We start from the raw sequence: 205130 nt of genomic DNA on the forward strand, positions 1-205130 counted from the left end.
CTACCAAAGACTATAAAAAAGGGACCCATTACCTCCCTGCTTGGCACTCAGCATTAAGGGTTGGAATTGGGGGTTAAAAATCCCATAAATGATTCCCGGGCGCGGCACCGCTGCTGCCCACTGCTCCCCTCACCTCCCAGGGGCTGATCAAGGGTGATGGGTCAAATGCAGAGAATAATTTCGCCACATCTAGTATGTGTGTGACAATCATTGGTACTTTAACTTTCTACCGGCTCACCACAAGGTTGTGTGTTGTCTCTCCCGTTATTTATTTTGTACACAAACATGTGTCAGGGTGATATGACAACAGAACAATTATTAAATATGCTGATGGTGCAGTAATTGTTAGGTTACTATATGGTGATGAAAGCAGCCACGGCCCCATTATTGATGACTGGGGTGATGAGTCTTACCTCCAGCTCAATTTATCAAAAACATAAGACACACTGATCGGCTTTAGGAAGAGACCCCATGTGAACTGGCCAACTATGATTAAAAACCAGGTCACTGAATATGTGCATAAGTATAAATACCTTGGGACTATAATTGATGAACAACTGAAGTTTGAAGCTAACTGTGATGTGGTGTGTAAAAAGGCTCACCAATGTTTGTTTTGTCTGAGAAAACTCCCATCAATCCATTTTCTTCTGCTTGTCCCTTTCGGGGTCACAGGGGAGCTGGAGCCTATCTCAGCTGCATTCGGGCGGAAAGTGGGGTATCTTACTATGAATTCATTAACGTGGACCCCAACTTTTTATTTTATTTTTATTTTTTTTCCAAGATGGCGCTGCTGTAGTGGCTGCTGTAGGCAGGAGCTCTGTGCTCTTGTATCATCCTTTTGTGTTTCCCTCTTGTTTTCATGTGTTATTATATTTTTTTGCCTTTTGGTCCGGGACCCTTTGGGACTGTGTGACAAGGGGTGTCACTTTCGTGACCTCTGTGGTGCTTTTTTTGTGGACTTCTGGATCTGCCTCCCGGGAGCCTTTTGGCCATGGAGACCAGCTGCTGGGTCTCTGCCACACCGGAGTCGCTTTGGAGGGACTGGAGGAGATGCGGATGAGGGGACAGGGCTGCGGAGCTGGCACTGAGCGCTGGGACGGAGAGGCTTCGCGGTGTCTTGGCTGGGTGAGCAGGTGTCGGACACCTCAGTCTCCTTGGACGTATCATCGCTCATCCATGCGGACTGGACACTGGCCGAGAGTGGAGTCGGCTGTCTTGGTTGCTTTGTTGGGTCTGCTCCTGTCTCTGGCCATCCTCCCTCCACCCCAGCGGACGATGGCGTGGAACACCGCAGAGGCCACCACAGTGGATGTTTCTTTTACTTTTTATTCATAGCTGTATGTAGAAGTGTCTGGTTGTATCTGCTGCTTTAATGTCTTTAATGTCCTATGTGTTCTTTGATGTTTGATTTCTCCCTCTTACACACATGTAAGAGGGATGTGTACTATGGCTATGAGTTGTTGTTTTTTTCCCTTGGCCTCAGTCTGCACCCCCTCTCCAGGGCCCAGGCTAAGACCGATTTTTTTATTTTATTTTAATCTTCTATTTTTTTTCTCCCCCCCTTGTTTACCTGTATCTCATCTTTTTTTGTAAGGGGCGCTGAAAGCCGGCAGACCCGTCAGCGATCCTGTTCTGTCTCCCTTTAATGTTTGTCTGATCTTGAATGGGATTGTGCTGAAAATTGTAATTTTCCTGACGGAATAAATAAAGTACTATCTAATCTAATCTAATCTAATCTAATTTAAAAAAGTTGAGAAACCTATTCGGGTGTTGCCATTTAGTGGTCAATTGTACGGAATATGTACTGTACTGTGCAATCTACTAATTAAGGTCTCAATCAATCAAAACCCTGGACAAGTCACTACCTCATCGCAGAGCCAACACAGATAGACAGAAAACATTCAAACTCACTCACCAACTAGGGCCAATTATGTGTTGCCAATCAACCTATCCCCAGGTGCATTTATTTGGAGGTGGGAGGAAGCCGGAGTACCCGAGGAAACCCCCGCAGTCACGGGGAAACATCCATACTCCATACAGAAAGATTGAACTCAGGATCTTTGTGTTGTGAGGCACATGCACTAACCCCTATTTCACCGTGTTGCCCGTCTGAGAAAATGGTTTCATTTTAATGTTGACAAGACCATCATGATCATGTTCTACTGTGCTTTTATAGAATCTTTTGTCCTTCTCCCTGTTCTTGTGGTTCAGTCACCTGTCACAAAAGGACACGAATACCTTAAATCAAATTTTTGAAGTGTCAGGTAAATTATTTGGTGAGTCTTGGATGTCTCGAAACACCCTCTACCCCACAACAGGTAGTGAGGATAGCTTCCTCCATTTTAACTGATTTATCTCGCTACCTACACACCCATGTTCAGCTTTTCCAATCTAGATGGAATTTTTTTAGTCCCAAGAGGCAAAACAAAGTAGTACAGATGTAGTTTTTACCTATATTTATTTTGTTGCAATTTAGTATTGTATTGTTTTATTCTTGTTTGTCCCAAATATTATCTGAGTGGGATTTTATGTTTTGTCCTTTTTATGGAGAACTTTGAGTACATGTACTATTTTGTGATCTTGGCAATGTTTGTGATGTTTGTTGTGTGGTAGGTCTTTGTATTGCATATCTAAGAAGTTATTTTCTCTGTATGTTTAAATGGATGTCCTGATCTTGCTGGCTGCAAAACAAGTTTACCTTTGGGTACTAATAAAGTAACCTAACCTAACCTATTTCGTGTTGAATAAAGTACTTGGCTTTACTGCACAACAACAACATCCAAGCTCATAGTTTCTGTTATGAAATTTACGGTAGATTGGACCAACAATCACAATATTTATTACAAGGTATTAACATGACATTCGCATGTGGACTGGAATTTGCTCTCTCCCTATCCATCCATCCATTTACTACCGCTTGTCCCTTTAGGGGTATCGGGGGTTGCTGGAGCCTATCTCAGCTGCATTCGGGCGGAAGGAGGCGTACACCCAGGACAAGTGGCCACCTCATCGCAGGGCAAACACAGATGGACCGACAACATTCACACATTCATTCACACACTAGGGCCAATTTAGTGTTGCCAATCAACCTTTCCCCAGGTGCATGTCTTTGGCGGTGTGAGGAAGCTGGAATACCCGGAGGGAACCCAAACTCCACACAGAAAGATCCCGAGCCCGGTATTGAACTCAGGACTGCTCAGGACCTTCGTATTGTGAGGCACATGCACTAACCCCTTCCACCGTGCTGCCGCTCTCTCCCTAGAAAAAATCAATAAAACCAGGCTTTGGAATGACACATTTATAGCTCTATTCTGGCAGAGAGATTTCATGTTTACCTTAAATGTCAAGCCTACAAGTTATGCTATACATATGTTATTTTCCAGCCACTACACATGAACATCTGCGATGAGGAGGCGACTTGTCCAGGGTGTTCCCCGCCTTCGCCCGAATGCAGCTGAGATAGGCTCCAGCACCCCCCGTGACCTTGAACAGGACAAGCGGTAGAAAGTGGATGGGATGGATACACATGAACATCTCCTTGAATGGTCAGGTGTTGTTGTTTGGACTTAGCACACAACCAGACAGAGGAGAAGGAATATTTAAGCTGAATGTTTGGGTTCTCCAGGGAGAGGAGTCCTCCATATTTGACCTGACCTCCTCCCCGGAACTGCAATCCTGTGTAAATGACCCATGCTTGTAATAAAGCAACTTTTGGTTCAATAAAGCATCTCTGACTTCACTTTTAATTCAGCTACACTGTAGTGTCACCCTTCTGTCCAGACGAGGATGACAAGACCAGAAATAAACTTCAGAAAAGACCCCGAGCCAAATTGTGGCCATGCCATATTGTGAGACACTTTGATTGATTGATTGATTGGATTGATTGAAACTTGTATTAGTAGATTGTACAGTACAGTACATATTCCGTACAATCGACCACAAAATGGTAACACCCGAATAAGTTTTTCAACTTGTTTAAGTCGGGGTCCACGTAAATCAATTCATGGTACACACGCACTAAACCCAGTGCCATCATAGAAGGTTTCTTAAACAAATCAAATTTTCAAAAAAACATTTTACAAAGTGATCACTGCAGACACACGCATGTTCTGATTGTATTCCTCAAGATGATGAAAGTGATATTTTAGAGCCATTTCTTGACTTAATTACCTTTATGGACCACTTATTTCAGGACTCTGAAAGCTCTTTCCTATCTTTCTATTTGAATGATTGGGACACCCAAGAACAGAACAGCAATACAAACTTTACACTCACTCATACTTGTTTTTTAGTCCTACGCAGAAGCTGCTTGACCATCATGTGAATTAAGCCGCGAAGAAGAAAAAGGGACGTGACGTCATATGCAATTGCTGAAATTAAGTTTATACACTTGTTATCCAATCCAATCCAATCCACTTTATTTATATAGCACATTTAAACAACAATAACGTTTCCAAAGTGCTGCACAGCCATGTTAAAAACAATATTAAAAAAAACTATATTATGCTCCAATTGTACGGAATATGTACTGTACTGTGCAATCTACTAATAAAAGTATCAATCAATCAATCAATCAATCAATCAATCAACCAATGACTGAATAAAAACAAAAAATAAATAAATATAAAACCAATATAAAAAAACTATATAATAACAAATATGATTAAAAACCATCTTAAAGGGTAAAATCAATTAAAACAGTAAAATAGAAATCAAAGTGTATAAAAAAAACACAGAAGACAACAGAGGACAGAGGACCACACAACTCACATAGTGTTAAAAGCCAAAGAATAAAAGTGGGTCTTAAGACCAGACTTAAAACACTCCACTGTGGAAGCAGTTTGAACATGGAGGGGCAGAGTGTTCCAGAGTTTAGGACCGACCACAGAGAAGGCCCTGTCTCCCCTGGTCTTAAGTCTGGTGTTATACATAGTTGATTTAATTTAGATATAAAATAAGAAAAACAAATTGTTCTTCATTTTTTCTTTTTTTTTTTTACTTTAAAAACGAATTCGCAAAAACCCAGGATCGGCATCTGTTTTTTTTGTGTGTGTTGGTTGCAAATTCTGCATCATAATAATCCCTCCAGATCCCCCCCCCCCCCAAAATGGATTAACTCGCTGGAATAGACAATATAACATACATCCATAAACCTGGATGCATATGCAAAAGTGCAATATATTTATCTGTACAGTAATCTATTTATGTATACCTGCACCTTATTGCTTTTTTATCCTGCTTTACCATTAGCTAATGCAACGAAATGTCGTTGTTATCTGTACTGTAAAGTCCAATTTTGAATGACAATAAAAAGGAAATCTTTTTAGTTTAAGTCTAAATGCAAAAGCAAATGAACGAATGATACATTGAATATTTGGCCCAAAAACAATATTTTTTTTACTTTTAGAATAATATTGAACTTGACCAGAAACTCCCCTGAGTACAAGGGACGTACGAGTTTACGTTTGGTGATGCATCTGTCAAATACACGATCTTTGGTCGGGCGTGACGTCACGTCTGCATCAAATCCAAGATGGCGAACATTCGGTGTGTCAAGGTGAGGAAAATAAACTATAAACCTTTGTAATGCTTCCCCCTGCACGTAGCCTAGTTAAAATTTATTGTTTTCCATATGATTTCCAGACGGAAAGGTGTCTCTTCTTGTAGTTTTAGAAATGGCTTAGCCACGAACTGACATGTGTACTATGCGAGCTGTGAGTGAGTTTGCTAACCTGCTGTCATGCTGGCACAACCTCTCCTCCATCATAGCAAACTAATTAAGGTGTTGGTATTATCTTAGTGGCTTTTTAGTTTAGCAATCTTCTATATGAACACCACAAATCTAGATTGTAACTAAAAAGTTTAGTTGTCTTTATTTATCACGTGTGCCAACTTGTCCCCCATGATGTCCATCTCCATTGCTGTGTTTTATAGGGTATGGTTGGTCTAGTGACCGGTGGGGCCTCAGGTCTGGGACGGGCCACAGTGGAGCGTCTGGTGCAGAGCGGAGCATCGGCTGTCATTCTGGACCTGCCATCCTCTGATGGCAAAGCTCTGGCTGCCAGTCTGGGAGACCGATGTGCCTTCGCCCCAGCAGATGTAAGGACACACTTGTTCAAGTAAAAAAGGTCCACAGGCTTTTTTGGCCCACCGATGTAATACATTTGTAGCTTACTGATGTTTCAAATTAAAAGGAACAAAAATACAATTACTGTACAAAACAAATACTGACTTGCAATTGGCACAAGTCCCGTGTTTGCGTTGCAGAAAGAAAAGAGAATATGGAAGTCAAACACATTCAATCAATCAATCGATCAATCAATGTTTATTTATATAGCCCCAAATCACAAGTGCCTCAAAGGGCTGCACAAACCACAACGACATCCTCGGTAGGGCCCACATAAGGGCAAGGAAAAACTCACCCCAGTGGGATGTCGACCATTATGACTGTGAGAAACCTTGGAGAGGACCACATATGTGGACAACCCCACCCCCCCCCTCCCCCCAGGGGACCGAAAGCAATGGATGTCGAGCGGATCTAACATGATATTGTGAAAGTCCAATCCATAGTGGCTCTAACGTAACCGTGAGAATCAAGTCCAAAGTGGATCCAATATAGTAGCGAGAGTCCATCCCAAGCGGAGGCGGGTCAGCAGCGCAGAGATGTCCCCAACCGATGCACAGGGGAGCGGTTCATCTTGGGTCCCGTCTCTGGACGAGCGGTCCATCCTGGGTCCCGACTTCGGACAGCCAACACTTCATCCATGGCCACCGGACCGAACCCCCTCCACAAGGGAGGAGGGGATATAGGAGAAGAAAGAAAAGAAACGGCAGATCAACTGGTCTAAAAAGGGGGTTTATTTAATGGCCAGAGTATACAAATAAGTTTTAAGATGAGACTTAAATGCTTCTACTGAGGTAGCATCTCGAACTGTTACCGGGAGGGCATTCCAGAGTACTGGAGTCCGAACAGAAAACGCTCTATAGCTTGCAGACTTTTTTTGGGCTCTGGGAAACATCAAATGTTGATATTTTAACATTTGATGTGTGTGTGTTTGACTTCCATTTTTTTGGTCAGTGCTGTACATCTACTCTTACAATTGTTAACATTTTAATGTCATTATGGAATATTCTGGATAGTCAAATGCTAATCTAAAGCAGTGTTTTTCAACCACTGTGCCGCGGCACACTCGTGAGATACCGTCTGGTGTGCTTTGGGAGATTATCTAATTTCACCTATTTGGGTTAAAAATATTTTTCGCAAACCAGTAATTATAGTCTAAAAAATATGTGTTGTTGTTGAGTGTCTGTACTGTCTAGAGAAGACCTGGGAAAATTAAGGCCCGGAAGCCACATGCGGTCCGTTAAGCTTTTCAATCTGGCCCGCCGGACATTCCCAAAATTTTTTTAGATCCTTAAGATGTAAAGCGTAGCAGCCATTATGATGTGCAGTGATGTTTTCTAATTACCCTAAGTCTTGAACTGTACAAAGTATTTCAAGGGTTGGAATCAGCGCTTATGGATGATATACCAGTTACTATGGTAATCTAATTACTTACTGTAGTAATCATTTACTATGGTCATCTAATTAGTTACTATGGTCATATACGTCACAGCAGCTCAGACAAGGCACCAAGCAGTGTTGGCGGGAAGCATTTCCACAGACGCGGAAGGAGATTTTCACAATAAAGTTCTAAAGCTTAGTGATATATCACATATATGAGATTGTAGGAGGGTTCATTTTGTACCCTTTGCGTTCCTATTTCACTGTTTGTTGCATTTTTGTTGCGTTTCACTTGATTGTTAAATATGTCGATCGAACGGGGTTGTGACTTTCATATTTTGTCAATATACAGTGTTTTATCGGTCATAGAAAAATGTAAAATTCCATTATGTTTTCAAGTTGGTCTGTCATAACGTTTTTAGCAATCAATCAGACATTATTGAAAAGTTTTGTAAAGGGGTTTTAAAAAATAAATATACCGGCCCCGAGACACATTTTTATTCTCTAATTGTGGCCCCTGAGTCAAAATAATTGCCCATGCTTGGTTTAGAGCTCTGCAGAGTAACCCTGTAATACTCTTCCATATCGGTAGGTGGCAGCAGGTAGCTAATTTCTTTGTAGATGTGGGAAACAGCGGGTGGCAGGGTAAAGGTAAAAAGGTATCCAATGCTTAAGCCAAAAATTATACAAAAGATGAGTGTCCCTAAGAAAAGGCATTGAAGCTTAGGGACGGCTATGCAGACTGCAACTAAAACTGAACTGGCCGGAAAGTAAACAAAAACAGAATGATGAACGACTTGTTAGTTTCTTTTTAATAGCTTTTACTGTAATGTACTTCCATCTACAGTATATTTCTTAAACTTTACTGAGCACCTAATTTCTTGATTTGGGAAATTGTGTTAGATGTAAATATAAACGGAATACAATGATTTGCAAATCCTTTACAACCCATATTCAGTTGAATGCACTACAAACCAAAGATATTTGATGTTGAAACTCATAAACTTTTTTTTTTTGTGCAAATAATAATTGACTTAGAATTTCATGGCTGCAACATGTGCCAAAGTAGTAGGGAAAGGGCATGTTCACCACTGTGTTACATCACCTTTTCTTTTAACAACACTCAATAAACGTTTGGGAACTGGGAAACTAATTGTTGAAGCTTTGAAAGTGGAATTCTTTCTCATTCTTGTTTTATGTAGAGCTTCAGTTGTTCAACAGTCCGGGTTCTCCGCTGTCAAATTTTAGGCTTCATAATGCGCCACACATTTTCGATGGGAGACAGGTCTGGACTGCAGGCGGGCCAGGAAAGTACCCGCACTCTTTTACTACGAAACCACGCTGTTGTAACACGTGGCTTGGCATTGTCTTGCTGAAATAAGCAGGGGCGTCCATGATAATTTTGCTTGGTTGACAACATATGTTGCTCCAAAACCTGTATGGACCATTCAGCGTTAATGGTGCCTTCACAGATGTGTAAGTTACCCATGCCTTGGGCACTAATACACCCCCATACCATCACAGATGCTGGCTTTTGAACTTTGTGCCTATAACAATCCGGATGGTTATTTTCCTCTTTTTTTCCAGACGACACCACGTCCACAGTTTCCAAATTAAATTTGAAATGTGGACTCGTCAGACCACAGAACACTTTTCCACTTTGCATCAGTCCATCTTAGATGAGCTCGGGCCCAGCAAAGCCATCGGCGTTCCTTGGAGTTGTTGATAAATGGGTTTTGCTTTGCATAGCAGAGTTTTAACTTGCACTTACAGATGTAGCAACCAACTGTAATTACTGAAAGTGGTTCTATGAAGTGCTCCTGAGCCCATCTGGTGATATCCTTTACCCACTGATGTCGGTTTTTGATGCAGTACTGCCTGAGAGATCAAATGTCTGTAATATCATCGCTTACGTGCAGTGATTTCTCCAGATTCTCTGAACTTTTTGATGATTTTACGGACCGTAGATGTTAAAATCCCTAAATTCCTTGCAGTAGCTCGTTGAGAAATGTTGTTCTAAAACTGTTCGACAATTGACTTACAAATTTGTGACCCTCGTCCCATCTTTGTTTGTGAATTACTTAGCATTTCATGGAAGCTGCTTTTATACCCAATCATGGCACCCACCTGTTCCCAATTAGCCTGCACACCTGTGGGATGTTCCAAATAAGGGTTTGATGAGCATTCCTCAACTTTATCAGTATTTATTACCACCTTTTCCAACTTTTTTGTCACGTGTTGCTGGCATCAAATTCTAAACTTAATGTTTATTTGCACAAAAAAATTTTTGGGATGAGTTTGAATATGTTGTCTTTGTAGCATATTCAACTGAATATGAGTTGAAAATGATTTGCAAATCATAGTATTCCGTTTATATGAACATCTAACACAATTTCCCAACTCATATGGAAACAGGGTTTGTAGTTTGCTTGTATTTGTTCTTACTCAGTGTGTAACATGTTAACCTCGTCCTTCAATTATAATGATACTTATACAAAATGTAGTTTATTTGCTTCAATGGAGGTGAATATTAACATAGGGGATTGACTCCATATTGTGTGTGGACATACACTTTTTGCTGCTAGTTGCCTGTGTCAGCCGAGGGACCAAAAACGAATAAAGTCTCAGCCTGAGGGCATGGTTTTTTGGGATCAGCATCAAAAGTCATTTATTGGCGTTGGCCTATTATATACTTTTTTTAACTGGACTCGACAGATTGGTGGGCGATTGATCAGTGCATCTCTAGACACAATTTTTTTTATGTCACTATTGTTTTCTTTTGACTTGCTTTTTGCGTTCTTGTCTCCTCATTATCTTCACTAGCTTGGGAGGTTGTTTCAGCAGTCCCAGTGTGAAAGCTTGTAAACATAGTTTGTTTCCTTCTGTACGCTCTGGCCGTAGTAATCACCCCCAACTTTGACCCCGATGTCATGAAGTCAAAGTGTATTATGATTAAATAAAAGTAACCACAATTTTCTCAAATTGGATATACATTTGAATCTCATTCACAGGGTTACTTATTAACGATAATACAAAACAATCAAAAAAAAGTGTCTATCTAGTTGCGTTGTGGCAATACAGTCTCATCTCCCAAGACGAGACAATATTGGATTCACGAGAACGAGACAGTATTTTAACATCAATTTTAAGCAGTGTTACCTCATAGGATGGTCCAGTGGGGACAATTCCAAGGGCTCCCCCCCCTGACTGAAAAGTGTTGAATGGGTGGCGGGGAATTTCTAACAGGGCCTCCGCTTTTAATAAAGCAACGTTTTTGAAGTTGGTTGGGTCACAAGACAATACAGGTCCACTTTGAAGTCATAAAGGACTTTGCATGCATGAGCTTATAACTGTTGAATTTGTTTCCCAAAAATTATAGAAGTTTAAATGGAGTAAATTTTTTATCAAATATGTCCTTTTTTAAGAGCTTTGCTTTGCATTATTTGTCAGTTGTATCAATGATTGGGCTGTATTGTTTTATATCTGGGCAGCAATTCAGCCTGTTTTGAGTGCTTTTCTGAGTCGCGCATTGGAATGATTGACAGTTTAGCCGTCTTCTGCGTCGACATCAAATAAAGGAAAGAGCCCGCCATGCCCTTCCCGAGTGGCCGACTCAAGCCGCTGATACAGAAAGTGGAGAAGTTTGCTCTGTTTGCGAGTTCTTGTAGTGTGCACAAAGCACTCGATCTGCCATTCCAATCCTTCGCTCACGGCCAGACAAATACGCTTCTGACTAGTTATAAAAAAGATTAAAAAAGTAATACCTGACCTGCGAGACGACAGCTTTTTTTTAAACAAGAAATATTGTCACTTGTTAATCTTGTCACACCCCTATGGTTAACAGATTTTTCTAGTGTATCCCAGTGGTTGGTGTCCCCTGTTGTAAATTATTCTATAATAGCCTTGAATTTTAAACTTCAGACTGTCATTTTATTTTGATCACAACAACCAAAAATACTCTCCACCTTTACAATTTTAACAGGGTGAATAGAATAATAGAAAACAACATGGTGCGTATCCAGGAAGAAGCAAAAGTTTATATCCTGCCCCATCACTCAGATATAATAATCTGATTCTTTATCAACAACCGATAACATGATTACCTTGTAGAACAAAATTGAGTATATATCATAATAAATGTTATAGTATGTTTACTATATAATTACAGAATTCACATTTAGTCACAACCATAAACTCTCAAAATAAAATAAAAATAATAAATGAATAAACTCATTATTTCATCAAATGTAGTTTATATGAATAAAATATATCCCTCAGTTTCTATTTCCATATCTTTGTGTACCTAGAAACATTGTTTTTGTATTTTTAAATTGAATGTTATTGCTTTGTTTGTTTTTTGTTTTCTCATGCAATTGATTCCACATAGTCACCCCACAGGCTTCACGGTGGAAGAGGGGTTAGTGCGTCTGCCTCACAATACGAAAGTCCTGCAGTCTTGGGTTCAAATCCAGGCTCGGGATCTTTCTGTGTGGAGTTTGCATGTTCTCCCCGTGAATGCGTGGGTTCCCTCCGGGTACTCCGGCTTCCTCCCACCTCCAAAGACATGCACCTGGGGATAGGTTGATTGGCAACACTAAAAAATGGTCCCTAGTGTGTGAATGTGAGTGTGAATGTTGTCTGTCTATCTGTGTTGGCCCTGCGATGAGATGGCGACTTGTCCAGGGTGTACCCTGCCTTCCGCCCGATCGTAGCTGAGATAGGCGCCAGCGCCCCTGGTGACCCCAAAAGGGAATAAGCGGTAGTAAATGGATGGATGGATGGATAGTCACCCCACAAACTTATAAGCACATACTTTTAAGAGTTGAGTTAACACATGCTGTCTTAAATTAAATTTACCCTACAAATTATATTTTCTATCTCTGTTTTTGAATATTTTTTTAAATTTGTCGGCGGCAAATTATTGCCTGCTTTATAAATTCATTGTGCAGTTTTGAATTTCACCAGATCCATAAATTGAATTAATTGCAACTTTAGAAAGAGTACATTTGTGTGTTACCGGCGATAGCCAACATTGTGTATTATTGTCAGTGCTATTTTTTTTTTTTTTTTTGGATTGACTTCACTAAAGTTGTTTACGTGCATGAATCATGGATTGGACTTCTTGAGATTGTACGTTTAGAACGTTGTCTTCTCTTGCAGGTGACATCAGAGGCAGATGTGCAGTCGGCTGTGAACTTGGCGAGAGAGAAGTTTGGCAAATTGGACCTAGCTGTTAACTGTGCTGGTATCGCCGTGGCGGTCAAAACCTACAACTTTAAGAAGGACATCCCTCATAGCCTGGAAGACTTTCAGCGTGTCATCAATGTGAGGCAGACGGACGTGTGTGGGTAAAGGAGAACACAACAATCTTGTCATTACTTGTGTGATGCAGGTGAATATTGCTGGAACTTTCAACGTCATCCGCCTGGCTGTGGGAGCGATGGGCAAAAACGAGACAGACACAGACGGACACAGAGGGTGCATCATCAACACCGCCAGTGTAGCAGCTTTTGATGGACAGGTGATTTAAGAATAAACACAGAAGTCCTCATGATTGCAAAGTAGATGTGACAGAAAGTTATATTTTTATCACGGCACCCAAACTGTTGGATGTCATGAATGTATTTTATCACAGCTTGTCAGCTTACATTGATACATGTGCATATTGATTGCAGGTTGGACAAGCAGCGTATTCGGCTTCTAAAGGTGGCATTGTTGGAATGACCCTTCCCATTGCAAGGGATCTGGCCCCTATGGGCATAAGGGTCATCACCATAGCACCTGGTAAGTGCATGTGACCCTTTTCATGCTCCCTGCTTGTATTTAATCACTCCTGACAATGTTTGTGCACGTCACTGCTTGTTGGATCAAATTCAGATATTAGGTGTGCATGTAAGGGTGGTTCGCCATTACCAATTAATGCCAATCTCTTTTGTCTGACACTGTATTTATTTTTAATCCACCGGGTGACGAGCGACTTGCAACTAATTTTGTATACACAGTGTGGAGACGTTTCCTTAGGCTATAATAATTTGTGACATTAGGGCAAACAGACCTACATTTATTAATATCTTAAATGTCATTATCATGTATCATTATCACTGGATGACAAAGCTAAACATGATACACACCTGGAGCAAGCCAGAAGCAGGCATGCAAAGTTTAACATGGCTATGCTGATAGCTGCAAGAAACATTCCGTTGTATTTTGCGGAAGTTGTCAACAAATCCGTGAAGGATATGTTCCCGGATTCAGAGATTGCTCGCCAGTACTCAAATGGCGACACACACACATCCCCCTATCTCCCAAATTCGGAGGTCTCAAGGTTTGCAAGTATGGCTTTAAACACCACCAATTAATAAGTGCTTAGAAAAGTAAGCAGCTATTAACTGAAAATTAACAACTAAATAATGATAATAATATGTCAGCATTGCCACAGTCAGTACACTGAGCGTAAGAGGAGGGCGGATCAACCCACACATTGGTGGTGTCGTTACCAAGGATAGTATCAGAATATGATCAATACTAGGGATTAGGTCAATATTTATTTTTTCTCCAAATATTTTTTATGGTTTTTGTTAATTAACAAATTCCGAGAAGAGTTCTTTGGACACAGGAGAACTTTGAGGGTGGGAAAAAAACAAATAATCTAAATTAATAATAAAGTTTTTACTTTTGTTTTGTGAATTTATACTTTTGACTTTGATTGGCTCAAATAATTGTATGTAATGAATGAAAATAAGGAGCTAATTTAAATATGTCGTTGCAATTGTTACACTGTCAAAAACACTCCATAAATACATTTAAAAATGTACAGTTTATACATGTGATCGGTATTGGCATTTTCAAATAATGGCGATCAATGAAGTCATGAAATATATAAATCAGTAAAAAATATATGATGAATGAAAGGTGGATTTATCGAACATTGATTAAAAAGGTATTCATTTTGTACTAAAAAATGTTTAGAAAGAAAATAATGAAGGCCGTGGAGTACATTCAGTACATTCCTTTCATCGATGCAGGTTTGTTCTCCACTCCCCTCCTGGCGGGGCTTCCAGAGAAAGTGCGTTCCTTTCTTGCCCGCCAAGTGCCCTTCCCTTCACGTCTGGGTGACCCTGCTGAGTTTGCCCACCTAGTGACGTCGTTGGCCGAGAATCCTATGATCAATGGAGAGGTCATTAGGCTCGACGGAGCTATTCGCATGCAACCTTGAGTGTCTGTGTTTGTGGATGTGTGCATGTGTAACAATGGACAATGTATGTACATTCTAAAAAGCTGCACTATATCATCTCTGAATGTGACTATAAGATAATTGTAAAAAGTTATGCATTATTCAGTACATAGCTGTACTTTTTACTCTGGTTGTTTTGTAAACAAACACACTTTCAAATAAACATGTAATGACTACATTTTTTGTTTTAATGATTCGTCTTACATTTTGACTGTAAAAGTATAATGAACTGACTAATGTAGGATATACTATAAGTCATACTGAAGAAGATAGGACAGAGTAAACAAAGTACGATTTTTAAGACCAATGTTTTTGCATTTGAACAATATGACGTGCTACGTTTGCTTTAGTAACATATAAATAAATACATTATATGTTTAAGTAAACTCTCAAATACCTTATGTTACAGCTACACTATATTGCCAAAAGTATTTGGCCACCCATCCAAATCATCAGAATCAGGTGTCCTAATCACTTGGCCCGGCCACAGGTGTTTAAAATCAAGCACTCTCAGGAGGTCAGTGATTTCCAGTGTGGAACTGTCATAGGATACCACCTGTGCAACCAATCCAGTCATAAAATTTCCTCTTTCCTAAATATTCCAAAGTCAACTGTCGGCTTTTGTAAGGAAAGTGAAGAGTTTGGGAACAACAGCAACTCAGCCACGAAGTGGTAGATCACGTAAACTGACAGGGTTCAGCAAATGCTAGTGATGGGTTGATGAGGCGTCATGTAGCGTTTCGACACATTGCAAAACTATTGATACTGTGTCACTAAATACTGACATATGCTAGACATTAAAAATCCCTACAGGCAGCCAATGGACCAACTCAACTGACACTGATTTTATGACCTAGTATATACAATAATATAAACCAAGTCAGTGTATTTCATTTAGGATCATTTCATATCTTCATTTAAATAAAAATATTTTTAAATCTTTTTTAGATACAGTCAATAAATAATGTGAACATGTATCATAACATGGAAATCTAAGAACGTGTTGTGAATGAGGATGCTTGCGGACTGGGATTTTTTAAAATGTATTTTTATTTTTTTTAATACATGCGCTCTGAATACGCACTGTTGATTGATTGATTAAAACATTTATTAGTAGATTGCACAGTTCAGTACATATTCCGTAAAATCGACCACTAAATGGTAACACCCGAATAAGTTTTTCAATTTGTTTAAGTCGGGGTCCACTTTAATCAATTCATGGTAAAAACGTAATGCGTGATTCATTGAGCTGGATTTGAACCAGTGCCCTACGGAACTCATCATAAGCAAGTATGGCCCTCCACTCTACCAACTGAGCTGTAGAAGGGATTAGCTGATGCTGCTTTTTAATGTAAACAGTTGGTTGTGTGGGTGGGACAATGCTGGGTGATGATGCAGAAGAAGCAAAGCAGCTTGTTAAGACTTTAGTTTAGAAAAACCCCCGTACCGAATCGGTTCAATACAAATACATGTACCGTTACAGCCTTGCTAACAGATCGAGTAGAAACTTTCAGAGAACAGGATGAAACGACAAGGAAATGAACACAAATATCTTTTTTTCCGATATATGATCAAAATATTCCCACACGGCAGAAATCTTTTTTTTTTTGCCTGAGGCTGCTCCATGATCTCCGACGACGATGAATGACAAATAAACAACAACAGAAGTGCGGCGATTCTGTTGGCAGCAGCATCTTGTGGACAGATGCGCTTCCTTATAAACACAGGTTGGCGCGCAGGTGCCAGTTCGCGTATCGGTCACGTGACCAAAACAGCTCATGAACGGTCACCTGACTTTCTAAAAGCGGTAAGCGCTGGGTTTCGCTCTATGAGCTCGACGCATGCGCCGATGCATCGGTGTTGCCGGACCCATCACTAGCGGAAAGCGCATAGTGTAAAGAGGTCGCTGACTTTTTTTTGCTACAGGGCTCCAAACTCCATCTGACCTTCCAATTAGCCCACATACAGTACACAGGGAGCTTCATGGAATGGGTTTCCATGGCTGTGCAGCTGCATCTAAGCCATACATTACCTAGTCTAATGCAAAACTTTGGATGCAGTGATGTAGAGCAGTGGTCCCCAACCACCGGGCCGCAGCCCCGGTACCGGATCGTGGCCCGATTGGTACCGGGCCGCAGAAGAATTTTTTATTAATTTTTATTAGAAAAAAAAAAAAAAAAATGTTTTATTAAATCAACATAAAAAACACAATATACACTTACAATTAGTGCACCAACCACAAAAACCTCCCTTTCTCATGACAAAAACCTCCCTTTTTCATGACAAAGAAAAAAGAAAAGAAAAGAAAAAAAGGATTCCCCCACCCGGGCCGCGGGACAAATTATTAAGCGTTGACCGGTCCGCGGATACAAAAAGGTTGGGGACCACTGATGTAGAGCATGTCGCCACCGGACTCTGGAGCAGTAGAGACTCGTTCTCTCGAGTGATCAATCACGCTTTTCCATCTGGCAATCTGATGGACGAGTCTGCCTTGGGAGGTTGCCAGGAGAATGGTACATTTCGGACTGCATTGTGCCGAGTGTGAAAATTGGTGGAGGAGGAAATATTTTGTGGGTTTGTTTTTCAGGAGTTGGGCTTGGCCTCTTAATTTCCAGTGAAAGGAACTTTGAATGCTCCAAGATACCAAAACATTTTGGACAATTCCATGTTCCCAACCTTGTGGGAACAGTTTGGCGCGGGCCCTTTCCTCTTCCAACATGACTGTGCACCAGTGCACAAAGCAAGGTCCATAAAGACATGGATGACAGAGTCCGGTGTGGATAACTTGACTGGCCTGCACAAAGTCCTGACCTAAACCTGATAGAACACCTTTGGGTTAGTATGTGACCTCACTAATGCGCTTTTGGAAGAATGTTCGAAAATTCATATAAACACACTCCATAACATTGTGGACAGCCTTCCCAGAAGAGTTTACGCTTGAATAGCTGCAGAAGGTGGACTGACATCATGGCATTTCAAGCTTATATGTGAGTTAAGGGTGGTGGCCAAATATTTTTGGCCATATATAAGATTGACGTAAATGAGCGCTTGTGATGACTGCAGTTTGTCATTTTTGTCCACGATGTGTCGCTGTGGAAAAAAAGGATTCAGAGTTTTGCCGCTGAGAAAGAAGAGCGCGTGTTTGATTGGAGGAAGTTTACGCACCGACAAAGAAAGATGGCCGAAGTGATAGAGCTACAGAAACTCAAGGTTGGTACTCCTACTTAAAATAAATGATTTAGCTCACAGAGGCCGGCTTTCACAATGAATGACAAATTATAACGCATGTTAGCGTAAATGTCTGTTAGAAGACTTACGATAAAATGAACAGTTTGACGAGTACAACGTGTCCACCGGCTGCTAAGGCTAACCATTACCGTGTGGTCAGGTTGTCCTACTGCACCGCACACACGTATAAACTACGTGATAACACACATAGTCACAGCTGCTTTAGACTTACTTAACGGACAAATGAGAAGGCATTGTATTAAACTGCAACACATTCTGAAGTTTGAAAGGCAGGTGACGGCAGCATGTTTGACCTACTTCGGTCTTGTAACAGCCACGATACTCTACTCCTAAGAAGTGCAGTATAGCTAAATATTTTCGTTTGTGATTTATCTGTAAGCACAATCAATAACGTTCCCAGCCGCTATGAAATCAATGTTTTATGAATCTAAATTGAAAGGATTAAACTTTTTGAAATATCGTTATGTTGTTATTTTTCAGCTTGCTGAGCTGAGGCAAGAGTGTGAAGCAAGAGGGCTTGAAACCAAGGGAAACAAAGGCGAGCTCATCGCACGCCTGCAGACCTACCTTGAGGAGCAGGGTGAGGAGCAATACCACCAGTGCACTAACCCCGGATTTCCACTGAATATGAAAGTGATGCGGAAAGGCACCCGCGCGGCGGCCTTTTTCCGTTTTAATTCAAGTCAATATGTCCGTTTTCACCGTCTGTGGAACATTACCGACATTCTATGTTGAAGAGGTTCATTTAGCCTACTGACGTGTATTTATAAATAGTTGATTTATATAGGCTAGTAAGGTAAAGTGTTGTACCTGGATGGTACAATCCATCAGGCATGTGATTTTTTCGGTCTAAAGTCGGAATTCCGTCTTTTTTAATCTCGGGGGGGAAAATAGTGTCGATCAATCGTAGTTGATTGGTCGATATGTTCCTTGCGACCAATCAGGACATCTGTTTTGAATGATGACGTTATTACCGCCATTTTCCAAATGTAAACGATGTCGGTTCTCAAGAGAGAGGACGCTTAAAGAGTAAAATAAATTAATAAACATGTCAAAAATAAGTTTCGATGGGACTGGATGGAAAGGGAAATCACTGATACTGTTGGGAAAAAGGAAGTTACGACTTTGTTCGGCGATTTTATTCGGAAAATCGATTGTCCTGGAAAAGTTTTGTGCACGGGGTGTCATGATAATTTTGACTATGGATCACAAGATTTCAAGGCTTTGGAAGTACATGCGAAACGCCAAAAACATATGAAACAACTTGAATCAAGGAAAACAAACTTTTCACTAGCTGGTACTTTTGGATGTCAACCGAAAGTGAGCAAACCTTACGGACTTCATCCTTTGTTTACATCGACAACTGCCGTAGACATCAAGAGGAAAGATCCACCCAAACAACCCACTTCGTTGCAGACAGGGTAGTTAATAATGAGGTAAGCTAAAAAATATTTACTTGCGTAATATGCATGTTTGTTTTAAATATTAACCAATTATTGCTTTGCGAAATATAAATGGGTTTTTCTAAAAATAAAAAGCCACGTGAAACTATATTATGAAATTACAGAAATTCAAAGAGTCGCATTATTGATTCCAGTTAACAATTTATTTGAAATAAATTTGCATATAATGCTAGAGGCAGAATTTGGCACTGAAATTCAAAAAAAGAAGCTACAAAAGCAGAGAAGAAAAACAAAATGCAGGCTGCTCAGAAATTTGCAAGGAAAGCTCATGTTAGGGCTCTCCGAGCAAGTAAATGTGTGAAGTGAACTGATGAACTGTAGATAATAACACTGATCAATGTGACACCTGTGAATGTGAAATGAACACAAGATGTAAATATTAGTGACTAAATACTGTTGGGACTGAACCATATACAGTGATTCACTAGGATAATTGGGGTATGTATGTTCTATTAATGATGTTTTCATGTCTTTAAACACTAAAGTATTTTCTTCAAATGGTGCTGTCTTTGTTAATTTTAGCATGTAAAATTGGTGAAAAACCAGGAGCTTCGGGGGGCGTTGCGCCCCTTGTCCCCCAGACCCCCGGAAATTTTTTCAGTCTTTTTCATTGTGGTCAAATCACATGCCTGATCCATATAACACGTCACAGACAACATCACGCTAGCATCACGTGACACCTCTGATGAAAGCTGCAGAAGCAAGTTAGCCGAAACTTGTCAGATACATCACTTTACCTTACTAGCCTATATATATCAACCATTTATAAATTACCGACATGTTGTTTATGTTACGCATTCCTGCGCTAAATATACGCAGAGCTTCTATATATGCAGGATGCCGCTATAAATCCGTTCAATTTACCTCAAATCTGCTTGTGTTGGACAGGGAGTCATTCACGCAAAAACAAAATAAATTGTATGCTTTACTTTTAAAAATAGCGGTAGATTGTAATCATGTTTAACATTTCCTTTCATTCACGGTGGCGGCTATTCCATTGTGCAACTCACAGAAGATGATGTGGATGTGGATGACGTGCTGGCAGATGATACAGTGGTAATGTGGTCATCTGCAGTCATGTTACGCCGATGAACAGATTATTTTGTTTTTACTCTGTTTCCATTTTCATTTCAGGACTTTGCTAAGAGCGAGGAGATTGTAGACAACGGTAAAGTCCTTAAGGATTCGGAATCTCCTGTGGCCGAGCTGTGAGTTGACTCTAATTTTTTTTATTATATTATCCTGCAACAAATTCATAGCTTTTGCCGGCCCTCCACACATACTTGATTTGATTAAACTGGACCATGTCCATCTTTCATGTACAATACTAGATTAATTTATAGGGGTGTAACGATTAGTTTTAACAATTTGATTCAGAATTTGTGCTTGCTGATACGATTCAGGAACGATATTTTTTTTTTTACAGCAATGTAATCCGAAACATTTCAGTGAGTTGAAATCGATTCAATCAAAATTTATTTATATAGCCCTTAATCGCAAGTGGGTCAAAGGGCTGCACAAGACACAAAGACATCCTGGGCTCTGATCCCACATCAGTGCAAGAAAAAAACTCAACCCATTGGGGGGAATTAGAAACATTGGAGGGGACTGCAGATTTTAATCAAAACTTATGTTAACTGGGTGTTCATTAAAAGATAAAATATAATTTAAAAAAAATAATTCACCAGTTATAAAATTTAAGAAGACAAAGGGCTTACTAAAAATAAATATGCCATTGCAGACCGCGACGATAAAGTGCAAAGAAGTGAAAAAATAAGATTATGCACACAAAAAACATACAAGGAACACACTTTACTGCTCACAACGGATAAAGGGCATCCATTAACCCATCTTTCTGCTCCCAATTTTCTACCGCTTGTCCCTTTCGGTGTCTTGGTGGTGTTTAGCCTATCTTAGCTGAATTCGGGTGGAAGGCGGGGTACACAAGTCGCCACCTCACCGCCTTTGTTAAATAAAACGGTTTTACATCCGTTATTTATGCGTGTGTTTGAGAGGTGGATGGATATGGGGTCCCTCGGTGCACGGTTAATGTTACGGTAGTCTGTACGTCGCGGCTTCGGGCCGTTGGTGGGCGGACCGCTCTGTGAGCAACCATAATTTTGTTTAGATTACTAACTTCAGGTCACGGGCAAACGATGGCGGTTGAGGAAAGAAGGGAAGTGTTTTTAAAGCTTTCGCAGAAACTCAATAATTTGTTTATTTGTGTACACCAGAACAGCTTTGCTGTGCAGTTTGTTTACATGCGGGGGAGCATTTCTGGGCGTGCGGGAACGAGCGGGGTGGGGGCCTAGAGAACGGTGAGGCATCTAGGCGTGTTTCGGAGTTAAAATTTAAGTCACTCTACGGGAGAGAAGGGCACCAATAATGCATTTATTTTTCAAAATCTTTTCAGGTGCTACAGGCGACCAGCTGATCAACTGTCAGTCACCGTCTCACTCACTCTTACTTGCTCTCACATGAGTCTGCTGTCTTTCGGTCTCTCCCTGGTGGTTGGCTGACTGTTGGTTAAGAAGGTAGTTGAAATGATATGCAGCGGAGCCTGCTTTTTAGATGTTAATATCGCCGACGATCACCCTCATTTAAACGTAGGGGCCAAAATCGTGATTATGATTAAAATTCGATTAATTGTGCAGCCCTGTGTTCCTCCTCTTAGTCTTGTCGTTGAAATTGAAGTACCTCCATATTTTCTGGAGACTGAGCATTTTGCCAGCAATATAACCGGAAGAGTTGGTTAGCCTTTCTTTGCAAGGTACAGATACATCCGCAGGTACATTGATCAATCGTTTTGCTCTTTATTTCGCTATAATGAGAAACTGTGTGTGTAAATAAGTTTCTATTAAGAGAACCGTTCAATTTGACACACTGCTTTTTCATAATGGCTTTTTTTTTTTTTTTAAATGTTTGTTTTTCAGGCCCGCTGAAAAGAAGATTGTGAAAATAACTCCTCCAGCAACTGCCGATGAAGTATGTGCAATATGTTTACTACTATAAATACACTACTCCCAAAAATGTTAATTTCAGTATTTTTAAACATTCATTTTCCCGTCAAAATATAACTTTGGTGTTTTTTTAATGAAATATCAATAAAAAATAAGTTTGTTGAAGGCTGACCTCAGCTGCAGGTACTCGCTGTTCCTGTTGCCTAAACGCCGAGTTGATGGTTAGCTAGCCATCGAGCTAGCTGTTGTTGCCTCCATTCGCTCTTCGAGCAACAAAGTTGACTGCTGTCCACTTTGTTGCTAATTATATTTGGATGATTAGAATCCGATCATAGTTAGTTCTGAACAGGTTGTGGTTGTATAATATTTATTAGTAGCCAGCAAAAAGGTATATTTTTGACATGACAGATTGTAAACAGAGGTCACAAGACCAGATATATATTACACGATGAGTCGTGGCTACAGGTTAGAGTTTCTAAATGGGAAACTTTTTCTGAGTTCTTTGCATACATGTTATACAATTTTGCATTAAATTTTCAATGATAATAATTTTAGTAAGTTATTTACTAAAAACAAACAATTATGTGGGACATGTAAATGTCAAAAGGACAACTAAAAGAGGTTATTAGATCACAATAAATCTAAGGGTAAAATATAGTGTAGAAATGCACACAATTGCATGAAATGTATTCTTGATTTTATAAATTTTCTTTCAGGGTTGGCATGGCAGCACTTCATGCTGATAGAATTGTTCCTCTCTTTTTTCCTCAAAGGGTGCTCACATCTTTGAAAGTTCAAGATATTCACCTTTTGGCTGAAATTTTAGGATGAGCCTAAAATGCACTATCATTTTTTACAGGGGAACTCAATCTGACCTTCTCTAAACTTGATTAGACATATCCCTGTGTGCAATGTTACACTACGTTTTATATAATTTGCTATTCTCTAACAAACAAACTTCATAATAGGTGTGTTATCATTGATGTCATTGTTCAATTAGAATTGGTGTTCAGGCCATGTCCACACGAACACAGATACTTTATAACCACATACTTTTTTATGCGTTTAAGCCTCTCATCTAGACCTAAACACACACTTTTGTTCTTAATAGCGCACACTTTTGTAAACGCTGGCCAGGGTGAAGTGTTTCAAAACTAAAGATGACTTATTTTAAATTTAAATGTAAACATACTGCTATTTTCACTCTATATTGATAAAAAGACGAATCAAAATGGGCTTTGAAAGACGCTATTGTTGCTACACTATTCCTGCAACACACCCGGTGGTCCTAATGACAGTCAGCTAATTTGGTTAAGATCCACCCGGTGGGGCAACTTTAACAAGCAAGACTTTTTGCTTCATGTCATCAGAAAGGTTTGACATTATCTAATGTTTTCGACCCACATTTAACAACAGATCATAAAGTTATTCACTTACGTGTGATGGTTCCATTTGTGTTAATGTATTTTTATCCCTAACTTTTTGAGAGTAGTTTAATTTGGCAATCGGTGTTTAGCTCCTTTGTGCTGGTGTGTATAGAAAAAAATCACAACATTCTTATGTCCAAATGCTCCTACTGCCTGGAACTTATTTTAATCATATTATCAGTAACAATTGGCATGTGATTGAATTGTACACTATTAAAAAGTAACATTCATGAATTCCACCTTTTGTTGTGTAGATTACTGCCGTTTCAAATGACGTGATAGTATTTGGGCAGCTAAAATGTTTATGTAACCATTAATTGTAATAAACAATGGGCTTAACACAGTATTCATGTGCGTTTCATTGAGTGTAAATATTTTGTCTGAGTAATGTATTTAAAAATTGGGGGGTATGTTTATTATACCAGTCAAGTTTTCTTTAAACACACTTACTGTGCTATTGTCTATAAATGCGAAGGTGTGTCCAAACCTTTGCCTGGTATTTTTTTTTAGATCATTGATATGTATTGATTGGAATAATGTTTGTATGGATATAGCTCATCCGTTGCTGACATGTTCTTTTTTACATTGCAAAGATGGAATGAACACCTTTGCCGGTTGCAAGTCATTTCATTTTCAACGCTATAAATTTTGCAAAGCCCTCGTTTTCTAAAAAATGACTAATTCTCCTGTTCATCCTTTCTTGAGCAGCGACTACAGAAAAGAGTTGAACGTTTCAACTTGCCTGCATCAGCTGAAGACAAGAAGGCCCAACGTGCTGCTAGGTGAGTCAGCATGGATGCCATTGTCATGTATCACATTGTCATTGTGATTTTATTGGCAAAATGAACACATTTCCTTACTTTATTTGAATGGAAAGTAATTAGTATAGTTTAGGCTTTAGTCTCATAATGTAGTCCTACACTGAACCCATCCAACTCTCATCCGATAGACTGGAACCCCTTACTGTAGTACATTTTGGACACAATTGACTAATGTGCAAAAATCCATTTAAAAGCATAACAACTAAGGGTGTGGAGAAAATTAATGCATCAACACTAAACATTAACTTACTGTATTTTTCGGATTTTAAGTCGCTCCGGAGTATTGGTTGCACTGGCCGAAAATTCATAATAAAGAAGGAAAAAACATATATACGTTGCACAGGAGTATAAGTCGCATTTTTGGGGGATATTTATTTGATAAAATCCAACACCAAGAATAGACATTTAAAAGGCAATTTAAAATAAATAAAGAATAGTGAACAACAGGCTGAATAAGTGTACGTTATATGATGCATAAATAACCAACCAAAATATGGTAAGTCCCAAACTACATGAAATAATACACGTCATATTTCTGTTTTCAGGTTTGGCTTACCCAACACTGTCTCCAGTCCATCCACAGGTATGTGTGATTATTGTTTCAATTCAAAATAGATCTGCAATGAATTATATAATGTATTTGTTGTTTCCCCTGTCTAGGCACCACTGCGACCAGCAAGGCTCCTGTAAGCACACACTTTGTAACAAACAAAACACTTGTCTTTTTAAATCGTTGCCAATTTGAAAAAAACAACACAATTTTAACATGTAACATGCATTTTAAAAAGAAAAACAAACTTTTAGCAAGTAGTTAAGGAAGTAATTTAGGCATTACAGCATTTAACTTAGAAAGTAATGGTGTTTGACGGTAAAGTTGGTTTCACTGTGCCTGGACTGTTATTTAATGGTGCATGATGTCCACCTTATGGATAGCTTATATCTTATTTATATATATTTTAGAATGAGAGTTCATATTGATATGGAAATGATAAAAACCTTTCGGAACCTTTAAAGTATGTCAACAATCTATCATTTCAAACAGGTAAATTTCCAAACAAAATGAAATTGGCAAAGGTTGTACACCAGTTTACAAACTATAGACCTGTTTCCTGACTTCCACAATTTTATCAAATTATTGAAAAACTATTCAACAACAGATTGGACAAATCTCATAAATAAAAGTGGAAGACTTGCGGACTAATAATACAGAAAAAGATCTATCATTTCAACATTGAGGGCGAAAGAGCTTACCAATGCAATAGGTGGTAAACAATGTGCAGCTGTGGTGTTATGGACTAAACTAAAGCTTTTGAAACAAATAATTATATCTTAGCAAATTACAATGGTTTGGTATCAGAGGGCTGGTCTTGAAATGTATAAGAAGCTACTTAAATGGGTCGTTATTTTTTTTCTACATTTAAAACACTTGTAGTGTACATAACATGGTATTTTTTTATTAAACGTTTTGCATAGATTTTTTTACAGACCATCTGGACGCTGCTTTCTGACCGTCTCCAGGATGCACCGTTTTGTGAGCGGTCTTATTTGCGTGCCTCCACTTCGACTGAGTCTTCTTCCCACTAGCCATGTTGTTTTTAGCGTGCCCATGTCAAGTCTGCTGATACAAAGTAGTGAATAGTTTAATTGATATTAGAGAAGGCAACAGCAGAGGATCCATGTGCATGTACAAGACAGTCAGCCCCACAACAAGAGAATAGAGATAAAGAAGGATCTTTTTGACAACAAAATACAATTTACAACATGAGGTGGCAAGAAATACAACAATAATGAATAAAACAAAATATGTTCTGGACAAATAATTTCACAATCTCTACTGCTTGCTAGTGTTAATAGTGTCTGAATTACTCTGTAGAAATATGTGGAAATAACTTCCAAAATACTCTACATTCACCAAGCGCGTTACAAAAAAGGTCAGAATAACACATAATGTTGGTTATAGAGAATCCTTAAAACGTTTCATTTATCAATTCAAAAATATTGAAATTTAGTGATTATGTTGCATTTGCAAATAGCCAAAATGATGTACAAAGCAAACTAACCTGCTACTACACAAGTGTCCAACAATTCTTCTTAAAAGAAGAGAAATATAACCTTTAAAAAAAATCTACTTTAGAACAACACTTAAGACTTTTCGTGCCTGAGAATGTGGAATTAAATGTATAGAATTGATAAAGCAAATGAGTCAATGTTCTGAAATTATCCAGTTTAGGAAACTGTTTAAACTCAGTGTTTACAAAGTAGAAAGAAGATTGAAAAAATGTTTTTAAATACAATAATCTTATTCATCTAATTATGTAAATTATAACTGAATTAACTATTTATTGAAGACATTAATATTTATTAATTAAAAGTTTACAAATTGAGATCAGGAAGTGAAAAAAATCTGTTAGTAATTGCTATGAAATGGAAAAGTGATAGGTTTAAGGCTCAATTTGAATTCTCACTCTTCCCCTCCCCTCTTCTAATTTCACTTGACTTGACTCGCTATGTCATTAATCAACGCCATTTGCCAGCAGTGTTATAAATTCGATGCGACAAATGTTTTACCTTACGATGCTGTCACACGCTATGTTCGGCTTTACCTGTGCTTTTATTTTCTTTCGCTTGTCTTTATTAAGAACAACATTTAGACGACAACATTTTTGTCGACGCACGCTACTGCTGGTGCATCAGCTTGCGGTGTGTAAAATGTTTCATTGTGTATTGTTTAAAACCAATATTTACGTGCAGTAGCAAATGTTTGAAGTCTGACTAAAACCAGGAATGTCATTATTATAAAAATCATTATTACGCTTGTTACTTACATTTCTACGCTTCACTGGGTTTCTGGTCTGCCATCTCTCTCCTCGCACTTGATAGTGTATGGAGGTCTGTAAGCTTACTTAGCTTCGAGGGATGTACTTCGCTTTTCCCCCCCTACCTGACGGATAATTTGAACACCTCTTGATTGATGATATAAACACGCAAAAACAATTAGGGGGGCTGAGGCTATTCCTACTCCTTTTCGGACATGTAACGAGAAACTGGAAATATGAGATGTATTATTTTGTGCCTGCATGCATGTTAGAAAAAAACTTAAACCGTTTGTCTGGCTGGAGTAGGAGCTGGCTGCTGCGTCAGTAGGTGCCGATTGGCATTGCTGCGGTCGAGCTGCGTTGAATACATTGTCAGTAGTGTTTTGTTACTTCGGTTCGTTGGTTGGCTTCTGCTTTGATGACAGGATGTTTTGGGACGGGCTTTGCAGAGTCGATACTGGAACTCGCTACGCTGGTCGGGAGGCTCTTCTTTCTCATTATCGTGGCACAAACATACTCATAACTCAAATTGATGCTGGCAACCTGAAGTATAGCAAAAAGCCAAGCGACAACTCGTATTTCATAATATTTGTAAGTTGAGTTGAAAACTACATACTCAAAGGGTTTATATGTAACATATTACTTACACTTTGACTTTTAAAGAGGTGCCTCATCTCCACTTTTCTCTATTTACACATATTAGTTACCTAGTTGCCAAACACACACGCACACACCCACTGATTCTAATGTTCATGGAAATGAAGCCTCTGATATTGAAATCTGACTGTTATGACACTGACAATACAAACGCCTAACAGGACAGTGGCAGATTAACTCGGACTCCCCCAGCTGCTAGACAGGCTAACTAGCAAAACGGCGTGTGCAAGTATTGGCGCTATTTTACAACCAGATGGTGCGACAGCGGAAAAGGCCAATCAAACGTTGGCAAGAAATAATAGCAGGCAGGCAGCACAGAAGTGCATGTTTTAACAAAATGTCCTCCTTTTGCTTGCAGCAGTTTAGGAGTAGTAACATTCGTTTACACAAACAAGCACATGTGAAAAAACAAGGACACCCCATGTATGTGAATAGAATTTACATTAACTTGAAGCTTCCTGTTTTTATCAGGTAAATGTTGATCAGCTAAAGAAAAGGGCAGAAAGATTTGGCATGAACGTCTCATCCGTCTCGCAGAAGGTGACTGAGCCATGTTGGTATGGTTGGAATAAATACATACCACACCCCTTTTTGTTTTTAAAATGCATTTTGTGCCATGTCTGCCAGATGGAAGAGGATGAAAAGCTGAAAAAAAGAAAGGAGCGGTTTGGGATCCAGACAGCCAGTGGGACAGTTGGATCAGCAGACACGGAGGTAGATTTTATTCCTGATAGTTGTGGTTTCTTGTTGTATCCGATTTGTGCTTTTATGATTTTTTTTTTCCCCCCTCCTCCTGCAGGCAAAGAAAGTAAAGCGTGCTGCACGATTTGGAATAGTGTAAACTGTGTGTGTATTTTTGTTTCTTTTTCTAGTTTTCATTTACCAAGGTTCAAAATGTTCTAACTCTTACTAATGGTCACCTTGGGTGTCAAAGATGCATTTAATTACGAATAGTTTGGTTCAGTTAATGGAAATTCATTTTTCATAAAGACACATTCAATGTCAAATCTTGCGCTGTTTTTGAATTGCCACAATTTTAAACATAAATGCTGAAACACAATGTTTCCAAATCAGATGCAAATTAACATTTACATTTGTCTTTTGCTTATCAAATCTGTATATTCTGACTCTGTATCCAAAATTCACTTGGGAGTATAAACACTTGATTTGCATAATTTACTTTTAAGTTTATTACTTTGATTATGACTGAAAATCTCCCAATTGTTCATTATAGTTTATCAGACAAGAAAATCATGGCCGGAGAAGTTGAAATTATGTAATATATTACAGACCGAGCCAGTAGAAGAACCAACTAACAAAAAGTTGTCATTTTTGTTTCAGCTGATCTGAGGGCAAATGTTTTTGAATAACCCATTAAAATTTAATAACTTGATTATATTTTGTTTTATTTGTATTAAGTTGTACTTTTGATGGCTGTAAATGGTTGAGTCACTGCTTCAATTGTCCATTTTATAAAAGTAAGACTTTTTAATTTTCTGATATGGCCTCTGTTTAATTCCATCAGTGCTGTGTGTGTATTTGCTTTGGTCAATACAATTGTCAGACATTGAAACTGTACAATTTTTTGTTTCATAATCAATTCTTATGTAACATTTTGGGCTTATAGGAATTAAAATATACAAAAAAACAAAAGTTTGAAAAAAAATTGCTCGGACTTTTAAGTCTGTTTTTTCTCTGGTTGCACTGAAAGTGCTCGCCACATACAATATTAGAATACTGAAATAGCTTATGAGTGTTCAGTGTTTACAATATAGTATTTGGACAGTGGAAATATATTTTACCTCTTTACTATATAACCAAATTATAGCAGGAATTACAGCAAAACTATTTGCACATTTTCTGATTCTGATTTGATTTGCAAAAATTGCAATCATAGCCATAGTTTTTAGTATTTGAATTAGAATAATTTGCTGTCAAGACTTTTAATATAGGATTTGTATGATTAAAACAAGAAATCAATACATTTCTGGACGTAATTATGGTAACAGAAATTCCCCAAGTCAAGTACAACATTCTTGATACGGGTAAACCAAAAATTTTAATCATTAAATCACATATACATTGATGTTTTATGTTTTACATTAATGGTACTATACTATTGTACTGTTACTGTTGAGTTAAATTGCTCAATTATACAAGCCCTGGAAAAAAATATGTCTAGGAGGATGTTCATTTCCTTAATGTTTTTAGAAAAAAAAAAGATAAGTCATTTTGAATCAAATGTCAACATTCTGGCTTAAGAAAATAAATTGTATTCGTCCGCAATTGTTTCATTTTACAAACCCTGTTTCCATATGAGTTGGGAAATTGTGTTAGATGTAAATATAAACGGAATACAATGATTTGCAAATCATTTTCAACCCATATTCAGTTGAATGCACTACAAAGACAACATATTTGATGTTCAAACTGATAAACGTTTTTTTTTTTTTTGCAAATCATTAACTTTAGAATTTGATGCCAGCAACACGTGACAAAGAAGTTGGGAAAGGTGGCAATACATACTGATAAAGTTGAGTAATGCTCATCAAACAATTATTTGGAACATTACACAGGTGTGCAGGCTAATTGGGAACAGGTGGGTGCCATGATTGGGTGTAAAACAGTTTTTCACAAGAAAGGATGGGGTGAGGTACACCCCTTTGTGAGCAAATAGTCAAACAGTTTAAGAACAATGTTTCTCAAAGTGCAATCCCAAGGAATTTAGGGATTTCAACATGTACGGTCCATAATATCATCAAAGGGTTCAGAGAATCTGGAGAAATCACTCCACGTAAGCATCATGGCCGGAAACCAACATTGAATGACCGTGACCTTCGTCATCATCTGATCCTCTAGGTCAGTGATTCTCAAATGGGGGTACTTGAAGGTATGCCAAGGGCTATGTGTGATTTTTTTTTTTTTTTTAAATATTCCAAAAATAGCAACAATTCAAAAATCCTTTATAAATATATTAATTGAATAATACTTGAACAAAATATGAATGTAAGTTCATTAACTGTGAAAAGAAATGCAACTATTCAGTGTTGACAGTTAGATTTTTTTGTGGACATGTTCCATAAAAATTTATGTTAAAGATTTCTCTTTTTGTGAAGAAATGTTTAGAATGAAGTTCATGAATCCAGGTGGATCTATATTACAATCCCCAAAGAGGGCGCTTTAAGTTGATTACTTCTATGTGTAGAAATCTTTATTTATAATCGAATCACTTGTTTATTTTTCAACAAATTTTTTGTTATTTTTATATCTTTTTTTACAAATGGTTCAAGAAAGACCACTACAAATGAGCAATATTTTGCACTGTTATACAATTTAATAAATCAGAAACTGATGACATAGTGCTGTATTTTACTTCATCTCTTTTTTTTCAACCAAAAATGCTTTGCTCTGATTAGGGGGTATTTAAAGTTAAAACATTTTCACAGGGGGTACATTACTGAAAAAAGGTTGAGAACCACTCCTCTAGGTGGGTGGTAGGAGGCCAGAAGATTATACTAGGTCTTCGTCTCCCACCCATCAGAATCTATATGATATGACCAGCTCCACAACCAAAGCGCGTGCTAATTGGCTTTTTGATTGATTGATAGAAAATTTTATTAGCAGATTGCACAGTTCAGTACATATTCCGTACTATTGAGCACTAAATGCTAACACCCGAATAAGTTTCTCAACTTGCTTAAGTGGGGATTCACGTAAATCAATTCATGGTAAACAAGCTGCAACAAAGCATCCAGTGGGCCCGTATGGGAAGCAAGTCCAGAAGCATCTCTGTTGTTAGGGGGAAGCTGGTGGATCATCGATTCTGTGTGGGTGAGGAGGCTATACCAACAGTGTCTGAGAAGCTTGTCTAGAATCTTGAATGTTGGTATCATGCCACCCTCAAAGACACAGCATGTGGACCAGCTCAAGCAGGATACCATAGCTGGCCTTGAAAACATCGATAAGACCATGTTCCCTGGCCGGTTGAAGCAGTGGTGCCCCCAATGTGGCCTCTTACCATCGAAGACAGACCAACCACAAAGGTAGAAAAGTTGGAGAGGGTGGTTAGTTAATTTGCCAGGAAGTGAGTGGGTCTTCCCAAATGCTTCAGTAACATTGGACTGTATGGAAGAGGTGTTATGAACTTTGTTTCCAGCCTAGTAGAGGAGTTTAAGTGTGCAAAGATAAGGCTGGTAATGATGCTAACAGAGTCTCGTGATCCACGTGTTGCCCAAACATCTCCTACCTAGGTGACCGGAATGAAATGGATTGCAGCGGCAGTTACTCTGCAAGTAAAATAGGATCTTATGCACAGAGACATCATCAGCTTTGTGCAGCGGGGGAGAGGAGGCCTTGGGGAGAGCAGACCAGTGTGGCATATAGCTGCTCCAGCTCAGCAACGCTGGCAGGTTGTAGGGAAAGTACGTCAGCACGAGCAGGCTGCAAGATGTGGAAAGGCTTTTTCACAAGTCAAGCAAGGACAGTGGGTGAGCTGGGAAGGAGTTGAGAGGAGAAAGGTCTTATGGAGGGAGCTCTTGGGCATGGCAGCAGTTCACATCAGCTTATTCTTACGCTCCACTTGTGACGTCCTTCCCTCCCCCTCCAACCTCAAACAGTGGTACAGAGAGGACTCTACGTGCCCCTACTTTTCATCTCCAGCTAACCTCAAACATATTCTTGTTGGCTGCAAGACAAGTGTGTCACAAGGGCACTACACCTGTGGGCACAACCAGGTCCTGAAGTGCCTAGCAGTCACATTAGAGGCCAGACGGGTGAAGATCAATGCCCTGCCCCCTCAACATTACATCATACATCCATAAGAGAGTTCATCTGAGAAGGTGCAGAGTCAACCAAAGGCCATATACCAGACATAGGCCAGGTCGGAGGGGCTTGTGACTGGAAAATGGCAGTGGATCTCAATCAAAAGCTCTGCTTTCCTTCAGAGATGGCCAGATCAAACCTCAGACCAGAAATGGCGCTTGTCGTCCTCACTTCACATTGTGTACATAATATAACTCACGGTTCCCTGGGAGGCTGCTGTGGAGGAAGGATTTGAACACAAAAACCTCAAGTACATCGAGCTGGCAGCTGATGCTGAGCAGAAAGCCAAGGTCTGCCCAGTGGAAGTTGGCTGGAGAGGCTTTGTGGGCCGGAACCACCAGGCTGCTTAAAGACATTGGAGTTCAAGGCCAAACCCTCCGAAAAACTATCAAAGCCCTCTCAGGGGCAGCAGAGGCAGCAGGTCGGTGGCTGTGGGTGAAGAGGAGAAACACCATCTGGAGGTCTCCCAAGACCTACAGCACATATTGATTGAAAGCAGAGGTGGACTCACCTGGGAATGCCAGTTGTTGCCGATGAGCCTCTGGAGGTGTTGTGGGCCTGTCATTGAAACACCAATGAAGAAGGGTGCCCACCCAAATGAAGCTGTCAACCATCCCCCTCCTCCTCTCCATCCCCCTTTTTGCAATCCCATCCAACCAGGTCCAACACTATAACAGCAATTAAGCAGCCCTGATGGATTCATCCTACTATTACCCCTCTACTCAGGTTTTTTTTTTTTATCATGGAATTGTTCCATGTAGTCCTAAAATTGAACTTATTGCGTTAAACACCTTTTGTCAGGATTCTAATAACATTACTGTCATATTGAGGTAAAAAAAACAAAAACATTTTGTGTTTACAAACCTTACAAAAGTAGAACTTTCAAAGATACATTTATACAGTCACATTTAGACATATTTCATGTTTGGTAACTTATTTTAAAACTTAGTGAACACAGTATTTCAAAATGGTAGGATTAAATACTTTCCATTTTATTTTTGTCACTACCGAAATGATCATGTCGCTACCGAAACGTTATATTTTTTGGGGGTGTGAAAATTCTAGCAAATTTTGACCTTAATTAAATAATGCTACCAAATATATGGCAAGCAAACACATATTTGAAGAGTTGTACACTCATGAAAAGGATAAGGTTACTACCATTCGCCACGAGGGGCAGCAATATAATGTCACCTCCTGGTCGAAAATGTAGGGGTGTGGCCTAAATTCAGTATCAGCCATGCCTCTAAAATTCTTGCATTTCGGTAGTGACATAAACCCAGGGACATTAACTTTTGAGTACAGTTTATTAATTTAAAAATTAAACCTAAAAGAAAACCAATAGCGTAAAAACTTTCTTTAAACTTACTCATGAAGATCATTTAAATTACACCATTTCAACAAATTAAAAAAAAAAAAGGTTTTATGCTGTATTTTCAGAAATTTCAGAAAAGCAGTCAGTATCTGGTGTGACCACCAAGTGCTTCACACAGTGTACCACATCTCCTTCGCATAGAGTTGATCTGGTTGTTGACTGTGGGCTGTGGAATACTGGTCTACTCTTCTTCAATGGCTGTGGGAAGTTGCTAGATATTGGCAGGAACTGGAGCACGCAGTCGTGTACGCCAATCCACAGCATACCAAATATGCTCAATGGGTGACATGTCTGGTGAGTATGCTGGCCATACAAGAACCGGGATGTTTTCAGCTTCCAGTAGTTGTGTGCAGATCCTTGCAACATGGGGCCTTGCATTGTCATGCTGCAACATGAGGGGATTGTCTCAGGTGAATGGAACAACAATGGACCTCAGGATCTCGTCACGGTATCTCTGTGCATTTAAAATACCATCAATAAAATGCACTTGCGTTCGTTGCCAATAACATATGCCTCCCATACCATGCCGTGGCATGGGCCGTATAGGCAAATGCTAAGGGCGCCGTCCATCAGGGGGCGCCACGCCAGTGCCACAAATAAAAAAGTTGGTACTATTATTTCTAAATACAAAAAATAATCCCACATTAATAAAATGCAAAGTAAAGCCTATTTAATAGAAATATTATTTGTTACAACATTACGCCCTTCCCCCCCGAACGGTGCGCCCCCTCCCTTCCCGTATCATGACTCTTTTTGGACGTCACCACATCAAAAAATCAACACAAGGTATCACAACGGCCAAAACTGTCAGGTGCCCAGGGAAGAAAAAAGAGAAAAGAAGAGGAGGAGAAACGGGGAAAAGACAGAGTTAGGTAACGTTAGCCTACATGAAATGATTCGTCTGTTACAGAATGTGATAGTAACCTGGCTTTTTAGCATTAAGTTACATGATTCGGCAATTGCTAATCAATAAATAGCTAGTTCTGTTTTAACGACGGGTTAATATTGTGGAGGGGGCTAAATTGTTATGGAAAATAATAATGTAACGTTAGGTAATTACAGTACTCCCACCTTACATTCCTCAGTTAGATCTTTTAAGCAGGTGTTTTTTGTTTACATTGTTGTTGCCTTCTGGTTAGCTAATGTTTGCCCTGCAGGTAATAGTCACTTTTCAACCCCTTTATATATTAGGTATAGTTGTAAGCCTAGTTGTTAAAGTGCACATCATTAATGTTAATTAAGCAATATCACATGAGAGGGAATGCTGTTTTTAAATTTGAGCACTGCTGTGATTCGGTTAAAGATAATCATAACATAACATTCTCATATATTATACTGTTACTTTGCATTATGCTATTCAGCATTTTACTCTAATTATGACAATAAATTGAATCTAATCTAATTTGCATATCAGTTAACATCATACATATATCTCTTTGGTTTTTCATCTATATTATATCATTTCATTTTATTCCTGGAATCATATGTTATTATTATTAGACTGTAATACTCAATGGTGTCACATACTCCTCTCTTCAGCCGCACTGTTGAAATTTCTAAATCCCACCCCTGGGCTATCTACCACATCTACTTGCAATGGAAATGCACAATTTCCCACCATTGCCATCAAAGAACATGACAAACATGGAACACTTAACCTTCCTGCATGAGAAGAAGCTGGCAGAAATTTACCCCAATATGTGGGTTGCTCTGAGAATCTCTGCCACTCTTCCTGTTACAGTGGCTGCTGCTGAAAGAAGCTTTTCTAAGCTCAAACTCATAAAACCTACCTGAGATCTACTATGATGCAAGAACATTTCAGTGGACTTTCCATCATAAGCATAAATCATGTGGTCTCAAATCAGTTGTCATATGATGATGTTGTAATTGACTTGGCTGCAAGAAAGACTAGGAGAGTAAGGCTGTAGCAGGTGATGTGAGGTTGATGAGGGGGTGGTGTACAGTAATTTGTAAGTCATTCGCCACAAGGGCGAATGACTAGTTAATGCAATATTAAAAATGACTAGTTAATGCAATATTAAAAAGCACAAATACAGAACTCTGTAGGATCCCCTTTTTTGTAATATAGTTGTTAAAGTCATATTGGTTTGATAACTTGCTTTGTGCAGTGCCTTATTTATATTGTATTTTTAATTGATTTTATGCAACTTGTTGACACGTTTTATTTTGTGTCTATGTATGTAAAAAATATTGTATTTCATATATTTATTTTTTATATTCATTTATTTATTCATATTTTTTTATCTTGTTAACTAGTCTGATTGTTAATTTGCTTTCTTTAAGTAAAAATAAAAGGTCAAAGACAAAGCTATTCAGTTTCTTGTGAGTATATACCCTTCACGGCCGATGTGGGGGGGCGCCACCTAAAATCTTGCCGATGTGGGGGGCGCCACCTAAAATCTTGCCTATGGCGCCAGATTGGTTAGGTCCTGGCCTGCATACCATAACCCCAACCCCAACAAAGGCCACTCGATTCACAACTTTGACATCAGCTAACCGCTCTCCCACACGATGCAACACAAGTTTCCTGCCATCTGCCCTGAACAGTAAAAACCAAAAAGAGAACACCTCTCCAATGTGCCATCGAATGTGAGCAATTGACGGTTACGATGACGAACTGCAGTCAGGTCAAGACCCCGATGAGGACGACAAGCATTCAGATGAGCTTCCCTGAGACTGTTTGTCAAAGTTTGTGCAGAAATTTTTTGGTTAGGCAAACCAATTGTTGCAGCAGCTGTCCGGGTGGCTGGTCTCAGACATTCATGGAGGTGCACCTGCTGGATGTGTAGGTCCTGGACTAGTGTAGTTACACGTGGTCTGCGGTTGTGAGGCGGGTGGGATATACCGAATTCTCTAGGAACGTCTTTGGAGAAAGCTTATGGTTGAAAAATTAACATTCAATTCACGGGCAACAGCTCTGGTGGACATTCCTGCATTCAGCATGCCAACTGCAGGCGCCCTCAAAACTTGCGATATCTTTAGCATTGTGGCATGTGATAAAACTGCACATTTCAGAGTGGCCTTTTATTGTAGGCAGCCTAAGGCACATCTGTGCAATAATTATGCTGTTTAATCAGCATCTTGATATGCCACACCTCTGAGGTGGGATGGATTATCTTGGCAAAGAAGGAATGTGCAATAACACACATTTAGACAGATTTGTGAACAATATTTGAGAGGGATAAGTCTTTTGTGTGTATAGTCAAAGTTTTAAATATTTCTGTTCAACTCATGAAAAATGGGAGCAAAAACAAAGGTGTTGCTTTATATTTTTGTTCAGTGTATATATATATATATATATATATATATATATATATATGTATATATATATATATATATATATATACATATGTATATATATATATGTATATGTATATATATATATATATACATATGTATGTGTGTGTGTGTGTGTGTGTGTGTGTGTATATGGGCCTCAAGGTGGAAGAGGAGTTAGTGCGTCTGCCTCACAATACGAAGGTCCTGAGTAGTCCTGGGTTCAATCCCGGGCTCGGGATCTTTCTGTGTGGAGTTTGCATGTCCTCCCCGTGACTGCTTGGTATCCGTCCGGGTACTCCGGCTTCCTCCCACCTCCAAAGACATGCACCTGGGGATAGGTTGATTGGCAACACTAAATTGGCCCTAGTGTGTGAATGTGAGTGTGAATGTTGTCTGTCTATCTCTGTTAGCCCTGCGGTGAGGTGGCGACTTGTCTAGGGTGTACACCGAATTCCGCCTGATTGTAGCTAAGATAGGCACCAGCGCCCCCCTCAACCCCAATAGGAATAAGCGGTAGAAATTGAACGGATTGATGGATGTATATTTTTACATATGCATATATATATGTACACATCTATATATGTGTATAAATGATAAATGGGTTGTACTTGTATAGCGCTTTTCTACCTCCAAGGTACTGAAAGCGCTTTGACACTACTTCCACATTTACCCATTCACACACACATTCACACACTAATGGAGGGAGCTGCCATGCAAGGCGCCAACCAGCACCCATCAGGAGCAAGGGTGAAGTGTCTTGCTCAGGACACAACGGACTTGACGAGGTTGGTAATAGGTGGGGATTGAACCAGGCACCCTCGGGTTGCGCACGGCCACTCTACCACTGCGCCACGCCGTCAATATATATGTATACATATGTGTATATTTGTATGTATATGCTGGTATATATATATATATATATATATATATATATATATATATATATATATATGTGTATGTATATATATATATGTATATATATGTATATTTAGTCAGCCACCGATTGAGCAAGTTCTCCCACTTAAAATGATGACAGAGGTCTGTAATTTTCATCACAGGTACACTTCAACTGTGAGAGACAGAATGTGAAAAAAAAATCCAGGAATTCACATTGTAGGAATTTTAAAGAATTAATTTGTAAATTATGGTGGAAAATAAGTATTTGGTCACTTCAAACAAGGAAGATCTCTGGCCCTCACGGACCTGTAACTTATTCTTTAAGAAGCTCTTCTGTCCTCCACTCGTTACCTGTATTAATGGAACCTGTGTGAACTCATTATCTGTATAAAAGACACCTGTCCACAGCCTCAAACAGTCAGACTCCAAACTCCACTGTGGCCGAGACCAAAGACCTATCGAAGGACACCAGGAAAATAATTGTAGACCTGCGCCAGACTGGGAAGTGTGAATCTACAACAGGAAAGCAGCTTGTTGTGAGAAAAATCAACTGTGGGAGCAACTATCAGAAAATGGAAGACATACAAGACCACTGATAATCTCCCTCGATCTGGGGCTCCACGCAAGATCTCATCCCGTGGGGTCAAAATGATCTTGAGAAAGGTGAGCAAAAATCCCAGAACCACACGGGGGGACCTGGTGAATGACCTGCAGAGAGCTGGGACCAAAGTAACAAAGGTTACCATCAGTAACACACTACGCCGACAGAGAATCAAATCCTGCAGTGCCAGACGTGTCCCCCTGCTTAAACCAGTGCATGTCCAGGCCCGTCTGAAGTTTGCCAGAGAGCACATGGATGATACAGCAGAGGATTGGGAGAATGTCATGTGGTCAGATGAAACCAAAATAGAACTTTTTGGTATAATCTCAACTCGTCGTGTTTGGAGGAAGAAGAATGCTGAGTTGCATCCCAAGAACACCACACCTACTGTGAGGCAATGGGGTGGAAACATCATGCTTTGGGGCTGTTTTTCTGCTAAGGGGACAGGACGATTGATCCGTGTTAAGGAAAGAATGAATGGGGCCATGTATTGTGAGATTTTGAGCAAAAACCTCCTTCCATCAGTGAGAGCTTTGAAGATGAAACGTGGCTGGGACTTCCAGCATGACAATGATCCCAAACACACCGCCCGGGCAACGAAGGAGTGGCTCCGTAAGAAGCATTTGAAAGTCCTGGAGTGGCCTAGCCTGTCTCCAGACCTTAACTCAATAAAAAATCTGTGGAGGGAGTTGAAAAAACGTGTTGCTCGGCCAAAACATCACTGCTCTGGAGAAGATCTGCATATAGGAATGGGCCAAAATACCAGCTACTGTTTGTGCAAACCTGGTAAAGACCTATAGTAATCGTTTGACCTCTGTTATTGCCAACAAAGGTTATATTACAAAGTTTTGAGTTGAATTTTTGTTATTAACCAAATACTTATTTTCCACCATGATTTACAAATAAATTATTTAAAATTCTTACAATGTGAATTCCTGGATTCACATTTCACATTCTGTCTCTCACAGTGGAAGTGTACCTATGATGAAAATTACAGATCTCTGTCATCATTTTAAGTGGGAGAACTTGCACAATTGGTGGCTAACTAAATACTTTTTTGCCCCACTGTATATATACAAACCCCGTTTCCATATGAGTTGGGAAATTGTGCTAGATGTAAATATAAATGGAATGCAATGATTTGCAAATCATTTTCAACCCATATTTAGTTAAATATGCTACAAAGACAACATATTTGATGTTCGAACTAATACAATTTTTTTTTGCAAATAATCATTAACTTTAGAATTTAATGCCAGCAACACGTGACAAAGAAGTTGGGAAAGGTGGCAATAAATACTGATAAAGTTGAGAAATGCTCATCAACCACTTATTTGGAACACCCCACAGGTGTGCAGGCTAATTGGGAACAGGTGGGTGCCATGATTGGGTTTAAAAGCAGCTTCCATGAAATGCTAAGTAATTCACAAACAAGGTTGGGGCGAGGGTCACCAATTAGTAAGCAAATTGTCGAACAGTTTTAGAACAACATTTCTCAACGAGCTATTGCAAGGAATTAAGGGATTTTACCATCTACGGTCCGTAAAATCATCAAAAGTTTCTGAGAATCTGGAGAAATCACAGCACGTAAGTGATGATATTACGGACCTTTGATCCCTCAGACGTTACTGCATCAAAAACCGACATCAGTGTGTAAAGGGTATCACCACATGGGCTCAGGAACACTTCATAAAACCACTTTCAGTAACTACAGTTGGTTGCTACATCTGTAAGTGCAAGTTAAAACTTTGCCATGCCAAGTAAAACCCATTTATCAACAACACCAAGGAACGTCCCTGGCTTTGCTGGGCCCGAGCTTATCCAAGATGGACTGATGCAAAGTGGAAAACTGTTCTATGGTCTGACGAGTCCACATTTCAAATTATTTTTGGAAACTGTGGACGTGGTGTCCTCCGGAACAAAGAGGAAAATACCCATCCGGATTGTAATAGGCACAAAGTTCAAAAGCCAGCATCTGTGATGGTATGGGGGTGTATAAGTGCCCAAGGCATGGGTAACTTACACATCTGTGAAGGCACCATTAATGCTGAATGGTCCATACAGGTTTTGGAGCAACATATGTTGTCATCCAAGCAACATTATCATGGATGCCACTGCTTATTTCAGCAAGACAGTGCCAAGCCACGTGTTACAACAGCGTGGTTTCGTAGTAAAAGAGTGTGGGTACTTTCCTGGCCCGCCTGCAGTCCAGAACTGTCTCCCATCGAAAATGTGTGGTGCATTATGAAGCGTAAAATACGACAGCGGGGACCCCGGACTGTTGAACGACTAATGCTCTATATACAACAAGAATGAGAAAAAATTCCACTTTCAAAGCTTCAACAGCTAGTTTCCTCAGTTCCCAAACGTTTATTGAGTATTGTTAAAAGAAAAGGTGATGTAACACAGTGGTGAACATGCCCTTTCCCAACTACTTTGGCACATGTTGCAGCCATGAAATTCTAAGTTAATTATTATTTGCCAAAAAAACAAAGTTTATGAGTTTGAACATCAAATATCTTGTCTTTGTAGTGCATTCAACTGAATATTGGTTGAAAAGGATTTGCAAATCATTGTATTCCGTTTATCTTTATATATATATATATATATATATATATATATATATATATATATATATATATATATATATATACATACACACACACAAGGGGTACTTGAATTAAAAAAATGTTCACAGTGGGTACATCACTGAAAAAAGGTTGAGAACCACTGTTCTTGTGGTTATTACAGTAACGTTATTTCCGGCTTTTTACCGATACCTATGGGTGAGTGAAGATGCCCGTCTTCCGCCCACTCACTCGATGTGACGTAGCTTCCGGTGACGCGCTGAAATTTTAAACTATCCTCCTTCTCAGTGATGGCGGCGTCGCTTAGTCCTCTCCCTGCAAGCTGTAATAACAAATGGTACTACTCCCGGCAACAGATCGACAACAATCCATCTCGGCGAGCAGGACTCGATCCGGACAAGGAGCTCTCCTACAGACAACAGGCAGCCAACCTGCTACAGGACATGGGACAGCGGCTCAATGTGTATCTTTTGTCGGCGCTGTTAGCCACGTTAGCCACCTGAGCTAGCCTAGCATGTTTGCTACTTACGTTTAGCCTTTTCTAATCGAGAGACTCGTTACTGTTTGATATGTAGTTTCATTTTAAATACCCTTGTTTTTCATAAACATCAAATATTTTAGTCTATCATAGGGGCCCGGCTCAGCTGTGTGAGAGCGGCGTATTTTGCGAACCCCAAAGTCGCGAAGGCCTGTGTTGTCGGCAGGCCTTTAGGACGTTAGCATTAGCTTCTGATCTCACTGTAATAGTAATGTTATTAAATACGAATACAAGTCCATGTTGCCTCGAATAACATTGTATTCTCAGCATATTGTGATAGTATACGATGTTTGCATTTAACCGTAACTAGTTATTTTTACAAAGAACTGCAGCTTCCGGCTAGCTCGGGACAAGTAACGTGATTTGTTTGGCTTTCCTGCAATGTTGTACCACAAGGCTGGGTTTATACAAACTGAATTGATGTTTACATTTCACACCTAAAATCTTGTTGCCATTTACCTTAACAACTGTGTAATAGGTCCCAGCTTACAATCAACACGGCCATTGTATACATGCATCGTTTCTATATGGTCCAGTCCTTCACCAGATTCCATAGAAATGTGAGTATTTGTTGAATGTGTAGCGTCACCTGAACTGAAATTATATATTTCAAAATGTTTACTTGCAGGTCATTGCTCCAGCCGCTCTTTTCCTCGCTGCAAAGGTGGAGGAGCAGCCCCGAAAGCTAGAACATGTTATTAAGGTGGCTCATGCCTGTCTCAACCCACAGGATCCCTCACCAGACGTTCGCAGTGATGTAAGTTTTATGGTTTTAGCTTCCATTTGATCACTGTGAGTGCCCGTTATTCCCCAAAAGGGCAGTGCCTTACTCTCTGCATTGAGTGACGCTTTTACATGGCCTTCCGCTACTTTATATTCAAGCAACAAATCTCAAAACAAAAATGTGATTGCAGCATTTAGCCTCACTGTCGCTCTTGCAACAGTTCCCCTTTTTACATTGAAAGAAGTGGACTTAAAGGGATGTGTTTGGTCATCTGAGAATCTAAATGAGATGGCATAAATGTGAGGTGTCATTTGAGTTCTCACTTATTTGGGAGCGTTTGTCAGCACAAAACTGAAAGACTGATGGAATAAAGTCAGTCTTTCAAGATGAATGCTACAAAACCTCTGAGACAATTACACATGACCAAAATCAAACTGCATGACCAGTTGATCTTGTTTAACAACGGATACAGGCCTTGCAGTGAGTAATGTGCCTGTCCTCTCAACTTCAGGCCTACCTGCAACAAGCCCAAGACCTGGTCATTCTTGAGAGCATAATACTCCAGACCTTGGGTAAGTTGGGAAGGAAAGACTTGGGTCCCTTGATTTCCCTCCCTGTGATTCTAAAGAAGTAACTTGTGTTTACTTTTGTTCGACAGAAACTTTGCATGCAGTTTGCAACACTGCACAGTCACGCTCGCGTGTTGCCAACCCACAGAAATAGCAGTGTGCAACTTTGTGTCTTTAGTATCGATCATCTCCCTTTTGTGTTTCTTCATCTCGCACCATGTATCTGAGGTGTACAGAATGATTTGGTGCATTTTTATGAACCATGTTCTTATATCTCTCTACGCCCCCAATTAATAGGAAAGTATCAGATGACAACAAATCAAAATTAACGTTAAACCGACACCTGATATACCTTTTTATATTGCTCATAATAAACTTTCAATCTTTTCATTTAGGGCAGAATATTACTGGAAGACCTCATGTGAATTCAAATAACTCTTTTGTTTGGGCTAACAGGACTCGTTTGTTAACCGTCGATTTGGAAGCAGGCTTTTTTGAGGTTTAACTGCTGCATGTCACTCAATCTTTTTTTGTTTTGTCCTCTGTTCTTGCAGCGTTTGAAATCACCATCGACCATCCCCACACTCATGTTGTCAAGTGCACCCAGCTGGTTAGAGGTGAGCATCAAAATACAATTTTGAGCTAATCTTGGAGGGCTCACATCAAAGTCTTTGTGGCTCAGATTTTAAGTGTGCTTCTCCATTCTGTTGTTGTTTCAGCAAGTAAGGATCTTGCTCAAACATCTTACTTCATGGCCACCAACAGGTATATTCTCCGTTTACTTCCCGTTTATTTCCACACACATTTTTGTAAATACTCAATATACTGAATATCTGCTCTGTTTTTTTCCCCTCTTTCAATGTATGTTTTTTCTGGGATGTACGCTGCCACATAGTCTCCACTTGACCACGTTCTGCCTGCAGTACAGTCCGCCGGTCGTGGCTTGTGTGTGTATCCATCTTGCCTGCAAGTGGTCCAACTGGGAGATTCCTGTTTCTACGGATGGAAAACACTGGTGGGAATATGTTGACCCCACAGTCACTCTGAAACTGCTAGATGGTATGCACTCTAGTTGGAGGGGAAAATGTTCAAGAACAAGTCACCCACCAATTTGGCATTAAACTAATGTGTGGGTTTTAATTATCTTCTGCTGATGTTGTCTTTCATATTCCTACAATAACTTTGTTCAGAGCTCACACACGAGTTCCTGCAGATTCTGGAGAAAACACCTAGCAGACTGAAACGCATCCGCAACTGGAAGGTACGACTTGATTCCGTGGTGACTGAGCACCTGTAATGAGCAGATGAGTTTTGTTGACTCTTAAATGTATTGTTTTTCAGGCAGGAGGTCAGACACCAAAGACCAAGCCAAAAGTCCAGGAGGAGGGTGACCAGAGGGACACCATGCTGAGCATGATCTCTATGGCCTCTTCGGAAAGTACTGTGGCGGGTCTGATGAGCCTTTCGGCCCCGTCTTCTGCTTCGTCTTCGTCCACCACAGCTGACAAGGACAGGACGCCTGGCAGTGCTCAAACCTGGAGTGGCAAGAGTCAGGGGGTGCCTGAGCACCAGACTAACCATGAGATCCACACCCCTGCTAAGGTGTCCTTAAGCGAGTACCGCGCCAAGAACGCAGATGTATTGGCTGCTCAGAAGAGGAAGTTGGAAAACATGGAAGCCAGCGTGAAGAGGGAGTACGCCAATGCTGCCCAAGCTCTCATTGGTCAGCAGCAGAGAAAGGAGAAACAGCAGCATCATCACCAGCAGTCCAGCTCGTCTTCCTCTGACCTGTCCAACCCCTCACCCATTATTCTGAAAATTCCCTTGGAGAAGGAGAGACACGATAGAAGTTCTTTGAAAATGAAGTTTCCCCTGGCTGGCGGAGGCAGCAGTGGACACAGCGGCAGAGGACAGGACCAGGACATTAAAGTGCGTATTCGTGTGCCAGAGAAGCAAAGGGGGAGTTCAGGTGAGGAGGGCAAGAGCAGGGACAAGCACAGGGACAGGTCCAATCACCACCACCATCACCACCACCACTCTTTGAGTGGTGCTTCTCTTTCCTCCTCACACAAACACTCATCAAGTTCCGGAAGTGCATTAGGAAGCAGCAAAAAGGTCCCTAATGATTCGTCTCGAACAAGCTCATCTTCCTCTGTCTCCCGCAAGAGGACACATCCCCAAGACCCTTTGGCAGTATCCCACCCTGCTTCGAAAATGAGCAAGTCTTCTCGAAATCCCTACCAGCTACCATCCCTGTCTTCCTCATCTGGCCAAACACTGGCGTCTGACATCCTACCGGCCCTTGGCCTCCCCCTTCACCAGGGAAGCTATTCACATCCCAAAGGCGACAAGACAGACACTAACGGACATGGGGGAACAGGTGGCGCTCAGTCCAATGAGTACCAGGACACTTTTGAGATGTTAAACTCTCTTCTGAGCGCGCAGGGTGTCCAGCCATCCCAGCCGACCATGTTTGACTACAGGTCCCAGTACGCAGACTTCAGGTACTCTGGCGGATCCAGGGGAAGCAATGCCAGACCCCCACCCTTGCCTTCAGACCCTCCTCCACCTCTTCCGCCACTACCCAAATGAGTTTTTAATGTATGTTGCTGTCTGTTACATAAAGTATTGTCTGATTTAAGACATTTTATAGGCGTCATGAGCTGATGCGACTTTCAAAATGTTTTATTTGTACTGATCACTCGAGGTTCAAGGAGCAAAAGCTTGAACATCTGATTGGAACAAAACATGTTATTAACTTAAAGGTATAGATTCAAATTTGGCTGCAATCAAATGATTTTAGATAGTGGGACATTATTTTCCTTTACACGATTTAGGTGTCTTTGGAGGAAATTAATATTAGATAAAATGACTACAACTGTCAGGTTGTCGGTTTTATAGTGTTATTTATTTTTATAATATACTCCAATTTTTTCTTATTCCCCTGTCTTTACCAATGATTATTATTAATTAGACTGGCTTTAGATTCCTTCTCCAAAATGTTTTTTTTCTTTGTTGGAGCTGCCATAACCGGAAAAAAATTGGGCTTTCCCCGCCTTTTTGGTGTCCTGTATTTTATTTCCTACCTTATTCGGTAGAAGTATACGATTGTAACATGTTTAAAATACACAAAATATTTTTACATTTTGTTAAGAAAAATCGGTGTAATGAAATATTTTTTTTTAAATTTTGAGTTCTGCAGTCATTGTTTTAAATGGTTGTAAAATAATGTCAGTTTTAATGAAATCCTACTAATTGAAAAGAGAGAGAGAAGATATGTTTATTGGTAAAGGGATTCCAATAATAAAAAAAAACAATCCTGCTGAATTGGTCAGACTGGACTAGGAAAAAGAAACTTGCATTCTTTGTTTGGAATTGTCACTTGTTAGTTTCCAATGGTGTACATTTATTTGACGGTGGTTACATTGTGGCAACCATATCTATAATAGCTCAGTAAAGGATATCGAATAACCACCTTGTCGTTTATTTAGACATCCTTTTTCGGGGTTGTTTTTATTCTTTTTTTTTTTTAAGTGAAAGTCCGAGTGTACCTTTGTGAGTTGATGCAATCATTAAAGTTGTCTTGCTCCATTTGAATTGTACATTCAACTAACCTGTTCATTAAGCAGTTATGTTATCAATTCAGATGATCAACAATACTTTACTGGCTTTGCAAATCCTATTCAGTATCAGGATTGTATTATACTTGGAGCTGTCAAACAGCCATATTCTCTAAGTATGTGTGTATCCTTTGGTTTGACAGACTACATTGTGAGTCGGTGATGAGTCATTTGTTTTGGAGTAAATGCACTGACTTGAACAAAAGGTTTTTTCCTACAATGAAACTGCAAATTTGTAATTAATTGACTGACAAATCCTAATGTTGTGGGATCATAAACTCTAAAATCAACTTTTCAACAACTGCCATGCAACCTAGCAATGCAAGTCACATTACATTTTACCTGAGGTTCTCCTGCATCTTGGAAGTTTTGTAATTCAGTGGACTGGTATTAAATTAAATATCAGTGGGATTTTATTTTTCATGTAACATGTTCAGTGTGAACATTTGTTTTACATAAAGTGATTATTTCCTATTAAAGTTGAGAACTTAATGGAAAGACTGAAAAAGATTCCGCTTCATTTTACATTAACACCACAAATTGTCTTGTCGGTTCATCTTGATCGTCAACATTTTCCCCAAATGACAGAGTTCTGATCTGGACCAATCAGCGTTCAGGGAGGCGGGGCCTCGTACACTGGGCGCTGTGGGTGGATGCTAGAAAATCCGCGCATTGTGCTTCAGCGACTTGGCTGTGGTGGACCAGCTCAGGGTGAGTACGGTACGCTGTTACTTCATTTGAATATAGAAGTAAACCCATATTTTATCACCGAATCATGTCATTACTTCCACTGAAACGACCGTGCCTCGCCGGACAGCAAAGATGGCTGTCTTTGCAGCAAGTTGTTGATAATACGCGTTAGCTACCGTTAGCAACTCCCAAACAAAGATGGCGGACGCATCATAGAGTGACGCAGTCAACAGAGGCGGGCTCGGCGTGGTTGTCTGTTGGACGTGACCAACATCCTCCGACGGTAGGGGTCAAAAACTTAATTTACCTGAGGGCCGCACGAATTATTCCAATTATGTTCCGAATTATGTTTTATTCACGTTACTGAATTTGTGAACTACTTCTACCAGCAGCTATAGTGATTTTGTAGTATGGCAGTCCTTAACCCTTGGGGATTGGCTAAATGTTATTAACGTTATAGGTCCCAGGACCCGTAATGGTGTCACCTATTAAAGTCTGAAAGGCCTACTGAAATTAGATTTTCTTATTTAAACGGGGATAGCAGGTCCATTTTATGTGTCATACTTGATCATTTCGCAATATTGCCATATTTTTGCTGAAAGGATTTAGTAGAGAACATCCACGATAAAGTTCGCAACTTTCGGTGCTAAGAGAAAAGCAGGCGATGACGTCACAAGTGTGGGGGCTCCTCACATATTCACATTAAATTTAATGGGAGGCTCCAACAAAAAGTGCTATTCGGACCGAAAAAACGACAATTTCCCCATTAATTTGAGCAAGGAAGAAAGATTTGTGTTTGAGGATATTGATAACGACGGACTAGAAAAAAAAAGTGATTGCATTGGGATGGATTCTGATGTTTTTAAACACATTTACTAGGATAATTCTGGGAAATCCCTTATCTTTCTCTTGTGTTCGTAGTGTTTTAGTGAGTTTAGTATTACCTGATAGTCGGAGGTGTGTCTCCACGGGTGTGTTGACGCCAATGTCTCAGGGGAGTCGACGGCAGCTATGGACGGCACAAGCTCAGCTTTTCTCCGGTAAGAATCGACTATTTAACCACAATTTTCTCACCGAAAACTGCTGGTTGACATTCCGTCGTGATTCATGTTTGTTTGACCGCCCTCTGATCCATAGTAAAGTTTCACCTCCCAGGAATTTTAAACAAGGAATCACCTTGTGTTTGTGTGGCTAAAGGCTAAAGCTTCCCAACTCCATCTTTCTAATTTGATTTCTCCAATATTAATTGAACAAATGGCAAAAGATTCAGCAACACAGGTCTCCAAAATACTGTGTAATTATGCCGTTAAAGCAGACGACTTTTAGCTGTATGTGTGCGCAGCGCTCATAGTTCCTAAAAATCAGACTGCGTGGTGGGTAGTAGTGGGTTTCAGTAGATCTTTAAAAAAAGTCATATATTAATATAATGTTTTTATGTTTTTACTTTCGGTACTTAAATCTTGAAATCAAATTCTGATCTGTTTTATTTTGTTTATTTGTTAATGTTGTATGCCCTGTTTGTCAAAATTGTCAAAAGTTTTGTTAATGGTATAAACACATATAATACAATATTTTCTCCCCATGCATTCAAAAGTTAAATATTTGATGTGAAGTAATTAGAGCCTTGAAGAGGTCAATGATTCACAACAACATAGATGTTGATTCATAATAATGGTTTGACCAATGAGCATTGACCGTTTTAAAAATAAAAACAACATAAGACCCTTTGACCCTTGAGGGTCCCACTCATTCAAGTTTTTAAAGTAATTCAAATATTATTTTTGTTTGACTTTCAACGTTTAAATTTGAAGATCAATTCCAGATCCATTTGGGGCAGCACGATGGAACAGGGGTTAGTGTATATGCCTCACTATACGAAAGTCCTGAGTTCAACTGGGCTAGGAATCTTTCTGTGTGGAGTTTGCATGTTCTCCCTGTGACTGCGCGGGTTCCCTCCGGGTACTCCGGCTTCTTCCCACCTCCAAAGACATGTACATGGGGATAGGTTGATTGGCAACACTAAATTGGCCCTAGTGTTTGAATTTGAGTGTGAATGTTGTCTGTCTATCTGTGTTGGCCCTGTGATGAGGTGGCGAGTTGTCCATGGTGTCACCCGCCTTCCGCCTGAATCCATCCGAGATAGGCTCCAGCGCCTCCCACGACCCCCGAAAGGGACAAGCGGTAGAAAATGGATGGATGAATTTAAGATTTATTTGTTGATCTTAAGGTATTTTGTAAAGTTTTTATGGGTTTTATACCCTTTTTGTCCCTCCAAAAACCCAGAAGTCAAATATTTGATGTGAAATAGTTGGAGCCTTAAACGGGTCAACATTGATTTCGATTTATTATAATTGTTTGAGCATTGACCGTTTTATATAAAAAAACGACATTATATGTAAAATAAATGCAATGTAAAATGAATTTACCAGAGATTTTTCGGGGGAAAAAATGGCAGTTGAGCCGACAAAATGTTGCCATTAAAAATAACAGTGGTACAGTTTTTATTTAACAGTAATGCACTGTAAAAAACCAACCAACCTGCAGTTAATAACATTCAGGTGATTCAGATGCCAGTTTTCTACCGAAAAATCCAAATATTTTTTTACAGGCTAATTAGATACCACATCTATTGAAGCTGACGATCTCTTCTTACCGTATAACTTATATTTACATATGGCGTTATGAGGCTAAATTCCTTGCACGTGGTGGTGTTGCATCTATTACTAGTAACATAAACTCGCTTGGATGATTTCAATTACCTTAAACATTTAAATTAAAGTAAAAAAATACTTCAATACTTGGTCACAAATGCAATTTTATTGTTAGAATCCGTTGAAGGTAAAGGAGCATACACAATTTTGGTTAATCTGCATATATACGTGATTAATGCAATATTTGTTTGTGATTAACCACATTAGTTAACTCGTTATTTTTGACAACCCTAATTATTAGATTACACTAATGTTCTTTGTCACTTACCTCAGTCACCAAAACTAACATAGATGTTTTGTTCAGATAGCTTTGCATATTGCATTGACATACACTGGTTTGCTTTTAGCTTTTTTAATTAAAAAAATTTATCAAAATGCCCCAACCCCCCCTGCCCATCATTTGATTTTAATGAATGCGGCCCTCACTGGATCCTCACAATTCCATTAACAATATCAATGTAAAAAAAAAAAGAACAATACCAATACAAAAACAATAGCAACAATGAGGTAACACAAACTTAGTGAGAACAACTATCACAGACCAAATACAGTCTTTGCAAGGGCCTGTGGCAAAGGGTGCAAAAGTTAACTACTATTTTCTGTCAGCAGACAATGTGCACTGTTTACTCATCCAAGAGGGCCTAGGCTCTCCTTTCTTGACCTGCAGCCCTGCTTTGGGGCACCAACTGGGATGCTGCCTGCATGACAGGCAGGCAGGTCCTTGTGGCCTATGCTGGCTCTGTCTAGAGTCAAGGGCTGGGCGATTATTCAACATATATTTTCAGGTGAGAGTGTACACATAAAGGTATTCAATTTTGAGCGAGATTCACTGAAATTGAACTGACTGACAACTGTACTGTAAACAGTCAGTGGCACTTTTATTAACCCAGTTAGTCTAGGTGGGTATTAACAGCACAGCAAATACATTGTTTAAGTACCACAGAATAACATAAGATAAATAAAATAGAAAAATATTCTTTCTACGTAAAAAAAATACCATTGCAGTGCAAATAATATAAAATTGATCAAACTCGGATAAAAAATAAGTTTGCCGACAGGCACTTTTTAATTCCCAGTCGACGATGTAATGGACTGTCACACACGTACGGTTCAAATCAGCGCCAAGCTAATGACTTGACTTAATTGTGCAGCTACGATTTTCCTCACTTCGCCATGCATTTTTCGCAGCATGTCTCGTGCGAAATATGCAACTCGAGAACAGTTTTGATTTGGGCTTACATGGTAAACAACTCAAATGAATGTGTTATCCAGACGCATACATTTGTCCAAATGTGGCCAAGTAGACGCATTGTGTGTTTCCTGAACATAGTCTACATCGTTAAAAGACTAATCTAAGGAAGAGAATCCCTCTGCCATTTTCCACTAATTTTAAAATATATAAATCGCCCGCTTGAATATTCCGTTTTCTTTGGGATGTGCGTGTCTGTCTGTTGGGATTTCCCTTCCTGGTTCGATGACCCGCCCCATCTTGCCTTTGATTGGCCTGTCCGTAATGTTTTGCTGTAATCTTGACCAATTGTGACTTATCATAGTAAAAAAAACATTGAATGATTGATTAAAACTTTTATTAGTGGATTGCACAGTTCAGTACATATTCCGTACAATAGACCACTAAATGGTCTTTCAACTTGTTTAAGTCGGGGTCCATGTTAATCAATTCATAGTACAAACATCATCATGGTACCAACCAACATGGATGTTCTTATAGTGCAAGCACATCATGGAAGGAGGAAGGGGAGGGTTTAGTAGCCCATGGAGTTTTGAGAGGGAGTGATAAGCAGGAGAGAACAAGGAAGAACAAATAAGTGCAGTTTGGTCATTTTAATGTGAAATAAATTCTATCAATATTATGCTGTTTTCTTAATTCATATTTTGTTTAAAAAATATATCGATGTATTTTACAAACTTGATATATTGCCCAACCATACCACAGTATCCAAAAAGGTGCTGCCTGTAACCTTTTGCCATGTGCAGTGGTGTACGGTGCAACACATTTACTTGCAAATGCGACTAAAAATTTACTATGTGACTCTGGGAAGGAAAAAAAAGCTTTCGCACATGGGCGTATAGGGATTTCAACCCTCTCATCGCATTTTGCTTCTAAAAGAAATCCATCCAAATTTGATCAAATGAGAGTAAAATGTTTGCCTGTCTGTATAACATGTTTGAAATACACTCATAACCTGCAACATGCACAGAGGGGAGCTCTGCTCCGCCAAATGTACAAACTAATACTGAGTCAGCCTTCGCATCACAGAAGAAACACGGTCTTAGTTGGAGGAACTGGTTGGTAAAAAATAATATATTTTTTTCACTACTTAATAACTTGACTCAAACTGCACTGCACGCTACTAACTACTAAGGTCGGAGGGAAAATGTTACAATAAATCAGTGATAGATGTGACAAATTGCCATTTAAATAATACCCCGTTTGTGGACAAGAACATACAGCCATGAAAGCACATTCAATCTATTAATTAAGCAGAGGTAACACAAATCAGTGAACGATTCGGAAGAGCTTCCGTTGTAGCCAACAAACTACCGCTGGTAGCTTGCTAAGCTAACAAAAAAACTCAAATTCAGACTTACTGATGTCACTAGGCAACAGGCGCACACACACACACACATACGATGCTCTCAGATGAGACTTAGCTCAATTGCATTATGCCAGATATTTGAAGTGTTTTTAAATAATGCAATAATTGTCATAGTAATGTATTACATTTATTAAAGAGTAATTACGTTTGGTAAAGTAACGAGGAAATAGAATTAATTACTTTTTAATTTCCAGAAAACTGCCTCTCACACAGCATTATGAAGTGGCAGGTAGGTAGGTAGGTAGGTGTTCTTGGCTAATAGCTTTGTACATATGTCCTATAATAATGTTTACTTATAAAAACACCATTGTTAAGGGTCAATTATTTTCATGTTGCTGCTGACGTTTAAAAATGTCCTCCTAAACCAGGGCACTTTATTTTACGGTTTGTTTTTTTATGTTTTTGTTAGACGAAGAATTGTGCATAGCAAAATGTTTTTTTAAAGAAGATTTGAGATTATATTAGAATTTTCTTACATTATTTTCAAAGCTTTTTCTTTCACTTTTATCCTCAAAACACCTCTTAAGTTGGAATCCTTTTATTCAAAACCTACTTTTCCTGTTTTTGTGTATTTGGGATCCTCATCAGTCCCAAAAATGTTAAATCAAGGCATGGTGGAGATACTGAGTTACATTGAAGGATATTTTCAATTTTTGGGTTAGTTTATGGGCCAAACTATATCGGGATATGAGTTTTGGTCCATACCGCGCAGCCCTGCACCCGTCTTAGTGACAGTGCTTGCACAGTTTAAGGATGTTCTCTGTGTTGAATTAGGCGTTGCTGTAGGCCTTTTGTACCTTTTTTGAGTGTTAAAAATTAATTTGTGATATTTACGACATTTGATATTGCTACAAAAAATGTCTGTGCTACTAATTTTTTTTTTTTAGTAGCACCGGTGCTGCACAACAGCCATTTTGGCTTGGTTGACCACCACGGTTTTTCACTTCCAGGAAGAAGTCAGGTATAATATATAGTATACAGTACAATATACATCCATCCATCCATTTTCTACCGCTTATTCCCTTTTGGGGTCGTGGGGGGCCTATCTCAGCTACAATCGGGCGGAAAGCGGCGTACACTCTGGACAATTCGCCACCTCATCGCAGGGCCAACACAGATAGACAACATTCACACTCACATTCACACACTAGGGCCAATTTAGTGTTGCCAATCAACCTATCCCCAGGCGCATGTCTTTAGAAGTGGGAATAAGCCGGAGTACCCGGAGGGAACCCACGCATTCACGGGGAGGACATGCAAACTCCACACAGAAAGATCCTGAGCCTGGATTTGAACCCAGGACTGCAGGACCTTCGTATTGTGAGGCAGACGCACTAACCCCTCTTCCACCGTGAAGCCAATATACAGTTGTACAGTATGCAGTCATTTTCAAAATAAACGGGTACTAAATGTACCTTGTTTGTTAGCAATACTCACCTGTTCCTCCAAATTAGAAGCACATTTACAGGTGGTCCTCAGGTTATGAATGAGTTCTGTTCCTAGATAGTGAAGTCGAGTTGTAGTCAGGCCTGGAATTTCGTAATTTTAGGGGCAAGGCTTTTGCTATCATCAACCTTTTGAGGCCACAAAGGCCAAATTTCAGGGCAGGAAGGCCATCAAAAAAACCCATACATTTTATAGGAGAACTCCACTTTTTTAATACCTTGTCTATCAAAATTCCAAAAAAATACAGTTCCCCTTTAAGGAGTCGCAGATGTTTACACATCCGGATTACAGGCTGGTATGTGCGTTTTATTCAACTTCTGTTTCGCCCTGTGTTGCTGTGTGTTCGACTCCGGCGTGGCGCATATAATTTCTAGAGGTGCACATGGCCAAACAGAGGAGCAATAACGTCATGGCCGCTGTGAAATTCCTGCCCTGGTTGTAGTGTAAGTTAAATCTTTTACCTGAAAACCCCCCTCAAAAAACCTGAAAAGCACTTAGAGAGCGCAGACCTCCACCAAATCTTATACCGTCCAATAGTAATAGTAGTAAACAAATAGCTATGAACACTCCTCAATCGAGCCGGTGTTCTGGATCAAGCCCAAAATGTAATCAGTTGTTCCTTATTGCATTGTTTTCTGAACATTGATAAAATCCACATATAACTTTTTAAGTTATTTGTAGCAAAATGAAAGAAAAAGAGTGAAGCCTTATGTCAGTCATCCACTACTATATTTGTCTCTGCTGGTGGCCGATACCACTAAGACGGCTAAGAGCGCACGCACTCACACAGAAGTTGAACTTCGTAAGGAAACATAGTAGAAATTATCCGGATCACACCCAAAATTCTGTTATTTTTTTAGTACAAGTTGCAGCTAAACTGCTAATGCATTCTCAGTTTCTGAATAATCTCTTGGGTAGTACTTCCTCATATGATTAAAAAATGTGTTGCGTAGTTTTTACTAGGGCTGGGCGATATTGGCTTTTATTAATATTGCGATATTTTTATGCAATATCGCGATATACGATATATATCTCAACATTTTTCCTTAGCCTTGAAAGAACACTTGATTCATATAACCACACCAGTATGATGATTGTATGTCCATCCATCCATCCATTTTCTACCGCTTATTCCCTTGTGGGGTCGCAGGGGGCGCTGGCGCCTATCTCAGCTACAATCGGGCGGAAGGCGGGGTACACCCTGGACAAGTCGCCACCTCATCGCAGGGCATGATTCTATGTGTCTGCATTAAAACATTCTTCTTCATACTGCATTAATATATGCTACTTTTAAACTTTCATGCAGAGAGGGAAATCACAACTAAGTCAATTGACCTAAACTGTATACTCTTCATTCTCTCGCGGGTGACTTTTTACAAACCCTGTTTCCATATGAGTTGGAAAATTGTGTTAGATGTAAATATAAATGGAATACAATGATTTGCAAATCCTTTTCAACCCATATTCAGTTGAATGCACTACAAAAACATATTTGATGTTCAAACTCATAAACTTTATATATTTTTTTGCAAATAATAATTAACTTAGAATTTCATGGCTGCAACACGTGCCAAAGTAGTTGGGAAAGGGCATGTTCACCACTGAGTTACATCACCTTTTCTTTTAACAACACTTAATAAACGTTTGGGAACTGAGGAAACTAATTGTTGAAGCTTTGAAGGTGGAATTCTTTCCCATTCTTGTTTTATGTAGAGCTTCAGTCGTTCAACAGTCCGGGGTCTCCGCTGTCGTATTTTACGCTTCATAATGCGCCACACATTTTCAATGGGAGAGAGGTCTGGACTGCAGGCGGGCCAGAAAAGTACCCGCACTCTTTTTTTTTTTTTTTTTTTTTTTTTTTTTTACGAAGCCCCGCTGTTGTAACACTTGCTGAATGTGGGTTGGGATTGTCTTGTTGAAATAAACAGGGGCGTCCATGATAATGTTGCTTGGATGAAAACATATGTTTCTCCAAAACCTGTATGGACCATTTAGCATTAATGGTGCCTTCACAGATGTGTAAGTTACCCATGCTTTGGGCACTAATGCACCCCCATACCATCACAGATGCTGGCTTTTGAACTTTGCGTCGCTAACAGTCTGGATGGTTCGCCTCCCCCCTTTGGTACGGATGACACGATGTCGAATATTTCCCCCAAAAATTTGAAATGTGGACTCGTCAGACCACAGAACCCTTTTCCACTTTGCGTCAGTCCATCTTAGATGATCTCGGGCCCAGAGAAGCCAGCGGTGTTTCTAGATGTTGTTGATAAATGGCTTTCGCTTGGCATAGTAGAGCTTTAACTTGCATCTACAGATGTAGCGACCAACTGTATTTAGTGACAGTGGTGTTCTGAAGTGTTCCTGAGCCCATGTGGTGATATCCTTTTTAGAGATTGATGTCGGTTTTTGATAGTGCCAACTGAGGGATTGAAGGTCACGCTCATTCAATGTTGGTTTCTGGCTATGACGCTTACGTGGAGTGAGTTCTCCAGATTTTCTGAACCTTTTGATGATATTATGGACCGTAGATGTTGAAATCCCTAAATTTCTTGCAATTGCACTTTGAGAAATGTTATTATACTGTTTGACTATTTGTTCATGCAGTTTTGGACAAAGGGGTGTATCTTGCCCCATCCTTTCTTGTGAAAGACTGAGCATTTTTTGGGAAGCTGTTTTTATACCCAATCATGGCACCCACCTGTTCCCAATTAGCCTGCACACCTGTGCGATGTTCCAAATACGTGTTTTATGAGCATTCCTCAACTTTATCAGTATTTATTGCCACCTTTCCCATTTTCTTTGTCACGTGTTGCTGGCATCAAATTCTAAAGTTAATGATTATTTGCAAAAAAAAATCTTTTTCAGTTTGAACATCAAATATGTTGTCTTTGTAGCATATTCGACTGAATATGGGTTGAAAATGATTTACAAATCATTCTATTCCATTTATATTTACATCTTACACAATATCCCAACTCATATGGAAACGGGGTTTGTACATGAAAGAACAAATTAGTAGTGCTGCTACCTTTTGCAGTAACACTTCTGCTGCATACTTTGCATATTGCTGTTGTCTGCTGAATATTTAAATAAATAAATAAATAAATGGGTTGTACTTGTATAGCGCTTTTCTACCTTCAAGGTACTCAAAGCGCTTTGACACTACTTCCACATTTACCCATTCACACACACATTCACACACTGATGGAGGGAGCTGCCATGCAAGGCGCCAACCAGCACCCATCAGGAGCAAGGGTGAAGTGTCTTGCTCAGGACACAACGGACGTGACGAGGTTGGTTGTAGGTGGGATTTGAACCAGTCACCCTCGGGTTGCGCACGGCCACTCTCCCACTGCGCCACTCCCACTGCGCCACGCCGTCCCATAATTTTCCCGCTTGAAACCAGCCACCGGCAGATGATGGACCCCCTGCAGTTTTTTTGGGGCATTACTTGTTCTTCCTCCATTTCTGATCAGTTTCGCACCTTTTCTGTCTTGTAATATCACTCGCTCCGCTCTGCTTGCACTACTTGCCTCAGCTAACGTTAGCCATGCTGTTACCTCTCTGCTCTGCGAGAGCGTATGACGCTACGTGCGACAGTATGTGACATATGTAAGAAAGTGGGCTTGTTTTACGTCTCTGTGAGAAGTAGAGACGAGAATGAGTGAGAAAGTTCTGCAGTGTAATACCAGGTGCTAAAAGCAACTGCTTGAGGACATATACTCGAATATTCCCATATAGTCATTTTTTTTATCGCACATAGACAAAGCCCGCAATATATCGTTTATATCGATATATCGCCCAGCCCTTGTTCATACCATGTACATATGCTTGATTTGCTCCACATCACTCTGATGACCCAAACGCCCGCCACACAATCTTTTTAGCTGTAGGTTGTACACATCTGGAGGTAAGAAAGACTCTTTTTAGTTTATTTTGGGACTGGACAATGTAGTTAGATGTTGGGAAACGGTCAGCGAATAATATATTTTGGGGGGTATGTGTTTGTTTGTCTTGTGTGCTGTGGTGTGAATGGTGTGTCTGTGGGTTTATTAGTGGGGTTATTGTTTTCCTTAGAAATAGCAGATGATAATGCAATTTTTAGTTACAAGATTTTCATGTCTATGAAACTTATGTTATTAAGAGAGTCAATCAAAGATATTATGTATTTACTTAGGTCATATGGTTTATAGGAATGATAATGAAGTTGGAATAATTAGTTATAACTGCAATGGTCTTGCAGACAACAGAAAAATAAAACTTATACTTATGTGGCTGAAGGCAAAAGAACAAGATATTTTTTGTCTTCAAGAAACACATTCAACAAATTTAGATGAACCTAAATGGAGAAAAGAATGGGATTGTCCGATTTTCTTTTCACATGGTCACAGAAACTCAAAAGGTGTTATGATTTTGATTAAAAATACATTTAATTTTCAATTTAATTCTATGGAAAAAGACTGACAAGGATGCTGGTTAATATTAAATATGTTTATTCAGGATCAAAAGATGTGCATTTTGAATCTGTATGGGCCAAATGTTGATGAACCTTCCTTTTTTGAAGAAATAAATATGTTGCAAGAACAAGGAGAAATAATTACTGTGGGGGACTTTAATGTTGCTTTGGATAAAGTTTTGGACCGAAAAGGGAATTTTTCAATGGATTATCATCCTCAATCTTTACAAAAGATTCAAAATTTTATGGATGCATTTGATTGAATTGATATCTGGAGATTCAAAAATCCCAGGTTAGTACGGTATACATGGAGAAGACAAAACCAGGCAAGTCGTATTGACTATTTTTTGATATCATTTTCATTGCTAAACAAAGTAACTGCAATATCAATCGATGATAAATTGTGTTCGGATCATAATTGTATAGCATTAACTATTTCATTTGAAGATAATACACGTGGACCCAGATATTGGAAGTTTAATCAAATGCTTCTACATGATGATAAATTTATTGAAAAAACAAAGCAATTTATTACTGACTTTTTTAAAAACAATGTAGGATCATCAAACCCTCAAACAGTTTGGGAAGCCTTCAAATGTTGTTTTAGGGGATACGCAATTGCGTACTCTTCATGGAAAAAAAAAACAATTTAAAATGGCAGAACAGGAATTAAAGAAAGAAATTGAGGACTTACAAAAAAATATAGATAGTAATGATAATCCAACTAGTGAGCAACTAAATTCCTTTACAGCCAAACAAGAAGAGTTAGGAGACTTAGTTGAAAAAAAATTATTGAAAAGTTATGACTGCAACAGAGCAATCTGGATGAAAAAAGGTGAGAAGTGTTCTAAATTCTTCTTAAATATCCAAACAAAAAATTGTTCCAAAAAGAACATTTCCAAGCTTATTAAAACAAATGGAAAGGTATTGAATACACACACCACATTGTTGAAAGAAATGGAAAATTACTTTAAAAATATTTTTTCTAATCCGGTAATTCCTCCTAAAACTAAAAAATTTTTTCCAGAAAATTATGAAAGAAAATTGAATTCTGAGGAAAGCCTTTTATGTGAAGGCCTCATTAGAGAGGAAGAACTTGTGGAAGCTGTTAAATCATTTCATCCAGGGAAAACCCCAGGATTAGATGGAATACATATTGAGGTTTATCAAGTATTTTATGAAGAGATTAAGAAACCATTGCTTTCTAGTTTTAATTACTCATATAAAATAGGTTCTTTGTCTAACACTCAAACAGAAGGTATTATTTCTTTATTGTTGAAACAGGAAATAAATGGTCAGTATAAAGACCCAGTTTATCTTAAAAATTGGAGACCAATAACACTTCAGTGTTATGATGCTAAAATACTGGCAAAATGTTTGGCTACACGACTTAAGTCTGTTTTGTCAAATATTATTCACCAAGATCAATCAGGTTTCCTACAAGGAAGGAACATAGGAAATAATATTAGACAGTTATTAGAAATTATTGAAAATTATAATATGGAGAATAAAAGAGGCTTAATTTTTGTAGCCGACCGGGAGAAGGCTTTTGACAAAATTAGCTTAGATTTTATTTGTAAAAGCTTAGTTTTTTTCAATTTTGGCAACTCTCTATTACATTGGATCAAGACACTATATAATAAAACTAACTGTAAAATTATCAATAACGGATACATCACTTGGACAATACCTCTATTAAGAGGTCTAAAACAAGGGTGCCCTTTGTCTCCATACTTATTTATTATTGCTATGGAAATATTAGCGATTAAAGTTAGATTGAATCGAAATATTGAAGGGCTCAGCAATAATAATATTGAAAGTAAAATAACAATGTATGCAGACGATACAGGCTTCTTTATCAGCCCCAATCCTCATTGTTTGCTGAACCTCCTTGATTTTTTGGATATATTTTCACAGCAATCTGGGTTTAAGTTTAATTATGATAAATGTAAAATTTGAAGGATCTTTTGGAAAAATATGTTTGAAAGACGAATAATTTTTGTCAATGATATTATCAATGAGAATGGTAAAATTATGAAGTATGATGAATTTAGAACTATGTATGGTGATGCTTGTTCAAGCTTTTCTTTTAATCAACTAACTGGAGTAATTAGGAAAAGATGGAAACAAATAATTAATTATGGAACTACTAAATTACTAGTTTGTAAACCTCTAATAAGAAATTCTAGTTGGCAAAAAGGAACTTAAATTAATAAAAAAATATATAATTTTTATTTAATAAAGAAATCTTTGAAGGCTGTCCCATATAACACATGGAAAATGGGAGGACTTTTTTGACTGCCCGTTGCCGTGGGATGCCATATTCAAACTAATCTACAAAACTACTATCGATGTGCAAAACCGTTATTTTCAAATTACAATTATTTATAACTTCTTACGCACGGGCAAAATGTTAAAACTATGGAATATGACTGAGTCAGATGATTGCCGCTTTTGCTGTCAGGAATCTGAATCCACCCTGCATTTTTTTTGGTATTGTCATATTTGACTTCTTTTTGGGTGGAAGTTGAAACAACGTGTTCAAGGATTGGTTTGTTTATGAAGCTTGATGTAGTTTCTGTTATTTTAGGAGAGTTTATTGACAAGCATGATTTAGTCAATTTAATTATAGTACTTGGTAAAAGGTTTATTTTTAAGGCCAAAAATAGATATTCACTGAGTATTACTTTCTTTAAAACATTTATTCAGTATTTTTTAACTTTAGAAAGATACATGATTGACAACGATAATGATGCCAAAAAACATGAAAAAAGATGGGAAATCCTTAAAGGCTTATTATGAAAATGTAATAATGTTTATAGATATGCAACAACAGCAACATATATGCTATCTGTTGTTGTGTTCCCTATTTTTGAGTGTACAAAATGAAGGTGTGTGTTGAATCTGACTTGGACATAATATGGACTATACACAAATGCTTTTTATGAAAATGTAATTTTGTTTATAACTTATGTGCAATCTGTTGTTTCCCTATTTTTTGTTGTTGTACATGGATGAGGGTGTGTGTTGCTGAGCCCCACTTTGACATTGTCTGGACTGGACCTGGTTTTAAAAACCTTTTAGACAAGTCTAATTCCATTAACAACCTGGTCTGATGAAGATAAGGTTATTATTATTATTATTTTTTTTAATAAAATAAAATGAGATTTTAAAAAAAGGAAAACAATGACATTTTTTTGGGATAAAAAAGAAAGTAAAATCATATAAAACAATTACATAAAAAATAGCAATTAATGATAGTGTTAGTGGACCGGCGACACACACAATCATGTGTGTTTCAGGGACTGTGTCCCTTGCAGACTGTGTTATATATGTTGTGGGAACCAGCATTTTGGTAGCAGAAAGAAACAACCCTTTTTTGTGTGGATGGGTGTGAATGGGAGAGGGGGGGTATTCTTTTGGGGGGTTGATGATGGAAAGTGTATCTTGTGTGTTTTTGTGTTGATTTAATAAAAAAAAAAAAAGAAAGACTCCAACAAAGTTGTATTTGACCAAACTTTACCTGTGGGCTTGTCCTGGCAAAAGCTAGTATCTTCGACGGTAAAAGGTTGGTCATTCAGTTAATTTTATGAATTTGTAATTAGGGCTAGGCGATATGGCCTTTTTTAAATATCTTGATATTTTTAGGCCATATCGCGATACACGATATATATCTCGATATTTTGCCTTAGCTTTGAATGAACACTTGATACATATAATCACAACAGTATGATGATTCTGTGTGTCTACATTAAAACATTCTTGTTCATACTGCATTAATATATGTTCATTTTAAACTTTTATGCAGAGAAGGAAATCGCAACTAAGACAATTGACCAAAACAGTTATTAAGCAGTGGCACAAACGTTCACGTCATTTCCAAAACAGAAAGTGCAAGTTTGTCAGAGACATTTTAAGTGTCAAATAAAAAATAGCTGCATTATAGAAAATCCAATAGTGTTCATCTTTCGCTATGTGGTAGTTTACTACGGACGTTATTAAATTCTGTTGACTATTTTTTTTCATACGGTGTTGATCTGGAAATGTTTGCCTCGGCATTTTAATGATGTGGGTGTGGCACCGAACGGAGATGTTGACATGCGGCGTTACCATGAATTAAATAACATGGACCCCGACTTAAACAAGTTGAATAACTTATTCGGGTGTTAACATTTAGTGGTCAATTGTACGGAATATGTACTGTACTGTGCAATCTACTAATAAAAGTTTCAATCAATCAATAAAAAAAAGCACTCTTCATTCTCTAGCGCGTGACTTTTCAAATGATGCCACATATTAGCAGTAATGCTACTTTTGGTAGCAACGCTTTTGGCCCACACTTGACAAATTACAGTTGTCTTTTTGACATATTCCCACTTGAAGCCAAACCACCGGCAGACGATGGACCCTGTGCTGTTTTTCTTGGGAATTAATTCTTCCTTCATTTGTTACCAGAGTCGCACCTTCTTTCTCTCTTATTACCTCCGCTAGCATCACAGCTAACATTAGCCACACTGCTTCCTCTCTGCTTTGCGAGGGCGTATTCGTATGTGACGTGACAGTATGTGATGTGACAGTATGAAGGAGAGACAGGAAAAAGCGAGGAGAGCCTGTAATGTAATGCCCGCAGCTAAAAGCAAATGCGTGAGAACGTATACGCAAATATCACGATATAGTCATTTTTTATATCGCACAGAGACAAGCCTGCGATATGTTGTGTATATCGATATTTCCATCCATTCATCCATTTTCTACCGCTTATTCCCTTTGTGGTCGTGGGGGGGTGCTGGTGCCTATCTCAGCTACAATCGGGTGGAAGGCGGTGTACACCCTGGACAAGTCGCTACCTCATCAAAGGGCCAACACAGATAGACAACATTTACACACTAGGGCCAATTTAGTGTTGGCAATCAACCTATCCCCAGGTGCATGTCTTTGGAAGTTGTAGGAAGCCTGAGTACCCGGAGGGAACCCACGCATTCACGTGGAGGACATGCGAACTCCACACAGAAAGATCCCGAGCCCGGGATTGAACCTTCGTATTGTGAGGCAGACTCACTAACCCCTGTGCCACCATGAAGCCCTATCGATATATCGCCCAGCCCTATTTGTAATAATTTAACTCAAACGAATAATGAAAGCAATAAAATGCAAATCAAAGTTTCTTTCTAACTGAAATAATTTGTGAATCGTGGAAGCCCTACATTTGGTCCAAATAGCACACAAAATGACGCATACTAAAACGTTGATGTCACACACGATCGATGCCATGTTTGTTTACAATGAGTTCAGATTTATTGGTGTGACAACATAATTCCTTATATCGAAATAAATTATTAGTGTTACTTATAATTATAGTGCCCCCCCAATATATTTGTTTTAATCAATCACACTCATCTAGGATGGTAAATCAGAATTTGACAGCCACTTGGTGAGTTTTTACAAGACAGAAAACGAACACGCTGAGGACCACAGCAATTTTTTCCATTAGTTGTTTGTAAGACTACTTGTTTACGTCCCTCCACGCTGCCTTATGCTTGTTAATACAATACCAGGATACCAGTCAATGTTCAGTGTGATAACCCAACTGCCATACTACCATCTACAAAATCCTCACATTAATTTAAACAGTATGAATGCATTGTTTGGTAACTGATTTTAATCTGTGATGCACTGTCAAAATGATTTTTCAGATTTGCAATGAACAGGATACGAATACACGTTCTGCCTACCAGTCGGAACAGGGTAACACAGCAGGCGCCGCCACGACCTCAAGAAGCTCAGACCTGCGCTTTCACACAACGACCATGCACCCAGCCTCGCCTGGAAGGACTGGAGTTTTGCATCAAACACATTCTAGAGGATAAAAATGCCCCGTACAAGCAGTGCAATTATGTTTCTGTCAAAAATGGCAAACGCTGCCCAAATGCTGCACCAAAGGTTGAGAGGAAAGATGGGTAAGTCTTATAAGCAATGTCTTACAAGTGTAGTTTATACAGTGGTAATTATGTACCATTTGTTAAGTATTTAATACAGCATGGCACCCATGCCTGTATTTTTTGTGTTCACCTTACAAACACCCAATTTACATTTACAAGCAGCTTTCTCACTTGTTCACCGAATGTGTTTTTGCAGAGTGACATTCTGTGCTGAGCATGCCCGCAGGAATGCAATGGCTCTTCGTGCTCAGATGAGAAAGGTATCATCTGGTCCATCGCCAGAGATACTGTTGTCTCAGCTTAGTGGGTACAGTCGGACAGAGACACGCAGCCTTGACGGAGGTCGCTCTGAAGCAAGTCGTACTTTAGGTAATTTGTACGTGTTTTAAAGGGAAACTGCACTTTTTTTTTTAAATTTTGCTAATCATTCACAACTAGGGATAAAAATGGAAAACCGGTTCTTGTTCAGGACCAATTCCCAGTGTATCAATTTCTTGAAATCCCTTTCTCATTTTTTCAAACGGCTACTTTAACGATTTGTATGGACAGGAAGGATGTCATTACGCAACGTGCAAAGTGACGTCAGACAGCAACATGCCTCCCATGCCGCATAAACAATCCAAAGTTTGGCTACATTTTACAATTAAAGATTGCAACAGCGCTATTTGTAATAACTGCAAGTTTGCTATTACATCAAAATGACATATGGGCAATATGCTGAAACATTTGAACTCACAGCCTGCAATAACTGTAAATGAATGTCGCGTTTTTTAATCGCGCCCAACTCATCCCAGCAGCAGTCAGCTGGCGTAAATACAAGGTACGAGAACCGCCTATCATGTAAGCGCTATTACCTGTCAAATTGAAAAGGAATGCCTTTTCATCCAGGTCATGTCTAAAGTACTTCTCTCCTTTCACCTTGTCGACGAATAGTGCAATGACTCAGGCCTGTTTTGACAAATTTCTCTGAGCAGATGCTAAGTTTGTGGTCAAAAGCTTAGAAAAAAAAAACATATTCCTTGTATTTATTTCAAAAGAGATTTTTTTCTATGCTGCGTATGTGCTTCTTAAGGCCTTATTGTTGACTTTGTAAAGTCACGTTACCTGTAAACTAGACAAAATTGATGCTAATCCACCTTTTTTTTTTTTTTTTTTTCTCCAAACTTATCTATCAGAAAACCGATAAAAAACGAATCTTTAAGTAGAATCGAAAGTGAAATTGGAACCGTAAAAATCCCTATTCACAACCCCTCTAAATTATACCTCTCATTTGTATAATAAAAGTTTTTGGCCATTAACCGAGAAGTTGGTCAACTTTGACATTCAACTTAGACTGGGATCACGAGAAAGACATCAAAAGACGCTTGTTTGCACCCACCTTTTTTTCACCTTTTGCGTGAGTATGATGATCATGTAAACAGGAAAATGGGAACATCCCACCAATCGGCATCCCAGTGAGAGCTGACATTGATGACTGATTTTTCATGTTGTCAGTTTTTATTTCTTGTACAGAATGTGTTCAAGGAATAATAGTTTCCTCTGATGAGCCGTTTATATTTTGCTTGTGTTCAGTTCATAAAGATGGACAGTAAAGTAATACGACTTCACGATAATGACAAAGCGATGTATAGTCTCAAACTAATTGCAAGTCTTCTGAGGTTAATTTGTGAGTACTCTGTTTGAAATAAAGTACATATGTTTGTTTTGATCAAGTTGAGTCTTCGCTCATTCTTCATGCATACTAAACTAGAAAGAGCACTGAAAAAAAGCGCAGACCCTATCTGTGGCAGAATTAAAAAAACAGAGTGAACATTCTTGTTAGTAATTCACTGTCTTTGTCTCTGTGGGTGGAAGTAGGACACTAGCGTACACATAGAGAAGTTGAGCGTCGTTAAGTAAAAGTAAAAAGAGATTGGTTTCAAACTGACGTTTTGGACGGGGTCCAGAATCAGGTCAAGAAAAAAAAAATGTATAGCCATTAGCACATATAAACATGTTACATAAAAAACAAAATGTGCAGCTTAAGAGGCCGGGGGAGGGGGTGGTAGTAGGCTCGCAGGCAACGAGGACAGGCCGCTGCCATCTAAAGCGCGCCACATCCTTCCATCGCCCCAAGGTGAGTTAAGCGCAGGCAAAGATGTAGGATGGGGGTGTGTGTGTGTGCATAAAGTATGCCCATTGTCCAAGGTGTAGGTGATGTTGTGTCTATAGGCCTGGAGTCTTCCTCTGCAAGCGTTAGGCACAAAGTTTAACTCTCAGGTGGTGTTGAAGGAGGGAGGAAGAAAGTATAGACAAGACGGAGAGCAAGCAGGGAGAAACAGAAAAGGAAGGGAATGCGACAGCTTCCACCAAGTGCCAAGAGAGAAGACCTCACTGTTAGATTTGTACACTTTTGTTTCTGCTAAACTAAACAAAGTTGATGCTAATCAATCTGTTTCACCTTTATTTCTAATAAAAACTGATAAGAGAATCAATTATAAACCATGTTGTTCAGCTAAATCAAAAATGGAAACTGAGTCGTAAAAATCGTGTCAATTTCCAGCACTGCACCTGGCGCATGTGATAAACAAAAAGACGTTATTGTATCGACAGGAAATGTTGGCTCAAAATGTGATGTAAAACAAAAAAGTAATTACCGGCGGTTGAACTACCTACACACAACATGCATATATAATCTCATAATCAAAATGGTCATAACACTATCTAATTTCCTTGTAGTGCATTTTACTGTGTAACATCTTGAATTAATTTGTTTCTGCTGTACAGAGGAGGACAGTCTGAGTGAAGAAGAACAGGGTCCCCTAGTGTTGGACCAGACGTGGAGAGGAGATCCTGAAAGTGAGGCAGACAGCATTGACAGTGACCACGAGGATCCTCTAAAGTAAGAATCTTCATACCAACTGGTTTATTCTAGAACATGAGGCATAGCGCTGAGGAGTTGGGCAACTACCGTATTTTTCGGACTATAAGTCGCAGTTTTTTTCATAGTTTGGCCGAGGTTGTGACATATACTCCGCAGTAACTTATGTGTGAAATTATTAACACATTACTGTAAAATATCAAATAATAATATTTATCTCATTCGCGGATGAGGCGAAGAAAATGTCAGCAATCGTCACATACACGTCAACCAATAAGAATTTGGCAGAGGAGGGTCAGGTAATGCTAACTGCTATATGCTACTGCCATAGCTATTAAAATGGATCATTTCATCGTTGGCGGTAACTTATAAAAACTGAGAAGGGCTGAACAAAAATGACACCGAACACGAAATCATGTACTGCAGATTACACAATATCAAATGATATTATTTATCTCATTCGCGGAAGAGACCAAGAAAATGTCAGCGATTGTCACACACACATCAGCAATCGTCACATACACGTCATCCAATAAGAATTTGGCGGGGGAGGGTCATGACAGAAGTGCATTGTGGGTCATGGAATGCTAACTGCTATATGCAACTGCCGTAGCTATTAAAATTGATCATTTCATCGTTGGTGGTAACTTATAAAAACTAAGAAGGGCTGAACAAAATTGGACCGAAAAGGAAATCATGTACCGCAGATTACCAGCTAGACCTAGTGAAATATGCAGCAGAAAATAACAAGAGGAAGCGGCGCATACCTTTGGAGTTGGCAGAGTTGTTTAGAAGCGACATCGAGGAAGAAGATTTCATCAGATTTATCGATGAGGGGTGACAGATTGTTTGGTAAACGTAGAGCATGTTTTATATGTTATAGTTATTTGAATGACTCTTACCATAATTTGTTGCGTTAACATACCAGGCACGTTCTCCGTTGGTTATTTATTTGTCATATACCGATTGTAGCTGAGATAGGCACCAGCGACAAAAAAAGGGAATAAGCTGTAGAAAATGGATGGATGGATAACGTACACTTATTCAGCCTGTTTTTCACTGTTCTTTATTTATTTTAAATTGCCTTTCAAATGTCTATTCTTGGTGTTGGATTTTATCAAATAAATTTCCCCCAAAATTGCGACTTATATTCCAGTGCGACGTGTATATGTTTTTTTCCGTCTTTATTATGCACTTTCGGTCGGTGCGACATATACTCCAGAGCAATTTATAATCCGGAAAATACGGTAAATAAATTGCTGTCTTACATCTGACATTTCTGTTGTGTCAGAATCCAGCAACTGAGAGGCAATGAAGCGTATTCCTAGCGAGAAATCCAATGAACACGGAAATACTGCATATATATGCTTTTGTCGTCTGTTCTTCTGCAAATAGGGAGTTTTTAAAAGAAGTTTGACTACTTGGTCAATGTCTGTATGAAATTAAAACAAACTGTAAAAACCATGAGCTTCAAGAAACCATCACTAAATAGTGATATTTAACTTTGTTAATACAATCTCTTGTCGGCTGTAACTTGATATCACTAAATGTTTTTCAACCCAAACATTGCTGGACAACAGATAAATATACCTAAACTCTAACTGAATATTGAAGCAAAACATGAACTTTACACCAAAACAGAAATAAATGTTATTAGCAAATTGTTTGACGACACCAATAAGCAATGATCGCACGGCGTTAGTCAATGTTCATCAACGAGATTATTTACCAATGCATAAAAAATTGATGCCTAATGAATGGCCCCATCCAGATGTAAGGAAAATATGTGTTTTGATAAATTTGTACTTCCACTCCTTGTGCGTGTAGAAGGGACTATGAGCGACAAAAAAAAGTCCACTTCGGTGATGTTAAATCCTTCAATTCTTGTGAAAAGTATTTTTTCTTAAGAGGTTATGGATCCACTCAATTACATACAGCTATGCAATTAAAACATTTTCGATTTCGAATATGGCTTCTGACGATTAGAAAAAATATAATAATTGGGGGGAAAAATTGGACCACACAACGTGCATGCAAATTCCAGAGCTTATGACGGTGAAATGGATGAGTGAGCGTATGTGTCTATTAGAAGTTTGAGATCTCACCATGGTTACTCATTATTTATTTGACACCGCTAATCAATAATCACTACACGCAACAAAAAAAGTAAGGCATAGGATTTTTCCAGTTGAAATATCCCCAGATGGCGTCACATAACTGGCTCATAAAACACAATCCGCTGAGAAGCGCAAAATAATATTAGGGAAATTTACATAAATGTGACTGAATTGCTGCTGTTGTGAGGAGAAAGAACATTTTTTTGCGAAAATAATGTGTACTGGAACGCTCATTCACCCCGAACCACGTCTTAAAATAAACAGTGTCGGGACGGCCACTTGAAACTACAGCTAAACTACATAGTTAACGCTAGCCAGAAAAATCTATACACCTACAACACATCTAATCCGTTTGTGAACAACATCATGGATGTAACATTAATGTACAAACAGCAGCAACTTGGAAGTCACAGCCCCCCCGCCCCCCCTTATTTTTTTTTTTTACATTCTCAAGTCCTTCCTTTACTCTTCAAGCTCAAATAAATAGCACAGCACACTCCCCCCGCCCCCTTACAATAATACTCCTTCGTGGTACATCCGGTCTTACGGTTTCAAAAAGTACCTTACACATATATAAGGTACTTAAAGCACTTATTGATACATTTACAGGATTATTATGCTTTGACCTAAAATATTGGTCAAAACTGTCCAAAGATATATTGCACCATAATTGTGAGGATTTCTGTATTTACTGTAATTAAGAAACATAACATAAAATTGCCACAAAAAGCACACTACAGTGATAAAATCTGTGTGAAAGGTAAAAATCAGAATTAAAAACAATTGAAACGGGAAAAAAAAATATTGGGTTTTTTGGAATTCAATTTTTATTTATATTTATTAGTATTACTATTACTATTTCATTTATTGTGCTTTATTCGTTTGTAATTTATATCCGTTTTTAAAACTATTTCAAAGTTGAGTTTTGGTGGTACAATAAATATAAATGTTTTCAAATTAATGAATAATCGTGATTACAATAACAATCAAAAATATTTGCCTTTTATTTTTGCTATAATCGTCCAGCTCTATCGCTAGGTCATGTGGTTGCAACCTCGCAATAACCTAAATGATCAATGTGGTTTTCAATAAGATATGATAATATGATTACATACCAAGAGTAGCACTTTTACAAATATGTTTCTGTATAATGCTAAGATGAAAATGGGGCAGCGGGGCAAATATAGTATAGCAGCCGTCCCAGCAACTCAATAGTTCCAGGTTCAATTCCATGGCAAGACACTTCCCCATTGCTCCTGATGGGTCGTGGTTAGCTCCTTGCATGGCAGCTTCCGCCATCAGTGTGAATGTGTGTGAATTGGTGAAGGTGACGTACCATGTAAAGCACTTTGGTTATCATTACAGGTCTAGTAAGGCCCTATATAAATACAGACCATTACCATTTACCAAAATGAGTTTGTCAGCATTGCCTCTAAAGGAAAAAGTAAAAGATGACCTAACGTTTGTGCTGCCCAGACATGCTGGAGTGTACACTGCAGAAGAGGTGGCACTTTTCACTCGAGAGAAACTCATCAGGCTCCAGTCCCTCTACATTGACCAATTCAAACGTCTGCAGCATCTGTTGAAGGAGAAGAAACGTAGATATATACACAACCGCAAAATAGAGCATGAAACTATAGGTAAATATGAAAAATATTTGTTTAAAACAATTAATCTTTCATAAAGTGTCACTGAGCCCTACAATATGTTTGTGCTGCAAACAGGAGGCAGTCTTCTGACAGGACCTGAAGGTCTGTCCATGAAGGAGCGGGAGAACCTGAAAAAGCTCAAAGCTCTTCGTCGATATCGCCGTCGTTATGGAGTGGAAGCTCTGCTGCACCGGCAGCTGAGAGAGCGCAGACAGGCTGTTACAGAAGGAATACCTCAGGTAATTTTCCAGCAAAATTTTTTTAGTTCTTGAAGCTGTTTATGCTATTCGGGAGCATCATAGTTAAAATTAAAGATCGACATATTATTGGCACCGATATTTGGCATTTTGACGTATATCGGTATCAGCCTCCTTTTATTGGTATCAGTCTTTTATTAATTTTTATTTACAACTACATTGTTACATCAGCAGATACAATATATGCACATATAACACCAGTATTTACAATTAAAAAAATAATTTGTAATGTAGGTAGTAGTAACCACTGCTCAAGCACCAGTCCGTTGGGAAGTTGACTTTTTTTCCACTGCAGCGCTCAGCGGCCACACTTCTTTCCCTCACTCGTGTAGTGTTGGTCGCTTGTACACAGTGTATATTTTCTGCTCTGCTTTTAAAAAATTATTTTTTTGCCGGGAAATCCAATTTTGGACTTTCTTTTCCCGGTGTCTTACTGGTTCCGTGTTTGTTGCGCTACTGAAAGATCTGCCATGATTGAAAAGGAGGGACAAGTTTCATAATGTTTTGTGATTCTAGCAAAATACAAAGGTAAAGACAGTTGGCCATAGTGTGCAGGTAAAAGAGTATTTGATGCTTAAATATACAGAAGAAAATTGTGCAACTGGGAATTGCACCAAAAAGACAGTGAGGTTAAGAACGTAAAGCAACGTAGCGAAGCATGATCACCAGGCACAAATCAATAATCTCACACCAACTAAACTGTGAGGTTGGCTTATCAAGCCCTTTAAGACTTTAGCCGCAGTTGAGAACAATAAGTCTTAATCATCAGTTAGTGATGAGACTCGCACTCAGCAACCGAAGTGAAGTGGCTACGTGACAGGAAATGTGGACAAAATAAGAGCCCTAAACAGGAAAACACCCCCAACAAAGGAAAAGTACCCCAAAAACTAGGCAGGACAAAGCATGACATTATAGGTAAACGGGGGACGGCATCGCGAAGTTGGTAGAGTGGCTGTGCCAGCAATCTGAGGGTTACTGGTTCAATCCCCACCTTTTACCATCCTAGTCACGTCCGTTGTGTCCTTGGGCAAGTCACTTCACCCTTGCTCCTGATGAGACCTAGTGAGCGCCTTGCATGGCACCTCCCACCGTCAGTGTGTGAATGTGTGTGAGAATGGGCGAATGTGACAAACTGTCAAAGCGCTTTGGGCTCCTTAAAATGGGGTAGAAAAGCGCTATACAAGTACAACCCATTTACCATTCAAAGAAAAAGAGGCAGTATTCTAATACTTTATTTAACTCCCAGAAAGAAATTGTTAGCCAGCTTGAAAAAACTTATCTCCTATATATGTGATGATGCCCGGATGCATTATTTTAGGGTCCCTCATGAGAACCCCTTAAAATGTATTAGATCCATAAACGGCTATGAAATTCAGTAGATGGGGAGATATTGTGATGTAGAAAAATCCCATATTTTTACCAATTTTCTCAGAAGATTTCCCATATTTTGAAAATCAATTGATACTTCTCTTAGACCCACATAACAAAAGTGTTGGTGAAATCCCCTGATGTTTTTTGGAGTTTAATTAGCCATAACATTAGCGCAGCATTAAACACTGTCACTACTAGATCGTTTCCTAAAAATAATGTTAAAAAACAACTTAAAGTCTTATACAGTGTGTACTAACATCTACTGCAAATAAATATTTGCTCCAAATATTGTTTATCGGCCTCCTTGACTGATAACATTTGATTATGGCCTTGAAAAAAACTTATCATTATATGCTTTTATGTTTCTAACATTTATTTTATGTTTGATAGGCACATGGAAGAACATTGCAAGAGAAATGCATTTCCTTTGTGGATGGAAGTCGCTGCACCAATTCCTGCCTACCCATGACCCACCACTGTGTCTCCCGTATCCTCCACAGAAGAAAACTACACATGTTCTCAGCAAGAGGAAACCCTCTTGTTTAAATCTGTTTCTGGTTTTCTTTGGCCCCGATCAAGACCAGTTGTTTGCAGTAGCTGCTGGTTTCAAAGGCGCCGACATAAACTCCTTCCTGTGGTCTGTTGATTTCCCCCACTTACACAAAGGGATAATCAATTCAGTTGGAAGGAACACATAATCTGCATTTCATTCGTAATGAGATGAGCTGCGGGGTTCGTACTAGGAACCCTAGTAGGAATCTAGCGTCTGCCATCTTAGTCCCTGCTGTTGTTTCCTTGAGCAAGACACTTCACCCACCTTGCTCCAAGTACCTCTCACACTGCTGTATAAATGTTTAGTAGAGGTCGGAAAGGCTGTAGGCACAAATTAGTTCCAGTCTAGCTCAGAGTAGCTGTGGCTAAATGTAGTTTACCACCATCATAGTGTAAATGTGGACTGAATGAATAACGGTTTGTCAGTTCTCTCTAAAGTGCTTTGAGTGTCTTGAAAAGCGCGATATAAATCTAATCCAGTCTTAGTATTTGATTTCTGCATTCATTTAGTGACCGCATTTAACTTGATGTTTCCAGTGCTAAATTAAATTTTACAAACGTTTATTTGGTTCACAGTTCAAAACTCTGTCATGTCAGACATTTGAACTTCACAATGAGATGTCCTATGTGATGCGATACAGTGGCACCTTGTGGGTCACATGAGGCTTTGAATTAGTTTTTTTACTTTATTAGTGTTTCCTTTTCCCATCATTATAATTTGTTTGGTGATCAAATTGTTTTGCCTTTTAAGACTTGTGGTCAGAGTTTTACGGGGTTATTATACCAGCAGCATGCATAGAGACATAAAAGCTAAATGCGGTTGTTTTAGGCCATAACCACTAGAGAGGGCCACGTCATTATGGTGACTGCTCAATTCAGCAGCTGATCCTCAGTGTGGTGTTTTTTCTACAAACCCCGTTTCCATATGAGTTGGGAAATTGTGTTGAATGTAAATATAAACGGAATACAATGATTTGCAAATCCTTTTCAACCCATATTCAGTTGAATATGCTACAAAGACAACATATTTGATGTTCAAACTGATAAAAAAAATGTTGTTTGCAAATAATCATTAACTTTAGAATTTGATGCCAGCAACACGTGACAAAGAAGTTGGGAAAGGTGGCAATAAATACTGATAAAGTTGAGGAATGCTCACCAAACACTTATTTGGAACATCCCACAGGTGTACAGGCTAATTGGGAACAGGTGGGTGCCATGATTGGGTATAAAAGCAGCTTCCATGAAATGCTATGTAATTCACAAACAAGGATGGGGCGAGGGTCACTACTTTGTAAGCAAATTGTTGAACAGCTTTAGAACAACATTTCTCAACGAGCTACTGCAAGGCATTTAGGGATTTTAACATCTACGGTCCGTAAAATCACCAAAAGGTTCAGAGAATCTGGAGAAATCACTGCACGTAAGCGATATTATGGACCTACGATCCCTCAGGTGGTACTGCATCAAAAACTGACATCAGTGTGTAAAGGATATCACCACATGGGCTCAGGAACACTTCATAAAACCACTGTCAGTAATTACAGTTGGTCGCTACATCTGTAAGTGCAAGTTAAAACTCTACTATGCAAAGCAAAACCCATTTATCAACAATACCCCAGAAATACCGCCGGCTTCGCTGGGCCCGAGATCATCTATGATGGACTGATGCAAAGTGGAAAAGTGTTCTGTGGTCTGACGAGTCCACATTTCAAATTATATTTGGAAACTGTGGACGTGGTGTCCTCCGGGAAAAAAATAGGAAAATAACCATCTGGATTGTTGTAGGCGCAAAGATCGAAAGTCAGCATCTGTGATGGTATGGGGGTGTATTAGTGCCCAAGGCACAGGTAACTTACACATCTGTGAAGGCACCATTAATGCTGAATGGTCCATACAGGTTTTGGAGCAACATATGTTGTCATCCAAGCAACGTTACCATGAATGCCCCTGCTTATTTCAGCAAGACAATGCCAAGCGACGTGTTACAACAGCGTGGCTTCATAGTAAAAGGGTGCGGGTACTTTCCTGGCCCGCCTGCAGTCTAGACCTGTCTCCAATCGAAAATGTGTGGCGCATTATGAAGCGTAAAATACGACAGCAGAGACCCTGGACTGTTGAACCACTGAAGCTCTACATAAAACAAGAATTCCACTTTCAAAGCTTCAACAATTAGTTTCCTCAGTTCCCAAACATTTATTGAGTGTTGTTAAAAGAAAAGGTGATGTAACACAGTGGTAAACATGCCCTTTCCCAACTACTTTGGCACGTGTTTCAGCCATGAAATTTCAAGTTATTTGCAAAAAAAAAAGTTTGAGTTTAAACATCAAATATCTTATCTTTGTAGTGCATTCAATTGAATATGGCTTGAAAAAGATTTGCAAATCATTGTATTCTGTTTATATTTACATCCAACACAATTTCCCAACTCATTGGGAAACGGGGTTTGTACTTTGATGAATTGAGTGGACCCATAAACAACTGTACTTTGTTTCTACTGAACTTCTATTCAGTGGTGAGTTGACATATCCTCAACAGTTTTAGTTTGGTTTAGCAGCATCGAGTGAAACACTGTCATCTTGACGTACTTATGATTGTGTTTCTAAAAGGACCATACTATTTTGTTCTACAGTAGCCAAAACTTTTTTCAAAGATTTAATGTCTCAAAAACATTAGTTTTTCACAGTTATTGCCCATTTATTGTCTTGCGTTTCGTTTTTCAATTATTGTTGAAGCATCACAGCAGTTTTGAATTGGCTTCACGTATTATATATATCCTTGGACTGATCAACTTTAAAACATTTTTTTTTAAATATAAAATACTAAACTACTTCCGATGGCCAACAGGAGTGTACAGCAAACCCTTGTTTATCGTTGGTAATTGATCCCGAGACGTAGGATTTTTTGATTATGCATTGAATATTTTTATAGTGCATAGAAAAATCTGTTTATGATTTTTGAAATATGTTTTTATCCTTAAAGCCCTCTGGACTAGCAATAACACCCACATAATTACTGCAGTAATATTAAGACTGAAACGGGGTCACATACAAAATGTTATTTAGATCCCTGCCGAGACCCCAACCTTGTTTTTTACTTTGGGGGGAACGCTCATAATCATGTATGAGTGGATACTTGTCTTTGACAGTCACACACTCAGACATATTCCAGGACAGCAACCAGGTGCTGTTCAAAACCTGTCCAGGTATGAAGGATGTCCCATGTGACCGCACAGTACACTTGGGTCTGTCTGATGAACCCCGCTGCCCGCTTCACCTCGCCCTGCCTCCTCCCATGTACCAACCTGAGCAGCAGCCTCCCCCGCAGGAGCAGCTGACCCCACCCATCAGAGACATGTACCTGAGTGCTGCTGAGCTCCAGCCCACAGAGAACCTGCCTTTGGAGTTCAGTGATGTGCGTGTGGACTTGGGTTCCATCTCCGGAATAGCTTGTTTATTTTGTTTTACCGGGCAAATACGTCTGCTCTACAGGACCTGGATGTGGAAGGAGATGGAATAAACGGTCCTCCATCGCCTCTGCAGTTTGACACAGCCCTGGCTTTGGAGGACCAAACTATTCGAGCTATAGCTGAGGACCCCATGGGCATCCTGACGGCAGATGACCCTGATCAAGTTGACCTGGACACTTCAGGACAGGAGCTTTCAGAAAGAGATGTCAGCGACACTGTGGACAACCAGGTTGACTTCAACCTACTCTATTGTTCTTTAACTGCACTGCTTATTTCATGACTTTTGCTTATTCTCACCAGGAAGGTTCAGAGATTGCAGGAGGGGAAGAAGATGCTGCAGTCAATGTGCCCAGATGAAGAAAACTTTACCAAACGCCCCATTTCCACAAAGACCACCTGAGCTGAGCTCTTTGACAAACTTGCCAAGTTTGGTGTGTTCAATGACCGTTCTTTGTCACATGGTTCTGTGCATACGGTCTGACTTGTCTGCTTTCATTAAACTACTGCACTCAAATTCTCTTGTTCTCGTTCAGGACACAATCCCATTTTTCTATAATTTCCTCTTGCTGGCTTCCTGTGCACTTAAGATGCGACTTTAAGGTTTTACTACTTACGTTAGTGCATGTGCCTCACAATACAAAGGTCCTGAGTAGTCCTGGGTTCAATCCTGCGCTCGGGATATTTCTGTGTGGAGTTTGCATGTTGTCCCCGTGACTGCGTAGGTTCCCTCCAGCTACTCCGGCTTCCTCCCACCTCCAAAGACATGCACCTGGGGATAGGTTGATTGGCAACACTAAATTGGCCCTAGTGTTTGAATGTGAGTGTGAATGTTGTCTATCTGTGAAATTGGCCCTTGTGTGTGAATGTTGTCTGTCTATCTGTGTTGGCGCTGTGATGGAGCCACTTGTCCTGGGTGTACGCCGCCTTCCGCCCGAATGCAGCTGAGATAGGCTCCAGCAACCCCCGTGACCTCGAACGGGACAAGCGGCAGAAAGATGGATGGATGGATATAAAATACTAAATGGTCTAGCTCCATCCTATCTTGCTGATTGTATTGTACCATATGTCCCGGCAAGAAATCTGTGTTCAAAGAACTGCAGCTTATTATTGATTCGGGCTCCAGGACTCTGCAATGCCCTCTGAGAAACCGTTAGAGATGCTACCTCAGTAGAAGCAATTAAGTCTCATCTTAAAACTAATTTGTATACTCTAGCCTTTAAATAGACCCCCCCTTTAGACCAGTTGATCTGCCGTCTCTTTTCTGCTCTGCCCCCCTCTCTTGCGTGGAGAGGTTTTCAGATCAAGTACTAGCTGTTCAAAGTCGGGACCTGGTGTGGACCACTCATCAGTCCATCAGTTGGGGACGTCTCTGCGCTGCTGACCTGTCTCCACTCAACATGATCACCTGCGGGCCCCACTATGGACCGGACTCTCACACTATTAACCAGATCCACTCGACGTCCATTGCACCTCCAAGGTTTCTCATTGTAGCCCATTGGGTTGAGTTTTTCCTTGCCCTGATGTGAGATCTGTCGTTGTGGCTTGTGCAGCCCTTTAAGACACTCGTGATTCAGGGCTATATGAATAAACTTTGAGGGGTTAGTGCGTCTGCCTCACAATACAAAGGTCCTGAGTAGTCTGGGGTTCAATCCCAGGCTCGGGATCTTTCTGTGTGGAGTTTGCATGTCCTCCCTGTGAATGCGTGGGTTCCCTCTGGGTACTCCGGCTTCCTCCCTCCTCCAAAAACATGTACCTGGGGATAGGTTGATTGGCAACACTAAATTGGCCCTAGTGTGTGAATGTGAGTGTGAATGTTGTCTGTCTATCTGTGTTGGCCCTGCGATGAGGTGGAGACTTGTCCAGGGTGTATGATGCCTTCCGCCCGATTATAGCTGAGATAGGCACCAGCGACTCCAAAGGGAATAAGCGATAGAAAATGGATGGATGATTGATTGAGAGATGTAGTTTAGCAGCAGCATTCCACATTAAAAAGAAGACATGAAGCATCCATCCTTGGCATTGAAGAGTGCAGATAAGATGTGTGCAGCGGAGAGTTGATAAAAAAAAAAAAAAGAAAAGCTGAAGCCATGCACAAGTATGGGCTGGAGTTGTGTTTGGTAGCGAAAGGACAGCCCCTCAAAAAATGTGGGCGGGTAGAAGAAGCTTCATGCAATGACATCACTTTTCCTCAACCTAAACACTGAGGAGCGCAGGCTGCAGTGGCCAAGCAGCAGCGGCAGAAATGAAGCCAGCACATTCATGATTACTAATCAACCGGCGCCCTGTCGCTAAGATGGTGTTCAGGCGTTGAGGATCTCCGACACAATGAGGTAAATCTCTCCTTCGATGTCACGCACACATTCAAAATTGTGTCTTTTTTGGGGGGGGTTCCAAGTAAAACGGCCGGTAGTAACGTCGAGGCTTCGGTGGCAGCAGGCGAAGGGCGGAACAACCACCGGGGAGTTGTGAGGCCCCGGACACTTTATAACAAGCACATTGGTGGTCTCACATCCATTCTTTGGGGAGGTTTAAGTGCGTGTAGTGATGGCAGCTGTCAGCTGCTTGACTGACTGTGCATGAGGAGCAGAAAAGGCCCACAGTGGTGAGATCTTCTTCTCACTTGGGACATGTGTCCATGTCTGCACTGCAGCACACGCTCCTGTCGCTTCTTCTTTACGTCTCAGGCCATGTTGTCTCGTTATTGTTTCAATGTGTCATGCAGCATCTGGAACTGCTGAATCATCATTTAATAGCAATTAGAGGAGTAATCTCCCCCCCTGAACACATAAAGGAGGGTTAGTGTTGCAGTCATCACAATGGAAGTGCAACTGAAGCAAAAAAAAAAAAACAAATAGAGGAAGTCTGCATTGTTATGTCTGCAGTGTTTATTTGTGTTGTAAGAATAGTGAGCTTCAGACTCCGCTTGAAAATAATGACAAATGTTTTTCACAATGTTAATGAATGGAATTAGAATGCATTTTTCTTAAAGAATGCTGAAATTGGTAGGTTGAGTTCAAATTAAGTCAAAGTACCAATGATTGTCACACACACACAAGGTGTGGTGAAATGTGTCCTCTGCATTTGACCCATCCCCTTGTTCCACCCCCTGGGAGGTGAGGGGAGCAGTGAGCAGCGGCGATGGCCGCGCCCGGGAATAATTTTTGGCGATTCAAACCACAATTCCAACCCTTGATGCTGAGTGCCAAGCGAGGAGGTAATGAGTCCCATTTTTGTAGTCTTTGGTATGACTCGGCCAGGGTTTTGTCACATCTATGGATCATGTTTTGTTTTGGTCATGTTCGGTTTGGTTTTTTGGACATTTGGTTCTGTCTTGGCACTTCCTGGTTTGTTTTTGTCTCCATGCCAACTCATTAGTTTTCACCTGTCATGTCACGTCCCCGTTCTCAGCCTCACACCTGTTTTCACTAATGATCACGGCTACTTAAGTCACTCTTTTTCTTGTCTTCATTCTGGGATCTTCACACGCTAGCCTTGCTGCACCTCCTTCATGCCCTCGTCCAGTTCCATGCCTTGTAAGTTTGTGTATTTATGCTATTGTGCTAGTTTTGTTTATAGTCATTATCATTCATGCCAATCGAGCAAGTGTTTTGGTTTCATGTTTGTAGTTTGCAGCATTTATGCTAGTCTTTTGTTTCACAGCCTAATTTTGTACTTCCGCCATCGTTCGTGCCTTCTGTTTGTCTTATTAGTTATAGTATTAAATAAAATAAAATGTACTCACAGTCACGTCTCGCCCGTGCAAATCATTCTCTGCATCGAAGAAACAACTTTAAACCAAGCCCGTTTGTGACAGGTTTGAACTCACGACCTACGTTTATTTCGAACATGAATACAGTTTCAAGATGATCCATCCCATATTTTACACATTTATAATTGCCTTTGCAACATGTTCGAAAGGGAGTAAGAAGAAGCAATGCTTGTTTAATCCCACGGGAAAATGTGGCGCAGTGGGAGAGTGGCTGGGTGCAACCTAAAGGTCCTTGGTTCAATTCCCACCTAGTACCAGCCTCGTCACGTCCGTTGTGTCCTGAGCAAGACACTTCACCCTTGCTCCTGATGAGTGCTGGTTAGTGCCTTGCATGGCAGCTCCCTCCATCAGTGTGTGAATGTGTGTGTGAATGGGTAAATGTGGAAGTAGTGTCAAAGCGCCTTGAGTACTTTGAAGGTAGAAAAGCACTATACAAAAACAACCCATTTATTTATTTACCCCCCTTTTTCCACTTCATAGCAATTTTTAACACCTATTTTTACTTCCCGTTCTCATTTTATAACAGGGTTCCCCAACCTTTTTTCTACCAGGCACCGGTTTAATTATACCATGAATTGATTAACGTGGACCCAGACTTAAACAAGTTGAAAAACCTATTCGGGTGTTACTATTTAGTGGTCAATTGTACAGAACATGTACTGTGCTGTGCAATCCAGGGGCGTCACTAGACCTAATACTGTACTGGGGCACACCTGGGGCACAAATAATTCATGTGAGCATGCAAAGCGCGCAAGCAAAAACATTTTTAGCACTTATTTATCATAAAAAATACATAAATATTGCTTTAAACTATGAAATCATTTCAGATTATGTTGTATGGATCTTTGATTAACCACCTGAAATTAACTAATGCATTTGACCTACTTGTGCACCAGACTTCTAAACTGCTACTGGTAAAAGCAAAAAGGAAGAGCAATGAATCTTTTTGAAATATATATTGCAGTAATCCTCTGCAAATTTAACATCTACAAAAGTAAAAAAAAAAATAAAGCACCCCTACATCTCTGGGTTCTTTTATATTATTTAATTACCATTTATGGCAATGTGGCTAATCCTATTTCAGATACACAAAACTATAAAATATACACAAAACAATAAAGCCACAGTAGTAGAATAAATGAACAACTGTTGTGTGTCTGTTCATGGAATCATTTTCTGAGAAGTAAACTGTAACGTCTCCTTTTCATTTTGGCAAAGTGGTCAATCACTCTGGACAGACATGGAAATTTTACAGTAACTGTTATACAGTTGACCAGTGGTTCCCAACTGGTGGGTCGTGACACAAAAGTGGATTGTGTGTCATTTTCAGTGAGTCGCAGTCAGATGTGTGCATGAAAAAAAAAAGTTTAGGGAGAAAAAAATCAAATTGTGGCAACAAAACCAGATATTTTTAGCCATTTTTCTAGTGACTATTAGTGAGTATTTTAGCAAAAGGCAAACCGACTAACAAGTTGGAGGACGACTCAGGACAGACATGGAAATATATTTTTTTTAATCTAAATGGGGCAACAACACCCGATATTTTAAGCCATCTTTCTGAATACAAATACAGAAATGTTACTATTTTTTCTGGAAACAAAACCAGATGCTTTAGCTGTAGCCATTTTTCTGGTGACAAAACAAGATTATTTTAGTCAAAGTCACACCGATTAACAAGACAAGTCTACTGTGCTATTTTTCTGTGAAATAAACTTGAATGATTTAAAAATTTGGCTCACGACTTGATATGGAAAAATTTTTTTCTTCCTGAAGATAAACCATTTGAGAAGCACTCAACTCACACATGCTTACTCCAAATCATCATTGATGCAGAACCAGCAGACAATAACAACATGATGTTTCATGTTCATTGGAAATTCGCTCGACAGCTCGTACAGCAAATGAATATGTTTGTCTTGATACAAAGAATAATGTTAGCTAACTTAGCATCAACTTAAGACAATGATTTTGCCTAGCTAGCTAGGACTTCACTTACATCTCTCATTCCTTGCTTCTTCTCTGCTGCGGGCGAATAACTTTCTTAAATCCTTCTAGGAGTTACAGTTTGAGTCAAATCAAAATCAAAATACTGTAATTAACAAATTGTTGTTGGCTAACGTCACCTACCTCACGCAGTGATTCGAATCCCCTCTCTCTCTCTCTCTCTCTCTGTCTCTCTCTCTCTCAACCGAAGTCTCGATCCACACGTGAATAAATTACCATATTAATTAGCCATGTGCTCACTGTTTCGTGGAGTGAATACAGTAGCAATTACCATACTAAGTAGTATGTGCGCTGTTGTCTATGTTATGTAGACTTAAAACTTTGAAGCGTTTTTTTTTATTGGTGAAATTTTTACTGGGGCACTGCAGATCAACAGTGGGGCACGTGCCCCAGTGAAATATGTCTGGCCACGCTCCTGGTGCAATCTACTAAGTTTCAATCAATCAATCAATCAATGTATGTATTATTTTCACGGACCGGCTTTCTACGTGTGGCAAATAAAAACAGCAACACGAATAAGCATGAAAAATTTGCCTTTGGCTACAATTTGGCACACTAACATTTTATATGTCCATTAATGTGCATTGTCCCTTGTACTGTAATAAATGAGTTGTAATACACATCTATTATAAAAAAATATATAGTTGTGTTTAGTGGGACTGGTGAAAGTTAAGTTGGAGAAAACGCGGTAGTTTATAAATTAATTAAGGTTTTTGTGCGGCCTGGTAGCAAATGTGTCACGGACCGGTGGTTGGGGACCACTGTTTTATAACACAATTTACATCAATGTACTCTAAATACAACAGTTATCTTATTTATTACATACTTATTACAATCCTTCCTTCCTTGTGGTTTGAACAGTCTCCTAAATTGGATCGTATTATTACATTGTTGGACTTCTTCGCTTAATCCATTCCATAATTTAATTCCACACTGATATGCCAAAGTATGTTTTGAGTTAGATTTTTCCCTAAGGTTATATTTTTCCTATTTTGTTGAGAAGAATTGTTGTACGTTTTTTAGGTAGCAGGAAGTAGTTTGAGTAAAAGTGTCTCCAGCAGACAAAGTGTTATTAGATCCACACAAGACTTCATTTTCAACCAAAATGATGACCCCATCACATTTTCCGAGTGTCACTTGAGTCATGAGGGAGTGTTTCTTGTTGTTTTTTTTCACATTCTGGATTATTCTTCCTGGCCAAAACAAGAACATCTCAGTTAAATTACCCATTTATAAAACTTAATGATGTGTGCTGTGAATGAGGGTCGAATGTACTCTTATTATCATCTTCTGACCAAAGACCAAGTCTAAGATCAGGAATTAGGGTTGCTGGATTTGAACGGAGAAAAAGAAGATCTGTAAAATATTTAGGTTTCACTCTGAAGAGTGAATCTCAATGAATCTTTCAGATGGCATGATACTGGGCGCTTTCACATTGCGGCGTGCTGATCTTTTATACGAGTGTTTCTTAACCATAGGGCCTATTGTTGTAGAGGGCCCGCCAAAAAAAATCAATTTCTCAGCTGTGGTCCGTGTGGGCCACAGCGGTACTCATTTGTTGTAATACACTTTTCCACCACTTGTGGCCTTAATGACTATATCAAACTAACAGAAGAAGTCCGTAGCTAAAGTCATAGAGAAGTTTTTAAGCGCAAAAAATATGAGTAGGTTAGTGCAGCTACTATTTTCATTCGCAGGTCTCCTAAAACATTTTGTAGTGCAGAATGTGACAAAATGTTTGATCAAGTGAAAATAGTCAAACACATAACATTAGTAGGTATGAAAAACACTTAACTTAGAGCATAGAAGTACAGACAATAAATAATTTAAGCTCACAAAGCAGGAACTTTAATGATGCGGACACGTTTGTTACCGGATACTTTCTCATATGCTTCTGCATTGGGGACTAAATACGTAGGTATAATGCAACTATAATTATTTGATACTTATTCATGTTGACAAATGTCAGGTTCTAATATTGTTCAATTAAGGACATATGACATACGCTTGTGTGCATAGCTGTTATGTAACTGCTAGCTCCTGGTAGCCTATAGCCTACCATCTTTACCTTTTTGAAATGACTTCACGAAAATACAAGATAAGACCAACTTTGTGTGCTTATGGGAGGACATTTAGATGATAAGTTGTCATGATCCGTGGCCCGGATTATGTTTTGTTATGTTCTGTTAGTTTTGGACTCCCTTAGTTCCTGTTTGTGCTGCTCTGGGTTTGTTTTAGTTTCCATAGGGGATTAATTGGGTTCACTAACTGCTTATTTGCTATCACTTTTACGATCATATTTGTACACATCGTATGTGCTGGTGTTGTTTTATTGTTGTTGTTGGTTTTGTTGTTATTGTTGTGTTTGCTGTTGTTGTTTTTGTCTCTCTGTCTAATCCCCCTCTTATCCCCACAATTTCCCCCTCTGTCTTCCTTTTTTTCTCTTTCTATCCCCTCCTGCTCCGGCCCGGCTGTACCAAACGATAATATAAATACATTTAATAAAGTCAAATTGAAATAAGGCAACAAGAGAAGTATCCTACACTTCTCTTTTGTAAAGTAAATCTGAACAGCCGATATGGGCATCCACATCAACTATATGATTTGCCTAAGAAGCTGGACAGGACAAAAAAAAAAAAAATTGGGTTCACCTGCCTCAGGTTAGCGGTCGGCACACTCTGCTGCTGTCAACCACTAATCAGAGAGCTATTTATTCACCTTGCTCGCCACGCTAAGTCTGGCTTCATCATTTGCTACATGCAACAGCTACATTGGGTAAATTCCTTGTCTCCTATGTTTCTTGATTCCTGCGCCGAGTCTCGCCTTAGCTTCCCGTGCGATCGGCACGCTTTCATTTTGCCTGTGGTCTGTTTTTGGTACGTATTTGATTTTTGAGGAATAAATGATGTTCCTACCTACATGCCTTGTCCGGAGTTGTCCGTTTACATCCTGGAAGAACGACCCCGCAGTAAGATGCGAACCCCCCCTTGTGACATAACTTTCTGTCCAGCTTTCCACGAATGCAAAACTGCTTGTAATGGAGCTTGTATTGGAGATTTTAGCTGCAAGTTGATGTCATCCAATGCTTGTTTTTTTTGCTGATATCAGTCCAATATCCGATATAGATATCGTATTGGAACACCGCTAATTACAACACTATCCTACATCCATACTTTCTTGGAATTCAATAATTCTTCATCCAAATGCTGGTTCTCGCAGCTAAAAGTGTCGAGACACTTCCGTTCTCAGCGTGGGGAGTAAGGATGAAGTCAACCCCAAGTGATGCTAATGTAGCCAATCCCCACGAATGTACTTGAGTCCACCATTATTGTTATGGTCTTCCGACACGCGCCGTCCGTTTTCAACATGTTGCATCTTTCCCTTCCACACAAAGTCATTGTGTTCAAGTGTTTATTTTTTAAGCATCAAAAACCCAGTTTTCCTATAGTCTGACAGCCAAAACACTTCAAAACTTTTCATTTTTTTTACGTGTAACTTCATCCATGAAGGAGGATTTCTGTTTCCCTCTCGCGTCAATGTTTGTGCAGTGCAGTTTGAGGTAGCGTATCCAAGTAGTGTTGCATTACATCATGAAAAAAAGGGTGACTTTATTGGAGTGTAGCAAGCAGCGAGAAGTACGGGCCGCTTGTGTTCGCCTCTAATTGTTACCAGATGTGCTACACGCCTTTGTGTCCCACATCATGTTACTTGTGCAGACGTCACATAGGGCGCTAGCCAGGCTTTTGATGACAGAGGGAAAACGCGGCGTGGAGTGACTGGCTTTTTTTTTTTTTTTTTTGCATTGCTTGTGTGGATGTTGACGAGGCGTTGAAATGGACAGCAGCCATGTTAGCAGACATTGAATGTGTTCATTGTGGCCTGGTAACAATGCCTGCTTCACAGCCTCTTGTTTCTCTCATTGACACAAGATGGTCGAGGTAACTGAGGTCAAAGGTCAACTCGGGACAGCCACAATTATGAATTGATCGTCAAACCTTTTGAGGATTTTGTTGTACTTTGGTGTAGGTGAGTTTTAAATGCTGGAAGCCTGCCACGTGTTGTCTGAAAGTCATAAATGAGTTATACTCGTATAACTCTGATCTACCTTCAAGGTACTCAAAGCGCTTTAAGACTGTTTCCACATTCACCTATTCATTTACCCATTCATGCACACATTCAAACACTGATGGCGGGAGCTGCCATGCAAGGAGCAAGGCTGAAGTGTCTTGCTCAAGGACACTACAGACGTGACAAGGATGGCGGAAGCTAGGGCGGCATGGCGTAGTGGGTAGAGCGGCCGTGCCAGAAATCTGAGGGTTGCAGGTTCGCTTCCCACCTATGGACATCAAAGTCGCTGCCGTTGTGTCCTTGGGCAGGACACTTCACACTTTGCCCCCGGTGCCACTCACACCGGTGAATGAATGATGATGAATGAATGATTGGTGGTGATCGGAGGGGCCGTAGGCGCAAACTGGCAGCCACGCTTCCGTCAGTCTACCCCAGGGCAGCTGTGGCTACAGATGTAGCTTACCACCACCAGGTGTGAATGAATGATGGGTTCCCACTTCTCTGTGAGCGCTTTGAGTATCTAATAATAGGAAAGCGCGATATAAATCTAATCCATTATTATTATTATTATAACCCTCTGGCACGGCTGCTCTACCAACCGAGCCATGCTGCCCCCAGTCCCATTTCTAGTCACATTTCCTCACTGATTAGTCACTTCATCATCAGGATCAATGCTCGCTCATGGCCGACTACCCTAATTTTCTCCTTTTTTCTTCCAATAAACCATAAAGTAAAGTTAAAGTACCAAGGATTGTCACACGCACACTAGATGTGGTGAAATGTGTCCTCTGCATTTGACCCATCCCATTGATCACCCCCTGGGAGGTGAGAGGAGCAGTGAGCAGCAGTGGTGGCCACGCCCGGGAATCATTTTTGGTGATTCAACCCCCAATTCCAACCCTTGATCCTGAGTGCCAAGCAGGGAGGTAATGGGTCCCATTTTTATAGTCTTTGGTATGACCAGGCCAGGGTTTGAACTCACAACCTGCCAATCTCACTCTAACCACTAAGCTACTGAGTAGGTTAAGAACTAAGTAAAAAAAATAAAAAAATAAGCCTATGTTATGGGGATAGGTTGATTGGCAACAGTAAATGGTCCTTAGTGTGTGAATGTGAGTGAATGTTGTCTATCTGTGTTGGCTCTGCTATGAGGTGGCGACACGAAAGCAGCTGGGATAAGCTCCAGCACCCTCCGCGACCTTGAGGGACAAGCGGTAGAAAATGGATGGATGGATCCTAACTGTATTGACCTGAGAAAAGGACGAACTAGTTAAAAAAAATAAAAAAATTAAGACAAAATTACCTGCAATAATAAAAAAAGAAAAAAAAATCATCCATCAATCCATTTCCTACCGCTTATTCACTTTTGGGGTCGCAGGGGGCGCTGGGGCCTATCTCAGCTACAATCGTTTTAATATACTGTATGTGGGGAAAAAAATAGTTAATTGCAATCGAACCCTTTGTATTAGTTGATCTCCATTGTTTAGCCTCATCATTTCTCCTCTGTTGTCATCCATCCAGCCTATCCCACCTTACTAAGTGTGAAAGGCGGGGCTGCTCACCAACCAATCACAGAGGTTATATTGAATAGATACCGTATTTCCTTGAATTGCCGCCGGGGCGCTAATTAATTTAAAACCTCTTCTCACTCCTGCGCTTACCAAAGGCATTCAGTAAAAGTAAGCATGCACTAATTATTTTAAAACCCCTTCTCAATCCGGCACTTACCAAAGGCATGCAGTAAAAATTTGAGTGTGATGTAAGCTTGGACCTTAAATCCTACTGAATAGCTCTGAATCTTCTTCCCTTTATGCGATTTCAAATTACCGGTATTGAAATCACGAGTTTGACCAGGCAGTAATACTAAGCATGCGCTAATTATTTTGCGAAGCGAGTTTGACCCAGCAGTAATTCAAGGCAGGCGCATACTATATGCCCTGCGACAATTCAAGGATATACGGTATGAAAAGTTATAATTTACTTAAAGAATGCAACTCAGATAGGCTCCAGCACCCCCCGAAATCCAGAAAGGGACAAGCGGAAGAAAATGGATGGATGGATAATAGGGACGTGAATCTTACAACCATCCTTTCCAAACCTCAAGTTACTCAAAATAAATCCAAACTTCATCCTAAAAAATAGCTTTTTCACTTCATACCAAACTGTATTGTGTATTTAACATGTTTCCTACATGTACAGTTGTGATCAAAAGTTTACATACACTTGTAAAGAACATGATGTCATGGCTGTTTTGAGTTTCCAATAATTTCTACAACTCTTTATTTTTTTGTGATAGAGTGATTGGAGCACATACTTGTTGGTCACAAAATCCATTCATGAAGTTTGGTTCTTTTATGAAACTTATTATGGATCTACTGAAAATGTGACCAAATCTGCTGGGTCAAAAGTATACATACAGCAATGTTAATATTTGATAACATGTCCCTTGGCAAGTTTCTGGTTGAATTTTTGACCACTCCTCTTGACAAAATCAGTGCAGTTCAGCTAAATATGTGGGTTTTCGTACATGGACTTGTTTCTTCAGCATTGTCCACACATTTAAGTCAGGACTTTGGAAAGGTCATTCTAAAACATTAATTGTAGCCTGATTTAGCCATTCCTTTACCACTTTTGACGTGTGTATGGGGTCATTGTCCTGTTGGAACACCCAACTGCGCCCAAAAACCCAACCTCCGGGCTGATCATTTTAGATTGTCTTAAAGAATTTGGAGGTAATCATCCTTTTTCATTGTCCCATTTAATCTCTGTAAATAGAATAAAAATAGAATAGCATAGAATAGAAAGTACTTTATTGATCCCTGGGGGAAATTCAGCACCACAGTTTGCACACAATAGACAATAATAATAATAAATAATATATAACATATATTATATATATAATATATGAATAATATAAATATATTCTACATATATTCTACATTTGAGTGTAGTCAAGAAGGGACATATGCAAGCACCAGTTCCAGCAAAACAGACCCAGAGCATAATACTACCACCAGCATGCTTGACGGTAGGATTGGTGTTCCTGGGATTAAAGGCCTCACCTTTTCTCCTCCACTCATATTGCTGTTTTTTTTTTGGCCAAACAGCTCAATTTTTGTTTCATCTGGCATCACATGGAAAAAGATAAGACCTTCTGAAGGAAAGTTCTGTGTCTGTGTCACATGTCACTTGCCAAGGGACATTTAACCAAATATTAACATTGCTGTATGTATACTTTTGACCCAGCAGATTTGGTCACATTTTCAGTAAACCCATAATAAATTCATAAAAGAACTAAACTTCATGAATGTTTTTGTGACAAACAAGTATGTGCTTCAATCACTCTATCACAAAAAAATAAGAGTTGTAGAAATTATTGGAAAATCAAGAAAGCCATGACATTATATTCTTTCCAAGTGTATGTAAACTTTTGACCACGACTGTATGTGCACGTTATCCATCCATACATCCATTTTCTACCGCTTGTCCCTGTATGTATATTAATATACTTTCCTTTGTGTGCTTAGTTTCACACTAACTTCGTTGTGGGGACTATCATAAACACATCAAGTTGCTAGTTCATCTCTAATTTAAAAGAGTGTACATATTTGGCAAACTTAATTTTAACATTCAGGGGGGGGCTGGCTAATGTATGTTGATAAACCAATGCTGTACAAAGTGCAGCATGTGTTACATTGTCGTAATAAAATAGGCAAAAACGATAGAAAGTAGAGCAGCAAAATAAAATATAGAAAAAAAGTCAACTTAAAGGGAAAATACACTTTTTTTGTGGAATTTTACCCATCGTTCACAATCTATGAAAGACATGACATTTTAACTTTTAAATAAACATAAATAAAAGTCTACTTACAGCAGAGCCAATGGAAGGTACTCTATGTCGGCCAAAAAACCCAATTAAAAGACATCCAAAATCGCCGATAATGGCTTTTTTGCCGATATCCGATATTCCGATATTGTCCAACTCTTGGTTACCGATTCTGATATCAACCGATACTGATATATACAGTCGTGGAATTAACACATTATTATGCTTAATTTTGTTGTGATGCCCCGCTGGATGCATTAAAGTTAAAGTTAAAGTACCAATGATTGTCACACACACTCTTGGTGTGGCGAAATTATTCTCTGCATTTGACCCATTACCCTTGATCACCCCCTGGGAGGTGAGGGGAGCAGTGGGCAGCAGCGGTGCCGCGTCTGGGAATCATTTTTGGTGATTTAACCCCCAATTCCAACCCTTGATGCTGAGTGCCAAGCAGGAAAAGAATGATTCCCGTTTTTATAGTCTTTGGTATGACTCGGCCGGGGTTTGAACTCACAACCTCAGGGCAGACACTCTAACCACTAAGCCACTGAGTAGGCTAAACAATATAACAAGGTTTTCCCAAATAAATCAACACAAGTTATGGAAAAAAATGCCAACATGGCCCTGCCATATGTATTATTGAAGTCACAAAATGCATTATTTTTTTTGACATGCTTCAAAACAGCTGCTTGGAATTTCAGGGTTGAGTTGGGCGCGTTTTTTGGTTGAGATGGGAGGGTGTGTATATTGTAGCCCAGAAGAGTTAGTGCTGCAAGGGTTTCTGGGTATTTGTTCTGTTGTGTTACGGTGCGTATGTTCTCCCGAAATGTGTTTGTCATTCTTGTTTGGTATGGGTTCACAGTGTGGCGCATATTTGTGTAACAGTGTTAAAGTTGTTTATACGGCCACCCTCAGTGTGACCCGTATGGCTGTTGACCAAGTATGACCTGCATTCACTTGTGTGTGTGAAAAGCTGAAGATATTATGTGACTGTGCCGACACACAAAGGCAGTGCCTTTAAGGTTTAACGCTCTGTACTTCTTACATCCGTGTACCACTTCGTAAAGCGGCGTAATAAATGTTACTTTTTGAAAAAGATACCGATAATTTCCGATACATTTTAAAGCATGTAACCCTAACCCTAACCATAATATCGGCAGTCTGATATTATCGGACATCTCTAATATATATCATTGCCAATTATGCTAATTGAGACCCCAAATTTACTGTCAAACAACCTTTTTCAGACTTTTATTTACAAAGATTGATAAAAATAAATGGTATGTTTGGGTCATGTATACTAGAGGTTCTTTCTTTGAATGTCTTAAACTCTAAATATTATGTTTAAACTCTTACATTAAAGCTGCATGTTTACACTTTAATGCATGAAAATAAATTGTGGCTTTTGTGATTCTTTTGTTGATTGAAGTCATTTAACATAACGGCTGGATAATCAGCTCAGTGGCCTTGTGGTTTGAGTCTCCGCCCTGAGACTGGAAGGTTGTGAGTTCAAAACCCCAGCCAAGTCATACCAAAGACTATACAAATGGGGACCCATTGCCCAATTTAACCGCCATTGGAATTGGGGGTTAAATCACCAAAATGATTCCTGAGTGCGGCACATGCTGCTGCTCACTGCTCCCCTCACCTCTCAGGGGGTGAACATGGAGATGGGTCACTTGCAGAGGATACATTTCACCACACCCAGTGTGTGTGACGATCGTTGGAACTTTAACTTTAATATCAAGCTAACAAGCTAAATCCATAAAAGCACAAGCCATAAATACGCCTGTACTCACTACTGTAAGATGAACGATAGATTGTGTGTGACAATCCTTAGGACTTTAAATTGAACTTTTAATGGGACCATTGCCATCCCAAACTACTGAACATTTTTCAAAATGTCTCCATTGAGATTTAAAAATGAATGATAGGTCAGTTCATCATCCTGAGGTCATTTTGTCTTTGTTATATTTGTGTTCAGTCATAGTTTGGTCCTACATGACAACATTTAGAATAGATAGAATAGAATAGAAAGTACTTTATTGATCCCTGGGGGAAATTCAGCACCACAGTTCGCTCACAATAAACAATAATAATAATAAATTATATATACCATATATTATATATATAATGTATGAATAATATGAATATATTCTACATATATTCTACATTTAAGTTCAGTCAAGGAACATATGCATTATACAGTCTGATGGCTGTCGGTATGAAAGACCTCCTGTGTTGTTCCGTGTTATATTTTGGGAGTCTGAGCCTTCCACTGAATGTGCTCATTCTCTCCGCAAGGTCCGAGTGTAGTGGGTGGGAGGTGTTGTCCATAATGGCTAGGAGTTTTGCTAGACTTCTCCTCTCTGACACCACCGCCAGAGTCCAGCTCCACTCCCACCACGTTACTGGCCTTTTCTACCAGCTTGTCCAGTCTGTTAGCGTCCTTCACTCTCAGCCCGCTGTCCCAGCAGGCCACGGCGTACAAGAAGGCGCTCGCCACCACCGACTCGTAGAACATCTTCAACATCTTTGTACAGACGTTGAAGGATCCTAGCCTCCTGAGGAAGTAGAGGCGGCTCTGTCCTTTCTTGTAGAGGGCCTCAGCGTGTTTTGACCCATTCAGCTTGTTGTCCATGTGTACTTAGTAGTGAAGTTGGGGGTGGGTGAGGGGTGGGGTGTCCAGACGGCTCAGCACCTCTCTGTAGTCGACTATCTCTGCTGTGTGGCGTAGTGTACGCTGACACTTTGAAGATAGGCTCCTTATCACGCCTTTATCAGTCTGGGCTCTGAGGCATGCAGGTACCGGCGTTACCATGGTGATACGCCAAAGCAGCTTCTGCTGTCCCGCATTAGCATATCAAAATATTCCTCCAGGACCCCATGGAGGTGTGGCCCCACGGAAGAGGAGCTCCCAGACGAGCTGCACGACAGCGTTTGCGTGGACGTGGGAGAAATAATCATCATGCATGTTCTATCACACAGATGTTTTCCACTCAGCTGCCCACTTCCTCTTTTTCCCTTTTCAAACGGTAAAAATATCTCTTTAAGTTATTCACGCGATTGTCCACGGCAAATCGGGATTACTCCCACATCAGTTACACTTTTTTTTTAAATCTTCATAAACAGTCTTTAAAGTGGCGAGCAAATGTTGACATGATTGTTCATTTTGAAGTTGCTATATGTTGGACACCATCAGGGTAGTAACTTATTGCCTAGTGCAGGGGTCGGCAACCTTTACCAGTCAAAGAGCCATTCCGACCCGTTTCACAAAATGAGGAAGACAATGGGAGCCACAACTATTCTCACCAATATCTGCTGGTGGTCACCCAGATGACAAGAATAAGGGCATGCTATGAAGCCATTGCCTTAAACACCTTCTACAACATGTACAAACTGCTTACCAGTCCAGCAACATGTTGTGAGAGGCTTCCGCAGATGCATGCACACGACTGGCAGGCATACTGGGTGACACAGAGTACACTGACGGTTGTGATATAAACAACTTTAACACTCCTACTAATATGCGCCACATTGTGAACCCACACAAAAGAAGAATGACAAACACATTTCGGGAGAAAATCCTCACAGTAAAACAACATAAACGCAACACAAGAAATACCCAGAATCCTTTGCATCCATGATACTTCCTGACTATGTTATACACCCCGCAAGCACCAAACCCCGCCCACCTCAACCACGCAGGGAGCTGCTCGGATCGCTCTTTCAGCTCCTCTCCGCTGCTCGCTCCTTGGTGGCTCTTTCAGTCGGCCGCGTCGTCGTCTCTCGTGTGCTGTTCTCTGTCGCTCTTTGATCGCTCCTGCGCTGCATCTGCTGCGGATACTCCACCTCCTCCTTTTATCTTTCTTCCTTCTCCCCTTTTATATACTGCGAGGAGATATGTATATTGTTATCTGGTGTGTGAGCCTCGCACCTGATCTGGATTGCAGCGGCGTTGCTCCCGGCACGCCCCGCCTCTCCGTTCTGCCGCATTCTCCGCCTCCTTGCCGCCATCTTGAGCAGGGCTAGAGCGTGTCCTGCTCCGCATATATATAGCGCTTTTCTCTAGTGACTCAAAGCACTTTTACATAGTGAAACCCAATATCTAAGTTACATTTAAACCAGTGTGGGTAGCACTGGGACCAAGTGGGTGAAGTGTCTTGCCCAAGGACACAACGGCAGTGACTAGGATGGCGGAAGCTGGAATCGAACCTGGAACCCTAGAGTTGCTGGCACGGCCACTCTTCCAACCAAGTTATGCCGCCCCAGACACATATAACTTTATTAAATCATTAAAAGTAAATTTTACATAATGAATGCTTGTTAACTGTTCAAATTTGAAGTCATGTCTTTACTTTCAAGTAAAATCTGTCCATGGTTGCATAAGTTAAAAACATTTGCCTCGAACAGCAACGTTATTTGGGTTAAGATTTGTCGAAAAAGGACAAATACATTTGTCACAATCCTTATAAAGTTGGATACGGTGGATCAAACTGCAAACTTAGGCTCGGACGCGACGGTCCGAGCCGTATTTTCTGTGACCCGCTTGATGAGTTCATGTGCTTGGAAAACTATACAGTCCGTAATGAGGCTGCATTGCCTCTTCCAAACAGTCTTCCTTTGTACTCCCCTGCAGTTTATTTTCATTTGCCTGGAAATAGGTTGTTACTGAGCAGCTTTATTCACCCCCACCATCCTTAAAGCCTCTCCCACTATGTGCTTAGTGAGCACTTCTCTCCAATCTACATCAGTGTGTCTTAAACAAGGACATCAACATTGTCTTTGATTCCATACCATAAATAGTTCTACCGCTTAGACTGAGCAGTGAGAGAGGAGGTTGAGATAACATGACTAAATCCCGCTACTTACACGTGGCCAAAACGTGGTGAATCTACGCATTGCTGCATCGCATGCGCCTCATTGACACTTCCGTGACTCCTTTGTTCCCTGGAGAGTCTCACGCAGCATGTTTGTAACACCATGGAGGAGGCTGATTGTGTGTGGGCCCAAATGTCACCAAGACCACAAAGTCCTGTCCGATGTACTTGACTCTACATAGCAGGAGTTCTAAGGGGTTGCCACAATGTTCACGCTTGTGCACTGAGGAAGGTCATCATCATGTCTGTGTTTACATGACCTTTGTTGTGTATTTTTTTAGTCTTTAAGAGTTTGTTCACTTTCGTCATTTTTGGTTAATTCGCTCTGCTAGCGCGGTTTGTACGGCGGGCCGAGACCGCCTGAGTGATGGGTTTCCGTCTGCCCGCGCCAGTTAGGCAAGCGTGAACGCCGACCGCACCGACGGCCCAAAACACTACATATTATGTCGCCAAATGCGACCGTAACCGAGTGATGCATAGCAACACTCAACAGAAAGTAGAGTAAAATAACATTCCTGGCTCTTTTCAACAAAAAGGTTGTGTCACTCATTATAGTTCACCCAAGTCTTGGGAAATGTTGTCTTCTTGCATTACATCTCAAGGAACCTTTTTGACGTCCCTATATCTTTTTGTGGAGATCCTCGTCCTGGTCCCCCCGTTTATGTGCCGTACACACCACACCTTGGTTTAGTGGTTTACACACTTTTTATTCTTTTTACAATCTTATTTTCTGGTCACAGTCTTTTCGCAGCTTTTCAGCTCAAATGACATGTAATCTTCCTCTCTCTCCGTCTGGCTCTCACACTCCATTTGCAAGCCCCCCTCATGGTTTCCAACGCTGCTGATAAAGGAAACAGGTGATTGGATAACTCGTCCCAGCTGAGGTATCTGCTCACCTGATTGCTGCTTCACGACCGGCTGCCGCACATGCTCCGCCCGCAGGGGACGCGTAGGACACGCCCCTCTCCACACTTTTATACCCTCTTTGTTGTACCATGAATTGATTAACGTGGTCCCCGACTTAAACAAGTTGAAAAACTTATTCAGGTGTTACCATTTAGTGGTCAATATAACGGAATATGTACTGAACTGTGCAATCTACTAATAAAAGTTTCAATCAATCAATCAATTGCATCTCAACTGCATGTAGGAATACATATACTTTCTTTTTGAACCGATACGGTATCAATTCCTGGTAACTTATTTTCAATACTTTTGTGTGTCTTAATAAATGGTGATTTTTTTTAAATAATTAAATAAATGTTTTTAAGTAACATAACATTTGAATGAGCAGGTTATTATAACTGTCCTGTCGAGTTGTTATATCTTGTTTTCTTATTACATTCCTGAGTCTCATTTGCAAGTATTATTTAGTGGACTTTGCATGCAGTTGCAATTCCAAGACGTTATATGAAAGTATTAGGACTACGATGTGTTGCCTAGTCAGGAATTAGTCATTGCCATTAGGCATAAATATCTTTCTTTTTGAACCGATACAATATCAATTCCCAGTAATTTATTTTCAGTACTTTTGTGTGTGTTAATAAATGGTGATTGTTTAATAATTAAATCTATTTTTCTAAGTAACATAACATGTAAATGAGAAGATTATTATAACTGTGCTGTCGAGTTGTTAAATTTTGTTTTATTATTACATTCCTGAGTCTCATTTGCGAGTATTATTTAGTAGACTTTGCATGCAGTTGCAATTCCAAGACGTTATATGAAAGTAGTGTTAGAACTACGATGTGTTGCCTAGTCAGGAAGTAAATAATAAATATAAATGGGTTGTACTTGTATAGCGCTTTTCTACCTTCAAGGTACTCAAAGCGCTTTGACACTACTTCCACATTTACCCATTCACACACATTCACACACTGATGGAGGGAGCTGCCATGCAAGGCGCCAACCAGCAACCATCAGGAGCAAGGGTGAAGTGTCTTGCTCAGGACACAACAGACGTGACGAGGTTGGTACTAGGTGGGATTTGAACCATGGCCCCTCGGATTGCGCACGGCCACTCTCCCACTGCGCCACCCCGTTAAGTTGAATGTACTAATGGTGTCTCATGTTGAGACCTACTATGTGCTTAAACTATTTAAAGTATAGTACTTATATTTACAACAACTGTTTGATAGTAACGTACATCTTAGTTGGAGGTTTTATTACTAAATTTGGAGTTTAAATTGCCATGTAAAATCCCTAATGCTAATCAGTAGCATGTGTAAGGCAAAGCCAATGTAATTTAGCATCAAGCTAGCACATTTTGGAACAAAGGGAGCCCCACTTTGTTTGTGTGTTTTTTTATCAGACATACTTGCTTTGTTGGCATTGAAAACTGTAACACTACCAGAGGCAGCGCTTGAGTACTTGTTTTCTCACCAAGTGTTTGAGCCAACCGGTAGTATGAAACCGGATGTGACATCAGGAGCATCAAAGGTACTAAAATTAGCTCTGGGCAATATGGCTGAAAACTGTATCACGATATAAGTTTTGTTTTTAGTAGCGGTAGAATATTGATAGATTTTATTTGTCAATATCGATACATTTTGATCTTTTTTATGACCTGTGGAAAATATGGACCAGGAGAAAAAAATATAAAATGTTAATATTTCTATTTCAAATGTAACCTTCGTGGGCAGCTCGGTGAAACAGGGGTTAGTGCATGTTCCTCACAATACGAAGGTCCTGAGTAGTCTTAAATTCAATCCCGGGCTCCGGATCTTTCTGTGTGGAGTTTGCATGTAATCCCTGTGACTGCGTGGGTTCCCTCCAGATACTCCGGCTTCCTCCCACCGCCAAAGACATGCACCTGGAGATAAGTTGATTGGCAACACTAAATTGGCCCTAGTGTGTGAATGTGAGTGTGAATGTTGTCCGTCTATCTGTGTTTACTATTAAAGTGTGTTTTCCTGATTTATCGACCATTTCTGTCCCTTCCATTGCTCGTTGACCACTTTCTGTTTTGCTTGGTTATGAGAGCGTGAGTGCCTTAGTTCATGCAACCAACAATGCTTCATTCCTTCCGGTTTCTTCCAAGCAAGAAAATGTATACATATATCGAACAATTTATCAAAAACCTTTATTATTGATGTCAATTACGTCTCTATTGCAATATTTATTGATTTTGTTTTATCGACACAGCTCTAATTGAAATATGGCACTGTTTGCTTTTACTTAAATCAATACCTGGTAGTACGGACAGCATTGGGTCGGTGCTTACAAAAATACTAAACTCAGTACACTTGAAGTATTTGGACACATCACATATGCTGTCCAATCACGCAAATGCTTAACCTGGTTATCTGGTTTGCTGAAGTGTAAACGTGCTAATTTTTACCTTTTCAATATTATAAACATGCTGTATAAACAGAATTCTACAGTTTAGTAAATCACTGCCGCCCAGGGATGATGCATTTGATGGGGTTAAGAAGGTTCCTGTAGCTTTGGAAAGACATTTTAGTTGAAACTTTAAACATTTGAAGAACCAAATTGTCGCTTTTTCACTCGCCTCATTTACAACTTCAACTCAGTGCCGCCATAACCAAGTCCCCTTAAACGCATCATTCAGAGCCAAATGCTAAAAAGCACATGCGGCACAGCATCAGGGTAAGCTGTGTGTTTATTTATGTCTACCTAAATATCCCGAAATGTTACAATAACATTACGATAATGAATCTGCTTAACAAATTCAGCAACCAGCAGTGTTTTTTCATGTCAGTCTAAAGGGAATATTATAGTCTGTTTGGAACCAACAAGCTAATCATACTTGCTAACCGTAAGACCTCCGAATTCGGGAGATGGGGAGGGGCAGGGTGAATATTGTAGCGTCCCGGAAGAGTTAGTGCTGCAATGGGTTCTGGGTATTTGTTCTGTTGCGTTTGTGTTATGGTATGGTGAGAATGTTCTCCCGAAATGTGTTTGTCATTCTTGTTTGGTGTGGGCTCACAGTGTGGCGCATATTTGTAAAAGTGTTAAAGTTGTTTATACGGCCACCCTCAGTGTAACCTGTATGGCTGTTGACCAAGTATGTCTTGCATTCGCTTGTGTGTAAAAGCTGCATATGTCAATCAATCAATCAATGTTTATTTATATAGCCCTAAATCACAAATGTCTCAAAGTGCTGCACAAATCACGACGACATCCTCGGTACAGAGCCCACATGAGGGCAAGGAAAAACTCACCCCAGTGGGACCTCGGTGACAGTGACAATGATGACTATGAAAAACCTTGGAGAGGACCGCATATGTGGGCAACCCCCCCCCCCCCATTCTCTGGCTTTTAAACACTATGTGAGTTGTGTGGTCCTCTGTTGCCCTCTGTGTTTTAAAATTTGGATTTCTATTTACTGTTTTAATTGGTTTCACCCTTAAAATCGTTTTTAATCATATTTATTTTATATTGTTTGTATATTGGTTTTATATGTATTTATTTTTTTGTTTTTTTTATTCAGTCATTGGTGGAGCTCAGAATAGAATTTGAATGTTGTTTTTAATATTGTTGTGCAGCACTTTGGAAACATTTTGTTGTTTAAATGTGCTAAATAAATAAAGTGTATTGGATTGGATTGGATTACCATCTCAAACTGTTACCGAGAGGGCATTCCAGAGTACTGGAGCTTGAATAGAAAACGCTATATAGCCCGCAGACTTTTTTTGGGCTCTGGTAAATGGGCCGGCACGCTGTTGTATGGCGGAAAAGCAGACGTGACGACAGGTTGAAGAGGACGCTAAAGGCAGAGCCGTTAAGGCACGCCCCAGTATCGTTGGTTGAAATCGGGAGAAATTCGAGAGAATGGTTGCCCCGGGAGATTTTCGGGAGGGGCACTGAAATCCGGGAGTGTCCCAGGAAAATCGGAAGGGTTGGCAAGTATGAAGCTAATACAAAAATGTTAGTCATAGCTGCTTTTGCTAATGAACAAGAGTCAATGGTGGATCTGTAGTAATCCATCGTTTGTGTGGATCTGAGCCGAGGATGTCATTGTGGCTTGTGCAGCCCTTTGAGACACTCGTGATTTTGGGCTATGTAAGTAAAATTTGATTGATTGATTGTTCAAAACAAAACAATTTGTTGGTGTGCGTTACACACTTTGCCAATGGTGGCATACTGGTTACAGCTCCAGCCTGATGAGGGCCCATATATGCAAATAAGCACATAAGACACTTCTGGAGCTTTTTTTATCACAGCTGTACACCCTGCACATGTCTTTAGGGAGGGATGGAGTGGCTGTGCTCTATCCCCACACGGAGCTGTGCGCATTACTACCCATTAAAGTGTCCAGGCCCTCAATGAGCGTTTGTACCCTGCAAGTCTGATTTACAACTGTAATTCAAGGATGATGTCTCACATTATGTGCACAGAAACTATTCAAATCAACCATCTGCTGATAAACCGTTGCTTCTCCCTCGCTATGCTTGCTCGGTGGGGGCAGACAATGATTTATTTTGGTCATTATTGATTAACCCTCAAGCTGTTTTTGCAGTTAATTGTTGCATCGTTTAGTGGAGAGAGTTAGAACCGCCACTGCCCGTACACAGTGAGTGAGGGACAGGAAGTGCGCTTGGCGTCACAAATACAATGTTGCCCGGCCTTTGGCAAGCAGGAGACATGGCCAGCAATTGTACGGTGGCTGCCAGGCAAACACGCTGCAGTGTCCAAACGCTCCTAACTGGTAATGCACAATAGCAACAAGATGTATTTATACTAGGTTTAACCATACAAACCCACAAAAGAGGTTTGAAATCTATTGTGATAATGCACATTGGACAGACATGCTAGTCATGAACGAGTCCTCTACAAAATCAGGACTTATTTGTACTTGTCTACGTTAATCATTCACCTACTCACCTCTGCTAAATATACCAACATTTGACAATAAGACAAAGAATTTTCAATATTTAAATTGATCTGCAATAGGGATGCAGCTATCCATCACTTTAGGAATCGAGTAATGTATCGATTACTCTATATCAGGCGTGTCAAACTCGTTTTCATTGAATGCCACATGGCAGTTATAGTCATACTTGCCAACCTTGAGACCTCCGATTTCGGGAGGTGGAGGGGGGGTGTAAGCGTGTGGGGGCGTGGTTGGGTTGGGGATCGTGGTTAAGAGGGGAGGAGTATAATTCACCAACTCGAGTATTTCATATATATTTCATATATATATATAGACATATATATATATATATATATGTCTATATACATATATATATATATATGTATATATATGTATATAGACATATATATATATATGAAATACATGACTTTCAATGAATTCTAGCTATACATATTTATTTTATTATATTTATAAATAAATAGTTGAATTTCAGACGGCACCTATCAAATACACAGTAATAAAAACACAGTTGTTCTACTAACTGTACTGTGCTTGCTGGTTACTAAAAAAACAACACTTACCTTTCACTATTTGAGTAACCTTTGTTCTGCCATTTGCGTACTGGCGAGAGTCACTCGCCGTCAGGTGCACAACACCACGTAAATCGTTGGCCAATCAAAAAGCAACCCCATAACGCTATAGCCAACATTCACGAGGAGATGGCAACAGACAACATAGAATCACTCTATTACAGACGGCGTCGCCATGGCTGTAACTTACTCATTCTTCTGCTTCGTCTCCTTGTGTGTGCAGTTTTTTATCAAAATCCGTAGCTGTTGTAATGTGATTGGGCAGGCAAGCTGTTTATATAACAGGAAAGCGGACGTGAAAACAGGCTGTCCCCACTCATGTCCGCATGGAGCTGGAGGGGGCGTGGCCTCCAGCTCCGGGAGGTTTTTGGGAGAGGCACTGAATTTCAGGAGTCTCCCGGAAAATCCGGGAGGGTTGGCAAGTATGGTTATGGTTGCCCTAAGAGGGATGCTTATAACACTGAATGATATAAAAATATAAATGTAAATGTATGGTCACTGTAAATAATTGCCTATGCATTTGCTTATCTTTTTTTATGTATGCTGTAAAAAATACAAATCTTTAGATCCACCCCCCCCAAAAAAGGCAATTAAGAGCCTGAATTACTTAAGGTTTGCGTGTACTAGAACACGTGCAAAGTTGGTTGCACATGTTTAGTAGAACAGCTTTGCGTGTGTTAAGTGGATTGCATCTGTTAAATGACCAGAATAAGGCGGGGAATCAATTTTGCGTCTCCGTCTCCATTAAAATGCAAAATAATGCTGTTCATCAAAACGTCCACAATACTGGGAGAAGAATATGCACGTATAAATATTTAGCACGTGCAATGTGATTTATCTTCAAACAGAGACGAGGACTAGACGAGAATCCTCCGTCCTATGTGTGTATGTCAACAATTTGGGGGACGATCAGAAATAAAAATATTAGACTATTTAGCAATTTAATTTCATAATTGTATTGCTGCTTGAGAACTTAGGGAGCTCATTAAAATGAATTCAATTACTGTATTTTGGTGTTTACTGCCGTTGTTTTTTAATGTAGTTTTTTTTTTTTTTTTTAATTTAGGTAATATATCACTATAATATATGTCCTTCATAAAAATACGTCTTTCAATATGCATTTTCTTGCGTTTGAGTCATTTCTGATTGGATCCACAGCCGCACGCATAGAATTAGAATTGGGGACGGCGTGGCGCAGTGGAAGAGTGGCCGTGCACAACCCGAGGGTCCCTGTTTCAATCCCCACCTAGTACCAACCTCGTCACGTCCGTTGTGTCTTTGAGCAAGACACTTCACCCTTGCTCCTGATGGGTGCTGGTTAGCGCTTTGCTTGGCAGCTCCCTCCATCAGTGTGTGAATGTGTGTGTGAATGGGTAAATGTGGAAGTAGTGTCAAAGCGCTTTGAGTACCTTGAAGGTAGAAAAGCGCTATACAAGTACAAGCCAGCAACACACATTATAGATGTGTGTTGCTGGTTGAACAAATCGCACACAGAAAGGAGCATGATATCATGAATGTGCAATAAAAGGAAATGTCTCGGTGGTAAAAGCCCCATATGCACGCAAAATCCTCATTTAAATAAGGCGGTCTGCACCACTCTTCAATTGCACACACAGTGTTAGTAGATCACAAGCAACACGCCCACTCATAGCTATTTAATTTTTTGCACATGCTGGTTAGTGCATGGTATTTGGACCTTAGTAAATCAGGCCCTTAGTCGCCAGAATTTTACAGTAAAATTAGCTGTTTGTTTTTTTCACTGTAAATGGAATGCAAAAACAGTAGCACTGGTTTTTTACATGTCACAATTCATACAACGTAGCTGCTCGTTTTTTTTTTTCCGTTAAAATCAACGGATGTTGATTTTTTTTATAATGTATTACCTACTGTGTACGGACAAATGGTACCAAAGTTGTTTTTTACGGTAACACACTGGCAGCTCAGTCGCCAGAATTTTTACGTAAAATCTATTGTCTTTTTTTACATTGTGCAATTTGAGGGATCACTTGCTTTAAAATCATAAGTCAAGCAGATATTTATGTAATATTTTTATTTTAACCAAAATATGTTTTGGAACATATGATAATATATTTTTTACATTATTAGTTGTTATTAAAGTTTAAAAGATATGCAACTGCATGCAGTATATGTATTTTTTGAATGTCAAAATGAAAAGAATAAATACATTATTAATGCATGTTATTTCCAGGCTTTCGCGGGCCATATAAAATGTTGTGGCAAGCCAGATCTGGTCCTCGGGCCTTCAGTTTGACACATATGCTATATATGATTAATCGAGTAATTGGATAAAACACTCTTAATATGTTCGATGCATATTTTATTGAAAATAGTTGAAATAAATAATGAGTTTTTCTGCCTGCCATAAATAAATGCACATCATGAGCATTAAAATTTCACTTTTAACGTGTGCATTAATAAAATAATTCAAATCTCTCCTTTTTGCTTCCACTTCATGGCACCGTCACACAGTCTTTTGAAGAAGGTCTGGCATCCTTAAAATCAAAGCCAATTGGTTTGGATTCTTGCAGCATTCATGATTGTGTTATATTTAGTTTGCAGCATGTTCCTGATGCATTTGTTTCATGGTGGTTGTATATTTTTGGTTTTGTATCCTTTCTGTGTGTTGGTCATTTTGATGTTGCCACGTGCCTCCCCCAGTCAGCCACGACAATAGTGGCATTGAGGTGATGGAAACGTTGCACGTAACAAACTAGGCCGTCTCCCCGCATATTATTTCACACAATCGAGTGCACAAAAAAAATTAGATGCGTTAGTGACTCAGTATCTGTAGGTTGTTTTTTTTTGGATAACTGCAAAATAAGTAGTATCAACAAGTTGGTGAAGAAGGCGAAAAACACTATTGAAGTAACAAAATAAATGGTAGCAAAGTACAAAGAGGACATCCACATGGCTCTGCCCTCCAATACGCCGTCTCCACTCATCGCCGTCTCCACTCATCGCCGTCTCCACTCATCGCCGTCTCCACCAAAGGAGACTCTTCTATAAAGTTAAAAGTGATGGTAAATGTTCTTTTATACGTAATCTACATTGTTTAATCCGTTTTTTCCTAATATTTTTGTTTGTCTGAAATGTATTAATTAGATTTATATAGGAGAAATTTATGTGGTTTTTGTGCAATTTGGTTTTCATCTGTGATTATGGAACACATTATTATTGAAAACCAAGGTACCACGGTACATTTTCAACCTGTTAAAATAATGGCCTAACTAATTTTTTGCTTTCCTTTAAGGGGAACTGCACTTTTTGGGGGTAATTTTGCTTATTGTTATTGTTCACAATCCTTATGAGAGACAAGAAGACAAAAGCTTTTTTTTTGCAGTCTATGAAAAATGGCTCGTTCTTAGTGGCTAGCTAAGTCGCTAATGAGAGCTATCGGTTATACCTCTAAATCCCTTTAAAGAGGCATTCAAAAACCATCAACAGTAACCTGTATAATAACCAAACTGTAGCGACATTTTTCTTGTAAGAGTGACTATTGAGGAACTATTTTTCTATCGTAGTAACACTTTTGTGTTACGATGTTAGCTCCAAAAGCTAACTACAGTGAGATATAAACTAGCTGCACAAAAACACGAAACGCAAGTTTGTAATATGCAACACTGTGATAGGACACATTTCATGTTTTGTTTGTATACAGCTAACTCAACAGCATATGTACTGTAGTTGTAAAAACAAGTCTGGTGTGCTGCGTGTATCATGATCCATATTAAAATGTGACTCACTCGATGGACACTGAATTCACTGGCCAGGGAAGTTTTTTTCCGGTTCAGGTTGGGTAAGCACGCAAGTTATGTCAAAATAGCTTGGCTCCAAGTTCCACATTTATAGCGTCGTCACGTACACTCTCTCTCGGCTTCCATCGGCTCCAACATCTCACTCTTCCTTCGTGCTTGCTTTTCGAAGCAGTTCATCCTTCCTATATTCAGCCTCAAAAAGATATGTAATTATAAATGGTTGACTTATATAGGCTAGTAAGGTAAAGTGTTGTACCTGACAAGTTTCGGCTACCTTGCTTCCGCAGCCTTCATCAGAGGTGTCACGTGATGTTAGCTTCACGTCATCTGTGATGATGTGTTATATGGATTGTTCCATCCTCCACCTGAGGTGGTGGGATGGCGGTGTCCCCTGTTGTGCGCCGGGGTTAGAGCGGGGCGCCCCCTGTCGTCTGGATGTCTACCAAACGGCCGGGGGCGGCCCTGCAGGACTGTGTCCCAGGTGTGGGATAGTTGTTAGGCTCCTTCGTCCCTGTTGACAGTCTTTTGGGCCCGCTTCCTGATTTCAACCGCCTCTTTGATCCACCGATGGAATGTTGCTTTCCATTCTAATGATCTTGGCTACCTCCCAGTTCATTAGATGGTTTCCCTCTTGCTGAGGTCTGAAATGGCTGATTTTAGATTTTCCTGTGTTGCTTTCATTCTCTAAATCAGGGGTCACCAACGCGGTGCCCGCGGGCACCAGTTCGCCCGTAAGGACCAGATGAGTAGCCCGCTGGCCTGTTCTAAAAATAGCTCAAATAGCAGCACTTACCAGTGAGCTGCCTCTATTTTTAAAATTTTATTTATTTACTAGCAAGCTGGTCTCGCTTTGCTCGACATTTTTATTCTAAGAGAGACAAAACTTAAATAGAATTTGAAAATCCAAGAAAATATTTTAAAGACTAGGTCTTCACTCGTTTAAATAAATACATTTATTTTTTTACTTTAAAATACAGCCTTAAAAATGATTTTAGGATTTTTAAACACTTATAAATTCCTTCCTCTTCTTTCCTGACAATTTAAATCAGTGTTCAAGTAAATTAATGTTTTTATTGTAAAGAATATAAAATCAATTTTAATTTAATTATTCATTTTAGCTTCTGTTTTTTTCGACGAAGGATATTTGTGAACTATTTCTTCAAACTTATTATGATTAAAATTAAAAAAAATTATTCCGGCAAATCTAAAATTCTTTGGAATCAAATTTAAATCTTATTTCAAAGTCTTTTGAATTTCTTTTAAAAAATTTGTTCTGGAAAATCTAGAAGAAATAATGATTTGTCTTTGTTAGAAATATAGCTTGGTCCAATTTGTTATATATTCTAACAAAATGCAGATTGGATTTTAACCTATTTAAAACGTCATCAAAATTCTAAAATTAATCTTAATCAGGAAAAATTACTAATAATATTAATATTAATAGTAATATTAAAATTACTATTAATATTAATATTACTATATTCCATAAAATCTTTTTTGAATTTTTTCAAAAAGATTCAAATTAGCTAGTTTTTCTCTTCTTTTTTTGGGTTGATTTTTGAATTTTAAAGAGTCGAAATTGAAGATAAACTGTGTTTCAACATTTAATTGTCTTTTTTATCCTGTTTTCTCCTCTTTTAAACCGTTCAATTAAATGTTTTTTTTCATAATTTATTTTATACAAAAAACCTTCTGTAAAAGGAAAAAAAATATACGACGGAATGACAGACAGAAATTCCCATTTTTTTATATATATATAGATTTATTTAGTAAGGGTTATTGAGCAAATTGGCTATTTCTGGCAATTTATTTAAGTGTGTATCAAACTGGTAGCCCTTCGCATTAATCAGTACCCAAGAAGTAGCTTTTGGTTTCAAAAAGGTTGGTGACCCCTGCTCTAAATGAATCTCTTCAACATACCAAAAACATATGGTTGTGAATCCTCATTTTTCCGAAAATAGTCATCTCTGTTGTCTGTTACCAAGTCTGCCAGGATTAGAAGACACACACCTTGGTTTCTGGAAGTAGGAACACACTGTTGTTGCCGGAAGTTGGACGTGCACTGCGATGGAAACAGAAAACAATGCGCAGAAGAAATCAGTCCTAGCAATGATTAAAACAACCAAAATTCGGTAAATATTGTACATATTGTCTACATAATATGTAGACTTGGAGTGTGTATATAAAACGTTGATGGAAGTTGTTTTAGAGGGCTTTGAAGGCTAGAATGGTGACTCTCATTAGTCACATCTTCCAAGCGTTTATTATTATCTTTAAAATCTTTAAAAAAAAAAGACGTGTGTTCTTGTCCCTCATAATGATTGTGAACGATAGGCAAAATTCCTAAAAAAGTGCAGTTTCCCTTCAAGTCACACGTAAGCCATTATCTTAAAGGGGTAAAATCACATGATCTGTACAACTTAGGATATAGGCGATTTTACCAGAGGTGGCTGGCGTGATGAGGAGATGCAAAAAAACCCAACAATTTCAACAAAAAACTACCTAGTCGATTATTTTACCAGTGTGACGATGTAGAATTTCATGCTAGTACTCTCAAATGATAAAAGAAACAAATCGGATTAATCACAATGTTGCTGTGGATTAATTTTGATTAAGCGTGATTAGATATGATTTATTTTTTATCCATATTATTGGTGTTCAAAAAAAGAAGGGAATACACAAATGCCATAAACACATTTATTAATCACTTTTAATGGTGTTCATGTTAACAAACACCTGTCTGTTTTTTCAAACCAATATTTATTCACATCAATTTGTTGATTATGTGGTTTTTAAAGAAGGGCTTTGTGTTGTTTAGCATCTTCCATATTGACTTGGTTGCTTCTGCAGTCATTATCATATCAACTGTCCATTTACACAAGCATGGAGCTAACACTATTTGGAAAAACTGCTCAAAATGCCTTGCCAGAGACGTTTTGGGGATATTGAGTCATTTTGCGCTGCAGATTGGTTAATTATGTCAACATTTTTAATCAGTTTAATATTGATGATAGATTAATCTGCATTAATGTGTTCATTTTGACAGTCCTATTTGATGTATTTTTTTTGTTGAAAATTTTATTCATTATATAAAAACTTGCTAGCTGTTTGCCGTTTCTTTTGTTTTATTTTTTAAATAATTTTTGGGGAATTTTGCCTATCGTTTACAATCATTTTGAGAGACAAGAACACACTTGCAAGATGCAGCTAATGTTAGTCACATTGTAGCCTTCAAAGCCCTCTAAAACAACTTCAAAACCGTTTGATATGCACACTGAAAGTCTATATATAATTTAGTAACAGACACCTTTATGTACAGTAAATATTGTACATATTACATATTGTTGTAAAAATATGTAATATGTACAATATTTACAGTATTTTGGTTATTTTATACATTACCTGAAATTCCTCCTTCACCGCATTTATTTCCATTCCAATAGCAGCACACTTCCGACTTCCGGCAACAAATGTGTGTTCCTACTTCGGGACAAAAACGCAAGTGTGTTCTAATCATGGCAACTTGGTAACAGACAACAAAGATGACTATTTTTGGACAAATGAAGCTTCACAACCTTATCTTTTTGAAGCTGAATATACGAAGGATAAACTGCTGGTTATAGAAATGAGCAAGAACAGAGGGTGAAACGTTTGAGCAGACGGAAGCCGTGAGAGTGAGGTTGGCGTGACTCGACGCTACAAACGTGGAACTTGAAGTCAAGCTATGCCGACATAAAAAGCGTGCTTATCCAAAATCAACTGGAAAAAACTTCCCCGGCTAGCTGCACCAAATTGTCAACCGTCCATCGAGTGACTCACTATAATATTGATCATGCTGCATGATTATGATCATGCGTGTTTTTTCAACAACTTCAGTACATATGCTGTCAAGCTACTGTGTACAAACGAAAAATCGAATGTGGGCTAATACTTTAGATACTGTAAGATGATTGTTCTTGTTTTTCAGTCAGTAAAGATTGGGGTTTTATCGCAGTGTTGTGGATTATGAACTCAAAAGCAATTCAGTTGTTGACGCAGTAGATAGCTTACGGCTAATGCCATAGAATGCCATCGTAAGCAGATGTGTTGGTACACTTGAAAAAGAGTTCCTCGGCCCCCAAAAAGAGCAGTTCTCCTTTAAAGGTCTACTGAAACCCACTACTACCCACCACGAAGTCTGATAGTTTATATATCAATGATGAAATATTAACATTGCAACACATGCCAATACGGCCTTTTAAGTTTACCAAATTGCAATTTTAAATTTCCCGGGAGTTTCGTCTTGAAAACGTCGTGTAATGATGACGTGTACGCAAGACGTCACGGGTTTTTAGGAAGTATGAGCGCTGCACACACACACAGCTAAAAGTCGTCTGCTTTAACGGCATAATTACACAGTATTTTGGAGATCTGTGTTGCTGAATCTTTTGCAATTTGTTCAATTAATATTGGAGAAGTCAAAGTAGAAAGATGGAGTTGGGAAGCTTTAGCCTTTAGCCACACAAACACACGGTGATTCCTTGTTTAAAATTCCTGGAGGTGAAAGTTTACTATGGATCAGAGCGCGGCCAAGCAAACACGAATCACGACGGAATGTCAACCAGCAAGTTTCGGTGAGAAATTTGTAGTTAAAAAGTCGCTTCTTACCGGAGAAAAGCTGAGCTTGTGCCGTCCTTAGCTGCAGTCGACTCCCCTGAGACACTGCGCGTCAACACACCCGTGGAGACACACCTCCGACTATCAGGTAATATTAAACTCACTAAAACACTAGCAACACAATAGAAAGATAAGGGATTTCCCAGAATCATCCCAATAAATGTGTTTAAAAACATCAGTCTGTCCCAATGCAATCGCGGTTTTTTTTTTTGTTTTTTTTTCTAGTCCGTCGTTATCAATATCCTCAAACACGAAAATTTCATCCTCGCTCAAATTAATGGGGAACTTGTTGTTTTCTTGGTCCGAATAGCTCTTTTTGTTGGAGGCTCCCATTAAAATTAATGTGAATATGTGAGGAGCCATGAAACATGTGACGTCATCGTCTGCGACTTCCGGTAGAGGCAGGGCTTTTCTCTTAGCACCGAAAGTTGCGAACTTTATCGTGGATGTTCTCTACTAAATCCTTTCAGCAAAAATATGGCAATATCGCGAAATGATCAAGTATGACACATAGAATGGACCTGCTATTCCCGTTTAAATAAGAAAATCTCATTTCAGTAGGCCTTTAAGTCTAACTGGTTTTGTTCCCTCGCTGTACCAAAAATAAAAACTGAGGTATAATTCTAGCGCACCATTAGAAAATGTGTTAAACTGAATCACACATCAACGGACATGCTGCAATCAATACATTTGCTCTTTATTATTGTTTTTGCGATTAAATGTTCCGTGACAGACACATTTGTTAAGATTCAGTGTGTTGTTGTGTTCCGCGTGACTTCTCTCACGTGTCATTTCCTAGGGGAGAAGTTGTCCACGGACGCTTTTTCTTCCGTTGAGACGCTTTATTCTGCTGCCCACAGACTTCCTCATGTGTGGCTCTCACATTACATTGAGTTTGTCAAGCATTCAGCGTGTCAAAAAAAGGGGATGGCAGAGCATGTGACAATAGGCCTTTTTATCTCCACAGTCATCCTCTCTGGCTTGTGTTCGCTCCGGGGAACCATGTGACTGTCTCTCATTCAGGTCAGGCCTGTTCAGCCACAAGACCCTCTTAGGAGGGAAGGGAGTCCCTCGCTGTCCCATTCATCCCCATACGCATGTCGCTGTGCATTAGGGTCTTAACAAGATCTCATCCACTTATTTGAAATCATTGCCAGGCTAAGTTGTGTGCTGCGTGCTTACTGCTCAGGCCTTATTAATAACTGTTATCATTTCATTCATCAAAAATTAATAGGTGATGCTATTTATAAACAGTAAAAGTACTGTCAATATATCATCTGTAATATTACAGAGAACAATTAACCACACAACAATAACCAGTCGTGTTAAATGCCATTACAATTGTTTAAATGCACAGTTTTGATTGATCGGAGGTAGTCATTTAACAATATGTTAGTTTCAAGTGTTGTTAAACTGCACTGCACAGACTTCCCGTTTCTCCTTCATTTTCATCTCGTTCTCGTTTTTGTACCATCCATTAATGAACAAAATCCTCTCCAGTACTGCCGGCAGCCAGTATTGTCGGCACATCTTCCTGTCTGCTCGGTAAACATTGGTGTACATTGCTTATCACGTAATAAATTCAAATTGACAACAGGACAAAGGGAGTGGACATAAAAACAACAGCAGAGAAGGCACCTCTGCCCAAAAATAATGTAAAAAGCTGGACAAATCGGAGGGTTCTGTTGAAAATCCCTTTTTTTTTCCTAATGTAAATGTTTGTACAGTATGGCACTGGATCATACTGATCGCGGTGTTTCACTGACTTTTTGTGTATTTTGCCTTTATTGATTTTTTTGTGATATAATGATAAAGGAGTCTCCGACCAGCAGCTTGTGAGGGTATGTTGAGCGGCTCACAAAGTAAGTCATTGAATATTTGCTTAAACGGATCTCAAATATATTTAGTAGGATTTTTTTTTACTTTTCACTGTGATTACTCAAAAATATTAAATAATTAAAATCAATGGTGTCCTGCATTATTGATCTTTGAGGGCTTTAATTGCTAAATAAAGGAAATCTCCTGAAGGAATCAATAAAGTACTATCCATCTATCTGTCTATCTGTCTATCTGTCTACCTGTCTACCTGTCTATCTGTCTATCTGTCTATCTGTCTATCTGTCTATCTGTCTATCTGTCTGTCTGTCTGTCTGTCTGTCTGTCTGTCTGTCTGTCTGTCTGTCTGTCTGTCTGTCTGTCTGTCTGTCTGTCTGTCTGTCTGTCTGTCTGTCTGTCTGTCTGTCCGTCTGTCCGTCTGTCCGTCTGTCCGTCTGTCCGTCTGTCCGTCTGTCCGTCTGTCCGTCTGTCCGTCTGTCCGTCCGTCCGTCCGTCCGTCCGTCCGTCTATCTGTCTAAATACTGCATATTTCAGTTTTACTATAAAAAACAAAGTTGTCTTTGACAGAAAAGGCATGAAACCTTATTTGTTTTACTTTATATCAACCTCAAGTTGATATAGAGATTTACTGTAAGCATTAAATAAATAAAAAAAATAATAATAATTTGACTTATTTTTTTAACATTTTAGTGGCTGAGACCCTATATGCTCCCCAGAAGCCCTAAGGATAAAAAACAAATCCATATATTTTGTAATGGCTTGAAAATTAAAAATATCAAAATGGCCCCCGCATGCTTAAATTTTTCCGTGTGCGGCCCTCTGTGGAAAAAGTTTGGACACCCCTGCTGTATAAAGACAATTACCACACTGTTTGATGGGAGATCTGCGGCCTAATTTAAGTACATCTTTTTTGTTGCCATGCATATAAAACACAAAACCCTTTCTTTTTTTAAACCAACTCAACAAGTGATAAAAACATGCACTAGAAATAAATGCGTACTGAAATATAGTATATAAATAAACAATTTAGAATAATAAATGTGAGTTGTGAATATCAACATTTTGTTCAGGACCTGGCAAAACAAGCTTTTTTCCTTTGTTTGGGTTGAAATAGCGAATGAAAATAAAAAAAATAGTATTCCTCGGTCATTTTTATTTGGTGAAAGTATCTCTCAGAAGAAAAATGGTTGGAAGAACCTTAATCCAGAGCCTATAATTTCACTTTTTAAAATCTTTCAACTCACAAATCAGCACTTTTAAGTGCAGGTTTAAGAGCTGACCGTCTCTGTACAATTTGGTTACATTGTTTTTATAATTTTGCCTCTATACATCACCAGAAATAATTTCAAAATACGCAATTATCTAAGGTTATAGTGTCGGTTTTCACCTCTAATTTCAGAGATTTCGCCACAGTGTGGCATTTGTTACCATTTAGGAATTAGAGACATGTTTGGCCGACTAACCGAGCAGTTGAAAAGTATTTGTGAAGTGACATCATTAGTGTCTGCTGTGTGAACTCACACTGGTGACCAGACAGCCAGAATGAGTCCTATGTAGTACACAAGAAATATGAGTACACACCTCACATTTCAGCAACTGTTTTTTTTTAAATAAATGTTTCCCAGCTATTTCGACAATAATGGCTGCAAACAGACTACTCTAACATCGTATTGTGGCTTAAGAAGAGATGTATTTTTGGTAAGGATAGATTGAAGTATTTTAAACTAATAATTAACATGTTGTCATTTTTTTGTAGTTAAGGCTAATATGACTTAAGCATACTTCTCAGGTCAATTTTCCTCTTCGTCTTTTTATATTTTGACCTGACCGAATGGACTCCATCAGTGTGGACATTGTTGAAAAGCAGCCATTGAATCTGGGACGCTTCTCTGCTGGCCAAAGTGGGTTGACTGTTTTGGTCCAGTGTGAATGACAATAGCCTGAAACAAGCGACATGATAATGTGATGTGCCCGAGGGTGTCTGATTTAGACTATAGGAAATCTGGTTTAGTGTAATGTCGATGCAAGTCTACCTAATTAGGGCCAATTGAGCTAAAGAACGTTCATATAGTTCGCAGTTCTTGTGCATGTTTGATCTGTGCTGCATGGACACCCCACTTTGTACTGCTGGCTTCTATCTTTCTATCAGCTTTGTGTGTGTGTGTGTGTGTGCGTGCGTGCGTTTGTGTGCGTGTTGAGTGTGTGTGTGTGTGTGACTTGGAGTGATTATTAATGAAAACCATTGGCCATAATACAACATCAAACTGTCATTTAAGTCGTTTGCAACCTTCTTGGAAACATTTTCAGTGTGAGATGTACTTTTGGCTTCTGTTAGATGTAAAGTAGGGATCGGGGATTTATACTGCTGATTACGATTTCGATACCGATATCTATTATCCATGCGTGAAATCGGCCGACACCGATCACTTGCATCGACTGTAAATCTTTTAGTATTATTGTGAGTGCTATTTACAATTTAACAATATCAGCTCAATGTTTTAAGTAGTTCCTTATTTATTACATACATTTTTTGGAGCAACACAAAGTCAATAGTACACATTAACTCAACAAAAGCAAAAACTAGTGTACTATCTGTTACGCATTTAGATGATTTGGTTTTTGCCCTGCAAATTGTCCTGTGTTCAGGGAACTATTCCACAGTTTGTAAACATCCAATCAATCCAATCCAATTTATTTATATAGCACATTTAAACAACATTAACGTTTCCAAAGTGCTGCACAGACATGTTAAATACAATATTAAAAAAACAATATTATGCTTCACCAATGACTGAATAAAAACAAAAACATAAATATAAAAACAATATAAAAACAATATAAAAACAAATATGATTAAAAACAATTTTAAAGTGTAAAATCAATTAAAACAGTAAAATAGAAATCAAAGTGTATAAAAAACACAGAGGACAACAGAGGACAGAGGACCACACAACTCGGGTAGTGTTAAAAGCCAAAGAATAAAAGTGGGTCTTAAGACGAGACTTAAAACACTCCACTGTGGAAGCAGTTTGAACATGGAGGGGCAGAGTTTTCCAGAGCTTAGGGCCGACCACAGAGAAAGCCCTCTCTCCTCTGGTCTTAAGTCTGGTCTTGGGCACCACGAGCTGGAACAAAAAGAGCAAAAACATGTTTTGATAAAATACAAATATTGACCAAATCACTCTTGTGATATTGCCCTTGGTGTCGACACCACCAATATATGGATCGTTCCACCCTCAGTGGCAATGCTGACATACCAACAATTGCTGTTATACAAACCCCGTTTCCATATGAGTTGGAAAATTGTGTTAGAAGTAAATATAAACGGAATACAATGATTTGCAAATCATTTTAACCCACATTCAATTGAATTTGCTACAAAAGCAACATATTTAATGTTCAATCTGATAAACATTTTTTTTGCAAATAAACATTAACTTTAGAATTTGATGCCAGCAACACGTGACAAAGAAGTTGGGAAAGGTGGCAATAAATACTGAAAAAGTTGACGAATGCTCATCAAACACTTATTTGGAACATCCCCCAGGTGTGCAGGCTAATTGGGAACAGGTGGGTGCCATGATTGGGTATAAAAGCAGCTTCCATGAAATGCTAAGTAATTCACAAACAAGGATGGGGCGAGGGTCTCCACTTTGTAAGCAAATTGTCGAACAGTTTTAAAACAACATTTCTCAATGAGCTATTGCAAGGAATTTAGGGCTTTTACCATCTACGGTCCGTAAAATCATCAAAAAGTTCAGAGAATCTGGAGAAATCACTGCATGTAAGCGATGATATTACGGACTTTTGACCCCTCAGGCGGTACTGCATCAAAAACCGACATCAGTGTGTAAAGGATATCACCACATGGCCTCAGGAACACTTCATAAAACCACTGTCAGTAACTACAGTTGGTCGCTACATCTGTAAGTGCAAGTTAAAACTCTACTATGCAAAGCAAAACCCATTTATCAACAATATCCTGAAACGCCACCGGCTTGGCTGGGCCCGAGCTCACCTAAGATGGACTGATGCAAAGTGGAAAAGTGTTCTGTTGTCTGACTAGTCCACATTTCAAATTATATTTGGAAACAGAGGACGTGGTGTCCTTCAGAACAAAGAGGAAAATAACCATCTGGATTGTTATAGGCGCAAAGTTCAAAAGCCAGCATCTGTGATGGTATGGGGGTGTATTAGTGCCCAAGGCATGGGTAACTTACACATATGTGAAGGCACCATTAACGCTGAATGGTCCATACAGGTTTTGGAGCACCATATGTTGTCATCCAAGCAACGTTATCATGGACGCCCCTGCTTATTTCAGCAAGACAAGTGTTACAACAGCGTTACTTTGTAAAAAAAAGAGTGCGGGTGCTTTCTTGGCCCGCCTGCAGTCCAGACCTGTCTCCCATCGAAAATGTGTGGCGCATTATGAAGCGTAAAATACGACAGCGGAGACCCCGGACTGTTGAACGACTGAAGCTCTACATAAAACAAGAATGGGAAAGAATTCCACTTTCAAAGCTTCAAAAACTAGTTTCCTCAGTTCCCAAACGTTTTTTGAGTGTTGTTAAAAGAAAAGGTGATGTAAGACAGTGGTGAACATGTCCTTTTTCCAACTACTTTGGCATGTGTTTAAATAAAGTTTATGAGTTTGAACATCAAATATCTTTTGTTTGTAGTACATTCAATTGAATGTGGGTTGAAAAGGATTTGCAAATCATTGTATTCCGTTTATATTTACATCTAACACAATTTCCCAACTCATATGGTAACGGTGTTTGTATTATCCTCTCTCGAGACTTTTATTAATCTACTTGTTAAGTTCCTGGTATCAACTGCTTACTTTCTGGTGTAATCTGGTTCAATTTACATTTCGTAAACTTTACTAGGCACTTGTTTCAAGCTACCTCAGTGGTTAGCTTTGCTATTATCATGCCTCCTTCTGCTTGCTCTCGGTGTGTAGCATGTTTATCCTCGTCCTCCATAGTTGATAACAATACTTAAAACTTGATAACGATACTTAAGATATTAAGAAATGCAGTTCATTTGCTGTGATGGTGGTGATTAGTATTAACTTATGTATACCACGATTGGTACGTGAGCTCCATCGAGTGGCACCCCAAACAATCACAACAGTGTTTTATTTTAACAGATTCAAACACAGTGTTACTGTTCAAACTGTGTGTAATGTTACACTGGCCACAAATAATAAATATATTGGTTAAATAAAACCTATGTCTTGTTTTTAATGAATGCTTATGTCTAGTATGCTACTTTGTTTTAATATTGGAAGTTGTGGTGGTACTTGGAGAGCCAAGTTTTTTCTGAGCTGATAATTGGTGAAAAACGTTTGAGAACCACTGACTTACGGGAGTATCGCCATACTGTGTAGAGAGACACATAATTAACTGCTAGCTTGTCAGCAAGAAGAGTGAAAATAAACACAACACTAGCAAGAGATGATTGGCTTTTGTGATAGTCATTTAAAGTTAAAAAAAGTTAAAGTACCAATGATTGCCACACACTCACTAGGTGTGGTGAAATTATTCTCTGCATTTGACCCATATAGATAGATACATGGATACATGGATAGATAGATAGATAGATAGATAGATAGATAGTACTTTATTGATTCCTTCAGGAGAGTTCCCTCAGGAAAATTAAAATTCCAGCAGCAGTGTACAGAGTTGAGATCTAGTTTAAAAAGTAAATAACGGGGGTATAAATGGAAATAAAGTACAAAAATATTACAATAAAAATAAAAAGCAACAATGAGAATAAAAATATAACAGTAAAATAAGAATATAACAAGAGAAACTATCATAATTGATAACAATTAGGGCTGCAAATCTTTGGGTGTCCCACAATTCGATTCAATATCGATTCTTGGGGTCGCGATTCGATTATACATAGATTTTTTTCGATTCAACGCGATTTTTGATTCAAAAAGGATATTTTTCTGATTCAAAACGGTTCTGTATTCATTCAATACATAGGATTTCAGCAGGATCTACCCAAGTCTGCTGACATGCAAGCAGAGTAGTAGATTTAAAAAAAAAAAAAGCTTTTATAAATGTAAAGGACAATGTTTTATTAACTGATTTCAATAATGTAAATTTGTTTTAACTATTAAACGAACCAAAAATATGACTTATTTTATCTTTGTGAAAATATTGGACACAGTGTGTTGTCAAGCTTATGAGATGCGATGCAAGTGTAAGCCACTGTGACACTATTGTTCTTTTTTTCATCTTTTTTATAAATGTTTAATGATAATGTCAATGAGGGATTTTTAATCACTGCTATGGTGAAATTATAACTAATATTGATACTGTTGTTGATAATATTCATTTTTGTTTCAAAACTTTTGGTTTGTTCTGTGTCGTGTTTGTGTCTCCTCTCAATTGCTCTGTTTATTGCAGTTCTGAGTGTTGCTGGGTCAGGTTTGGTTTTGGAATTGGATTGCATTGTTATGGTATTGCTGTGGGCTTCACGGTGGGAGAGGGGTTAGTGCGTCTGCCTCACAATACGAAGGTCCTGCAGTCCTGGGCTCAATCCCAGGCTCGTGATCTTTCTGTGTGGAGTTTGCATGTTCTCCCCGTGAATGCGTGGGTTCCCTCCAGCTTCCTCCCACTTCCAAAGACATGCACCTGGGGATAGGTTGATTGGCAACACTAAATTGGCCCTAGTGTGTGAATGTGAGTGTGAATGTTGCCTGTCTATCTGTGTTGGTCCTGTGATGAGCTGGCGACTTGTCCAGGGTGTACCCCGCCTTTCGCCTGATTGTAGTTGAGATAGGCGCCAGCGCCCCCCGCAACCCCCCAAAAAATGGATGGATGGATGTTATGGTATTGCTGTTTAGTGGTTTGTTGGATTGATTAAAAAAAAAAAAAATCGATATTTTTAAAAATGAGAATCGATTATAAATCACACAACGTAAGAATCGAGATTCCAATTCGAATCGATTTTTCCCACACCCCTAATAAAAATCAATCAATCAAAGTTTATTTATATAGCCCTAAATCACGAGTGTCTCAAAGGGCTGCACAAGCCACAACGACAGCCTCGGCTCAGATCCCAAATCAGGGCAAGAAAAAACTTAACCTAATGGGCTACAATGAGAAACCTCAGAAGGGACCGCAGATGTGATGGGCGACCGGTATTTATTTATCAGCAATGACAATCACATGCTTTTTCACGAAAATCGTCTGACACTAATCGGTGGGTTTTCGGTGGGATTGGCACATCCGCATTGGAAACATCATCATGACGGACATATTTTGATAGTTTTTGTTTCAGTGTTCACTGATTTCCATTTCTTCATTTGGATCAAGCAGGTCAATTAGCAAAGTGTCTTAGAGTGGCGGACATCCTCTCCACCCCGCCTTTCCCACAGTTAAAACACTGATCGCAAAAGTGACCAAGAGAGACAATCCTCTTAGAACACAGCTTTTCTCTCCTACTGTGTTCGTCGGATATCCTCACTCTCCTTCCCTCTCCTGTTCCTTTGTGCTCTCTTCATGGAGGGGTCTCAGTCACCAACACAACCCCCCTCTCCTCTTTACGACCTCAACCAGCAGCTGCAGGGTTAATGTTTAGCAGAAGAGGCAGAGGCAGGAGTTGGGGGGGCTGGGGGGCTGGTCCCCAGCTGTTGTAGTAGGCAGGGTCTGCTAGGAAGCCTCCTTCCTCACTGGTCCTGGAACAATGGGAGACATGGCAGCCTCTGCATACACACGGCGCCCCTGCCCGTGGATGAGTCTGTCCTAGCAGCGGCATAGAGGAAACCGGCTTCCTCGCCGCAGCTCTGGAGGGGGAGGAGAGAAATCATTTCATCAGAGAAATGTAAGGCTGCCGTGTCTCTCTCTTCTTGCTGCCTTAATTCCATGCTGCCAGGAGGAGAGCTCTGCTGACTAGATGACAGAGAACATTAGCCCCAAGGTGAGCTGCACATTTGGAGCTGCATGGCCACTTTTCCCACAGACTCAATTTGAAATAAATCAGTGTAATGCAGCGCTGGGGCTTGCTTTGATGGCTGCATGAATGCAGCACTTAGAGCCGGAGCAGCAAGCACATGCTTACTGTTTTGGCCTCAAGTATAACAATGTTATGGCTGCAAAACATTGTAAATCTGACAAGTAGTGGAGGGGTGGCTTTGTAGTGTGTGTGTAAACAAAAACAATATATACAACCAAAAATTGCAAGTTGACGATGCGCTTCCTCCTGTCTATTTATACATGTGTATGTATGTGTGTGTGTGTGTGTGTGTGTGTGTGTGTGTGTGTGCGTGTGTGCGTGTGTGCGTGTGTGCGTGTGTGCGTGCGTGCGTGCGTGCGTGCGTGCGTGTGTGTGTGCGTGTGTGCGTGCGTGTGCGTGTGTGTGAGAGAGATCTAAGCTTCCTTGTGTGATCGTTCCCTAGTTGTACATGGCAACAACATCCAACCTTTTGGGAAGGCAAGCTCAGCTCCCTTCCCCCAACTCTGCTCCACCACCCGCACCCCCCCAAATATTGCTTGCGTACGATTCGTCTCGGTTCACGTCGCCAAACATCAGGCAGGAAGCACTGCCAAGGGACCCCCGGCAGCCCGATTCTGTCTCCCCCACATTTCCACAGCTCTTTGATGTTCATCACAAACTTAGGAGTGCAGACAATGACGGCGAATGGAGCGCCCGACTTTGGCCTACATTTTCTTCAAGGAACGAATCCCCCAATTTTATTCGGTTCCCGTCACAGTGGGGGCGGTAGATTTTTTGTGTGTGTGTGTGCGGCATTGTTTACATGTGTCACCTACACACTTTGCCTAAGAAGACGTGTTGGTTGCTCCACATTGGCAAATGAAAGGATGTCGTTTGACATATCCTGACTCGGTCTCACCAAATCCTCAAGAGTGCGACTGAAATTATTTAACTGTTAACTGATATAACTTGTGTTCCACTCCACTTTGATATAGATTTGGTCCTTTTACTTGGGCTTGCCCTTATTGCCAGTCTCGCCAAACCTCATTCAATATTTCATCTCCATCCATAGTCAGTGGTGCTATCATATTCGTGATGGACACGGACCACATATCAGGGCCTTCTTTTTGTGCAGTACATCAGGTGTAGCAAGAAGCTGTGCTCTTTAAAGACCCTGACCGGGTGGACAGATGCTCCACACCTCTAATCCCATTTCAAATTGACATGATCTCCAAGGATCAGGCACCGCTCGCCACTCGACGGCTATTGCAAATGAGGAGTTAAGGCGCTAGCTTGACGCCCAAACAAATCAGCGCTGATGGGTCTGAACTGCTGCAGCAGACACGACGTCCCATTTAAAAAGTTTAGCGGGCCAAAAGGTTAAAATCACACATAAGTGAAAACATCAGAAAAACGACACAAAAGAAGATCTTATCTTTTACGCCGCTGAATTATTCATCCACCTTTTTTTCATTACGCTTCCCAATGACTCAAGATGAAAGGAGAGAGGAGGAGTCCTGGAGGGGGATGCGGAGGATGCGGAGGAGAGGGGGCTTGTGGTCTCGGCCTGGCTGGCGTCTGCTGAGCGCCGCCGTCTCCAGAGGGCGGTGGGTTTTCTCTCCTCCCGGTGTCCTTCTCACTTACCTCTCCTCAGTTTATCCTAATAAAGGACATGTCAGGATGTCACGCGACTAAAATATCAATGGTCTTAAGTGTGGTCTTTTCCTTTCTTCCTCAGTTCCTTGGTTTTGTCTTTGGGAGACCGGGGTGCCTGATGGCAGTGTGAATCCTCTTCACGGGTCAAACAAGAGGTGAAACCACAGGTGAGTGAAAACACGTCAAATAATGTCCTTCACAAAGCAGTTACATGAAAGGATTTAAGGCCACTTCTGTCTTCCATCTATCAGATTATGGTTTTCTGTATAGATCGCTTTTTGATTGTGTCCCGAGAAGGCATTCAATGATCGAATGTATGGTCATAAAATTGTGACGTATGAATATATAAGTATGAATACATAGCTATATTTTTTTGTTGTCTGCAAAAATTTTCCAAAGGGTCCATTGAAAACCAAATCAACAATTTTTCAAAACACTTTTTATAAAAATTCTAAGGTTACATATAGAAAACAATGCAAAACATGAATTACACAACAAGAGGATAAATAAACGAACGGCAGCTCCATGCTTTTCTACAACTGCACTTACTGGCACTCTTTTTATATCCAAAAACATTGTTCGTGTGGCTTTGTTTATTGATTAAATTAACACACGCGTAGGCATGGACACCTTTTACTTTTGAACACACATGGTACCAATTCCTGATACCAAGAATGGATAGCGGTATTCAACAGTACCGATTTTAATTGGTAGCTGTGAATGCTGTGCTGTTAAATTGTAAAGTGTGTTTTCTTGCACTTCTGAGTCTCATTTTCAAGTATTATATTAAAGCGTATTAGACTTTGCATGCAGTTGCAATTCCAAGGCGTTAGATGGCAGGTGTGTATACGCTGAGGGTCTGCAACTCGCGGCTTTAGAGTCGTAGTGTGTTTACATGTACAACGTGTCTACGAGTTTAAGATGTTAAGTGCTCTGAGACATGGCCAGAGTAAAGAAGGCTGCAAATGACCATCACTGAATTAAGATTCAGATGTTAAGACTGGGAAAGATTACATGATTGTCATGTTTCTGGAATGTGGGAGTACCCAAAATAAACACAAAGCAAGATCAAGCAAACTCCACACAGAGATATCCACCAAATGGAGATCCAAGCCGTCCATCTTCTGAATGTACAGCTAACATGCTAACTCGGGGGTCGGCAACCTGCGACTCTAGAGCCGCCTCTAGCGCCGCCTTATGAACAATAAGTTGTGACGCTGTTACAGAAAGACATCTTTTATGCCACTCCTCCTTTGTCTCATTTTGTCCACCAAACTTTTTATGCTGTATGTGAATGCACAAAGGTTAGCTTTGTTGATGTTATTTACTTGTTGGAGTGCTAATCAGGCATATTTGGTCACTGCAAGCTATTCGATGCTAACATGCTATTTAGACTAGTTGCATGCACATATTACATTATTATGCCTCGTTTGTAGGTATATTTGAGCTCATTTAATTTCCTTTACTCATGTCCTCTGTGTATTTAATTTATATTAGCATGTCTCATGACATATTATGTTTTTGTGATATTGGCTGCATTTCTGATAGTTGTTAGTGTGCCGGTATAGACCACAGCAAACTTTACCCAGCTTGCTAAGTTTGTAGTAAAATCATTGGAAGAAGACATCCTGCCGTTTCCTTTAACTTGGACACACACATCGATCCCTTTGGTCATTCCAAGCCACTTATTGCCAGGAGTTATCTCATCCTCTGAGAAACCTCTGTTTCATTAATGTTTTTCAATTATGTAAAAATGTGTAGAATAAATATTACACGTCAACATTTTTGTCAGAGAAGATTTGCGTCAGCCTGTGACACAGTCATTTTGATAGTTGGCTATTATAGCTAATATAGACACTTGGATAATGGGTTGCCTTCATTATACTTGGACTTTGACTTATAACGCTCATATAAGGCCTTTAATTTTTTGCGGCTCCAGGCAGATTTTTTTTTTGTATTTTTGCTCCAATGTGGCTCTTTCAACATTCTGGGTTGCTGACCCCTAGTAAAGGCAATGCTGTCTGTAGTGTCTTAGTCTGTAAGTAGTTTATGCCATTAAGTTCAATTTGCCAGTCTTGTGGTTTGTTGAGCCTTACTAAGTGTTTATATTGTAAGAATTGTACTTACTGTATTACACATCGGCTGTTTGATGGTTACATTTTTCTTGCAGTTTTTTTTTTACTAAATGTGAAGGTGTTGAAACTGGAAATTAAAATCGCTAATGCTAATCTTTGGCGTGTATACCCAAAAAAGGGACAAGTGGTAGAAAATGGATGGATGGATGGCAAATCCAGTGTAAATTAGCATACAGCAAGCACCTTTTGAAAAGTGGGGCCTTACTTTTGAGTGTCTTTTTCTTGCTTTATTGGCATGGACAATTATGACTTTACTTAGATGCAGTCCGGCTGAGTTCGCATTGAGTGCTTGACTGCTTGTTTCCCAGCCAAGGGCTTAGGCCAGTGCAGCGTCTGCAACCGAATGTGACATTACATGCAATACAGGTATCGAAATATGGCAGCATTTGATTTTCGTGAATTGCTAATTAGTAGTACGGACAGACTTTGGTGGGTACCTATAAAGGTATGTGTAAATAGTGTTTCAAAGCGCTTTCAGTTCCTTAGAAAGGTAGAAAAGCGCTATACATGTACAACCCATTTACCATTTAAAGGTACTGTATTCAGTACTTATCCCTATGCACAAGCTATGCATTGTACAAAACTATAGAGGACAGCCATTAAGTACCACATTACCTTTGATTGTTTGGCCAGACCTACCGTAGCAGTGTGGTGCGTTCAAATAGCAAAGTGAACTGTAGGATTTTTGATTAATTTGATTGGACTATTACTGTATGCTACAACTTAACTGAACTCCACAGAATTTAATGAAAGTGTAGGGTGGCATCAATTAAGAGAGCAGTTTGTGGACAACACCTGTATACCTCGTAGAGATGTAACGATTAACGGTAAAAAGATAAACCGAGGTAAAACTTTCCACGGATAGTCTTACCATTTTTAAATAAATGATCGTAAAACCGTAATTGATAACACTTTGATAAACTCACGGACGGGTGACACTAATCTTTTACTGGAGAAGCAAGCAAGCACTAGCTAGCTTAAATGCTAACATGAATAGAAGAGACATGAACTTATTTTAAAGTTAAAGTTAAAGTACCAATGATTGTCACACGCACACTAGGTGTGGTGAAATTTGTCCTCTGCATTTGACCCATCCCCTTGATTACCCCCTGGGAGGTGAGTATCCCATCCCGCAGTGGGCAGCAGCGGTGCCGCGCCCGGGAATCATTTATGTTGATTAACCCCCAATTCCAACCCTTGATGCTGAGTGCCAAGCAGGGAGGTAATGGGTCCCATTTTTTTTACAGTCTTTGGTATGACTCGGCCGAGGTTTGAACTCACAACCTACCGATCTCAGGGCGGACACTCTAACCATTAGGCCACTAAAACTTAGACTCAGACAAACTTTATTGATCTATACCAGGGGTCCCCAAACTATGGTCCGTGGTCCCGCCAGCATCCTAAATCCGGCCTGCGGGAAGTCCCAAGTTAAAAAAAAAGTTATTATTTTAGTTTTTTTTAATTATTTTTTTAAATCTGTCCTTTCTAATCCATTTTCTACCGCTTGTTACTTTCAGTGTCTACGAGCCGCTCAGGCAAATTATATTGTCTAAAAATGCATTATCCCATCCTGCAGTGTCGGCAAGTGTGCGCTCTTTCAGTCAATTAGTGCGCATATACATACATATACACAGCTCGGCCCCCGGCCAAATTTTTTCAAACCAATGCGGCAAAAACTTTGGAAACCAATGCGGCAAAAACTTTGGGGACCCCTGATCTAGACAGAGAGATCAATAGATACTCAAATCAATATGACAACAGGAAATGATACACCTTATGTGTGTTTTTTCTTAACAATTAATACACTAAAACATTTACAAATTCAAATGACAGAAGATGAACATATTCAAACACGGAAATAAAAATAATATGGCTCTTAAATAGAAGGTATGAATATACTTTCTTTTGCCAAGAAAATATATTCTGTGGCTATTTATTTATTGTATACATTTTTTTAGATAAAACTTGAGTTATAAGTAGAGTATGAGTTTATTTTGAACATGCAAGCATACAACATGATACATCACAATTTCCAGTTTCTCTTTTCAACATGTTCGAAAAGGAGTAGGAAGAAGCAGAGTTTATTTAATCCTGACCCTTTTCTTTTACATCACAGTTGCTAAAACTTTTGTTCACTTCCTGTTCTCAATGTATTCACAATATACTCCATAAGTATCGCAATAAAAATAAATAAATAAATAATTGTTGAAGTAAGTTTTATTCCAGACGATGAGATAAGTAAGATTATTTTGAGAATGAAAGAATGAGTGGGTGAAAAATTCAGAATGTTTTTAATGGTTCTTCTTTTTTGTACTTTGTAAACACTTTAAGTTTGAAGAGTTTTTTGAAGTGTATCATATTAGTAAATTTTTTGATTGCTTTGCTTAATCCATTCCATAATTTAATTCCACATACAGATGTACTGAAGGTTTTAAGTGTTGTACGTGTGTACAAATGTTTTAAGTTACATTTTTCTCTAAGATTATATTTCTCCTCTTTTGTTGAGAAGAATTGTTGTATATTCTTGGGTAGCAGGTTATAGATTGCTTTTTGTATAATTTTAGCTGTTTTCAAATTAACTATGTCGTGGAATTTCAATATCTTTGATACAATAAATAAAGGATTTGTATGTTCTCTATATCCAACATTACTTACTGTTCTTTTCTGTAACACTGTTAGTGAATGAAGTGTACTTTTGTAATTATTTCCTCACGGCGTGGCGCAGTGGGAGAGTGGCCGTGCGCAACCCGAGGGTCACTGGTTCAAATCCCACCTAGAACCAACCTCGTCACGTCCGTTGTGTCCTGAGCAAGACACTTCACCCTTGCTCCTGATGGATGCTGGTTGGCTTCTTGCATGGCAGCTCCCTCCATCAGTGTGTGAATGTGTGTGTGAATGGGTAAATGTGGAAGTAGTGTCAAAGCGCTTTGAGTACCTTGAAGGTAGAAAAGCGCTATACAAGTACAACCCATTTATCATTTATCATTATTTCTACACAGTAACCCAGCCCTTTGAGACACTAGTGATTTAGGGCTATATAAGTAAACATTGATTGATTGATTGATATGGTAACACTAGTGAGCAGTAGAGAATATAAAGTGATTTTTGGTGTCGAACATTTTTAGCTTTATTTATTATTGACGTGTTTCTTGCAACTTTATGTTGTATATTTTTTATATGAGGTTTCCAGTTCAATTTATCATCAATCATTATACCTAAAAATTTGGTTTCATTAACTCTTTCAATTTCTATTCCGTCTATTTGTATTTGTGTTTGACTTTTCTACTGTTACCAAATAGCATTATTTTAGTTTTACTGAGATTCAATGATAGTCTATTTTTGTCAAACCATTTTTTTATTTTGTCCATTTCTTCTATTATTATTTGTATTATCTTCTGTGTGTTCTCTTCTGAACAAAACGCTGTTGTATCATCCACAAATAATACTAACTTTAAACTTCTAAGTGTTTGAGTACTTTTGGATCACATTTAACAATACTGTGATAATAATCATAATTGTAATAATTTTGGTGATACTAACCGTGATATGAAATGTTCATATCGTTACATCCCTAATACCTAGCAGGTCTGTTTTTCCTCAACAGAGGTGCACTTGGTTTGATATTGTCAACTACACTTACGTTTTTTTCTCAAGACAATGAGACAGTGATGACAAGAAATTATGTGTTGTCTGGTCTTCGTCATTCGACATGTTGCATGATGAATTTGAAAAAAATGACGTTTTGTGTCGGTGACACACAACCATGAAAAGTTAAACCGCCCTTTTGCGGTCTGTAGCTGCTGGCTAACGGGGTTTTAAAGGACTCTCTGCTGCTGTTTTACGGTGCATGTTAGTCTTGCTCTGGTGTCAAGTGTCACTTAGTTTGTCTGAGGACGAATGCTCTTCAGCATTCTGGCTGCTCACATTCTTCATGTGCAGGTATCCATTAGACTCATTTCAGGACGAACAAAAGCAGCACATGCTCACTTGGCTCAGAGGTAAACACACGATCTGCTCTGCTTTGTTAAGTGGTTGCAAGGTGATGCTGTGAACGTGACGCCTCGTCGCTCTTTGTTTACATTTGGCTTTTTTTTTTTTTACATCAGCAAAGCTTTGTGTGGTGTTTGACCTTGCTCTTATCTGATTTCTATTAATGTTTTTTTTCCCCCTTTCATTTTCAGCCACAGCCCCTTGTTTGTGTTATCATTTTTATACTTTCATTTTATAAGGACGTAGGCTTGTTGTTAATGGATACAATCCCCCTAAATAAGATGACACACTCAGTTGTCAGAGAGAGAATGGCACTTGGGTGTCACAGCGGTGAGGTCACCAGTGAGGTCACGAGTGATGCTGACATGCTGCTAGCATTAACACGTCTCTTTTCCTTCTAACACCAGCAGCTGTGAGTCAGTCAGTCGAGCGCAGTGAAAGGTCCTTTGTGGCACTGTGAGGGCGCTCTCAGTCCAGTGCTACCTTACCTGTGTGAAGTCGCCCCCCACCCTCCCTGTCCAAATCTCTCCAAATTGTCCCAATTGTTTGTGCTGCAAAACATTTCGTTTGTGCCATTACGATTTCTATGCATACACACAGCGCGCTAACACACACACGCACGCACGCACGCACGCACACACACGCACGCACGCACGCACACACACACACACACACACACACATACAGTTTGTCCATCAATCAATCAAGCAATCAATCAATGATTATTTATGTAGCCCTAAATCACTAGTGTCTCAAAGGGCTGCACAAACCACAACAGAAACCACAACGACATCCTCGATAGGCCCACATAAGGGCAAGGAAAACTCACACCCAGCGGGACTTCGGTGACAATGATGACTATAAGAAACCTTAGAGAGGACCCGGCATATGTGGGCAACCCCCCCTCTAGGGGAACCGAAAGCAATGGATGTCGAGCGGGTCTAACAGGATACTGTGAAAGTTCAATCCATAGTGGATCAAACACAACCGTGAGACTTCAGTCCAAAGTGGATCTAACACAGCAGAGAGAGTCCCGTCCATAGTGGAGCCAGCAGGAAACCATCCCAAGTGGAGGCGGATCAGCAGCGCAGAGATGTCCCAAGCCGATACACAGGCGAGCGGTCCATCCTGGGTCCCGACTCAGGACAGCCAGCACCTCAACCATGGCCACCGGACCGGACCCCCTCCAGTGGGACAGAGGAGAAAAAGAAAAGAAACGGCAGATCAACTGGTCTAAAAAGGGAGTCTATTTAAAGGCTAGAGTATACAAATGAGTTTTAAGGTGAGACTTAAATGCTTTTACTGAAGTAGCATCTCGAACTGTTACCGGGAGGGCATTCCAGAGTACTGGAGCCCGAAATGAAAACGCTCTATAGCCCGCAGACTTTTTTTGGGCTCTAGGAATCACTAATAAGCCGGAGTCCTATGAACGCAGATTTCTTGCCGGGACATATGGTACAATACAATCGGCAAGATAGGCTAGAGCTAGACCGCGTAGTATTTTATACATACAGTAAGTAGTTAAACCTTAAAGTCACATCTTAATACACATACATACACAATACATACACACAGACACACCTTGTCCAAATCACCCAAAACTTGTTCCATCCTTTTGTTCTACTTTTGTGATGCAAACATGTTTTGTCTAACTATTATAGTTATTAAGTTGTTAATGTATTCATAACCAGCCAGCAAACACACATTGCTAACTTATAGTTGTGTGGATGTCACAGTGACTCTCAAGCTGATGGCAAAAATAAAATGTGTCCTCTTCACTTTCTCCTAGGTCAGGGGTTGGGAACCTTTTTGGCTGAGAGAGCCATGAAAGCCAAATATTTTAAAATGTATTTCCGTGAGAGCCATATAATATTTTTTAACACTGAATACAACTAAATGCGTGCATTTTTAAGTAAGACCAACATTTTTATAGCATAATAAGTCTCTTATTCTTTTTAATAACATTGATATTCTAAAGCTAACCAATAATAAATAAAATACTTGCTATCATTAATGCGACTTCTTGAACAAGTCCGGTAGAAAACGGATGGATGGATAGAATGCATGAGAATGTTTTATATTTTAAACGTTATCTTTAGCACTGTGATTACCAGAGGAATTATTCATAATTATCGTGTTAAGCGATAAATGTCAGCTAAGATTTATCTGAGAGCCAGGTACAGTCATCAGTGACTTTACCATGAATTGATTAAAGTTGAAAAACTTATTCAGGTGTTACCATTTAGTGGTCAATTGTACGGAATATGTACTGAACTGTGCAATCTACTAATAAAAGTTCCAATCAATCAATCAATCAATCAATCAATCAATCAAAAGAGTCACATCTGCCTCGGGAGCCATCGGTTCCCTACCCCTGTCCTAGGTGTTCACATATTACAATGTTGAACACATTAAATCCACACTTCTTTGTTTGGTTCCACCAGTGAGGAAATGAACTTTCTTGTCTGACAAGGAAAGGACTCTGATTGGCTCTACTTCGTAGCTCACCCCCACCCTTGTCATATTTGACGCTATTAAATGACTATGATTGGATATATTCCCAATTTATCCCACTCTTCTACAAGATTAAAATAAACATGATAGGATTTAGTTTTTGACAACATTTTCGTCTTGTTTTTATTCATCAACACTGGTTTACTGAGGGCTGAGGGGAGAGGTGTGTGTGAGCGGAATCTGACTCAGCTGAGGGACAAAGATGAGGGATGATCATACGAGTGTTTCGTGTACATTTTTCAGCTGATTTCTCTGCTACTGCCAATAATTCTGTCAACTTGTAGTTTATTAATGTTGTGTGTATATTAAAATGTACTTTCCCAACTTCCCAAATGTTGATGTGAAGGGCAAGACATTTATTATTATTTATCATTATTCATTACATTTATTTGTCCCTTACGTAGGGCCACCCTTTGCCCAACCAAGTCAAAATCTCCCCGAACGTGTCTCATTCGTTTGTGTTGCGTTTTTACTGGTTTGTACTGCAAAAAGTTTGGTCTAACTATAATTTTTAGGTTATTAACCAATTAGTATTCATAACCACTCCCCCCACTTTCTCAAAATCTCCTCAAACCAGTCCCAATCTTTGTGCTGCAAAACTTTCTATATTGGCTTAAAAGAGTGCAAAAGTGAATAGAAGGTATTATTTCATGTCTAGAGCGCTACTTATAATGTTGAAAAATGTATTTAGAAGATAATAAACACTGTTTTACACTCTAACTATGACAATGAATGATTCCTACTTTGCAGAAATTAATTTATTTGGGTCAAGTCTGGAACCAATTAATAGTGATAAATGAAGGATTACTGTAGTAGAAAAATGCAAAGACTACTATCTACTCTTCATTTAAATCATTTGGTGTTTGCCTTGATGTTCTCTTATGTCTAGGGAATTGTTCCCTTGGGTTTGTAAACATTAATAAAAACAAGAAAAAATATTTTTGAGAAAATACAAATATTGACTCTAGTATCGATCATATACTGATACTACCCTTGGTGTCGACACCACCAATTTATGGTTCGATCCACCCTCCTCTTATTTACCGTATTTTTCGGACGATAAGTCGCAGTTTTTTTTCATAGTTTGGCCAGGGGTGTGACTTATACTCAGGAGCGACTTATGTGTGAAATTATTAACACATTAACGTAAATATCAAATATTATTATTTAGCTCATTCACATAAGAGACTAGACGTATAAGATTTCATGGGATTTAGCGATTAGGAGTGACAGATTGTTTGGTAAACGTATAGCATGTTCTATATGTTATAGTTATTTAAATTACTCTTACCATAATATGTTACGTTAACATACCAGGCACCTTCTCAGTTGGTTATATATGCGTCATATAATGTACACTTATTCAGCCTGTTGTTCACTATTCTTTATTTATTTTAAATTGCCTTTCAGATGTCTATTCTTGGTGCTTGGTTTTATCAAATACATTTCCCCCCAAAATGTGACTTATACTCCAGTGCGACTTATATATGTTTTTTTCCTTCTTTATAATGCATTTTCGGCAGGTGCGACTTATACTCCGGAGCGACTTCTACTCCGAAAAATAAGGTACATGTCGTGTACTGACTGTGACATTGCTGACACATCAACAGTTGTTGTATTATCCTCTCTCTAACTCTTATTAATCTACTTGTTAATTTCCTGTTAATATCTGCTTCCTTCCTAACGTGTTTCCATCTACACTTCTTAAACTTTACTAAGCACTTATTTTTTCTGTTGTTTTAAACCGGCGTAGTGATTAGCATAGCTATTAAAATGCCTTCCCCTGGCTTACTCTGTGTAATGCGTTTAGCCTTGTCCTCCAATGATACAATGAGATACAAAAAAATGCTGTTTTTCCCCGCAATGGGGTGGAATGTATAGAGACACAAATAGGTGCTAGAATGAATAGTTTTTTGTTACGTTTGCGCATTGTCACGGTACTTGTGACCCCAAGATGTGGAAACAGGAGACGGCGTGTAGGCAGGAATGATTTTTAACTGTAGCAAACGCAAATAGAGTGCAGCAAGGAAGTGCACGTGAAGCATAAGCCCAAGGAACAACAAGGCATAACAAATCCATATACAATACACATTCGGCTTAAACCGTTTTGCAATGATCCGTCACCAAATGCTAAGCGAGGCTGGCATATGAAGTTCTCTGATTATCAGCGGCAGTTAAGTGTTCTGATCATTAACCAGAGGCAGACGTACTCAATCAGTGTGTCTTTCTGACTGACAGGGCAGAAGAAGGGCACAGGAAGTGGAAAAAAATGAGGAAGGAGCACTGAGACTAACTAAACTCAAAAAGGACAGGAAAAGTATACATAAAGTCTGACCTGTGGAAGTAGGTCATGACAGTTTTAGCCAGAGGGAATCCGCTTTTGTGATCATCAATAAAAGTCATTCATATGCAATGGCGATCAGACTGTTTTTCATGAAAATCAGCTGATACTGATCAGTGGCAGCTGGATCGGCACATCCCTAATAACTAGTGGGGAACAACAATCCTGTAGATTTTATTGCCTGCATAAGCAAGCAATCTGTAGGTTTTGCCTTTGAGGATTATTGTTCATGGGAGGAAAGATTGCATTGATTGCTGACGCATCGACTGTAGTTCTTAGCATTGCATGAGCAGTCATGTCCTTGCCCAGCGCAACTCTTTCAATCTGCTTTGAAGTGTGTCGTTCTTTAGCGTGCTATGGAGTTTTCACACTAGTCAGATGAACAGTGTTCAGTAAGCACAGTGATGTCAGACATATGGGTCACTTAACACCATGATTTATTAAGACCTGCTGCATGAATGCGGTCTATTATTAGCGTATTATTATATAGACAAATTATTTTCAATTTGTGGTACGTGTACCACTGGTGGTACGTGGGCGGCATTTCAAGGTTTGCCAGAGAAGTCTGTAAATATGTACTGTACACGGGGTATCATTGTTGGGGATCTTTGTGCATTGTGTGTAATGTCAAAGTGGCCAATAATGTACTAGTTAAATAAGGAATACTTGGACCTACTATGCTACTGTATTACAGTGTTGGTCATTATGTTGGCACTTGGAGAGCCAAGTGTTTTCTGATGTGGTACTTGGTGAAAAAAGGAAAGGAAAAAAAAGGAAAAGATCTCTGTTTGAAGACAATCAGCTGGTAGATCAACCAACCACCAACTAGTCCTGTTAATTGATCTGCTAATTATCTGCTTGTTAATGACATCTGCTAAAGAACCTTTATGCAGATTATCTCTGTGTGTGATGTGTGACTATTTTAAAACAAAGTGTAGTTTTCATGTTGTTTGCTCATGAAAGCAAACCACACCAGCTGCAATAGCAAAGTTCAACATATATTTAGCATCCATTTTGTTGTCTTTTGTGCATGTTGTAATTTTCATGTAAACCTTGTGAGCTTCATTATGTGTCTGTGTCCGTGTGGGGAAACACTTCTCTAAACTCTAAGTAGTGTTCTGTTAACCTGGGTGAAATAATAGCTAATGTGTTCTTTGCTTGAGAATGGATCTGACACATGTATCTCTGCTATAATAGGACTGTGCTCGATGAGAAACTGACACTGTTGTTAGCACTCAGGTCTTCCGGTGGGGGTTACCAGCAATCTTCAATAATCTTCCTGTAAACACTCTGCAAACAGCTCCGGTTGCACAATTGAACTGTTGGACGGACGCTTCTTCAGAAGACTTTGTGCTTGCTTGTATGGCCGGGATAGCCAGTGATCTCTAATATGCTTAACGTACTTTTCAAACAGCATTAACAGTGCATGTGTTTGGAATTATTAAACAGAGATTTGGTCCTGCAGACTATGTATGGCAGTCAAATGAGCCATCATGCACGTACGCATATACGCTACACATGTCACCTCTACTGGAGGTGAACTCTTCCATGTAATGCCTTGCTATTTTGTTTACAAGACCATGAAGTAATTATTAATGACAAAGACTATTCCATCTAGTGACAGCATTAGGCTCATATGTGTGGTTTCAAGAGAAAGCTTGTGTAACTATGAAATGTTGTGCTGATATTTCAGGCATGCTCAATAATATTACCAGCGATGCACCTGCTATTAACAGATTCTCGAGTTGTATTAATACTGTAAGAGTGTAAGAATGTGCTACTGTCAGTGTCAGTAGGTAGAAAAATCGTGTCAAACTTGTTGTAAATGAGGGCCACATTGCAGTTATGGCTGCTCTCGAAGGGCCGCTTCTAACAGAGGATAATGTATGAAGATTATTGTATAAGGATTTGCCTCATTAGACAATGTTATTGCCTAAGCATTAAAAAAAAAAAAATGTTGATTTTAAACCAAAAAAAAAAAATTGGCCGCTCAATTTTATGGTTCGGTACCTTGTTGGAGGTACCGAACCCCACCAGTTTCATATGCGCATTCACCAAACCCTTCTTAAGTGAAAAATAAAATGTGTTTTTTTTTCAAATTCAAGAAAAACTTATGTTTTTTCTATTGTTGCACAAAATGAACCGTGCATGAAGATCACCTTGTTCACAGAACAAAACAAACACAGTGCATGATTTCACAACAAATTACACACCTTACACACATTACCATGAATTGATTAACGTGGACCCCGACTTAAACAAGTTGTAAAACCTATTCGGGTGTTACCATTTAGTGGTCAATTGTACAGAATATGTACTGTACTGTATAAACTGTACTGTTTCATATAGTGTATTCTCTTCCTTTGCAATCTGCTAGTAAAAGTTTCAATCAATCAATCAATCAATCAAAAAACATGCAAATCAGATGGAAAATTAGAGGGAACATTGTTTGGCGGTATCCAGAATACGCCGACAGGGAGAAGTTTTTATTCACACGATAATTCGGATGTGTCTATATTTCCGTGGCGGAGGCTCCGCCGAACCCCTGAGGCCGACTCACCGAATCCCTAGGGTTCGATCGAACCCAGGTTAAGAACCACTGCTTTAAATGGAGAAACGGCACCACAGTTTTGTTTTACATTAAAGTTCTTACAACTAAACTGCCAGTTTTTAATCAACTCAACGATCGTTGTCATTATTACAGTGTTCAATTTTAATGGATACCTTGCTTTTATATCATCTATCATCCATCCAGCCATCCATATTTGTATAAATTCATTAAAAAAAATGTTTGTAATATACTATAATATTTGTTGCAATGATAGATAATATCAAAGTGTATTTAATGCAGTACATGTAATTTCATGTGTGAAAATAGAACGTACACATTTAGTAAGAAAATATATTGCATATTATTGACGCATATTATTTCCAGGCTTTCGCGGGCCAAATCAATTGATAGCAGGCTTTGAGTTTACACCTATGAGGTAAAGGCTGCCTTTTATTTTTTTTGATTTTATAGGAATCGCTACCTCGGGATGTGAATGTAATGTCGAAGCTACTGAGATGCTTTGCAATGAACTCTGGCTTTTAATGTATGTTTTGTAATCAAACATTAATTTAAATGACGTGGAAGTCGTGAAGCATAGTGAAATATATTGATATAATCCTGAACAGTAGCCCACACGGCTTGCAGCAGAAAGTGAGTGCATTGCCATGCTTTCACTGTAAATAAAACTGACAAGAGTGGGGGAAGAGTATCAATGTGCTCAAAGGCACGGAGATTAGAGATTGAAGATTGGACTATGGAGTGATGAAAACAGTCATGTGGTCTGATGAGACCAGATTGACCTAGCTTGTTTCATTTGCTCACATCTAGGTCCAGGAATGTGCTCCAAATTAAGTCGAATGACTACTAGAATACACTGAATACATCTTGTTCTTCCATCATTGCATCTTTTTCTTCCACAATGGCCTGGATACATTGTAAGTGGCATTACCAGGATTCACTGTTGTTTAAGACTGCTGCAGGGAAAATGACACAGCTTTATAATTTATAGAAAACTGTGGCCAATAATTCTAATCATTAATTCATGTTGTGACTAGGGATGGTGGCAATGAACAATTTATTGACAAAGTGGTTGTTCATTAATATCAATTGTGTGGAATTGAGGCAAAATGGGGTTTACTCTGTAGGTGATCTTACAACAAGTCAGGATTCGACTCGATTCCAATTTTTGGGTTGACAATTTAAATTTACAAATCAATTCGTCGTTCAACACGATTTTCGACTTTTTTTTTTTTTTTTTTTTTCAATTCTTGACAACAATAAATTGATTTTAGAATTACAAAAAGTAACAATTGCGATTTGGATGGGAATCAAATTTTTTTTGCCTCCCTACTAAGTGGTTGCAAGCAGCAGGGGTAATTTCAGCTAAAATAAAACTTCAAGGGTGTGCATGGCCACTTTCAGACAATCTGTACATTAAAGATGCTGAAACCAAACAAATGTAGTTCAATAAAGGAAGCGTGTCAGAAACATTCCAGGACTGTGGATATTCATTGCATTTAGTGCCATTAATACTGCGAGTTCTTGCCACAGAACAAGAATATTACTCATTCCATCTACAAAGAGATCCTGCAGGGTTTGCTTTCGGCAATGCGCGAACGACAACGGCGTTGTGGAAGGATCCTGAACAAATCCTTTGAGGAGTGCACAAATTCCTAGCAGACAAGGATAGAAAAGTGTGTTAGATTCCATTTGAAACATGGCTGGGCTATATATCGATATACACGATATATCGTGGGTTTGTCTCTGTGCGATATAGAAAATGGCTATATCGTGATATTCGAGTATACGTTCTCACGCAGTTACTTTTAGCTTCGGGCATTAAATTGCAAGCTCTCCTCGCTCTTTCTTGTCTGTCCTTCTCACAGACAGCAAGCGCACAAACTTACATACTTCACATCAGTGACGTGCAGTCAGGTGACTGCCTCGCCTGCCATCATGGAACGAAAAAAAAGTTTAAAAAAATGTATATTGTTATGTATCCAGTGATTATACTATAAAGTTATTTTCCATTCAACTTCACCAGTTTTAAATTATTTTTTATTCAAAATCGCTTAATTTTCACATTTGCCGTTCAAATACTGAGAATTACTTGCGGTGAGTCACAGCCAGTTGAGCCTCCCCGTGGATTGCGCAATGACTCGGCTAACTGCTGGCTGCTGTGCAGTGAGACCGTATTGCTATATGAATTATACTATACATTTCCATAGTTTAGTTAGCTTAGGTATGTAATGTACAGTGTATTTTGTCAACAACTGTATGTGTGTAACGCATTTTTTGTGCTGGGCAATCATAAAACGGCTGCGAAGACGCACTGTGTGAGGCACCTGTTCTCCGGCTTCCTGGTGGTAGAGGGCGTTAGTGATCCCAGAGATCATTCTTGCACTACTCGGCTAGGCCTGGGGACATCTGAAGCCGGTATGTTTTAAAGTTGTCGTTTGCCTGCATATCGTAAAAACAACCGTCCAACATTTTACAACTAATTGTAAACTTAAAGGTGCTGACCATCAGGGCCGAGTTGCGACGAAAGAGTGTGTTGTTGAGATATTAAGCCGAGTTAATAAGTGAATTTGTTTACTAATAGTAGCTACTAGCCATGTATTTTCTATGAGCGGTTAGCATCGGGTTTTAATCCCGTTTCCTCCAATATTTCTGATCCGATTGAATTTATATTTATGTCGGGTTTTTATTTTGGGTAATTAAATATGGTGAATGAGTATCGTGGCGTTTTAAGGCCACGTGCATTTTTTATGCTATAGTAAAGCCAATGAATGAACACGGCCGCTGGAGCGCGGTTACACCTGTCATAGTGACAACACTGTGTTACACCTGTCATAGTGACAACACTGTGTACTGTCGTGTTTGTTATTTTCTACATACATGTGATTATTTAATATTGTTAATGTTAGCAGTATTATCGCTAATAATGATAAGTGAAATTTATTTATACTATACTATGCGAGCTAAAGTACCTGCTACATTAAGTTAAAGTACCAATGATTGTCACACACACACTAGGTGTGGTGAAATTTGTCCTCTGCATTCGACCCATCCCCTTGTTCACCCCCTGGGGGGTGAGGGGAGCAGTGAGCAGTAGCGGCCGGGAATCATTTTTGGTGATTTAACCCCCAATTCCCACCCTTGATGCGGAGTGCCAAGCAGGGAAGAATGCTGGTATGAGCTTTTAAACATGACCCGTTAACTGCTGCCAATCAAATGGTGAATAAGATACTCTAGGGTTCCTATGTTTATAAATCTGACTGTGATGAAGTCAGTGCCTCACCAGCCATGAACCTCACCGCACGTCACTGCGTCACATACTGTCACGCCATACGTCACATACGTATACACCCTCGCGGAGCAGAGCGGCATGAGTAACGTTAGCTGTGATGCTAGCAGAGCCGTATGAGTGGTAATACGAGAGAAAGAAGGTGCGAATGAAGGAAGAATTCATTCCCAAGAAAAACAGCAGGCCCCAAACATCGTCTTGCAGTCGTTTGGCTTCAAGTGGGAATATGTCGAACAGACAACCGTTATTTGTCAAGTGTGGGCCAAAAGCGTTGCTACCAAAAGTAGCATTACTGTTAATATGTAGCATCATTTGAAAAGTCACCTGTTAGAGAATGAAGAGTGCGTGAAACTGCATGTCAACATCTCCGTTCGGTGCCACACCCACACCATCAAAATGCAGAGGCAGACATTTCCAGATCAACACCGTATGAAAAAAATAGTCAACAAAATAGTTTAATAACGTCCGTAGTAACCTACCACATAGCAAAGGACGAACACTATTTGATTTCCTATTATGCAGCTCATTTTTATTTGACACTTAAAATGTCTCTGACAACCTTGCACTTTCTGTTTTGAAATGACATGAATGTTTGTGCCACTGCTTAATAACTGTTTACTAAATACAGTTTTGGTCAATTGACTTAGTTGTGATTTCATTCTCTGCATTAAAGATTTAAAATGAACATATGCTAATGCAGTATGAACAATAATGTTTTAATGTAGAGACAAATAATCATCATACTGCTGTGATTATATGCATTAAGTGTTAATTCAAGGCCAAGGAAAAATATCGAGATATATATCGTGTATTGCGATACGGCCTCAAAATTTTGAGATATTAAAAAGAGGCCATATCGCCCAGTTCTAATTTGAAATGTCTTTGGTGACCCGAGTCCTGGAACTATTCTGACATTACGTTTACGCTAATATTTGAATGAACATCCACATCTTAGCTTTGCATTAAAAGCACCAAAGCAAGTTAGTGTGATCCAGTGGAACCTCGATTGGTTCTTGAACAGGGTTTGTAAATAGAAAACTTTCATAATGAAGCAAATTTCTCCACAAGAAACAATATAAACTTGAATAAAGGTTTCCAGCCTCGACACAAGTCTATATTTTGGAAACGTTCGTACAATTTAAAAGCAATATAAAACGCTATACAGTACTATATGTCAAACAAATATTGATTAAAAGGGTGATGGATCAACTTTCTATTTAGGAAAAGAGCCAAAATAACAACTTGCTGAAGTGTCCTTACTTTGCAGCCGACCTGCTGCCAAACACACACACACACACACACACACACACACACACACACACACACACACACACACACACACACACACACACACACACACTGTCACTACCCCAAGTTGTGCACTCACAGTTTGAAATCACAAAACTCTCTAGCTTCAACAGCCAGGTCGCTACAGTGATTAGCAAAAAATAAATAAAATCCACTTTACGTGTTCGCTTAATCTTCTTTGCATGCAGCAGAATAACAGTGCAGCGTCGGGGGAGCAACTCTGTGGATACTTCCTGAATGTTTCATAGCTTGTCCATTGCTTTCTTTGGACGACCAGAGCTAAATATATGTTGACCTAGCAAAACTAAAAAAATGTTTTAAAAAGGCTAAATAAAACACTTGAAAAGCATGCATAATAGCACAGTAGCTAACAGCAGACTCAGCTGCCTGCAATGAATGTGTTGCTGGGCACAAAATGGGTGGAAGAAACATTTGTACACGAAGACAAGATTCTAACAATAAAGCATATTTTTATTTGAACTGTGGTTTGTAAATCAAAAAGTTTGTACAATGAGGGGTTCACAAATGGAGGTTACACTCTATGTAATTATATATAATTAATGATGTATTCATTTCCATCCATCCATCCATTTTCTACCGTTTATTCCCTTTGGGGGGGCGCTGGCGCCTCTCTCAGCTACAATCAGGCGGAAGGCGGCGTACACTCTGGACAAGTCACAACCTCATCGCAGGCCCAACACATATAGACAACATTCACATTCACACTCACATTCACACACTAGGGCCAAATAAGTGTTGCCAATCAACCTATCCCCAGGTGCATGTCTTTGGAAGCGGGAGGAAGCCGGAGCACCCGGAGGGAACCCACGCAGTCACGGGGAGAACATGCAAACTCCACACAAAAAGATCCCGAGCCTGGCATTGAACCCTGACTACTCAGGACCTTCGTATTGTGAGGCAGACGCACTAACCCCCTTCCACCGTGCTGCCCATGTATTAGTTTAATTTTTTTACATATACCGAGAGACAATCACCTGTTAGCTGTGGAAAGTTCAGTCGAATCCAATACTTTGTGAACAGAGGACTTTGGAACATCCAGAAAGAAATGTATCCTTAAAAAGACAAATAACTCGACAGCCTGCAGGATATTTAGTCAAAGCTAGTGGTGACATTGCATCAGCATATACAAACAGTTACAGGCGGTCAAACCAAGAGAGAGACCGTGTGACTTCCTTTTGGCAGTTTATAATTATTCAGAGCTCTTGTTTTGTGTGCCAGCTGTCCAAGTCAGGTTTAACCCGACTAGAAACTGTGCCGCTCCCTGATTGGCCTACAGCCACAGCATCAGACTCTCCTCATCCGCTCTAATGACTCCTTAAGGTGTGACGTTGGATCTGTGGACACGTGGACTCTCCTACTTCCTGTAGTCTGTCTGATGCCAACCAGCCGGTCAGTCAGTCTGGTGGTTGTGTCGCCCTGAGGACTTTTGTCCTCAGGGATACGTTGCAGTTTGCTGAACGCACAAAGTCCAGTGAGCGTGTCAGACTTTAGCTGAATTATTAGTCAGGATGTGTTGCAGAGGCGATAAAAAAGCATAACATTTTGCTTGTGCGCAGACACCCTAAAACTAGAGTGAAATTGAGTGTTGTCAGAGGATCACGATAACAATGTCACGCTGTTTCATCTGAAACAGGCCAAATTCAGCCTTTGTCTGGGTCTTCTTAGATAACCAGTCTTAGCTTTCACTTTATTTCTATTGCTGTCACATGACCGTCTTTGTTGTCCTCATCCTTTTCATATGAGCACTGCTCTCATTTTCACGCACTGTGTTCCAGATGAAAACGATGTCTGACGAGACAGAGCAGAGAATGTGTGACGAGGACTTTTGTTCGGACGAGGAGGGCGAGGAGGCGGACGTGGAGTCTTACTTGGAGGACAACAGCAGCGAGCTTATGGACCGCCTGAAAGAGTTGGAGGTGAGGACTCTGGGATGTGTGGAGGGGGTAGTTTAGCACATTATTATTTGGGTTATATTTAGCGATGTAACGAGTGATCAACAAATTGATAGATCAATTTATGTTCCTAAATTTTAAGTAAATCGATCTATGCTTGGCAAGTTTGCCTTCTGGAAGATGGGTAGATAGATAGATAGATACATAGATAGTACTTTATTGATTCCTTCAGGAAAATTAAAATTCCAGCAGCAGTGTACAGAGCTGGGATCAATTTAAAAAGTAAAAAGTAAATAATGGGGGTATAATTGGAAACAAAAAAAGAGAAATATTACAATAAGAATAAAAATAAAAAGCAACAATGTGAATATAAATGTAACAGTAAAATAAGAATATAACAAGAAAAACTAGACAGGGTTACTAAACTAGGCACTGTTATTTTGCATCTTCTGTCATCCTAATACCCCCTTCTCCCAACCTAGAGAGGAATATCGATCAGAGATTATTTTAAAAGGCAATATATTGATATTATCGATGCTAGAAAACTTTAAATATTGTATTAAAGAACGCCAGACGTTGTATGAAATTTAGCACTTTAAAATGGACGTTGAAAGTTGTTCATGTCTGTTTGCCCGTTTGCAGCGTCATCAAAACAAAAACGTATGTACAGTGGTCGAGAAATGCAAACTCCACAAGACAATATCATTAATTACAACACAGAAACTTCCAGCAGCAGCATGATTGTAAAAGCCACAATGAATAAAAATGACACAACACAAAAATATAAAGCCACAGCTTAACTATAAACATCAAAGGATGCGACAAACAAAACGGAAGTGACAGCGGATCAAGTGACGGCGACAGAGCAACTTCCTCCCCCGTTGAGAACCGTGTAATGAACATAGTATATTAGTATTATTGAAAAAGTTAAAAAAAAGTTATTTGTCATTGAAAAAGTGATCACCCTTTACTTACGTTTACAACTTTGTTCATTACATTCTGAATTTCCCTTCGGGGATTAATCAAGTATTTCTGATTCTGATTCTACCCTCGGCCATTTGGTCCTTGTGTCGCTAAAACTTGTTCAATTCAGTTCATTTTACTTCGAACATGCATCCAACACAATGTAATGCATCACATATTTCCAGTTGTTTCATTTCAGCGTATCCGAACAGAAGTAGGAAGAAGCAGAGCTTATTTAATCCTACCCCTTTTCATATCATAGCAATTGTATCCCATTTATTTGTTCTCTGTAACAGAAAAGTGAGTAAATAAATCCATCCATCCATTTACTACCACTTTTCCTTCTCGGGGTTGCAGAGGTGGCTGGAGCCTATCCCAGCTAAATAAATAAATAATATATAAATAAATACACCGTAAGTAAGTGAAAAAATATTAAAAACATAAATAATCGTCTTTTTTTTTTTAGGTTCAAGATATTTATGATAATTGTTCTTCGTACGAACCCCGTTTCCATATGAGTTGGAAAATTGTGTTAGATGTAAATATAAACAGAATACAATGACTTGCAAATCATTTTCAACCCATATTCAGTTGAATATGCTAAAAAGACAACATATTTGATGTCCAAACTGATAAACATTTTTTTTTGCAAATAATCATTAACTTTAGAATTTGATGCCATCAACACGTGACAAAGAAGTTGGGAAAGGTAGCAATAAATACTGATAAAGTTGAGGAATGCTCATCAAACACTTATTTGGAACATCCCATAGGTGTGCAGGCTAATTGGGAACAGGTGGGTGTCATGATTGGGTATAAAAACAGCTTCCATGAAATGCTAAGTAATTCACAAACAAGGATGGGGCGAGGGTCACCAATTTATAAGCAAATTGTTGAACAGTTTTAAAACAACATTTCTCAACGAGCTATTGCAAGGAATTTAGGGATTTTACCATCTACGGTCCGTAATATCATCAAAAAGTTCATAGAATCCTGAGAAATCACTGCACGTAAGCGATGATATTACGGACTTTTGACCCCTCAGGCGGTACTGCATCCAAAACCGACATCAGTGTGTAAAGGATATCACCACATGGGCTCAGGAAAACTTCATAAAACCACTGTCAGTAACTACAGTTGGTCGCTACATCTGTAAGTGCAAGTTAAAACTCTACTATGCAAAGCAAAACCCATTTATCAACAACACCCTGAAACGCCGCGGGCTTCGCTGGGCCCGAAATCATCTGAGATGGACTGATGCAAAGTGGAAAAATGTTCTGTGGTCTGACGAGTCCAAATTTCAAATTTAATTTGGAAACAGAGGATGTGGTGTCCTCCAGAACAAAGAGGAAAATAACCATTCAGATTGTTATAGGCGCAAAGTTCAAAAGCCAGCATCTGTGATGGTATGGGGGTGTATTAATGCCCAAGGTATGGGTAACTTACACATCTGTGAAGGCACCATTAATCCTGAAAGGTCCATACAGGTTTTGGAGCAACATATGTTGTCATCCAAGCACCGTTATCATGGACGCTCCTGCTTATTTCAGCAAGACAATGCCAAGCCACATGTTACAACAGCGTGGCTTAGTAGTAAAAGAGTGCGGGTACTTTCCTGGCCCGCCTGCAGTCCAGACCTGTCTCCCATCGAAAATGTGTGGCACATTATGAAGCGTAAAATACGACAGCGTAAAATACGACAACGGAGACCCCGGACGGTTGAACAACTGAAGCTCTACATAAAACAAGAATGGGAAAGAATTCCACTTTCAAAGCTTTAACAATTAGTTTCCTCAGTTTCCAAACGTTTATTGAGTGTTGTTAAAAGAAAAGGTGATGTATCACAGTGGTGGTGAACATGCCCTTTCCCAACTACTTTGGCACGTGTTGCAGCCATGAGATTCTAAGTTAAATATTATTTGCAAAAAAAATAAAGTTTATGAGTTTCAACATCAAATATCTTGTCTCTGTAGTGCATTCAATTGAATATGGCTTGAAAAGGATTTACTAATCATTGTATTCCGTTTATATTTACATCTAACACAATTTCCCAACTCATATGGAAACGGGGTTTGTACACTTGCAGTTTGAATAGTCTCCTAAACATGCATCATATTAGTACATTGTTTGATTTTTTTGCTTAATCCATTTCATAATTTAATTTCCCATACTGATATAATAAAGGTTTTAAGTGTTATGCGTGCATACAAATGTTTTAAATTAGATTTTCCTCTGAGGTTATATTTCTCCTCTTTAGTTGAGAATATTTTTTACATTCTTTGGTAGCAGGTTATAGTTTGTTTTGTACATAATTTTAGCTGCCTGCAAATGCACCAAATCATTGAATTTCAATATTTGGGATTCAATAAATAAATAATTTGCATTATTCTTTATTGATCTGTTTCTTGCTACTGTATGTTGTAGAATTTTTACATGAGGTTTCCAGTTCATCTACATGTATTATTACACCCACAAATGTGTTTTCTTTTACCCTTTCAATGTCTACTCCGTCTATCTGTATGTGTGTTCGACTTTCCCTTCTGTTACCAAATAGCATTATTTTAGTTTTACTGAGATTCTTAGTCTGTTTTTGTCAAACCATCTTTTTAATTTGTTAATTTCTTCTGTTATTATATGTATTAGCTTCTGTGTGTCCTCTCCTTAATAAACTACAGTTGTATCATCTGCAAATTATACTAACTTTTAAGTCCTTTGTAACTTTACAAATGCCGTTTGTATAGAGATTAAACAATTTTGGTCCTAGTATTAATCCCTGAGGTACGCCACAAGATATTTTTAGCTCTGTAGACGTTTTTTCTCCTATCTTCACGCATTGCTTTCCTGTAAAGTAGCTTCTTATCGAGTTCAAGACCAAACCTCTGATGCCATAGTGTTCTTATTTGTTTATGAAGATATTATGATTGATTGTGTCAAATGCTTTTATTAAATCCATTAACACTGCAGCAGCACACTGTTTACCATGTATTGCATTGGCGATCTCTTCCGTTATTTTGTTTAATGCCGTTGATGTTGAACTGTTGGCCCTGTAACCGTCCGTGTTAGTTGTCTGTGAGTGTTTCATTTGTATTCATGAATTTCTCCAATCTGTTGTTAAACAGTTTTTCAACAATTTTTGAAAGATGTGGAAGTAGAGAAACAGGTATGCAGTTTGTAAACTGGTGTTTGTTTCCAGTCTTATAAATTGATATGACTTTTGTTATTTTCATTTTGTCTGGGAATTTGCCTGTTTGAAATGATAGATTGCTGATTTATGTCAAAGATTGTGAAATCGCTTTAATAACATTTTTTATCATTTCCATATCAATTTGGTACAATCAGTTAAGGTCTTGGATTGACATCTTTTCACATTATTGATTACACCTTCGAGAAACATCGATTTGGGATTTCTTATAGTGTCATTTAATTTTTCAATTCACTTGAGATCTGAAATCTTTTCCTCTAGATGTATTCCAATGTTCACAAAGTATTTGTTGAAGCTTTCAACTACTTTTTTCATATTGTCATTTTATTCATTTCTTCTGAGAAGTATTTACCTAGCACCATTTTTAATAATGCTATTTAGGATGCCCCACGTTGCTCTCATATTGTTTTTGTTCTGGTCCAATAATTGACTGTAATATTATTTTCCATGTGTTCATATTATGCTAGTTAGCTTGTTCTTATACACTTTGTACTCGTTTTCTGTTTCCTTTAGATGTTTGTGTTATAAATATTTTATAGAATGTATTCTTCTTGTTGCAAGCAATTTTCAGTCCTTTTGTCATCCATGGTTGATTTTTTTTTTTTTTTTTTTTTTTGCTTCTTCCTAATTGTTTCATTGGACAATGTTTGTCATAAAGCATAATGACAGTATTAAAAACATACCATAATCTACATCATTTTCACTGTATAAATTGTCCCAACTTTGATCTCTTACCTCATTCTTGAAAGCTTTCATACTTTGTTCAGTGCATATTCTTCGAAATGTCTTTTTGTCATCAATGTTCCTCTTATAGTTTCCGTCATAGATTATAAAAACAGGCAGATGATCACTAATGTCGGATATTAGCAGATTGCTTGTGGTATTATTATTAAAATAATTAGTAAAAATATTATCAATAAGTGTGGCGCTGTCCTGAGATTCTGCTAGGCCTTGTGATTTTATCAATCATCAATCAATCAATGTTTACTTATATAGCCCTAAATCATTAGTGTCTCAAAGGGCTGCACAGGAAATTAACTTAGGCTGTACATTGCTTCTTTAAAGTCATCTATGGACTTTGCTTTGTTTCGGTTCAAGAGGTCAATTGAAATCTGCACATAAAAAAGTTATTTTTCACTGATTTCAGTAAAAGTTGCCTTAATTCACTTCTCAAACGTATCAATGTTTGACTTATGTGATCTATATGTACAACTGATCAGTAGGTTTTTGCTTTTTCCGTGACATTTCAATGGTGATACATTCTGAGATATTATCAATCGCTAATGGCATATTTTTTTTTACCACTTTGTAGTTTAAGTTCTTCATTACATACAGAGCCACTCACCCTCTGTGTGTTGGCTCTGTTGATATAGTTTAGTATCTTTCCAGGTCACAATCCATCCCTTTTTAGCATCTGTCAATGTTTTTGAGATAGCAATGACTTTGAAGGGTTCGTTGAATCGTTCCAAAAAATGCTTCACGTTATTGTAGTTTGCATACAAACTTCTGCTGTTGAAATGAATAATCGACAGTTTGTTATCGATTTTAATGTAGTATTGTACGTCTGTATATTAAAAACAGTTATTCCTGGTATGAAAGAAAAAAATTGTATTCGGATCTATATCCTTATCTTATTCTAATTCCGGACTATTGTGATTTATGCTGTTGAAGGTTTTCAGTTTTATACATTCCTGTTCAGCCATCTTTTGTGTTGCCCTTTGAATGTCTGAGTAAAGAGCTTCTTCCCTTAGAGCATCCATCCATCCATCCATCATCTTCCGCTTATCCGAGGTCGGGTCGCGGGGGCAACAGCCTAAGCAGGGAAACCCAGACTTCCCTCTCCCCAGCCACTTCGTCTAGCTCTTCCCGGGGGATCCCGAGGCGTTCCCAGGCCAGCCGGGAGACATAGTCTTCCCAACGTGTCCTGGGTCTTCCCCGTGGCCTCCTACCGGTTGGACGTGCCCTAAACACCTCCCTAGGGAGGCGTTCGGGTGGCATCCTGACCAGATGCCCGAACCACCTCATCTGGCTCCTCTCGATGTGGAGGAGCAGCGGCTTTACTTTGAGTTCCTCCCGGATGGCAGAGCTTCTCACCCTATCTCTAAGGGAGAGCCCCGCCACACGGCGGAGGAAACTCATTTCGGCCGCTTGTACCCGTGATCTTATCCTTTCGGTCATGACCCAAAGCTCATGACCATAGGTGAGGATGGGAACGTAGATCGACCGGTAAATTGAGAGCTTTGCCTTCCAGCTCAGCTCCTTCTTCACCACAACGGATCGGTACAACGTCCGCATTACTGAAGACGCCGCACCAATCCGCCTGTCGATCTCACGATCCATTCTTCCCTCACTCGTGAACAAGACTCCTAGGTACTTGAACTCCTCCACTTGGGGCAGGGTCTCCTCCCCAACCCGGAGATGGCACTCCACCCTTTTCCGGGCGAGAACCATGGACTCGGACTTGGAGGTGCTGATTCTCATTCCGGTCGCTTCACACTCGGCTGCGAACCGATCCAGCGAGAGCTGAAGATCCCGGTCAGATGAAGCCATCAGGACCACATCATCTGCAAAAAGCAGAGACCTAATCCTGCGGTTACCAAACCGGAACCCCTCAACGCCTTGACTGCGCCTAGAAATTCTGTCCATAAAAGTTATGAACAGAATCGGTGACAAGAGCAGTGCTTGTCAATTATTTTCTGTTACGGCTCCCCTTTGGAAGAAGAAAATATTCTGCGGCCATCCCCCACTCTCCACCGTGACTATAAATAGTATAATTTAATCTAGCATCAAAGGAAACAACACACCGGTGCTTCATTATTTTCTGGTACGGCAAAAAAGCTTGTTCTTCCACGCGCATGCAGCCATCTCCTCCCTGAAGTTCTTCAAATCAGTGTTATTTAGTTGCAACTGTTTGCGCACTGCTATCTCCATTTTAATGTTCTCCACAACACTGCTGTTGTCCCAGTGGGTGTTGTCTTGCTGCTTGTCATTCCACTATTAGCGCAATATTGCACTCCTCTTTCAGCTTCTCCACCTCCCTTTTTAATGCCGTGTTGTCTTCACTGAGAATCTTCATTTCTTCTCTGAACTTTTTAAACTTCATCATTTCATCACAAGACTCTTTTCTGTCTCTGATAATCTGTTCTTAGAGATCTGTGACATATTTTTGTACACAATTGATGATCGCCTCATAGATTGTTGAGATCACTTTGTAACTCATTTACATCGTTTTGTAGAGTTCCTCTTAATGCTTTTAAGTCCGGTTGCACCTGTCCGTTGTCAGCTCTGTTATGTCTTTATGATGTTTCTTGTTTATTAATATGTGAGTAGGAGCAAGTCCAAACCACTGCTCTTTTAAACTGGAACGATTTGGTTGCATTTACTTTCTCAGGTAAACTTCATGCTAATTCAACCTGAAGAGATGTTGATTGCACTTTAGTTTCCATATTTATATTGTAATATGCTTCACGGTGGCAGAGGGGTTAGTGCGTCTGCCTCACAATACGAAGTTCCTGCAGTCCTGGGTTCAAATCCAGGCTCGGGATCTTTCTGTGTGGAGTTTGCATGTTCTCCCCGTGAATGCGTGGGTTCCCTCCGGGTACTCCGGCTTCCTCCCACTTCCAAAGACATGCACCTGGGGATAGGTTGATTGGCAACACTAAATTGGCCCTAGTGTGTGAATGAATGTGAGTGTGAATGTTGTCTGTCTATCTGTGTTAGCCCTGCGATGAGATGGCGACTTGTCCAGGGTGTACCCTGCCTTCCGCCCGATTGTAGCTGAGATAGGCGCCAGCGCCCCCCGCAACCCCGAAAGGGAATAAGCGGTAGAAAATGGATGGATGGAATATGTTTACGTTGAAAAACAAGAGCGGAGGTAGCAGGTAGATCTACTGTTAAAGTGTTGGTGTCTGTACTTTTATTGAATATTGCTTGCATGTTGAAAATGTGAGCAGAAATGGTTTCTTGTCAATTCAACCTCAAGTGTTGGTTGCACTTTATTTGAATAAGATGTGAATGCATTTGGCCATAAATTGTTGTTGACTTTATGTATACCCAATTCCCTTACAAGAAATAACATGAATATAGGAAACTTCACCTTCTGTATCGAGTATTTATTTCACAATCACACCGGTTGAGTTTATTGTTTGCTTAAAACTTACTGAATTTATTTCAACTCAATGAATCATTATATATATATATATATATATATATATATATATATATATATATATATATATATATATATATATATATATATATATATATATATATATATATATATATATATATATATATATATATATATATATATATATATATATATATATATATATATATATATATATATATATATATGTATATATATATATATATATGTGTATATATATATATATGTGTATATATATATATATATGTATATATATATATATATATGTATATATATATATATATGTATGTATATATATATATGTGTATATATATATATATATATGTATATATATATATGTATATGTATATATATATATGTATATATATATATATATATGTATATATATATATATATATGTATATATATATATATATGTATATATATATATATATGTGTATATATATATATATATGTGTATATATATATATATATGTATATATATATATATATATATATGTATATATATATATATATATATATATGTGGGCCAAAAAAGTATTTAGTCAGCCACCGAGTGTGCAAGTTCTCCCACTTAAAATGATGACAGAGGTCTGTAATTTTCATCATAGGTACACTTCAACTGTGAGAGACAGAATGTGAAAAAAAAATCCAGGAATTCACATTGTAGGAATTTTAGATAATTTATTTGTAAATTATGGTGGAAAATAGGTATTTGGTCAACCATTCAAAGCTCTCACTGATGGAAGGAGGTTTTGGCTCAAAATCTCACAATACATGGCCCCATTCATTCTTTCCTTAACACGGATCAATCGGCCTGTCCCCTTGGCAGAAAAACAGCCCCAAAGCATGATGTTTCCACCCCCATGCTTCACAGTAGGTGTGGTGTTCTTGGGATGCAACTCAGTATTCTTCTTCCTCCAAACACGACGAGTTGAGTTTATACCAAAATGGATACATGGATGATACAGCAGAGGATTGGGAGAATGTCATGTGGTCAGATGAAACCAAAATAGAACTAATTTGTAAATTTCTAAATACAGATATGATTTATTCTGTACATACAAATACTGTATAGAAATTAAAATATTTCTGGATTTGATGTTAAACCACATTTCGTTAGCCTGTATTCTTTTATGCATGTGTAACGACAATACATTGAATCCTAATCCTAATAATGTCACAAGTTTAAATTGGTAAAATAAATCATGCTATGGAAATTTATACTACAATACAGTGGAAATCGATTTACGAACCCCTCTATTTTCGAAGTTTTCGATCTACAAACTTTTGGACCGGCCCAAGTAAACCGGCCCAATAAAATGAACTGGAAGTCTCATATACAAAACATACAACTGGGAAAAAACATTTCAATAATGAATAAAGCAAAATACGTCCTGGGCCAAAAATCACTAGTCTTTACTGGTCACTAGTGTTACCGTATCTTAGTTATTGTGCAGAAATATGGGGAAATAACTACAAATGTGCGCTACATTCATTCACTGTGCTACAAAAAAGATAAATTAGAATAATACATAATATTGGATATAGAGAACATACAAACCCTTTATTTATTGAGTCAAAAATAGTAAAGCTCGACGATTTGGTAAAATTGCAAACAGCTAAAATTATGTACAAAGCAAACTATAACCTGCTACCAAAGAATGTACAACAATTCTTCTCAACTAAAGAGGAGAAATATAACCTTAGAGGAAAATATAATTTAAAACATTTGTATCCACGTACAACACTTAAAACCTTTAGCATATCAGTATGTGGAATTAAATTATGGAATGGATTAAGTAAAGAAGTGAAACATTGTACTAATATGATCCAGTTTAAGAGGCTGCTAAAATTAATAGTGCTTACAAAGTACAAAGACAAAGAATTATGAGAGACACTTTCAACCTTATTGAAAATAAGATATTCTTCATCTCAGTATGTTGGTAATGACTGCATTAGTTAATTACATTTTACAAAACTGTTGTATTGCTCATTCACGGATGTAATTTTGTTATTTTGCTGTAAAGAGGGTCAGTAGATGAATGTATGTATTTATGGGCGCTCTGAAGTGGGAAAGGGGTAGGATTAAATAAGCTTTGCTTCTTCCTACTCCTTTTCGGGCATGATGACGTGAGGTAATATTGTATTGTGTTGTAAATATTCATGTTTGAAATAAACTAAGAAATGAAAGAAAGAAAAGAAAGTATGTCTGAGCCTGCATACAAAAACGCAGGAGGTACATTTTTTTTAGAGGTGGCGGGGGTGGGGGGGTGTTAGGGGAGCCTTCCACTTACTTTTTGCACAAAATGCACTCACAGGACACACCTTTTCCGTGTTTTTCCCATTTTTCTGACTAAGTCACGTTCTTTGTGCTTTTTAATGTTTCCCTCTTGTTTTCATGTGGTTTTTATATTAGTTTTTGTGGACTTTTTGTATCTGCACTGCGACCACATCATTCCCCCTATGTGAGATGAATAAGGTCTATCCTAGGTAAAAAGCCAACAGACCATTGTGGCTGATTAAAAAAATACTGTTTTCAAGGACTACTGTACATTATTGGCGCTTGCAAGTATGATTGATGAAGATTGACAAAGCAAGCTCCATGATAGTGCCACAACAAGTTTTATTCTGAAGACACCTGACTTTTCTGGAAAACGATGCCAGAGCAGATTTATTGCACAGCGAGTAAAAGATATGACCGCTCATTAAACACAAGACAGCACACACGCACACATTGAAGGTTGTCTGTGATCCCCGTCTGTCTCTCTCCCTCTGTCTGTCTGCTTCTTTTATTCAGGCCGGATTTTACTTTTCTAATTGTTTACTATTGTAGCAACATGGTTTTTAAAGGGAGGGCATCACAGTGGTTTCTGTGTGTGTGTGCATGTTGGCAGAGCAGCGCATACAGCACAGTTCTCCTTGTATTTAATGAGAAAGTTGATCCATCACCCCTTGTTGTGTTTGATATACAGGAATGTATAGCACTTTATATTGTGTTGAACATGTACAAACCTTCATTGAAATATGGACTTTTAATGCTGTAACCCATTATTCATGTTTACACTGATTCTATGAGGAACTCTGCTTCACTATACAAATTTTCCATTTACGAACCATGTTTAAGAACCAATTAAGGTTGTAATGTAACAATTCCACTGTAATTGAAAACTGTGAAATAATTTGATCAAAAGGCCTTCAAAGGGTTAAAAAAGATTTTTTTTAAAAGTTGATTGACAGATTTGAGCAAATAAATAAAAAAATTAAATTAAAATATATATGTATGCCTTTTAAAAAATGAAGGACTTTTATGTCCTGTTTAGCTTTGGTGAGTTGTGGAATAACTACCAGTACACATGTGAAAGAATTGGACATTGACATTTTTTAATTTAACATGAAAAACAATCTAAAAACAACAGGGATGGCCAAAAACACAGCAAAAATGTACTTTAAGGACCAAAAAGTCAGCCTTTGTCACCTGTGGGTTAAAAGTTGCATCATTTCTCTCTCACACAGGCAGAAAATTCCTCCTTGATGCTGGCTAATGAGAGTCAGAGAGAAGCGTACGAGAGATGCTTGGATGAGGTGAGTTCCAAACAGAAATGCACATTTCCAATCAATACAAGAATATAAATCATGTTTTGGTCTTTAGGTGGCCAACCATGTCGTCCAAGCTCTTCTAAATCAGAAGGTAACACACGATACACTACAGTGGCATCAAGGTGTGTTAGTGTCGTGTTAATATTCTGTGTGTTTTCATAAACAGGATCTGAGGGAAGAATGCATCAAGTTGAAGATGTTGGTGTTTGACCTGGAGAGACAGAACCGAGCACTTTGTGAGCTTTTTCAGCAGAAGCTACCCAATCATCCTACTGCTCACTACCAGGTGACTATTCCTCTTCTTCAATATGCAATAAGATAATAGTTTATTCAAACAAGCATGGAGTGTGTTACATGGTTTGTTTACACTTGCACAATTCAATTCCAGTGTCTGAAAAGGAATAGGAAGAAGCAGAGCGTATTCAATCTGATTTTTTTCCCCCTTATCATATAACCTTCGTGCCGCCCAAACCCAACAATAAACCATCAACTTTTGTGAGGCTCCAAAAAGGATGCTCCTAGAAGGAAGTGGCCACTGACCCTCGAGCTCCAGGGAGTGCCACCAGCAGGCTGTTACTGCTGCCCCGCCCTAAAGAACAGCAAGCCGCACCAAAAGCACTATAACACCAAAAAAACCAAACACGTGCACCCAAAGCCCAGAAAATGCCAAGCACACCTGCAAAAGCCACACAGCTTCCCAAATCCCACCCTAACTAAGACCAACATCCCCAACCGAGTAGTGCTTACCACTTAGAAAATAGACAATAATAAAACAGTGCACAATTATATACATTTGAAGCCAAGTAACAGGACGTTTTTGACACCTTTAACAAAGGTTTTGGATTAAATAAAAAAAATTAGGGCTGCCAAAAATAACAAGTTAACTCATATGATTAATCACAAAAAAGTAACACATTAATCATGTGTATACACAGATTAATCACACAATTAATGTTGACCGTTCATGTTACTTTTCCTTAACCACGGATGGTTTCCCAAAACGGTGTGTGGTGTGAGCACGGTCAGTGATCAGGTCGATGCATACGTCAGTGCAATCAATCCGATTGTTGTAAATTTCACTTCAAATAAACCATGACTGGACATTAGATAAACATTTTACCAAGTTCTGAGCAAATAAATATTGCACATTCAAGTAAAACATTTAACAAAATGTTCTTGTATGACACTCTGACAATAACATTGCATCTGTGTCCAAATTTTGGGGTCCTTTTTACGTTAATTGAAATCATACAAGCAAGTAATAACCTTTGACAGCACTACTACAAATAGAAACACAAGTGTTACATTGTATGTAACAATGTAACACAAATCCCGCCCGTTTTAGGATATGAAGTATTTTTCCAAAAAGTTCCAAGAAAATTGATCAAAATTGATCAATATGCTTAATTTAACCAGGTAAAAACTAATTGAGCTTAAAATCTCTTTTCCAAGAGTGACCTGGCCAAGAGGGAAGCAAAACAAAGTTACAAAAATATATGTACAACAAAAACCACAGAAGTCACACACCACAGTTAAATATATACATTACTTATAACATGAGCATAACACGACCGGTCAAAAAATATATAAAATGTTTCAGTAAAAACTATTTAAAAACAATTACAATGCCTAATAAAACTGGTTTGTTGATCCTTTAAACTGGACTGAAATTCCCCCAAATTGATCAGCTCAGTTAATCTCAGAACCTTTTATAAATCATTCCAAGACCAGGGCTTAGCCAATCTAAAGGCTTTCCCCCCAATATTTATATTGGTTCAAGGAACAAACATGCTAAAGATTTGTCTTGCGACCAAAAGCTGCAGCAACTGGAGTCTCTACACATATAAGAACCCAAATAGGTGGGAAGTAGCCTAAGGTGTTATTTATATATAAAAACCATTCATCGAGAAAATTTGCGAAGAGACAAAGCTGGAGAGTTTGCTGTTGCATACAAAGCGCAAAGGTGGACAAGGTTGCAACAACCAGTAATAAAAAGTAAGGCACAGTGATATACACAATCTAATTTTGTCAAATAAGTGTCGGGAGCATTCATAAAAAGCAAGTGTCCATAATCTAGCAAAGGCATAAAAGTGGTCAGGATCAGGCGTTTCCTAACTTGTACGGTAAAACAAGACATGTTTTTAATAAATAAATAAATAAAAACTATTTGATTTTAAGGTATGATAAAGGTTTTCAATGTGTGATCTTGAAGACAATAAAAATCCCCGAGTACTTACATGTTGTCACCATTTCAAGGTCAACCCTATGAGCAGTTGATATTTTTGGAATGTTCAATGGCTATGATCTGTTTTATAGAAGATCCTTTTATTCCTAATTGTCAATGAAAAATGTTTGCTGACATTAAAATATGATATGTATATGAGGTTCGTAGTAGCAATATTTCTATGAAATACGTAAGTCAGCTATGTATGAAATACAGTGTACTGTAAAGCTGTATTGTGAAATACACCAACATATCATACAATTTCAACTCCACCTTCTTCAACTCTCATTTGATTTGCAATTTTACTTCCTGTGTGCAACCTCAGTTCAAATGATTGGATTTTAATTTGGGAGACATATTCAATTCAATTCTGAATTTTGCTATACCTAATGTGTAGTGTTAGGGCTTGCAGTTTGTAGATCCCTTATACAATAATTTAAAAATAGCATATACCGGACATATAGAGGACTACCAAACAATTATGTTTTCATCCCCATTGTAAGAAATAACAAAAAAAGCATTTTTTTTCTATAGTTTCAGGCCTTCTTGATGCTAACTTGTTTGGACTATTGACATACGATTGCTTGACCATATAAAGTGTTTTACATTGAAGGCAATCTACATGTTGTGCATGTAGATTATCACATGATAGTGGTAAGATGTTATTTCTGGTGCTGTGCCTCAGGTCGTGTCGGTGATAAGAACGTCATGCAGGCAACTTGAGGATGCTTCCTTACAACTGTTGCTTTTTGAAGCGCATTGATCAGCAGACTATATTCTCTGCCACAAACCTGCTTGAACCTCACACACATTTGTCTCACTGTAGGAAATGTTGGCTCCAAGCACCCTTTGACTTCACAAATTTTGCTGACTAATGGATCGTGTATTTTGTGCTGCAAACTTTTCCAGAAGGAAGCAGGGCAAAGCAGTGTGTGGTTGTTGTGTATACAGTAGGTGCCAGTGTATATACAATGGCTGGCTCATGAGTGTCTGATTGCAGGTCCAGACAGGACCCCTCCCAGACTACAATGCACAGCTGCACAATGACTCTGCCAAGCATTTGGAGGCCGCTCAGACTGAAGCACAAGCCAAGGTGATGATAGAAAACCACATGACGACGTAATTACTGACGTGTCTGACATTTGCTGCACTATTGTTTCTAAAAATAGCCCACGTCTCTAATCTTTCCTGTACGCTTGCACTTGAAGAACTTTTGTGTTGTCGATGCTGACACAATTCTGTTTTTGTCCAAAGGGAAACGGCTTCCGCGCTCAACACTCCTCTCCTGGGCACCGAGGTCCTGCTGCCTCCATGGAGGCTCTTTCTCCCTTCTTCAAGAAGAAAGCACACATTCTGGAAGTCCTGCGCAAGATGGAGGAGACGGATCCTCTCAAGTTTCACCCGACCACCACGAGCTTGTCTTTCTGCGACTACAGCCAGGTGCTAATGTCCACAGAGGCCGTCCTGGCCTCGGCGGACCCCCTGCAGGGCAAATCCCACCACTCGTACTGCCACTGCTCGCGCACTGACGCCGACACACTCCAACATGTCAACGGTGACGGGGCGGCGAAGTGCGAGGGGGGCAACACCTGCTGTTTGCACTGCAAGAGGAGCCCAGACGGACTTCCAAGGACATGCGCTCACCCCTGCCCTGCACCCGCCGCCACCCAAAACCACAGTGCTCCTGCAGCTGCTACGAATGAATGTCACAGTAAAAGCCGAACAACGGAATCCGTCTCGGTCTGGCCGTCTAAACAAAGCACCAAAAATGACACCCAGCAGCCACCAGAAGGCGGCGCAGACACCGCCAGTGTGAGCGTGGAGGATGTAGAGCAGAAGCATAACAGTGAAGAACTCACTGACTTTTTTCCCGCCCCTCATGTTCCTGCTTTAGAGGTGGCCCCCGCCCCCGACTGTGACTCCAGTGAGGACCCTCTCTGCTCCGTCCCCGAGAAGGATTGTCCGGAACTTCAGGCTACCAATGTAAGAGCCGGCTCCTCCGTCAGCCCGAGCTCCTCCTGCCTCAGTGACGTGAAAGTCGCCGCCATCAACTCGCCGTCCAAACTGCTTAAGTTCCTGAAGATCCCATCCATAAGCGAGAAATGTCAGACCTCCAACCCCGCCGTCCGTCTGAGCCCCCAACTCACACGCAGCTCCAGGATCCCCTGTCGCACCAACAACTACGAGGTGTACCACTCTCCCGTCCCCACCCGCAGAGCCACCACTACTGAGAGGTGCAGGCAGCCGCCGCCCCCGCCCACGAGGTCTGAGTCTTATCCCGCCACGCACTCTGCGCCAACCTCTCCACCACAGCCTGAGGACGCCTGCTCCGCCCCGCCGCCTAAGGATGAAGCTTACGACCGCTTCCCCGCGCCCAAAGCCACCTCTAAAATGGAGGCTCCTTCGTCAACTTCCTCTTTTAAAGTATGTCAGAATATACCACATTACCAAAACATTTGTCAAGTGTCCTCCAACTCTGGAGAGGAGCAGCCCACACACACTCCGGAGAAAGGAACCACTCTTGCAGCTCAGGCGAAAGCAAATGGTGGTGAAAGAAAGCTTGTGAAATCGCTTCCTGAGAGCGTCCTCGTCACGTTTCCTCAGCGAAAGCAGTCATCCTCCTCTTCCTTCGAGTTGACATCAGACGATGAAGATGACGAAGACAGTTTGGTGTGGGTGAACCATCACAGCCTGGCTAATGCTAATGCGAAGCTTAACCCCTCCCTAACCCAAGAGGAGGCAACAGAGAAGAGTTCTGAGCACGCTCGGACGTCACAAGCGCCGCCACCACTGCCTTTGGCCAGAAGAGGTGACTCATCTTCCATCCCGAAGAGGCCGGCGACAGGACCCTCGAGGTCTCAAGGTGATTCCAGTCACCACGCCTTCAAGGACAGGCTGGCAGCGCTGGGCAAGCTGCGTAGCTCCGAGGACCTACAAGCGGGTGTAGGAGGTGTCGACGCTGTGAACGAGACCGCTGAGGAAAAAAGTCAAACAGCGGCGCTCCACAAGGAGGAGCAGAGACATTCTAAGTACTCCGACACTTCGGATGGGAAACCAAGAGGGAGCGGCGGGGGGTTGAAGTACAGCTCTCAGCTCTCTCCCTCACCCGCCCTTTGTGTGAGCAAGACGGAAAGTTCCAAGAGCAAACTCGGCCTACCATCGCCGAACACAGACGCTCCGCAAGTATTACGCAACAACATCAAGTGTCCCGGCTCGCTCAACCTGGCATATAATGTGAAGGGGAGCAACAGCCCCAACAAGGTACCCCCCAAGTCACCGTCCAAACCTTCCCAGGGTCCGTCCGTCCACCGAGCAGCCAAGCCACCCGATGTCCCTCGTTACTCCTCCAAGTCAGAGGAAAGAACCAAAATGAGCGGGAGAGGTAAAAAGAACCCCATGTATGGAGACAGCCTCCCGCCGCCTCCGCCCAGACCTCCCGTATCTGAGGGGGACAAGCCGCTGCCTCCGCCGCCGGTCCCCAGCCCGCAGTCGGCTATCGAGCAGAAGGTGATGAAGGGCATTGAGGAGAACATGCTGAAGCTGCAGGAGCAGGACAGAGGTCAGGGCCAGGGCGGCGAGGTTAAGCAAAAGGCGTCCAATGGCATCGCCAGCTGGTTCGGCCGCAAGAAGAGCAAGCTGCCTGCCCTGAGCCGCAAGGCAGACGCCCCCAAGGCGAAGGACGAAAAGAGGGAGTGGAAGATAAACATCCCGTCGGTGAACAAGGACTCTGTGAAGTTGGCCAGCAGATGTAAGGAGGGCGTGGAAGGACTGAACATCTCCACGCTGATGGAGAAGGCTGAGGGACTGAGGAGGGCTCTGGAGGAGGAAAGGGCATATGTGGAGAGGTCGGGGAGGGGTCATTCCTGCGAGGTGGTGATGGACCAGACTCAGGGACAGCTGGCCGTCATGTACAGAGGAGGACGATCGGACAATTTCATGCAACAGCTGCTGAACAGGTGACCACATTTTTACCTTTTTTACTTCTCCATCGCACTCTTAATACTTTTAGCAGTAATGAGCCAAAGTTTATACTTTCTGGTTGTAGGGTGGACGGCAAGGAGCCCATTTTAATGCCACAGCGGCGGCTCTCGTTTGACTGCAAGACGTCCAGACCGGTCTTCAGTCAGCACAGCGACATCATTGGCGTTGTAGATGTAGAAAAGGTTAGTCCTTGTCTTCATACAAGATGACGACAATGCAAATTTCTGCACATTCTTTTCATATGAAGAATGAAGTGGGCGCCGTAAAGTGTTTTTCCTGAAGTGCGACACTTGTAACTCGTGTGATTTTTCACAAACAGGCATCAGACCGACTCGGTAAAATGACATCAGACGAGAACCTCACAGACTCAGTTCACTCCCAACACTTTGCTGGTAAGAGGAAGTCTACCATAAAGGAACCTTGGACTGATGCTAGCAGTTTTACCTACCTACTCACTCACTCACCCACCCACTAACCTTCCTGCTCACTTACACACTTACTCACTCACCCATTAACTCAATCAGTAACACACCCACTCACTTTCACTAACCCAATTAATCACGCACTAACCCACCCACTCTGTCACTCTCTAACTCAAACTTGCCAACGCTCCCGGATTTTCCGGGAGACTCCCGAAATTCAGCGCCTCTCCCGAAAACCTCCCAGGACAAATTTTCTCCTTAAAATCTCCCAAAGTTCAGGCGGAGCTGGATGCCACGCCCCCTCCAGCTCCATGAGAACCTGACTCAGCAATGTTGTGACCCTCTTCAACAGGACAATACTGCCATCTACTGTACATAGAATGGAATAGAATGTAAATATATTCTATATATATTCTACTTTAAGTGCAGTCAAGAAACATATGCATTAGGGAGTCTGTTCTGAAGCCCACAGTAAAGAGACGTAACTTCATCACGTTGCCTGGTTATTCACTCCAACCCAATGAAGAAATACGCTTGCAAGTTCCAGAACGATTGGAAACAAGAATTTCAGTTTATCCAGGAGAGTTCGAAGGGGAAGGGGTATGTTGCCTGTAAATTTTGTAGAACAGACTTCTCCATTGAACACGAAGGCCGAACGGATATACTCAGTCACTCACTAACTCACTGAGTTACTCACCCACCTACACAGTCAAAAACCCACTCAACTCATTTATTCACTCACCCAACAACATAGTCACTCATTTTAAGGTATGTGGACTAGAGCAATGGTTCTCAAATGGGGGTACGCGTACCCCTGAGGGTACTTGAAGGTATGCCAAGGGGTACTTGAGATTTTTTTTTTAATATTCTATAAAATAGCAACAATTCAAAAATCCTTTATAAATATATTTATTGAATAATACTTCATCAAAATATGAATGTAAGTTCATAAACTGTGGAAAAAAAACAACAACAATGCAATATTCAGTGTTGATAGCTAGCTTTTTTGTGGACATGTTCCATAAATAGTGATTATAAAGAGTTCTTTTTTTCTGAAAAAATTAAAGATTTAAGTTCATGAATCCAAATGCATCTCTATTACAATCCCCAAAGAGGGCACTTTAAGTTGATGATTACTTCTATGTGTAGAAATCTTTATTTATAGTTCAACAAGTTTTTAGTTGTTTTATATCTTTTTTTCCAAATAGTTCAATAAAGACCACTACAAATAAGCAATATTTTTCACTGTTATACAATTTAATAAATCGGAAACTGATGACATAGTGCTGTATTTTACTTAATCTATTTTTTTCAACCAAAAATGTTTTGCCCTGATTAGGGGGTACTTGAATTAAAAAAATGTTCACAGGGGGTACATCACTGAAAAAAGGTTGAGAACCACTGGACTACAGAAACAGAACGAGTCAAATGTTGCACTCACTCACTCTAAAGTATGTGGACTAGAGAAACAGAACAAGTCAAATGTTTCACCCACTAACTCGCTCACTCACTTAACCCACTCTCTGTCACTCAATCAATCACTCTACCGCCCACTTACCCTGTCACTCACTCACTCACTCACTCTCTCACTTTAAAGTCTGTGGACTAGAGAAATAGAAAAACGCAAATATTGTTGCACTCACTCACTGAACCAACCCACTCACTCAATTAATCACTCACCCAGTCACTCACTCACTAGCTTAGCCTCTCACTCACACACCCACTAACCTACTTTCTCATCCACTAACTTACTCACTCACCAGCTTAGCCTCTCACCCACTTATTCAGTCAACAAGTTAGTCACCCACCTGCCCATTCACTCACTCACTCTAAAGTCTGTGCACGAGAGAAATCAACCAAGTCAAATGTTGTTGCTGCATTAGATTATTTAGAGTAATACATCTCAGTTCTGAATCCATCATAGATGTTGTGTTTGTGGTGAATAACAGTTACTTGTTGATCATTTGTCACTTCCATCGTGTCCCAGCAGGATCTGGTGCTTCCACTTACACTCTGGACAGTGGGATTGGCACCTTCCCTCTACCCGACTGCAGTAGCGGTGCGGCGGGCCGAAGCCCGGCCAGGTCGAGGGCCGAGCACCACCATCCTTCTGGTTCCCCGGGGAAGGCCGGGCGAAGGGCCCGCACTTTGGACAGGGAGCCTGCGCCTCAGGAGGAGAGCTGCACACCGCACAAGCAGCTGATTCCCAGCATGCAGCACGGCTCCAAGATGGAGGGAAGAGGCTCAGCCGGCCTCATCCGCGAAGGTGAAGAAACACGACCAGCTCAGATCTGCAAAAGCCACATTTCATTAAGATTTATTGTCCTATTTATTATTATTCACATTGGATAAACACATCTCTTACAGGAAGTGGGACCACAAGTGTGTATGATAATGTGACTAATTGGATTAATTTAAAGATGCATGACGTGGACTTGTATTTTCTTGACTGTTCCTCACAACCGTAATGCTAAATATGTAAGCATGTGAATTCTGTATTTATTCTCTTTCCCTGCAGACAAAGATGCTCATGGAGCCAACATGTTTTCTCCTCGCTCCAAGACTTGGACTTTCCCCAACCTGAAGGCTCCAGCAGGACCAGCCGAGGTGTACTTGGCTGTCGAGGAGGAGGAGGAGGTGGTGTCCTTCGGCACACCCTTCAGAGCAGTAAGCATGCTTTCATTCGCACTAATCTGTCACTTGTGCGCTAAAAATACCTCCTGTGGATACATTTTTAAACTGGCATCTTACATAACTTTGGAACAGAGAAGTACTTTTCTCCCTGTTAAATAATTCATCAGCAGGATTTTAATAATTCACACATTTCTCAAACCCTCTTGCTGTCTGTTACATAAGAGCACATGACCTAAAATTCTTCTTGGTCCGCCTCCTATCAGAGCTTGAAGGCCAGCGCTTCGTCCTCCAGCCGTGTGGTGGACCCAGGCAGCTTGCCCGTCCCGGTCCAGTCTGGAATGTCTCGCAGGGGGAAGACTCGCACGCCCAGCGTTCCAGAGATGAGCCGAGAGGCCGGGCTGGAGCTGCTCAGGGAGCGGCCTGAGGAGGCGCTGTCCCCGAGCCGCCCGCAGGTTCTGGAAACGCCCGAGTCCCTCAGTGACTCTTTGTACGACAGTCTGTCATCGTGCGGCAGCCAAGGATGATGCAAACAGACTGGAGAAGTCCACTCTCATCCTGATCCAGCAACATGTAGTCATCTGGCAGGAAAGGAACCTTACAAGGAGGTGATGACTCCGCCTTGATAGCTGCTTTGCAGCAAAAAGGATCAATGTGACTTCTCAGGATTTCCCGAAAAAGTGAAACCAAAACCACCAAATGATGGTCGTTGACCTCTGTGCAAGGTGGACTCATGTACAGGACTCCAAACGCATGGCCAAGCTAACAATAGCACAAATGTCATCCTGCTAGATAGTGAGCAACATGTCTGTTCTCCCATCCTGGTTCCTTTATGTTCACATTCTTTTCCTTTTTTTTTTTATTTAATGTGGCAGTTCAAAAAAGTAAACAAGAGAATGTTCATTTTTTAAATTGTTAAAAACGGTCACATTTTTTGTGTACAAATGATTTTGTCAATCATGTTGATATTGTTTTGCGACCATGGAAGGTTGTCAGAAAAATGTCTGTTGAAAACCTAATGCATTTAAAAAGGTAATATATACCAGCAATAACATAGAAAGAGAAATGGCTACACTATTCAATGAATATGTATTTGTATTATTTATTTCAAATGTATATCATTCTCATCTTTTTGTCCTTTCTTTGAAAATGGACATGACCTCGCTTAGATGTTCATTTCCACATGTGTTGCTGTTCGTCGCCTAGATGGTAGATCCTCTGTATGTACTGCCGTTTTTCAACTTTATAATTAAAAAGGTTTTCGTTTGATCTGCACCAGTTGTATTTGCTTCACTATTGTTTTTCCTTGTGCTCTTACATGCTGCTGCCATTTGACTACAGCAACCTTTAGTTTAGCATAGAAACTCAACAATCTGCTTCAAAAATGTGAGCAAAAATGTTTTAACCTGAACAAGCCATAGGGGACTTAAAATGGAACCTTGAGAAACACCTAGTGTAACCAAAGAAGTTGATCACATGACTACAGACCGCATCTAATGCGATTTAGAAACGTTTCTAAACCCCATTAGAAAGAACATTGTAACTGTCAAAAGGGAAAGGACTTAACATGGTGCCTTGAACAACACATCAGTTATGAAGATCACAAATTTGGACCACAATGTTCTGTTTGCCAGCAAGTTTAAAATGTCAATGCAAGAATCTGCCAATCTGTTTACAGTGGTCTAAGTTCCTTGCACAACAGGAGAACTCAACTGTTTTTAGGAATTTGCTACAAAAAAGTGAGGTCAGTTACAGTGTCAATTCTGGGCTGCTAGTGGAATGGCTCTGCTCTACAGGGTAGTTTGATTGGACTTGCTTTTTCTCTCCAAATGATTTGACTTGTATTAACATAACTGCTGTCAACATAACTTAAGACTCAAAGTAAGAAAAACTAGCATGACTATGAACAATCTTAAAATAATTTTTGCATTCAACATTTATTTGAGCAAATGTATCAAATTATTAGTTTACATTTTACATCAACAAAATAAAATTCTTCACAGTATACACTCAAAAATGTTAGGATAGCATCACCTAATTTGGCAAACTAACAGATTTTTTTTGGAATTTACAGTAGGGAAAGAAAAGCTTTCCCGTTTATCATTTGTCAGAGTTGAAAAGATAACGTTAACTCACCCCTTAAGCGATGTAAAAGAAAATATTTTAAACTTTGCTGTGTCCTGGTTGAGGTCATTTTAAACATTACTTATTTGTGAAGGAATCTGGTGTCACTGTTATTGTGACACACATAAATCAAAAATTAAGCAAATCGGTGCATGTAATTATTTGACTTCAACTTAAACGATTTTCACGGTCAGAAGCTTACATGACTCGCTAAAAGGAGCCTATCAAAGTCATGGCACTAAAAAATAAGAATGATGGAAATCTTCACACAACGCTCCACGAGGGGAGGTTTGACGACACAACGCTCCCCCCTACAGGCCAAGCATGTTCACTGCAGCATTAAGTCTATTCCCTGCTCACAGCAACCTCACAGGACTAACATGAATATACATGGACACACATTCAAAACCCTTGGAAGGTGAAAAAGATGAAATTATTTTAAATCAAATAAGACCACAGGAGTTAGTTAAAGAAACAAAGACAAAAGCATCGTGTGTTGCAAATTGTGTCGTCTTTGACAGGTTGGCTTGCTTTGTCAGCCAACAATCGTCTACTTCTTTTCCTTCTTCTTATCCTGGAAAGATGAGAGAAAATGAAAGTCAACTCTGGCAGTTTGGTGTTAACAAATTCCTTAGATGTTTGATGAATGACATAGCGGGACAATGTTTACTCTGTGCGATAACAAGCATCGGCAAACATGTGACAACTGCCAAAGTACCTTGTCGTTCATGGCAAGGATGACCATCAGTTTCCTGAAGATGGTGATGAAGTCGAGGAACAAGTCCACACAGTGCCTGCACCAGGCCACAAATGTAGTTAGTTTGTGTCCTATCATGAGGACACGGGCTAACGTCCTCACCAGACGTAGTCCTTGTCTCCATTCTCTGCCTTCTCGATGATGAGCTGAGTGTCAAACAGGACGAATCCACACATGATGAGCAGGCCCAAGTACATGTGAGCCTGTGGGGGGAAAGATTCACGTCAGCTTTAACTCGGCAGTGTGCCGAACATTTAGATTTAGATAGTACTTTATTTATTCCGTCAGGAGAGTTCCTTCAGGAAAATTACACTTTGTCGCATTGTCGAGACAATGCTGCACTTACCTTCAGGAGCATCACAGATCCAAAGAACATGTTCATGAGTGACATCAGGAAGAGGATGGACAGGCCTGACATCAACATGCCTGACAACAACCAACATTGAGCAAATGTCACTTAGACCATGAGGGGAATAATACACTATAAGGACAAAAGCGTGTTTCAAAGCACATTTTGGTAATCCATTGATCCAGCAGAAGTGAAGCCAGGAACTAATTTGTTCATCTGAAATTATAAACGGACAAACCCCCTGCAGGGAGGCTAATTGATGCAACTGAAAACCCTATTTTTCAGTGAAAATATCTACTATGGTATAGACCAGTGGTTCTTAACCCGGGTTCGATCGAACCCAATGGTTTCGGTGAGTCGGCCTCAGGGGTTCGGCGGAGGTCAAAACACACCCGACTCATCCCATAAATACAAACTTCTCACTATCGGCGTATTACGGATACGGCAACAGCTGACTGATTTTGCAGGTGTGTGATTGGTTGTGAGTTTATGCAGTCGGTTTTGTTGTTTGAACAAGGTTCATGCACGGTTCATTTTGTGCACCAGTAAAAAAAAAACTTTAGTATGGGGAACATATTCACCATTAATTAGTTTCTTATTAACATGCAAATTAGTAACATATTGGCTCTTAACTAGTCATTATCAAGTACCTATTAATACATTATTCGGCATGGCCTTATTAGAACCCTAACCCTGATCCTAACCCAATAACTCTAGTCTTTGTTACTTAGAATATGTTCCCCATACTAAAGTGTTACCAAAAACATACAACTTTGTCTTGAATTAAAAAAAAACTACATTTAATTTTTCACTAAAGTAGAATTCGGTGAATGTGTAAATGAAACTGGTGGGGTTCGGCGTACCTCCAAAAAGGTTAAGAACCACCGGTATAAACAATCAGTACAACACTATGCGTAGCCTAGCAACAGTCCACCCACAATGTAGTTTATTCCTGCATGGGTTAACGAAAAAAAACAAAACGCCAAAGAGGATGTTTCGTATGTTATAATAGTGTTGCACTACTACAGCTACAATGTTTAGAGACTTCGCAGCAAAAGTGCAATTTGATTGCATCTTCCTCCAGCAGCTGTACCACGACGGTGCGTACAGTTGTGATCAAATTATTCAACCCCCACACAATTTTGGTGTTTTAGCAAGTTGGACATTTATTTCGTATTTTGTTTATAGTCATATCAAATAAAGATGTGTCAAATAGACAAATGCAACTTAAATTGTAACACTGTATTTTACAAAATACCAAAAAAGGACATTTTTCTTAGTATCTCATTGACAAAATGATTCAACCCCCTAGTTACATGCATCTTTAGTACTTAGTAGAACACCCTTTGGCAGTAATTACATCCTTCAAACGTGATACATAACCGGACACAAGCTTCTTGCAACGATCTACAGGTATTTTAACCCATTCCTCTTGGGCAAAGGCCTCCAGTTCATTCATATTCTTGGGCTTGCGTGCTGCAACTGCCTTATTCAAGTCCCACCACAGGTTTTCTATAGGATTTAGGTCTGGCGACTGTGAAGGTAACTCCAGAGTCTTCCAGCCCTTCTTCTGCAACCACTCTGATGTTGATTTGGAGGTATGATTGGGATCGTTGTCCTGTTGGAAGGTCCAACATCTCCCAAGCCTCACCTTCGTCACTGACTTCATGACATTTGCAGCTAATATATCCTGGTAGAAAATACAATTCATAATGCCTTGAACGCGCTGGAGATTCCCGGTACCTGAGGCAGAGAAACAGCCCCAGAGCATGATTGACCCCCCACCATGCTTAACAGTAGGAAAGGTGTTCTTCTCTTTGTAAGCTTTATTTTTTCTCCTCCAGACATAACGTTGATTCATAGGCCCAAAGAGTTCCAGTTTTGTCTCATCACTCCATTGAACAGTTTCCCAAAACCTTTGGGGTTTGTCCAGATGATTTTTGGCATACTGGAGTCGATTTTCCTTGTGCCTGGTAGTCAGAAGTGGGGTGCAACTGGGAGTTCTGGCATGGAGGCCTTCATCTTGTAGTGCGCGCTTATTGTCTGGGACGAAACCTGCGTACCCCCCTCTGCAATGTCCTGTTGTAGTTCCTCAGCTGTTACCTGGGGGTTTTTCACCACTGTACGCTTCAAATACCGGACAGCAGATGCACACAGCATCATCTTTCTACCACGCCCAGGTAGTGTTTCCACTGTGCCTTTAGATTTAAACTTGCGAATTATGCTCCCAACTGTCTCTTGGAATGTGTAATGTCTTTGCTATTTTCTTAAATCCATATCCTTTCTTATGAAGAGAAATTACCTCCTCTCTTGACTTCTTTGACCACTCCCTGGACTTCACCATGTTGCAAATGTACCATTGACCATCTACAAGAAGCTGAGCGTCACAGTCTTTTTCAATCAGTTTAATTGTTGCTCGTTATGGTTCTAATCACATCTACAGGTGTTTTCAACACCTGATTGAAAATACCTTATTCAAATTCTGTTCTTAAGAGATATGATCTTCAAGGGGTTGAATAATATTGTCAATGAGATATTAAGAGAAATGACACTGTTTGGTATGTTACAAAATATAATGTTGTAATTCAAGTTCGCTTTTGTCTATTTAATGCATCTTTATTTGATATGACTATAAACAAAAAAAGGAATAAATGTCCAACTGGCTTAAACACCAAAATTGTGTGGGGGTTGAATAATTTTGATCACAACTGTACAAACAGTGCCCATATAAAGAGAGCAACAGCAGCTTTCCTTTGCATTTTTTCTCTGCAGATTCTGAAACCATGACAGAATGCAGGCGGGGCATTGTAGATGAGGTAAAAAATTACAACCAAATGACAAGTATGACAACACTTAAAGACAACCCTCAGACACTTTTAAGTTACAATACTTGCTAGAGATGCATTGAAGACACTGTTCAAAGATTTGAAGAAGGCTAATTTTTTGTCCGTGACAGCAGAATAGTATGATGCCCCCCGTATGTCTGTTTTTGACCTAAAAAGTTAAGAAAAAAGGACATATTTTTCTTACTCTGTTTAATACCTTTAGACTTTTTAGTTTCCACATAAACAAGTGTAATCATTTTGAGTGAACCTTTTTCTCCCAGAATGTGTAAATAATGTTGTCCGAATACTCTGTCCATACAATGTATGCATGCAGATGCAAGGAAGCCTCACATACATAAATACAGTATATGTAGTGCTTTTAGTGTCTGGAAGTTACTTTACCTCCGAGGAACAGGTAGCTCCTGCGTTTGGCATAGAGGGCGCTGAGAGTGAAGCAAATGAAAATAACTGAGGTTCCCAAGAATGCAGTCAAAATTATGCTGCAAAAGACAGAAAAGAAGATGAAACATATGTTTGTTTATCCGTACAGAAGACACACAAAAATCCTTACAAAAAACATCCATGATAGGTTGAAAAAAAGTCACAAGAATACTTGAGAAAGCCATAAACTGCTCCCAATCAAATATTTGAACTAATAGATGTAAAAGCACGTTTAAATTATATTAGAAGGGTAAAGTTGTGTAAAACAGGTTTGCTAAATGTTACGGAGGCAACAAAAAACGTCACTGTAGGCAACTTGACAAAAGTGGAAAAGTATATTTTTTCAAATCTGCTAAACTAACTTATGTCAGGGTAATGGGATATTTGTTTTATTTTTTTAGTTCCTACGGTAAAAATTAAGACTTCACAAAATGTTTAAGAGGGCCCAACTGTACTACATAACTGCATTACATTCATTCACCATGACACTTTGAAAACCCTTAGTATTAAAGAACTAACAATAAAATAGGCATTTATGAAAATCAGACTATAAATATTAATCTTGGGCACATTTAATGACACGGCATGAACATATGTTTGATATGAAGGCTAAATAATGATGATGCCGCTCAATGTCATCACTTTTGCACCATATAAGATCCAAAAATCAGTTTTCACTGGCAAACTTCCAGAGAATGATAGTGAACACAAAATTATGTGAGATGTGGAGAGGAAATGTGAGGACAAATCGTTGCCAATGCTCTTTATGCCCGAAGATTGTTAGCTGCACAAGTTAAATATTACAGAAATGTTGGCATACCTTGGATTGACTGCGATGACAAAGTCCATGGTGGGCCCAAGTCCAACACCTGGAGGGAGAAGGGAGAAGTTCAAATTAGTTAAGGCAAGTGAGTCGTAAAATAAACAGGTCTGTCAATTAATAAACATTTTATTCAGATATATCAGAGTCGCTGAGGAATCATTTTGATTAATTACTCCACGAAATGTGTTTTCAGAGACAATACAGAGATTTTGAGTGATTCTGCACTCGGGGTATAAAAAAAAAAAACACTGATTCACAATTCTTATTTATTCAGATTCTGAATTGATCAATAATTTTCAATTCAATTTTTAAAAATATGTTTTTAGGCCATCACCGCACTTACTCTCTGTGCTTATGTTGTACGTCAGCAGCCAAGAAGGCCTTTTGTAGCTGTAATCTAGCTTTATATAACGAAGCTTTAATTATATGATTTTTGCCAAACAATAGTTTTGCGGGAATCAGTTTTAATCAAGAATTGCTTCTAAATCAAATTACCCCAAGTTCGTAATTGAGTCAAATCGTGAGTTGTTGGAGGATTCACATCGTTACTCATGACCGACCACATAAACACAAACAAAAGTACAGGAAATTAGTACTGTTGAAGAGCCATACCAAATCCCAGGTACCTGTTAAAGATGGCAAGAAAGATTGATTCACATCCAAATCACGATTCTGAATAGATTCATAATTTTTAAAATTATATATATATTTTTTTTTAAGTAATCAATTTTTAAAGGCGCTTTTTAAGTTAATCTCTGCTTATTTGCTTTGCGTGTATGTCATATGCCAGCAGCCAAAAGGTGCTTTTGTAATCTGCTTTGAAAATATGTTTATAAATCGAGAATGTTGAATCAAGAATCAATTCTAAATCGAATAGTCACCCCAAGTATCGGAATCGAATCGTGGGTTGTTGGAAAATTCACTCTAATACCCCAAGTATCGGAATCGAATCGTGGGTTGTTGGAAAATTCACTCTAATACTTTGAACTGGCATCTTTGAAACTATAGTTATACTTATTGCCCCAGACGCATTTGCTGATGTTGGAGTAATGTGTTTTAACACATTAGTTAATTCTGACAAAATAAAAATGTTATGAGTCAGGGTACCAGTAAGGAAGGCGAATCCAGCGAGGATAGCCAGCCTCTTCTTCTCCGTCTGTGGGTTGTGTGGTGTCATGGCGAGCCAGATCATCATTCCCAGAGATCCCAGAGCAGACAGCATTCCTCCCTGATGACCACAACACAGTCAAGGTGAGAGGAGGACCGAACACACATTACTCTGCTATTCAAACATTCATCGTGCCTTCGTCCAATCGTGAACAGACATTTTACTCCATCCATTCCTTTTCTACCATTTCCGCTTCACAATTCAACCTCAGCGTGTTCCGGGTAACGCGGGGAAAAGGGTTGACTACACCCTGGATCTGTCACCAGTCAACCACAGCGCATATACAAACCTTTGACCTTTAAATCAAGTTTTATATGTAATTTTTGTGGATACATCAACACATTTTAGGTGTGTGACAACAAATTTCTAATGCAATATATCTTAAAACATTTGATAGCATTTAAAGAGCTTGGAAAAAACTTTCCGATGGTACTTTCAAGAACCATAGCGATAAGCCAAATATTAAGAAAGTTACGAATTTTTGAAGTTAAAAAAATCAATCGCTTTTTGTGTTGATTTATCCAATAAGACAATAGAAAAATGTGTAACCTATATTTTGGAAAATGAACTTCAAAACATCATAGCTCCCTTATTATTTGTTATAAATGCATGAAATAAAAAGCAAATGGTTAATTTATTTAGTTCAGTAACACAAATAAAATCACTTAAAATGAAAAGAATATTTATTATAATTTTATTTAATTAATTACGGGGCAAGAGCATACAAGCATACCGTTTTAAATACATTTTGTGAATGGTTTAAAAAACATCATAAAACACCATTTTGAGTGAATAATTGTCCATTAATATGAGTTTTAGATGCATCACAATTTGCAAATGGACGATTAAAAAATTGATTCGTAAACGTCATTAATCGATAGTAGATTTATTTTTTGTTAATAATGTAATGCAGACAGTTCTAAATTTTGGCTGACCGCAGCGAGCTACCTGCCCGAGAGATCCGACCAGCTCCTTTATTTTAGGGCACTTATGCTCCAGTTTTATACACATTTCCATTACTTGAATAAATGTGGGAATTAATTTATTTATTTCTTATTACATAAGCACTGTTTTAAAAAGTTGTGATAAAAACGCTTATTTGGTGAAACAAAAAGAATAGTAAAACTGCATTAATATACATGAATTAAAGATGGATCAATAGTGGATTTTTAATCGAATCGTGAGGTGCACAAAGATTACCACCATTACTGACCATAATGGAGTTTTTCTGGATAAAATTTTACACAATTTTTGTAGATTTTAATGTTGGTGCGCATGGACAGTTTTAAGTAGCACATAAAACATGTTTTAATGCTCAGATTGATTTAATATTTCAGGTTTGCATAGATATACAATAACAGTATACAAACTTCTTAAATTATAAGTAAAGTATTGCAAACTTATCTTAAGTGTATAATGTTGTATGATCTTGAGGTATACAATTGTATAATTGTGTGTTGATTAATGGCTATTCCAGAAATCAGACTCAGGAATTTCAAAGTCGAGGCACTTCTACGAAATGTGAACTACGTCAATAACCTCTGTATTCTTCAATTAGTCCAAAAATAACACCCCCCAGAAAATAATGACGCACATTGCAAACCACCTTGATTTGAGCAGGCACTAGCCAGAGATTTAATGGAGATAAGTAGGTCAGCGGTCAATTGTCACATACCTACTACATCTTTAAGACTATAAAGCAAGTTAAATTAGATTATGCAGAGAAATCCAGGCCAAATGTATTTTTATTACCTGGAAGAGACGGGTGACCACATGGACATAGGAGCCAGCTGCAGCCAGAAGCATACACACAGCCAAGCTGGAGTAGACATTCTTCAAGTGCACCTGGGTGGAATGAGATCTGCAAGACAAAAAGCATTGATAAGGGATGTTGATGCAGATTAGGAGCAGGTTTATAATCCTTCACATTACGTACATTTGGGAGAACTTGAAGAGAGCGTCAAAGTTGATGTTGCGATCAAACACATTCATGATGGAACAGGAAGCTGAGGTCTGAGAAAGGGGAATTTTTCAAGGTTTCATTATTGCTCACGATGAAGACCAGCCTTAAAAAGTAACAAGCCTTTCTTTTGCAACAATGACAATGTTTACTCTCACAAACTTCACTTTATCACCGGTTATTTACTTTGTGTCGAACCTTTGAAAGTGACTTGAGTACAGCAGTAACACATAACCCATGTAGACACTCTGCTATTACTAGACTTTATGAAGACAAAGTATTTTTATAATTTGATCCAAACCAGGGGTCTGCCACATGCGGCTCTTCTGCCTCCTTGTTGTGGCTCCCTCAGATGTTTAAATCCCAACGTGAGAAAAAATAGAATTTTTAAAAAGAGTTGTATAATTTCTAAGTGTTTGTGAGGCTGTGAATGTGCACAGGCTGAGACATGAGGTGTAAGGGAGGCAAATGAAAGTGTTCAGTTCAGCTTCTGGAGTGCACAACCCCTTGGGCAGAGGTGGGTAGTAACGCGCTACATTTATTCTGTTACATCTACTTGAGTCACTTTTGGGATAAATTGTACTTCTAAAAGTAGCTTTAATGCAACATACTTTTACTTGAGTATATTTATAGAGAAGAAACGCTACTTTTACTCCGCTCCATTTATCTACATTCAGCTCGTTACTCGCTACTGATTTTTATCGATCTGTTAATGAACGCTTTGTTTGTTTTGTCAGACAGACCTCCAAAGTAGGATCTATCGCAAGCCTGCGTTTCACCAATCAAATGCAGTCACTGGTGACATTTGACTCCGTTTCACCAACCAAATGCAGTCACTTGTGACATTTGACTCCGTTTCACCAATAAAATGCAGTCACTGGTGACGTTTGACTCTGTTTCGCCAATCAAACAGAGCCAGGCGGTCACATGATTAACGGCATTTTTTTTTTCTATAAACCTTTATTTATAAATTTCAACATTTACCAACAGTTAAGAATAATAATCAAAGTACAAAAACAGTACAAAACAGTATAAAAACCGTACAAAACAGCAACAGGGGGTTATAAATTAAAAGTAACTAAAATAGAATGCAAAAAAATATATATATAAAATAAACAAAGTGCAAAGCCATATGCTCACTCAATCTCAGTAAATAACTTAAATTTGAAACACATAGAGGTGTAACGGTACGTGTATTTGTATTGAACCGTTTCGGTACGGGGGTTTCGGTTCGGCACGCGGGTGTACCGAACGAGTTTAAAAGCAGAAGTCTTCACAAGCTGCTCTGCTTTCTGCCTCTGTGGCTCTGTCTCGCAGCAAGTATTGTCCCGCCCACACAACCATCTGATTGGTTACATACAAAGCCAATCAGCAGTGTGTGTTCAGAGCGATGTAACAGCCAATCAGCAGTGCTTATTCAGACTTCAGTGCGATGTAGTCAATGCTTTAGCGTCGAGCAGGGGAGCAGCGCACTCTACCCAAATTATACTGAACACTTCCCTGTCACAACTATTACTAACATCACTATGAGCCCGTTGACCTTCTAGAAACTTAAACTGCAGCTCAGCTAGCTCACAGTATAGGCTTGAGCTGAGGGCTAATTAGCTTTTAGCGTAACGTTAGCTCATTTTGGTGTGTGCGTATGTGTGCGCGTGTGTGAGTGTGCGTGTTTTAGGGGCAACAAAGCCCTGTCTGTCTGTTATTTCATTGAACTCCATTGTGTTTAGAGATGAATAGTCTCTCCTATTGCAATTGTACTATTTTTTTAGCTACAGTTACATTATTCATTAGTAATGTAGCAGCCTAGTTTTGAATAGTAGGGTCCCTGCTATCACACGTTGAAAAAAATACAACATTTACATGATAAAAGTCAACTACAGGCTTCCCAAATGCTGTAATAAATCAAGCATGATGAGTTGACATTAAACAGTTTCAATGGAAACTGTTTAATGTTGCACTTTTTATATGTAGAAGAAAGGTTTTTTTATTTTATTTGATCAAAGCAACAACTTGAGGCAGTTTAATGTGGATTAACGTGGGCAGAATTATTACAGTGTTCCCAATGTTAAAAGGATAAAGCCATTGTTTACAAATTTGGTAAATATATCACCAAAAAATTTATATTTTGTTGTTTTCTTACTGTACCGAAAATGAACCGAACCCTGACCTCTAAACCGAGGTACGTACCGAACCGAAATTTTTGTGTACCGTTACACACCTAGGAGCACAGCATCATCGTTTTCACAGCTTTTTGGTTGTTAGAGGTAGTGTTTTAATGTAGAGTTCTAAATCTTTTTTAAAGGCACAAAAAACAGGTCAGTAATTGAGAAACTTACATTTATGACTATAAAACTTAGCCAGTAGTATAATGAGGTTGCAAAGGTCAAATTCATTTGTAAATATTTTTTCAATACAGTGTAAAACCAAATATATTATATTATTTAATATATATTATTGTTTTAGTTGCTTAAGAGATATTCCTGCTCTGAATTTGTTCATTGCTATTTTTATGTTTTTGTGCATTACTTGTTGTCGTCGTCATTAAATGAACAGGTTACTCATCAGTTACTCAGTGCTTGAGTAGTTTTTTCACAACATACTTTTTACTTTTACTGAAGTAAATATTTGGGTGACTATTCCTTACTTTTACTTGAGTAATACATCTCTAAAGTAACAGTATTCTTACTTGAGTACAATTTCTGGCTACTCTACCCAACTCTACCCTTGGGTAAGCGAACCATGAATAGGATGGATAAATGGTTTAAATTCTACATAGACAGATTGGTTTCCTGTAAAATCAAAACGATGAAAACTTTTAAAAGCGTATATGCTGTTAAGTTTTGCAGCTTTACTCAATTTGTCTTCAGTAAAAGAGGCAGTAAAATGTAACCTTTGAAAGTAAAGGTTACAGACCCCTGGTCTAAGTTCTTCGTACCAAGTATCGCTCTTGTGAAACACGGACGTATTCTGCAAATATAATACAAACCCTGTTTCCATATGAGTTGAGAAATTGCGTTAGATGTAAATATAAATGAAATACAATGATTTGCAAATCCTTTTCAATCCATATCCAATTGAATGCACGACAAAGACAAGATATTTAATGTTCAAACTCAAACGTTTTTTTTGCAAATTAAAATTAACTTAGAATTTCATGGCTGCAACACGTGCCAAAGTAATTGGGAAAGGGCATGTACACCACTGCGTTACATCACCTTTTCTTTTAACAACACTCAATAAACGTTTGGGAACTGAGGAAACTAATTGTTGAAGCTTTGAAAGTGGAATTCTTTACCATTCTTATTTTATGTCGAGCTTCAGTCGTTCAACAGTCCGGAGTCTGCGCTGTCGTATTTTACGCTTCATAATTCGCCACACATTTTCGATGGGAGACAGGTCTGGACTGCAGGCGGGCCAGGAAAGTACCCACACTTTAACTATGAAGCCACGCAGTTCCAACACGTGGCTTGGCATTGTTTTGCTGAAATAAGCAGGGTCGTACATGATAACGTTGCTTGGATGACAACATATGTTGTTCCAAAACCTTAATTAATGATGCCTTCACAGATGTGTAAGTTACCCATGCCTTGGGCATTAATACACCCCCATACCATCACAGATGCTAGCTTTTGAACTTTGCGACTATAACAATCCGGATGGACATCACGTGCACAGTTTCCAAAAATAATTTGAAACGTGGACTCGTCAGACCACGGAACACTTTTTCACTTTGCATCAGTCCATATTAGATGAGTTCGGGCCCAGCGAAGCCGGCGGCGTTCCTAAATGTTGTTGATAAATGGCTTTCGCTTTGCATAGTAGTTTCAACTTGCACTTACAGATGTAGCGACCAACTGTAGTTACTGACAGTGGTTTAATGAAGTGTTCCTGAGCCCATGTGGTGATATCCTTTACACACTGATGTCGGTTTTTGATGCAGTACCGCCTGGGGGATCAAAGGTCTATAATATCAACGCTTACGTGCAGCGATTTCTCCAGATTCTCTGAACCTTTTGATGATTTTACGGACCGTAGATGGTAAAATCCCTACATTCCTGGCAGTAGCTCGTTGAGAAATGTTGTTGTAAAACTGCTTGACAATTTGCTTACAAATTGGTGACCCTCGCCCCATCCTTGTTTGTGAATTACTTAACATTTCATGGAAGCTGTTTTTATACCCAATTATGGCACCCACCTGTTCCCAAGTAGCCTCTACACCTGTGGGATGTTCCAAATAAGTGTTTGATGAGCATTCCTCAACTTTATCAGTATTTATTGCCAGCTTTCCCAACTTCTTTGTCACGTGTTGCTGGCATCAAATTCTAAAGTTAATAATTATTTGCAACAATTTTTTTTATCAGTTTGAACATCGAATATGTTGTCTTTGTAGCATATTCAACTGAATATGGGTTGAAAAGGATTTGCAAATCATTGTATTCTGTTTATATATTTACATCTAACACAATTTCCCAAACCATAAGGAAACGGGGTTTGTACTATCATTTATCGTTTTCGCTTTGCATGATTACCGATTAAGTCATCTTCTCACCAACATTGTTATTACAAAAGCTAGAAAATGATATTTGGTCTGTTACAGAAGACATAAATGTGTGTTTGGCTTTGTGTCGTACAACTGTGTGCTAAGTATCTAAACTAGCACAAATCAAGAAACGAATAGACACAGGACAGTTGGTTTTACGATGAAATGACCGTCAAATATAGGATATTTACGTATTATTAACACAAATAAGTATTTTTAAATGTGAAAAACATACACTGCGCAACAGCTTGTTTGTCGGCTGCTGAGTGTTATTAATAGCTAAAGGTGCTAGCCAAATTCGCTATCATAACAGCAGACTGCTAAGCGAGCTGGTCTGTGGCCACAATGCAGTATCTCGACAATTAACCAAAACACATGGAAATTACACCCAAAATCCAACAGTCCGATGTTTTCTCGAGTAATGTAAGTTCCGTTCACCTGTTCTGCGCTCCGATGGGTCGTTTTGTGTGCCGTTCTACTTTCTGTCTCGGGTTGATTCGTGGGAGCTAAACTGGACGTGTCACATAGGGCCTGCTGACGTCACCATGGAAACGCCCAGAAAATTGCAGACCTATTTCCGGCTAGAGGATGGCACAATAAATGATAGAAATGTCCAACGTCAAATGAGAATCACACGACGGCGACTTTGGTTTAGGGTAACGCGTAAGAATAAATGCGGATCTGTAATAATATCACAAGCTAAATTGAAAAGTGCTTCGCAGTTTGTCACCGAGTACCTAAAATGGCCGACACCTTACACTGCACCACCATCACTGGTAGCAAGAGTACACGCCCGCTGTCCGCCTACTGAAAACAACAAAAACAAGGATTCAACCTTTACTTCTGGAGACTTTTATCACTCAAGATGGACTGAAAAAATTGACAAGCTTTATGTAGACGCTATTATGAAATGTACACAGGCCTCAAAGCTCAAATGTTGGAAATTGAACACTGTTTTTACGTATTTTAATTATTATCCCTTTTTCATTACCTTAACACGAACTACTGTTTAGATTAACCCAAATTGGTCACTTATTTAGATGTTAAGGTAAATATTTTAATTTTCCTGAAGGAATCAATTAAAGTACTATTATTGCGTTCTGTGTTAAGAATGCATCGTATAGTTGTGACATTACAACACATATATGGCACTTTTTAAAACAAACCTGAAAATGCAAGGTTGATAGGTGGATAGTGCCCTAATATGACGTGGTGAGAAATGCTCTCTAAACTGTGATGGATAAAAGTGTCAAAAACATCATCAGTGCTATCGCGCAAACTGGTGATGACGTCATACAAGTGTGATTGGATTCTAGTAAATTGTGGAATATCATTGCTTTTCTGTCAAAAATATCATCCTTAAGCAATTGCGTTGAAGGTTGCAATTTTTACTTTAAAGTTCCGATTGAAAAATTGTTAATTAACTCATCCGGCATTTGTTATCCATCCATTTCCTACCGCTTGTCCCTTTTAGGGGCGCTGGAGCCTGTCTCAGCTGCATTCGGGCAGAAGTCGGTGTACACCCTGGACAAGTCGCTCTCTCATCGAAGCATTTTATTTGACCCTATATATTATGATTATCTACATTTGTGCATTTACATACTATACTTTAGGTTTTTTTCACATATAACTTGCAATATATGTTTTTTTATTTAACGCTCCTTTCAAATTGGTGATTAACTTGCTGTATAATATATTGACGTAGGGGAAGAAAATACACAAAAGCACTCATACAGGAAAATAGAACCAATTTTTATTGCTAATAAAAATTGGTAGCACCTTGTGTTTTATAGTTTTGGTCAAATATGGTAGACACAGTGATTTACATTTTAAACACAAAGACAAATACTTTGGGTCATCACAAAAGGTACATTTCAATTGTCTTTTTTAAAACTACTTGACATGCAAACAATAATTGCATTAGGCATTAAACATCACAGAAAACACCAGGAGACATACCCAAAATAAAAAAAAACACCTAAAATTGAAAGATGTTGAGTGACTGACAGCTGAAATAACATGTATGTATTGATTGAACTGCAGATGTAATTTGGACTTTTATTGAACTTTAGGCACAGATACTGTATTACCTTTAAACACAAGGTCAGCCTTCAAGTTAATAAGTGGAATATAAACCATACAACATGTTGAGCAATTACTGGACGATACAGATTTTGGCCAATAAATATAGAAAAACACTCACATAAAAAAATGGGACATTTTCAAGTGTTACAATGCAAGTACCACAGCCTCATGGCTTCACACTTGCTTACGACAGTGTTTCCTCATGCCCAGCATGATGCATCCAATCTCTTTCAGGCAGATCACCTCTATTGGTCTCAATTTTAGAAAGGCACCGTTTTAGATTTAAGCACTGTCTGTAAAAAAAAGTGTCATATAATGATCAGAAAACTATAAAGTTTGATTGAATCTGTGGTATTCATGATCATGCTATGTGCCAACAATATTCCAGTGTGTACAGTCATATAAAGGGTATTTTTGCCCTGTTTTTCAATCTAAAACTCATATTAAATTCAATTAAAGAATGTCATGGAGAAAACATGAATGTAGAACTGTACTAATAAAACACATTTGTTTTGATGTTTAACTTTAGATAAGGCTAATGTTGATGTACTCATTGGAATTATTGACAAAACTGACTTGCATAGAACAGTTTACAAAAATAGATTCTCCTATCAAAAAATGTATAATGTATAAAATCTGGTGAAAATGTTAAAAAATATGTTTTAAGTCGTTCGTTAAAGGCACACTCAATAAAACGACGTTGGGCATACAGGCTTCTTATTTGCCAAAACAAGCATTGCACTGTTGACACAAACAGGAGTGATTTTGATGGTGGCGCTTTGGTTGTTGTTTGCCCACTCTGGTGGTGATTTCCAATAGTGGTTGGCGTGATCAAGAGCATGCTAAATGCCTTCGAATGCACTCTGTAAATTGAGGCACAGATTTTGTGCTTTATAGGCCTGGAATTTCCTTAAGCCCGTGTTAATGTCATTGTCTAACAGAGGATTTTGTGCGGAGGTGGGAATAAACAACATCCCAACAGCTCAGGTTACAATGTGTGATATGCGGTTGCATTGCAGCTGGAGAGGAGCTCTACAGGGGCTGCTTGCTGAGCAGCTTAATGTCCGCGAAGCTGGTCCAACTGGGTGTAAACGTTATCCGCTTGGCTAAGTTCTTCAAACACGGGCAAGAGGTTGAGGAGTTCAGCATCATCCACGTCATCAAACCATGACAAGACAGGGACCTAAGGGCAACACAGGGACACTTACAAGGGCTTCAACTTAACTAATTGCAGAGGTAGGTAATTGTTCTGCTTCAAAATGGATATTTTTGACCAAAGAAATGTGTGATCTCAATTTTTTTTTAACCTTTGTTCAGTTAAGTTAAATTGAGATTAGGAATGTCCTTTTCAAGAGAGTCCTGCCATAAGTATTCAGATACTACAATGGGTATTACTAGGAGCAAGGTAGGAGAAATGTCTTGCCCAAGGACACAACAGCAGTGAAAAGAATGGCAGAATCTGAATTTGTACCAGAAAACCTCCAGTTCCCAAATGACCGCTTTACCATCTGAGCCACGCCACCCTACAAGTAATTCTACATCTGTCTAGAATATGTCTCAAGCAATAAAACTATTTGAACTATGCATTAAACCTGAGACTTGGACAAATATTTAGTGTCTAATCTGTCACCCCAGTCCTACTTCTCAACTAACAAAATATGAGAACTTTATCATAATTTGGTGTTATAATAATCCAATTGGAATACTGCCACTATTACATATAAAGTGTTGCATTCCGTCAAAAAAAACCAAACAGCTAACAGTCAAATTTATCTATAGCGACTACCCAAGAGAAAATGCAAAATGGGCTACTGTATGCAGATTGGGAGCCATTTTGGGCCAGGCTTCCCAATGGATGGAGCCATTACGAACTTACATTTTGAAGCTGGATACGGGATGAGACGTTAGTATTGATGGTATTTTATTGAGACAGCAAGAGTAGAGAGTTGCTGCTAACGGATTCGTTAAAAGTTTGAGAACAATTGAGAGAGAATACTCGTTGGCACGGAACAATATGACGTGCATGCAAATGTTCGTAGTAGGTTTAAGTAAACCGCAAGTAAGCTTCATCTTTAATTTGATATTTACTAAATTATTAAACATAAGTATTATGTAAAAAAGCAATTAATTACAAGAAAATAATTAATAATATGGCAAGTTTATCCTAAAAAGAGTAAACAATTTTAGAATACCAGTAATTGAGACTCCATCTATTAACATCATTGCAGCAAATGTGGATATTAGTGGCTGCGATAAAAAGTGAGAAAACCATTCTGGGAAACAAAACAGGTAGCCGCTATAGCCAAGGTTTATAACACTACTTTTCTCTACATGGGAAAGATTTGTGGCCACTAACACAAGTTTGACTGTACTTGCTTGTTTAACAACATTTGATGCATCATAGTTTCACATCAACAGGGCTACTTAGAGCGGATTCAAACTCACAGCATTATCCGGGTGAAAGATGTAGGAGGCGGGAGAATTGTCCAAGATTAGGGTTTTGTGGAGATCCCGGCCCAGGCGGCTCAGATCCTTCACATAGCAGCCCTGATGGAAGACACAAGATTCCCGGAATAGCCGAGCCCGGAAGACACCACACTGGTCTAGCAGGTCCGTCACTGGGTCAGCGTACTGGTGGAGGTCAGTGAAGAGTAAGGGAGAAAGTGAGGGGAGCTACTGAGGAAACTAACATTTCAACAACTACAGTATGAGCACACAAACTAATCATGTAAAGGCAGCTACTATCATAGTGTAAAGATTACCAAGGAGACACAGAATGAGATCAGACATTAAACCATAGCTGGTAATACACATGTGGAGAGGACTAAATTGTGAAGTCTACCTTTGCCAGACTGGCAGTGAAGAGCACACACTCAAACAGCTCCCCCATTCGCTGCAGGAACTCATCTACATACGGCCTCTTCAGCACGTACACCTGGGAACACAGAGAGCGTCAGTAAGTGTATGGTCAGTGATTACGTCACAGTAAGCTTATTTAGTCTATTGTCAGAAAATCAGAGGCATTCCTTCCTTCCATTAGCTGCTGATGGTCACCTCCTGAAACAAGTAATCAAGAATAGGCCTTGCCAGTATTAACCAGCCTATCCTGGATTACTTGAACCAGGCAGAGGCCTGCACAGATTCCTTTGCAGCATACGACATCCCAGGGATCACATTTAGTCAGTCAAGAACATGTTTTACATGTTGCGTAAGTCTCAGTTAGCATCAACAGTGAATTGCACAAAGTCTGTTGACAACATTGTCCACAGTTAACAATGTGGTCATCGCCTATTGACAACATCTAGGATGGTCGAGGTTGAGGTTGTTCCCGCTACTGTTCCTATCCTGGTAATATTCCTTGTTCAACATCTGGCCAGTAGAGGTCTCTGCACAGCTATCATCAGCCAGGAGACCCATCCCTTCCAGCTCAGTGACTGCTGCTCTTTGCAGCAGTCACACGACCCCAGCACCCACTGAACCAGTGAGGCAAACACACTTGCACAGTAGCTTACCTGGTGTGTGGTCCCCTCTATCTCAACAGGCACGATGAAGTCTGCATTGTTAATTGGCTGGAAGGGGAAAACAAAGAGGAGACGGTTGGCATGCGCATGCTCGTGAACCCCGTGTGTATGCTCACATGGCGTTACATAACAGCTGAACACTTGGATGCCACACTGCTACCATAAATAACATGGCATTGACTTCACAAACATAATGTACTTCATGCTTTACAGACGCTGATTTGATAAACTTTCATCTGCATTTACAACAACCTTATAAACCCCATTTAGAGCTTGAATAAACAGAAGTATGTACTAAATGTTACTTTTTGTCACTTAAGAGCGCATCTTGAAAGGTCCAAACACAGAAAACATTTGGATTAAAAAATGCATGTAAACATTTTTACCCACCTTGAAAGAGCTGTGCACCAGCGTCTCATCCAGATCTATGACCACGCAGATCTTTCCTTGGTCCTGGACATTCACCTCAGGCAGGAGGCTGGGTTCACACAACTAAGAACACACACATACTTCTGAATGCTACTTTCATCTCAGTCATTTGACCAGTGTGTGCTTTGTTCGTAAATTAAGAGCATGACAGTCACAGAAATGGCGTAATTCACATGAAAACCAAAGCTTTATTGTTTATGGCAAGCACATTTAACAAGGTGGGGCATACCCTTTTTTTGCAAGGCACTGTAACTAAAAAAACAGTATCATACTTGTGCAAATAAAGGTCAGAAATATTAAAGTGGAATAACTGTTTATTTTGGGTCCCAGCTGTCTATCTGTTTTTAAATTTTAGAATCAAAACAGGTTCCCCTTTAAAATTATCATATGGGACATAAAAATACATGGAATTCAAATTATGTGTCACTGTGAGCTTTGCTATTCATGTCTGCTAACATGCATATCATTGAGAGGTAAAGATTACGACAAGGGATCTCATGAATATGCCTCGAATGGTGATGAAAAATATAATCAAGATGACCGCATCCACAAACATGCAGTAAACGCTCTGTTCCTTATTTTTTCTATCCTCTCCACTTCAGCAATTTTGAAGCAAATAATCACCCGTTGAATAGCCGATACTCATGCCTGCTTTAATTCTTATTATCCAGGCAGAATCAACATTCCACACACGCCGTTTAACATTTACAGATGTGTTATCATATACATAAACAATGTTGTGTTGACACGTGCATGTATTCAGAATCATTCTCAAAACTATGTAACATCAGGTATTTGCACGTCTTGTGGGATTCTAATGAGTTGAAACATTTTGACAGCGATGTGGTAGTTTTGATTGACATTGTCAGAGAGGAATTAATACAACAATAGGCTTATTGTGAAAGATTGCAGGGCTGTAAAAATGTTTTCATACCGAGCCATTATTGGATCTGATTAGATTTTGCGGGTGAATCTAATGATTTGCCTGGTAAGTTTATTTCAGTGTGATTGTAATTGTTTCTGGAATGAGAATTGTGTTACCTTGACAACTGTCCCATTTTCCTGTGCCTCCAACAAGGCCTGCTGGGAGGGTGGTGGCAGTGGTGGGGGTAGTTTTGGGCCATCCTGAGCTTGGAGGCAGCAGAAGAGTGCTTTGAAGATGTTACAACTCCGAGGCTGCTTCAGGGCAGAGCGGCTCACCTGGCCTGTTCAAACACACAGACAGGGAAAATGGACAGTAATTAAAATGTGTTTTTTTTCTTGGACATATACAGGTTACAACCAGTCATCAAGAATGAAATAGTCTTAGTCTAGTTTTAGGAATCGGAGCTTGCAACATTTGCAAACATGAGCGTACGCCGTCCATCTGAAAGCCTGCAACATGAAATCTGGTTTTAATGCGGCTGCCTCTGCTGCTGCAAATGGCCGATGCTGGTTATGTAATCACAGAGGGCGGGAAAACCCACACTTTACAGCAGTACTTTTGACAGAAAGCACAGACAGAGAACATTCCAAGGCCTTTTCTATTTCCCCCGGCCAGCGGTCACACCTCTACAAGCTGTGATCAGCTATTGCTATTTTGATCGTTCCAAAGACCTCTTCTGTGATCTGTACAGGTTCAATCACGCCCCACGATGCAAGGCCTACTCAAGGTTCCTAGAAAGAGGAACTGTTGTAAAACAGCCTCAAAGTGTGCTGATCCAGCTGTGTATTTCATCGTGTGTAATCTGTGCTAACCCTCCATGCTGTAAAGACAGCAGGCAGAACACACACACTGTGTAAGAGACAAAGAACACAGATACTCATTTGTTGATTGACAGTCACAAACAAAAGCCTTTCAATACAATGATTTGTTACCTGATCTGCCTACAGGAAGACTAATGAGAGTGTATTTCAGTTATCCTCTGCTGCTGGACGCCTGGGAAGAAGACTATTTCCACAGACAAATCCAATGCCCTTCTATCTGTAAGAGCTACTCTTTCCTAAACACACTGTGCCTGGTTACTGAGGCAACACTACGTGCAATCATGCATTGTGCGCTACATTAACAAGCAAAACATGAATCAGGCAGCTGAGCCGCTTTCAAGGCCAAGAAAAGCGCACAAACAGAATCTTTGAACGGCGTCACAATGGGCGTGTGCGGTGGGGGGTGTGCATTCCGCTGTCAGCACCGCGGCACCTGGTTTTTCTATACACATTTTCCAATGGCAGCGTGGTTATTTACGGTGTTTGGTGGCTTCATGCAAATACTCAAAAAAGCCAGGCAATCCCTTCGTAATTTGACCCGCTGTGAGGCTGCCGATTGCGGCGGCACTTTAGCCTGTTATTCTCGTAGTAAGTGTGGGTTTGTGCCAAACTAGCTGCAACCTGAGAGACACATGCATACTGAGCAACTTGGTTTTGGGAACACTAATGTTTGCAGCAATGATCACAGCAGCGCATGATAAGAAGTCCGGGAACTTCAAAGTTGCGATCAAATTCGAATTGAGTGCGCAATCCGTAGTTTTATTTTCAACTCATTGCGACTGTCTTGTGCACCCTCAATTGTGAACAGAAGCATTAAAAGCGTGGATTGCAGATCAAAAGAAGGAGGAATGATGGTTAACACAACACCACGTCGACTCGCCTGTTTTTGTTGACACTTGGACGTCTTCTTTCTGCACTTGGGTGATAACAGAACTTTCCATCTGACAATCACAGAGCCCTCAAATTCCACAAAACCTGACCCCGGGCGCTGATGGGCATCCCTCATTGGGTTTTGTCTTCACGGACCAATCAAGTAGTCACCCAGCTCGCCTGTCAGCCGCCTCGGTGAGAGTGGCGTCGATAAGGCTGGCTTTCTGGATTTCCCCGCCGTTTTTCCTCGCTCTTCTTCCTTCGCAGACCGAACGAGGAGGAGGGAAAGGCACATGGATATGTTCCCCGGGTGATGTATGGGAGTCCGTCGGTGACCACCCCCTCGGTTTTCCTGAGCTATTCGGTGGTGATACGAGCGGGCAGCCGCCTTCTCCCGTCGCCGCCAAGTCGTCACTTTCGCAGCAACAACATGGAGAATCCAGGCGCGAGGAGGAAAACAACCGAGGAAATGGGGCAAGGGTGGCCGGTTTCAAGCTCCCCCTTACTACACGTAAACAACACCGGCCGGACGATTGGAAAGAGCAAGAAAAAAGCTCCCAGCTCGGCGTTGGAGTGACTTCCCACGCCAAAAAAGTTGCCTCTCGGGCGAAGTGTGGTGTAAAATATTAGTTTTGTCATATATCCAGCGCGTTGTTTTTCTCCTGTTGGGACTCGGCGGGTGCCCTGAAACCGACCAGCTTTTCTGATTGGAGAGGCCATGGTGAAGGGGCGTGGTCAAGGCATTCCTCCCCATCCTGCACGCGCCACATTCCGGCGCTGCTCCCGCTATATGGAGCTTGTTTGTGTTTATTATTAGATAAACACAAATAAACGTCACCACCACATGTTAATGAATGTTAAGTCAACGTGCCATGCCCCTTTTCGCTTATGCTCGGAAAAAAGCAATTTACACACGTTATCCGTCATCAAAATATCAATATCTCAGTACAGTATGAATTAATTTGTACTATATATCTCTCAACATATGTTATACGTAATGTCCAATACACTGTTTATCTGTATACAAACAATATGTACTCTATTCGTACTGTAATCTGTTATTGTATGTCGAGTTATACTCTTGATTTTTTTTTTTTTTTACACCTTTCTTGTTGATGTTTATTTTTATTCATTAATAGGAATCGAACCCCATTCAGGGGACATGGAGACTTGAACATAATTTATGTCACATAAGCCATAAACATTTGAAAACAGCAATGAGGCAACAATAATATCATTTTTTTCTAAGCTTGACTACAATACCACACATAAATGATAAATGGGTTGTATTTGTATCACGCTTTTCTCAAAGCGCTTTGACACTACTTCCACATTTACCCATTCACACACACATTCACACACTGATGGAGGGAGCTGCCATGCAAGGCGCTAACCCGCACCCATCAGGAGCAAGGGTGAAGTGTCTTGCTCAGGACACAACGGATGTGACGAGGTTGGTACTAGGTGGGGATTGAACCAGGAAGCCTCGGGTTGCGCACAGCCACTCTTCCCCACTGCGCCACGCCGTCCTTAAATATTAAGTATAAAGTACAATACATTCATTTTCTCCATGTTAGTGGATGTCTGACTACACCTTTACTGTTGAATAGTACTGTAATAATGTCTGTTTACTTTGTATCAAATGTATAAATTAATATCAAATTTATGGCTACCAATTGCAGTAATTTCACAGTAATATGTACTCTGAAAAATCTTTACAGAAATGTACTATAAATGCAGAGCTGTAACTTTACAGTAAATTAAAACAAAGTTACAACTAAACGCTGTCAAAGTTTGTTACAATCATTTTACAATTAAATGGTGTAACTTTACGAATGTATTTTTATTTTGTTAATTACTCTCTCGAATTAACAGCATACCCCCACTTACTGTACTAGGGTGTGCAAGCAGTACAGCCCCTTAAGAGACAAATCAGTTTGAACTTACAGTAATTTGTTATGATATTACAAAGGACTATGATTACAGTATTTTACTATGAAATAACAGTTCATTTTTGTGAACTAGAAGAATTTCACAATGTTTACAGTCCCATTCCCCCCCTCCCCTTGTTTACCTGTATCTCACCTTTTTTGTAAGGGGCGCCGGAAGTTGGCAGACCCGTCAGCGATCTTGTTCTGTCTCCCTGTAATGTTTGTCTGATCTCGAATGGGATTGTGCTGAAAATTTTAATTTCCCCTCTTGGATTAATAAAGTATGTCTGTTTCGGATTCTGATTCTGATTGTTTAAATGTTACAGTAAATTTTGAGTACAATATTTTACCGTAAAAAATCACTGTTAAGATTTTACAGTGTAGGCAAACTAATTAGCAAATAGGGCTGTGAATCTTTGGGCACCACACAATTCGATTCGATTCTTGGGGTAAAGACTCGATTCAGAATCGATTCTTAATTCAAAAATAATTTCTATTCAAAATTAATGGTTTTTTTTATAACATTGGGTGCCCGATTTATGATTAACTACCTTTTATCCATATGATAGATAAACAGCACTGATAAATTTCTCTATTACTTAAAAAAAAAAAACTTTTTGTTTAATAGAATTCTACTCAAACATTTACTAAAGTGGCTGGACAGGATGGATTTTGAGGAAAATAAAAAAATGATTAAGAACCGTGTTTCATTTTGAAAATCTATTTAGAAATCGGCTGTATTACAGAACCAAGATTCTGTAAAGATAATTGTTAGTTGATGACAATAAGAGCATACACTGTAGTGGGAACACTGTATTTTTATTTAACATGAGATGGTTATTTGGACTAAAACTTTGTTTAGTGGATGTGACATCATGCAGTGAGACACACTAGTTGGTCTCCTGGTATTTGCAAGGATATTCTACATTATGAATGTAACTGGCATGTGTTGCCTCTATGCATGATACAACCTGTAGGTGACTGGTTTGGTTGTGACAATCAGCCATAAAGAAATATGTTCGGAGAAGAAATGGCCTATTCCAAACACACACGCCTGGTTTACACAGAGATGAGAGCCTGTGCCCATGGCGGCCGCAATGGAAAACACAAACAAGAATAGTCTGTTGTTTGCATTCCTGCAGCTGTGCATTTAAGAGGAGTACATACGATTGTGTACAAAACAGTGCAAGTTTTAAAATAATGGCACACAGCTGGAAAATGTCATGTGGTTTAAAAATGTTGCCACTTTTTTCAAAAAAACAAATTGAAATTAATTCAACGTGGTCCTTTGGTCTTTCCCGTGAAATAATGTATTCCTATAAGAAGGCAACAAATTCAGATGAGGCCCTGCATTGGAAGAGGGTGCTGCAGTTGTATCGTAACATAGGCTTCTATTAAAAACACATTTAATCCATCTCCACAACTGATGCAGAAGAACAACAATGAGTAATGGAGCTTAGAGAAGTGATGGAATAAAAAGGACACAATATGCAATGATGATGATCCAGACGAGCAGTGCTTGAAACACAGTTCTGTGGTTTATTGTTTGTCTTCACAGTGGCTGCTTAGTTTCCCATGCAACATATTTTATTAAATACCATGCTATATTGTTGTCAATTGTAGAGGACATCAGTGATAAAAATGCAATTAATAGCCTCTAAGAAGATTTTAAAAATAACTAGATGCAGGTCTGTCATGTCACCAATATTATATAGTAGCAGGCGTTAAGCACACAATTTCAGATACTACCTCAATAACTTCAATCATTCTATACCAAGATACAATGTAAAGTATGAGTTTATATTGTAAAATCAAAAAACAAAGCAGAATCACTACACACTGTTCCACACTCATTGATAATCCATCCATCCATCAATCCATTTTCTACCACTTATTCCCTTTGGGGTCGCGGGGGGCGCTGGTGCCTATCTCAGCTACAATCGGGCGGAAGGCGGTGTACACCCTGGACAGGTCGCCAGCTCATCGCAGGTCCAGCACAGATAGACAGACAACATTCACTCAAACATTCACACACTAGGGCCAATTTAGTGCTACAAATCAAGCGAACCCCAGGTGAATGTATTTGGAGGTGGGAGGAAGCCGGAGTACCCGGAAGGAACCCACGCATTCACGGGGAGAACATGCAAATTCCACACAGAAAGATCCCGAGCCTGGGATTGAACCTCAGACTACTTAGGACCTTCGTATTGTGAGGCAGGCGAACTAACCCCTCTTCCATCGTGAAGCCCTCATTGATAATATTTTAACCAATGATTTTGAAAATAATACTAGCAGTGGTCTGCTCATGACCGACATCAGCGATCATCTGCCAGTTTTCACAAGCTTTAATCAAAACTATAGAAAGAGAAACACGGAGTAAGCAGCTGCAATCAATCACCAGCAATCAGCGGACCTGTCACTGATCACAGGACCTGCCTTCTTAAGCCTGCACAACCTGCTATCCCGCGCCAGAACGTAGTCAACTGTTCCAGTACAGTAGGCCTACTAACTAAGCTCTATGCATTCCCTCTCTGTGTTTCTTCCCCATCGTGTTGATTGGTCTCGTGTCTTCCTTGTCATCCTCCCTGCAGCCTGCCTTCATTCCCACGATACGAGCTGTGTGCCTGGTCTTCTCGCTTTTCCTCTGTTTACTTGACTGCCTCTTGGATCTCAAACTTCCGCCTGGACACAGACCTTCGACGCCTTGCTAGAGACACCGACTTCCTGCCTGCTCATGGATCTACAAGCCTGCTCTGCCCTTATTGGACTTCCGCCTCTCTCGCTCAGACAACACTCACGGTAACACCCAGCAGTTAATTCCTACACATAGTCACACACCATACACAAGCAGCCACACATGCAACCTTAGTCATCTGGGTTCTGTGATATTCAGTATATAATGTGTGTAATCTGCATAGCTCTGGAAAATCAACCATACAATTCGGTAAGATTTGTCCTAAGGGCTAAACAGAAGGTGTCCAAGAACCGAGCCCTGAGAAACCCCGCAGGACATTAATTATCCGTCAGATTGAAAGTTTCCAATGCTTAGAAAAGAATGTATCTCCTCCAGGTAGGACTTACAACAATTGCAGTACTTTCTCATTTAATCCAACCCATATTTGCAATCTATGCAAGAAAATTACATGGTCCACAGTGTAGGATGCAGCACTAAGATCCAAAAGAATCAGAATAGATACTGTTCCTAAATCAGTCTTCAACCTCATTGATCACTTTGATCAGAACAGTTTCTGTGCTGTGATGATAATGAAAACTTGATTAAAATGTATCAACTATTTTGTTGAATGTTAGGAATTGACTCAATTGGTGAGGACCAATTGAGGTCCACAGGTATCCAGTATAGAGTATCAAGTGTTCTCTTTTTAAAAAAGGTTTCATCACTGCAGCTACTTTTAGGGATTTTGGTACAGTGCCTGACTTGATTGAACAGTTAATTATCTGACACAAATCAGTGTCAATTGACTTTACAGCAGATTTAAAGAATTTTGACGGTGTTCAAGCCTGATACTGAGGGTGTCAATGCAACCCGTTGTTGGAATCATCCGTTGAACACTTTCCTTTATTGTTTTTGGGTTCACTGCAATAAACATTGTAGTTGACTCATCTTTCAGTGATAGAAGGTGTTTAAGCCTTTTGATATTTTGCTTGTTTGTTCTGATGTTTGACATTATTGAGTGTATGTTTTCACCAAAAAAAGAGTAAATTCATTGCGTTTTCCAATTGACAGTAATTCAGGGGCTATCCGATGCAGGATTCACATTGACATTTTTAGCAATAATTTCAAAAAAATATTGGGGTGGGGGCTTTGAGACATTTGTGATTAAGGGTTATAATATTTGATTCATTGATTGATAGTTATTTGGCAGTATTGTACGTGTACTTGTCTCCATTATTATTACAGTCACCTATTATTATCAAGAGTTGTATTCAGTGCATGCAGCTGATAGCAGTTCAGCAAACTCATTCACAAATTCTCCAGAATATGTTTGGGGTCTGTAAACGACTAAACACCGAACTTGTGAATTAGCCTCCAGTAAGAACGAAATACTTTAATATTCCAGTAGAATGAAATACATATATTTCATTCTACTGGAATATTGATTTAAAGCAGTGCTTCTCAAATATTTTCTGTTATGCCCCTCTTGGAAGAAGAACATATTTTGCCCTCCTCCCCACTCTCCACCAAGACTATAAATAGAATAATTTGTCTTTAAAATTGTTATAACCTGTGCACAACATTATGAGCTTATTAACATTAAAAGAAACAACACACCGGTCTTTCTTTGTCTCCCACCATGGTTACAGTGACGCCAAGTGCTACAAATGCTTCATCATATTCTGGTACAACAACAAAAAAGCATGTTCCCCGAGGTAGCACACGTCTCCCTTAATATCCATGTCATTCTAGTGCCAGCAAGAACCAGATCATTCATCTTGGCAATTAAATCCAGGAAGGCAGGAATAGGAGAGAAACTGGATGCGGTGGAAGTAGGTAATTTTTGGGGTGTGGGGGAGTATTTGACCTCTTCATTTTGGTAATTTTGATATCTTAATAGAAACTCATTGAAGCCATGTTCTTTCCTTGTTTTGTTCTCCGATGTTATATATGTCCTTTGTCTTTATCAGGCTGATAGCACTCTGAGTGGTGAGGAAAAACAAATGGGATGTGAAGAGTTTCACTCCATCCTTGTTAAGACACATGATGATGACATTCACCAAAAAAAATCTGAAAATGTTCTATCAAATTTAGTGAAAAGGCAGCAAGAGTGAAATACAAAAAAATATTTAAAGAGTACATTCTTGAAAGTCCTCCATCTCCTTTGCGGATTTTAGGGTTTGGTCCACTGATACATGTTAGGCTGCAAACAGCTCAAAGTTTTCAGCAAATGGGTGAAATCCTTTTTTTAACACCTCAGAATCCTCTTTGGCTAAATCAATTAATCCAAAATTAATCACAACTTTCTCCAATAACCTGCCACAATATGCAATATGTTAAAATCGTGAATAATTGCAAATCCAATACTTCAAATGATTGTAATGGAATTGATATGGAATCGATAAAAAGGTTATTGAAGAGATCTCAGGACCATTAATGTATATTAGGAACTTATCAAACAAAATGAAAATAGCTAAAGTTGTACCGATTTATAAGACTGGAGACAAACACCAATTTACAAATTATAAACCTGTTTTTTTTTACGTCCACAATTTTTTTAAATCAATGAAAAACTATTTAATAACAGATTGGACAATTTAATGAACAAATATAGAATACTCACCGGGGACCAATATGGATTCAGAGCTAATATTGCTACATTGATGGCCTCAATGGAAATAACAGAAAAGATTACAGAATCAATAGAGCGTAAACAGTGAGCAGGTGCAGTGTTTGTGGATCTAACTATAGCATTTGACACAATTAATCATAACATTTTAATAAAAAGATATAGAACGGTATGGCATCAGAGGGTTGGTCTTGTACTGGATAGGAAGCTAATTTAACCAACAGGAAGCAATATGTGAAGTGAGGCAAACACACTTTACAATGATAAATATATCCTGTAGCATATCACAGGTATCAATACTGGGACAAATATATTGTTCAATCTTAACATAAATGATATTTGTAAAGTTACAAAAGACTTAAAGTTATTATTATTTGCAGACAATACAACTGCATTTTGTCTAGGAGACAACACACAGAAGCTAAGAAAAACAACAGAAGAAATTAACAAATTAAAAATATGGTTCGACAAAAACAGACTCTCTTGGATTCCCAGTAAAACTAAAACAAAACAAAGCAATTTGCCAATAGTAGAAGATAAGTGGAACACAAATACAACTAGACAGAGTAGAAATTGAAAGAGTTAATTAAATTAAATGTTGGGTTTATTAAAAGATTAAATTAACTGGAAAGCTCATGTAAAAATATGCAATATAAGGTGGCAATAAATACATCAATAATCAATAAATCACACTGTGTATTGGAAAGTCCATATTCTCTACTGCTTGCTATTCTTACCATATCTGAGTTATTGTGTAGAAATATGGGGAAATACCTACACAAGTATGCTTCAGTCACTAACTGTATTACACAAGAGGTCAGTTATGATTTTACCTAATGTTGGCTATAGAGAACATTCAAACTCTTTATATATTGAATCGAAAATACAAAAATTCAATGATATAGTGAATCTGCAAACAGCCCAAATTATGCACAAAGCAAACTAAAACCTGCTACCCAAGAATGTCCAACAATTACCTTTAGGAATATAACCTCAGAGAAAAATGTAATTTAAAACAATTTTATGCGTGTACAACATTTAAAACATTCAGTATATCAGTATGTGGCATCAAATTATGGAATGGATTAAGCAAAGTAATCCAACAGCGATAATATGATCTAACTGTTCAAACTCAAAGTGTTTACAATGTACACAGAAGAGGAATCATGATCGACATTTTGAACCTACTGAAAATTAGATAATCCTATTCACTGCGACGAGGTGGCGAGTTGTCCATAGTGTACCCTGCCTTGGGCCCCATTGCAGCTGCAATAGCAGCTCAAATCTGCTTAGTCTCATGCAGGCCAAGGATGGTACAGTAGGGTCTACAATTATGTGACTTGCTGGAAGAAAACACCCACCACCAACAACCCTCCCTCCCTCCCTCCCTCCCTGCCCATCCTGCAGGCCTGCCGCTAGAAGTTTCCAGGAAAGGGGCCTCGTCGACAGGCTGTGAGGCCTAAGCAGGGAGACATTTGGCTCATTGAGAAAAAAAAAAACAGAGAGGGGCGGTGGGAAGACTCTCTTCTCTTACATAACTCGGCCTCCATGACAGATGACAAGAGAGGGAAAAAAAACTTGATGCAAAGAAAAAACCTGTCCGTCCGCCACTCCCCTGCTGTCTAAGGCACTTCACCATTGGAATTTAAGCAAAATTGAAACCAGCAATGTTTAATTACGGCTGCCTAATACTTTTCTGACAGGTATGACAAAAACAGGCCACTTTCATATTAATCATTTTAGAATGTTGCATTTAGTATGTTGCAAAAAAAAAACATCTAAAGAGGTGATACTGTTGTTCAGTCGATATAGCAGAATGTCAAACATGATGTAACGCAGTAATATCACTCAATGTGTGTTGTCAATGGTATTATTCTGTTGGTCTCTATGGGAGCCTGCACCGCCACCCAGCGGACACAAGAGTAACTGCAGTGACAAACAATTAATGTTACACTGTACTACACTGGCCCTGCGATGAGGTAGCGACTTGTCCAGGGTGTACCCCGCCTTCCGCCTGATTGTAGCTGAGATAGGCGCCAGCGCCCCCCGCGACCCCAAAAGGGAATAAGCGGTAGAAAATGGATGGATGGATGTACTACACTGCACATTATACTGACATAATAACAATAGAACATTCGGAGAAAGATTTTCGATCAATCTATCAAAACCAACTCATAACACATGCATGTTTGAACATCAGCCCCTTTTATTGTCATGATATTGATTGATTGATTGAAACTTTTATTAGTACATTGCAAAGTTCAGTACATATTCCGTACAATTGACCACAAAATGGTAACACCAGAATACGTTTTTCAACTTGTTTAAGTTGGGATTCACATAAATACTGATAATGTGGTATAAAAACCATCAATGCATTTGATCTAAAAAAATATATATAAAAAAATAGCAGCATATCAAGCAGCTAATTTGTCCAGATCAATAAATGATGTATTGTTTCTGCACTCAGGCACATTATGCTTATGCTTATTTGGCATGATTGGAAGCAGTGCTCCAGGGCACGATAAAATACTCATGCACCATGAGTATGTTATCAGACTGCTATCAGACAAAACACCGACTGCAACACAAAAAATGCAGACACAAGTAAGAACACGTTTTTTTTTTCACATAAACCAGGTTTTTTAGTATGCACCAATAGACATGAAATAATAGTAATTATGCATTACTGTTACCTAACAAATACATCTGTATAATATTCCACAAAGGCCAGATATATGCTATGGTGAGGAACACCCCAGCACACACAGCCACATAAACTGTCAACAACCACAAAGATGATGGCACATACAATTCGGGTGAACAGACTTCTTCCTATCCAGCACACCCTGTGGGAACAACACAACAACCTTTAAAATATTTACCACACTTGAATATTACCTTCCCTCTCCAGCACTCTAAAATTATCAATATAGAAAAATAAAATAGTCTTGTAATTAATCCTCACAATTTAGTATTGGTTTGGAGGTTCAAAATTAGGGTGATAAACTATTCCAAATGCCTCCCAATATAATTCTAGGAAGTTCCGACTCCTTAGTGGTGAGCATATAATCACTTAAAAGCATGCATTTACTTCCTACAGTTTAACTCATCCACTTGACAGTTCTGTAGTCGATCCTCAGTTGTTTAAAACATGTTCAATTATTATAATTAGGGCTGTCAAAGCAAACGCGATAATAACGCCTTAACTCTAAGTACCTTTGAAGGCGCGATTACTGCACATTCTGTCAAATTCTGGCATGTTGTGAAGTCAATCAATCAATCAATCAATCAATCAATCAACCAATCAATCAATCAATCAATCAAAGTTTGTTTGTATAGCCCTTAATCACAAATGTCTCAAATGGCTGCACAAGCTACAATGACATCCTGAGTTCAGATCCCACATCAGGGCAAGTAAAAACTCAACCTAATGGGATACCTTGGAGGGGACCGCAAATGTGGGGACCGGTGCAATGGATGTCGAGGGGATCTGGTTAATAGTGTGAGAGTCCAGTCCATAGTGGGGCCAGCAGGGGATCATCTTGAGTGGAGACAAGTCAGCAATGCAGAGACGTCTCTAACTGTTGCAGAGATGAGTGGTCAACCCCGGGTCCAGACTTTGAACAGCTAGCGCGTCATCTGTGGTCCCCTGATAACCTTTCTACGCAAGAGAGAGGGGTAGAGCAGAAAAGAGACGGCAGATCAACTGGTCTAAAACGGGGGTCTATTTAAAGGCTAGAGCAGTGGTTCTCAACCTGATGTACCCCCTGTGAACATTGTTTTAATTCAAGTACCCCCTAATCAGAGCAAAGCATTTTTGGTTGAGAAAAAGAGATAAAGAAGTAAACTACAGCACTATGTCATCAGTTTCTGATTTATTAAATAGGATAACAGTGCAAAGTATTGCTCATTTGTAGTGGTCTTCCTTGAACTATTTGGAAAAAAAGATATAAAAATAACTAAAAACTTGTTGAAAAATAAACAAGTGATTCAATTATAAATAAAGATTCCTACACACACAATAAATCATAAACTTAAAGCGCCCTCTTTGGGGATTGTAATAGAGATCCATCTGGATACATGAAATTCATTCTAAACATTTCCCCACAAAAAAGATATCTTCAACATCAATATTTATGGAACATGTCCAAAAAAAATCTAGCTGTCAACACTTAATATTGCATTGTTGCATTTTTTTTTCACAGTTTGTGAACTTACATTCATATTTTGTTTAAGTATAATTCAATAAATATATCTATAAAAGATTTTTGAATTGTTGCTATTAGTAGAATATTTAACAAAAAATCTCACGTACGCCTTGGCATACCTTAGAGTACCCCCAGGGGTACGCATACTCCCATTTAAGAACCACTGGGCTAGAGTATACAAATGAGTTTTAAGTTGGGACTTAAATGCTTCTACTAAGGTAGCATTTCTAACTGTTACCGTATTTGAAATTCCAAAGATGTGGTGGACCTCAGCCAGAGTGCAGGTAAGAAGATTATTTACTTCAATACACAAGGCAACATAGCTCAAACTGATGCCAGCTTAGCGTAGCATGAAAATGAGCAAAGTGAAAACATAAGTAGCGTGAAACAAACAACAAAACCAACAAACAAACCGTTGTGTTTAGCAAACAGCGAACAGCAACTAACAGCATGGCAAGACAAGTATAAATAAGGGTGATAATTAGCCTTACACTAGGTGACAACACTAATCATAAAATGGGGACAGGTGTGCAGCTGTTGCCCCTAACAGAAGGTAAACAAAGGATTAATGAGGCGCATGAAATCAAAACACATTAAACACAGGCGAATAATATAATGCAAATAAGACAGGCTATGATCTGATCATAACACATTCGTCCTAACTCCTGTTTGACCCTATATATACATATATATATGTATATATATATATATATATATATATATATATATATATATATATATATATATATATATTTATATGGTGTCTGGGTTATTTCTTATATATATACATATATATATATATATATCAATCAATCAATCAATGTTTACTTATATAGCCCTAAATCACTAGTGTCTCAAAGGGCTGCACAAACCACTACGACATCCTCGGTAGGCCCACATAAGGGCAAGGAAAACTCACACCCAGTGGGATATCGGTGACAATAATGACCCAGTGGGACGTCGGTGACAATGATGACTATGAGAACATGATACTGTGAAAGATCAATCCATAATGGATCCAACACAGTCGCGAGAGTCCAGTCCAAAGCGGATCCAACACAGCAGCGAGAGTCCCATTCACAGCGGAGCCAGCAGGAAACCATCCCAAGCGGAGGCTGATCAGCAGCGCAGAGATGTCCCCAGCCGATACACAGGCGAGCAGTACATGGCCACCGGATCGGACCGGACTCCCTCCACAAAGGAGAGTGGGACATAGAAGAAAAAGAAAAGAAACGGCAGATCAACTGGTCTAAAAAGGGAGTCTATTTAAAGAATATATATACGTATATATATATATATATATATATATATATGTATATATATATATTTCATATATATATTATTTCATATATATATATGGTGTCTGGGTTATTTCTTATATATATATATATAGAGAGATACATATATATATATGTATATATATATTTCATATATATATATATATATTTATATATATATATATATATATATATATATATATATATATATATATATATATATATATATATATATATATATATATATATATATATATATATGAAATAACCCAGACACCATCTTTGTAGTCATTTTTCTCCTGCGTGGACTTCCGTCTTCCTTTACAATGAGTGAAGCTGCACAAAACCTTTTGTCTGCAGTTGTAAATAATTTAGTTTTTAAGTTTTGTGTTTCTTGTAGAATCTATATAAAGTAGTATACATTAGCCTATTGTTAAAATAATGAAAAAAACATCATATATATATATATATATATATATATATATATATATATATATATACACATATATATATGTCCTTACGTAGCATCCCAAGAATGACTGACAATTAAGTGGACCAATAATCAACATGATCCACCCAGAAATAAATAAAACAAATGGCTTATTGATAAGCAATTTACAATTATTTAAAAAAAAAAATTATTTAGATGTATTATTATTATCCTACTCACCTTTCCAGTAGAGGCTTCTCCCCTCACTTTTTGTGCTCCTCTGCTCTGACTTGACAGGTCAATAGGGGTTGTGGAGTGATTAAATTATATTCATGAAGTAAGATAATGTACTATGTCAAAGGGGGCAGGAAATTATAAGATTTTCTTCATCCTGCTCCTTCTCAGGAATTGTGTGAATTTAAATTGTATAATTGTGATATAATTATGTATTGTTCTAAATGCACATCAATGAATGAGACAAATAAAAATGAAATGAAATTATGTACTGATGATAGTCATACGTAAATGAGCTCAGCTCCTATTCTCCTCCATGTGTAAAATGAAAAACACAGCTGATGCTCAAGAAGATAGTAACCCCAAAAATAGCAAATGGTAAAAAAAAAAAAGAGTGCAGATTTAACTTTATAAATAACCAGGATCTTCATGATGTATTTCAGGCTAACTAGCTAATTAATTAGCAGCATTGTTTTAAAGCGGGAATGTAACGTTTGCCTGCAGAACAACCACAGAGGTTGTCTATAGTGTGCTAGATGGGTTTTTATTTGTCAAACACAGACCTGGTGTAAAGTGGAGCTAATACAATTTACTACAAGCAGACGCAGTGATGAATACTTACTTTCTTGAAATAGTTTCTCATGTCCACTTTGCATCCATTCACGTGTTTGTTCTGCAGCGCTGCGTGCTTCAAAGCTGCACACCTGCAGAACCGCAAGCTAAGGTCGGACAGAAAATGTGGACTGAATTTTGAGTGATGTGGGCATTTTCTATATGAACAAGTGGAATGGATTGGATACCGACGAGCAAAAGGGGCTCTCTACCTTGCACTATGAAGTGAGGGGAAACTGAGTGAATAATGACAGATTATATGATTATTTATTTAAACTCATATTCGGGCCACTTTATAATGAATATTTCGTCATGTAATTGTGAAAAAAAAAAAAAGAAAGAAAAAAAAAAATATATATATATATATGTGTATATATATATATATATATATATATATATATATATGTGAAGACTCTTCTTCGGCATTGTAATGCCGGTGTGGTTTTCCCGTGGATGCGTCGAAGCAGAACACAGCATAGGTAAGATAAAGGGTATTTAATAACAAAAGTCTATGAACAAAAATACTGGTGTAAAGAGAAAAAAGTAAACAAAAGACGCTAGCGTGAAAGCTAGGCTAAAACAAGGAAAACTAGAACTTGGTACGAGGACACAAAAGAGTAAACAAAACATTTAGCATGAAAGCTAGACAATAAAGTGGCTTGGCGTGAGAGCTAGCGAGAAAATACATACGAATGATGAGTCGTCACTGATGCGCGTGGGCAAATTAGGATCCGAGAATGAGTGAACAGAAAAGGTGAGCTTAAATAGGAAGGTGATAATTATTAGCAGGTGTGCGGGGCGAGACTAGCAGGTGGACTGATGTGTAACCATAGTGATGGATAAAAACAGGAAATAAACGGGTCAGACAGAGAATGAAAAAACAAACACGTGAAGATCTGAGCAGCAGATCGCAACAGTATTCCCCCCCAACAAAAGACGGATACCAGATGTCTTAAAAAACAAACAAAACTTGAACCCCCTCCCCAAAACCAGAAAGTTCACAAACGAAGGGAGGGCGGAGGGAGGCCACGGTGGAGGGTCGCCAGATCGCATGTCCCCGAATCCACCGAGGACACATCATGTGGCGGCGGCGGGTGGAACGCTGCTGCCGAAAAAGTTTTGGCGGGCGACCTCGAAAAGGCCACATTAGTGGCCGCCTCGCAGGATGAGGTGCCCGGCGAGGCGGACGACCCGGGCACGGCCACATCCGTGGCCGACATGGAGGAGGGAGTATCTGGCGAGGAGGATGACCTCGCAGAGGCCACGCCCGTGGTCGACGTGGTGGACGACGCCTCAGCACCGAAATCCCAGCAGGCTTGGAAGCAGCAGACGAGGGTGCGGGGACTGCAGCCAAAGCAGGCCCGAGTGCAGCTGGCGAGGATGATGCGGGTGCTGCAGCCGAAGAAGGCGTCGGAGGCGGCCTGGGAGCCGCAGGAGTCGTCGGAGGCGGCCTGGGAGCCGCAGGAGTCGTCGGAGGCGGCCTGGGAGCCGCAGGAGTCATCGGAGGCGGCCTGGGAGCCGCAGGAGTCGTCGGAGGCGGCCTGGGAGCCGCAGGAGTCGTCGGAGGCGGCCTGGGAGCCGCAGGAGTCGTCGGAGGCGGCCTGGGAGCCGCAGGAGTCGTCGGTGGTGCTGGTGTGGGCTCCAGCCCCGTCGTCGACGCTGGTGTGGGCTCCAGCCCCGTCGTCGACGCTGGTGTGGGCTCCAGCCCCGTCGTCGACGCTGGTGTGGGCTCCAGCCCCGTCGTCGACGCTGGTGTGGGCTCCAGCCCCGTCGTCGACGCTGGTGTGGGCTCCAGCCCCGTCGTCGACGCTGGTGTGGGCTCCAGCCCCGTCGTCGGCGCTGGAGTCGGCTCCAGCTCTGGAGCTGTTGCTGGAGTCGGCTCCAGCTCCGGAGCTGTTGCTGGAGTCGGCTCCAGCTCCGGAGCTGTTGCTGGAGTCGGCTCCAGCTTTGGAGCTGTTGCTGGAGTCGGCTCCAGCTTTGGAGCTGTTGCTGGAGTCGGCTCCAGCTTTGGAGCTGTTGCTGGAGTGAGATCCAGGTTAAAGTCTGTAATTGGTATGAGAACCAGTTCTGGGTCGGAGGCTGGTGTGAGAACCAGGTGGGAGTCTAGTGCTGGCTTGAGAACCAGGCTAACATCAGTTTCTGGTGCGAGAACCAGACTAGAGTTCAAAACTGGTGTGAGAACCAGGCCCGAAAAAGCTGCTGGTGTGTGAACCAGGCGAGAGTCGAATTCTGGCGTGAAAACCAGGTTAGTGTCATGTGCTGGTGTGAGAACCAGACTGGGAGCAGGTGTCGGCTTCAGCCGAGGAGCAGGTGTCGGCTTCAGCCGAGGAGCAGGTGTCGGCTTCAGCCGAGGAGCAGGAGTCGGCTTCAGCCGAGGAGCAGGAGTCGGCTTCAGCCGAGGAGCAGGAGTCGGCTTCAGCCGAGGAGCAGGAGTCGGCTTCAGCCGAGGAGCAGGCACAGGGGTCTGCCGAGGAGAACTAGGGGACTGGCTGTGAGCAGGACTAGGACTATGATGAGTGATAAGACAAACACTAGGACTCGGGCAAGGACTTGAGAGAGGACCAGGACTTACAATCACACTAGTGCTTTGAGAAGGGCTTGGGCAACGACCAGGACTTACAGTCATACCAGGGCTTGGGCAAGAACTAGGACAAACGGTCAAACTAGGGCTTGGGCAAGGACTGGGACTAACAATCAAACTGGTGCTCGGGCAAGGACTAGGACAAAGACTAGGACTTACAGTAACACTGGGGCTCGGACAAGAACTTGGGTAAGGACTAGGGTTCGGACTAAGACCACGAGGGGAATCAGTACTAATATTACAAAGGCAAGAAACAAGACTCGGGACCGGACTCGAAACAGGACTCGGACTACGGATCAGTCTACGAGTGGAACTAGGACGACTACGAGAAAGACTAGGACTACAACTAGAATCAGAACGGAAACTCGGACCAGGACTTGGACTACGACTCAGTCTACAAGTCGGTCTACGAGTAGGACTAGAGCATGGGCTACGAAGAAGGCTGGGACTCGAACTCTGAGAGAGACTGTGACTAAAACTAGAACTAGGGCACAGACGGAACACAGGTGGAGGAGGTCTAAGAGGGCGTGACTTGACCGGGGAGAACACCGGTGGAGGAGGTCTAGGAGGCCGTAGTGGTATAACAGGGGTAAACACCGGTGGTGGAGGTCTAGGAGGCTTAGTAGTTTTAAGAAGAGGTAGCGTCTGCCCTACCTCCGCAACACAGCTATAGGCCGTAGCCCCCCCCTCCAGACGGGAATCCCAGACCCGTTCCCTGTGGTCAGGGACTGACCATAAGGGAGGGTGGTGGGAGGTTTGGAGGCGGGCAGACCCCTCCCCTCTATATTGTCCAGAGTGTCCCTTTGAAAAGGGAGAAAAAACCTTGGACTTGGGCAGAGAATGAGGTTTAAACGGTGGGTTAGAAGAAAAACTAGGTGACTGAGGTTGACTAGAATAATAAGAAAAAATATCCTGATACTTTTGTATCTTATTATTAATGTTATTGTCATTTGAAAATGGCTGAGAAAACGAATCTTCCCCAAAAAATTCCTTGTTGATGACGTCATCATCGGAAGACGGGTTTGCGTTACCGGGGGGCGTCGACGAAATGACGTCATCTGCGCGGGACACAAGTTGGGAATTTGCCCAGTCGGTAAAACTGTTAGCAAAGTGTGTTATTGGGTCCCCAAACAATGGTGTAGGGGTTTTGTGTGCTGACTGTAGGTTGCTGTGTTCGTGAGGAGGGAGACATGGAGTGGGCAAGTCACTGTCGCCCGACGAAGCCATACTTCGCGGCTTCCGCCTACGCGGACGAGCGCGAGCGCTGCGGGAGGGAAACTCACCGCTCCCGGAAGCATCGATCGGAACCAGTTTTCCCTCCAGGTCCCACATCATGCTTTCGTCTGGATTGCATCGGAGAGTTTCAGCCTCCATCGCTCGGAATACCCTCCATGTGCCTTCGTCGAAGGTCTCCTCGTGGTTGCCAGACGCGGAAAAACTTTTTAATGCTCGGATCCTACTGTGAAGACTCTTCTTCGGCATTGTAATGCCGGTGTGGTTTTCCCGTG

The 205130-nt window shown here is 39.6% G+C and overlaps 7 protein-coding genes and 1 non-coding gene across 19 annotated transcripts; 6 read left to right on the forward strand and 2 right to left on the reverse strand.

Annotated features, from left to right (window-relative positions):
* Positions 1 to 5447: 5447 nt before the first annotated feature.
* hsd17b10 (hydroxysteroid (17-beta) dehydrogenase 10) lies at positions 5448 to 14916 on the forward strand. The gene is made up of 6 exons (XM_061902295.1): positions 5448 to 5557; positions 5935 to 6099; positions 12665 to 12829; positions 12897 to 13025; positions 13180 to 13288; positions 14530 to 14916. Exons 1-6 carry the CDS (start codon positions 5534 to 5536, stop codon positions 14718 to 14720), a joined length of 783 nt encoding a protein of 260 aa, XP_061758279.1. The 5' UTR covers positions 5448 to 5533; the 3' UTR covers positions 14721 to 14916.
* A 2876-nt stretch (positions 14917 to 17792) lies between these two features.
* On the forward strand, positions 17793 to 29631 carry sarnp (SAP domain containing ribonucleoprotein). The gene is made up of 11 exons (XM_061904319.1): positions 17793 to 17948; positions 18468 to 18567; positions 20463 to 20506; positions 20585 to 20658; positions 22384 to 22435; positions 24546 to 24619; positions 25204 to 25241; positions 25319 to 25344; positions 28603 to 28671; positions 28759 to 28845; positions 28931 to 29631. Exons 1-11 carry the CDS (start codon positions 17916 to 17918, stop codon positions 28970 to 28972), a joined length of 639 nt encoding a protein of 212 aa, XP_061760303.1. The 5' UTR covers positions 17793 to 17915; the 3' UTR covers positions 28973 to 29631.
* A 2421-nt stretch (positions 29632 to 32052) lies between these two features.
* kansl2 (KAT8 regulatory NSL complex subunit 2) lies at positions 32053 to 77816 on the forward strand. Of its 5 annotated transcripts, none has more exons than XM_061904313.1 (10): positions 32053 to 32059; positions 64780 to 65045; positions 65224 to 65396; positions 67794 to 67908; positions 71481 to 71644; positions 71729 to 71892; positions 73672 to 73768; positions 76994 to 77247; positions 77325 to 77531; positions 77603 to 77816. In XM_061904313.1, the coding sequence occupies exons 2-10, from the start codon at positions 64789 to 64791 to the stop codon at positions 77657 to 77659; spliced, it is 1488 nt and encodes a 495-aa protein (XP_061760297.1). In that variant the 5' UTR covers positions 32053 to 32059; positions 64780 to 64788; the 3' UTR covers positions 77660 to 77816. The 5 variants fall into 5 exon arrangements, with proteins under 5 accessions (XP_061760297.1, XP_061760296.1, XP_061760300.1 ...); XM_061904312.1 differs by lacking the exon at positions 32053 to 32059 and adding an exon at positions 47741 to 47875 and having other exon boundaries at positions 64782 to 65045; XM_061904316.1 differs by lacking the exon at positions 32053 to 32059 and adding an exon at positions 47821 to 47884 and having other exon boundaries at positions 64782 to 65045.
* On the forward strand, positions 41949 to 47662 carry ccnt1 (cyclin T1). Of its 3 annotated transcripts, none has more exons than XM_061904305.1 (9): positions 41949 to 42176; positions 42730 to 42811; positions 42880 to 43008; positions 43487 to 43547; positions 44099 to 44161; positions 44264 to 44309; positions 44440 to 44603; positions 44735 to 44805; positions 44886 to 47662. In XM_061904305.1, exons 1-9 carry the CDS (start codon positions 42004 to 42006, stop codon positions 46134 to 46136), a joined length of 2040 nt encoding a protein of 679 aa, XP_061760289.1. In that variant the 5' UTR covers positions 41949 to 42003; the 3' UTR covers positions 46137 to 47662. The 3 variants fall into 3 exon arrangements, with proteins under 3 accessions (XP_061760289.1, XP_061760287.1, XP_061760288.1); XM_061904303.1 differs by having other exon boundaries at positions 44099 to 44160; positions 44254 to 44309; XM_061904304.1 differs by having other exon boundaries at positions 44099 to 44160; positions 44257 to 44309.
* Positions 73846 to 73977, forward strand: LOC133555311 (small nucleolar RNA SNORA2/SNORA34 family). Its single transcript, XR_009807331.1, has one exon. It is a non-coding gene; the product is annotated as a small nucleolar RNA SNORA2/SNORA34 family (small nucleolar RNA).
* Positions 77817 to 79247: 1431 nt separating the features above from the next.
* On the forward strand, positions 79248 to 164777 carry nckap5l (NCK-associated protein 5-like). 5 transcript variants are annotated; one of them, XM_061904307.1, is made up of 14 exons: positions 79248 to 79632; positions 121995 to 122106; positions 122238 to 122322; positions 142098 to 142238; positions 154064 to 154132; positions 154200 to 154238; positions 154314 to 154433; positions 157372 to 157464; positions 157626 to 160327; positions 160417 to 160534; positions 160672 to 160744; positions 162762 to 163040; positions 163293 to 163441; positions 163672 to 164777. In XM_061904307.1, the coding sequence occupies exons 4-14, from the start codon at positions 142098 to 142100 to the stop codon at positions 163930 to 163932; spliced, it is 4044 nt and encodes a 1347-aa protein (XP_061760291.1). In that variant the 5' UTR covers positions 79248 to 79632; positions 121995 to 122106; positions 122238 to 122322; the 3' UTR covers positions 163933 to 164777. The 5 variants fall into 5 exon arrangements, with proteins under 5 accessions (XP_061760291.1, XP_061760290.1, XP_061760294.1 ...); XM_061904308.1 differs by lacking the exon at positions 79248 to 79632 and adding an exon at positions 120229 to 120484; XM_061904306.1 differs by lacking the exon at positions 121995 to 122106 and having other exon boundaries at positions 79249 to 79632.
* A 546-nt stretch (positions 164778 to 165323) lies between these two features.
* On the reverse strand, positions 165324 to 179067 carry tegt (testis enhanced gene transcript (BAX inhibitor 1)). 2 transcript variants are annotated; one of them, XM_061904317.1, is made up of 10 exons: positions 178831 to 179054; positions 173829 to 173905; positions 173645 to 173753; positions 171832 to 171952; positions 170722 to 170770; positions 169863 to 169960; positions 166633 to 166712; positions 166389 to 166489; positions 166248 to 166323; positions 165324 to 166103 (listed from the first exon to the last, which is right to left on the reverse strand). In XM_061904317.1, the coding sequence occupies exons 2-10, from the start codon at positions 173882 to 173884 to the stop codon at positions 166080 to 166082; spliced, it is 714 nt and encodes a 237-aa protein (XP_061760301.1). In that variant the 5' UTR covers positions 173885 to 173905; positions 178831 to 179054; the 3' UTR covers positions 165324 to 166079. The 2 variants fall into 2 exon arrangements, with proteins under 2 accessions (XP_061760301.1, XP_061760302.1); XM_061904318.1 differs by lacking the exon at positions 173829 to 173905 and having other exon boundaries at positions 178831 to 179067.
* Positions 179068 to 180123: 1056 nt separating this feature from the next.
* ctdsp2 (CTD (carboxy-terminal domain, RNA polymerase II, polypeptide A) small phosphatase 2) lies at positions 180124 to 187703 on the reverse strand. Its single transcript, XM_061904321.1, has 7 exons — positions 187054 to 187703; positions 185469 to 185632; positions 184389 to 184490; positions 183990 to 184046; positions 183320 to 183412; positions 182923 to 183108; positions 180124 to 181660 (listed from the first exon to the last, which is right to left on the reverse strand). Exons 1-7 carry the CDS (start codon positions 187112 to 187114, stop codon positions 181535 to 181537), a joined length of 789 nt encoding a protein of 262 aa, XP_061760305.1. The 5' UTR covers positions 187115 to 187703; the 3' UTR covers positions 180124 to 181534.
* Between the last annotated feature and the right edge of the window lie 17427 nt (positions 187704 to 205130).

The sequence above is a fragment of the Nerophis ophidion genome, linkage group LG06 (assembly GCF_033978795.1).
Source record: "Nerophis ophidion isolate RoL-2023_Sa linkage group LG06, RoL_Noph_v1.0, whole genome shotgun sequence".
NCBI classification, from domain to species: domain Eukaryota; kingdom Metazoa; phylum Chordata; class Actinopteri; order Syngnathiformes; family Syngnathidae; genus Nerophis; species Nerophis ophidion.

What these genes read in the sequence shown, in the direction of transcription:
- hsd17b10 (XM_061902295.1), top strand. Translation starts at nt 5,534, where the DNA reads ATGGCGAACATTCGGTGTGTCAAG. An exon ending in CGAACATTCGGTGTGTCAAG is followed by an intron (nt 5,558 to 5,934) that starts GTGAGGAAAATA and finishes TGTGTTTTATAG; the next exon opens with GGTATGGTTGGTCTAGTGAC. An exon ending in GTGCCTTCGCCCCAGCAGAT is followed by an intron (nt 6,100 to 12,664) that starts GTAAGGACACAC and finishes CTTCTCTTGCAG; the next exon opens with GTGACATCAGAGGCAGATGT.
- sarnp (XM_061904319.1), top strand. Translation starts at nt 17,916, where the DNA reads ATGGCCGAAGTGATAGAGCTACAGAAACTCAAG. An exon ending in AAGGCCCAACGTGCTGCTAG is followed by an intron (nt 24,620 to 25,203) that starts GTGAGTCAGCAT and finishes TTCTGTTTTCAG; the next exon opens with GTTTGGCTTACCCAACACTG. An exon ending in CTGCGACCAGCAAGGCTCCT is followed by an intron (nt 25,345 to 28,602) that starts GTAAGCACACAC and finishes TGTTTTTATCAG; the next exon opens with GTAAATGTTGATCAGCTAAA.
- ccnt1 (XM_061904303.1), top strand. Translation starts at nt 42,004, where the DNA reads ATGGCGGCGTCGCTTAGTCCTCTCCCTGCAAGCTGTAATAACAAATGG. An exon ending in ATGGGACAGCGGCTCAATGT is followed by an intron (nt 42,177 to 42,729) that starts GTATCTTTTGTC and finishes ACTGTGTAATAG; the next exon opens with GTCCCAGCTTACAATCAACA. An exon ending in AGTGCACCCAGCTGGTTAGA is followed by an intron (nt 44,161 to 44,253) that starts GGTGAGCATCAA and finishes CTCCATTCTGTT; the next exon opens with GTTGTTTCAGCAAGTAAGGA.
- kansl2 (XM_061904313.1), top strand. Translation starts at nt 64,789, where the DNA reads ATGAACAGGATACGAATACACGTTCTGCCTACCAGTCGGAACAGGGTA. An exon ending in AAGGTTGAGAGGAAAGATGG is followed by an intron (nt 65,046 to 65,223) that starts GTAAGTCTTATA and finishes GTGTTTTTGCAG; the next exon opens with AGTGACATTCTGTGCTGAGC. An exon ending in AATAGAGCATGAAACTATAG is followed by an intron (nt 71,645 to 71,728) that starts GTAAATATGAAA and finishes TGCTGCAAACAG; the next exon opens with GAGGCAGTCTTCTGACAGGA.
- nckap5l (XM_061904307.1), top strand. Translation starts at nt 142,098, where the DNA reads ATGAAAACGATGTCTGACGAGACAGAGCAGAGAATGTGTGACGAGGAC. An exon ending in GCGTTGTAGATGTAGAAAAG is followed by an intron (nt 160,535 to 160,671) that starts GTTAGTCCTTGT and finishes TTTCACAAACAG; the next exon opens with GCATCAGACCGACTCGGTAA. An exon ending in TCGGCACACCCTTCAGAGCA is followed by an intron (nt 163,442 to 163,671) that starts GTAAGCATGCTT and finishes GCCTCCTATCAG; the next exon opens with AGCTTGAAGGCCAGCGCTTC.
- tegt (XM_061904317.1), bottom strand. Translation starts at nt 173,884, where the DNA reads ATGAATGTGTTTGATCGCAACATCAACTTTGACGCTCTCTTCAAGTTC. An exon ending in TGGTCACCCGTCTCTTCCAG is followed by an intron (nt 171,953 to 173,644) that starts GTAATAAAAATA and finishes TGTGGTCATCAG; the next exon opens with GGAGGAATGCTGTCTGCTCT. An exon ending in GGAGACAAGGACTACGTCTG is followed by an intron (nt 166,324 to 166,388) that starts GTGAGGACGTTA and finishes GGCCTGGTGCAG; the next exon opens with GCACTGTGTGGACTTGTTCC.
- ctdsp2 (XM_061904321.1), bottom strand. Translation starts at nt 187,114, where the DNA reads ATGGAAAGTTCTGTTATCACCCAAGTGCAGAAAGAAGACGTCCAAGTG. An exon ending in CCAAGTGTCAACAAAAACAG is followed by an intron (nt 185,633 to 187,053) that starts GCGAGTCGACGT and finishes GTGTTTGAACAG; the next exon opens with GCCAGGTGAGCCGCTCTGCC. An exon ending in TAGAGGGGACCACACACCAG is followed by an intron (nt 183,413 to 183,989) that starts GTAAGCTACTGT and finishes CTGTGTTCCCAG; the next exon opens with GTGTACGTGCTGAAGAGGCC.